The 288,358-nt window shown below is 41.0% G+C and overlaps 1 protein-coding gene across 1 annotated transcript; it reads right to left on the bottom strand.

Moving 5' to 3' along the window:
• Positions 1-114,661: 114,661 nt before the first annotated feature.
• Positions 114,662-267,194, bottom strand: CPLX1 (complexin 1). The gene is made up of 4 exons (XM_063294874.1): positions 266,855-267,194; positions 264,757-264,870; positions 173,886-174,061; positions 114,662-115,301 (listed from the first exon to the last, which is right to left on the bottom strand). The coding sequence occupies exons 2-4, from the start codon at positions 264,785-264,787 to the stop codon at positions 115,104-115,106; spliced, it is 405 nt and encodes a 134-aa protein (XP_063150944.1). The 5' UTR covers positions 264,788-264,870; positions 266,855-267,194; the 3' UTR covers positions 114,662-115,103.
• Between the last annotated feature and the right edge of the window lie 21,164 nt (positions 267,195-288,358).

The raw sequence follows: 288,358 nt of genomic DNA, 5'->3' as shown, positions 1-288,358 counted from the left end.
TGAAGAGCTCCAGTTTTGCCCCATATCAGTTGGTATTGCAAGCTACATTCCTGTTTGAGTTCTCCTGCCTCCAATTTTCTGAGTGCCCCCACCATCCCGCTGGCCCCCATCACCACTTTTGATCACTGAGCAAGCTCTTTCTGTACCGAGCCAGTTTGGAGGACCCCTCCCTCTTGAGAGTGTTTTACCTTAGAACTGTTTAACTCTTTACACACATTTCAGGAGTCCTTCAGTCCTGTTGGGGGTGGCGTGGTGGCTCAGTGGTTAAGGTGCCAGGCTTGTCGACCAGAAGATTGCAAGTTTGGCAGTTCGAGACCCAAGCACTGCGTGACGGAGTGAGCTCCTGCACTTTCACCCCAGTTCTTGCCCACCTAGCAATTCGAAAGCATGCAAATGTGAGTAGATAAATAGTTACTGCTTTGGCAGGAAGTTAACAGCGTTCTGTGACTGTCATGCTGGCCACATGACCGCGGAAGTGTCTTTGGACAACGCTGGCTCTTTGGCCATGAAACGGAGATGAGCACTGCCCCCTAGTGTCGGACACGACTAAACGGGAACCTTTACCTTTACTTTTTCAGTCCTGTTGATACCTTTATATTTGCTTTTGGGGTATATGAGCAACAGCACTTGTGCTTTAAAATAATGGGAAAGATAATATAATATGTATACAGGTGTGTGTGTATAGGTATTTGTTTCTTTAAGTTATCCAAATATGTTCAATGTATGTAGGTATTTATTGAGATATTTATATAGCAGCCATTCACATAGGCAACTGGGGATTTCACAATTTAAACAGAACCACAAAACAGCTCAGTGCAATCATTACATTAAAACAATTAACATTAAGAACCTCATCAAATAAAGACACCTTACAAAGGCTTTAAAAATTGTTAGGAGTTGAAGTGTTCTCTGTGTGTGCACCAGCTTTCCTGAGAACAGAAGCTGATCTGAGCAAGAATTAGTGAAGCAGGTTTTATAACAAGAACAGAAAGCAGATTTATTTAAGGGAATGCATTTAAGGGTTAGACAAAGCTTAGCACCTAGTTAGCTACATTCTATCAGCAGGAAACTTAAAAAGCATGTGTTCTGGTTGTGTGTGCTTGGGAAGAGAGGCAGAAGGAAGGGTCCTCAGATCAGCAATCTCTTAGATTAGCATTTCTCAACCTTGGGAACCTGAAGATGCATGGACTTCAACTCTCAGAATTCTGGGAGTTGAAGTCCATGCATCTTCAAGTTGCCAAGGTTGAGAAACACCATCTTAGATGAAGAGCAAGCAAAGTAATAAACAAAGAGGGGATGCAGAGGAAATTCTTATTTCTCTAGGTACATCCTATTGTTGTGGTCAGTAGATCATGCTGATTGATGGATTATGTGCCATCCAGTTGTTTTTGACTCCTAACAACCACATAGACAGATTTCCTCCATGACAAGTAAGTCATGTGGTGCTACTGAATTTATGGTCCCCTTTCCCCATCCAAAAGTCAGAGTTGTTGGAGCTGCACTTATGGGAGGTAATTCCATAGGCTGAGACCTGCTACTGAGAAGGTTGCTGGTATAATGACCAGGCCACCTTCCAAGTTGGCATGGGAAGCAGGCATAGGAAGATCAAGGAGAGGAGGCTAATAAAGTTTTAATGAAAACAGTATTTCTTAAACTCTTCCAAGCTAGTGTGGATAGTTATATCTTATAGCAATTAATTTTATATATTAATTAGACCGTCTACAAACCTTCTGTTTCTATTTTATTATGCCATTGTTAATCAATTCCATTGGACATCACAGGGTTACAATATTAGGAGAGAGAAAGGGGAAAGTTCTTCCTGTTCACTTTCTCTAGTTCATCATTTTACGAACCTTCATTGTGGTTGGCAGAGTTCCAAATATTTCCACACTGACAGATTCAATTAAGAATCAAAAAGTAAATTATCACGGGGCTACAAGTAATTTAGCTAGTAAAACTAAGTGTCTGATATACGCCATTACCTGGTTGAAGTAAAAAAAAAAAGACCACTGCACAGATTGCCGATACAGTGCAATAGTAATGGGAATGGCTTGATAGTCATTTAAATATTCTCTCTAGACCAACAGTTCCCTGTGCCCACTATTGCATATGTGACTTATTTTTCCATGATAAATCTTGTTACCCCCATGTTCTTTAGCTAAAAAAGCTCCTAGTGCAACTTACTAAGGTCTGTAACTTTAGAAACCCTGCCCTAAAACATACAGTCTAAAATAAATGGCTGATAAGGAAAATGGGAGAGGAGATGAAATGGGAGGTGGGGAGAGGGGTGAGGAAGTAAGCTCAGACATCTGTCCTGAAAATTAAAGCCCTTATAATGACCAGTTGGGAGAAACAGTTTGAACAACCTGATGAAATCACTGCCATTTGATGGGGAAGAACCAAAGACAATCAGACCAGATGTGCATTTCTCTCATCCTTGTTGTCAACAGCTATTAAGAGGGTGGGACCAGAACATTATGAGATGTCATGCCAAATATTTCCATAATTATACATTAAACAAAGGATGGGAGACCTTTCTGGGAGCTTAGAGGCCAAACAGTATTGTTTGGAGGGACAAAGACCATACTACATGGAATGAAGAATATGGAACTATCTAATACAGGAAGTGTCTAATACAAGGCCAGGCTTTTCTGAAGTTTTCCTTAATTAGCAAAGGCAGAGTTCTAAGGTTTTTCCTTATGTTTAAATAATCTAATCCTACTTTTGGAAGTTTCCAACCTCAAAAGCTCACCAATTTTCGGCAAGCCCAGTTAGAAGGGGTTCTAGCAATTAAAAAAGATGGAGTTCAAGTGCTTCATAAGCCTCAGAATTCCCATTTACCTGCAGGGGGATCTTCCTCAATATATATGTTAATATATATTCCTCCAGTGCTTGAGCTGGCAGAAAAGATTGCCAGCAAAAATTGCTCTACCTGATGGCTGAATGCTATTCTGCTTCAGTGAAGCGACCAGTGACTGGGGCTGTCCTTACAGATTCAGGGCAGGGCAAGCTAAGCCTAGCAATTGGGGCATTCCCTGGCTCTATTTCCTTTCCCACTGATGGTAGGAAAACATGGGATGGGGATAAGGCTGGGGGAGGAGGTGAGTTTTAACCAATAATGGGGTTCAGCCCTCTGTCACAACCTGGTACTAAGACAGCTGATCTCTCTCCACAAGATGGGTAATAATCTCTTCCTTCCTGACTAACTTGACTGAAAACAGCCATTTCCAGAGTTAATAATCCTGCCCCACCCAGATATCCATAGCTATTTTTTTCATGTTAGGGTATAGAAGCTGCCCAGTGAAGCAGGGAGCTTTATCAGACAATCTTTGCCATCCAGTGGACCTTTGGGTGGGGCAGAAGCTTCACTGGACAGCAATCCCCAGCCCTGAAGATCAGATGTTGGGAAAGACTTGGGGAGCAAAGAGCTTTCTCCTACTTTCTCCTAACCCCCTCTAGCAGGCTGCCAGGACTGCGAGGGGTGGCAGGAGAAGTGGCGAGTCAGCCAAACAAAAAACAGTTGACAGATACTGTTGGTGTAGCACAGGGAACTGGGCAGGATCTTGTCTCATGACCCAGCCCTTGCCACCCCTGCCAGGTGTTTGGGGAGCTACTTTTAAACATGAGTTTAGTGCTTTTTGAAAGAGTGTTTGTGTGTGTTGCAACCCAAAGCATATTTTTCCAGCAAGAAATCCCAGTGTAGGGTTTATTTCTATGTAGTTGCAAGTCTGTTGTGAATAATTAGAAGAAATAAATTGGTCTCAAATCATGATTTTGAGATGAATATGAATCTAATATTTAAGTTGAAATTGAAGTTAATCATACCTATGACTTTAACAGGTTTGAGGATTGCACTCTTCCTAATCTTGTTCTGAGCTCCTGCCTAAACCTGTTCAATCATTAGAAGAGAGGAGCTAACCCTTTGTTCCCTGGATTTGCAATGCCTGTGTAGCACAAAATCATGGTTTGCTAGGTATGGCTGTGGGGTGCCTACTAATGAAAAAAGCAAATGTAGAATCATGAAATCCATGTGGGTGTGCAGGCGCATGCACACTTTAGTAATAAGAACACTGCAGGCAAAAGAAACATGGAGAGGAGATGCAAGACTTCTCTTTTTAAAAACGTGCCTTGGAGAAAATTTCCAGGATAAGCATAGAAATGAAGAGACGGAGCTTCTAAGTTTCAAGTCAGAAGATCCAATATCAGAAGAAACTCTGAATGAAATGAACTGGGTGACTGTATGCTTTAGATAGGCTTGCATAGCTTTATCTTAATTTTCTTATGACTGACAAGCAGGTTTTTCAGCAGCTGGGCTCCCCTTCATTGTCATTTTGGGTGTGTGTGTGTGATTCCTCTGGTGGGACCCCCACCCACACAATCAGGTTCTTATAGGAATTCATCAGAATCTACAAAGTTGCTGGGCACAGTCAGGAGTCACTTTACAAATGTGATTATTACAGATGATGATGATGACGACAATGACAACAACAACAATGATATTTTTAGATGGCTGCTTGCACAAGCTCATCAGTCAAGATCTTGTGGAGTGGCTGACTGTTGAGTTTGTGGACCTCTGAAACAGGAACCTAAAGAAGAGGTCCTGGGGACCTGAAGGAAGGTGGTATGCAGCATCAGCCTGGCCAATAGGAGTTGGTCAGATGCAGGCCACAGACTTCATCATCAATCACACTGCAGATTGTGTCTATGCAAAATGTGTGCTGGGAGAAAAGGAATGGTTTTGAAAAAACTTTAAAGACAGTTTTGTCTCATGGGACCTTGGCAGTCATTTTAAGGGAGGGTTGTTTTATTATTACTCTTGCTTTTTATAATTTTGATTTATTTCTATTGTTGTTCTTATAATTTTAATGTGTTGTAATACATCCAGTCTCGTGTGGCACAGACTGGTAGGCAGCAGTATTGCAACTGAAACTCTCCCCACGACCCGAGTTCAGTCCCAGTGGAAGCTGGATTCTCAGATAGTCAGCTCAGGTCGACTCAGCCTTCCATCCTTCCAAGGTCAGTAAAACGAGTTCCCAGCTTGCTGGGGAAGGTGACAACTGGGGAAGGCAATGGCAAACCACCCTGCTATAGTCTGCCAAGAAAACATCACAAAAGCAGCATCCCCCCAAAGGGTCAGACATGACTCGGTGCTTGCACAGGGGACCTTTCACCTTCACAACACATCCAGAGTCTTTTGATTTGATAAAGATAGGTAGATGATAGATGGATGAAGATTGCAGCAAAATCTTCCTCATTTTCACAAGCTTTGAAGGACTTGACAAGGAAGAGTCACATTGCTTCTCTTTGTGATTAGTCCCAAACAATGAGCTTTCTTCTGTGACTTAAAAAAATGAGCAAGAGTGTTTAAGAGAATTCATCAAAGCACTGAAATGGCCATGATGTGGCAGAAAATTGGAGTGGGATTGGAAAAATAAATGTTCTCAAGTCAGATGGTTGCAGAATGCCGTAACATTGCCTGTTGTCAAAGCTTCTTCTTTATGCTCTTCAGGAGTGAGGTGCAGAAGGAGAGAAGCCATTTGACAGAGCACTCAGAGATGGGCATTTCATTAAGTGCCCAAGAAGTGGTGACAGAAGTGAAGGATGTGGTTGAAGTGTTGATGCTCAAGTCTTAAGTCAGATGGAAAGCTGCACTGGGATGCTTAATGAACTCTTCATGAACAGCAGAGAAATCTCACCAAAAGGCATTGACACTTATCTGGGAATGAGATTTTATTTGCCTGAAGTTTAAAAAGCAAGGGCAAAAGACACTGCTGTGCTACAGGGAGAGCTGTTCATATAACCTGGGCTGGCTGATTGTACATAGGGTACATATTTTCAGTTCATTGAAGGATTTAATGAACAACCACCTCTCTTTTGTACTTCGTTTGTTCAATTGTTATGTTTGAGTTACATTTTCTGGAGAAGCAACCATGGGCACCCACAGAAGTGTCATGGTGTTCCATCATGATCTCCACCCCTTCTGTACATGCATGCAATGTCATAATGCATGTAGAAAAGGGATGGGGCTTACGTTGTGATGCTGTGACACTACTCTCATCATTTGCTTCCTCTTGACCCTGCAGATGCCACTGATTGCAACATCTGCTACATGCATCTCAATATTATTATGGCTTTGGAAGTGCGCTCTTCCAATTCTGCAGTTCTTCTGTTTAAGATCTGGGTAACTGGAGCCAGCTATCAGGATATCCTGAAACTATATATCTTGCAATCTGACAAAAGGCATTTGATGAAAGCCTGAGAGCATGTGGTATGTACATTCTCAAAACACCTTCCACAGTGGCCAGGATCAGTCACGAAACATCCATTTACCAGGAAGTGAACTAGAATACTTCTACCATTCCAGTGGAACCTTGTGGGTTCCCAAGATACTCCTGTAAACGAGTATGGTGCTTTGCCTTGCAGCATGCCATCTTCCTGTTTAATTTTTATTATTAAAAGAAGCCCTTTATGTCAAGTGAAACAAGGAGCTTGGTAGGCACCAGGGAGATATGTAGGGCCACAGCCATGCCCATAGGCATTCTCTTTAAACTTTGTGAGAATGTAGATCTGAAATCTGGAATCTTACTGTTCAGACAGACCCACATATTTTTCCTATTTTCTTAAAGTGCAAAATAAGTTTATTTTTGTAGCAAGTTCAGTCTGAAGACTTTTGACTCAATCCCTTTATTGGGAATGCAGAATTAAGTCCTTTCACTTGTTGCAGAGATGAGATGAGATAATGAAATGATGGGTAGATTGCAAGACAATGTACAGAATAAAGAGGTAAAGAAGATGTGTAGCTTAGTTAGCACAGATGACCCTTGATTCTGATGCTCACATCTTAAAATTGGAAGATCTCCAGGATGTCTGGCAGAAGCAGAGAGCTCTAGGATTTCTTTGGATCAGGTGCTTCTAGGTTAGTTTAAGCATCAGAAGATTTTAGCTGTGATGTGGATTAATTAAAGCTATACTATGCAGGAGACAATCTGTGCTAGTTAGGAGAGATTGAAGAGTCTTGAATAAGTTGCTGTTCAGAGACAAAAAGCTCATCTCTAGCTTAGATGAAGATAAGGCTCAGCTTTCTTCCTCCAACCCTCTAGAGAAAGGACAATTGCAAGGGAGATCAATGTGGATAGCAAAACATTGGTGTATGTTTGAAGCAGGTCCAAAAAGGAACCAGAAGGCTGGCTTTGTTTTTTGCAGGAAATCTTAGATCACTATGGATGCCCCTAGAAATCTGGGTGCTACTGCTTTGAATCCACATTGTATGCTCAGGCTATAGATATATGCAAATAAACCCAACAGTATTAGAAAGGACTTCAAGGACATTGAATCATGGATAAAGGCAGGAATCCCTGAAACTACTAACCCATCTGTTGTCTGGTGCTCACATATCACAAGACTATAGCATTAGGTGAAGAAGGAAAGCTCCCTTCTGGTTTGGGCTAGGGAAGGCTCTCAGCCAAAGATGGACATGAAGCACTGACCTTTTGGCTACCATGGAGGAGTCTTGCTCATTGAGCCCCAGGGAGGTGAACCTATCTGTTTCCAGTGTTGTCAGTCTGGTCCTGAAATGGGGAAATAATGGGACATGAAGCAATTTCACGCATCATTTTACACATTCTGATCGGAAAGCCAGTGCTGTTTTGTTGGCATATTAATATCCACCTTGGCAAATAAATAAATAAATAAATAAATAAATAAATAAATAAATAAATAAATAAATAAATAAATAAATAAATAAATAAATAAATAAATAAATAAATAAATAAATAAATAAATAAATAAATAAATAAATAGCCCTCCGAAGATAGAAGTTAAGTGCATATTTTAACAGGTGCATGTGATCATATGAAATGAGGATCTAGATGCATTTTTTTGCTACATTGGGAACTGTGCTGCCATGTTGGAAAAGGGGTATTGTGCTCTGTGCATTCGGCCAAAGGATTCTTGGAAGAAGAATTTTCAAAGGAAAGCATTCCTTAAGATCTCCACTGGAACCACTGCTTCTCATTGGGAACCTCTCAGCCTTTGGGGCTTTATTGCCTTTAGCCCTGCTTCATGGCTCTTATGATTATCCTTGCCATTTTCTTTTTTGCTTTCTGACAGCAGATACAAAGCCCTATTCAAAGCAGATGATACTCTGGGTGGACATCCATGGATTGCCATGATTCCCTGTGAGCTTTGACACAGGGCCCATTCCTGTTTTTACAGATTTTCTGGAGATTCTAGGAAAAGTCATATTGGCAAATTAGGATGGCTGTGATGCACAAAATCCGCTAGCACCCACAATTAGGTTCCCAAAATGAACTGAGGGGAGTTATATACAAAACGCTCAATATTATGGATATTTGCATTCCAAATAGTATACATTTGAGGTACTTGAAAAAAAGCAGACACCAGAGAAAATTTACATGAAAAATAGGCATGGAATACTTTACACCAGATGTGTCCAACCCACGGCCCGCAGGCCGCATGCGGCCCTGAACAGCTAGTAATGAGGCCCCAACGATGAAGCGCATGAAGAGTAAAATCAGAATTAAAATTTCTGAGAACTCACTGAGAATTGCAACCACTTTTATCGAACCAGACACTGAGATATTGGTTTCACAAAAACAAGGTCAAATATCCCTCTTTTTAAAGATTTTATAATAAAAAATATATATATAAAAAAAATGAAGTTTTAGGACTTGTATACATTAACTACATTATATATTTTATGTATGGCCCAAGACAATTCCTCTTCACTCAGTGTGGCCCAGGAGAGCCAAAAGGTGGGACACCCATGCTTTACACTAAATAGTGTAGACGCTTGTCTGTTTGTTAGATTTATAGCACATTTTCTATACGCAGCATGCATAACCCACCCTCCTCCTATTTTCCTCCACAACGTTCACCTTGTGAAATAGTTGGGCTGTGAGACTGTGACTAGGGAAAGTTATGTTCAAAAGCTCCACCTATTAAGGAAAACTGTGAAACATTGTAAACCTCTGTTAATGGCTTGGGATGACTAACATGGAATTGGCTTGTGCATTTGCACCTTGATTCTACCGCTTGCATGTCTCCATCTCTGAATCCCTTTCTCCAGCCTATGATTGACTTTATCCCCACCCCTACCAACCCCCGAGATTTATTAGAATACTCCATCATGATGTACAGTAGGAACTGTTCTTTTTAACAGCAGCAGACTTTTTGCTTTGCTCCCGCTGTCCTCCTCCTGCATTTCACAGGTCTGAGCCAAGAGAGATTTTAAAACATTTCTCCCTAAAGCTTTCTCCGTGTAACCCTATTATTAGAGGTAAACCATATATAATTGTCTCTTTTTAATCATATGAATAAGTGCATCACATGCATCAAGAACTTACAAAAATAAAAATGTAGAAGCGTAGCAAAAATCTGCACTTAAAGACTGATAATTCACTCCCCCCCCCCACCTCCTCTTCCTCCCAGGTTAAAGAGAAGGCCTGATGTAACATATATGCATTAGACTTAATTTTCCTCAGTTTGTTTGCTACTTATATGAGACCATTCTCCAAAATGCTATCTATTGGAAGAGGTGACATCTGATTCAGTAATTAGCTGTGCTTATTATTAGAAGTCATGGGACTGATTCATTTTCACTATATGTGGAGTCCAGCTGAACATCTTAAATAAAACAGGTGGATTCAGGGTGTGTGTATCGGGGTTTCATGTGGACTTGAGGCCATAGTTTGCCCATCTTCAACATCAATGATTTTAAGAGGTGAGTTCAAGAAAGGAAGACTCAAAGTACAGAAAGAAGAAGACAATTTATGTTAATTCTTGCTGGTCCAGTTGCATTCTTATTCTTTCCTGCTTTCTTCTTTCCAGTGCTGTTGCAGGTGGTCCAATACCAAGCATCATGACTCTGAATTGTTAGGTGGGTTGCAATGTATCATCATTCAAAATGAGAAAGGAAGGGAAGGGAAGGGAAGGGAAGGGAAGAGAAGAGAAGAGAAGAGAAGAGAAGAGAAGAGAAGAGAAGAGAAGAGAAGAGAAGAGAAGAGAAGAGAAGACAGAGGTGCAGGAGGAAAAGCTAAACTATAACACATATTTTGGTGATTGGAATATTAGGAAAAACTTGGAATTTTCAGAAAAACATCCTAGCTATAAGAGCCATTTGATGGTGAGATCATTTTTTTAGGAGGATAAATGGGTAGGATCTTCAATGCTAGATGTGTTCAAGTAAAGGAAGGGTACATATTTGTCAGGGTTGCTTTGATATGGATTCCCAAACTGGACTTGATGACCTAAATGGCTTCTTCCAGTTGTACGCTTCTATGACTTAGTCCTTATCCTCCTTCACCCTTGCCTCTGGTGAGATTTTTTTTTTTTGTCCAGTTGGAAAAGGCAGCCTCATACTTAGACCCATAGCTGGTCTATACCTCAGAAGAAGGCATAAAAGAGTATCACACTTTATTTGCTTTTTCCCTGAAAAAAGAAATAACTTGTTCAAACATTGCTCTAAAAATACATGTGCCATGTAATTTGTAACTTGGCCATAAGAGAAACAGAAGCTCTGGTGGGATAGATTTAATCTACCCTTACATGAAACTGCAAGGAAGCAATGTCATTGAAGCTGGTGGATAGCTTTGAAAAATTAAAGGCACCCACTAATTGAAACATAAATTATGGAGGAAAAAAATGGAGGAGATTATGATGAGAGTTCCTTCAGAAACTGTGCTCAGGAAATAGAATAAAAGAAAGGGACTGCAAGGGTGAAAGACACTCATATGCTGTGGGAAAGGAAGTGTTAGCTGAAATAAGACTGCATTTTACTGATGAGAGGCGAGAGTCCTTTTGACATCACAGCTGAAGAATTTTGTTCAAACTAGAGTCTTTGACAAGCAGCCCAATTTTGGATGCTTCATTGTGAAGCACATAAAAGCAGTGCTGCAGGTTTCCAAGACCTTCCTTGATGTGAACGACAGGTTGGACTCTCAGACTTCAAAGGAGAAGAAGAAGAAGAAAAGCATGGAAATCATTTGGATATCAAGAACGGAGTAAAGCAGAGAGAAGAGAGATCCTTGTAGCTGTAGCTCAGAAATAAAAGTTGCACAAACAAATAAGCAAAGCAAAGACTCAACTGGGCTGTGCCATGAGTCTGATCTGAGTCATTTTAGAATTCTGCAATGAGCAGGAGATTCTGCATGGGGAAACACACCGTCCAAAACTGCAGGATTTCAAAGCACTGTGGAATTAAAGGTGAGCTTGGCTGAGGCTTCAGCTACATGTGGGCTGTGAGAAACGAACTGGTTCAGCTTTCAGCATTGATGAGATCTTGGGGTCAAAGAGGCCTAAAGTTGGTTTCAGACAGAAGCCTTATGTGCAGATGATCTAAGAATAAAGGGGAAAAGCCCAGAGTCCCCCAATGGGAGGTGTTGGGTGGGGACAAAATAGATAGATAGATAGATAGATAGATAGATAGATAGATAGATAGATAGATAGATAGATAGATAGATAGATAGATAGATAGATGAAGGAAAGGACAAGTAAAATGAAGTGGTGGTGGGGAAGCTGAAACAGCTCACCAATATGATTACAATATTTGGGACTTTTTATAGGAAAAAAATGAAATGAATAGAGGGATAGGGGGTGAAAATAAATAGGAAGGTATACTATTAGGAATAATTGCAGTTATTACCTCTCTGGGTTTGACCTGGAAACTCCAGCTTTTAACCCCTTATATCTCATTTCCAAAGTTAATATTGACAATCTCAGGGAAGAATTCAGTCATCATGTGGTTGTGTCAGCCCATCTCCAGGCCTGGAAAGGAAACAAAATGAATGGGGCTGGGGGAGGAGGTGGCATTGTTTTAAAGCCCCAAGTCGCCCATCCCACCAAAGAAAGAGCGTCTTCTTTCCTTCTGCTGCCACCTCTCCCAATCCTACAGATGATCCTCAGACTGGGAGAGGTCACAGGAGAAAAGAGAGAGGGGGTTCAAAAAGCTGATAGGGATTGAGGGGTTGTGCAAAAGCAGCCACTGGTGTGCAAAATGTGTGCTGCACAAGGATGCCACATGGGGAGGGGCACCAATTGTGAATTAAAACAAAACCAAAAAACCAAAAGCCATATGACACAGTTACTGTGCAGCATGGTTACATAGAAAGAGACCATCCAAGAGAGAGGAGATACAATGTTTTGTATACAACTGGGGTTTTTTTTTGGGGGGGGGAGGCTCAGTTGTGATTTAACAGCTGACTGGTACATGTGAGGAGGAGACTCCTACCGCACCACTCAACCCACTGCACCCCTTTCAGGTTACTTCTCAACACAGGCATAGCACTCTTTCAGCTGTTGAAAAATAGCCTGGCTAACAGGTGACAATTGGTGAGGTTGGGCCATGAAGTAGGAGTCTCCCAATGCATCATGCAGCCCCTCAGTCCACTCCTGGTCAGCTGGTAGCCAGGCTGATCTCTCTTGCAAAGCCAGGTCAGAGACCTTACAGGGAGTGAGGTTGAAGGATTCAGTCTCTTCTAGTTCTCAGAGGAGCAAGAGGACAAGACCAAGGGAGCAGAGTGGAATGGGCGTATGAAGAACCAGATGAATGCCACGTCACAGGACTGGGCAGAAAAACGGGTTGCAAAGTCATGGTTGTGCCATGGCTGGATGTTTGTGAGCAAAGGCTTTCGAAGTACGAAAACGTGTCTTTTGGGGTTTTCAGGGAGTGTGGAATAGTCAATCAAGGGCAGTATGGGGCTTCCACAGTATGGAATGACTTGCAAAGCTGTACCAACCTGTACAGTAATGTGAAATGAAATTGTGTTTTTTTTTTTGGTTGTATCTCAGGGTCAGCAGCCAGATGAAGATGGTTGCCTTGGGAACGATGCAAATTAATTGGATGGGGAGACTTCCCCCCCCCTCCCTCATAATAAAAGAGTCTGGAATCTAAATGGTGGAGTATTTCAAATGGACAAAAAGAAATCCTTTCTCACATAGTATATGACTGAATTGTGGAACCAGCTACCACATGATATAACGCTGTCTCCCAATCTGGATGCCTTTGAAACAGGATTAGGTGAATTCAGGAGGACAGATTTAGTGATGGCTACCAGTCATGATGTTCCTTCAGGACAGTGGTACCATACTTCATACATACATACATACATACATACATACATGGACATCTAGCTGTTTGCCATTTGAAGCAGGCTGCAGAACCAGACAGAGGTCCAATCTGATCAAGCAAAGCTGCTCATAAGACCTCAGAACAATCTTTCAAGGAGAGGTTCCTCAGGCAGAATCACTGCAATTTGCTGCTCCAAGTAATTTTCAGACAAGCATTCTCTGTAAACATGGATGGAAATTAAACCATGTAAAAAAGACAGTGCAGCATCAGAAGATGGCTCAGGGGCATGGTAAATCATGCAAGCTTCGTAAGAGATAGAGAGTGAGAGAGTGGGGGGGGGGGAATCAAAAGAAGCTCAGCAGGAACAGGTCTCCCTGCTATGAGGAACACCTCTAAAGAAACAGTTGACAAAATGAGAAAACTTTAATAAAAGCCACACACAGTCTTGATCAACACACTAAAAATTAGTGTTGGAGAAAACAGGATGATTTAGCTCTCTGACTGAGCTTGTGATATGTAAATAACTGCTATTAATTTTATGGAACGTGGTCTTCCTAGGACTCCAGAAATTTATGGTGGGTTTCAGGATTGCAGCCAAGTCTTTCTTAATCAATCATCTGCTCATAAATGTACCCAGCATTTCGAGACACACACTAGCCCTGCCACACTGCTACTGGTGCTGTCTGGGGACAGTAATCTGAAATTTATGTCATTTGCAACCTTTTGATTGTATTTTCCTGCCTCCACTTCTGGCTAATCCTCATGCAGACATTTGGAGAAAGCATTAGTGTTGGAAATTTGAGTTCACCTGCAGCCCTGATTAGAAGTTGTGCTCTTAAGTGTATGCAGAATGCTAAAAAAAAAAAAGATTAAGTAATTAAGTATCAGGTCCCATTCAAAAAGAAAAAAGATTGTAAGATTGCTGTGTTGCTGACTGTGTTGGATAGTTGGCTTAGCCTGCTATCAATTAATACTAACAGACATTCATTATACTTGGAATAAAAAGATTTATTAAGAAATACACTATGTCTAGACTACATCTAAATTACTTCATGGAGGCCAAAAAAGGCATGGGAGAAACAGGAAATTCCATAGTTTTTTAAACATAGAGACAATAAGCCGGGTGAGAGAGAAACACAGGGACAATATATGAAGATCCTTCCCCTTATCTACCTCTAGCCATTGGCCCTCATGGTCAAAAGGTACATGAATATAAAGAGTTAATGCAATCTCCAGCAGTCAGGCAATGCAAAAGTAACAATTTGCTTTACGATCTGCTCTTGGGTGCATTTCAGATAAAGTTCCAAAATGATTCACCTCCCCACTTTCTATGACAGCTGTATTTTCAGGGTCAGGATCCAGCAAAATTTCAGCAAGATTATTGGCAGGGTCAACTGGCATCTGAGGGTAGAATGGGTGGAAAGATGGGTTTTGGAGAACCAGCTTCCAATCTAAGTTCATAAATAAAGATATATTTGAAACTTGAGATAATCTCTTATTCTAACTGGATTTTACAGGATCTTTTTGAGAATAATGTGAAATGAAAGTGCAATGCTGACTGGTACCCTGGGCAACCTGCTTCATAAAATGAAATTTAATATCAGCATAACACTAGAGAGTCAGTTTGGTCTAGTGGCTAAGGTTCTGGGCTAGAAACCAGGAGGCTGTGAGTTCTAGTCCCAGTTTAGGCATGAAAGCTGGCTGCCAATCAGGCATAGCAGGAGAGTTCTAGTTCCGGGGCAACATGACTTGTCTACACATCTGGCTGCTGGACCTCACAAGGATTTCCCAGCAAGAAAAAAAGCAGCATGAACACTGAACTGCTATGCCATATGATAAAAAAGAAAGCATAACACTTTCACGTGTGTTACCCATTTTTAATAATTTATAATTTGCTTGTAATAATTAAAAGAATATTATTATCCTCCATAATGTAAGTGTATTGCCAGCCCTTTGAAGTAGGCCAAGTCAGGAAACACATACCATAGAAAATACTAGGACTGACTTTATTGATGTAGGCTGTAATAATCTGGGAAGCTTGGCAGTATTTCTCTTTTCCTCCCTCTTATACCAAAGAAAGTCAAGGCAGGGCAATCTTGAGTTTCTTTCTCACACCTTCCTGTTTTCCTTGCCTTTGTTCATGTTTTCCCAATGGTTGCCACTGGTTTTCTTCAAGGCCACCTTCATCCTCCTCTCCAAGTCCAAACCACAACGAAGTGAAGATGACAAACCATGTTTTGTATCATGATGCAAACTCTTGCCTTTTGTGGTTGCATCCTGATATTGAATGCAAATACCTGAGTTGTGTGATTTATAGTGCAACACATGCTTCATCATTTGCCTCCTTGCCTTCTTGTGTATGATTATGGTGAGAACGGAAGCTGAGAGGAAGTGTTTCCCTAAGGCCATCTAGTAGTCAGGGGCATTCATAAGTGGGGAGGGGATATCAACAGAGGGCAGAATGATGAAAGCAGCATTGTGCTGCTGCAATGCAAGCCCCACCACTTCCGTACCTCCTTGTAACATAGCACATACACCCCAAAGGATGGAGCTTGTGGCACGATAGCATGCTGGACTTCTGCAGAAATACATGTCTTGAAGTCATAGCAGAAATGAGATTTCAGTCAGGTGCTGTCTGATTCATAAATCATTTTTAGGCAATGTCCTACAGTTATTAGCCAACCATAATAGTCTATAGGTACTAATCAAGCAGAATGATACCTGAAGAGTTAACTGAAACTTGCTCTGGGTTACCCAGATTAATCTGTGAATTGGAGTACATCCTCTTGGGTACTTTTAGGACCCAATTTGCATGAAAGACCTTTCTAACTGGGGCCATGTCCACGTTGCTACTGTTTGCACTCCCTTAATCCCTCAAAAGCAACTTGACGGCCATTATATTCAAACCTGCTAAGCTCAAAATACTGATTACAACAAATTGCTTTCCTGCCTTGAGCTGCTGCAGGCCCTTCGCTAACAAAAATTATTTGAGATCCATGAAAAAGGGAAATAAATTCCTTGTATCCATGCCCATCCTTACTTCATGATGTTTGCCTTTGTTCAGTTGGCTTAAGGTTTTAAGGTTTTTCATTTGTATACGTATATATGTATAAATAAAAAATCCAAGTGGTTCCTCTGAGGGATAACTAACTTGCATCATGCCACCTTAAAGACCTTAAGCCCAGAAACTGGAAAGTTTGGTAAGGCAGGAGTTCTGGCAAATGGGGAAATGGATTGCCAACAAGCTCCACAGCATTCATAAGGCTAGCTTTTCAGTTCCTGAGAATCATAAGATGCAGCAACAGGGTTTAAGAACTTAATCCAGTAGAGGAGCAAATGATCCAGTGGATTTCAGAAGCCTGAAGGAGGCAACCTGGTATGATCCACATGTCTCAATTCTTGTTCCTGTAATTCCCATTCATCAGCCACAAGTAGCATGAGTTTATGGAAAGTATATTCCAAAACACAGGGGGACCACCAGGTTGTCTATTCTTGTCCTGAGTGATCTCTTAAGTTCATCTGTTCTTTACAACTACAGATCTGTATCTGAGGAATTCTAACAGTTAACTGAGAGGAGGGAGGGAGGGAGGGAGACTTCTTGTGGCTATTAGTTACTTATCAGATGTCCCACCGTTCCTCCCAATGTTCACGATGATGCAAGTAGTATCTCTGTCTTTTTTCCCCTACAACAATAACAACCCAGTTGGGAAGGTTGAGCTAAAACTCAACTGGTTTTCAAGACTGCAGGTGGATCTTCCCAGTCACAGCATCTTAATCATTACAGAAATCTTTGCTGATGTACTGAAGGTCCTGGAATCTACCATTAGAATCAGATATATTTTCCAGCCACCTTTCTTCACAGTAGCCATAATTTTAGGAGATAACAAATGAGTTGTTAGCATCTCTTTCCCTGTCACATACTTTACGCATTGGAATAATTCTCAGACTGAAAGTTTGAAAGCAAAGTTTGGAAGCAAAGTTTCAGAGGAAGCTGTGGACAGAATTCCAGCATTCCATTGGAACAAGAGAAGACATACGTGCTGAAGACGCTGAGGAATTCCCACATTGCAGCTGCCTGTGGTTGGGAAAAGGGGATTTGCAATGGATTGGTAAATACTATGTTAACCTATGAACTTGAGAAATTAAGTGGGATCAGACTTGGTTAGTACTTAGATAGGAGACTACAAATACTAAGCTGATAGACTAGACTGGATTGAGAAATAATAATAAAAAAATACACCTAAGACTGAGAAATCAAAAACATCTACTGCAAGAAGGCGGTGGCAAATTGCTTCTGTATTCTTGCTTCCTGCTCAGAATAACACAGATGTGTTCATGAAGTTACCTGGAGACTAAACTAATACCTTCCTATTAGCTAATATCTGGGTGGAGCTGCAGATCATTTCCAATCCCAGTTTAAGATGTTGTTCATGTCTTGGGGCCACACCATTGGAAGGAACACCCCTTCCTGCATGTTCCTACTCGTACCCTAAAGTCATCTTTGGGATAAGGAGTGGTCATTTGAGACCTGGCCTTTTCAATGGTAGCCCCTTCCAACTTTAGAATGCCTTTCCCAGTGAGATTTGCCTGGCGCTGATTTAATTGCTTTCTGGCACATGGCAAACTCATCTTTATTTCCCAGGCCTTTTAATAATAACAGTCCTGTTGTGAGTTGGGCAGTCTTACACATCTTAATTATACAAATAGATGTTGAACATTCTATTGCTGCTTTTTATTTGTGATTGCTTTGTTTTTTTAATTCTTTGTTGCTTTGTTCTTTTATTCCTTCTTTTGTTCTGTATATTTGCTATAAAGCTTTAATGCATGATTTAATTGTTGTAAATTATTATGTCAGTGGCTTATTTTCACAGCAACCACACTGACATTGGTTTAAAATAAGAAACAGGATATAAATATTGTAAACAAACCAGCCCCTGAAGTTAAGAGAATTTCTATCTGAACAGATACCAATAGCACTGCACCCTATGGCAGTGTTTCTCAACCTCGGCAACTTTAACATGTGTAGACTTCAACACCCAGAATTCTCTAGCCAGCCATGCTAGAGAATTCTGGGAGTTGAAGTCCATACATCTTAAAAGTTGCAGAGGTTGAGAAACACTGCTCTTTGGTGTTCAGTACTTGCTTTTGAGCTGAGCAAGAACATATTTTCATAGAGAAGTATTTATATCTTTCAATAGGGACAAATGTCAGTTTGGGAGGACATTTTGCTACTCCACACCAAATTCCAAAATATCTCATGGTTAGTACAATTCACCCTAAACAAATTATTCATGTCAATAATTATGGAGAAAAGAGACTTTATTCCTTTTTCTTAGGACAAATTCTGCTTCAGAGTGCCCTGGTTATTTTCCAGTGCTTCCCCTGCCTGCCTCAGAAAAGCACCAGGATACTAAAAACCAACAGCTGCCTTGGGATAGTCCTCAATCCAGATTCTTTTCAGTTTTAAAGTCTGTATTTGCACAATGTGCTTAACCAAGTCAGCCAAAGACTTGACAGCTGGAAGAGCATAACATGCTTGGATTGGTGACTTTCAACCCAGGGTTGAGTTCTGGGGCTTAATGTATTGGGCAAACTGTGTTCAGCGTATTGTGTAAGACCAGAAAGTAGGTTAATTCAGTAACCAGATTAAGTGTGTTGCATTAACCCAGTCAGAAAAGAACATCTGAATATTTAATTTGTCCCTTCCCTGATGGACTGTTAGTCAGATGAAAAAGAGACCAAACATTAGATTTGGCTGGGAACATGTCAAAGCCTGGTATTTTTTTCTCCTACTAAGAGAAAGCTGTGAATAATAAGGAGCTGGGCTGTTATATTTAGTACTGTGCAGGAGACCATATCCTAGAGGAGGCCTGGTCTCTAGATTTACTACTAGGTAATGAAAAGTATGCTTGGGGTAGAGTTTTACCCTCAGTTGTTGGTAGAAGGCAAGTCCATGGTGGACTGGAAGCTTCAGCTTTGATTTATTACTCAGTGAACCATCTAATTATGGTGGCGGGTCTGACCCTGCTGTGATCCTATTAGATGATTATCCAACTCCTGACAGGCAAAAGTATCACTTTTTCATCTCTCCAGTGTAAGCTAGACTGTCTGGTTTTTAAAGAGACACAGAAATTTGGGAGGAGTCCAAGAGGGTAAACAGTTCTCTTCCCCAGGGAATTATGTTGTCTGTTTCTTGCAGGGGGAGGAGGGAAAATAAACATGAGTAAGGAACTCATTTTAGCGGATAGAGAACAAGAAGGATCTGCTTTCGCAAGGTTGCCTAAGAGATCAAGATTGAAAGTAAATGGAAGCAGCTCTGCAGAGCGTGGAAATGGCGTTGGGGGAAAGACATTATTTTACTAGATAGACTTGATTTCATTTGTGGCATTTTTGTTCCTTAGCACTGAAGTGAACCCTTGTTCTTACTTTCCTATTTGTACTTCAGGGGGAAATCTTCTTGAAGGGAAATTTGTGCAGGGAGAGTTAGCATGCTAAAAAATTGAGGGGCAGGGGAGAAAAGGAGATCAGTTCTAACAGCAGCCGTTGGTTCTATATGAATAGAAAAATGGCTGGCTGGGGCAATCTGGGAGTTGAAGTCCACAGCTCTTCAAGCTGCCAAGGTTGAGAAACACTGCTTTAAAGTATAAGAAGTATACTCCTTATGCTTTTATCATGCTTTTCATACCGAAAAGCATGATATGAAAGACTTGACTGAACAAGAAGACCATGATTTTATATATTTATTTTATTTATTCATCTTATTTATATAGCCACCCATCTCACAAACATAACTCTGGGCAGCTTACAGTTAAAAAGAAAAACAAGCCATAAAATAAACAACATTAAAAACATTCCACAATTTTTAAAAAAATGTTATTAAAAGACTAGGAGAGAGCATATTTGATGTTACAGGCAATGTAGCCACCTCACCATTTCCTTGATATCTCCAAGCTGGTTGACACAACTGTATTTTGAGGGACTTCTAGAAGGATATGAAGGATGGTGTCAAGATGGAGCAATCCAGAGGCAACAGTTAATTGCATTTGAATGTATTCCCTTGACACCGGTTAGTTTGTAAGGGGGAAATTGAGAACAGATATGTGTATTAGAATAGAGTAGAGTTGTTTGGGAATAGAGGAGGGAAGGCTTGCATTCCAACATGACCATTGAAGAATGTTTAGGCGAGGATTCTTAGCAAGGTCAGGTAGACCTCAGTGTCACCATCTGGCGCTGAGCAGGGAGAAAAGTGATGGGAGCAAAACTGAAAGGGAACTTTATTAGGCAGTTAATCATGTAGAAGGGAGGGGTGAGAAAGGAGGCAGATTGGAATGTGTTTAAGGAAGACTTTTGAGCGGGAATCCTCATTCGTGGCTTCACTAGAGACTGGTACCTATCTTAAATAAAGAACTTTCATATATCCTATATGGCTTGTGTTGAGAGTTACTGATTTTAAGATTTCAAGGACCACGATCCTCACAGATAGCACCAGTCTCACCTTGAAGGGAATGATGTTCCACAGGGTGGTTGCCGTGGCAGAAAAGGCCCATCTCCTGGGTCCTGCCAGATGTGACTCCTCAACAGATGGGACCCGCAACATACCTCTTCTGCTGGACCTGATGGGATGGGCAGTTGTAATTGGGAAGAGGCAGTCCTTCATGATGTTGCAAAAAGTCTATTTAGTGATGGCAATGGCATATGGGAGATTGTGACTTGGATTTTAAGAGGAGCAAATGAAATCAGTTAAAGTAAATAGATATGTTGCTTCTCTGTAAAAATAAGAGAAAGGGAAAGGATATCCTAGAACTGAATGAGGGTGGTCTACTTTTGTGGATGAATATATCCAGGAAAGTAAAGGTGTAGGTTTAATTATCAATAACAGAGCTAAAATATATGTCTGAAAGTATGAATTGGTGCCATTTAGATTGTTGTGGGTGTGTATGAAAGTTGGAATCCATAGATTGGTGATAGTTGCATGTAATACTCCAGTGAATGGTGATAATGGGAGACTCAGAAATGAGTTTTGGGGAAAAAAATATGCAGCAATTCTGAATGAATACAATCCAGGGGAAAGTTATTTCATTATGTGACATGAATGGATCAGTGGAAAAAGCCAAGGGATGAAAGAAAAAGTGACTGGGTCATTTGAAAACCCAAGAATGAATGAGAATAGTGATTCTTTTATTAGTATCTGCTTAGCAAAAGGTCTTTTTTTTTCTGAGTGTGTAGGCTAAACATATATCTATTTAAACATACAGATAGCAAAGGATTGGGCACAATTCTAGAAACATAATTGATTTGTTTTTTATGATTAAAGAATAAGCTAAATTATTGATGGATATAAAGATAATGAGGACTTCTGAAAAGGGAGAGTCTATTTTTTGCTACTGTGAAGAGTGGTTCTTGGAAATAATGGATACAGAAGAAAAGAAAAGAACTGAAAGAAGCTAGAATGAAAGTTGAAGAAAGAGATAGTACGAGTCCTGTATGGAAAACTATTAGAAGATAGAATAATCTCCCAACAGAATAAATGGAAATTGGATGCAAAGAAAAAGGCTATACAACCTGCTTGGAGCAGAGGGAAAAAAAATGTATGTTACAGAGCGCCATAGGTGAATTTGTGTAACTTGGTAGAATGTTTGATAAAGGTGGGAAAATGGGAAAAAAAATTAAGGCATGAAAATTCTGTTAGGAAGGTAGTGTGTAGCATGTGGTCTATTGGAAGGAAGGCACATTTATTGAAAGACGCAAAAAAAATACATGTTCTGTATTAGAACATGTTTATGCCTACTTTGTTATTTGGAAGTGGGTTTGGGGCATGTCAGAAAGAAGCATAAAAATAAGTTCAATGCAATGAGAATGGGATACTTGAGAAATATGTGTGATAAAACAAAAAGAAGTTGGATCTAGAATGTATGGATACTGAATTTATGTGGGTTGAATGCAAAAGTGAGTGACAAGTACAAAACCAGTATGTTGAGGTGGTTTAGTCATGCAGAGAAAATGAATGAGGATCAAACTGGAAAACAAATAGATGAAGGGAGAGTGAAAGGACTGAGAAGAAAGGCAAAACTGACACAGCTATGGTTAGAGTTGATGAGATCCTAAGAAGGGAGAGGCAAGAGGCTTAAAAAATGAAAGCTTTTAAAAATATATGAGGCACTGCATGAATGTGGGGGAAGCAAGATTTGCAAAATCTGTGCAAAAATAGAAAGGCACGTAGGGATGTAGTGAATGATTTTGGTGTAAACTCAATCTGATTATAGTTCCTTTCCATTTCTCATCTCTGCCTTTAATTTCTTTGGTTTACTATTTTGTATTCCTTTTCTGCACTTTGCATAGTGTTGCAAAGGGAATGACGGGTATGAGTGCGTGTTGATCTAAAATTCTCTCTGCTGAATGATCGGTTCATCTTGGAGAATGTGGTTGCTGAGCTGGGAATCCAAAAAGGGTTGTGCTCCACCTATGTTGGCAGAGTCATGGCAGGCAGACATTTAACACTGGGGGCAGGACATGTGGGGGTTCACCAAGTGGGTGGTTTGAGGGAGTGGATTTTTTCCTTTATTTTAAGCTATGATTCACCTGTTTTAGGGTTTACACTATAGTTTCCATCCATTGCCCACCTTAAAATGGCAGGATCCCTCATGAGCAAAGGGAACTCTGAGAGGTATAAAAGCTGCAGGTTGCCTTCCCCTGTTTTAGGAGGTAGAATCTGCTGCAATACTTTATGACAATATTCTCTTTTCTTGTTTTAAATGCACCACACAAGGTTCTTTGGCTGCAAGCACTGTATTTTCCCCCCCATGTTTTGGCACAGATGTAATCTCTGAATCTTCCCCAGAACAGTGCAAACTGACATGGATTTGCCTCTGATGAGATCTGCATTTAATTCGTTTGCTCATTTACATGGCCAATGAGCCACTTCTCAATAAAACCCCTGAAGCAGTATATAATAACAAAAAAAGTATGAAAACATATCTGTTAAAAGCAAAACCACATGGGAGACCTGCAGCAATTAAAAATGGAATCTGAAACTGAAATACAGTTCCTGCAAGCCAGGTAATAGAACCATTTCAGAAAGCTTTCCTGAACAGACCCTTTTTGATCATACACTGTGTGAAAAAAGATAGTCGAGAACTCTGGGCAAAGACTGGTGGATCTCACTGCACTGGATGACAAGTAAAATCTTCAGCAACTTGAGCACAACTTCTTGTGACTTCATGGACAGATCCATGCTCTTTTTTGGGAAGAATATGGAAATGGTGAGCCATTGCCTTTTTTTCTGTGAGAATGATCTAGTTCCCAATCTAGCCATCTGACTCAATAATTCCTGGTATTTCCCCATCCAACTGCTGACAAGACTTGATCCTACTTAGCTTCTGAAGCTAGCCAAGGGGGCATCTGTTCAGAATTACCTATAACTGCAATAGTCTAGTTTTATGTTCAGTAAGCAAACTTATCTGGACTTGCAATGGTCCCATAGAGAGGGCAAGGAGGGAAGGGTCAGACCAATGAAAGCCCCACTCATTTTATATATGTCAATGTCAATAATATTTATTCAGTCAATGACCAGCAAATATTTTATATATGTGTTACAACATTGCATGCCTGTACAAAAGAGGTAGGGCTTGCAGTGTGATGTCGCAACACTGAGTTTTGTCATTCTGATGAAAGCAGCAAGATCCTGTGGATTTGAATAAGTTGTCAGTTGCTGATCTAAGGAAAAAGTAGCAATGCTGTGTTTGATTAGCAGGAACTAGGCCATGTTCAAGCAATCTATAGCACTCTAGGTGTTGCTGAACTACAACTCCCAGCATACCTAGGAAGCATGATATATGATAGGGATGCTGGAAATTGTCATTCAGTATTACCCAAGAGGGCCTTTTAGGACTTTAAGGGGAAGTACCAGTACCCTGAATTAGGTCTGGAACCTAAATGACCCTAGCAGATGATGTAACAATGGTGTTGCAGCAAATGCCTTCAGTGACATTCTGCAGCAGCTGAAGCTTCCAACTAGTCTTCAAGAGCAGCCCAGTTAAAGCATACTGTAGTAGTCTAGCCAAGAGGTTCTCATGCATGGATGAGAGTCAATATCTCAAGATCAGATGATACTCAGGTGGTAAGAGTGGCCTCTCAGGCAAGAGATAGCTTCTGTTACAAAATCTGCACATATCAGTCAATGAAATTTGAATAATGAATGTTGGGGGGTGGGGTCTGTTCCTTGACTGATTTCTTTTCACACATGTTCCTCACTTGCCTATAGAAAACATAAAGATTACTTGCCAAGACAAAGATGTGAGGATATAGATTTATCACAAAAGCTTCATTATTATTATTTTAAGTTAAAATGCTTCAACCCTAACAGCTTACTTTGTACATACTGTAAAAAGGAAGAAAAGAGTGAAGGGAATCAATTTAACACTAAGGGTGTTGAGTTGAAAATGGCACAGCTTTACAGGAGAGAAGCAAGATGTCATGAGCAGCTACTTGTGCAACTTCCTCAGTTTCATCACCTTTATTTACAAGGAATGAAATTCTGTCTTTTTATATAAGTGGAAGTCAGAAGATAACTGTTGCTCCTCCTTGTTAATTTGTCTGAAAGGGTCCAATCCTACACTAATGGGAGTAAGTCTCAGTGAGTTCAGTGTACAGCAGCACCAGGCAATCTCTTGTAGCTGTGGAAGGGACACACTTTTAAATAATAGTGGCTAAGAATTGCTATACACAGGGCAATGGCCTAATGATGTCATGTGAGTTAGAGGGGCCAGAATTTCCCAGCTGGATTAATTGCAATTGATTTTGATTCCTGCCAAAAATTGGTGGAAAATTGTGCCTTCCGTATTGAGTGATTTGCTGCTGATTTTCAGCGGAGCAATCTCTGGTGCTCCAAGGCTTCCTGTGGCGAAGCCTCGGCCACCCAGTTGAAAAGGACAACACTGTTAAGTGTGTTTTTGCTTTTGTGGGCTCCCACCTTGCCCAGAAGTATTCAGACCAGATAGATTGCAATGCAATTAGAGAAGGTATTTTACCATTTTCCCCTGGCTGCAGTTACAGTGAAAATCACTGCTCTTGTTCCTGCTGTAGGTGGGAAGCTAATATTGAGGCTAAATGACCAACCAACCACGTTATCTGTGTGGCTCATCTGAACAAATTGTTTATTATTACCCTGACTCTGTGTGGATGTGTGTGGGGACTTCCTACCCCTCTTAAATCAGCAGAGTGCTGTGCCACCCAGTGTCCAGAGTATGGGGTGGCTTTTGTCATGCATCACTTTACCTTCTAGATCAGGACTAATGGCAGCCATCCACGTAGGCAGAAGAAAACATACAGTATTTGATTCACAGCCGGGTAAAGACAAGTAAGGTACCTGAACTCTTCATTGTGCTCCAGTTCTCTGTAGTAAGCGATAGACTTGTTGCTGTAGAATCCAACATCTGGAGGGAATCAACATCTCTTCTCTTTTTTGGCTTGTTGTGTTTGACCATTTTGCCTCATTTGTTTGGGAGCATGCCAGTCCCTCAGCAGCACCTCTAGTTTCTGATCTTTCAGCAAGTTTGATCAGCCTGCATGTGTTGAGGATTGCTGTCTCTGTACACCAGGGAAGGCAAGCTTATGCCTTCACCCTACCTACAGTACATGCCAAAGTGAGAATGCATCTCACTCTCTTTTTACATGGCACTAGCATCATGTGAATGTTCACAACCCAAAGACGAGAAACTATGTTTTCTTGATCAGAGGAATTGCTTGATCAAATCCACATTCTGCCTTATTGATAATAATAAAAACAGCAACCAATAGCATCAGTCCTATAGAACCATGAACCCACAACAAGTATTTCTATCTTCTTGAAAGCCATCTCCAGATTTCTTCCCAAATCAAATTCTATCAATTAGGAATAAGCTAATAATAGGAGTGGGAAGCAAGACATTGGATTGATCAATACTTTATTTGCCAAGTATTCTAAATCTGTTGTAAAGGACCTGGGATTACTCACATTTCCACTACTCTCAAAAGAACATTTTTGAAAGAAATCCTGCTAAGCATATCCCTAGAGCATTGATCACCCACATGCATATAGCAGAGGCATGGTCTTCTTTTGATCAACTTTCATGGATCTTTCCCCAAGTAGTGATTGACTCATCCTGTGGAAGAGTCCTGGAAATGTCCTATATCTTCAACAAGGTAAACCAGATCACATTGTACATTCTTTTTCTCATCACAACTGCCAGGAAAGGGTTGTTAAAGAGAACATGGTAGAAAGTACAACATTTAGTGAATGGCAAGAAAGGAATGGCAGGAAATTGGTGAAGTCTATCAAATACATATTGTTCAAGTGGACTTCCGCTTCTGCTCTGTGATCTCCACTGTTGCCCTACCCTTATATCCACAGGGATATTCTTATGACCTAAGGGCACTTCAAATTTATGTTGCAAATGTGCACAACAGGAAGGGTCATTTTATCATGCTTGGTAGACTTGTAAAAAAGTCAGAAAAGATTGGGTTCAAATATATACACTGAGACAAAGAAGTTTAAGACAGCTAGAAAAAAGCCATGGAAGACTATTTTTATAGATGATCACTGCTACGAGACTACTATATGTACAAAAATGGAAAGACGCTAATATACCCACAATGGACAAATGGTTGGTAAAGATGATGGAACTAGCAAGAGATGGCAAATTACAGTAACTTGTTTGCTTAGAGAAAGAGCAACTATAATGTTTATTAGTGACTGGAAACTCCTTATGGACTTTTTGCTGAAAAAGAAAAAAATGAACTTGTGATTTATGGGTTTGATGATTAGAAAGGGTAGCTTATGGAAAAAGGAGATTATGATGCAACCTAGAGACAGAGAGGGTAAAATATAAATACATTTATAACTGCTATCAACAAGAACGGAAACCGCTTCTTTATAATGTTTTTCTTTTCTATTTCTTATTCACTATTCTTTATTTTCTTTGTTTCTTGTCTAATATTTCTATTGTTTTGATCTTGTTAAAAAAGTTTCAGTAAAAATTACATTAAAAAAAGAGTATTCTTATAACCATGTATTCATTCACAGCATTTTTAAAAATGATTACATGATCTTCGATCCCCAGCTCAGGATTAAAAAGCTGCAACTACCCTCCCAGCTACAAACCAATAGAGCCAGATCAATTCCCAGGGAGGAGCTTTAAAAGGCAAACCACAGAAACAGAACAACGGAACTCCACTGGCAGTCACCTGCAGCTCACAGCTCAAGCCATTCAAATGCATTATTAACAAACTACTGCTCATACTGGACACTGGCACTTCATTTTTTCAGAACTGGGTGGCAGGTCCGTACTTGAATACAGATAGCCACCCAACCTGAAGCAGATGCTCACAAGCAACAAAAGCAACAAGACAATGATGCCGACATGGGAACCAGACCCTGCAACAAATCCAGATGTCTAATTTGTCCCCACATCTACACCAACAGCACCCTCACAGGCCCTAACAAACCTGCAAAATTAGAGGTGCCTTCACAAGTTCTTCCTCCAATGTGATATATGCCATCATCTGCTGTCATGAGGCTTATTCAGGGAGTCATGTGTAGGGGAAGGCAGGTAAGCAACTGCATGCTGTGGGAGTAGATGTGTAGAGGAGGACCCCATGGTAGGGCTACAGAGACTAACCCAACAAGGGGTGGATGCCAGATGGTATGAAAATGCCAAGTGGATCAACACCAGCACATGTGTGGCCATCCAGTAGGAGGCCACCAGGTTTGCAGTGGAGACATTGGTCAACTATGGGAAGAAGTGCTGAAGGGGTGGGCTGAAGACAAATATGCCAGCTGGGCAGTTCTTGGGACAGGCAGCTGAGCATCAAAGCAGAGACAAGCAGAAACAGTGGAGCAGCTTGGTGGTGGCCTTCAGGGCAGAAGGTTTTGAAAATACAGGCTCTGTCTCTCAAGGGAATATCAGCCTCTCAATCTTCCAGGAGATTGAGAGATTGATATTCCCATGGCAATACATGAATAGAAAGGACTTTCGACCTTAAGCTGCCAGAAAAGAGAAAATTCCCTCAGGTGGTGGGGCCAGAATGTTAGATGGGATTGTCCTGCAAGTACAGTATATGTTGGTGTGCTCTGACTGTACATCTGGTTGATGTGCTTTTTGGCCTTTTTTATTATGTATATGGTCATTCTGTTTTTACTGCTGCATGCTGCCTGGAGTAGCATTTTTGTGCCATATATATCCAATCCAATCAACAAGTAAATAAATAAGCAGGTTTAACATAAGATGGAAGGTGGATGAAGGGGTGGGGCCCCCTGAAGCCCACAAGCCCCAGAGTCCCACAATCCTGTTTTATATTTTATGTTTTGTATTTATATATTGTGTATGTTTAATATATATGGTGCGAGTGGGGTTGTTTGTTTGTTTTATTGGCCTTTTTTTATGCTGTACACCACCCAGAATCACATTGTTTCAGTTGGGCAGCCTTATAAATCTCAAAACTAAATAAATACAAACAAACAAACCCCATGTTCAGGACAGTGACTGGCAGTTGATTTTAATGCTAGCAAGTAATATTGGGAGGGAGGGGAAAGAATGTCAGGGAACCCACTTATTGACTTCCTGAAACTACCCTGCACTAACCAGCCTCATTCCAAGGAGCAGAAAATGTAGGCTGTGCGGCACTACTTTTATACCAGCATCCTTCCTTCCTTCCTCAAGGATGGAAGCATCTTAATGTGGCTATGAGGAGGAGCCCTTGGTAAGTGAAGAGATTTGCAGGAGGTGGAATTGCGCTGGCCAAGGAGACCACAGAAAGTGTACCATACCCATCCTCAAGACTGCAGGAAACATCTGAAGAAGTTCCAAAGCTACTTCCCAGGTGGAGAGTGACCATCCCAAGTAGATAATGACTCAACAGAGAACAGAAATAGGGCACAGAGATCAATTTTCTAAACCTTGCTCAATTTTTTGGTAGACTTCTGACCATCACCATCTCAACCTAACTCACAGGGTTGTCACCAGGATGAAACGAACTCCTATGAACGTTCTTCAGAGATAGTTTGGGAAAGCATGTGCTACATCCAGATGTCCTGACCAACTATGGATGCATCATAATAAAGTATACATTGCAAAGATGCAGTTGAAAAATCCATGGAAAAGGAAGAGATGGTGCTCCAAAGTGAGGCACATTCCAGGTAACATTGAAATCAGCACTCAACTTTCTCCAGCTGGACAATGTAGAGTAAACCGGGGAAAAGTAACTTGGAAGACAATGGCAAAGAAAGGCTATAACTGGCAATGGAGAAGTTTGTTTATTTCCAATAGTTTGTATTTGTTCTTCCACCCCCCCCCCACCCCCCCGTTACTGCAGACTTAATCAAGTTCTTACTAACAAGCTCAAAAGGCATGATTGACGTTGAGGCAGCTATCTCTTAATAACTCGACATCATGCATGAGCTGGCACCCTTTGGTGCCGTGTAGAAATAGGAAGCATAGAGATAGTACTGCACTATCGGGGGCTGCTCTGAGAGAGGCTTTATCTTGCCTCCCCAGATGATTTTATAGCATGCCCTTTATTGCTCAGGTTTTAATGGCTATTAATCCAGTGCCAAGAGGAGACACTGCTGTTTTCCTATCTTATGATGCAAATCGGATGGCTCAGGAGAAAGAGAGAGGAAAACTATTTGCATGGAGCTTAAATCAACATTTCCCAACCTGGTGCATCCAAAGTGGTGTGTACGGGGTCTCCTCTCCGTGTATTTTTTCCCACAGCAATAACCTTGTAAAGTAAGTTGGGCAAAGAGAAGGTGAATGGCCCAAAGCAAGCTCCATAATTAAATGGTGACTTGAACTTCTGTCTCCTCAGCTGAAATCCAATATCTTGACAACTAAACGGTGATAGTTCATGGCAGGAGTTTTCTGTATAAAGGAGAGGCAGAAGGAGGGGCATTGCCATCTCAAGAAGCAGAAAATCTGCAATCTCTTCCGTTTCTGCCAAGATAATGGCAGAAACGGAAGAGTGAAGCTTGAGGGTGGATATGCGTCAAAATATCGTGGCTATGTGGGAGGCTGAGCTTTACATGGTTATTGGTTGCAAATGTCACCAAGTTTAACAAAGCTCAACATTTTTAAAAAGACTTGATTTTAAAAAATCAAGCTTTTGTGTTTTAAGGGAAATCAGAACAACTCTGTGTAATGTATTTCAAGGGAATATAGCATTCAGTACTTTCCAACCAGCTTAATGATAGTGTAGGCTTTTGCAGCTCACAACCTCCTTCAAAAGTGAAAATAGACCAGCTGGCAGCAATGCAGCACAAGGCAGCAAATGGATTTTTTGCCTTATTTTTCCTCTTTCATAATCTTATTTTTAAAGGGAACAACATGCTGCAAATCACAGGTCTATGTGGCACCTCAGATTCAAAGGGGAAAAGGTGCCTCATGGAAAGGTGCACACAGCCTTGTTGGCAACTGTTTAAACCAAACCCATTTTTTCCTGCATGGTAGTTGCAGAGGGCAGCTTGTGGAGGACACTGAAATCCATAATGCTGCACAGGTCTCATCAACGAGGGAAAATGAGGGCCACAAAATAATAGAATGATTCACTCAGCCATTAGAATGGGAGAAAGAACTGTCATCCTTCATTAACCATTGTTTAAGGGAGGGATAGGGATTTAAATTCACTGTTTGCTATGAATGCACCACACCAAATGTTCTGAGCATGGCCGCTCTGAGGCCTTTACAATGGCAACTTCATAAAGGCTGAGTATGTTCATATTTTTCTCTCTTTAGCCAATGTGGGTTGCCAATGGATGGGTGTATAAGGCAAGTTACACTTTCATCATTCATTGTAAGTACCATTCTACAGAGTTGCCCCCCAGTCACTCCTCCATATAATCTGAAAGCTAAAACCAAATTACAGTTCTTCCATGGGTCACCCAAGCTGGTGCCCTCTAGATATGTTGGATGATAAGCACCAAAATTCCCCAGCATCATGGGAAGAATTCACCAGGTTGGAGGCTAGCTGTAAGCAGTGCATAGGCTCTAGGGCCATAATTTCTTACCATCATAAGGTCAGAATGTAGGGTCAGCTCTGTAATATTGTAGAATAACTTGATGAGGAAATCATGTCAGGATAAGAGAAATGAGCATCTCCTCCTTCTGGCAATGGAAGATCTATCACACCCTTTTCAACCCCTCTTTAAAGCACCAGTTTGTGTACAGCCGGAGCTTCTGATTCTCCCTGTTGTCACAGCTTCCCTGTGACACTTTTCCAACCTCTCCCTTAGCATTCCTCAAACCAAAAGGATAAGTGGCGGCCAACAGGGATGGGGATGGCTTGGTCTTCGCCACCTCAATGTTGTCACATTCTTCTCAGCAGGTTGGGAGCAATGCCAGGAAAACTATCCCCTGCTTCATTCATTTCTGGTTTAGCAGTGAGGAAGAGGGGGTTGGGCAACAGCAAGCAGAAATCACATTCTTTTGTCAGCAGCTTGAATCCCTTTCCAATCAGGTGAACTTGGTTCGCTCTCTGGCAAGTGTACTGTGGGAGTAGCCCCCTTGCAATCAGAGGCATTCTTCTGTCTTGCTTTGTGCTGAATTTTATGCAGTTGTTGTTTGAGATCTGCAAGATGGGCAAGAAAGCTGTTGCCTCTCTCATCAAGATGGAGAACCTTATGCTATTGAGAGCACAGCTCTAATCCTATCTCCTGCTGCTCAGTCCCAATAGCAGGTCAGAAAGGCGCAATCACTTTCCATTTCACTCGTGCCATTGACATAGTAACATGCATTTCATAATGCTAGAACACCCGCCACGATTAAAGTCACTACAAATATGAGGCTATTGCTCCATATCTGGAGAAAAAAAGAGTCTTAAAATTCTGTTGATGAGACTTACCTACTGTCTGGAACTTCTCAGAGCTATACTCTCACAGTTCTGCAGTGCGCCAGGTTGGGGATGCCAGTCCTTGGGATTTTTCAGAGGGTGTGTGTAATCTCCATATTTACTTGAGGGTTCTGCTCTACATGGAATGTAAAGGACAGTTCTCTCAGTATGCAAGGGGAGATGCATCATCACCTGGTTTCTAAATAGTTGCTTTAGATCAGAGACAAGGACCAGTAGTAGTAAACCCATTTGGCTTGAGTTCATGCTTGCTATTCTAAATGATCAATCATTTCTGTTTGCCTCCTCATTTCCCAGATGTTTCTGATGAGAAACAGTCACCCTGGCTTCATCATTTTGCTTTGGAGGCAATTTGTTGCAATTTTTGGGAAAGAGATGCATTAAATGGGATATTAAGATGGCCATACAACACAACACAACACGGTTTGCCCCTCAAGTTGTTCCTTGCATGGCAATGGAGAAATCATGGAACGAAAAAGAAAAGGAGCACACCAGCATTCCCTGGGCTCATTTGAAAAGTGCCATTCAGGGACCTGAGACAAAGGATCTTCTTCTCCGCCTATACTCTCTGGTTATGTTCCAAAACTGCTTCAGAAGAGTTTTAACCATCAATATTAGGAAATTAAAATGGACAATAGAAATCCTGGAACCTGGAAGCCTTAAGAAACAGAGTGTGCATTCTAAACGCCTTAGACTTCTTGGATGAGCTGTGAAAAGTTTTATGAATATTGCAAAATTTAAAGTATTAGGCTGTTAGATTCCATTCATTTGTGGATAAACTACAGCAGTGGTTTGCTGTTGTTTTCAGCAAAAGTCAGCATTACCTCCTGTTCTCAATGGACACTCTACTTAATTTGCACCCATTCTAATTTCAAGCACCTTGTGGCAGCCTGGACTTCTACATTTCATTTAGCTTTTGTGCCAGCTTTGATGCCATTCTTTGTATTTTCTCTCTCCCCAACCCTGTGTATAAATAAAACTGTCAATACAACTTTATACGGTATATGTAACTGACTCAGACATTTTGCAATCTGGCACCTTCCAGATGTGTTAGGCCACCGTGCCCATTTTCCCCAGCCATAATGAGGCATGCAGGCTAGAAATGATAGGCACTGTAGCCCAATATATCTGGAGCGTACCAGGTTAAAAAAGGGGGTTATATACCATCATATAGTTGATTTAATATTCTGCATTTCCTTCTGGAGTGTTTGATGTTTTAGGACCACTAATGCATTCATAATGAACCTATCTGTCAAGCTCCTCCTCGATTAATTTTTCATTTATGCTACAATAGGTAGTTCGAGATTTCTGTTTGTTCTTATCCCCACTGTGTTCTCATGTTGTTTCCCAGGCCAGGAAATGAGAGAAAACACAAGGCCATTTGTGATTGCTACTCCAGTATGTGTTTTCTGCACAATCTATCTTTGGTTTTAATAAACAAAGCTCTGTCCTCCAATATTACTTATTAAAGTCTAGGAGGAGGTAGGAACTCTCAGCAATATTTCAATGACACTTTGAGTTAGCTTTCCTTGAAAAGGTGTTGGGTGAGGGAGCTGCATTCAATTGCTTTTAGGTAGAGAAGAATACTTAACATCTGGGTCTTAGTATTACTGTGGAGTAAGCCAGAACAGTGAAGAACAAACAGTGACTTCCTTGGGAAAACTTCAGATGGCTTCCTTTGATTGCTTTTCCACATGATAAAGCATTTGTCCAAAACCATGTGCTGCGCTGGCATACCTATAGGCAACAAACGCAACACAGGACTTACCTGCTTGTCCTGGTGCAAAGCATCCTACTAACCTTTCACTATTGTTTCAGTCACCTTTTAATGTGGTAGGAGTGCTTCTTCCATGGTATGGTGCTGAAGCCAGAATGTGGGTGTTAAGCCAGAAGAATGAGTTCTGTTGCCTGCACTCCTTTGAAGGGTTACAAAGCCACTTTCCCTGCTTCCCTTCCCTCCAGGTTTACAAATATTGTAGTGGTTGCCTCTCAAATGTTATCAACGTTCTTGATGCTGGCCAAAGAACCATACTTATAGCAAAGGGACCTGTGCCTTTGACATGCAGAACCCCAGGCTACTTCATAATTTGTAACTATATTATGGAAAGAAAACAAGCAAGTGATCAAAACATAAGCAGTCCTGAAAAACAACATGTGACCTTACTATCAGGGTTGTTGATGATGTTTGCCTGAGCTTGACAATGATGCCATTTGGGGAATGGCTATCATTAGAGTTTCCAGATTGCTTTCTAGAGTTCCATATTGTTGTTGGGTGGATGACCCATGACTCATGGATTTCAGGCAGCTCTTATTCAGAAAAAGTGCATTTCAGGGACCTCTGAATTTCTTCTTTGGGGGCTAAAGCTGATAATAAAATTAAAGAAGTTGTTGAACTAAGGCTATCAGCATTCAAGGTCTTGCAAATACAACAAGAGATCCATTTCCAAAGTGAGGGTTCAAGAACAGGGTGTGGATGGTGGAACAACATTTATCTGATTCACTAAAGCAAAGGGATTATACAAGCAGAGTGAGATCAAAATAGGGAAGTTGAAGGATTCTGGGTCCCCTCCAAGACAGACTGAAGACCAAAGTCTAGATTATCTATAATGCCTTTTAGCTGGAAAGGCAACCCATATGTATACTCAGACTTAAGGCAAGTCCAATCTCATAGCTATTAACAATTTAACAATCTATAATAGTGTCCCTGGTTCTGCAAAGCTATTGTGAGTGAGCCCTGCAACTCTGAACTTGTTATCTCCAGAGTCTTCTCTCTCTAGGAGATTATATTATTCAAATTTTATTGCCGCTCATCTCCCCCAAAAGAGGGACTCTGGGCAGATAGGGGATCTCTTCCTATCCACCAGGATCAGATGCTATGTTATCTGCAGCATTGCTTGGCTTGGGATTCTGTTCTCTTGGAAGCTGTACATCTGCAGGTACTTCCTTGGCCCAAGCATATTTTCTTCCTCTGGGAGAGGTGCAGCAGCAGACAGCCCTGCTTGCAGTTTCTGCTGGTCAGCAGAATGCCAGCAATCCAATGCCACTTTGTCCACTGCTATAGATAGTTATGTTTTGGTGGGTATCAGCTTTGCACATATGGCAGATGTGTATGTGGAGAGGGTATGCCCAAACATGTGCGGTATGTTCTCCAGAAAACATGTTGTTCTCAGAAGCTAGGATGAAGTAGTTAATAAAAACTGCATACATCTTGTGAAAGTTGCTTTTCATACTGATAGGAATAATATGATAGTTAATCAAAACATTGAACAGATGCAGACTGTCTTGCAGAGTGCTGGAAAGCATTTGGCCCAGAGAGATCAGAAAAATCACACACCAGGCATTTCTATAAAAATAAATTTATTTACAGAAAGCTCAAAAACATATTTACAGGCTTGCGCATTCACACATGCTCTCAGAGAGCACTGGGCTGCTTACTCAGCTGCAAAAGGAAAAACTAACCAAGTAAAAAGCAAGCTGTCATCCCCCAGGCAATGCAGCTATTAACACCCAAACTGAGGACAATTAAATTCGACCTCTTCACTCTGTGGATACTTAAGGAAGTCCTCAATTACCATGGTAACTAATGGCTTGTCCTGGCAAAAACAAATAAATTCCAACAGATTGCCCTCATTCACAAAATGTCAAGCTTCCAGCCTTGCCTATATGCCTGTAGAAAAGTAGGAGAAAATAGAGAAGAGTTTTGTTCCCCAAATGACCTATATCATTTGTAAATAGAGTACTCGCTGGACTTGTGTTGTAACCATAACCCTCCTCCTGATAAATACTACCATATAGAATTCTTAGAATCTTGTTGCTTGGATTAACTATTTCTAGCCTAGACTTCAAGAAGTGACATCAGACTTATGTCAGATGGCTGTCTTTATTGGGAATGTTTTGGAAACTTTAGATGTCCAAAGCTTGTGTCAAACAATCTACTAGCAGTGGCCCAATGTATTATTCCCAGGAGGTTCTTTATGGCTGGAGGTATTGACTGCCCACATCCTTGCTGCACCATGACACAGTACCCTCTCAGCGGTGTACACAGCAGATCACGATACCAAAATAGCAATACATGGTGTGATTGCACAAATGTCACAATTATGTACTCATGCCAGGATGTTTAATATGAGCGTATAAGTTACAGCAATTATGTGATTGGATAAAATCCCCCACCCCCACCCCCCATAGATGCCCATGTACCCTGTGATGGGAAGTGAAACACTAGTTTGCCACCAGAGAAGGGCTCTACCAACTTTAGGGAATTACTGTTGGCTTTTCACTTGGAACAACTTCCTACCTGGAATAGCCATTATGTAGATCTTTTAGAACATTCCTGCCTAACTGACTGATCCTTGCTCTAGCCCTTCTCATCCTCATCTGCCTACTCTAGAGCATGACACAGCAGAGGGCACTCAGGTTAACCAAAAGTTGATCCTGGAATTTTATACATCTAATTGGGTTTGCAAAAATGCCTGGTCTTATTTGAAGGAGCCACTGCTGAGGATATCAGCAGAAAGCATACTGAAAGATTGCACCAAATTGTTCCAAGAAGTCAAATTTTTCCAAGTGATTTTGGTAGTGTTTGTTGAGCATTCTGTCTCCCCCCACACCACCCTGTTTACCTGTGAGCCAAAAATGTGTATTCAGAGATGAAAGTGACATTTCATGTATATTAACACACAACTCATTTTATCTGAGCTCACCAAATTTTAAATAAGGTGCAGTTAAGATATACACGTACACACATGCAATCTTCACAATTTTTCTCCTTAGCAAAATACGCTAAATTATGCATAATAAGAGACTTCACACCAAAATATTGCTTTTCTTTTGGGGGGGATTTCCTATGCCATGTACTAGGTATGCTTAAACATACAATTTAAAAAAAATTAGTTTAACTTGATTTTTTTAATATATTGTTTTTCATTTATATACTGCCTGATCAACTGTAGAGTCCTTGTGGTTTCAGATAACAATCAACAGTAAAGTGTCTCCAATTTACAATTGATAATTTAAAATGTCCACAGTTAAAAAAAAAAGAATGAAGACATAAAAACAGATGGAGCAAACTTAACCAATTCATGACAATGATAATAAGGATGGCAAGAAGATACTAACCACCAAAATCTCTCTGGAACAGCTTCCTCTTCAGTAAGTTCTCTGTAATAGAAGGGGCAACTCTTAATTTTAAGGGGAGATTATTCCACAAAGCTGAGAAAAAACAGCAACTCTTAGTCTCGTACCACCTTGTCAGCCTTACCAGACAGGAAACAGGACCAGATGAACTAAATCTACTTTATTTTAACATTACATTAATAGAATCTTGCAAGTGTGAAGGTACAGTTCTCCCGCTCTCTCCTTTACAGTCTGAGAAGTTAGGGAGGGTCCCTTCTGAGCCTCTTTCTCCTCACATTATGCAGCTGTGGGCTATGCCCTCTCTTATCTAACTGTTCGCCAGGCAGCATCTCTTCTTGTCTCTCATGGTCCTTCTCACATATCATTACACTTCTAGAGTTGGTGTACAATCAAGAGTGTCTCCTGGGATGAACATACTGGCTAGGATCATTCAAGTAGGAAGTGGTGAACTTGCAGGTCCCTAAATGCCAAGCACTTTGAATTATACCCAGAAAACTAGTGGCAACCAATGTATGACCCAAAGCAATGGTATGCCACAATGTGTTTCTGGCAGGTGACACCTGCTGGTCACTAGGGCTTTTTTTTCTCTCAGGGCCCAAATCCTTTCAGGTAATCTCTTATAGTCAGAGTGCCACCCAGTGGGTGGGGGTGAAGCCAAGTTGAGTTGAGTCCTATGGGTATGTGATCCAGGCTGCAAAAAACCCAGATGATTGCAAAGAAACACAGAAAACTCTACCTCTTTGCTGCCATTTAGTGGTCATCTGGCTTTTAGCAGTCCATATATGGTAGCCCTGTGGGACTCATGAGAACCAATTTGGTGCAGTGGTTAAGGCACCAAGCTACCAGGAGCCCATGAGTTCTAGTCCTGCCTTAGGCACCAAGCCAGCTGGGTGACCCTGGGCCAGTCACTCCCTCTCAACCCTAGGAAGGAGGCCATGGCAAACCACTTCCAAAATCTCACCAAGAAAACTGCAGGGACTAGTCCAGGCAGTTGCCAGGAGTCAAGGCTGACCTGAAGGCACATACATGTGCACACCACACACACCCACAAAAGTGACTCACAGCCCTAAAATGGTGGAGCCACTTTTCCTCTACTCTGTTATACTGACCACCAGGAGCACCATGTGACCTGTTTCATCCTCTTTGGGATTCATCAGATGTGGGTAGCCAGATGTTATTCTATGGAGTTCAAACCTTCTACTGGGAATTGAACTCATGAACCTTCACACTTTAGAGCACTACATATAGTGTGTTAGCTTTGGGAGCTATCTCAGTCCTAGCACAAAGCAGGTGCAGGAAGGGATATGTATGGAAGCTCTCCAAATGGTATAAGGAAGTGCACCTTCCTTTTAAGTCCTCAAAGCAGAGAGATACAGATCTTGCACTATGCCATGGTCCCATGTATGAGGTTCTTACATAATTTCTCCTCTTGAAAGGAGGGCAAAATTTTTACACAGCATACACCCTGTGGTGTTTTCAGCTGACTAACAGGCGGGTACCACATGATCAGTTTCAACCTCTTTGGAATTGGGCAGTGTTGGGTTTCAGGGTTTAGTGGCTGTGGTCTAGACAACAGATTTTCTGATGTTTCACCAACAACTGTGGCTGGCATGTTCAGAGGCAAGGTGATTTGCTATGCAGAACACAGGTAACTGAGCTGGGACCGACCGGGCACCTGTCTTTATAGCCAGGTGTCCTGATTGCTGATTGGTCTTTAGCTGAGCTAGTTTCTGATTGGTGCAGGTTGGTGAGGGCCATTTTCTTTGGGATTCATCAGGCAGGGGCAGCTTGATATTATTCTATAGGGTTCAAACTCTGTACCAGGAATTCCACTCTGTGCACTTTCTCTCTCTTGCTGTCCCCCACACCACAGTGACTACAGGAAAGGGCCAATTATTCCTCCCAGAAGTCTAAACTGGTTGCTTGCAGAGGGCTTTTGAAATGAGGCTGGGGGTTGCATGGAACATCTGTTAGGGCTAAGACTACAGCTTTCTTACTCCTGGCTAGAAATGATTGGAGTCATCTGTTCAGCTTCAGTCTCTTTTCGGCTGTCAGCCTTCTCCTCTAAGCTTCCAAAGCAAAGCAAAGGTATTGGGGAAAACAAAGACACCCTAACAACTCTGCTGTTTATAATGAGCATCTCAGTCCCTTGCATTAGAGCTATAGATACCATCTGACTCAGTTAGCTAAAGTGGCACTTGAAGCTGTGCCCTTTTTTGGATGCACGTATCTATCTAATTGGTGCAAGTCAAGGCAACTTTCAGACTAAGCAGCAAAGTGGGTTTTTTTTAACCCCCACCCACTCTGAATTGTAATTTCAGTTCAGTTTTTCTCTCTCTTTAAAAATAGCATTGAGTATGACAGCTGAGATCTTAACAAACTTGCAAACCATTTACATCAGATGAGGGTCATTATTATTCGGTCATTCTTTCCCAATTGCAGCTAACCAAGTGAGATGAAAGAGCTGCAAGAATGTCCTGACACCCCTTTCTTAGTTTCTGAGAGAGAGTTAGAATCTTTAATTGGTAGATGAATCAATATACTCATACATATATGCCCATCACCCATCCTTTTCAGCTAAGCAACACTATGCAGGAAAGGAGCAAGGAATAGTAATCCAAAGTATTTAAAGGCAAGATAGATGAAAAAAGAAAGGGGAATATAGCTAAATATATAGCTATAATATAGGGAGGGGGTGTTTCTCTCTCTCTCTCTCTCTTTTGGTGTCTTCCAGTTGGTTTTGACTCCTGGCAACTGCATGGACTAGTCCCTGAAGTTTTCTTGGAAACATTTTTGGAAGTGGTTTGCCATTGTCTTCTTCTTTCTAGGGCTGAGAAAGAGGGACTGCCTTGTTCCTAAGGCAGGACTAGATCTCACAGTCCCCTGGTTTCTATCCCAGTGCCTTTAACCACTACAATGCACTTTCTCTTATCTACTCTGGTACTACTCAAGATACTTCTCCACACCCATTGATGCTTGCTGACCGTCCTGGATTCCATCACTTCAGTGTTCTGCTTCAGACACTGCTTCATATAGTCAGGGGGTATTTTAGTTGATTAATTGAAGGTGGGCAATGTTATTTGAGAGGTGTGGTCAAACAATTACAGGTGGAATAGAAGTGGATCACAGTTATTTATTTTTATGCCAGTTTGCTTCTGATGTCCTTGTGCAGTAGAAAATGCACAGGAAAAAAGGGAGTCTTTCCTTCCTAGCAAAGATCTGTTGCTCCTCTGTAAGTAAGTTACACTTCCTTAAATTGTACAAAGGGGCACTTAAAAAGGTTTTGGCATTTATGTACATGCAATTGATGAATTAGCAAAAAAGTGAGTATAATTAATTGGTTCAAATTCTTTCTTTTTCTTTTTCTTTCTGTTGATAGCTCTCACATCTAATGCCAGGCTGCTATGTCCTACTTTGTCTCTATCTGATTGCATAGTGCATGAAAAACAAAGAAAGGCAGGGATGTTTTTAAAAGGGATAAGATTTTGGCCATCAGAAAATAGTGGTTTTTGTAGAGTATGTCTTCCTGTAAACAACTTATCTTTCCTGCTCGACCGGAGCCTTGATGGCAGTGAAAGGGGACTTGTAAGACACAAGCCTTTCATTCAACTTGATTTGTTTTAATTCATATGATTAGCCTGGCTGCTGTTTGTACCCTCCTGTGATTGCTTTTGAATCTGAAAAGAAAAGCAGCACACAAGATACCAGGCTGTCAAGAAAAAATGGTGATGGGGAGCATCCATCTTTTCCTGTTCTTAATTTATAACGAACTTGTCACTGGCACCAGGGACTACCTCAGTTGCCTCTGGATTATTCTTTATATTTTGCACATGAATCAGGAAAGTATTACATCCTTCTGAGCCATTCTTCTAGGAGTGTACATTTGCAGGAGAAATCATGGCTTTATGCCTTCAGATCTATTGTTTGTTCCAAACAAGAAAATAACGAGAGCCTTCCCCTCCAATGCATCTGCTTCCTGAAAAGTAAAAGTATATGTTGTTATGCCTCCTCCAAGCTGTCAAGATGGATGAATGGTGCCCTTCCTTTTGCATATGCTCTTTTGCTGCTGGAAAATCGCTTGGAGAAATGTATCAGGCAGGAATTCCTTGCCGAGCCCTCCTTGAAAAGTTCTTCCAACCAGTTCTACAGAATGAACTTTCAGCCTCTCCAGACTTGACACCCATATTATGGCCAAGCCCTTGGGCTTCTCAGCAGTTCAAGGCAGCCTGTTTCTCTTGCCTGAGTTGTAAGATTACCTGCATAGATGCCATCAAGTTGCACCTGACCTCTGGAGATGGACAAATGCTACCATCTCAGTCTGTAGCTCTTCCAAGGACATTCCAGTTCCAACCATCCACCTTATCCATTGTCTTCCCCTTCTGCTTTTCTCAACCTTGCCAAGTATAGTTCTTGATCCATCACCTGGTCTGTCATTCACTTGCATCCCAAGCCAAAAATAGGTGAGTTTCTGCTTGCTGATTGTTGCCTCAAAGGAGTAATAAGTTTTTGTTTGGTCCAGAATGGATCAATTGGTTCTTTTTGCCATCCCTTGTACTCTTAATCACTATCCCCAGATTCCTAATTTGAGAGTACCTATCTTCTTTTTCTTGTTTTTTTCAGTGTCCAGCTTTCACAGCTGTATATTGCCATTGGGGGAGGGGGAAGTTGCTCCAGCTATTTTGACCTTTGCTGCCATAGAAATGTCCTTATAATTCATACTCTTGCTAGGAGCACCATTGACTTCTTCCCTAGGATTAATTGCCTCTTTACTTCTTCAGCACACTTATCTATTTTGGAGCCCAAGTAAACAGAATTATCTACCTCCTTCTCTTTGCTGTCAACTGTGAGCTCCAAGCATTCTTAAAAATTATTTTTGTCATCTTAATATTCATGCTAGCCCAGATTTTTCAGTTTCCATTTTTACTTCCATAATGAGCTCTTAAGATTTTTTCTTTATTTTCACCTAACAAAGTGGTGGCATCTGCATATCTCAGAGTATTAATAGTTTGACCTCCAATTTTGGTTCCATCTTTTATCTCTGCCATTCTTATAATACATATATTTGCTGCTTACAGTAAGTTAAATAGCTATTCTAGGTTGGACCAGGAGATCTCTGAGACAGCTGCACTGCAGCTTTAGGAAGGCAGTATCAGGAGTTCTGTTTGTACCAGGACATGGGTGGCAGCTTAGGTGGAAGATGGGGACCCTGGTGAAGGTCACTGGCCTAAGAGAAAGCTAGGCAGGGGAGTTGGGGGAAGCATTCACCTAAAACCAGTGAGTGGCTCTAGGAGTTATTTTGTCACCAGTAGAATGGGAGGGAGTTTGTAGGTTGTAGGTTTCTGATAAGTGGTGACAAGGGAAGGCTAGCCTGAGTGGCATTGCCCGATTGCTGACCTCCTAAGTAGAGAGTGGGCAGCTGGACCATGAATAGCCTTGTGAAGAGGTGGTAGATCTGGTAGTAATGTCAAAGAGTGAATTCTGCATAGATAGGGAGAGTAGCCAATCCCAGAAGTCATGAGTCATGGAGATACGGAACAGCCTATTCTGCATCCCCTGCAACCTGGGTTGTTGATGTGATTTTGCCTGAGCAGCCACTCACTGCACAAAAATTAGCAGAAGAGATAGCTAAAAATAGCGAATGGACCCAAGTTTGGGCTTACACTATGGCAGTAAGAGGGGTGAAATGCTCTGACTTTTTCTCCCTTATTGCATTGGTGGACTGTTGATTGCCTGCTGGAGATACTGTGGAGGTCTTGTCCCAGTGCCTGGAGGCTGTTGGGGTCTGGATGAGACAATGCAGGCTAAAGCTGAACCCAAGTAGGGAGGAGCCACCCTTTGTCCATCAGGGTTCTCAGTTTGTTCCAGTGTTCTCTGTTGAAGGGGAGGCATTACACCATAGAAAGCAGGTCTATAACTTGGAGATCCTCTTGGACTCACAGCTACCCCAGGGCGAGCAGGTGGAGGCAATGGCCAGGAGAGCCTATGCCCAGTGTGCCAGTTACATTAGCTAATAGTTGCATCAGATTGTTCTTCTGGATTTCAATTGTCAGCATTGGTTGTTTTTAATGTCTGCAATTTACTGTCGATGTCTTATTGTGGTGGAGAAAAATAGATGTAACAAACAAAATGGAGTCTGCATCCCCTTCCTCCCTGTCTTTTGGATGTGGCCAGGGTCAAACCCAGCTCCTCTTTTTGCCTAACCCTATCAGACCCAAATTGGCCCTCCACGCCCCCAGACAAAGCCCCCTGCAATACCATCTAAACCAATGGGAAGCCTTGTTCACCCACTCACAGTTCAGCCTGGGGGCAGCCCTAACAAGGGAGTTGCAACAGAGAGAAACCCCAACGTTCCATCCTGAATGAGGGACATTCCAACATTCCAACTCCTTAACAATGGACCTCCCCTGAAAGGGCAGTTTTGCCTAACAATAGAAATAACCCCAGGAACATGGAGAAGGACCTAGCTAGATTCCCCCAAAGTTGCCAACTGTGATTCTGTAAGCTGCTGTGAGCCCGCCTGAACTGGCAACAGTCTAATCGACTAAATAAACACACACATTTATTTGTTTGTTTGTTTGTTTTTCAGATTTCTGTCACCGCCCATCTCTCCCAAAAAGGGGGACTCTGGGTGGTTTACAATAAAATCAACAATTAAAACCACAAAAGACATAAATTACAATATAAATAGAAAATAAAATAGATATAAAATCTAAGTGGGAAGGACTCTACGGCACCAGCCACCCCCAGGAAGAGCTATTGCTCCTCCCACCCCAGGCGAGGCAACAGAACCAGGTCTTCAAATTCTTCTGGAAGACCGGGAGTGAAGGGGCCTGCCTCACCTCTGGGGGCCGAATGTTCCAGAGGGCAGGTGCCACTGCAGAGAAGGCCCGCCTCCTGGACCCCACCAAGTGGAACTCCCTTGCCGACGGGGTCTGTAGCGTACCCTGCCTGCATGACTGGGTGGGACGGGTCAATGTGATGGGGATGAGACAGTCCCTCAGTTACCCTGGCCCCATGCCATGTAGGGCTTTAAAGGTGATAACCAACACCTTGAATTGGACCCTGAAGCAAACTGGCACCCAGTGCAGCTCGCGCAGCAGTGGTGTCACATGTGCCCTTCTAGGGGCACCAAAAACTGCCTGCGCGGCTGCATTCTGGACCAACTGAAGCTTCCGGATACTCTTCATGGGTAGCCCCATGTAAAGCACATTGCCATAGTCTATATGGGAGATGACCAGGGCGTGAGTGACTGTTCGGAGGGCATCTCGATCCAGGAAAGGGCGTAACTGGCACACAACACAAAGTTGTGCAAAGGCAGGAGCAGGAGTTGTGAGTCCAGAAGGACCCCCAGATTCTGCACTGGGTCTGTCTGAGGCAGTGCAACCCCATCCAGAATTAAAGATGGCAATTTCCTGGATACAGAGGAGCTGTCCACCCACAGCCACTCCGTCTTACCAGAGTTCAGCTGAAGACTGTTGTTCCTCATCCAGACCCCCACAGCCCCCAGGCACTGAGAAAGGGCAATCAATTAATCACTTACCTCAACCAGGATGGAGATATATAATTGAGTATCATCAGCATATTGATGATACCTTATCCTGTGGTGATAGATGATCTCACCTAGTGGTTTCATGTAGATGTTAAATAGGAGAGGGGAGAGAACCGAACCCTGTGGAACCCCACACAGGAGGGGTCGAGAGTTGGTTCTCTCATCTCCTATCACCACCGATTGGGACTGGCCCTGGAGAAAGGAGGTGAACCAGCGCAAAACCACGCCACCCACCCCCAATTCCCTGAGCCTCCCCAAAAGGATACCATGGTCGATGGTATTGAAAGCCACTGAGAGGTCAAGAAGAGCCAGGATGGATGCACTGCCTCCATCCCGCTCCTGCCAGAGATCATCCATAAGTGTGACCAATGCAGTCTCTGTCTCATATCCTGGCCTGAAACCTGACTGGAAGGGGTCTAGATAATCCATTTCATCCAGAATCCTCTGGAGTTGCAATGCCACCACTTTCTCAAACACCTTCCCCAAAAAGGGGAGGTGGGACACAGGACAAAAATTGTCCAACACAGTAGGGTCCAGTGATGATTTCTTGAGGAAGGGGTGTACCAGCGCCACCTTGAAGGCAGCCAAAAACACCCCCTCTCATATATACATACCTAAAATTGATGCTCACCAAATAGCCATTAATTTTAATGCATATAACCCCGTTATTTATTGGGTTTATGAGAACACATACTCAGCAGTTCTTTTTCTAAATTGTTGTCACTCCATTCCTTTATGTGGCCTCATGCCCTGAATGTAATCACGTAATTGTCTTATTTAAAGTGGACATTCTAGTCCACTTAAGTTTACTTATTTCTAAAACATCCAATTTCGCATGCTTCAAGTTTTCCTTGATTCATGTTCCTGCTATATGTGTGCTCATAAAACAAGGAATTTGTTGTTCAGTCCTGACATCATTAGTCACTCAAGTTCCTTGAAGCTTTGGTCTGGCCACATCGCTTCTAGATTTATTTGTGCAAGCTTGGAGTTCTTCTCAAGTAACTAGTTGAACGCTTCCAACCAGGAGAAGGGGGTCTTATCACCTGGTACCGAAATCTGTCTAAATGTTTCAGTCATACCTGCACAGTTTTCTAGGCAACCATAAAGAAGTGGGTTGTTGTTGTTGTTGTTGTTGTTGTTATTATTATTATTATTATTATTATTATTATTATTATTATTATTATTATTATTATCCTTTCTGGATTTGATTCTGGAGTTTGTTCTCCTGGGTGGATTGGCTTCCCTGAAGCCTCCAGAGCCATGTCTGCCCTTATGCTGTAAACAGCATCACCTACCCAGGGACAGGGAATCTGCAAGATGGTGGACACAGCTTTGCAACTGAAGCCTGCCCCTTTTGTATCTGCAGCACAATCACAGTGCAGCACTTGCCAGCTCACAGATTTTTACCTACCTCCCCTGGACTCCCATAGCTCCCATATTAGCTTCGTTCCATCTCTTCCCATCTGATTTTATGGACAAAGGTAACTCTACCAGCAGCATCTGCTTCTCCTGACATTGCTGTGACAGTAGTTGAAGCTCCTGAACCCTCCTACCATGTCAAGGTGGGTTATGAGATCGGAGATGGGTAAAGAAGGTTAATGGATTTCAGAGCTTTGCTGGAGGCTGCTGGAACAGTTTGACACAATTACTTTAGTTAAGGAAATAATAGGGGGATGGTTCACAATGCTTGCTATTTTTAATGGCTAGGAAATAACCATAAGGAACCCACCTCCCCCATCCACATACTACATTACTCCTGGAGGTTGTATTTTGGTTTTTGCAGCCTTTCTACTTGCTTTTAGAAGTCAACATTATCAACTCCTTTTATAAAGTCAATTGAATTACTAGATAATAATTGCTGTGGTTAAAGTGCTTTTCGTTTGATAATAAAAGCATTCTTTTTTTCTCTGTGTAAAGAACAAAATGCCAGGAGCTCTATTTATTAAAAAAGAAAGAAAAAGAGAAAGAAAGAAAACATACACTTAATAAAGGCTGCCTAGCTGGAATTCAGTGGAAGGTTGATCATGAGATTTGCCAACAATTTACTTGGGGGGGTGGGGTACCATAAGCCTTTGAATAGTGTTTTTGCCCTTTAATCTCCCCCAAAGCAAAACAAACTACAAATCCTGAAAAATCGGGGCTGCCCCCTTTTGAGATGTCTCAGTTTTTCTGCCTAGCACCTATACCCCTTGACTATTGAAAACCATGGGAAACAATAGGTGTTTGGTCACAAAAAGATTCCGTTCTTCTGATATCTGTGATGGCTCATTTAACCTCCAGGGCTGATACAGGTCATCCAACAATGAACCAGCCTCGATAATGTAAATCCAACATTTATGACAAATATAAATGAAAAGTAAAATCTTTTTGAGTCAAACTCATCCCCTGGTGGCTTTATGGGCATATCACAGTAGCCTGGCAACAGTGTGGAAGTAATTTTACCTTGACTTCTTCTGAGCCTTTTTTAAAATTCCCAATCTGAGTCCTGTGATTACCTGGGGATGAGGAGTGGGGCAAGTGTCTCCCATCCAACCAACCCTGATTCTGCTAACTTCTCATCTTTATCCCAGATAAAGCCAACTAAAGTTGTCACCTGCTCATGCCTTTGTGGTTAGATCATCTTAACTTAATAGCCATTTCTCCTGTCTATTCTCATTGCATTTACTTTTTCTCCCCTTTGAAATAACCTCATCCTGATAATTGGGCTTTACAGAATGACATCATTAAAGCACAAACCCACCGTGTTTTCTCCATTCAGACTACTAATAGGGCCTGTTGGGAAAGAGAGAGACCCAAAACGATACAGCGTTATCATTAAAATGAAAAGCAAAGAGAACAACACATGTTTTCTGTCATCCGCTGGTTGCCTCCACTCTCTCCTTGACTGCTACTCTAAAGCTTTTTGATAGATTTCTCTGGTGCTTTTTAAAAGGTCTGTACTAAACTGTGCCACAATTTCTCCAGTAGTGCACACTTACATTATATGACATTACATTTCCATGTTGCTTATCTATTAGTGCAGTAGGTTATATTCCATCAGGCTGAGAGCCTTAGCCTTCTGCTGACATTAAAAAAGAGCACTCTTTGGGACAACTGCTCCTCGCCCACTCCCTGCCCTACCTGCTCCTTAGCTATCAGAGAGTGACTTCCCTTGAGTAGAACACATGGGGAAAGATGCTCTCCAGAAGCACAAAGGGATGGTCTCAGTACCCTGTGAAATTACGCAGTATTAGCATTTCAAAGCCTTAGAATGCATCATCGCTGGCAAGACAAGAATGCTGGAGGAAGCCAAGTAGCCCAGGTGGAATTTTCTTATGCTTCATCCAGAGAAAACAGTAGCGATTTTGCAGAGCCTGGGAACAAGAACGAAATGCCAAGAGCAAAAAGGAGACAGAAGAAGGTGACTCTCATAAAACTCATAATTGCCTCTTTTCTGTTTATGTACTCCCTCTAGGAGTTCTAATTGGACTTTGTCCTCTGGTAACTTGAATCTGTTATTTTATGAGGCTGTTTATACAGTCCAAGGACAGCCCCAGGCATCTTCTGCCAGAAGCCTTAGAAAAGGCACACGCTCTGCAAACGTAGACTCATGTAGGGTCCTTAAAACCTTGAATTTGGCCCCAGAATTCTTGTGGGTTTTTCCTTTTTTTAATGTGACTCAAAGGGAAATTATGAGACATGTTGGGTAATTTAACTGTGTTTAAAAACATAATTCAACCAAATGTAGTTTATGTTCAAGGTCTGCACTGTTTGTGGAATGCTGCTGAGAAGCCAAGTATGACTTTTGGACCAAAAATGCCTGTGAACCCCTAATTTAAAAGCACAGAGCTTGTGGATGGATGCCAATCACTCATCAACTGTTCAAGCAGCTGCCAATAAAATAGATCAGGAAGGTGAAAAAAATGTACAACAATAAAGCTACAAAACCATATCGTGTGTTGAACATTCAAATAGATTACAGGGAAGGAGATATGGGCCTACTGTCTTCTGCCTTCTAGGATGTTGGCTTCAACTTAGGTTGCAAAAAGGAAAAACAAACAATGAACAAGCCATGAGTATCTCTCAGCATTCCAGGCTGCCTGCAGATCTGTTTGTAAATATTGACAATCCGTTGTGATTTAGCTGTCTCAATACAGAAATCAGTTATAGTATAGTACAGCTCTTAGCAACTTGGATTGCCAAGTTCACTGACAAACCACATTTCCCCAATCACTATCCTCCATTTGGAGATTCTCTCAGAATCAGCGAGTTTACTAAAGCTCATACACATGACCAACTGCCATGACTAGAGAGCAAAAAAGCAAGATGGTAGTTTTGCTGTTTTCTTATATGAGTAAGAATAAATCAGCAAAATATGGTGACTCATTTTCATATCTCATTTATTTCTTTAAAATATGTATATCCCAGTTTCCTTAAACAGTTCAAAGACTGAGGAGTGTCCACAGGAGGGACAAAGACTAAGAAGGTAGTTGTGACTGGGTGATCAAAACCCTGCCCCTTTTAACACGTGTGGTCAGTATATTTCACAAAAAGACAACTCCTCGGCCATTTTCTAAAGCAGCAGCTAGGTTGAGCAGTTGGTTTCATGGAAAGCAGGTGCATTTTGTGGAGCTCTTTGATAAGAAAAGTGTGGAAAAAAACAGAACACTGACTTAGTCACAAAGTCTAACACTGTAATGGTCTGTGAGAATAACCTTGGGAGACAGAAGGAGCCACAACCTAGGCAATGGTCAGCAAGAGATATCTCAGCCCAAGGAAGGAATGGGGGTGGAGAAAGCATCTCCGAAGGGACCCTCCCTAGTTCTCTAGAAAGTAAAGGCAGGGGAGGGGAGGGGAGGGGAGGGGAGAAGCACTTTCAGACTTACAAGGTTCTGTTACTGTAACCTTACAATAAAGGTAGTGTTAGTACTCATGGTTTTGGTTTCTTGTCTGGACTACCTCAAAGGGCTGACAAACAGCAACCATGCTTAGATAACAACTTAGACAGAAGTCGTGAGGGTGTGTGGACTTACTTGGAAAGCTAGCCAGGAGCTCTAGTGGCCTCTTGCAGGAAACCACTTTAAAGTTGTCTCCCCTAGATCTTGCAAGGAGAAGAGAAACTCCCTTTGAAACAAGTATAAGAAGGGGGGTCACAAGGGAGTAGAGCATGTAACACCTCTCACACTGCTCCCCCAGCTGTGCTCTAATGTGAGTAAGATCATTATTCTTTTATCAGTGCGGAATTAACTTAGAATCTTTTAACTGGTATGCGGTATCTAGGCTTGCTAATAGCTACAGTATACTGTGCATTATTTCATTATTTTACCTTCCTGGAGTGCTCATGATTCTTATTGTCAAGTTTTCATTTAATAAGAAGTAAACACTACTACTGCTTTCTTATGACATTAGTCTCATTACTTTTGAGTAGGTCGAAAGTATGGGTCTTAGCTACCTCATATCTCTGAGAAATAAATACAGCCAAAAGTGAAACTCACACAAAAATGTCTGTATTTGAAGCAATTGTCAGCTGTGTGGCTTTCCCTCAGGAGACCCTCTTCCTTAATAATCACTCCCAAAAGGTGGAGATTAAGAAGAGCAGTGTTGTCAATCCTTTTTAACCTGACAGTGTCACACATGAGATGCATATAAAAAGGAGGTGAATTTTAATCATGTGGTTGTGGATGCCAGCTTGACTTTTTTTATCCCCTCTGTGGACACCCCTGCAAGTGGTCTAACAATTGCAATTTTAAATACTATTTTTTTAAATGGAATTCTCAAAGCATTAATGAAAATGCAAGCAACCGAAGAGGAACAGATAAGAACTTCAATTAACACCAATCAAGGAGATTTCATTGAAGCTACAAAAATCCAGAGGCCTTCCAAAAAAATTAATCACTCCAGCTTTAAACAATCATTGACTGTTATCCTGGGAGTAATGTTAAAGTGATTTGAAGGGGTCACTTCAGGTTAGAAGTTTACAGTAATACTGATAGATTCACAAATATTCCTGGAGGTCTAGTGGTCAAAAGCCTCTTATGTGGAAGATCTTGGCAGTACTGCAATAAATCTTGCTTGACATAAAGTCTGAGCTTCTAAGCTCAGTGATATTTCATCATGTGACCTACTCATCCACATATTTTCCCAGTTCAAAATCTGGCAAACACTCTTTGGAAAATCTTATAACTTGCAGAATCTATTAGCTAAACCACCTCCAGACACCTCTTCCTTCTCTGTGATGACTTCCCTCAAACTAATATTTTGATTCATCAAAATGATTATACATAGAATTAAATGTCCATAAGGTAAGTCAAAATTTTCAGGATCAAGTGGGGATATTTGTGTGTATCTGTGGTTTTCACTAAATGTAACAAAAAAGAGAAATGGAGGCCAATTTGAGAAAAGCTGCTCAGCTGAAACTTCCTTTATATTTAAAAATGTTTTATTATATAATATGCTTTATATTTTGGGGAGAACTGTGGTAGGTGTCATATTCTTCTTTCTGCAAATCCCCCAGTTAGATTGAGTTACAAACTGAGCTTGTAATGAAGCAATTAAATTAGCATTATAAATTAAATCAGCATGTGACCAACTTAAAATACAGATATTCTGAGAATCCAATTTCTTCTGCCATTCACTGTAGACTTTCTATTATATCCATGCCAATTGTTTGCATTTCTCTGACATCTATGCCTGTTGCCTTCAGTGACTGTGATACAGGGACTGTGGGGCTTGAGTGGCCGGATGGTAATATGATCCACAACATTCTTTTTAGCTGAGACCTTAGAAGAAGAGGGACGCGGTGGCGCTGCAGGTTAAACCGCTGAGCTGTCGATTGGAAGGTCGGCGGTTCGAAACCGCGTGGCGGGGTGAGCTCCCGTTGCTCGTCCCAGCTCCTGCTCACCTAGCAGTTCGAAAACATGCAAATGTGAGTAGATCAATAGGTACCGCTTCGGCAGGAAGGTAACGGCGTTCCGAGTCATCATGCTGGCCACATGACCCGGAAGTGTCTATGACAACGCCGGCTCCAAGGCTTAGAAACGGAGATGAGCACCGCCCCCTAGAGTCGGACACGACTGGACTTTACGTCGAGGGAAACCTTTACCTTTACCTTTAGAAGAAGAAGGTGGAATCTTAAGTCTTGTATCTTCTTTAAGCAAGGTAATCTAAGTCTTCAGACTGTATCTGGATAGTATGAGAGCAATTCCATCCCACACGGTTTCTATCCTCCAATTCCTCCAAAGCATTTTATTGTCAACGGTTTGATCAGCTTCACTCCAGTCGACCTTGAATGGCTGAGAACCAGAAGGGAATACCAGGAGCTAGTGTTCCCTTCAGCCAACCAATTAAAATTGGGGAAAAATCATTTGCAGAGTATCCTATCCCTTGGACTACAGCAGCTCCTGGAGGAACAAAAATCCCTTTGACTCTCCGTGTTTTCAATATGTTCTTCTGTGTGCGCATGGCTGTTTTGCAAAAAAGCTGAGCTGCTGGCATGATCAGAAAGTTGCTTGGCTGTTGAGACATCATTCCAGTTACATCTAAATTTTCAGTAAAAACTGTGATGATGGCCTGATGCTGTCATTTTGCAGCCAGGCGCTTTTTCCAAGAGGTACAATCATGATTCATATGTTATAGTATAAAGCTGTGTCTGTGTCTGTCCTGGAGTAGGAATGGGTAAAGCGAGAGAGTAATGTCTTATGTGAGGCTGGAAGACAGGCAAGGAGAGAGTTTAATGCATGCTGCTGATATAAGCAAGAAAACTCAGCCTGTCAGATTTTAAGAGAAGTTGTAAAACTAGAAGGATTCAGACTGGGTTCATCAACAAGCTTGTCTGTGAAATCACCTAGAGATATCTGAGGCAGGGTAATATGAGAATTCCAACCAATGGGAAAATGTCCCACCCTCAAGATCTGCAAGTTAGCAAAGTTTTACTATATTCAAGCTGTGTCATAGGCAAGCTAGGAAAAAAAATGCTCCCAGCTGCCAAAGAATGGCTACATTATGGGGACACAGCAATACAGATGTAGATTGGTGGAAATGCTGTGCATGGAGAGGCCCTGGCTGCCCCTGACAGTTGAGAGAGCTGATTTAATGCAACCTAGAAGACAAAGACAGACAGACAGACAGAGAGTCCTCTGCCCCCCACAAATGCCCTTTATTCTGCGGGAATTAAAAAAAAAAGAAGCTTGGTTCCTATTCTATTAAGAAGCACTGAAATCTACAGCTCTGTTATTATAATGCGGCTTTAATAACTTTTATTTTTTCCAGATATATTTCAAGACTTCATATAGATTTCAGTCTTCCTTAACCAAATAGGATCCAAGATCTTCATTTTCCCATAGCAGTGTTTCTTAATGTGAGGTCCTTGGACCCCTGGGGTTTCCCCAAGACCCCCTTGCCAGCCTATGTTGAAAAATAAGACAATATTAAAATCCCATCAAACAATTGTGAGAAGCAGCAGTGAATGCATCAATTTTAATGTTTAATATGGCAAATATCAATAAATATAACCCATACAAACAAAAGCTATACAGTATAAATACATAAAGAACTGGTCTCAGGGGCTCTTTTACCTCTAACCTCCTCTTCTCCCAGGCTGGAGCTCGACACCTCCCGAATTTCTGAGAGCTCCCGAGTAGGGATCCTTGAGGATCTTCAGTTCATTATTCATTATTGAATTCTGCAATGAGAGAACTCAACTGGAGAGCTAGAATTTAATCTCCCCCAGTTTTGTTCAGCAAAAGAAGCGCTTTTGCTAATTATTAATTTCTCTCCCATTATGAACCTGTAGCTCCTCTGGCTTTCTGAAACATAAATTCTAGTGACTCCAATTTGGCCTCCACCAGTCTTATACGGTCAGGGGTTTGAGAATCCTCCTTTCCCTCCTGCCTCACCACAGTTGTTGTACAAAGTTTTGAGATTGGTAATATGTTTGCAGTTGAAAATTCCTCATGGATTTGGACCCGATGCTTGACAAACCTGTAATGTTTTAGCATTTGAAATGCTCACTACTGATGTTTTTCATTTTCATGCTTTTTTTCTTCTTTGAAAAAAGTCTGTTCTTGAAAAATGTTGGGAGGGAAGATACTGGAAAAGCTGTTTTTGCTTTTTGTTGTTTAATGCCATCAAGAGAGATGGAACAATACCCAACTGCTTACCATTAGTGACTCGGGAATTATAGAATATGCTTCTGAAAGATGAGTGGGGGAGGAATTATTTCATTTTCCCAGACAATCTTGTTTTTCTCATATGATGGATTGATTTATGCACACTTCTGTTTGCTAGGATGTGATTCAAATGACTCATCCATTTTCAGGAGTTGACTGCTGCCAGCATAAAAACTAGACTTTATGAACATATCCCTGAATGTGAAAAAAATGATGCCTGTTCTTGACTCCACACATCTGTACAAGACATTGGCTTGCTCTCATGATTAAAATGTTAGTGGTAAGGTAGTTCAACTGAGTACCACCTAGCAGCTTTAGCTGGTCAGCAGTACCTAGAAACAATCAGAGTGGGCATAATGAATTTGTATGCTGCCACATCCATTTAGACTTACAGAAAAAAAGAACTGAAGTGTCCATGGTCAAACGTAATAACATGAACTTTGAAATGCTCATGGACAAGAATACAACACCATAAAACATCCAGGGCAAACAATACAAACAGTAAGCATTAAATGAAATAATCCTCCATGGTAAACGAAATAAGAAAAATGAAAACTGCACTCTATTGCCCTAATTAAATGAATAAATCATAATTAATGGTAAACAATCTCACCATCATTACAGAGTGACACTCTCCAAATGCACAGCATCAAAGGAGTAGCAAAGGAGCAAAAGAGTATCACAGTATTACAGTATCAAAGGAGAGAAGACCAAGGGGATAATTCCAGAATTATTTCCTATACCTCAGTGCTTTCTTCTCCATCTGACACTTGCAGCTGGCATCTCAACATGACACATGGGAACACCATAATGTATGGCCATAAATACCTCCCTGGACACCTACAAGTTTCCTTTCCCATTTGATTTTTGATTTTTTAAAATAAAATAAAATATTAATTTTATTTTTAAAAAAATTGAATTAAAAAAATGGGAAGCTAGTATGCTTCAAGACTCTGCTTGGCTCCAGCATCATCTTAATTATTTCTGAGAAAAACTCTCTCAGTGTTATAGGCTTTTTGGGGGGGAGGCGGGGGGGAATAATAATGGTTCCTTTGTTTGCAAGTGTGCCCAGCTCAAAAAAATGCAAAAGGTAAATAAGAGTAGTAAGGAGCATCCTATGGGGCTCAGGAGTTGGCTTTGACCACTGTGACAGCCATTTTGTGAGTGGACAACCCTGCAGAAGCCATTTTGGGACAGCGCTGACAGCATATTTTCAACATTCCAACTCCCAATATTTGGGAGACTCTTTACATATTGCTGAGAAGGAAGAATCATTCTTTGGGGGGAGGGATTTTATGCTCTGCTGAAAGTTTGAACTTTGATAGCTGTCCTGCAGTCTATAGGGGAAACATGAAACTCAACACAGGAAAAGTGTGTTACTTTTCTAGTAGCTGTTGAAGAATGGATTCAAACCAGTGTTACACAAACTTTACCCAAGCTTAGGTAGCCAATCAGTGTCTTATTTGTTATGCATGAAATCCCTTGAAAGCCATTCTTCATGATCAGACAAAAAGGAGAAGAAAAATCTGGATCTATGTCACTAGACAACATGGGATCATGTCTGGTGTCAGATGACAACTGACATCTGCAGTCATCTGTGAAGCCACTCAGGATAAGGGAAAAGGGGAGAGAGTGGAGCAGCTGAAAATTCCCAGGTTCTTCTCATTGGAGAAAGAAACAACACAACTATACTGACAAACAACTATAGAAACAAAATTCAAAGGAGGAGTTAACAGAAAAAGAAAAGAATCAACTACTGTAAAGTTGAGGAAACTGTGCTATGTGGTGTGTGTGTGAGTGAGTGAAGAGGAATGCCAACTGTCTTCCCCCATCCACCCTGAATTGTGGCTTTGATGTCCCTGAGATACTGTTATTATCCTTCAGGTATGTAACTTACTGATTTTCATGTTTTCTTTAGTGATAAGGCAGTCAAATCATGAGGAGTACAACTAGTCTCATATTTTTTGAATAGGGCACTGGAAGAATATTTTAAAATGCCACTCCATTGCAGATCTCTCTCTCTCTCTCTCTCTCTCTCTCTCTCCATACACACAGATGCTTACTTGCATACATGCACACACACATATAAGTGCACATGTTCTCTCAGACACAAACATCCAGGATTAAACCTCTGAGTCCAGTAAACCCTTGAGTTCAGTAAATCACAGGTTCTATATACCAGTGGGAATACCACCTTCTGAAGACCCGCATTTCATCTCATATGAGGTTGACATTCCCAGCTCTGAACCCCACCCCACAATTAGAAGAAAATAGCTGCCCAAGACAGGGGTCTGGTCTCTCCGACAACCACAGCACAAATGGCCCCAGAAATGCAGAGCCTAGCAGCTGGATGGGAAGGATGGTCCCACAGCACAACTGCTGGGCAACAAATAAAGGCTCCTCCTCCGTGGACTTTGGATTCTCCTCAGTGGTAGTCTGGGGTTGGCATAAGGCGGAATCCTGCAGATTTAATTCCACAGGTTCAGAGGGAGAAGAAGAACTTTAAAGAACAATAGCAACTGAATTCAGTGGGAATGGATCTCTCTGTGTATCCTGAGAGACTTGCTCAGAGAGAGCAGTTTGCACACCACAGACTGAGCAGTCTCCTTCAAGGTCTAGTACATTTCAAAAGCACCATTCACACTAAAATAAACCAATTTTTTCCCTTCCCTTGGTAAAGATGCTTATAGCTGCAGTTGTCTCCGCAAAAGTCTGATGGAGCAACCATTCTCCTCTTAGTTGCTTAATCCCTCTTCTGTCTCTTCCCTTCCTGCCCCTTTGAATCCAGCTGATTTCTCCTCTGGCCCTGGAAGAGATCCCCCCCCCCACCAAACCAGGGGCTATCCCCTTGCTGGTAACACTTGCTGGCCTCTCTGTCCATGCTGGTTGAGCATGCCGACTGGTCCTCTGAATCATTTGGACCCCCAAGCTGCTTCTGTCCTCCATTAGCTTCAAGGTGTGGAGTCCATGCAAGACACCGTGTTGCAGAGAGAAAAGCTTCATGCTTTTTCCTGTTTTACCTCTTGATAACCTTTCTCTTTCTCTTGCTTTAAAGCTTGGCCTCTTATTTCCTAACTCTTCCCTTGCACTGCCTCTCATTCAGCTAACCATTCTTTTTTCCTTCTCCTAACCATTGCTCTCTGCCTAAGCTGCTTCTGGTCATTTCCTTTCTCCCTGTTTCTTTACCTATCCCTTGGACCCACAGCTCCATAGCTTTTATACCTTTTCTAATTCTAAAGTTAAACTAAATTATAACATTTCTAATTTTGTTTCTTTCCTCTCCCCTCTTTGGAACAATACCCTGTTCTGGAGGTCCCCTATTTCTTCCTATGACCTCAATCTCTATTTACCTGAATGTATGAGGATCCTATGTCCTTTCCTTCTAACTTTCCCCCATTACAACTCCATGCAGCTAGATCCCTAACACTCAAGTTAATCTTATTTCTCTTGGCAAACCCCTATCAGTTTGCACCAATTACACTAATTTATTTCCCAACTCAACTGCAACAATGCATGATCACCTTTTGTTCTGGGTTGAGGACTGCATTGGGAGTGGGTTTTTTTTTTTTTTTTTGGTTTGGAGTTGTCCTAGCATATAGAATTGTGGGGCTTCGCCCCCCCACCCCCCGCAAATATTTTTTCAGATTCTGTAGTCCTCAGGGTTTCCAAGAGCCTACTGCTCTTTTTCTCTTGCGCACTGGTGGCATTAGTTTGGATTCCAAATAACTGGTGCCTGAATCTCAAAAATAAGGAAATGACAAGATGAAATAACTCCTCAACAAAACAAAAGTGAATGCAGCCTATGTCTGCTATGAGCAAAGTTGCCTATGCTGGGAGTTAGGTGGCATATACATTTAATAAACTGTTATTATCATCATCATTATCATTCAATCTTAACAAATACACAATAAGAAAGTCATTACTTTCAGCTCCTTATGGGTCTTTCCAGGTGGATCAGGTTAAATGATGGAATGGAGGTGCACAGATGCACGCACACACTGGGTCCATAATGTTTCCATCTGCTGCCCACTTACCTTTGTGCCAAACCACTGAGCAGGGGCTCTGAATGGTGAGATCGCTAAGCATGTACCCCCACCTACAAGTAGAAATCCTTTGCACTGATTAGGGAAGGCCAAAATTGGAGCAGACAGGGATGTTGTGTGGGAGGAGATTAATGTAGGAGTAGCAAGTGTGCTCCCTATGCTTAGTTCTGCTTTAAGCCCTCCCACCAGCCTGCAAACATGCGCCATTCTGGTCTTAAGCTTCCAGTTGACTCACAATTCTGGGATATTAGCCAATATCTAATATTGGCTAGAAGTAGTCGTATTGCAAGCATGTTGTGGCTCTTCAAAAGTGGGCATGATTAAAGATGGACAGATGCCTCATGCTCAAGCAAAGAGTGGTTGCCATTTCCTTCTCCTCCTCTTCCTCTTCTTCTTCTGGCTTGCTCACCACACACGCAGCAGAACAATCACACTCTTTTGGAAGGAGGCCCTCTGGGATTCCTATCAGGATGATGCTGCGTGATACTGCTGAAGGGAAGTCAGTTCTGCCAAGCTCTTTGTACATCCCTATTTGTGGGGCTGGAATTCATGCCAAAAGCTGTCCTGATCATTCATTAGGAAGTGGTAAGGTTGCCAATTTAGCATTTCAGCACCTTGCATTGGCGTTGGCCAGCACAGCTGAGCTGAGCTAGAAGCAAGATGTTTTGTGTCTTGTCTTCCCTGGAGTACCGCACATGGTGCCACTTGGAAAGCCATCCCCCCCAACCCCCACCCCCCCGAGTGAGAGAGGCAGCTGCTAACCCAGGCCAGGACCGTAGCAGGCAGGCACAATGTGGAGAGGGTACATAGTACTGCACTGCAGCATTTCTGTCATCAGGTAGTGAATAGGAATTAAGACGAGTGGTGAACAAGCAGTAGCAGGATGGTGCAGGTCAGTGCTGGGCGAACTGACAGCTGCTTTTCATTTTCCAAGTGAGCCTGCTGTGTCCAGGCCACTGAGAGAAGAAGGGGAGAAGATTCAGTTGGCTGTTGCCTTCTATGTATACAACCACCCTTGCTTATACTATCTGGCATCAACATTAGTATTACTAGTACTATTATTATAATGTATTTGCTGTTGCTGATTTCTGAATTCCACAAACACAGGACTGATTAAAGAGGAACAGATAGCCAATACCATGCTATGAATTGGCTGTAAATAAGGAAGGAAGAGGAAGGTAGGAAATGGCTGTTGGGGACAGATGAACCTGGTAGGCTAATGTTCCCTTTCCTCTAACAGATCAGCCTTCACTGGGGGTGCCTGTGTGTGAGTGGACTGGAAAGGGACAGCAGGAAAGAGAGAGAGAGAGAGAGAGGGAGGGAGGGAGGAGAGAGAAAATGAAGATGAAATCACCTGAGGTTATCTGTAAAAAATAAGGAACAGAGAACCTAGAAAGAGGCTGTGCGTCAGAAGTGAGAGCACGTATAGTAAAACTACCAAATCATGATAAAAGGTTATTCTCAAATTCAGTTAGATGACTGAAGGAGTTCTATTACAGTGCTTTAAGTATCCTTGCTGGGTCACTGCCATGGAAGAAGATGGGAACAAAAGTGGAATTAGCTGGCTCTGCTATCACTGACCACTCTTTCTTCTGCCTGACTCGTCTCCACGAACACCAGCCACCAGGTTTTCGCCTATTGCTGAAACCAAGAGCAGAGTGAGCTGGACCCTCCACTGAAGCCATATTTTGTCAGCCTTGAAAGGGAAGGGGTTGAACTGTGCTGTACTCCTCAGTTGAGGTCTTTGATCAGGCCCTACCTTTATTTCTTTTTGGTTAAAAATCAAAGCCAATCTCTAGGTTTCTTACTATGGGGAAAGGAGAGTTATAAATATGTGTTGTTTACTTCTTTAGCATTTGCAGTGTTCTTGAAGCTTCATGGAGCAATTTGGGAAATAAATTGCTGCTATAGGAACCAGCCATTCTTGTTCAAAACTGGGAGCATAGATTCCAAGCTGCAGCCTTTCCAACTGACTTTGTAATGGCTAGACAATGGAATCCAGGGCAGAAGCTGTCTGTGGAAACCTTCCCATAGTAATTCACCCTGATGAAGGGTTGTGCTCAAACCATTCTTTAGCAAACAATTTATGAGCTGATAGTTGAGGTTGTACCAATATCATTCAGATAAATGTGAGGGACACCTTCACCATGCACTGGTGTCGTCCAAGTAAAGGTGTATGCAAGAATAAAAATACAATACAGCACAACACAAAGCTCCTAGCTTTGATAGACACAACCATGTTTTGCTGCTTCTGGCAGCAGGTGCCTTTGCCTAATCATGAGAGAAGCTTTGTAGTACTAAGATACCAGACGACATTTTGAAAAAGCAAAATTGTACTGCCTGTATTTTTGGACATGCTAACTTTCCCCATGCATGAAGGTTGCCTCATTACAATTATTATTTGGGAGGATGGGGGAAGACTCCTAGAAACAGGCTTCTTGACCGAGGAAATGTATCAGCAAAAAAATGACATACAGTTGATTTGTAGTGATTTATTCAAGGAACTTTAGATTCAGCAGTGATGACTAAAACTTCAATAGGAACGCAGTGTGTTTTCCCATACATGGGGAGACTACGAGAAGGGGACTTGTGAACGCCTACTCAATCTCATGTTCTTTAAAACAAATGTGGTCTGGACAACACCCCCAATAGGCACATCTTCAAAAAGAGGACTGTCCCCCGTAAAGTAGGACTATTGGCCACCTAATTCAGCTACATGTTTCCCTCTGTGAGGGCTAGATTATTAAGGAAGAGACTCAAGTGGGAAGGACAATCACATATTGATTTGAAATAAGCTATCAAAATCCTTGACAGCAGGAACTCAGTTCATTTGTGCTGTTTCTGAACAGCACGTTCCATCACGGTTGAGCTAGGCAGCCTCCGTCATCTTCCACCTCCTCCCTGGAGTAGCTGCAAAATTTCTTCTTTAAAAAACCCCATGAAATGGATGTCAGAACTGTTCTATTGTGATGGGTATTTCAAAGCACTGCTTTTCAAAAGCAGCCCTACCATTTTGCCCTCATTTGCAAAGCTTCTCCTGATGCATTTCTAGCAGTCACTTCTTGTTTTCACAAAATACCTCATTGAACTGAGGAATGATTCTATACAATATGAAACTGTTTGTTTTGCTTTCCTTCCTGGCAATTTTTTTTGGCGGGGGTTGTTCTTTCCTTTCTTCTTTCTCTTCTCTTCCCTTCCTTTCTCTTTTCTTTTTCAGGTCACATCCCAAGTTGAATGTGTTTCTATGGATTTCCAGTGCAAGAAGCCAAAATAGAGAAAATGGAGTTTCAGTCCTTAGGACAATCAAGGTAAATTTTCCTGGGTGCAAATGGAATTGTTGAGTTATATTTGGCTGCACTGAGCTTTAGTTGGCTCAGCCGTGCATCAGAAGTGTCCCGGGATGTGGTTTGGAGCAAGACCATGTTCTGTGCAGTGTTTCTTATTTATTTGCCAGAGGTAGAATGGACTCTCTCTAATTTTAAACCAATGAAAATGGTAATAAATATGAAACAAGTAATAGCAATTAAAATAGGAGAGGAAAGATTACTTTTCTATAGTTCCAAAAAATAACAATAATGTAGTTTTCCTCTTCAACTTTAAACAGTGAATTAAGTATAAACCACAGCCAATCTTGATTCTCCATCAATGCAATGCCAATTCCAAAACTGGGAACTGACAAATTTCATTTCAGCTGACAAATCTGAATAGTTCTAACATTGTTTCTTGCTGGGAACGTGTACTGTTTATTTACTGTGTTTACTTACTTATTATGTGGTTGGCAGATTGCAGGAAGCTTTAAATTCCTTCCACATGTTACGGAATGTGCCACCCACACACTGAACAGAAATGTCTGAATTGGAGCTCCTAAATAAAAGCAGCTGCTATGTTTCTGTGGGGTCCATGGTGCTGGGCTCTCCAAGGGTGTGGGTGTCCCAATAGCCAGGAATCTCTGAGTGGTTTGATGTGATATGATTTTGATTTTGATGTGATATCTGATGTGATGTGTGCAGTTGTTTTGATGTGATATGGTGGGGGGAGGGAGAGTTTCAAAATCTCTTTATCTATTCACTGACCCAGGCCTACTTGGGTTCATTCACCCATCTGTATTTGGTGTGCGGTTATTCTTCTCTATTCCTTGGATGTATGCGCATACAAACAGTGCTATGTTTTCAGGTTATGATGCATCTGTTGGAATGTTTCTTGAAAAATAAAAGAGAGGGAGAGGGAGAGAGAGAAACATGTGGAATGGCAAGCTGGCTGGGGAACTCTGGGAGTTGAAGTCCATACTGGAAATTGCCACATGTTACAGAATGTGCCACCCACACACATTTGGGCAACTTTGCTCTAGGTATCTCATACAGTAAATGAGATCAGAGCAATGCTTCAAGGATGGGTGGGAGTTTATTACTGAAAGGGAGAGGGGTGATAGCTATAGCCCCAGCAGCCAAACAGTCTACTCATGTGGCATATTCTCTAGAGAAGCTTATTCTCTTAGAAACGTTTGTTGGGATTTTTAATCCTGCAGTTTATGTTTTGCTTCTGTTATGCTCCTGTGGCAATTCTGGATTTATTATATTTTTTAATTTAAATTTTAACCATTTAAGGATTTTTTTAGGGGGTGGTCTGCCCTGGAATTATGATTGAAAGGCAGTGGAATGTACTTATTAAATAATTAATTCAATGATTTTTTTTTAAAAATAATGAATTTTAAAAAATATGTCCTGCAATTGGAAAGACCAATACATCTAAGTTGTGTTAGTGCATGGGCAGAGTGCTGGAAAGCATTTGGCCTGAGAGATCAGAAAGAAGACACCAGGCATTTCAGCAAAAATAGTTGTATTCGGACAAACAGAGAACATAAACAGTTTCTTCCAGATCATTGGAGTTCTCAAAATCTATTTACAAAAAAGCATATTTACAGTCTTACACACATGGACACGCATGTGCGTACTGAGCAAGATCTGGCAGGGATTCAAATGCAGAGTAAGCAAGGGTTGAGTTTCAAACTGCAGCTTCCCTTATATGGTCCATCCAACACTTAACCTTCTGACCTTTGTTACCTTTTAACCTGGGAACAGTGGTTGCCTGACTGTTTGACTCTGCCAACACTTAAGAAATAATCTGTTACCATTGGTACCAGGGCATTTCTGTGGCTTATTCCTTGCAGAAGGACAATGATATACCAACAAGTTGCACTAAACTTGTCAGATTGAGTTATGGACTATGCAGCCTGGCATGAAATACAAGATATTTCAAATTGACTTTTATTACTGTGGCTTAGGCTCAAAGTTGAGCTTATATTTGTGTATTTACCTATTTATGAAATGTATAGACTGCCCCAGTCTATCTCCACACTTAGCAGCTTAGAAAATACAACAATAAAATAAAAAATATGCATCTCTGAAAAGAGAAAGTCTGGGAAAACCAAACCATGTTCAGAATGGAACACCACAGAAGGGGTCCATCACCCACCTTAATAACCCAAGGCCTTGGACCCATATTCCTTCAGGAATGTTCTTTCAGTGATGGAATTTTCACCCATTTTCCTTCTCCTGAAAATTGAATCTCTGAAATCTGCTCCCAAGGGTTGGGGGCCCATCTGGAAGAGCATGGAGGGTGGTCAGAGCTAAGGACTGCAAAGAGGAGGAAAGTCAATGAAAACTGCTCCCCTCTGTGTTCCTCTAATGGAAGCTATTCTGTCTTCAGAAAAAAAAAATCTCAGGCTTCAACTGTGTGTTGTGGTAGACTACTTTTGGCTTCCGCTGTCATAGTGCTTCACTGTTGATTGAAAGCTATTGGTTAGGCAAAGGTTTGACTGATCTATTTTTTGAATATAAATCTCTTATTAATTTTCTTCCATGGTTTCATTTGCTATTTTTGGATCTTGCTACAGTTCTGCAGCTCAGTTATGCTTGTTGGATGGTGTGATGATTCATGCAGCTATGGACAAGTTGTCCTATAACCATAGCTATAAAAACACATAGAAAGTATAAAATTGGGAAGGCTAGATATAAATGCATAAACAAGCATGTTTATTTATTTGACTCAAATAAATAAATATGTAGATGTGCCTTTAGTGACCTAGAATGAAGTGTCACAGGCAAAGCCTGTATGGAGGGATGGTGAGGCAATGCTAGACTCCAGATTACTCTGCAGTATTTGGTTTCTAAGTTGTCACTATCAATTCAATTTTCTGCTTTCTGTTTTAATACTGTCTGGGAATTGTGGGAGTTGCAGACCCAACAAGTTTAAAAGATGCCAGGCTTGAGAATGAATTCATGCACTTCCTTTTCCAAGAAAGACTGAACATTCCCAATATAAATAGCCCATGTCCAGATGTTGAGGAGTTATTTTCCCCAATTTTCCATTCTTTCTAGAAGTAGAACAACCATAAGGAAAATTGTCCTGAATGTTTTGAGAAGCTGGTGGAGAGGGGAGAAGGAAAACTTGACCAACTCAGCAGTTACGATGCAACTGAATTCACAATAATATACTCCTGATTGAATCTACAAAGTATGAAATATTCATAGCATGTCCATGAAGGAGAAAAAGGAAACATAGCATTGTACACAAATGCTATGTACTTAAAGCCTTGATGCATGAACATGGATGGATAAGAAGTTCCATACAAATTAGCATAGACATTTGTTTGCAAGTGACAATGAATATACAGTATTACCTTGGAGAAATCTCTGTGAGGAGGTGGTTAACCAAATTGCAGTCCTAAAAATGACTTTCAACCAAGTTTTGTTGTTTATTTGTTCAGTCGCTTCCGACTCTTCATGACTTCATGGACCAGCCCACGCCAGAGCTTCCTGTCAGTCGTCGCCACCCCCAGCTCCCCCAGGGATGAGTCCGACACTTCTAGAATATCATCCATCCATCTTGCCCTTGGTCAGCCCCTCTTCCTTTTGCCTTCCACTCTCCCTAGCAAATCATATAAATACCACATCACATAGTCCTTTACTACTAGAGATGGTAGCAATATTGTTGTGAAGTTGACTACTTGAGCTGGATAATATGGAATGGTGAACACTTGATTCTGTAGAATGCTAGCTGGCAAATAAATAAATAGAACTTTCATTTTAATTTTCTGTATTAATTTTATACATGAATGAATCACTCACTGGCTTACAGGTTTAAAAACCATAAAAACACAATACACACCCCATGGTAGCAGCAACCACATTCATATCAGCCACTTGATTGGCTCCAAAGATGGTATATAATTCCATCAATGATTGCCAAGGCAGACAAAGCATATAACAACAAATGTTGGGACTTCCGGTGGGGACAGTGGTGGATTGAGCTGTTTTTTTTCTCTGTCTGCGGACTGACCTGTCAGAGCGGCTTTTTTTCTTGGGCTCAGGCAGGCTTCCTTGAAGTCCAGAAGTGTTCTCTGGATTAAAGAGAACTCCAGGAATCACCCCATGTGTTCTCCAGAAGTCAGGTCACAGCCAGAAGAAATGCAAAATGGCATTTTGCGATCAACTGGTAAGTGATCACCTGGGAGGTGGGGCCATCATTTCTTCCCAAGCCATTCTGAAGCCAAAATAGACCTTAAAGCTGCCCACCCTATTTCTATAGCACTAAGGGGGTTTTTTTTGTTTGTTTCTTTGAATTTTACCAAAGAGAGGCTTTCTACAACAAAGAAATGTGGAATCTCTTGGTGACTCTCTTTATTTTTAAAAATTATTAACTTGGTAATTTGGCTTTTGTATATAATTTGTTAAATTGAGATTTAAAGAATTTTGGTTTTTTATTTTTTTATTAAAGTGGTTTTTGAGGAATATAACACTTTCTCTTCGTTGAATCTGTGGATTGGAGTTCTGATCTATTTGCTTGCACTTTCCCATGGGAATGCTGTTTGTTATTACTTTTTATTTTCCTGATTGGCCACACTGGAGATAAAAAGGCTAGAGAGAGAGTTCAGTTACAGCGTTAATGACTTTACCTTCCTAAGGCACTAGAGGGTGCCATAATGTTATAAAATGTGTCTGGGTGATAGGGTGGATTTCAACAGTGCTGCTGCTTCTCAGGAAGGAGGGAGCACATTCCAAGGAGGTGGAGGAGATAAGCGGAGGCACAGTCCGGGGGTCAAAGGTGGGAAAATGAAGAAGTCCAGGATAGCCCTGCCCTAGAGTCTCCCAGATTATTTCCCTTTAGGTCAGGTAGAGTAGCTTTAGTCTGGCAAGATTCTGTCTATACGGTATGAGCAAATAAAGAACTGGAGTTTGAATTGATTGACTCTTCATTGTTTTTGGACTAGGCCTGACATATAATCTATCTTATGGAGGAAATTAATTTGATTTTTAAAGATCTCTACAATGCTGTTATTCAAGTCTCAGAGCATTTCTCAGAATTTGTGGAGTCCAAATTGTCACAAGAATCAAGAGAAACTGATAAGGCTGAAAATTGCCTTCAGAGTAAAGTGGTTTCTCCAAAGAAAAAGATGAGAATTGGTGACTTACGTTTAAATAGTCAAAGGAGAATTGAATTGACAAAAGTTGAAGATAGGAAGACTGTGTTACCACCGCACCATGATCAAGAAAGAAAATTAAACTCTAGAGGCTGGAAGATTTTGGACAAATATTTGGGCTTTTTAAAGCAGGTTGTAGAATTTGAAATTGACAAGAAGAAAGCTCTGTACATAATACTGCCACATGTAAATGCCTTGGTTTACTCTGAAGTGGGATAATTGCCTAAATGTGTTTATCTGGATGGTTTCTTAAAGGTTTGGATAAATGGTTATGCTATTTTGAAAATTCCTACAGTTTTGGTAAATGCCTAGGTTGTTGTTTAAAGGTGGTTATCAGGATGGTTTTTTTAAGGGTTTAGATAAATGTTTATGCTGTTTGGACAATTCTTATATTTTTGGTTAATGTTAGTTTAGATGGCAGATAGGGGCAAATTATAGTGAAGAAGGGTTGTGTTTGTTACTATATTAGGTTCCAAATTATGCTTGAAGGGTTTTATATGTTTTTCTTTAATTGGGAGGGTAATTTTGCTTTAGAAGTGAATGTAATAATGAGAATTTAAATGCTTTATTGAAATAATGTTTACTATAATATGCATTGGAGTATGAGATTGATATTGATTTATGTATATCTTTGTTACAGAAAGTCGGAAGTCACTTCGTAGTATTTTGTTTTGTATTTTTTCACACCTTTTTAGTTCTGATTCTTTTTCTTTGTAGGCTTCTTGTTTCAATCTTTTTAGTTTTTATGTATATTTTGAAAATGCTTTAATAAAGTTTTCTTTAAAAAAAAATATAACAACAAATGTTGGAAATACCACAATGAAGAAGGAACGTTCTACCATATGTAGTAGTTATGTAAAAAAACTCAAAAGTACTGGAAAGAAATACATCAAAATATTCAAAAAACCCTAAAAATAACATTTGAACTGAAACATGGGTATAATTCCAGAAAACATAAATGAAAAATATCACAGTTTACCAAGAGATATGTTGATAACTGTAAGAACAAACCTGGCACAACACTGAAAAAGTAAAACCTTGCCAAAATTATTAGATTGGGAGACTAACATTGGAGAATATGCTGCAGTGGCAAAACTGACAGTATATATCCATAATAGAAGTTTAACCAAATTCAAGCTCCCTTATACAAAACACATTACACAGCACGGCACATTTAGACATCTGGAATATGGTTTCTAGGACTTAAACAAAAACCAGCAACAGTCTTTAACATTTAATGTAAAGCAGGCTTGCACAACATATGGCCCACAGGCTGCATGCAGCCCACCAAGCAGCCTTGTGCAGGCCTCTGGCATTTTTTTTTAAAGTTAATAAATTCACCATCACTGCTGTCCTGAAAGACGCACTGCTGAGTGCCTCCAATGCCTCCAGGCCTCACCAGCTCTGGTGCTGCTCCGCTAGCTGCCAAACAGCTGATTGGCACACCAGGTATTCCTTTGCAGCCTGTGATTATTTTTAATTTCTCAATGTGGCCCTTTTTCCTTTTCAAGTTGTGCAGACCTGAGGTAAGGTATAGGTATCTAAATTGTGGTCAGTGGCTGGGGGCCCACACAGAAGGGAGGAGGAGAATATGTTACTAGAAAGTCTTTTCATAGTGCTTTTAATCTATATTTACTACTCTTATTTTCTTTCTTTTTCTCTTTTATATTTCATTATTTTAACAATGGCAGTATTTTTAATAAAGACGTGGAAGCAACAAAAGAATTAAAATGGAGATCAGATAGTGTGAGAGCTATTTTTTTTTAATACTGATTAAAAGAACAGCAGTTACCAAAACTATGAGTAGATGCAGACTGCTCCTCATTCATACAACTCCCCTTTGCATCAACAAACTACAGGAAAAACAGACAAGGGTTTTGTTGTCTTAGACTGCCTATGTATAGGACTCTCATTTGAAAGTAGAATACTTGTTTGCATTCTTTGGTTATAACCTTACCTTTCCTTGTAATCATACTATTCATTAATACATGATAGAATGAATAACTTCTCACCCCTTATGAACACATAAAGTAGTAAAATTCTATTCCCATTTTATGCATGAGTAAAATGTGCAAAATTTACATATGTAAGATCCCATTTCCATTTTAGACATGTATAAACTACATATGCGTAAAATCCCACTCAGATTTAATGGACATTGTGTTTTAATGAACACCTCTTCCCCCTTATTAATCCATTAAATCAAAGATTTAATATATTAAACTTTACTATCAGGAAATATATCATGTAACTTGAGGATGAAGCAGCCATGTTGCCTATATACAGGGACATGTCATCTTGTAATTTTATCAAAACATTTTATCACACTTGCAAAGGATAGGACATACTATTTACACAGTGAATCAGAAAGTCCAGCATCCTTATGACAATCCTGTCCTATAAATGTGCAGATCAGAGTAAATCCTATCTGTTTTACTGCCCCTTTTGCAAAAAAGAAATCCATTCCAGCAGATTAATATTCAGATATACATTTGCTGCTGTATTTAGGGTAGGTTGTATTAGGTGGGTTTTTCTTAATCCTAAAACCATACCAGATAAATGGGGCCATTGGCTTTTCCTTCCTTTTCATAACATAAATGCCTCAGAACCTCACAGTAATGCGAAGCTCCTCCCATGTAATGGTATTTGGAGATGACCTTGGGAGACAGGTGGAAGAGCTGCAAATTAGACAACGGTCAGACAAATGGCAACTGGGTCCACAGAAGGAACGCGGGCATGGCAAATGTCTCAGAAGGGACCCTCCCTCATTTCTTGGACTGTAAAGGTGAGGGGGGAGAGACGTACTTTCAGATTTGCAAGATTCTGTTAATATAGCCTTACAGTAAATTTAGAGCTAGTATTTCTGGGAGTACTTCTTGTCTGGACTACCTCGCATAGCTGATACCCCAGAAGCTTTATAGCAAAACTTGGAATGACCATGCAACCACAGAAATCAGGTTTTTTTCCACAGAAATCAGGTTTTTTTCTAGGCCAACACTAGCTAGACTTCCTGTGTTCATTTGTTCCTCCATGGATTCACTGGGAATGAAAAGCCCTAATCCACCCTTAACCAGAACTGTGGTAGTGGTTATTTATAGCCCTACAGATCAGTAATATCATTCCAATATTTCTGGTGTGGTCTAGATTTAAATGAATAGTGAGTTGATTTAAGCCACCTACTGTGTTCAGAGCAGAAGTATGATTTGCTCTTGGGATTTCTAGTTCATAGCTCAGTCACCTGTACCCTTTTAGTAGTTCGATTTTTTAAAAAATGAAAGAAGTAGTGGGTTGCATCAAGGCTGCATCTCCATCTGTTCTCCTACCTGAGTCACTGACATTTGGCTAACAAGACATACTAGACTGGCTCATGGTCTGTTGTTCCCGAAGTTTCAGTGATCTTTCAGTGATCAGGTTAAGAAGTGTTAGCCTACTCTCTGAGGCTGGCAGGCCTTTACACCCCCCAGTAAGTAAACATCTGTTTCTTTGTGTGGAGATGCTCTATAATATAGTATCATCAGAGCTTGGTTGGGAGACAAGCAGCTAAGCATTGGAGTGAAGAGTTCAGTCCATCTTGGAAGAGCAAGGCAAGACTCAGAAGAATACCATTGGCCCTCTCAGATCACCTGATTAGTGCTAATTGCTTGCTGGCTGGGGAATTCTGGGAGTTGGAGTCCACATATCTTAAAGTTGCCAAGGTTGAGAAACACTGCTCTGGACATTAGCAGAGGCAGAAATGCTTCACAGTAAATGAAAAGCCGGCAGAACCTTCCCTTGCAAGAAGCCCAATACCGTATCACCTTACCACTCTGAGGACTCGAATCTTCTGGTCAAGGTACCAGTTTCTTCCACCAGAAAGGACTAACCTGCCTTTTGGCTGCCAAGGTGGCTCCTGCATTAAAACCACAAAATTACACAAATGAAGACAGTTAGTCAGTTGAACTGTGAATGCCATCAAAACAGCTGACTGAAAGAAGCATGGAACAAAACTGTACAGCACAAGCACCAGATTAGGAGATTCAAAGAGATTAAAGGGAGAGCAAGCTAAATATGAATCGGTAGCTGTCTTACATATATAATTGTTTTTGCACAGAAGCAATTCCCATTCTATTTATTCCTTCTCTCTTTGTTTCCCAAGCTAACTCCTGGGAGCGAGGAGGGCACCATATCTGCAGATATGACAAATGAGATCATTCAGTGTGAGTGTCCTGGCATTGCTCTCAGTGGCTTCCTGTCCTGTACTTCCGTACTTCTCAGTATACACATCCCAGCAATAGGAATTCCAAGATTTAGGAGATGGCTATTTTCCATCTTCTGCTGCTACCATGTTTCTTGCTCCAGGGTTTACCTAAGGGAGTTGGGATTGCTCTGTTTGTGGAGGTAGGCACAAACACGCTCCTCCATTCCAGCATTGCACGTGCCTCTTTTTGGTTCCACCAGAAGGAACAAGTCTGCTCAGAGTATGGTAAGCTCTTGGTTTAACAGAATTGTTTAGTGGACTCTGGAGTCTTTGGACAAAATGTGTGTCCCAGTGCCACGCAAGATAATAAACAACATCCACTGATTTGAAAGGAATCCTGATGATTCATGTACATGTACATTAATTGTATTGGTCTGTGTTGTTTGCATAATTACGTTACTTGGGTCAATTTGCAACTTTTACCCAATGACATAAATTAAAGCAAATGATGTAAATTGATGCAAGTGATGTAAATTCAGATCTAACAGACAGACACCCTTTTCTCCTGGAATACTCCATTAAGGTTATACTGGATTTTCATCAGTGGAGAAGTAGGGAAGCAATTCACCTTTTGTAAGCTTCCAGTGAGAGCCAGTTTGGTGTAGTAGTTAAGGCACCAGAAACTGGGAGACCGTGAGTTCTAGCATGAAGCCAGCTGGGTGACCTTGGGTCAGTCCCTCTCCCTCAGCCCTGGGAAAGAAGCAATAGCAAACCACTTCTGAAAAACCTTGCCAAGAAAACTGCAGGGACTTGTCCAGGCAGTCACCAGGAGTCAAGACTTGAAGGCACCAAAGGAGGAGGAGGAGGAGGAGGAGGAGGCAGCCTCCAGCACTGCTTTTTCCACTGTTCCAGATGGTCCCTCCACCTTCTTCAGAGGGAGGGGGAATCCCCCACTGCATCCATCAGAAACCTCCTACAGATGGAAAGAGCCGTCCTATCTGAAAAAGGTGATGTGAAATCCATCCATCCTTTATTAAGTGTTTTCCTGAATCCATTGACTAATTAAAATCTCAGTGGACATAAAGGATTTGCCTACATCTTCTTTGTAAGAACGATGCCTTTGCTGTTTGAAAACATCTTGGAAAATATTGGGAGCTCTTATTTAGTTTTCAGAAATTAAATTAAATGTAATGTGTAATTGCATATTGGTATAATTTGCCAAACCATGAGAATGTTATCAGAAATGGTATGCTTTTTAAATTAACACTTTTCCAGAATAAATATGAACGGGGGTGATGTGGTTCTAATTAGACAATGTGGTAATTTTCTTGCAAAGAGACAAAGAGAAAATATTCCCTGCTTTGAATTCTTTAACTCAGTATCATCTGTTTTTCTGTTTTGATTTATCGAAATTCTATGCTTTGGGAGTTGCAGGAGGATAAATGTTAATTAATTACCAATATATGGGAAATTGAATTGCCTGAATTAGAATCTAATATTTAAAAAGTAATAGATAACAACCTTCCTAGTCAGGAAAAGATGTGCTTGTATGTGGTGGTGGAAGGTCATACTAATTATGTTTGCCTGTACCTTTTAAAGAGGAACAAATGTTCCAGGAACTATGTGGGCCTCTGCTGCAGGTTGAGAAGGCCAAATGAAATGTTAGAAATGAAACGTGGTGTTCTCAAAGTTGTGTCTCTCTTGGAGTGGGTGGTTGTAATAGCTTTTGCAAAGGAGAATCATTGGGTGAGTTTTCTCACACCCTTTTATTTCCTGAATAAATGCCACCTCAGCTTTTTAACCAGGCTTTATGGAAACATTTCTCCTCTCAGCCAGCTCCAAAATCAGAATGGAGTGTAAGTGGAAATGGTTGTGGATGGTGGAGGAGGATGGTGGGAAGGCAGAACAGGGGGGGAAATTGAGAAAGTCAACCCTCACACTCACCAAGCAATTGTCTTCTACAAATGTCCCTATCCATGTATTACCCTGTTATTGTACTAAAGGTTTGGGACTATGCATCAGATGAAGTAAGGTCTCATGTGGTCCAAAGTTTTCATCATTTCTTTTCTTTCAGTGCAAATAGCAGCTTTGAAGAATGATTTTCATTAGTCCTCAATGAAGGAGAATAGGGTCAAACTCTCTCTGCCTGTTGGGATCCAGGTAATTAACATACCCCAACCAAAGTCTGTAATATGTGTTTTTTTTAAAAAAAGATCTCTCCCCCCGCCCCCTGCAACCTTTGCAAGCCATGTTTTATATCAGATTTCATTTGCCTGGCTCTATAGTCCAAGCAGACAGCTGGTCCATAAAGACAAAACTGTTTTACAAAATGCATGCTGTGGTCAACCTTTATATTTGAAGTGTACATTTATAACAATTTAGGCACAATTGTATAATTCCTGGATCAGCATCCCAGGAGCTGCAGAATGTGTTGGATTTCCTAAAGCTACCAAATCTGGGCTGCAAAAAGTCCCAGAAACCACTAGATGGCAGAAAACAGGGTTTCTGTATAAGTTTGCTACCATCTAGTGGTCATCTGGATTTTTGCAGCCCAGATCCGGTACCCCAAGGATTACTCTCCATTTAGATGGAGATTTCTAACTACACATAATGTGAAGATAGCATCAGATGCTCCTTCCTCCCTTGTTCTTTGGAAGCCTGATCTTTCAAAGTCAGGAAATTCAACCTTGTAAAATCATAAAAGAAAGCACTAGGATGAGGGTTAGGTGGGTCTGAGGATTTAGCAGGGCCCTAAATCCCTCTGGAGAGCCAGTTTGGTATAGTGGTTAAGGCCCCAGGCTAGAAAACAGGAGACCAGTTCTAGTCCTGCCTTAGGAAGCCAGCTGGGTGACCTTGGGCCAGGCACTCTCTCTCAGCCCTAGGAAGCAGGCAAGGGCAAACCACTCCTGAAAAACCTTGCCAAGAAAACTGCAGGGACTAATCCAGGCAGTCACCAAGAATAAAGACTGACTCCAAAGCACTTAAAAAAACAGGTCCTCTTGCCCTCTGCCACACCTGCAAATACTGAGTGAATTTGCAACAGGAGGCATTTTTTTTACCCAGAAAATCAGAAACAACCCCAAATGCTATTCCTTTCTGTTTTCAGTCAGCCTGGGTTCACATATTGTCCTAAGCCATGATTTCTTCCACTGTCATTTGCGGAATAAATCACAACTGCATAAGTTCTCGCAAATGCCCTAAACGCTGGATTACCCAAGGCATTACAGCCAAGACAAATAAACCACATTATCTTGGGAGTCCACTAGGATGCAGCAAGTGACATTACCCAAATGCACAAATGATGTGAATACTAATTGTTTAACTGTTTTTATTACTGTTAGCAGCCCAGAGTCACTGGTTTGAGATGGGTAGCTATATAAATTGAAGGAAGGAAGGAAGGAAGGAGGGAGGGAAGAAGGAAGGAAGGAAGGAAGGAAGGAAGGAAGGAGGGAGGGAGGGAGGGAGGGAGGGAGGGAGGGAGGGAGGGAGGGAGGAATAATTAATGCATGCCACTTGTGCAATGAGGTCAGGAAGCATGTGACATCTCTGTGGCTTCTATTAGATACAGGCGCACCTTTGTGAAACCAGCCTTTCTTGGACAGTAGGACCTGCTGAAAATTGGAATACTCCATTACCACAGGATTCCTTTGTCAGGCATTGATCTAAAACCTAGGGAGGCTGCAATAGTTGATAATCAAGCAATCTGGAAAAATGGCAAATGCGTCACCGTTCACACAATATAGTGAGTATAATGTTGGCAACACAGTGCTCTCATTTAGATTAAGTGCTGTGTCTAATCCATCCTCTCTCAAAGAAATTAAATGCTGTATTTTTTTTATAAAGCATCCTTATTTTTTTTTTTTATAAAGCATCCTTCTTATCTCATGCAGAACTGGCTTTCCTTGCTGGCGAATTCCATTTCACCAGCTTGGCAACTGTCACATAATCCAACAGGCTTCTCATGCAACCATTTTTATTATGATTGCTAATATGGATTTGGCAGCCAAGACCTGAGCTCCATTAAGCAAGAAAAATACTGGGCTTTTTAAAAAGTTTTCTTGCATGAGCTTGTATAGGGACATCACAACTCAATTATGCCCCACACTATACAAGAGCTCAGGAAAATTATTAGAAAAGATATTACAAAGGGCCAGATGTTCAAATTGGCATAAGTGCACAAATACTGTCCCCTTGAGGCCCCTGGCAGTGGAAACTTGAAATTAAAAATATTTGGCCTTTCCAGGTGCTGAGCAGTAGACCATGGAGAGAGAGGATGAAGCTTAAGGGATTGGTCTGCCCATTTTGACAACAAGACTTCCTTTCATAATGAAAGAGTAAAGGTCTTCTCTCCAGGATGAAGTAGGAAATGTAATTGCACAAGTTGTCCCAAGGGCTGCCATCCATAAGGGAGAGAGAAAGAGGTAGCGAACAATGAAAAAGGGAAAGAGAGAGGGGAAGAATGAGAGCATGTAACAAAAGGGAGGGCGAGGTCATAATGGAATTGTTCACCAGTTTGTTGGAACCAACAGCCTGAGAAGATTTCGCATGCATATGAAACAGCAGACTGGAGGTATACACTACAGGGCTGCAGATGGCATGGCTGTTGTCATAATGACATCTCTGGGGTGGTCAAGGCCAAAATATTCTGTGCCCCCCCCCCTTCACTGCTGTGGGCAGATATTTGGGAGAGGGATGAACATACAATTAGATCATGCTGCCAAAATTAGCAATGTAAACTTGAGCAGTATTTGGGGCACAAAAATGGGGCAGGGGAACTAGGTGGGCAGTAGGTTGCCCTCTTCTAATTTAAAAGTGCTAACTGACCATCAGATAATCTAAACCTTCCCCCCTTCACCCTCACAATATCTGGAATGGAGATAGGGGCATTGGCAGGCGGAGGCCTCCTGTCAAGTTTGTTGCTACTTGTGGGAACCTGAAGCCACAGGCCCTCCTGCAACAGGAGGGGAAGATAGAAGGTATTGTAGAAGTGTGGACTGTATAACTTTAGATTGCAGGAGAGGTTAACCAGGATTATGAAGCTCCCCCACCTAACTTCAAACACATTGTGCAATTGAAATGCTAATATTTCAGCAAGAAAGATTTCAGCCCATCTTCTATTGTGCTCTTTGCTTACTTTCAGAGAATTAAAACAAAATGGAACACCAGAGAATCAAAACATACTGAATCAGCTACACTCTGAACTAAATTAAGATGTTCCATTCTGCTATCTCAAGATTACAACACTTTTTCCATTCCAAAATTTCTGGGTAGATCCAGTCTAATTTGTTACATAACATAGGCTTTCCCAGTCCTTCAAAGATCCTCTAAACTGGTGTTACCAAATTCCTTCCCAACTAACTTCTCATATTCAACAGCCGCTTATAAACAGGAACGTTAAAATGACTGACATTTTAGATTAAAATGTAGTCACAGAGATCTTAATTCAAAAGTCTCATTGGGATGGGGGGGTGCCTTGCTCAAATAAGAAGACAGGACATTAATGAATGCAGCTCTGAGATTTACTGGAGTTGAATGCATATGAAACACCACATCAAAGCTAATTGTTTCTTCACAAGCCATTGTTATTTTTATGATTTTTTAAAAACACTTAGTCACACCAGATCTCATTAGAAAATGGAACTGTTGAATGGAATCCACTGGGGATCCTATTAACAAAACAGCAGAAGTATATTTCTGATTTAGATGACATCATGCACATCCAAGCATAATTTCACAACCGTAGAAATTAGAAACTTTCAAGCAAGCAAGGAGAAAAAGAAGATTCTCAGACCACTGGCATTTGTCCTCCATTGCCCATATGTTGGCCACATTAGTTTGTCTTAATGTCAACATGGTTGACAATGGCTAAATAACAGGTAAGATTGCCCAATTTCTTAAAGGCTACAGTGACAAAATTGAAAGTACATTCACAAAAGATCCCTTAGCCAAGTATCTTCTCTGGAGCTCTTTTTTACCTTATGGGGACCCCAACCTCAGGATTATTAAATAGCAATAGTAAACCACCATTTTCCATGTTTTATAATAATTTGGAATAGTATAATTCTGGGGTGTTGTGGGAAATTTAAACAATCCTCCCTTCCAGTGATGAAGCAGGGCATTACAGTCAACAGAAGCCAGAGTTAAACCTAAATGTAGTCTAAGAAATACAGGATCTGGGTGATGAGGTCCTACCTGTGTAGGCTTTCTGTGTGTGACTGATCATACTGAAGTGCATTGATGCAGTTGCACATAACTTTAGTACACTGATTCCACAAACTGGACAACCAAACAATTATTGGCATCCTACGTTAACTTGGGCAAGGACAGCACTCATTGTAAGTGAATTTAATGTTCAATACATATATATGAAAAGTATAATCTGGCACATGCTTATCCAGCTGACTACATCATTTATAAATCAGGGCAAAGCTATATGTTCCCACTGTAACTTCTTGGTAAATTTTTAGAACTTGCAATATTTGAAGCTGCCCTAAAATGCTGTATTCATACATTTAATCTTCTCCTGAAGATTCTAGTTAAATGAAAGAAGAGAAAGAATCAAGACATACATAGTGGGTTTTTTTACATGACATCATTTCACTAGTCTTTGAAATAGCCTTCTTGGTTAAAAGAGACTGATACTATTGTGTCCTTGTAGAAAATTGAAAATGTAAAAACGTTAATTTTTATAGCTATAGATTATTATTGATTCAACTTAAATGAAAAAAAAATCTTATGGTAGAAAACAAATATCCCAGCTCTTGTAAGAGAGTATGTTTCCTTCTTGTTAACAGCCATGCCAATGGAAGTTCTGGAACTTTCAGTCTTAAAACAGCTGGAGGGCTAGTTTGGGGAAAGTCCTGAAGATCCATGTTCAAGCTGCCCCATAATAGTAAACTGTTGCTCAGGGTATTCCTAACCACCATTTTTCTGATCTTCTGGAGTAACAGTAGGCTTGTTCCAAAACAGCCCAGCTGAGAGTTCTCTGTGTTAGAGAAAGGGTGTGGGATGAAATGAAGGAACTCATCCTCCTACTTCATCCTGCTCCTCTCCTCTGCCTCACAGACCAGTCAGCTGGGCTATTTTTGGACAGAGGTTTACCAGTCTTCAGGCTGGCCTCCTCAGGCAAGGAGGGGAACCTGGCGGACCTCTTTCAATTTCATCCCATCTCCCCAGACTCTCACATCTTAAGAGCTGGGGGACCTCAAATCCCATAGCCATTAGCTCTTCCTTGGATTGAGTTGAAGCCTGTTCCAGATCTCCACAGCTTCCAGATGCTGGGAGAGAACCTTGATAGCATCAGTTCTAAGGGACTTGCATACCTGGAGCCAATTCAGAGTGACTCTGAACAACTTCATTTGTCAGATGCCTACAGCAGTCTTCACAGTGCCCCTGTAGATATTCCTCTGGCCTCTCCTTCCCCAGGAAAGACTGGGCTATCCTAAAGAAGTTCACTAGACGGCTATCTGTGGATGTGATAAGACTATTACTAGCAACACAGTTAGATTGTTGCACCTCCCCATTCCTTCTTATCTGATGGAGCCACATATTTTGAAAGGGAAGAAATATCTCCAAATTGCCTTAAGTCTCCCTATAACATTTCAAGCACATTATTTCCAGATCAGTGAATCTCATGAAGACTACAAGGATGGGGATTAATAATTGTCAGTGAATTGAGAAAGAACAATGTGTGTTCCAATACAAAACATTTTACAAAATTGCATCTTTCAGTGGATTATAGCTGGCATATATTTTCAGATCTATCAAGAAAGTGTGCCTTGTCCCTATGATTTTCACAAAACTGCATCCATTTTCAGATCACCCCCACTGAGAAAGCTTTGTTTCCTTATTTTATCTGCCCACCACCCCATTAACTCAAGTTAAATCTAATTACCCTGGCATTTTGCTTCCATAATTAACCTTGAAAGCATAGCTGATTGCTAAAATAAGCAACTTGCGATGCCAAATTGGGGTGGGGGGATGGGGGGGGTAGAGCCCACCAAACAGCAGAAATAAATGCATGTTCAACTAATAGAATATATCTGCCAATATGGCCTTGAACAAAATAAACCTTCTATCAGGTTCTTGCATTTTAGGGATTACTCTCTTTCTGTGAGGAGAGGCATTCTTAGGAAGGCAATTGGGGGGAGGCAAAGTTTGACAGTTATAAAAGTAGTACATTTTTTTCAGTTATGTTTTTCTCTCTTTGTGTGAGTCCATTTCTGGTTTCTGTGCATCAGACATTTGTTTTCTGAAGTATTTGATGACTGTGATCTAGTCTCAAGTTCCTGTCTGTAAAAACAAAGATGCATGCATATACGCAGATTTACAAAGCTCTTTTAAAAATGAATGAGAGATAGAAATTTGCATTATCAGGTTAAAAAACACAGAACTAGCATGGAACAGATACTGGATTCTGCAGTCTGCCGCTGTGTTGCCATTTGTTCCATATTAACTCACCTTGGATATCTGTATAAAGAAAATACAAGAGTGGTGAAGTATCACTGCTTTTGACGGTAACATTTAGAAGTGCTTATTTACAAGAGAGCAGTGCATTGGATTTCCTTACCCATAGCTCCAATGTAGGGAATTTAACAAGCCATTTAAAGTCCCAAGAACTCAAGAGATACAGTAGATATGAATCATGCAGCTTTGGACATAAGGAAAGGTTTAATGAGAAATTCACTTTAAAACTGTGCCACCAAGTATTGACTCTACCATGGATGACAAGAGTGCATTAGACCCTATGGCTAGACATCAGCTAGAAAATTTTTGAAAAATTAGCACAGGGTTGAGAAGAGTGGATTAAAAATCAGAGAACATTTGGGAAAGTTACATTTAAAAAGGGATATTGGAATTCAGTTGTGCTTAAACCACGTATTGGGAAATTGGTAGGTAGTTGGTAGATAGAATTCATTCTGTACATTTTGGGGCAAAACCACATTTATTTATTTATTTAATTTTTATCCCACCTTTATTATTTTTATAAATAACTCAAGGCAGCGAATATACCTAATACTCCTTCTTCCTCCTGTTTTCCCCACAACAGCAACCCTGTGAGGTGGGTTGGGCTGAGAGGGAGGGACTGGCCCAAGGCCACCCAGCCTGCTTTCATGCCCAAGGCAGGACTAGAACTCTCCTGCTACACCTGATTGGCTCTTGGGCTGAGAGAAAGTGACTGGCCCAAGGCCACCCAGCCGGCTTTCATGCCCAAGGCGGGACTAGAACTCTCCTGCTACACCTGATTGGCTCTTGGGCTGAGAGAAAGTGACTGGCCCAAGGCCACCCAGCCGGCTTTCATGCCCAAGGCGGGACTAGAACTCTCCTGCTACACCTGATTGGCTCTTGGGCTGAGAGAAAGTGACTGGCCCAAGGCCACCCAGCCGGCTTTCATGCCCAAGGCGGGACTAGAACTCTCCTGCTACACCTGATTGGCTCTTGGGCTGAGAGAAAGTGACTGGCCCAAGGCCACCCAGCCGGCTTTCATGCCCAAGGCGGGACTAGAACTCTCCTGCTACACCTGATTGGCTCTTGGGCTGAGAGAAAGTGACTGGCCCAAGGCCACCCAGCCGGCTTTCATGCCCAAGGCGGGACTAGAACTCTCAGTCTCCTGGTTTCTAGCCCGTTGCCTTAACCACTAGATCAAACTGGCTTTTTGTACTCAGTGACTATGCTGTCAAGTTACCCTGGGATGATGCTCTATTAACTCACTACAATTGCTGATTTGTTTACACGAGGGGTTAATCAAAGGCTGGATGGAGTCTATGAGGACAAGGACAGAAGCAATTAAAATGTGTTGAAATGTCTGTGCTTCATCTCAAGGCCATCAATGTGGAAAGTGCTGAAAGAAAGGTGACACCTCTGCAAAGGTAGTATTAGAAATTCACACATAATCCTTGTACGCTGTCCAGCAGTGCCAGTCCTCACTGAATGCAATGCTGGAAAAATGTTCTTCCAACAGGAAATATGTGTACATGCCAGACTTTTATATGCCTATGTGCTGGTAAATAAATAAAGAGGCCAGAAGGCATGCTCCAGAAAAAAGGCAGGACCAGAATAGAAAAAAAAAACCAAATTAATCACTGTTTAAAATTAATTAATTTTAAAATTAGTTGCCTGAAAAATAGGATACTTTATAAAATTGTTTGATTCCCCTATATCTATATTCATGCACAGAGAGAGACTGTGCAAATCTGGACTCAGCATTCATAAAATTTGACACGCTTGAGTTCAATGATGTTTACTTCCTGGTAAGTATATATAGGAGGCTGCTGATGCTTTGAGCATGGATTTTTTTTGTCCAGTTTACTCTGTGAAAGGTGGGTGGAAATTGGAGAAGAAATCCTTGGAGCATTGAGCTGGATTATGTTGGTTGCAGAAAGGAAATAGGTCAATAGAGAACTTTTGTGCTGTGCCTCAACGCCAAGGAAGCCTAAGCTTGCTTTCCATGTTGCAGCTCTTGCACCCTGGTAAGCACACAGGTCCACAGCAGGCTGAGATTTTGTCAAAATGACAAAGCATGTGTCACAATGCAGGCTTTGCTCCTTGCCTACTTGCCTGCAATGTTGCAGTGCCAATACAAAAGGGACTGAGTGTGCATCACAATGCATGTTTTATCATTCGACTCCCTGCAGACACCCAAAAGTGAGCATGCTTGGTGCTAATTGCTCAGTGCCTTAACCTAATTTTTCCCAAGTGCTTTTTCACTTGAAGAGCTGTCCATGGTTAGAGGAGACTCTTCATTGCAAAGCTTCACCCTTGCACACAGTGGACAACTTGAGGAAGGCAGGGTGACGTTTATTCCACTTGACACGGTAAGGACATCCGTTTCTCTATTTCAGCCACCTGCTGTCATTGTTTACACCTTCAGCCCATTTACATGCTTTTAACCACATTTTCCTCTATTACTGTTTTCCCAGTAATAATAAGAGGGCTGGGTTAGCATCACCAGCACAGAGCACTTCTCATCTGGACAGCTTGAAATATGGCTACAGCTGCCTTCCCAGGTGCTCTCCCACAATTGCCCAAGATTTCCCCAACACACTTTAAGAACACTGATTGGTAGTTACTTTTCCTTCTGGCTGGTGACACTGTAGTTGGGGAATCCATCAACTGCTGTCCTTAACTTGCCTCCCAATAAAACTGTAAGGACAGTATATTCCCTTGTCACTGAGGCAGAAGAGATTTTGGCCATGGGGGCAGCACCCATTAACCCAGGATACTTTTCTGCTGCTGGGAGGAATATAAATTAATGGGCTTAGAAGGACAAGTCCTCAGTTAATGTTAAAAACAATTCACAGGTAGTTCTTTTAAAGGAAAAAAAAAGCCCATCCTGTTTTGCTGCTAAATGTATCTGAAAACTCTGGGAGTTTCAGTGAGACAGAATGCAGAATTCACTGCTTACGTAGAAATGAACAGAGCCAAGGTAATATGGTTTCGTGAACCACCCTCCACATATTCAGTGCTTTCACTAATGAGCAGTCCCAAAATCAACTGTCCATTTTTCAAATTTTAAAAGGTTTATTTCTTTGGGACTGTTATATTTCCACGTAACCCACTTGTCCCGAGGGGTTGATCATTATTATCATCAATCAAATGTTCCTGCAGGATTATTTTATGCCAAGATTGTTCTGATCTGCACCTCCTGAAGACAACTAAGGCTGAGTTACCGCCAGTTGCAAAGCTGGTAGGGCCTGCTGAAATCTGGGTGGTACCTCTGCAGGATGCTGGCCCTGCTAGGAAGACCCACATTGCTTGGTTCTTCTTTTAAGAAGTAAGCCATGAGTAATACCAGTGAATTCCAGATGGATGCAATTAGTTCATCAGCTTATTTTAATTCCCCTTTGCAAACCTATTAGCAGCTTTCTAGCCTCTTTTCCAGTTACTATACGATAATCTCTCCCAACTGTGCCTGCTGACTTAATCTGACTTTCTCCACTGACTAGCAGCCATTCACCAGAGACAATGATTGTTTTAGCTCTAACTCAAGGTTGTGCGGGCCAAAGCAATTAACAACCCTTTGGCTTTGAAAGACATAGATCCAGGATAAATCCAATTGAATGAATTGTCTGATTTGGTCCAACTCCCCAAACTGGCAATAATGAAGTTATTTTGTGTTCAGTTGTATCCAGCAGCTGATGCCTGTGCCTTGGCAAAACTCCTTTTCATTTTTCCTGGGCTTCTTTACTGCTTTAAAGTAAAACATTTCTTAAGTGCTGAGAAAGAAGTGTGTGCTTTTCAATGGTTGCTTTTGTATGGCTGCAAAGCTCTCTTAATTAGAGATGCTGTTAAGATTAGAAGGACAAAGGATGTGATTCATTAGAAAAACAAGTCCCTCTATTTTTACTTGCAGTGTCTGCTCACAGCAGGATTTCTGTTTCTCAAATGTTGAGGCATATATCTGCAACCTAATATTCTCCAGATCTTTTGGACAACAATTCTCCACAGATTTAGAAGACTCTTTAAGGTGCTGTTGTCTTTCAAGATATTGGCAGATTTCATTAAAAGAACATTAGCTACATCCGTGAATCATGCATTTGCCAATTTGTGTATCTATAAATCTAATCTTAATATTAGCTTGGAATGCAAAGTGCTTTTTGGCTAATGGAAGCAACTCATACTAGAATAGTTATAGTTTTCAAAAACTATTCTCAGTTGACTAGCTGTGCTCTTCCATAAACTGGGACCTTAGCACAAACTCCTGAAACTTTCCCTAAGGAATTGGTGGTTCTCTGTGCTTCAAAAATCTAAAGCTTTGTTGCATTTATAGACCAGCTGGGCTCTTAGCCTCCAAGGCTTCTGCTTGATCCCCCCCCCCCTCCTCCTCCTCCTCCTCCATGCCAGCCACCTCTCAACAACTCTGGGCAGCTCACAACAATAAAAGAAAATGGAATACAATCAATAATAAAAAAAAAAGATGGCAAGCACAATGAAGCAAGGGGTCACTGTCCCTCAACAAGGGCTTGGCAAAGAGCCATGTCTTCAGCAGAGTGGGGACCATCCAGATCTCCAGGGTAACCTGGTTCCAGAGGGCAGGCACTGCTATAGAGGAGGCACACTTCTAGGTTCCTAACGATGACATTGTTTAATCGAAGGAACCCAGCATGCACCAATCCTGCAGAAATGAATTGGCTAGGCAGATGTTATGGGAGACAGGCAGTCCCTCAAGTAACCAGGCCTATGCCATGTAGGGCTTTATAGGTAACAACCAGCACCTTGAATCACACCTGGAAGCAAACCAGCAACCAATGCAGCTCACAAAGTAGAGGTGTTACATGGGCTTACTGAGGAATGCCCATTACTGCTGGTGCTGCTGCATTCTGGATCAGTTGAAATTTCCTGGTGGTCTTCAAGGACATCTGGTTTGGCCTTCTTTATACTGCTAGAAATCTGAGTCTGGTGGCCAAGTAAATGCTCAAACATGCACCAGAGTGATGCTACATCAGAAGCTTTGTGGGAAATTTAAATGTCATCTAGACCTAAATTTATCTTTCTTTAACTAGCAAATCTTAACTCTTTTCAAATTATATCCCTTCCTCATGAAAAAAAGGGTCACATAGCTCTTAATATGTAATTATTTTCATACATTTTAAAAATAAAACAAAACAAAGCAAAACTCTTTTTTACCCTCTTCGAGAGAGGCTGAACACTATCCATCCCCTTGAGGAAATTAAAGAGGTCATGATATAGACAATTCTTTCCAGATATTACTGACCTTACATTGAACCCAAATGTCTCATCAAGCTTTTGAATCCCCTGAAAATATTTCAAAGCAATTGGGGTTAAATGTCAGCTGAAAGACATCATTAGAATCCAGTTCCCAGGAGGCATGAACTCTGACTATCTCTGATGGAGTTTAAGCTGAGTTTTAAGTCAGTGTTGCGAATCAATAGACAGTCTGTGTGAATCCTTTCATAACAGAAGGAGGATCAAAATTCTGACAGATGATCAAACTGGTGGCAGGCTCTGAAGTCTCAGCAATTTGATGAACTGAAAAAAAAGAGGGGGGAGAGCCCCAGTAACTTCAGAACAACAATCAGAACAACAAAGCTTTGACAATTTTATTGTGAAGACCAGTATTTTAGAAGATTTATGAGCTCCTGGGAAGAAAGCTGACCTTTCCTCAAAGATGTGACATGGTTGTGAAAGAGTGACATATGTAAAGATACCCATTGATGAAAAGAACTATGACCATCTCCAGGGAGGAGAGTTTGCTTCCTACCAGAACTGCAAAACAATTTGTCATAGATAAAGCTCCACTTCATTAGAGAACATACCTCAAAAGAAAATATAATTTAGAATGGCCAGATATACAAGGCTTCCTCTGAATTGGACAAGAGCCTTAGAAAAGTTACAGCTATGTCACCATGGTCTGATGCAGTTTGGGGCACTATAAAATTTAAATTGTGGCTCCAAATGGCCTAGGACAGATGAGTGAGAATATGTAAGTTTAAGGACTGTCCATGGTACCTCCAGAATACGCATCTCCTGTGTTTGTGAGCTGCTCTTTTGATGGGCTTTCTCTACAGAAACCAGAGCAATCAAATCTTCCAGTTCCATACTCATGACAGAGTGATTTGCCTGCAGTGGAAGAAGTTAGGCCAGAGCAGAACATCATATGGAGAGGCTGAAGGTAGCCTCCCGTGGAATGCACACTTTGAGTTTAGAGAAGATTTATTATTCAGCACATTTCCTCTGAATAGGTGTTCCCAATTATTTAGGCCAATAGGCTCACTTGTTGAAAGCATGGCATGAGTGCCTCAGAAAATGGCTGCCATGGCTAATTTGCCCTTCACAAACGGCTGTCACAATGTACAGAGGAACATCAATTTACCAGACAGAGATCAATTTACTGGAAAGCAGACTGCTAAGGAGGCTTCTTGTTACTCCCTCCAACCAAAGGGATGACCACTACCAAACCCCTAGTTAGTTAGTTAGTTAATCTTGTACATACAAAAACCACATTTTTAGAAACATTTATATTATGTATTTGTTCCCAACTTCAGCAAAGGATCGCTACCTTGTCGTGGTGCTGGAGCTTGAGCACCTCAATGATGTCATGAGCTAAACCGTGAAGGGCCACCCAAGACGGGAAGGTCATGACAGAGAGGTCAGACTAAATGCGATCCCTGGGGAAGGTAATGGCAACCCACCCTAGTATTCTTGCCGTGAAAACTAAATGGATCAGTACAACCAGAGATATGTCGGTATACCATTGGAAGATGACATCTCCAGGTTGGAAGATGGTCCAAATGCTACTGGGGAGGAACAGAGGATGAGTTCAACTAGCCCCAGACATGATGACACAGCTAGCTCAAAGCCAAAAGGACGGCTAGCAGCCGACGGTGCTGGTGGTGAACAGCAAATCCGATGTTCTAGGGATCAACACACCATTGGAACCTGGAATGTAAGATCTATGAGCCAGGGCAAATTGGATGTGGTTACTGGTGAGATGTCAAGATTAAAGATAGACATTTTGGGCATCAGTGAACTGAAATGGACTGGAATGGGCCACTTCACATCAAATGACCACCAGATCTACTACTGTGGACAAGAGGACCACAGAAGAAATGGAGTAGCCTTCATAATTAATAGTAAAGTGGCTAAAGCAGTGCTTGGATACAATCCAAACAATGATAGAATGATCTCAATTCAAATTCAGGGCAAGCCATCTAACAGCACAGTGATCCAAATATACACCCCAACCACAGATACTGAAGAAGCTGAAGTAGAGCAGTTCTATGAGGATCTGCAACACCTACTGGACAACACACCTAAAAGAGATGTTATTTTCATCACAGGAGACTGGAATGCTAAGGTGGGCAGTCAAATGACACCTGGAATTACAGGTAAGCATGGTCTGGGAGAACAAAAGGAAGCAGGACATAGGCTGATAGAATTTTGCCAAGACAATTCACTCTGCATAACAAACACTCTCTTCCAACAACCTAAGAGACGGCTTTATACATGGACTTCCCCAGATGGACAACACCGAAATCAGATTGACTACATCCTTTGCAGCCAAAGGTGGCGGACATCTGTACAGTCGGTAAAAACAAGACCTGGAGCTGACTGTAGTTCAGATCACGAACGTCTTCTTGCACAATTTAGGATCAGACTAAAGAGATTAGGGAAGACCCACAGATCAGCTAGATATCAGCTCACTAATATTCCTAAGGAATATGCAGTGGAGGTGAAGAATAGATTTAAGGGACTGGACTTAGTAGATAGGGTCCCAGAAGAACTCTGGACAGAAGTTCGCAACATTGTTCAGGAGGCGGCAACAAAATATATCCCAAAGAAAGAGAAAACCAAGAAGGCAAAATGGCTGTCTGCTGAGACCCTCGAAGTAGCCCAAGAAAGAAGGAAAGCAAAAGGCAACAGTGATAGGGGGAGATATGCCCAATTACATGCAAAATTCCAGAGGTTAGCCAGAACAGATAAGGAATTATTTTTAAACAAGCAATGCGTGGAAGTGGAAGAAGACAATAGAATAGGAAGGACAAGAGACCTCTTCCAGAAAATTAGAAACATCAGAGGTAAATTCCAGGCAAAAATGGGCATGATCAAAAACAAAGATGGCAAGGACCTAACAGAAGAAGAAGAGATCAAGAAAAGGTGGCAAGAATATACAGAAGACCTGTATAGGAAGGATAACAATATCGGGGATAGCTTTGACGGTGTGGTCAGTGAGCTAGAGCCAGATATCCTGAAGAGTGAGGTTGAATGGGCCTTAAGAAGCATTGCTAATAACAAGGCAGCAGGAGACGACAGCATACCAGCTGAACTGTTCAAAATCTTGCGAGATGATGCTGTCAAGGTAATGCATGCTATATCCCAGCAAATTTGGAAAACACAAGAATAGCCATCAGATTGGAAAAAATCAACTTATATCCCCATACCAAAAAAGGGAAACACTAAAGAATGTTCAAACTATTGAACAGTGGCGCTCATCTCACATGCCAGTAAGGTAATGCTCAAGATCCTGCAAGGTAGACTTCAGCAATTCATGGAGCAAGAATTGCCAGATGTATAAGCTGGGTTTAGAAAAGGCAGAGGAACTAGGGACCAAATTGCCAATATCCGTTGGATAATGGAAAAAGCCAGGGAGTTTCAGAAAAACATCTATTTCTGTTTTCTTGACTATTCTAAAGCCTTTGACTGTGTGGACCAGAACAAATTGTGGCAAGTTCTTAGTGGTATGGGGATACCAAGCCATCTTGTCTGCCTCCTGAAGAATCTGTATAACGACCAAGTAGCAACAGTAAGAACAGACCCTGGAACGATGGACTGGTTTAAGATTGGGAAAGGAGTACGGCAGGGCTGTATACTCTCACCCTACCTATTCAACTTGTACGCAGAATACATCGTGTGACAAGCTGGGCTTGAGGAATCCAAGGCTGGAGTTAAAATCGCTGGAAGAAACATTAACAATCTCAGATATGCAGATGATGCCACTTTGATGGCTGAAAGTGAAGAGGAACTGAGGAGCCTTATGATGAAGGTGAAAGAAGAAAGTGCAAAAGCTGGCTTGCAGCTAAACCTCTGAAAAACCAAGATTATGGCAACCAGCTTGATTGATATCTGGCAAATAGAGGGAGAAAATGTAGAAGCAGTGAAAGACTTTGTATTTCTAGGTGCGAAGATGACTGCAGATGCTGACTGCAGTCAGGAAATCAGAAGACGCTTAATCCTTGGGAGAAGAGCAATGACAAATCTCGATAAAATAGTTAAGAGCAGAGACATCACACTGACAACAAAGGTCCGCATAGTTAAAGCAATGGTGTTCCCCGTAGTAACATATGGCTGCGAGAGCTGGACCATAAGGAAGGCTGAGAGAAGGAAGATCGATGCTTTTGAACTGTGGTGTTGGAGGAAAATTCTGAGAGTGCCTTGGACTGCAAGAAGATCAAACCAGTCCATCCTCCAGGAAATAAATCCAGACTGCTCACTTGAGGGAATGATATTAAAGGCAAAACTGAAATACTTTGGCCACATAATGAGAAGACAGGACACCCTGGAGAAGATGCTGATGCTAGGGAGAGTGGAGGGCAAAAGGAAGAGGGGCCGACCAAGGGCAAGGCGGATGGATGATATTCTAGAGGTAACAGACTCGTCCCTGGGGGAGCTGGGGGTGTTGATGACCAACAGGAAGCTCTGGCATGGGCTGGTCCATGAAGTCATGAAGAGTCGGAAGCGACTAAACGAATAAACAACAACAACATTTGTTCCCAAATGCAGCTGCTTACAGTTGACTATACTTTGCTATTTTATTTCTCATTTATTTACTCCCAAGTCATTATATTATTTTAGAATTGATTTGTAATCCACCGTTTTGAAGGCAATTCATTATGATTGAGTAGATTCTTGGTAAACTCGAGTGATTACATACCATCAAGTCAGTACTGACTCTTGGTGACCAATAGAAGGACCTTCATCAGGATAATCTATTCCCTACCTGCCCCTCCAGGTTCATCACCACTGCCATCAAGTCCATCTACCTTGTTGCTGGTCATCCTCTTCTCTTTTTTCCCCACCTTTCCCAGCATTATAGACTTCTCAAGGAAGCTGGGTTTTTGCATAATGTTTCCAAAATATGATAATCTGAGCCTGGTAATTTTCATCTCAAGTGAGAATTCTGGATTAATTTGTTTTATGATCCATTTATTTGTTTTCTTGGCTATCCATGATATTCTTGGGAGGTTTCTCCAACGCCAAACTTCAAAAGCATCAATACTTTTCCTATCCCGCTTCTTCAGAGTTAATCTTTCATTTCCACAGAGTGTTACAGGGAAAACCCATTGCCCACATGATTCTGATCTTTGTAGATATAGACATATCACAGCATCTTAATATCTTTTCCAAGGCCTTCATTGCTACCCTACCAAGTAGTAGTCTGTGGTGTATTTCTTGACTGCTGGTTCCTTTATCTTTAATAGTCAGTCCTAATAGGGAGAAGCTATTTACCACCTCAGTGTCTTCATTATCAATTCTGAGGCTGGTTGCTGTACCTATTGGATTCATTTGTAACGGTTGCCTATTCCAATAAAAGGAGTCTCACCAGTAATTACTAGAGAAAACTGATTTATTGAATGAATAGTATGCAAAGTACGAAGAAAGCTGAGAATGAGCAAAAGCGCGCCAAATACAAACTTAAAAAGCCTTGCTCCCATTGCGAACCCTCCCCTCAGGCTAGCATAGCAACCACCCACCCCAGATGCTAGCAACCGTTAGAATCGGCCTGAGAAAGTAACCTTGAACAGCAGAGATAACCCAAACATACATTCCAGAAGATCACAAGTCAGCACAAAGGAAATTTACCAGCGTGGCCAGGCAGGCACGCAACTGCAGACATGACATGTGAAACGTTACGAGGAACCATAAACATCAGAACGGGAACATGACATACTGCCCCCCCACAAAGAAAAAAAACTTAATGGTTAAGGCGCGGGTTTATCAGGGTAAGCAGCGTGAAACTGAGCAACCAAGTGGGGAGAGCGCACATGCCGTGCAGCGACCCACTCCGGATGAGGGAAATGCTTCCAGTGAATCAGATACTGCAGAGTGGAATGGAAACATCTAGAGTCTAATATTTCCTTGACTTCGAAATGTTGTTGACCATCAATCATTATGGGGGGAGGTGCAGCCGGCTCAGGATGCCATGTGTAGACTCCACGAATGGTTTAAGCAAACTGCAATGAAAAACAGGGTGTAAGCGCTTGAGATTGTGAGGTAAGTCCAACTTAAAGGTAACAGGATTAATCTGAGCAACAATAGGAAATGGACCTATGAACTTGGGCGCCAGTTTTTTGGATGGTTGAGGGGATTTGATGTATTTGGTGGAAAGGTATACTCTATCCCCTATTTGAAAAACAGGTTGTGGTGCCCTTTTTACGTTGGCATGTCATTGATAAGTGGCTTGAGCATCGGCTAAAGCTTGCTGTATTTTTGGCCAGGAATCTGCCAGTTGTGAGGCCCAATCGGTCGGAGAGGTGGGCGAGGTAGACGGTGGAGGCAATTCAGGAATAGGGACAAAGTCACGCCCGAATACAGTACGGAAGGGCACTGCCCCAGTACTTTGATGCACAGCATTATTGTAAGCAACTTCAGCAAATGGCAGGAGGTCTACCCAGTTGTCTTGTTGATAATTAACAAAAGCACGTAAATATTGTTCCAACGTGGCATTGACAGCCTCAGTATTTCCATCTGTCTCAGGATGGGATGCCGTGGATAACGCCTGTTTAGTGCCCAATAGCTTCATAAATTCCTGCCAAAAGCGTGACGTAAATTGTGTTCCTCTGTTGGTCACCAAGCGGGCGGGGCTACCGTGTAATCTGTACACGTGAACCAGAAAGAGGCGTGCCAGCTGTTGTGCAGATGGTAGAGACGCACAAAGGACGAAATGAGCTTGCTTCGAGAAAAAATCCTTAACAACCCAAATGACAGTCTTTCTCTGGCTAGGAGGTAGATCCACAATAAAGTCCATAGAGATTTCCTCCCAGGGGTGGGAGGGATTGGCCACTGGCTGCACAAAGCCCTGAGGTTTCCCCCCTTTTCGTTTTGCAGTAGCACAGACAGGGCAAGACTTGACATAGGCTTTTACATCTTGGCCACCAGAACTGTCGGCACACTAGATGAATAGTTTTTGTAAAGCCAAAATGCCCAGCTGTTTTATCGTCATGAGACCTGAATAGCACGGTTTTGCGCAAGGTTATGGGCACATAGAGGTGATCATCTTTCCATGCCAAACCTTGCTTCAAAGTAACCTCGCTCTGATTGTTTTGCAACCAAGTATCCGATTTCAACTCTGTCAGAAACTTTTGTTGCAAATCTGCCGGAATGGATACAAGTATCGCGCTAGGACTGGCAGAAGTGTCAGGTTGCTGCGCTCGTGTCTGACTGCGAGTCACTGCTGCTAGTGCCATTTGGGAATCTGTCCAGAGGGTGCCCACCACATCTGGGGCTGTTCCCGAATCTTGGGGTTGCCGAGACAGTGCATCAGCTAGAAAGTTTTTCCTTCCCGGAATGAATCTGAGTTTAAAATCAAAGCGACTGAAGTACTGAGCCCATCGCACTTGCTTAGGGCTGAGCTTGCGAGAGGCAGTAAGGAACTCCAAGTTTTTATGATCAGTCCACACTTCAAAAGGGTGTGCCGCCCCCTCCAATAGATGCCTCCAATTCTCCAGAGTGGCTTTAACCGCAAAAGCCTCCTTCTCCCAAACATGCCAGCGCCTCTCTGTCTCAGAGAATTTACGTGACAGATAAGCACAAGGCTTTAATTGTCCTTGCTCATCGGCTTGCAATAAGAGGGCACCAATAGAAAAGTCTGAGGCATCGACTTGCACCACAAATGGTCTGTCAGGATCAGGGTGTTGCAAGATTGGTTCAGAGGTAAACAGTTGCTTGAGTTGGTCAAACGCCTGTTGACAAGCAGGCGTCCATTTTAGGCGTGTCCCTGGATTCTTTGATTTGCGGGTGTCTCCTACACCTTTTGTTTTGAGTAATTCAGTCAGGGGTAAGGCAATCTCAGCAAAAAAATTTAAAAATGGACGATAGAAATTCGCAAATCTGAGAAAAGATTGTAGTTGTTTGCGTGTGCGTGGGGGTTCCCATACCAAAATAGCCTCAATTTTGGCAGGATCCATTTCAATGCCTTTATCTGAAATTCTATACCCCAAATAATCAATTTGTGTTTTATGAAATGCACATTTGGATAGCTTGGCATATAATTCAGCATTTCTCAATTTGGTTAACACTTGCTTAACCAATTGCACATGTTCTTTCATTGTTTTTGAATATATTAACACATCATCTAAATAGACCAAAACACCATTGAACAAGTGGTCATGCAAGACCTCATTTATCAATTGCATAAAAACCCCAGGTGCCCCAGACAATCCAAACGGTAACACTTTGTACTGAAAAGCCCCAAATGCACAATTAAAAGCTGTTTTCCATTCATCCCCCTCCCGAATGCGAATGCGATAATACGCCTCCCTTAAGTCCAATTTAGAGAAAATTTCCCCCCCCCCGCCAAGTGGGCTAACATTTCCTTGATGACGGGGAGAGGAGATTTGTTTAATAGGGACACTGCGTTTAATCCGCGGAAATCTGTACATAGTCTTAAAGTTCCGTCTTTCTTTGATCTAAAGAGTACTGGAGCCCCCACTGGTGAATTGGCTGGTTCTATGAAGCCCCGCTGTAAGTTTTTGTCTATGAACTCACGAAGAGTAGCCAATTCCTTTGGGGTCATTGCATATACCTTTGGTCTGGGCAACTTTGCATTGGGAAGAATTTCAATGGCACAGTCAGTTTTCTGATGAGGCGGCAGCCAATCCGCCTCCTTCTCCCCAAACACATCGGCAAAGTCCTGGTATTGGTCCGGTAGCCCTTCCAACGGTACAGCGAGGGTATGCAGCGTTGACACTGCTGCCCTCCCCACATTGCTATCCTCCTCCTCATCATCCCCAGGAGGGGCTTTATAGAACCCATCTGCAAAAGTAACAGTTCGGTGTACCCAGTTTATACTAGGGTTCTGTTGAACAAACCAAGGCATGCCCAGAATGACCAAGGGACCACCCACCAGTGCCACCACAAAGGGCAACTTTTCCCAGTGGCTACCCAGTTGCAAAGCCACTAACGCTGTAGACTGGGTGACCGGTTTCCCCCCCAATATAGATCCATCCAATTGGGTGAAAATCATGGGACGTTTCAAAGGGAAGGTGGGTAACTCCAAAGCAGCTACTACATCAGGATGCATTAAGGAACGTGAGCATCCCGAATCAATCATAGCCCATAGTTCCACAGTTTTTGTATGGGAACCCAGCTTAAGTCTCACGGTCAACATTGGGAAATTTCCACTCACCGAGACATGATCGCGCCCATCTTCCTCCACCTGCTCCTCAGCGCTTTTTAGAGCAGGTGGCTGGAGTTTTCCGCCGGTTGGGAGGTTTCTTTTTCGTCTTGTCTGCCATAAAACAAGTCAACATCCTCCACCAGCTCCGCTACTGTCGCTTTCATCTTCCTCGGTGCCACTGGTGATTTCCCTGCCAATCTGTCTCTCCGTTCCTCTGGTTTCCTGCGGGGACATGCAGCTGCCAGGTGCCCCTCCTTTCCACACCGCAGGCACAATCCTTTGGCAAAACAGCTTTCCTTCTCTTCTTGCCACAACCGACTCACTGGTTTGCTAGCACTAGCTGCTGGCCTTGTAGGTTTTGCCATTGCTTGTTGTCTGGGACCTCTTTTAGTTTGAGTATACTTAGCTTGGGCTTGCTCAACCTTCGCAGCCAATTGTATCCACTCATACAGCGTGGCTGGGTCGCCACGTACAACTGCCCATTGTAGTATATCTGGTCTTAGTCCATCTTTGAACATCTCTACAAGGGTGGTGGCAGACCAATCCTCTACTTTGCCGGACAGTGCTTGAAACTCCAGCGCATAATCCGACACTGATCTGGAGCCTTGAACCAACTCCCTTAGAGCTACCTTTGCTTTTTCCTCAGCTAGAGGATCACCAAAATGCATTTTCATTGCCCACATGAAATCCTCAAAGCAATCCAACTCCAAAGCGTCCATGTCAACCAGTCGCACGAACCAGTCTGCTGCTCTCTCCTCTAGTTGGGTCGCGACAGCATTAATCTTAGCCCGCTCAGAACGAAACACGCTTCCAAACTCTTCCATATAGCTTTGGGCATTAGTAAAAAAAAATGACAGCTTTGTAGGATCCCCATTAAACTTCACATTAAAGTCTCGATATCGGACCCTGGTTGGGCTATCATGTCTCTTTTTGTGCTTAGCCTTTCGTGGCTGTGGCGGCTCTTCTTCCTGCACCTCTGGCGCTATTTCTTGAGCCTCTGCCAGTCGAAGTTTCACACGTCTCCCCCCCCCTCCCGGCTCCGTCCTCTCTCCTTCTGCTCCCTACTTGGGGAAGGTAAGGAGGCTTTCTTTGGAGGCCTGCTCGGCGGGGGCCCTCCCCCCCAATATTTCCGTTGCTTTCCCTGTTTGTCTATTGGGGGGGGTGTTGGGGACGCGGAGGTGTCAGGAGAGTCACTGCCTTCTTCACCTCCCGTCTTTTCCTTTTTCTGAGTGTCCCTGGTAAAGGTTAACTTTGCCAACAAATCCTCTATGGATTTCATCCTCGCCTCCAGCTGCTGGGATTTCTCTGTCTCCGTCTCCGTTGGTGTCACTGCTCTTGTCCTTTTGGTGATTTGCACGGTCGGAAACAGCGAGGAATACACCGGCTTGGCTGGGGCTGGTGGCGACCCATACAAGGGTCCCTCCGTTTTCTTGACTACCACTGACTTCACTGCCTTCTCTGTATCACAACTGGAATCTGTTGCCTCGGAGAGGTCATCCGACCCTGGCGTGAGAGTCCCCTCTCTCCGCGGTCCCATGGGCTCTCTTTCCCCACCTCTGGAGAGCTGACTTTCCCCCGAGCCAGTGGTTGAGACTGGGGCAGTTTCAGTCATCGCTAACTAAACTCCTCACAGGAAACTGGATGGATGCTAGCGGACTGATATTAAAGATTCTCAGCTTTATGTAATGGTTGCCTATTCCAATAAAAGGAGTCTCACCAGTAATTACTAGAGAAAACTGATTTATTGAATGAATAGTATGCAAAGTACGAAGAAAGCTGAGATTGAGCAAAAGCACGCCAAATACAAACTTAAAAAGCCTTGCTCCCATTGCGAACCCTCCCCTCAGGCTAGCATAGCAACCACCCACCCCAGATGCTAGCAACCGTTAGAATCGGCCTGAGAAAGTAACCTTGAACAGCAGAGATAACCCAAACATACATTCCAGAAGATCACAAGTCAGCACAAAGGAAATTTACCAGCGTGGCCAGGCAGGCACGCAACTGCAGACATGACATGTGAAACGTTACGAGGAACCATAAACATCGGAACGGGAACATGACAGTCTTTACATTTAATCTTAGTCAAAATTAAACATTATCATGAATGAACTGAAATGTACTGGAATAGGTTAATTCACATCAGAGGATCATCAGATCTTCTACTATGGACCAGTGCTTCTGTTTTTGAACTCTTTAATTTTTTTCTGGTATTTCATATTCTTATATTTGTATAGGAAAGCATAGTAGAAAATATGGCATTATTTATTTTATGTTATTTATTAAACAAATTTAGTCAACGCAAGCAAATTACCCCCATCTCAAAACCACTTTTCCAAGGAAAATAAACTGTCAGCACAACCAAATAAATACTAAGATACATGAACAGCACTTGGAAGCAAAGACAGAATAAAATAAAAGTAAATCCACAGAAATAAACTGTGTTCATGAAATACTGCCTCATAGTTCTCCCCCAGCAACTTCACCAACCTCACTAAACACATGATGTGCTGCTATGTCCAATTAAATACTTTGCTGCTGTATCCAAAACATGTATATTCTAATCTGTTCTAATCTGCATAACTCTATAAAAGACTTGCATCTCTATATAAAGGGGTTGCATTAGATCAGCCTCAGCTTCATAGTAAACAATTTATGTATCAGTGAAAGTGTGTGTCTGATCTCCCTTACTAAAAAAAACACTTTGAATGTTTTTTGTTCATTAGATTTCCAAATACCCATTTCCCAGATTAAAAAGGAAAAGCTTTTGGATAGACTGATAACTCAACTAGACTTTCAACCCTAAATGGGGCTCTTCAGTTGAGGACCATTCTCTTCAAAATTAGCAGTTGGGGACAGAAATTTCTCCTACAAAAGCAAGTTCTTTTGTAATCTGCCATTACTTGGATTTCATTATATTTTATATTTGTATTTATTGATTATTGATATTATTTATGATTTTATTGAATTTCAAACTGTTGTTATTGAGAACTGCCCAGGGTCCCCCATGTGGGGGAGATGGGCAGTGATAAAAATATGATAAATAAATAAATAAATAAATAAGTTCTTATACTTAAATCTGAATGTTCATTTTCATTTTATGTAATATCTGCTTTATTAGAGAGAGAAAGGAATTATGTTAAAGGTTACTGCTGTTTATATTTCTTGAACATATATGGTCTCTAACACCCACAGGCTGGAATACTGTCTCTCTGGAAGCAGGAAGTAATAAGAGATGGAGACTGGGAAGTATAAAAAAAAAGCTTAGTAGGATTGTGATGGAGAGTTGGGAGTGGCACAGACATCAAGAAGATGCAGCTCTTGCTCTACCAGTCATGAAGGAGATTACTGTAAGGATCCAATCCCAAATATTAAGGAGCCAGGAGACCCAATCCAAAGTACTTCAAAGCCATAAAAGGGGAAGGACTGGAGCCAACAACAGTGATGGAGCTGGCAATCTTTGAAGCACCCAAGACTTGGAGGCAATATAATGACCTTGCTTGACCTGTTTGGGAGAGGGATTTTATCATCTCTTTTCTTATCACATGCTTGCCCTCTCAATGGACTTTCACTTTTCAGCTAACATCAAATTTAACCTTCCTTACATCTTCCAACCAAGGCTTCACAATAATCAGATATTGACTGGCCATCCTTCTGCCACATCTGTGTCTTGGGCTTTATCCCTGCACTTTATTACTTCTGTTTCTTATAAATATTGGGTTTATTGTATAATCTCTGCAAGATTATAAATCAACTGAAGTAAAGATACTTAAATATATTCTTTGCTTGTGCTTTGCCATATGGCTGCACCAAGGTAAGAAAGGTGTTTTCTGCTATTGGAGTTACACTTGAATAGAAAGGACAAGAGATTTATTCAAGAAAATTACTGCAATCAAAGGAAATTTTTAGGCAAAGAAGGAAAAGATCTGGAGAAGGAAGAGATAAAGAGATTATGCAAATATATGGAAGATCTGTACAAAAAAGAGGCAAAATGGATTATAAGTATGATGGTTTGATCAGTGAATTAGAGCCAGGCATTCTGGAAAGTGAAGTTTAATAGGCTCCAGAAAATATTGCCAATAAGAAAGCTGCAGATGATGCTGTTAAAATACTACTTGTGACTTGTAAGCAGGAATGGAAAACGCAGCAGTGCCCAAAGGAATGGAAAAGATCAATTTATATTATCCTACCAAAAAGGGCAGTGCTAAATAATGTTCAGACTTCCAAACCATACATTTATCTCACATGCTAGTAAGATAACGCTCCAGATTTTGCAGTTCAGATTTCAACCATATACGAAAGGAGGACTAGCAGATGAATAAATTGGATTCAGAAGAGGCAATGATACCCAAGATCACATTGCTAACATCTGATAGATGTTAAAAACAGCAAGAAAGTTCCAAATATACATGTCTATTTTTGATTTATTGATGATACAATACTGTTGTGCAGACCACAGCAAACTGTGGATAGTTCTTACAAGTATTGACATTTCATCTGCCTATTGAACAATTCATGATGAACAGGACCAAGAATACAGATCAGTTCACTGGTTCAACATTTGGAGAGGGCTTTACCAATCTGCTTTCTCCCACATTTATGAAGAAATTTGTGAACTTCATTAAATTCTTATATTAAAAAAATAAAACGAATTACTCACTGATTCAGAATAAATTAGTAAATCCATGCTTAAAAATAGCTTAAGTAACAGCTAAAAGATGGGAAATGGGATCCTCAGTGGTGGCAGAGGGACATCTGGCTTGTGCAACTCCCCTCCCCCTCCAATTCTTAGCAGTTCCAGCCATTGAGTGGATTTCCATGTTTAAAATAGATCATCCCACATAATGTTATTCAAGCTGGTCTAGATCTCCACATAAGGAATCAGGTTGGAGACTTGACAGGTCAACAGACTTCTCTTCCTCCTCACTTGCCATCAGTTGCAGCCCCGGCAACTGATTGTCAGGTTGGAAGAGGTAGCAAATGAAGGAGAGGTGAGTTTTCATAGAAAATTAAACTCACAGATCTAGCCATCCATCAAAACTATTGCCAATCATAGCAGTGATGTGACTCATGGATGGTTTTCTTGCCCCTTGAGAAGACAGCAAGCTTCTCTGCCTGGAAAATGAGGATACTATCTTCTGGCTGCAAGGTAATGTTTGTTCTTGGGAGAAAAGATTGAGCAAGAAGATAGAAAGGAGCTGGTCCATGGGGAGACTGTGAGGAGGAAAGACAAACTGAAGTATAAAATCGAGAACCTTGAAGAGCCCTTTCAAAAGATGGCTTCCCAAGGAAGGGGATATATTTTCCTCAGCACCAAGAGTCATTTGGAATGAGGCATTTTAAAACCTGTGTAAATAAATAAGGTAAAGGTAAAGGTTTCCCTTGACATGAAGTCCAGTCGGTCTGACTCTAGGGGGCAGTGCTCATCTCCGTTTCAAAGCTGAAGAGCCGGCGTTTGTCTGTAGACACTTCCGTGGTCATGTGGCCGGCATGATTACATGGAATGCCGTTACCTGCCCGCCGAAGCGGTACCTATTAATCTACTCACATTGGCATGTTTTCGAACTGCTAGGTTGGCAGGAGCTGGGACTAGCAATGGGAGCTCACCCCATCACGCAGATTCGAACCGCCGACCTTCCAATCAGCAAGTTCAGCAGCTCAGTAGTTTAATCCGCAGCGCCACTGTGTCCCTCATATAAATAAATACATAGACATAAATATCAGTTTTGATGGGCCTAATAACATTCTGCTTGTCCATCTCTCTGAACTGTAAGGGGCAAAATCAGAATTGTGGGGGAGACTTGACTTACTGCAGAACTGCAACTCACCAAAGCTGGAGGAGGATTAAAGAAACTTTAGGAAGAAGTGGAGAAACCAAAACATCCTTTATGTCACCATCATTTGGAATTGATTTTGATTTATCCCTGCTTGAGAGAGAGAGAGAAAGAGGAGAGAGAGATGGGGTGGGGGAGAAGGCTGTTTTTGAGAAAATGAGAAAACACTTTGGCAGGCAGAAAAGAGCAGAGGCTAAGACATTATTCACCAAAGGAAAATGAATAAGTTGTTTTGTAGAAATAAAAAGCCTGTTTATTTCGCACCCTCATTCAAGCTGAAATTGCTTTATAAGATTACAAGAGGCTATTCTGATCATTAAGCGTTTGTGACCAGTCATCCAAGGGAGCATTTTGTAATTTCAACAAATAAAGTTAAGAGATAGCCATGATTAATCCTGACCACAATAAGCCCCTCACTGCTATATTGATTTGGCCACCCTGACAAAGAAGACCATACATCTGGCTATCATAATTGGAAGGTTAAAAGTATGGCTCTTTCCTCACCATTACAGTCCCTACCTGAATTATTTCTCTCACTGCTTATTACAGAAGATTAAGCTGCACTGTTTTGGGGCAGCTTAAACAAATATACCCAAGAATACCGCTAGACCCCGTTCTGTGAATCTTGTACCTACTCTTCAGCTCCCCCGCCAACCCAGTCCTCTGACATTTCCCCATCCCACTTTGAAATGTACCCAGATGAAATGCAACTGAAGTCCTTTGGATGGCAAATCATTTAAAGTAGTGCAGATAGCATCAAAGAAGGGTCAAAGGGGGCAAACTAGAAGGACAGGATATCAAGAAGATATGATGAATTGCTCACAAGTGTATGGGAGACAGCTGGAAGGGTCAGTCCACCTTTCAGCTAGCTTGTTTGATGAACAAACCCATTCTCCTATCCAGGACTGGCAGGGTTTGTTGGCTACCTTTGATATGAGCCATTCATGGGTTCTCTTCTGCCCATTTGAGGTTGGACTAAGCGTATTATGGTTATATGGCCTCCTCTGTGGTCTGCTTTGGGGAACTCCAATTCCTGTTCCCCAGGATAAGATCAAGACAACGTCTGGAGAAGGGGGTGGGGGGGATCAGGACTTATTGATATCAGGAGCTGGGAACTCTTGCTCATGAGAGTGAGGCACACTGTTGTTATGCACCCATTGACTTTACTAGGGGAGGGAGGATGAAGTCTTCACCGGCTGTGTTTTGGCTGAAGCCTAACAGGAAACTAGAAAGTTCCCAGAGTCCATCAGAGTTGGGCAGCTATAACAAATTTGAATTAAGCAACCAACCAACCAAACAAACAAATTCCAGTTTGTCAGAAAACGAACAATAACTAAAAAAAAAAATCCAGAAGCAGCAGTCTATTCAAATTATAAATGAAGAAGGTAATCTAATCTTCAAGGCTTCAAGAAACTCCTTAAAGAGTTATCCCAAACTGGTTGGTACCTCACTCTGATATGCCTGAAGAGGCAACCAGATGGTGAAATGAGACTTCTTCATGACAGGAGGGGATCCCCTTTGTCTTTCCTTGCTGCTCAGGGCATCACGTGCTTGCCTCCCCTAGCAATGGATGTGGTCCAATGCTCAAAACTGTCAAGGCAACAAATGGCAACTGGAAAAAAAGTAGTTTTCATTTACTGTGGTGCTCCAAGCAGCTCCTTGCTTTTTACCATAGACCGTAATCCTAAATTATAGGAACTGGAATCAAGGGAAAGAAAATGGGAAAGTAGGGTGGCCAGCCAGCTGGAGCCTGGTAGGGGCCCCACATTTAAAGGCAGGGATGGACCATTGTGAAGACTGCAGCCCTTCAGTTCACTTCTCCCTGGGCTGGCTTACCAGCAATGGATTGGCTATTGGGTGTCTTTGATGTCCAGCAAGGCCAGAACACTCCATCTCCTGTGTGCCCGGAACAAAACTGCTCCCCATTATCAGGGACAGGAGGGTTTCAGCTTATAGGCTCAAACCGTTCTTTTTTTCCTGTTTCTCATGGCTATTAGGTATCTACTTTCTCATTACATTCCCGATACTTTCAAACAACCAGAGAACCCTGGCCACATCCTATCGTATGCCCTGCCCTGTCAAATCACAGATTTGATTTAAATGGGTGAGGGACCAATATTACACCTTGATCCCAATTTTTAAACTGTAAAAGGGAATCTCATGTTAGTCTTATATAAAGCATATGAGATATGAGACTGGGAGGAAGTTAAAATGGTGGTTTATTGGGCTTTGGCTTAGGTGATGTTCAAATCCAGCCAATCAGTCTGTAATGACTTGCTCAGAAAACTATGATTAAAAAATCCCGGCTTTGCCTTATTTGTGTGCAGTGCCATTGACTTCTTTCAGGCTCAAGTGAAGAGCTTCACTTACAGATCTCAGCTGAGATCTCCATCCATCTCCATCCTTCACTCTACTGCATAATGAGCTACCCCATGAAGCTCTTTTAGTGAAGTGGACTTTTCATGGGAAGGAATATACTCTAAGGAAGTTTTTTACAGAAGGAAATCAGTAGAAAAATTCATACCTGCCAACACATCAGGATCAGAAAAGTGGGGTGCTTATTGCTCCTCATTAGCAGACATATTATGTCACCAACCTGGAAGAATCAGTCTCACAAAACCAGAGAGCAGCAACAGGGGCTGAAGTAGTAGTGTTTGCCACTGTTGGTGAAGGCTCCCCTAAGCCCAGATCAGGAAATTCATATCAATAATGAGTGAAAGTTAGTTGGAACTGAAGGAAATTTTACCACTGTGAGAACAGTCTTCCACAACTAGTGGCTGGCCCATATGCCCATTTTTAAAATCTATTTCACTGCCTGGAAGTATTCTACCTACCAGTGCAACTGCAACTGTCATCCACAGCAAATAGCAAATTGTGCTGCAGTTAAAAAGAAAAAAAAAGCATCATTCTACATTCACAGCTCTGTCTGTTCCTGAGTTGCACTCAAAGCTCACCAGTGCTTCAGGGACAAACAGGGGGAGTTCCAATTCTTGCGACTTCTCATATGTGTGTGATACCTGACAATTCCTGTATGCAGACTTGTATTGTGAATCCCATAACAGACCATGGAGACATCCCAGGCACATATTTCACAAAAGGCAGATGTGTTTTCTTTTCGAGATGGTTTTATGAATCCACTGCCTCCCTGAAGAATATGAGGAATTAAAAGTAGTTTCATGATGCTTTTGCTTCGATTTCTGATTGGGCATCACAAGAACAGCAAGATGTTGAAAACCCAAAAGAGTTTTGAACAAGCAAGGATTTGAGGACTTAAACATGTTTGGAGTGAAGCCAATTCAGTGGCCTGCTAGAATCACTGAAATGGAGCACAGCTTATAACACAGCTGAGAAGCTGGCACAGAAAAAGAAAATTATCTTAGATAGCTTAAATGAGCATGTCAGAGAAACACAGGTTATTGATCTTACACACTCAGCCCTCCCAAGCATAAAGAATCACACGCTTAGACAGATTAGGTTAAGATAAGTAAAAGAATTTCTTACTGACTTTATTGTTGCTTCTGTTACTTCCATCTTGGTGGAAAAGATAAAGTTCCTTTGTTCTTCTTTTCTTTCTAAATACTTAGTTTTGCCCTAAACCCTCAGCCCTATTTTGCTGCCAAGGGCTGTGTGGAAGATAGGGGCAGAATCCTTCATCAAGGCACAAGCACATGGCCCTGATGAGAACAGCAGCATCCATGCTGCCTGCTTGATTGGTGGAAGAAGAAGGAAGAGAGAAAGAGAGAAAGAGGAAGTGGGAGTGGCAACAAACAGCTTCCTCAGAGTTGCATTGTGGAATGACTCAATTTCCATGCTAATTCACATGCTAATGAGGCATGCTGGATTTGCCAGGACTTCAAACATGGAAAAGGACAGAGCTATTCTGGAAAAGAAAGGTCCTTGCCTGCCATTGAAACCCCAAGTTGCATTATCTTTTGGCATCTCATGGACATCTGGTTCTGATCTCTCCTCAGACTTCTCCCATTCCCTGTTGTTTCTATCCATCATGTGGCAAATGAGCTCCTTGTTTTGTTTGGTATATGGGAAAGGCCATGGGCCCAGCCCACTGGGAAGTTCTTCCTCATGTCCTTCCCTCAGTTGAAAGTTGAAGGTGCCAAAGGTGAAAGGCAGATGACAAAGTTGTGCACCAACCTCCTTAGGGAAGAAGCTCCAACTTCTCCATTTCTCCTTGCCCACTAGAGAAATAGCTGGGATTTCCCAGGGTAGGTTTAGCAGGGGAATGGCAGTATAACTGGACTGTACCAGCCATCTCTAGCAGGTATGTGAATACTAATGCTAATAATAGTAATACAGTAGACTCTCAGTTAACCCGCACCCATGGGGATTGGTAGATTCTGGATAAATGTAGTTTCTGGTTGCTTGAGAGTTACTATTAAACCCTAATACCCACTAGATGGCAGCAGAGAGAGACAGATTTTTTTGCCCGTTGCTTGAGAGTGCTGGTTTTTTTCCCGTTCCATTTTTGTGCCAATTGCTTGAGAGTGCCGGTTGCTTGAGTTCTGCTTAACTGAGAGTCTACTGTACCATACTACTATTTTTATTATTTCTTTGACTTAGAGTTGATTTATAGGAGAGATGCAGCTTGGCTGCTCTTCTAAGCACAGGGAGTGGGGATCAAGCTCAGCTTCTGAAGATGTGCATTCCACATCTCATCTTATGAGGAACCCTTTCCTGTATGCCCAATAAAAGATATTCTGAAAGCAAAGCGTCTTCAGAAGACCTTCTTCTTCTGATCTGAATGTCTGGACAGGTTCATAATGGGAGAGGGAATTCCTGAGCTAGGCAGGCCCTAAGATTAACACTTTAAATCCTGCCCCTCTTTAGACTAGTTCACACCTCTCACTTACGTAATAAAAATATATACTGAATTAGATCTTTTATGGCCACTTGGATTTTATATTTATTTTTATCTTATATTTATAGTTGGCAATTCGTATTTATATTTTTGTATACTTACTGTTTTAATGTTAGTTTTATTGTGAACCGCCCAGAGTCCCTCTTCTTGGGGGAGATGGGTGGTGGCAAAATTTGGAAAATAGATAGATAGATAGATAGATAGATAGATAGATAGATAGATAGAGACAGACAGACAGACAGACAGACAGATAGATAGAGATAGACAGATAGACAGACAGACAGACAGATAGATAGATAGATAGATAGGCAGGCAGTTCTGAGGAACCACCTTTCCTTTAAACTTGAAGATGGAATGTGTCAATTGGACTATGCCTTCACATGCCCAGGAGAAGTCTGAGAATGAAACTGTAAACACCTTAAAAATAAACCAGAGATTTGCTGTTTGGCTTCCTCTACCTGAATGAAGCCACTGCTCATGGAAAGAGCCAATCGTTGCCTTTGAGTGTGGAGTTTGTCATTTATTCATAAGCTCAGGTAAGTGTGACAAAATGAACTCAGTCTTTTCATCTGTTTCTTCACAAAGATATAGCTTGATCTGAGGCCTAACATAATGCTGCTAAAATACCTGGGCATGAAGTTGTCTGATGACGTCACATCATTTCTAGCACATTGCATGGAAAACATGATGTCTGTCCCTAGAGTCAGTTCTGAAGATGACTGAATTGGCTCTGTGAGTTTATGTGTCTGGGAGGAACAGGTGACTGAGACCGTCCTTTTTGACACCTGGAATGGAAAGTCCTTCTCTACACAGTAATATAAAAAGAAATGTATTTAATGGTACCCAAGATCTGTGACTTAGGGTGACTCCTATGACATTGAGTGTCAAGTAAGGGAAGCTCCTCACTGCTTGCTTTCTGATCGGAATCCTGCTGCAGAACTTAGGACCGTTTTCTCCACACCAGTCAAATGAAGTTCCATCCTTATCAGCTCAAAGGAGTGGGATGTTGAAGCAAATATTCCATTAACAATGCAGCCCGGTGATGTTGCAGGGGATTTTGTCATCCAGTTGTTAAGAACTGCATGTTGCCTTTCTCTCATTCATTTATACACAAACATAGGATTGCTATTTAACCTCCTATTCCTCTTACGTGCACTTTCACTCTGTTTTTTTATATATTTTTGAAAACTTCCTGGTATCTGTCAAGTTGATGAATTTAAATGCCTTCTAAAAGCTAACCTCTCCACCTTGACATGCTCAAACCAATTTTTCACTTCTCCCTTTTTCTTTCTGGACATGAAGAAAGGGCTCTGAATATTTTATGTGCGGTGGCTAATTACTGAAGACGCAAGAATCAGGTTGTTTTACCTTTGTCAGTTGGCAAACTGTGTCAGTTAATGTTTATGCTCCATTTTAGTTTCACCGTTGGCCTGCTTTTATTGTATACAGTATATCTAATGTATATCTAATGTGTGCATGTCTGTGTTTTCACTTAATTTCTTATTTGTCTTGCGCTCATTTTATATCAGTTTCTGGTTTTGTTTTTTTGCACCAGTTTCTGATTTTTTTTTCCTCCAGCAAGGGAAAAAAAAGGTGTGCATTTTCTGATACATTTCCCCTGATATACCTAGTTGGCCTAACAGTCACGTTTTTTGCAAGCAATTTCTCTTAATGTAATGCTTTTTTTAATCTTCTTTTTCAAGCTTGCAGAGTTTGCTGTGCACTGTCCCTAAACATATCAATATTTGCACACATATTTCTTTAACCTGAGAACTGATTTGCAAAATTCAGATAAGTGCAAATGAAAGTTTTCCAGGGCAGTTTTTGGTTGGTTTGCTTGTTTTAAGTCACATCTGAGTTGCAGTTTAAGAGGCATTAGGTGTAATAAAAGGCTTGGGATAACTCATCTCTTTTCCTGCCATATTTCAGTAAGAGATCGCATTCTTGAAGGCACAATCCAAAAAGCAGAAAAAAAGAGGATGGGGGGGGGGGACAGCTGCAGGTCCCCTATTTCTGCCCTACAACAATATGGAGGAAAGAAAGCTGGAATGAAAACAGACAACTTAGCCTGAAGTGGGGATGTCACTAAGTCCTGCTAAAGCCATGCACTGAAATATGACAGTTGAAGCCAAGTGTGTGAAAGCCATCTTCTGCCTTGAAGCTACTGCCTAAATAGAGGTACGTGGTGGTGTGGTCTTCAGTTAAGAAGCCTGGTGCACAAAATCAGATCTGAACTGGGGTCAGAAACGGTGAGCATAGGCTGAGTCCGTATTCAATTGCATGCTGGCATGGATTCCTTTAGTTAACTGCTTTTTATTCACATTGTATTGCTCTCAGTCAGACACCCGTTTGAAGCTTATTCTTAGATAGGTATTATTAATTATGGACTTAACTTTCAGTGCCTCTCATTCTGGATAAGACCAATTATTCCATTTTCAGGTACATCTAAAAATACAGTGCATGGATAAGAAAAAATTCTTTGGACTGTCATATATCATATAGGCTAATATATCAGCCAATCAGAATTGGCTACAACTTTGTATCAAGTGCCTTTTTGTTAGGAAACCCAATTTTGCAGCCTAGCGGAAAGGTCCATAGTTTCATTTTCTAATAGGAGTTTCACAGGAAAAGATTGGGGGGGGGGGGCAGGGGAAAGGTATGAAATCACTTTTATTATTACCAATGGCTTGCTCGCTTGTTTGTTGTTGTTTATTGGCTGTGACTCCATTTGAAAAGAACATGGTACCATTTGAACCCACATCATGCAGGAAAAGGTAGCAGGCAAGTTACAAACAAAATTTACATTCACAAAGTCTCTACTTGAAGTCACCTTCTGGCTGATTTGGAAGGTGCTGCATGCATTCGAGGGAGGGGGAGAAAAGGAGAACTCTCCCCCCTTATTAGAAAATGCCCACCTAATGATGTGTTCTGCTCTGTTTATTACGTGAGTGGAGTGTGAAAACAAGCATGGTTTAAAAAGACATGGACTGAAAGATGTTGCCGACTGAGCACATACTGTATAACTGGAATCGCGGTTAACACGGAATCAAATGTATACAGAGGAAACGGGATCAGATATAAGTAGGACATTACATTCAGATCACAACAACAGATTCCTAACAGTTGATTCTAATGTTCTAAGAGCTGGTTTGAAAAATGCATCGAACATCATTGGAGTGCTTTTTCTTGGCAGGAGGACAGGGCAGATGGAAACAAAACTAACAATGTACCGGAAACAGAGATGGAAATTCCAAAAGTGATATTGCACACAATCTAAGGTTTTGCTTCCTGTTGGTTTGTTTTAAACATAGAATAGCATTGTGATTTAATATTGCAGTCTGATTTTATATGGCTTTCTCTAAGGATATATGCAAGTTCATGAAGCTCCATTGCCAAACTTAGTTGATCCCTTGGCTTCTCCCCCCCAAGAGATTAATACACTGCTTTATTTATGTTTAATTAAACAGAGATGTAGGGGAGACAATGCAGAAATGAGGGAACGGTCCAAACCTTTGTAATCAATAAAAAGTATTTATACCTGAGAGAGAACTTATCATGATGGAATTTCGAAACCAAATTAAATGTTTAAAAATGTATGTATAGTGTAAAGACAAATAGATATTCAGAACCTAAGGAAAGAATTACACTTCTCTTTGGTCTTTTTGATGTGTATTAACTGGTGGTGTGCTAGATGTCAATGTTTCCAGAAGCAGTCCCAAGATTCATACAAATCAAAAGCTAAGAACCAAGGACTGTGTGGATCTTTCTTTTCAAGGTGGAAAGTGCCCATTATAATTGTGTTCACACAAGTATAGGCATGTTGAGGGAAACAGCCCCTCAGAATGGGGCACTGCTTTCAGGCAAAAGCTACACGTTCAAGAACACGATGTGCCAGTGTCCATGGTCTGTTTCGTCAGTTCAGATTGCAACGGATGAAAGAACTACATTAAAAAATTTTTTAAAAAGCTTTGCATGCTAAAAAGTAGCACATCAGGGAAATAATTTTTCTCCTGATTTGCTTATTTCTGACATGCCAGGGTGAATAAGTAAATATGAAGAAAGCCTCAAGGTTAGACCTCCTTGATACCTGAAGTAGAACAATCCTGAAAGGATCCCACCCAATAATTTCATTGTAGCTTGTGTCTAAGCCTACCCTAATAAAACTAATTTGAGATAAACTAGCTCAGCTTTTCCTTCACTCTTAGTTTTTTTCTAGTGGTCTACTATGCATGCTTTTGTTAAAAAAAAAGGAAAATAAAATAAAAAAATGGCATTAAATGCTACTGGATTCAAGCTGGAAACATAAATAATATTCTCTATATTTCATTGGGGACTGGTCGATCTGTTTCAGAAGCTCCAAGGTGAGCTCAAATCAAAGCAGATTCAAAAGACTGGAATGTAGAATAGGAATTATAGCTGGGCTACATGAGCTATCACAGGTTTGATTTTTAGCCTATCATGAAATAGTACATTTCTTCTCATTTTGATGAAGGCTGAAACCAACCCTTGGACAAATCAGACTTTGCAACAGGCAAAACCAGTTGCATTTCACACCAAGCAAATCATTCGGCAAGGACTGATTGATTTTAATACTTCAAACCCACAAATGAGTGTAGCTGGAGAAGACATGGGCTCACGATCAGTGCGCCAATACAGTAGAGGATGGCAACTTTATCTGGCACTTAGGAACGTTCCCAGTTGCCTGAAGTCACATGAACTAGTCAATTCTCATAGAGTTTGGGTAATCATGTGAGATTTTGGTGGTCACTCATAACCTTTGAAGGCGAATTTGTCAAAATCTCCCAGATTTGACCATCTCACTGGATTGCAGCTATGTTTAAATTGTTCATTTAAAATGTTTCGTTTAATCTGGAGAATGCAAGAGCTATAATGATACTGCTGAATGGCCAGGCACTGCAGAACAACAGTCAGAGGCTCATTTGCTATGAACTTTAGCCTTGGCAAGGCATTTAAAATTCTAAGCATGGAGGGGAAGCAGGAATACCTGAGCCAGGCCAATTCCGCCTCCATCTCCAATCTCATTATGACGACAGGGAAGATCTGAACTGAAACTGGCTGAAAATGGTTACTGTGCTCGGCACAGCCAAGATCCCTGATTGGCCATATCTGCTAACCATATAGTGCATTTAATTGTGTTCATAGGAATATGGCTTGAGTTTTGCTTCAGATCTTCCTCATCAACATGGAGAAGTTGGATGTGTGGGTTGTGCATGTGTGTGTGTGTGAAAGGCATAGGACCAAATTAGATATGAATGTCTATCCATGCTTAGAATTTTTGAATGCCTGAATACATTTTTTTGGGTAAGGGTACATGCTCACTCATAAATTTAAATGGATTTAAGAATAATTCCTTGAGAATTATAGTTGTGGGAGAGAAGAGGACATCAGGAAGCCCAGTCAGGCACTCCTTTTCACCTTTGCAAGATTTCATTTCCTAAGATTCTTGTGGGGAGCTCAGATCAATTAAAATGGTACATGAAAAGATGCTGCTTCTATTCATCCTAAAGGCAGAACTTCAGCAGCTTGGGCACTCAACTAAACCTGAGAAGCAGGAAGAAGAAAATAAAGTTAGGTAATACCTGAAATGTTATGCTAGTCTGGAAAAATAGGAAAAGATGCCAAATTTGGAAGTTGTTGGCTAAACTAAGGAGAGTGAAGCAGTGCATCTCTCTCTTGATAGTCCCCCATCTGAGTATGTTACAAATGTATTGAAATTAAGAGATCCCTGCATGATTCTGGGCAGATCACCTCACTGTCATGAGGGCATCTAATGAGGCTTTCCTTCTGATGGAATGAGGTTGCTGGGCCAAAGGGTTGGGCTGTTTCAATGACCCTTTGAAGCAGCACTCTGTAGGAATAAAAATCTTGTGTTTCCCAATTGCTTTAAGAAACTGGTAAAGAATGTGTCAATCCTGACCTTAGGATTCACTGCCCTGGAATGCTGTTTTCTACAATTGTAGCTGTATTGTGTATACTTGTGTTCCTGTTGATAACACTGCACTTTTCTTTTTTAACATTTTTTTTTGTATCACTTTCTATAAACTTGTAATGGAAAATGTTGTGTGTCAGGGTTTTTCAAACTGTGTTCCAGGGTTCCATGAGAACATAATGGTTTCTGAGACTAATGGCAAAAAAATAAAATATTTTTTTTTTGAATGCAGCCAATCTTCCATTGCCAGAGCTTTGCCTCCTGAGCAGGGTTGCTAGGATTTTTTTTTAACTAACAGTTTAACAGTTTTTAAAGTTAGGTTTTGTTTAACTAACACAGCCTGAAAAGGTTAGCAAACCACGATGCTAAGTGACTGAGGAGATATCTAAATGGAGATCTTATTTCCCCACCCAAGTCAATGGCATTTGAGGAAAATACTGTTATTATTAGAAATGGAAATCGAATAATGAACAAGAAATCGGAAGTGAATCATGTGCTCACAGTCAGATTTTGAACAGGACACAAATGAGGTTTAAAGCCTCAGTTATTCTTGGGCCAGCTTTCCCTAACCTGGTACAATCCAGATGTGGTAGGACTACGACTCCCAGACTCCTGAGCATGGGCTTGTTGACTAAGAGTTCCACAAGCTGTAATCTCAACACGTAGGAAGGATTTGGAAAAACCGACGTCAAAGAAATTCTGCCCAGATGAGTCCTGTCTTGCAGACGGACTTGTCTTTTCACAAGAGAGGTGGCCAAGGTTTCAGATTAGAAGAACGACCTCTCCTTTCCTTCAGCATTTGGGAACGCTGTGTTCACACTCGTAACGTCAATAATGAATAACTAAAACAGTTCCAATATGGCTGCTCCACTCCCCACTTAAGCACATTATTTCCTGACAAAACTTGCCAGGATGATTCCCCACTAAATTTTATTACAGAGATCAGGAAGGCCAACAGAAATGCTTTGACCATTCACGCACTTGGAATGCTTTCTTGAAAACCTATTAGCAAGCTGTATTATTCACAGAGTTGTGCCATACATAGTCCCTTCTGCAATGCAACACTACTACTCTAGAGAATGGGATAGGAAAACATTGGAATGCTCTCCCAAACAAAATACTTCACTTTGGCACATCAAGGAGATATTTCTAGGTGGACCAAGGATATTTCTAGGTGGACCTAGAAATACTGTCCATGACATCTTCGGTTCTGTTTGCTTATTTGTTTTGTGTTAAAAAGAAACACATATGGAAAGGCTTTTTTAAAATGTAAAAATACATTTCTTCTACCTGATAGCCACTTCCCACATTTGTCTTCCCTGCATAGGCTACAGACATACAGTCATACCAGCAGAAAGTGACATTATCACATGACGCTGTAGATCATGGGGTCCTGCTCTTGATTCCCATCCTAAAGTGGACACAACTGATGATCATACTCTTTTCCCACTGGGTACAGGCTAGGTGTAGGAAACCACTGAGAAGATCTTGAAGAAATTATTCTGAGATGGTTACAACAACATGTGCAAAAACAGGGAAAGTGTTAGGCACCTCCCTGACTCCTGGGGTATACGAGGGAGGGAAGGGGAGACATAGTCAGGCTTGCAAGATTCTGTTACAATAGCCAAGTGATTCTCAACCTCAGCAACTGTAAGATGTGTAGACTGCAACTCCCAGAATTGCCCAGCCAGTATGCTGGGGAATTCTGGGAGTTGCCGTCCACACATCTTAAAGCAGCTGAGGTTGAGAAACACTGCAATAGTCTATCTCAGTAAATATAGTTCTTCTCGTACTGTGGAGTGGGTTTCCTGATGAAGTCAACTTCAAAGGGCTGACCCTGGTAGTCCCAGTTCTGGTCATGGACAGAATTACTGATAGTTGCCTTGATGCCAAGAAACTAGAGAACAGAAGCAATGCAAAGGAATCTTTTGCAGTTCTACCAAATCTGGGCTACAAAAATCCAGATGATCATGAGATAGCAGCAAAGCATTTAGACAAATATTCTTAATTAAAAGGTCAGGAGGAAATGAATTTGGGTTTGTAAAAAAATAAAATAAAAATACATATAATATTGCTGTGCTATCAAACTATAGCCATTCCCCGATTTTGAACCAGGCTTCAGTCTGCTTAGTTGCAGCAAGCGGCTATCAGACATAAAATAAGGTTTTTTTAATTATGGGCAGCCAAAGGGTGCAAAGGGAAGATAACTGATTTAAGCCAATGCAAATTAGACTCTCTAAAACAGTATGAACCATTGCGGTCATTTCATCTATTTGTTTAAAATAATTATTAAGTTCTTCTCCTTCTCTTTGGATGGAAGTGTGTGTGTGTTTGTGTTGTACACTTAACAATAGTATAACTAATGAGATGCTTATTTATCTGGAATATGTTTGCTTCTGTGTGAGCAGTTACATGGAATACTGGCCTACAAATTGATCCCATGTCTTTAAATTGTTAAAGGGCTTTGAATTTCCTTTTTAAGATTAGTTCAAACTTCAGTGAAGAAACTTTTAACACCCCTAAGGAGGCCTGCCTCTCATAACTCACCCTTAGTAGCTAACACCCTGATTGGCTATGTAAAAAAAAATAATAATTGAGGACTTTAATAGGGTAACCCTGCCTGCCTGTAAACTAGAGCTGTGCATAGGGTTACCAGCTGTCTGGCAAGAGGAGGACATGTACTTGTACTCCTTTCTGGCCTCATGTACTCTGCCCAGCAGGCACCACCTTAAAATCAAATATTGTCAGGTTTTTTGAGTATCTAACAAGCTTTCTCTTCCTGGGCAGCTTTGCTCTGCAGCATGGGGCTTCCCTATTAAATGCTAACTGCAAGTTAGCAAGCTCAGCTTTGCAACCTTAATTAGTTGATTAGTACTTCCTGGGCTTGCCCTGCCTGAAATTGACAAGACTTTAATCAGTTACATGCTGAAGGCTTTTGCCTCCTAATGGGCTCTAGCCCATTCCTGTGATTGAAAAAAACCAGTCTTTCTGAGCTGGAAAAAGTAATTTTATATACATGTAGGCCTAAGTATTATTTTTTTTGGCAGTTTTTCACTGCACTGATTTTTGTTGTGGATGCCAAGAAAGTGAAACAGTCTGTCCTCCTTTCCCCTATTTGTCCTCCTTTCCAATTGTCCATGTCCTCCTTTGCCTGTTCAGATATCTGGTAATGCTAGCTGTGCGGTGTTGTGTGTTTGATCTCCAAAAGTGGTTTGGAGCATGCAGAAGCTCAGGCACAGTGCCTGTCTGTGACAGCTTAAACCAGATGCATTTTTCCTGGGATTATGTGAGTGCTCTTTTAGCATGGGGTGGCCCCAACTCCAGTTTCCATCAAAATTACAAAAGCAGCATCCTGCTGGATGTGTGTGTGCATGACGTTACAACACAGGACCAGACACAGGGCTTGAAGTGGGACAGCACAATGCTCCTTCCCTCCGACTGACTGGTTGGATCCCTTGCTGTGAATGCTACTGACTTTTAGAGTTGAACCTGAAGCCCTTCATGGCCCTCTTAGGAGCATGTTAGAAGAGGAAAACATGCTGGAGGAAGTGAAGAGGGTTTTTAGATTAAAATACACTCATTTCCTATTAACTCTTTGTTATGGCTGTTCTCACAGTACAAGTCAGTTGCCAAAATGATTTTGGGAGCTTTGATTATTTAAAAAGTACAGGTGGGCCTCTCTCTCCCACATACACCTGGACTGAAAATATTTCTGACTATTCTCTTCCATAGGATATGTGAAGGTTGCTTGTCATATAAGCTGCACATTTTCCTCATATAGAAGATAAAGACTGGGCTGAATAGTCACCCATTTTGAGATTAGAAAGGTTATTTGATGGAGATGAATATTTCTCTTGGAGTTGTATTTTTGAGAATTTTCAGGTTTTTTGTTCAGATCACAACCACCCCCTTCCCAGATGCTCTGCTGCTTTGCCTTATCTCCCCGCTCTGTCTGGTCCCGGCTTCTACTTCTACTTCAGTTTTCTGAGCTTAACCTCATAAGGTGATCAGAAGACATGTCATACTGACTGAGATGATGATCAATAGATTTGCCCCCCCTGGTGACAATAGGAGGGGCAAAAAGTAAATTGAGGGTGAGGATAATGCATCACCAAGTAATCACATAAATGATCCCAGACAGCCAGGAATCAAAACATAATATGAAGATTGTGTGTAAGAGAGAGAGAGAGGAGAAAACCAAAGAGATGCTTATGTCTTAAGGTCTATGATGATGTCCCTGAGGGCAAACAAAATCTTGGGGGGCGGGGGGAGAATAAAATAGAAAAGAATATAAATACACAGGCAAACATTTTCATAGGCATCATACAAATTACAGCTAGTCCTCGTTAGCGACCACAATTGGGACTGGCAACTCATTAACTCATCATTAAGCAAAGCAGTTGCTAAGTGAACCCATGACTGTGCTTACAAACTTCCTTAAGCTTGCCTTCGCTTTACAGATGTTCAATGGTCATAAATGCAAGGATTGGTCACAAAGTTACTTTTTCATCACCGTCATAACTAAGGGTCAATAAATGAGGCAGTTGCTAAATGAGGACTACCTGTATTGAAACAGGGTTCTCTTTTCAGAGTCTGTCAAAATGATCCCCCTTAAAAATGAGTACCTTCACTCTGCTTTCCTATGCTGTGGTGGGGACAGTCTAATTCCCTGTTAGACAGAAATCTTCTTGGGCAGGGAGAAGCTACCTGTTGCTCACTTTGGCTGAAGCTTCCTTCTTCTTGGAAGAGGAAAACCAAACACACCCCTCTCCCTCTCTCTGTACAAGGTGCACCTGTCCCTTTTAAAAAACACATGTAAAACTATGGCTTTAGGATAATAACAAGAATAAGAATAAAAAGTTGTGTAGACTGCAGCTCATTAATCTTTTCCATCCCTTTGGAGGCATCATCTAGAGGTGAGGATGTACAAAATCAGGAATGGAGGGGAGGGGAGGGGAGGGCGGGGCTCAAGGGAATGGCTGGGGACTGGAGTGGAGCATGGGAAGGGAGGGGGTGAGAGGTGGCAAGCCTAAATTCCCCATTTGCCAATGAGAAATCCATTGCTTTACTGTCCACGGACAGGCTGGCAGTCTGTCGCAGTTTACTTCTTAAACATATCCTGCAGCGGACCTGGCAGGTATTTGATAACGGTGTCTAGGATGCTTTCTTCTTCCTCCTCTTCCTCGTCCCCACAGCCCGGCGGGATGGCCTTCTTGGGGCGCGTCAGGCTGCCTTCCGCATTTGCTTCCAGAGCGGCCTGGGCCTCTGCTTCTCTTTCTTCCTTCTTCTTAATGCCATACTGCAAAAGGGGAGAGAAAGAACAGACACCGTCACCCTCTTCAGTAGCCCCTCGAACCACAGCCAGAGAGCACGCCTGACGAATGTCAACATTTGCTTTGGGGCAGATCACGTCATGCCAGAGCCCAGCCTGGCTGATGCTGCACTCAGCCTTTAAATCAAATAATAGTTTTAAATGTCAGGCCAGGCAGTGAATGATAAAGCTGAGGAAAGAAGGGATAACCTCTCCTAAAGCAAAGAAACATTAGATATCAGCTAAAGCCTCAGCCTCTCCTGCTCTGCCGAACAAAAATTGGATACAGAGAATTCGTCTTTTAAGCCCATTGTAATGTGTTGAGTGGCTATGCAGTCATATACGTGGCTTTCTAGCTACTCTATGGAGAATTGCTCCCTTCCTTTCTGGGAAGGGAATGACAGTTGAGGCAGCGCATTTTGGGGGCAAAGCTGAGAGATCCCAACACACCCTTAGCCTTACCCAATTTCCACTCTAGGTGAGGCAGTCAAAATTTTCAGACTCAGCCGAAGTAGGCCTTCCTGTCCTCTCTCCCCAGCCCTGCCAGTCTGCTTGTCATGCATTGCCCTTGATTAGGGTAAGCATGGGATGAAGGAATTGTCCCAGAAGCCACTCCAGGATTTTCCCAATTTGGGGAAGGCTCTAAATGGCACCTGCCAGTGGTGTCTTTCACCACCATGAACCATACGTGGGTGCCAGAGGCACCTGCCGCATCTGATGCTTTCATCCACATGACAAAAGCACGCTGTGGCCTTGAGCTACAAATGCCACCCCTTGTGATAAATGTGTGCGACTCTGAACTCATCATCCTGGCCCAGCAGCAAAATGGCCACGCAGGGCCACATTCCAATCCATGGAGCTCCATCACGAAAAAGGGATGCTGATAGCTGCTAAACAGTATTTTATTTATTTATTTATTTATTCATTCATTCGTTCATTCTTCAGACTTCTATTACCGCCCATCTCCCCCAAGAAAGGGGGAATAGTAAAATGCTTGCACCTCTTTTTAGAAATCCCAGAATAGTCTGGGTTAAAAAAACAAAACAAAAACAGAAGTGATATCGCATCCAAAGAATCAGCTTTGATTCTTATGTACAGACTCTGTCTTGAAAATATCCTGCAGCAATGCGGTGTCATTTCAATTATGCAGCATTAAGGATGCACTTCACAAGCAAAATGACTCAGGGAGGTTAGATCATCTTCTGCAAAATTACTCGTCTGTTGGATCCAAAAGTAATTGCTTGGCCTGAATGGGACCCACACCTTTCCTTGTTGGCTTTGCATTCTAATTAAACTACTGTATGGAAATCATGATGAAATTCAATATACACATGCAAAGGATAGTTGGTTAGGATAAATTCTTTAGGCTAGCAAAACCTGTGATGAGAATAAGTGACCTTCTAGAAAGAAATTACATGGGATTTCAAACAGATTAAAGGATTATTTTAGGACAAACTGTTCAGCATTCCCCCTGGAATGAATATGTAAGGTGTAGATGTTCTTTTGATTCCTTTTAAAGAAAAAAAGCTATTAAATTAAGCTAAAGTGATTAGCAGCCCTGCCAATAATTTACCTCCATGAGTAAGCGGCACAGAAATAAGCTATGCTTTTCAAGGGAAGAAGATATACTCAGCATGGCGCCAAGAAACTTGATAGTTTTTATACTAATTAATTCATTCAGCCACTTGATTAAAGGCCAGTTGCTTCAAAGTTCAGCAATCAACATTATGACTGCAACCACTTAAACTAACTACTTCATACATACTCCATGTATGTCTTGAACCCTGAAATCATTCTTCTACTTAGAAATGGTTCACTGCTCCTTCCCCAGGGCAAATTTCTTGGCAGAAATACTCCCCCGTTCAGTCAGAAGCTCTTGAAAATCAGCCCATTCATTGCAAGACAATAACTTTCAACAGACTCAGTATACAATATTGCCAGCTTCTCAAACACAATCAAGCCCATTTTGATTCCAGCATTCTCCCCTCTTTCCTATGGATACATTTCACCTTGCACATAGTTTGACAGGTACATCCATCTCTGCATATGTTTTTTCCTCTTTGCAAGTTAAGTTGTGGGTTTCCCCCCTCAATGTGCCTGTTGATTTCTTATTAATTTTCCACACATAGGAAATTTAGAGAATCAGAGGAATTTAGAGAATCAGTAACTTGGGCAACTCCAGCAGGAGAGGAGGCTGGGCATTTATCAGGATCCAAGAATAGAGACATAGGAAGACCAAAAGTAATGTTAGAGAATTAGAACTAAAAGCCCCTTTCATGTCTATTAAGAGGGCTCAGTGGAGATCAGCCCCTTCCTCCAGTCAGGAATCAGTAGCATTTTGATCTAAGTCATGGTGGCTTATGTGGAACTTGAAATTAAAAACAATAAGTCTCATTTTTCAATGCCATTCACTATCACTCTGCAGCTAAGAGTCCAGTGCCATGCCTGGTTAGGTAGAACTAAATTCAACTGAGTTCAGGATGACTTACATCCAAATACAAGGAGGAAGAATTGGAATTTTTGGTATTTATATATTACTTCAGGTTGTTCCTGTATATGGGACCTGAATGTCATATACAGTATTGGTTGTGTGAGTAGGGTCCCTGGGGATGTTGGGGGCAGGATGCAGTTGCAGTAAATAGCTTTTGCTCAATGAGTGCTGGTGACAGGTTTTAAAAGGCCATTGAGGAAGTCCCCTTAGGGCTTCTCCCTCACTCCCTCCTCCTTTACATCAACATTAATGTTCATTTCTGGGCCAGGTCAGATGAATAAGCAGGAGACAATAACAAGATGGAAAAGAAAAAAAAGGGGGTCTCAGTTCCTTGGCAGATGCCAGCCATCCTGATCCTTAATGCCAATCTTGCTCTACCTCATACCGATCTCTCTGTAATATTACTTTCAGGCTCTCATAAATCCAATGAACACCTTCACAAAAATATCCTAGGCAGAAAGGTATCACACGTTGAGGGTCACTGAATCCCCAGCTGCCATTTGTTTCCATAATTAATCCTCCAAAAAAAAGGAGATGGAGATGAACCATAATTATGCAGAAGAAAAGGAGATGGAAATGAAGCTAAAGGAATAATTAATGACTATACATAATGAATTGTATCCTGAATATTTGCCTGTGGCTACTTTGAGGGCAAAATGGGGAGAGAGGATTTTCAGGGACCTGTCCTTGTTTTTCCTTGAAATGCATATATGCTTGTTCACCAGCCCCTGAAACATAACTGAAAGTCCAATGGAGGGGGGACGTATTTTTTCAGCAGCTGAAAAGATTGGTTTCTTTCCTAGTCTACAGTTCTTGCCTTCAATTTGTTCATGAGGTTTGTGATCCCTTCAATGACCTTGGGACTGCTGTCTTGATTGGCTTAAAAGACAGAGATCTTGGTCACTTTCACTCTTCCGTTGTCCTCAATAAGCCATTCCATTCCAACAGGCCATTAGAACTTAATTTCCCTTATAATTCCTGGAGGTATGAGGGCAAAGAAATGTTTCTTCCTAAAAGGCCACCATTTTTATAGAAGATGGTGATACAGCATCTGTCAACTACTGACAGAGTCCCCTAGCACTGCTGCTTCCTCACTTGCTTGGGCCCAGGCAAAAATGGCAGTGAAGAGAAATATCTGTGTCAACCCTACCAGTTCAAGAAACATGGTAGGGATTCCATAAATGCTCTTGAATAAAATTAAAAGAGCAGAATCTTGAAAGTCTATCCAACTTCCCCAGGCTCAAACGAGAGTCTCTAATGCTTTATTTTTCAGAGTTTTAAGGCCATGGCTGAATGTGAGACCATTTCAGCACCTGGAGCCATGGTTAGGGTTAGGATTAACTAGGCATGACACATTTCTTACAATTAGCAAATCTGGCAATTAGGAACTAAGATCTGATGGTGGGGGGATGTGTGATTTAAATTTTGTCCTAACAGCACTCCTGAACTGGATTGTGTTAGCCCTTTGAGGTAGTCCAGACAAGCAGCACAACTAGGGAGGGTCCCTTCTAAAACACTTCTCATGCCCTCCCTCCTTCTGTACTCTGAGATAACTTTTACATGGTGGTTGTCCAGTCTGCGGCTCTTCCTCCTGTCTTCTAAGGTCATTCCCACATACCACTACAGACTGGGACGCATATGTGACATTTGTAGGGGGTGGAGGGTAAGTGTGGGTGGGTGTAATTTTCATTTCAGACCATAGATATGAGGTACACAACATACATCAGAAGGATAATGGAAAACATTGGATTAAATCCTCAGCATCACCAGCATTCTAAGCCAGTTTTTCAAACAACACCAGCAACAAAATCCCCAAATGCCTACCCACACAAATGATATCCTGTTTAATCTAATCCTAAATATCTGACTCAACAGAGTAAATCACTGGAAGCTTTGATCTTTGATTCCATGCTTCCCTTTTTAAAAAAGGGATGGGGAGATTTTAAAACAATTTTTCACCTTGACAAAGGTTTTAAAGAGAAAAGGATGCACTAAAAGGGGGAAAAAAGGAAGAAGTGAAGTGTACCCGGTCTTGTTTTCTTTCCTAGCAATGCTAGACCATATTAAGGTTATTTGGGGTGATATTACTTTAGTACAATTAAGCACCAAAGACACTCCATTAATTTACATTAGGCATCTGTTTTGGGGTAGGCTGTTTACCAGGTGTGAAGAGCTCAATTTCCCTTCTCATAAGCTCATTATCTTCTTCATGATCCCATGAGCTGGATTTGCAACAGGAACACGGGCATGAGGCCCATACGGATTGCCTTGGCAACAACATGGAGATGAGTCAATAAATTGGCCATCTTGCCTGTGCCAGGAAGTTGGGCAAATGAAATATACGCTCCTGCCCTCTGAGAGCAGAAGGGAGGAAAGGACAACCAATGCAGACAACAAAATCCCTGGAACATCTGCATCCTTTTGATGCTCTGTTGGCACCTCTTTGGCATTCTGGCTAGAATTTCCTTTGCCTCCACTGGCCATGTTCTCATTTCCTCACTCAGCTTAGGCAACCCACCTTTCTTTATCTTCAAACATCATGATAATAGTGTATCACAATATCATTCAACCTGGCACAGCCAATAGGAAACTGACTCTTAACCTAACCTACCTCAGAGGATTATTGTGAGAATAAGATGGGAGAGAATCATTAATACTGTTTGGAGGAAAGGCAGAAAATAAATGTAACACTCAAATAATATAGCATTCTCCAGGCCTGAGAGGTACATAATAGGTAGGGCTGTCTGGTTAATCATAGCTTCCATGACCTGTTCCTACATAAAGGGAAGAGGGGAAGGACCAGCCATTTTTAGCTTGATACTCAGGATCAGCATAAGTTCTGCTATTGAAGAGTAAAAGGCAAAACTTTCAGTTATCTAAAGGAATACTGTTTTAAAACATTATGGCTTGGCAGGGGCCAAAGGATTTGTGCCCAGAGGGTGAGATGGCAAAGGTGTTTTATGCTAAGGCAGTCAATCAAGGGAGAGTTCTCAGCATATAAATCAGGATTCTCTTTAAAAAGATTTGGAAACAAGGTAGGTGTGTGAGGGATAGCAGATGTCTATACAATGTTTGTTTACATATTCCTCCAGTTTTTGGCTGCCAAAGGAATTCATAATAGAAACATATAAAATAGCAGTGTAAAACAGTAAGTCCAATTATTGGATTCCACTTCATATATGGCTTGGCATATATCAGCAGGACATCTCCTCACCAGAGTCACTCCTACCTCTCTGTTCATGCCAGGAGAATCAGCTGGTTGTCCCCCTTATTCAGGAGGTTAATGGGCCGAAGTTGTTTTTTGGTGATGGGGTTAGCCCTCTGGAATGACTTCCTGTGGAGATTCATTTGTCTCCAACACTGTCTACCTTCTGGAGAAAGCTGGAGATAGAGCTTTTCCAGTGGGCTGTTGGGACCTCATGCCATATATTTTGTTTGGGTTGGATCTGTCTTAAGCTTTTTACATTTATATATTTATACATATTCCATATTTTGTTACTCACTGAGAGCATTGTGTTGGCAGCAGCATACAAATTGGATAAATAAATAAATAAATAAATAAAACCAAGTGACATGCTTCCTCCCCGACTTGAGCAGCTTCTTCATTGTTACTCAAAGATTGCAGGCTTTCAATGCAACTTTAAAAGCTTTCTCCACGTTGCTTTGAGGTCAGTCACACTCATTTTCTAGTAGCCATACAATGCAGTTCTATACATATGCAAACCAGCAGGCTGTGTTAGAAATAATACATAATTAAAGGACTTGAAGCTTCATGCTAACTGGCAGAAGCTTACCAAGAGAAGTGAGGGGATTAAAACTTAGTTGCAAAGGTCTGTGACTAGCTGCTCTTTGAAGAATCAGAGGAACTAGGAACCTCAGGGATGCTAAGGTAAGTAGAAGATAGAAAATCAAGGAAGTGATAAGGTGTTTGCTGTTAGAAGTGTTGGAGCCAATGCGATAAGGACCTTTGGATAGAGAGGGTTTTATCCCATGAAAGAAATGAAACCCAGAGTTAGGTAAGATATAAAAGTTTTATGCTGCAAGGGCAAAACATATGGGGGAGGAGTGGGAGGAGAAAAGAGTGGAAGGTCTAGCTAGGCTCAAGGCAATCATAAGAAAAAGGGAAAATAGCCTAAAAGGAGGCAACCTAAAGAGGTAAGGAAATAAGAGAATGTACTGGATAGCTGTTTATCTCTTTGGAGTAAGAAAGTCTACCCATGATTTAGCAAGAGTAAGAGAAAAGATGCAAGCTTTTCTCCCTGTAGCACTCTGCCCAGGCAGGTGCTGTAGTGGGCAGAGGGAATGGCCTTGAGGGACAGGAGAAAAAGCTCCTACCAAGACAACAGTCAGATAAAAGAGGACTGAGTCGGAGGCAGGAATGCAACCTAAGTAAATGTCTCAGACAAGACCTTCCCTAGTTCTCACGAAGATAAGGGGAGGGAGGGGGGAAGCGCATCCAGACTTGCAAGATTCTGTTACCTGTTACTGTAGCTTTACCATAAAAGTAGTACTGACTTATGTGGCATTGGATTCCTAGTCTGAACTACCCTGAAGGGCTGACAGGTGCCCACTCCCTGCAGCTAAGGGGGAGGAGGGACACCCTGGGGTGCAAAGAAATAAGGGGTCTCTCTTGGCAGCACTTGGCCAACACGCACAGACTTGGCACTGGCAGGTTTTCACCAGAAAGGAAGGCACCTATTGGATTGATCAGGGAAGGATCAAGGCTTGAAGAGCCAAGAGGAGAAGCAGACTTGATCAGAAGATCCAACCCAGAAGGAGGGTTCAGGCACTCTCCAGGCTGAGGAATTCAAGGAAAAAACATGACATGAAACTTTTGCAGACCTAACTGTTGAATGAGGGGAGAGCTGGCTTGTTTAAATATGTGCAATGCCTTTATGATTTCTCAGTGTATGAGAAAGAGAGATAAAGTGCTAATTCACAGCAGGTTTCTCTGCAGGACAAAAAGAAAATTTATCTCATTTATTCCTATGCTTGTGTGATAACGTCTCAATTTCTGTATTACTGTTATTTTATTTACTACCAATAGTAAAGCTATTCTTGGTTGTTTGTTCACAACTAGAGGTTTTATTTCTTACTGGATACCAAGAATGTGGGGGAGGGAAAGAATCCACTAGTGCCCTCTTCCTCCTCTCCTACCTTTGGTCATTGAAAACCCAGTGCCAGACTATGTTTGAAATAGATTGCAAAGGATTGGAGAGATTCCCCTTTAGAGCCTCCATGAAGCCTCTCTCTCGAACCTGGGACAGCCTCTGCTTTAAAACACGGACCACACATATTAAAGCTAAATATTGTCTTACAGGATGATACAAATGTTATAACATTGGAAATATTAAAGGAGATCTTTGAAGAATGGGCAGAAGTTAGTAACTACAGTATCAGCACTGTCAGTAATGTCTGCTTCTATGGATAGACTGTCTAAAAGATGTTAATGAAGGAATGACAGATGAGGAACAGATTTTATCTGATAAAATAGCGAAAGTACAGAATGTGGAACTACAAATGACAGCCCAAGATAATGATTTGGAAAAAGGCCGTTTTATTGGATATACAAAGATGCTTTTCCAATTCCTGATCTAGCTTTCAGCCCTAGGAATCCTAGGCAGTCTCCCCTCCAATTACTAACTAGCTTTAATCCTGCTTAGTTTTCAAATCCAGATATGGTCAGCCAGATGCTACAATAGCATCTGTGCATACTGACAACCAGTTTGGTCTAGTGGTTAAGGTTCTGGGCTAGAAACCAGGAGTCTGTGAGTTCTAGTTCTGCCTTAGGCATGAAAGCCAGCTGGGTGACCTTGGGCCAGTCACTTTCTCTCAGCCCAACTTGGCTCAATGAAGACTAGCCATCTTGTGGTGTACCCCGGGCATCATGACTTGTCATGGCTAAATAGTCTACACATCTGGCTGCTGGACCCCACAAGGATTTCCCAGCAAGAAAAAGCAGCATGAACACCAAACTGCTATGCCATATGATTAAAAAAAAATCTGTGCATACCAATCAGTAGTAAACTCTACTGAAATTCACATGACTAACTTCTATACATAGGACGTCACCTATGTAGTTTCTCTCTGTGTGCTGGTAGTGGTTCCTTCTCACTTGAGGGAGGAATCATAGTTCATTCTTTGAGTTCAGGATCTGAAATGATTTGGGCCAAGCAGTAGGAGAAGCAGTAGGCAGAAGCAGTTCATATTGTACATGCTGAAAGACTGTTTTCAATCACAGATGATGTTCTTCTCCCTACTAGCTCCTTTATAGCAGATGCTCCAATGGAGTTTAGGCTGGCAAGCCCAAGATAATGTTTAGCAGGCATCTCAACCAAGGCAAGGATCAATAAGTCTAGAAGCACGGAATGTGAACCATAGATAAGGCAGCCAGTAAGATCTGAAACAACTCAAACACTACTAGGCTGAGTCTCTAGAAGTGCAATCCAAGTTGTCAGGCTTCATACAGCTGGGCACAATCAAGGAAGCAAAAGCTACACAGATTTCACAATGGTATCTTTAATACTAGTCAGGGTTAAACAACAGAATCTTGGAAACTGTAATAAGAATTTTCCAGCCTTCTTTTTGGTGAATTAATTAAGGCAGAGTTTTTTTCCTGAGATAAAGTATAGCTATGTACAATAATGTCCAGAATTTTGGATGGGAGTTACTTGTATTAAAGATCTGATATCTTATTTATAGGATGCAGATGGTTTCTAACAATGCAGAAATGCTTTATAAGAACTGGCTGATTATTCATCAGCTAAATATGTAAAAGAATCAATATGCAACATTTCAGATAGGCAGCACCTTAGCAAGGCCAAGAGATCAGATTAAACATGAACCTCCTGAGCTGGGTATCTGGCCCACTTGTCATTTTTGTTACCCAGAATGTCCCACTACAGTATTATTTCTGAGACACTTTATATAAATATACTACAAAGCTCTTGCAGGTGTACTGGCGATGCTGCATGAATGTTAATTTCCAGATGCAATCTGCATTCCTTTTCAGAGAAGAGCTGGAAAAGAAATATTTTTGCTTTTCTCAAAAAATCAGCAGTTGCCATGTAGTGAAAGCAGACCAACTAAGGAGAAGAAACAAAATAATTATTTACTAATATCCTAGATAATAATGATTACAAACTGAGTATGTGTGATCTTCCTCTCTCATGTCCCTTCTGCCAAAACTGAATATTCATGAACACCTGGGCTAGTTAGATTTGGAAGACAGGAAGGTAAGCAGTAACCAAGTTGTTGGAAATAAATGTCCAAACCTGCAATGCCCATCTTGAATTGAACTTTTCTCCATCCATGCCAGGAATTAGAAGAAAGAAGAGGGATGATTCTGTGGTTCTTAGAATGCTGAGCAACAGGGTGGGGAATGCCAGCTTGCCTTCTATTAATTTATTAATTTAGGATTTTTCACATTGTACATTATGTGAGTATTAGCATGGTAGGTGCATTATAGACTTTGGATTTTGCATACATTTTGTTGTGTTGTGTACCATGCACAAGGGCTGTTTTGAAGGTATGAATCTCTTCTCAAAGATGAATTCAGTCAGAGCATCTATGGGGTTGCTGTTTTTTTTACTTGAGGGGAGGATACTTGGGTAAGACTAAGAGATGCTCACTAGGATCCTTTTCCTGAATGGGTCCCAATTCCTGCTGAGATCATTCCCACTGCTGTTCTACTGACCTTTTCTCTCTGGACCCAGTTTGGACAGCTGGCTAGAGAAGAGGAGGGAGACCACTTAGGTGTTGCCAAAAAGCAAAAAAGAGAGATAATACACATACCTCTCCAAGTAAAAGCTATGGAAAGCTGCATAATACTTGTTTTTGTCAGTGTAGAAACAAATTTAAGGAAACAATGCTATAAGGCAGTGTTTCTCAACCTTGACAACTTTAAGATGTGTGGACTTCAACTCCCAGGATTCCCCAGCCAGCATGGTTGGCTGGGGAATTCTGGGAGTTGAAGTCCACACATCTTAAAGTTGCCAAAGGTTGGGAAACATTGTTATAAAGTAATAGATTGATCCTGTGGGGTTCGTGTCTGATCTTCTATCAGGTGTTAAATAATGGTGGACAACTTTAAGTCCAATGGCTGCTTTCCTATCTTATGTCCTTAGACCTCCAACCCCAAGAAAAAAATGTATTTATAAGTGCAATGGCATTCTGAAAAAACGTGAAGCCTTGGTTAGTGCAATTTCACCTTATTTTACTCTGCACTCTGGGCACTTTCCACTTTTCTTGGAAGGGTGGGAGGGAGCTCCCTTCAAGGACACTTTTTCTTAGGGGCAGAAGTCTGACATCAGGACTCAGAACAAGGACACAGTGATATTAAAGAATATCAACCTTCCAGGACACTCCACTGCAGATCTCAAAGTAGCCATTTCAGAAAAAAGAAACTTAACAGTCCAGTCAAGGAAAAGACTGCTGAACTCAACATATGTAAAAGATTTCAGGCTATCTCCAAAGGTCTTAACAAACACAATAGTTCTTAACACACTACAGTTGTTACTACTAATCTGCTTTATATGTAACCTGCATCCACATAACCCCCCCCCTTTTCTCTTCCCTTTCCCATTCCCTCATCCCAATTTAAGTGCTACATCAGCTGACCTGTAGCTCACAAAGCCTCAGGCCTTTTAATAAAATTTGTTAGTCCGAAAAGGTGCTACCGGACTCATTCGGATTCCTTCCGGCCCTTCCCCCCCATTTTCCCCATACTCCACAGATATGCTTCAGAGAGCTGGGGGTGCTCCTAAATTGATTTAGATGGGCAAGGGACCGAAGTGGGAAAGAGGAGAGAAATTCATGTTTGCAATAATGGAATTAATTTCCCTCTCCAAAATGCAATCAGAGATTAATCTGCCTTGGAATTTGCACTGGGAATCAGCAAGCCCCTTAATGACTGAGACCCCGACAAATTTCTGGCATTGAGCATATTGGCTCTTAGCTGGTGTTCCAAATCAAAGTTTAAAATCATAATGTATCCTTTATGATTTTTCTGTTCAGGGGCATATCATGGATATATGCTTCAGTTTGGGGAAAAAAATAGCGATTAAAGACATAATTGACTGCAATTCTGGCCCAGAGCAGTAATTGCTTTTCACTTTAGAATAAGGGATCAGTTTTCCGAGAATTATTTTTACCATATTACAGTAATTATTTCCTTCCTGAACTTATTTATATTTCTGAATACTTTAAGGCCCTTCCTGAAAAAGCTTGGACATCCAGGTTAATGTCAGGATGTACCAGGCAGATGAAGTCATCAAAGACTTCAGATTGAGTTTTGATTAAAGCTGGAACAAATAAACATAAATTGGAAATGCTCTTTTAACCAGGGTTTTGCCTTAAACAGTATCCCTTAAAAAGATTAATCTAAAAACAATTTTAAAAAAAAGAAAATGCAAAGCATAGAGAGGCAGAAGAGAAGGAGCACATAGCATACAGGTAGTCTTCACTTAATGACCACAGTTGGGACTGGAATATTGGTTGCTAAGTGAAGCAGTCATTAAGTGAATCCAACCTGATTTTATGACCTTTTTGTGGTGGTCGTTAAGCAAATCACCACAGGCATTAAGCAAACCACATGGTTGTTAAGCAGTTCATGTAGTTCCCCACTGATTTTGCTTGCCAGAACCTGGCTGGGAAGGTCAAAAATGGTGATTACATTACCATGGGATGCCGTGATGGCCATAAATGTGAACCGGTTGCCAAGCACCCAATCGTGAACACATGACTGCGAAGACACTGCAATGATTGTAAGTGCAAGGACTGGTTGTAAGTCATTTTTTTAGCACCATCGTAAGTCCAAACCATCACTAAATGAATGGTTGTTAAGCAAGGACTACCTGTATAGTAATTCCACACATCCAAGGGGTACATGATCTGGGCTGAAAAACTCCAGTAAAGAGTTAGGATGTTTTGCAACTGTTGCTGCCTTCTGACTGAGTTTTGCAGTCCAGATAGGGTAGCCCTAACTTAATAGAAACCTCAATCATAGAGTGGGAAAAGACCTCAAAGATCACCTAGTCCAAATCCTTGTGAGGTGCAGGATCTGCTAAAACATTTTGGGCAGATGGTTATCCAGATTCCGCTTGAAGATATCAAATTAAACATATCACTTTCTGAGGCAACTCATTCACCTAGTGGACAGCTCTTACCATCAGGAAATTCCTCCTAATTTCACTTCCCTGTAATTTCAAGTCATTGGTTGTGGTCCTGCCCCAACAGAGACAACTTCACTCCCTCCTGTAAATGACAAACCTTTAGCTATTTGGAGACATATTGTATCTCCTATCAAACTTCTCTTTTGTGGGCTAAACATACCCAGTTGCATTAACTCAAAGGACTGATTTGCTCGTCCCCTCCCCAACTTAGCCTACTTACAGATTGGCAGTGTCCTTTTTAGACTGTGATGCCCAGAACTAGGCACATTATCCCATGCTGACTAAGGCAGAATTGAATGGGACAATTGCTTCCTGTGATTTGAACTCTATGCTCCTGTCAATTCACCCCAAAATAGCTGGATCTTCTCACATACACTACCACCAAGCTAGATCTCCCCATTCCTATAGTTGTGTCTTTTTTCCGTTCTCCCCGGAAGCAAAATTTTATGTTACTATAGGTTAAATTTCAGCATTCAAGCCCACTGAGATCTTTTTGAGTATTTTCTCTCTCTCCTGAAGCGTTAGCAACTTCAGATCTAAGGAAGAAGAAAATGGCTGCTCCCTTTCCATGTACAAAAGCTGATGGTGGTAAAAGTCCACTGAACTGAAAGCAGAAAGCTCATGTGGGGGACACTGGGCAGGAACCTGTTATACAACTATCACTTCCAAGCCCTTGTTCTACCACCCAGTACATCTTACTTGAAGCAACTGCCTTACTCAGCCTAATCATAGGGTTGGTTCTGCATGCCAGTGATCTGTGTTGGATTCCAGAGCCATGATGCATATATGCAGTATGCAGCTAGGGCTTTCTGTGGGTTCTCAGGGTTTGGTAGAAAACTCAGTGGAAAACATCACCTCAGATTTTTTCCCCCCCTTTATTAAGATTACCCATCAAGCTAACTGGAATCAGTTTCATTTCCCCCAGAATTTACAAATAGCTAATTGCATTGCTTTCTACTGCCCAATTCCTCCTGTCCTTCACCGCCTGAAAAGGCAGTGCCTCGACTTTTTAAACTGCCTTGCAGACAGAATTTTTTTTTTCTACTATTCATTATCATAGCCTAAGGTTTCTTTAATTACATATATGTTGGCAAGCCATAATGCATGCATGTGCCTATGGCTATTTCAAGTTACTATTCTACTATTTACAACCTATTTTAAAGCCAAAAAAATATCCTTGGCAGATTTGGGCACAATCTTCCTCCCTCTACTCTGGCTGGTAGAACACTTGATCTTCTGTCATCTTCAGTCCCAGAGGGATTATCTGCAAAGAGTAAACAAGGTCGCATGGGACATCCTGCTCTTTGGATCCTCAGTGGGTCTTCACCCAAATCTTACCTCACATTTCTATTCAACCATCTTGCCTGGAACTGCCTTCAAACCAACAAGACTCTATCAGTATAACACTGCCCAAGTCAGTTTAAGTTAACCAGTTCTTTACTAAAACCACCAAATTTTCAACACCCACCACTGTTTAAATCCATCTTAGGTTGTGCCAGGCATCTCACATCTCCATCACGTTCTCCGCCCCAGTTCTCTTTCCCAAAACTCCTCTGGTAATTTAAAATTCTACCTTTCATGCCAGTCCAATAGCCCTTCCTCCTCCTATTTTCTATCCTAGATCTAGATATATTTCTTGTTATATTTTTAATGAGATAAAAATACAACTTTTAGAGAAGAAATATTTTCCTATGAGAAACTGAACCAACCTTAATCTCAGCTTCTCTTATCAGCTAGCTAGCACCAAGTTGGTTTATCGGCATAGGTATGTGAAGAGCCAAGAAAAAGCCATGGCTGAATGCAAGTTCCTAAGCCAGAAATGTTTCCCCTCATTTCAGTATATGAAGGTGCTCCATTGAATAAACTATTCTGGCTGAAGCATCTCAGTAAAACATACAGCTGATTAAAAGGGCAGGATTATTCCCTCTTCAAAGATTTCTTCTTACACAGAAGATCTAGCAAACAAGTGACGCCAAAGCAATTTTTTTCAAGCCTTATTGTACATAACACTTCCTAGCTGAAGTTCCTATTTTTGGCCTCAGAATTGGACCTCGGATCAAAGGGTCATCTCCACCAACTGGTCTTGGAAAATGTGGTAAGATGTTGGACATCTTCTCTTTTGTTCCAAAATTACTGAGAAGCCTCCAGAAGTACTGTGGGATAGATTGCCTTCCTCATCAAAGAAGTTCATTTGAACTTGAAAGCAAGGATGTCCAGGTACAGAAATCGCAGCAGTACTTTACTCAAGAGCCTCCTTCTACTTTGCTATTTAAATCTGAATGACCCTGTCAGAGTGGTTAATACATGCAATTAGCACTGAAGCAGAGCTGTGAGTTAAAGAAGAAGCTGTTCAAGTCTCCCTTCCAAAATGAGTTATACATGATATTATCTACCAGACGGCTGTGCTTTTAAAACTGTGGTCCAGGCAGCAGAAGCAATTCATCAGCAATCAGTTATGATATTCTGGACTTGCCAGTTCCCTGGAGGGTGTCCTGCAGGATCTCCTGAGTTCTTATCTAACAGAGCAGTGGGCCGATCCTGACTCAGTTATAAGTGTTACAAAGTTGCCAACATCCGCTAAGCTCTGGTTCTTTTAGGGAACGTATAATGCTATAAATATAATGAAAGAAGAATAGAACATTAAAGAAAGAGGGAGAATTTGTGATAATCATAACATTTTGTGAGTTTCCAAGGAGCATCAAGAACAACTCTTACCTCTATCTAAGTTAATGGTTTCTCCATGGTAATTCTTTCTAAATTGATGAATGGAATAGGACCAGACTGGAGAAAAGGGGTTAATGTTGCATAAATAGGAATGTTCCTTACTTCAGACAAACACACTGCAGCAACCCCTAACACCAGAAAAAGGAAACAGGCTGCCTATACAACGTCTTCCAACAAAATGGATACCCACGCAACTTTATCAAAAAGTGCCTGACCGCTCACCCCACTATAGCACAACCAACACAAGCTATGAAATATAACACTGACATACATGTGACATACATACAGCCAAATCCAAAAACGCTAGCGGATTCCTGGAAGCTTGGCACTCAGACAATTCAGCCATCAATAGACACATAGAAATAAACTATATTTACACACCATTCAAGAGAGACAATACAAAAACTAAGAAGGAAACAAAAAGACCAGAACCCATCCCTGCCAGCAGCCAACGCTCAGGGATTAACACCAGGCAAACAATCAAGCAGAAAACAAAACCCTAATCAAGGATCTACCAGGGAGAAAACCACACCCCCCACCAACACTGGCAGGGCCAGCTACTGTATATAAACAGGAAGCAAACCCCACACTCACTCACACTGATGATGTTACCTCGTTGGGTGATGAAACGTCTGCAAGCAAACAACCAAGCTCACAGAGCACCAAGGACTCCACGTTCCTTACTATTTGCCTGTTAAATTAATTACTACTCCCTGCCCTAAACCCATAATTTTTTCTTTTTAGCTCTGCCTCTTTTGACTTCTGGGGGCTTTTTACTGAGGGAATGGCTCAGTGAATAATGTCATTCACTCATCCTCCATCATGGTCTTTTGCTGGATTTTTATCCAAGAAACAGAATATTGCCATCACCCTCTAAAATAACACTATATCAGCAGTCCCACATGGTATTCTTTTCTCATCCTGCTGCTGTTTTTAAAAGTCCAAAGCAGTTTTTTCCCAGGCTGATTCATCATTTTCTACCACTTCTAGCTGGTGTAACCTTTTGATTAGAATTTATGGAAATGGAAGTTAAAATATCTGTAGGGCACGGCACCAGGTTGGAGAAGAAAGTTCTAAAGACGTTGGAGAGTCCTTTTAAGACCTCTGCTATCATGTCTAGTTTAAAAGATTCAGAGGCAATAAATGTAATTAATATTTTTAGCTGAATTTCAAATTCTACAAACAATTTAGCTGAGCAAATCATCTGACAGAATGGGCTCTAACATTTGAGTGGATAAAATGATGCTTGGAACAGATAGACTTCACTGAGCCCCTCTTTTCTGGCCTTAGTTGGATATAACTGATATGTTTCTGAAATATTGCTAAACCAATGTGTAAAAACACTAATGAAGTCTCAAAGCCACCTCAAGGCCTTATGATGCTCATGGGGGCTGGTAGAAGCTCGGGCAGTAAATGCTAGGTGGAACCAAGGGGAATGGGTGGAGCTCATCGTAAAAGGCAGAGACAAGGCTAAAATGGGTAGGCAGGAATTCTCTGTTTTACACCCAGCCACCATATAGCAAAACAAACACACCAAATCAAGCCTCTGAGTATAACAGGAGGCATATCTAAGTTGTACACGAAATATGTGCCCCATTCTTTCACAGCTGGTAATCCTCTTGACATTTCCCCATGCACCCTAATCTTTTTCTGTCAACCTCTTGGCCCATGCTTAAGAGACAGGCAATGGCATTGCTAAAGTCATTCTCCTTACCTGGTGAGTAGGCTGCATTATAAAGCCAAGCATCAGATTTATGGGTTTTCTGTATTCTCTGAGCAACTTGGGGCCCACCCAGGACTTCTCAGGAAATAAGATTTGAGACTGGAAGCAGATGCTTGGTTTGGCAGGTGATTACCAGTTTAAAAAAAAAAATTAAAATGCTTAAAAATTACAGGAGGCCTCATTTACTCACTAATTTCTTCTTCAACCAGCTTTGTCGGCTGATCATTTTTATCTTTTGTTTTTTTTTCCTTCCATAGTGCTTTTTCTCTGGACCCTTTGCATATGGTCTTTATACAACTCCTGAATCAGCATCCCATTTGTCTAATCCCTCAGCTGTGTGGTTTATTTCCAGCTCAGCTGCAGTGCTTCTAAAATAATAATAATGAATCTCACATTCATCAGAAATGCTAGAGCTCCCATTTGCTCACTGATGGGATCTCTGGCTTCCCCCTCCCCACAGAGATTCAGCTGCTGTAGCTTCCCATGAGGATTTTGCCAGTCCTTTAAACTGAACAAAGGGATGGTGCCTTGGCATTCTTCAGCCCATCCATCCTAGATCCAATCAGTCTTTTTACACATCAGCAAACAAATGAATAGAGTATGATCTAAGAATAAGGAAGAAATGGGACAGTGACAAGATCCCACCCACCTGCCCTGGGTTTTTTTGTACATTCCTATTGGTCAACTGGAGAGAGCATTGCTTGGCTCAGGTGGCATTTTTTAACTTTTGAGCCTGATGGTAAATGCAGATCGCCTTCAGACTATTTCTTAAGGACTGAAAACAACAGTGGAATAGAGCTGTTCTGTGCCTCATTGGGCTCTGATTCACCCAAAGGAATTCAACAACAAAATTGAGTGTGGGCATTATTTATATATATTCCATTAAATTCATGAACAAATTGCCACATCCTGATTGGCTAAGGGGAAGTTGACTAAGTTTCATCCAATCAGAATAAAACAAGGGGGTGAGGGTTAAACATTTCCCCAGTGCTATGTTGAAGTGCCCTCCCCCCATCCTTGAGTTAGCATAAGTATACAGACATGGAACACATGGTCCCCACTGCTGATCTCTACCTGGCCTCTCTTGCCTGTGTTTTAGTTCATTGTAATCACCTGACTTCCTCCAGAGAAATGGGTGACAAAGCCTAACAGATGTTATACACCTTGATTCTACTCTTGGTTGCTATTGGAATATAGGGGAGGAGAAGACTATGTTAACACAGATACAGCTATGGACATCTTAAGCCTGCTCACTTAAAAGGCCAGGATGAAGGGAACATGATGGTAGGTGGAAATGCTCCATCTACTTTAGAGTCAATAAACAGCTCTAGTCATTCTAGAGCATGGATTTTAAAGGACAAGCCACCCTTTGCAAGGGAAAGAGACAGAAACAGACCTGCCTCCAGCTGAAGAAAGTGCACAAGGCCAGTGGCTGGCTAAGAGAAACTGTTCTCAGAACTTAGGGGCAGCTAGAAGAACATCCTTCCCCCTTCCCTATAATAAGTAATTGTCCCCTGTGGCCCATTAGTGGTGGAGAAGACAGCCTTGCCATTATTCATACCTGGAAATGATGCTGCAGAAAGCAAAACAGGATTGTAAAAATTTACAAGAAGATAGGGATAGAACTGACAGAAATGGGGTTAGGGAAAAAACAAAAGTAAGTCTGGGGTGGGAAGCAGACTTAAAATGTAATTTACAAGACCCTGTTGAAGCCAAGGCTGGCTTGATTTATCCCACATTGGGAACCACAAAAGCAATTACAAGGCAATCATTTTTTCCCCTCAACCATAGGGCAACAGTGACAGCACAGAGAAGGCAGGGGGTAAGGAAAGGAACCAGCTGATCTTACCACCAATATGAAAAACTAGATACACAGTATTGTGAACAGCACACAAGGCTCTTATCTAGGAAGGAATACAATAGTGGCAGAAACATGCACTTAGATATTTTCACATGCCAGCTTTACAAATCAGTCAGTAAAGGGAGAACCAATTGGGAACCACGGGGGATTGCTACACAGCTATTTGAAAAAAAAAGTTATTAAAAAACACATAGGAATTAAAGCAATATACCTTGAAGCCAAGTTGGCTTGAAAAACATGAGATGCTGCTTAGGATTGGTTCCTGTGTGTGCATGCAGGGAATTTGTAGGAAAGAAATTGCTAACTCTGTGCCTTCCCAAACTCAGAGTTGGACAACTTGGAGTCATAGCGACATGCAGCCCTAAGCTTAATTTCAGTTCAGGCCTCTGGTAAGATATACCTGTTGTTTTCCCTCAGCCTGTCAATTAGTAGAAAGAGAAGAGGTAGTCAGAAAAAGCATGGGAAAAGAAGAGGTGTATGAAAGAAAGCAGGGTGTAAGAGAGGATGGATTTCCACTCACACTTCATTTTCACCCTACCATGTGGTCCCCAACTGCTAATTTTGGAGAGAATGGTCCTCAACTGAAGAGTCCCATTTAGCCCTAGTTGAAAGTCTAGTTGAGTTCTCAGTCTATCCAAAACTTCTCCTGTTTTATCTGGGAAATCGGTATTTGGAAATCTAATGAACAAAAAAATATTCAGGATGTGATACAGAGGGGATTTGCAGGTGGAAGAAGAATTAAACAGCCCTTGCCTATTACCTTCTCTCTGTAGCAGTGAAGTGGTGGCATGAACATCCAGTTATTTATTTTTCCACTGGAAATTTTGTTTCATCTTCAAACTCCAGCTTCACAAAATGAGGATACAACTGTGTGTTTCAGTTATGCTAAAGCAGTGTTTCTCAACCTTGGCAACTTCAAGATGGGTGGACTCCAACTCCCAGAATTTCCTAGCCAGTCCACCCATCTTCAAGTCACCAAGGTTGAGAAACACTGTGCTAAAGCCCCCATCATGAAGACAGCAGGGGAGGAAGAATCTAACGTGAAAAGCAAAACTAATATTCAGATGAAAATGATGGAACTATCCTCTATTGATGTTTTGCTGTCTTGTATTCTCAACCTATAGAATCTTTTTTTCAGAATAATGTACAAAATGGCTCTAATGATTATCAGAATCTAAAGATTTTACTTTGAAGGCAGAGGGAATATTTTTAACCTATAACTTATTCCATTGTTGTTGTTTATTCATTTAGTCGCTTCCGACTCTTCGTGACTTCATGGACCAGCCCACACCAGAACTTCCTGTCAGTCGTCAACACCCCCAGCTCCCCCAGGGACGAGTCCGTCACCTCTAGAATATCATCCATCCATCTTGCCCTTGGTTGGCCCCTCTTCCTTTTGCCTTCCACTCTCCCTAGCATCAGCATCTTCTCCAGGGTGTCCTGTCTTCTCATTATGTGGCCAAAGTATTTCAGTTTTGCCTTTAATATAATTCCCTCAAGTGAGCTGTCTGGCTTTATTTCCTGGAGGATGGACCGGTTTGATCTTCTTGCAGTCCAAGGAACTCTCAGAATTTTCCTCCAACACCACAGTTCCAAAGCATCGATCTTCCTTCTCTCAGCCTTCCTTATGGTCCAGCTCTCGCAGCCATATGTTACTATGGGGAACACCATTGCTTTAACTATGCGGACCTTTGTTGTCAATGTGAGGTCTCTGCTCTTGACTATTTTATCAAGATTTGTCATTGCTCTTCTCCCAAGGATTAAGTGTCTTCTGATTTCCTGACTGCAGTCAGCATCTGCAGTAATCTTCGCACCTAGAAATACAAAGTCTTTCACTGCTTCTACATTTTCTCCCTCTTTTTGCCAGATATCAATCAAGCTGGTTGCCATAATCTTGGTTTTTTTGAGGTTTAGCTGCAAGCCAGCTTTTGCACTTTCTTCGTTCACCTTCATCATATGGCTCCTCAGTTCCTCTTCGCTTTCAGCCATCGAAGTGGTATCATCTGCATATCTGAGATTGTTAATATTTCCTCCAGCGATTTTAACTCCAGCCTTGGATTCCTCAAGCCCAGCATGTCGCATGATGTGTTCTGCATACAAGTTGAATAGGTAGGGTGAGAGTATACAGCCCTGCCGTACTCCTTTCCCAATCTTAAACCAGTCCATCGTTCCAGGGTCTGTTCTTACTGTTGCTACTTGGTCATTATACAGATTCTTCAGAAGGCAGACAAGATGGCTTTGTATTCCCATACCACTAAGAACTTGCCACAATTTGTTATGGTCCACACAGTCAAAGGCTTTAGAATAGTCAATAAAACAGAAATAGATGTTTTTCTGAAACTCCCTGGCTTTTTCCATTATCCAGCGGATATTGGCAATTTGGTCCCTAGTTCCTCTGCCTTTTCTAAACCCAGCTTGCACATCTGGCAATTCTTGCTCCATGAATTGCTGAAGTCTACCTTGCAGGATCTTGAGCATTACCTTACTGGCATGTGAGATGAGTGCCACTGTTCGATAGTTTGAACATTCTTTAGTGTTCCCCTTTTTTGGTATGGGGATATAAGTTGATTTTTTCCAGTCTGATGCCATTCTTGTGTTTTCCAAATTTGCTGGCATATAGCATGCATTACCTTGACAGCATCATCTTGCAAGATTTTGAACAGTTCAGCTGGGATGCCGTCGTCTCCTGCTGCCTTGTTATTAGCAATGCTTCTTAAAGCTCATTCAACCTCACTCTTCAGGATGTCTGGCTCTGGCTCCCTGACCACACCGTCAAAGCTATCCCCGATATCGTTATCCTTCCTATACAGCTCTTCTGTATATTCTTGCCACCTTTTCTTGATCTCTTCTTCTTCTGTTAGGTCCTTGCCATCTTTGTTTTTGATCATACCCATTTTTGCCTGGAATTTACCTCCAATGTTTCTAATTTTCTGGAAGAGGTCTCTTGTCCTTCCTATTCTATTGTCGTCTTCCACTTCCACGCATTGCTTGTTTAAAAATAATTCCTTATCTCTTCTGGCTAACCTCTGGAATTTTGCATTTAATTGGGCATATCTCCCCCTATCACTGTTGCCTTTTGCTTTCCTTCTTTCTTGGGCTACTTCTAGTGTCTCAGCAGACAGCCACTTTGCCTTCTTGGTTTTCTCTTTCTTTGGGATGTATTTTGTTGCTGCCTCCTGAACAATGCTGTGAACTTCTGTCCATAGTTCTTCCGGTACCCTATCTACTAAGTCCAGTCCCTTAAATCTATTCTTCACCTCCACTGCATATTCCTTAGGAATATTAGTGAGCTCATATCTAGCTGATCTGTGGGTCATCCCTAATCTCTTTAGCCTGATCCTAAATTGTGCAATAAGAAGTTCGTGATCTGAACTACAGTCAGCTCCAGGTCTTGTTTTTACCGACTGTATAGATGTCCGCCACTTTTGGCTGCAAAGGATGTAGTCAATCTGATTTCGGTGTTGTCCATCTGGTGAAGTCCATGTATAAAGCCGTCTCTTAGGTTGTTGGAAGAGAGTGTTTGTTATGCAGAGTGAGTTGTCTTGGTAAAATTCTATCAGCCTATGTCCTGCTTCCTTTTGTTCTCCCAGGCCATGCTTACCTGTAATTCCAGGTGTCATTTGACTGCCCACCTTAGCATTCCAGTCTCCTGTGATGAAAATAACATCTCTTTTAGGCGTGTTGTCCAGTAGGTGTTGCAGATCCTCATAGAACTGCTGTACTTCAGCTTCTTCAGCATCTGTGGTTGGGGCATATATTTGGATCACTGTGTTGTTAAATGGCTTGCCCTGAATTTGAATTGAGATCATTCTATCATTGTTTGGATTGTATCCAAGCACTGCTTTAGCCACTTTACTATTAATTATGAAGGCTACTCCATTTCTTCTGTGGTCCTCTTGTCCACAGTAGTAGATCTGGTGGTCATTTGATGTGAAGTCGCCCATTCCAGTCCATTTCAGTTCACTGACGCCCAGAATGTCTATCTTTAATCTTGACATCTCACCAATAACCACATCCAATTTGCCCTGGCTCATAGATCTTACATTCCAGGTTCCAATGGTGTGTTGATCCTTAGAACATCGGATTCGCCGTTCACCACCAGCACCGTCGGGCGCTAGCCCTCCTTTCGGCTTTGAGCTAGCTGCGTCATCACGTCTGGGGCTAGTTGAACTCATCCTCTGTTCCTCCCCAGTAGCATTTTGACCATCTTCCGACCTGGGGGTCTCATCTTCCGATGGTATACCGACATATCTCTGGTTGTACTGATCCATTGAGTTTTCACGGCAAGAATACTGGGGTGGGTTGCCATTACCTCCCCCAGGGATCACATTTAGTCTGACCTCTCTGTCATGACCTTCCCGTCTTGGGTGGCCCTTCACGGTTTAGCTCATGGCATCACTGAGGTGCTCAAGGTCCAGCACCACGACAAGGTAACGATCCTTTGCTGAAGAAGTTATTCCATACCTATGGTTAAAATGATGCAACCAAAAGGAAATTACTCCACTGGATTCTCCTGCATGTGTAGGTTGCCTATCAACCAATTTATTGATATACCTTAATAAAGTTAATAAGGTGCAGACAAATCATTGACATTCAAATAAATACATAATAAAGGCTCCTAGTGCTAGGAAGTGAAACTTACTGTGCAGTTCTGTATTTTCTTCTGAACAGATTTTCCTTTCATGAAAAAAGGAAAGCAAGAAGAGGGAGGAGGAACAGAAATACTATGGGATGCTTATAAGTGAAAGAGTTGTTATGTGGATCAGCTGTAACTTTCCATGAATGAGGAAGTAAAATGGTTCTTGGAAGGAGGAAACAGCCAGAAGAAATGTATTGCCTGTATGTTATGCACATCCTTCAAAGAGTTTGAACTACACTGCATGTATTTCCAGAGGAGTTTTCCTTTCTTTCATTGCACGCAAAATGCGGGCTTCTTGGTTCTTCGCCCGGTGCAATTTAACATCCAACTGATCACGCAGAGTGGGGGAATCAAGCAGCTATTTATTCAGGATGTCTAGAAGAAATAGGGTCTTCCCATTAAGAGGGAACGACCCCAAGCACATCGCGAGTGGCAATTTTATACAGTTTGACAGCAGTTATCAAAACAGTTCATCAGCAGATCAAAGCTTCTTATTGGTTAACTATTTTAGCACTTGCGCAGTTTCTTCACATACAACATAATCCCACATGGTATCCCATAATAGTTCTTAGCATGTTCTATGTTATCCCCTAAATCCCCGCCTTGGGGTGGAGACTTTGGAATGGTAATTAGACTTTGGAATGGTCAGTGCCTTGTGGTTAGGGAAGCTTGGGTAGTCACGTAGCCTTCCCCACCCCAGAGTCAGGCACTGATCACAGGCACATCTGGGAACAGTTAACAGAGCCCCCAGCCCTTCTCCAACCTCCTGGCAAGTGCATAGATAAGCCAGATCCCTTGCGTCTGTTAGCTTGGCTTCCAATTCCTTCCCATTATTTCTTAGTCCAATTTCACGTTCCACACTTTTAATGCAGACATGGGCAATATTTCCAGGATTAGGGCCTCCTCTCCTGACTTTCCAGGGATCTCAGGAACCCATTCAATGAAGTGGTGGCATTCACCCAAGGAGATGGAGGTTATTTTTTTTCCTCCCGCTGTTTTTATTTGTTTGCATGTTTCTTTATCAGGCTTATAAACTACTTTGGTCAAAAAGCAACTCCAAGCAGTATATGGTTCGGTCCAATAAGAAAACATCATAACATCATAACCACAAAATATAACAGTGTAAGAACTGACAATAAATATTTCTCATACCTTGCTTACTTGGTAGCCATGTATATTTATTCTGCATTTTAATTGTTTTAATTGTAATTGTTTTAACTGTTTTATACTTTTATTGTTGTAAGCCGCCCAGAGTCACTTGCTGAGATGGGCGGCTGTAGAAATTGAATAAATAAATAAATAAATAAATGCATATCATGCCCAGGGTCAACAATCACCCCCTATTGCAGCAGTGGCAATAAGTGTACCATTAGAAGACCTGAAACACCAGCTTGGGGACATATCATGGAGAAAATGTACATGGTCACCAAGAGCTGACACTGATTTGATGGTATATAATCAACATACTGCACAGGGAAGTCTACATTTCAGTCATATCACAAAGGACTCCTTGAAAAGCTAGGTTTTAACAGTCTTTCTAAAAACCTACAGGGTTGGTACTGACATGTTTCCAGGTGGAATGCTGTTTCATAGAAGGGGCAATGGAAGAGGCCCACCTTCATGGCCTCTGGGGGTAACACTCTTTCCGAGTGGGCATTCAAAGGGAGCCTATCCTTCCAAATCTTACTGGATGAGCAAATATTAGTGGGAGCAGGCAGCCCCAAAGATATCCAGTTCCTGAGCCAAGTGGCAACCAGCACCTTGAATTGCAGCCTGAAGCCAACTAATAACCAGTGAAGCTCCCAAAGTACAGGTGTTATCGAGGCAAAACAAGAAACACCGATAAGTGCTCGGTTTGCAAATCCTGATTTGAAATGGCTCCACTTTTAAGGTATTATTTCTGACAGCCCTTTGCACTGGCAAATGAAAGTTTCAATCGGCAAAGATTTAATTATGCCTTGTTTATAGGATGTAAGCAAGAAATATTTGCAAGATGACACTCTGGGAAAACTGAGAACAGTCCCTGCTCCTAACAATAACATTTCAGAGATATCCCTATAATAAGCAAATGCATTCATCAACAACTTTTTTTAATGTCCAATATTGTTGACAAAACTATGGTATCTAGATGTGGTATGTTGACTGGGATGAGAAGGAAATTAAAACATTCATGAACAGTCTAGAACTGAAGAAAAAAAAACATGCCACAGGTGCCAAAACATTTCCAGCATTGTCAGATAAGCCCTGACTTACAGTTTTCAGATGGCATTTCAACATGTTCTGACATTGTAGCTAATAGGACTAGTAGGAAGCAGGATTATTTGCAAAAATGAAACCAATTGCACCCAATATACAACTGTATACATCAAGAAGCGTTGGCAAGAAAAATAACAAGATAGGCTATGAAAATAAATGAAAGTCCTCATATACTAGACTTTCTACGTGCAGACCAATCTAAGTTGGCTCAAAATGACACAGGTTAATGAAGACGGTTCAAGACTTGCTACTGGTTGCTAGCAAAGTGAAGCAACTGGAACTCTCTCTACAGACTGTGCAGTAGTGGCTTTTGTACAAACAACCAGGTTCCTACAATAAAGGAGCAAAGTATACTAACGTTAATTCTACTACATGGATTATTGTTGCTCTTTCAGAGTGTACCTCCAAGTGGTTTGTCACTGTCGTTGTTTCATAAATGGGATCAGGACATATTAAATGCAGCAGAAAGAAAAGCTGAAAGATTTAAAAGCATAAAATAATGTTTATGACAGATATATTTATATATTGTCATAAGTAAATATTTAGCCGGATTAATTGCTTCCAGGATGACTTGGAGCTAGCAGACAGATAGCAGTCTTCTAAACACTATCCCAAACGGCAGTTAAATATCTGATTCTCTGCTTTTTCCTGTTTTTTTATCTCATTGCCTCACTTGCCAGTGACTGGAATAGATGGAGCAACTGTATCAGCATTAATGCAGTAAGGTTTACATATGGGATGCCAAGTGATTGATCCATCTGTGCATTCACCAGCTTGCCACTGGTGAGTACACTTAGAGTTCTAGGAACAGCATAAAAGCAGGGGAAGCCCCAATCCTTCCATGCCAAGAGAATCATAGCATAGAGGACTTCTGTGGAGGCAATTCCGACTTCAGAACTACTGGGATGACGAAAACTTTGAACCTGTAATGGTATGTGGGAAAGACCTTGGGAGATTGGGCAAAGAGACGCTGCCAAGGGAATGTTCAGATAAGAGGCAGCATAGCCCGCAGCTGGATAGTAGGCAGGGCAAGAGGCTCAGAAGAGACTCTCCCTAGTTTCTCGGGCTGTAAAGGAGAAGAGGGGGGGGATTGTACTTTCAGATTTGCAATGTTCTATCAATGTAGCTTTACAATAAAGTGGATTTAGCTCATCTGGCCATGATTCCTTTCTGGGTTACCTGGAGAGGCTGACAGAACCTTGGAGACTCTGAAAGCATGGAGATGTCTCAGGACTCTCTAAGCCTCTCAGGTTTATATAACTCATTTCATGTTTACATAACCTTTCTTCTGAGCTGTGGAAAAGCATTGTATTGGTTCTTTAACTCAGAAAATGTCCACTTTCCCTAGAAAATAAGCAGCAGGATTGTACAAATGCATTTTTTTTCTTTCATTAAGGCCCTTGAACAAACATATGTCAAGTATGGAATCTGCATTTTTCCTTAAAACGTCTGTTCTAATGGACTTTCCTAAGCAACCAGCTATTGCAGTCAGATGAAAGAGATTATTAGCATATGAATATCTGTGCATTCAAAAGTGAGCTTACTCAATCAATTCTTCCTGAAGTGATATGTCAATCTATAAATAAAAATCAACTGGATTTGGCTCAGTTCAATGCATTTTCTTACAAAATTCATTCTGAATATGCCTTCTGGGGGAAAATGCATTTATGTTACAGCTGGCTATATCCTTCCATTTGCAGAAGACTGTCTTCAGTTGAGGCTTCAGAGAACAATACAGAGAAAAGATCATTCTTTCATAGCCCTATCATTTCCCGTGCTAGTTGAGAGGGTTCCCTAATGCTCAAGGGCGGACTTTGTGAACTGATGGCTGAATGAAATGTTAATCAACCCGAACCATCTGCTGTCTTCTGATCACGGAAACCACCATGAGTTAAAACAGCTCTACATGATCTGGGCTGGTGTGCCCGTATGTATCCATGTGCATAAGCACACACACACTTTAAATTAGTATCAGCTACTGAATGTGCCGGAGGGATGCTTCTGGGTCTCAGAGTGCCATCCTGGCAGTGAAAAAGCTGCAGATAGAGTGGATTCTATGGAAACCAAAGTTAGGGATGATGATTGAGATGTTGGCCCATCATCTTTCAGTCCAAACTTGATTTTGCCCTCTAGGAAAATTAATTGTTGGGCAGTGATTTAATACAATGACTGAAAACCTTCTACAATGGAGTAGTATGTTCTAAATCCACACACCTAAATAAATATGGCAGCTGTGACAAGATCAGTATTTGCCCTGTGACAATTTTATGATTGGAATCCTTTACACATTTACCTGGAAGTAAGTGGTACTCAATTTAGAGGGGCTTACTGATTGAATTTCTGGGCTCAATTTAAAGTGATTTGAGATAAACCTCTTCCTCTGCACCCAACCATACAAACCTGCATAATTTGAAAGAGCTTTTTACAGCCTTGTCTAATATATACTAGTTGAGAAAAGAAGAGAGGACCTTTTCCACTGAGTCTGTGGACCTCCCCATGCCTGCAGATCCATCCATATCTATCTCACTTTTCCTGTGCTAAATATTTTCTGCCTATTGCATATCTAACTGCTTAAGTAGATGTCTGATCTCAACCAGGACATTTGATCTTTCATTGCTTAGTAGTTTTCAGCTGTCAATTTCTTTTTCTTTTTATTCTTTTACTGTATTATAACAGTGTGAATTTTTTCTGGTAATCAGGAGTCACACTTTGTTGTATTATGATTTTTGAAAGCTGGAATCCATTAACAATGAGGCAGTATTATACAAGTGGGCAAGATTGGTTTTCCCCTCTTTTTTTCCATGGGGGTCTTCAGCAGGATGACATGTTCCTCAGGGTGGGGCTTGAGGATGAAAAGGGGGGTGGGCTGAGGGGCTGCAAGCAAACAGAGACTATAGGTTTCCTATCCTGTCAAACTTCCTAACCAGAACTCAACAGTAAATCACAGATCTCTCCATACTTCATGGCTTAGCATAACTTCTTGGCTTGATTGGGCAGAAGACTCACATCTGGGTTAGATTAGAATCTTTATTGCAGAAAAGAATGAAGTCATAAAAACAATTGATTCCTTTGAAGGGCTCTGGGGCTTGACCATTGCCTATGAGACAGTATAAATGACTTTTAAACCCTCAGAAGTTTAAATTCTCAGCTTGTTTCTCCTGCCCTTCTAAATTAACAGATACTGGGCACGGCACAGGGTAACCTTGAGACTTACCCATTTTTGTCAGTATACGTAATGTCCATCTCTGACCTGGGAACCACTGATCCCAACCTCGACCTCCACGCTGTGTTATATTGACTTGAATGAATGTTCTTACCTTAGGAGGCAACACACAACCTATGGGTTTCCCATAGTCCCTGACATTTTTTTTCAGAGTCCCCTAGAATCACACCATCAAAATTCAATAGCACATTTCCACTAATAGCTAATGCAATTTCCTGCAGGTTCCTGGCAATTAATAAAGAACTTAGATGCTTTAAGACTTTGGATAGACTTAGAACATTTAGAGCAGCAAACCTCACTCGGAATCCATTGGAACAAGGCTTTATTCACTGGGAGGACCTAACAGTGTCACCACTTTGCCTCCCTACCTAGTGGTCCTTGGCTTCTCAAAATAATACTAAAGACAAGTGCAGCCCATGGCTTCACAGATCTTGACAATTCCAGTGGCTCTTCTTGGTCACCCTGAGTCCAGCAGAATGCAAGGGTGGGATAGAAATGCTTCCTTGATGAAACAAAAATCAGTAACTGCATTGGAGTCTTGCAATAAGGAAAACTGCATAGAGGCATATTATTGTATTTACTTACTTGTTAGATTGGCCTTTCCTCTCGGACAGTGTTTCTCAACTTTGGCAACTTTAAGATGTGTGGACTTCAACCCACTGGGGAATTCTGGGAGTTGAAGTCCACACATCTTAAAGTTGCCAAAGTTGAGAAACTCTGCTCTAGGAGCTCAAAGCAGCATATACAGCATTCCTTTTCCCAATTTTTCTGCACACGAGGTAGGTCAGGCTGAGGGATAATGACCAGTGAGCTGCCAAGGCTAAGGGTGGACTTGGCATGTTCTTCCCAGTTCTTCTCCAACCCCTTTCCACTTAAAGATATTGGCCTATTGCAAAAGTCAGAGAAGACTGGGTTTGTTTTCAAAGAATTCACTGATTAGGTGAAACCCCTGACATTCTGCTGTCCTGGAGAGCTGTCTCTATTTACCCAGTTAAACTAGGCTTCTCTCAAAAATTCATTCACAAAAATAAGTATTGCACATTTTTAAAAGCGCTATTCATGTTTGTTAAGTAAAAAAGGATCAGGATATCTTAAATCCTAGGAAAGGAAACTTCAAAGATTCAGAACAGTCCTGGAGAGGCTTATCTGTGATGAAATGGAGGTGGGAAAGTAATCATGCAGATGAAACAAAGGAGGCAAGCAGCAGGAGGGGAGGGAAAAGAATCTCACAATGGAGCAGGAAGAACAGGAGTGACAACTGTGATTAGCAGAGCTCCTCATATAAGCAAGTCTTTGTTCCCGCTCCAACCTTAACATTTGAATTTATGTAAAGAAAATACCACCGGGTGGTTTCAGTGTAGATGGAAAATGAGACAAAATGGAAATGTCTACTTTAATCTGAAGATTGTGTACCGCCTTTTGATTAGGGAGGAAAAGTCAGGAGTGGAAAGTGAAGTGAGATAAAGTTGGGGCATGCTCCTCAGAAATTACTGTGAGCACATCACATTGAATGAACACGTGTAGGATGGGGCTGAACTCTGGCAGAAGACTCTGCCTCTGCCCTAGATAAGGTAGTCCTCACTTAACAGCCATTCATTTAGTGACAGTTTGAACTTAATTGTGGTCGTTAAGTGAGGACTACCTGTATATTCCAAACCATTCCACAAACACAGATGCAGAGATCCTCCTCCCTTGGCACCAGGAATTGAGCAAAAGCTATCCTCCTCCAACATGCAGTTCTGTGCCACAACCTATGGAAGGCAGTGAGCAAAGCCTGATCTCACAACACTCCCACTATGTATATTCATTCATACAGCCCATGGTGCCTCTGTCATATGTCAGAGAGGGAATCAAAATATTCAATGGTGCAAACAAGGATGCTTATTTCCAGGGAATGGGAAGAGTGACTGCCATACGCGTGGAGGACACATTTTACATGCAGAAGATCCCACACTCAGCATTGATTAGTCAATGAAAGTCAGGCAACAGGGTGAGGAAAGACTTCACCAGCAAAGTAGTCACTGTTAAGCCAACCCCTTACTGCTGATAATACTGAATCTTCTCCTGAGTCACGCAGAGAAAGTTGGAGGGAGTCATTGAGCACAGAATTGCTACCTGCCCATCTTGGTACTATATACTGTTCAGCTCTAAATATCTCAGAAAGTAATTGTCCCTGCTACTTCCCTTCTAAAGCACCAAGGGAAATTAGCTACTAATGGAAAGACAAAGTAGGTATAGATAACTAACAGATGCAGAAAGCTTGGTTAGCATCTTTGTAATCCCCTCCAGGCTTTTTTTGACCAGCCTTCAAAATTGTCAGCAGTGACAGCTGGGCTTATAGTAGCTACTTTTCATAGGAAGAATATCATATATGGTTTTGGGAAGCTGCTATTCCTCAGGGAGGACAATTCAGATTAAATGGGCCAGTAGGTTGACTCAGTACAAGGCATCAATCCTGCAGTTTTTTAAAGATCTGGATTAGTTTCCCTGACAGCAGCTGTTTCTTTTCACAGGGATTTGGGTTAGTAAGCATTTTGAAAGGAAGCCATAATTGATACAATGGAGAAAAATATGATGGCTTGGTCAAATGGAGTTTTCGTAAAATGCTTGGTAGTAAGAAAAAGAAAGCACAGACTAGTTTGTTAGACTTAGTCAAACTCTTGCAATGTGCACCATTTCATGCTAATAGCAAGGACAGCTCTGGCCAGTTTGGACATATTTTGACCAGTATTGTAAGTCACAAATAGAAGCAAACTCCAATTTTATCCCACATATGCTCACATTTAATGCAAGCTAAGATCCCTAATCTAAAGGCTATCTTTAAGCCAACATACTGTTGCTTGTATCCCATCAAGTAGAATGTACATGCAGTATACTGATACACTCAGGATAAATTCAGCTAAGAACAGCTTGATGTCATACGCTGCAAAAGGAGAAGGGAAACTACTCAGAAAGGGCTCCAGATTGATCTTCCCAGCCTAGAAGATCAGAAGTTGAATTGGTGGTAGCTCTTGAAGATCAGAAGTTTAATTGGTGGTAGCTCTTGAAGATCAGAAGTTGAATTGATGGTAGCTCTTGAAGATCAGAAGTTGAATTGGTGGTAGCTCTTGAAGATCAGAAGTTGAATTGATGGTAGCTCTTGATATTAATTAGAAGCTAGCCTCTCTGTAACTGACTTTCCCCAGCCTGGTGCCCTCTGAATGTTTAATTTCTACCTGGTAGAAAATTATGGGGCTTGTTGTCCCAATAGAGCTGGAGGACAGTAGACAATTCTAGTGGGAATAATACTGGGAAGATCTATAATCTCTGGTAAGGTTCTAAAGAAGTATAATTTGTAGGCTTCTGAGGGAAGTCAGAAGGTGTTCCCATACATAAGATTCCTTCTCACAAGTACAATTCTAAATTCAGAAGAGCTACATAGATGGATACATCTGTAAATAAAGGACTGGTCTCAAATAATACTTAAATATGATTGCTTGGAAATAAGTCCCCACTTCAATATTTGTCTAGTCAGTATGCTCAATATTAGAGCCTTAAGCTTCATCTCTTGTTTTGTCACTCCATGAATCACACTATCAAATTTTATTGCTACTGTAGGTTGTTGAAGCAGAAAAGATAGCTAATCCATGGAATGATGAAAGGGTAAATTTGCTTTTATCTTATTTTTTATATTACTGCTCTAATACATCCAGAACAAGTGACGATCTAGAAATTGCTTGGTATTTTCAATAGAATTAATATTTTCTATCACTTCTGTTTGAATTATCCAATTGAGAAGCAATGCAGCAAATAACTTCAGTAGCCACCAGTGATATTCAACAAGTCTTGATTTGAGATCTTTGTTTCAAAGAACCATAATTAAACTAAATTTGTATGTTTTTTTTAAAAAAAATGTTCCATTTAAATAGTAACAGAATTTATCTTCCTTTGCCCACAAATTCACAGGGATACTAACTTTTACCATGAAATAAAGAAATGTCTGCTACTCGGAAGAGAAACCATGAGAGAACTAGATAAAATAATGTCTAGAGAGATCACACAGACAAAAAAGCTATGTATTGTCAATTCTGTGGTTTTCCCAATTGTAAATGGGTTGTGAAAACTGGACCATTGGAAGAAAAAGAGATGCCTGTGCATTGTGCTGCTGGAAAAAATGGTTGAGAATACTTTTGACTCCAAAAAGATTAAACCACTTTATTATTCATTTATTTATCAAATTTTGCCACTGCCCATCTCCCCCTGACAGGATACTTTAATACTTTATAAAATAAAACTTGACTGCTCATTGGATGCTAATCATGAAAATAAAGCTTAAAACATTTTGGATCCATAATGTAAAGGCAAGAGTCGCTGGAGAAGACCCTGATGCTTGGAAGAACCAAAGGAATAAAAAAAAGGGGGCCAGCAGAAGTCAAAGTGGCTAAATGCGATCACAGATGATACAAGCAGGAGCTGACAAGAACTTCAAGAAGCAGTTACGGATGGACAACGCTGGCAAAATGATACCATTGGGTCGTAAAGAGACAGAAGCAATTGAACATCTATTCTCATGGTAGTCCTTCAGGTTCAAAGAGGACATGCTACTGTGCAGTTCATCTGTGAATATGGAGGATATACATTCTTTTGGAGAGGGAAACCACAAACTGACAACAGGGACTCATGGAGCAGGTTTTGCAATCAAAACTGCTCTGCTGAAGAACATCTGTACTTTACTCATTGGAATAAATGAACATATTATGAAGTACCGCTTTCCTCTCAACATGTCCCAGTCTATCACCACTGTCAGTGGCTATGCACCAACTCTCATGAGTCCAGATGAAGTCAGGAAGGTTTCTATGAGGACCTGGGCCAACTTATTCAAACAGCTCCTGCTAGAGACAAATCATAATTCTGGGCGACTTCAGCGCTAGGGTGGGGACTAACAGTGACAACCGGGATGTCTATTCTATATAATGCAGAAACCTACAGATAGTATAGATGATTTTATTCTTCTATTCCCTTCAAGGTTGAATAGAGGCATGTTCCAAATGGCTACCAGTGTTGTCATTCCAACCACAGAAAGTATTTCTATGCTGCACTACAGAGCTCAGCAAAGGTCCTTACCTTGCCTCCCTTCCTTCCTTGAGCCAACCAGCAATCCCTTCAGCTGGCTAATAGGGAGTACTAAAACAGCAAGTTGCTGGCAACTCATCTGTTTCCTTGCAACAAGGAAAAAAGTAAATGAATACAAAACCATGAGGAGCAATTTTTATTTATTTAAACCATTTGTATGGCCACCCATCTTAGAGTCAAACTCTGGGCAGAACTAAAAAGACAATAACACCCAAAACAGAAAAACCTGGAGCCATAACCACACTTCCTTGGTGCAACCCACAACATTCTCATCCCACTATTACCTCACTCAACCCCAGTGCTTAAGGGAAGATCCAGGTCTTCAGTGCTCTCCAGAAGGTTGAAAGGGTGGGGGCCTGTCAGATCTCACAGGGGAGGGTGTTCCAATTGGGAGGGGGGATGTCACAGTAAAACTGCCACTCAGAGAGGCCAGAGAGCAGTGGAGGAATTGCACCTTGGTGCCTTTACTTCAGGACAGAAGGGACAACCCGAAGAGCTGGAACACAGTAGGAGTTCCTGATAGTGAGGAACTGTCCATCCTGCTGCTACAGAGGAAGTGCTGCAGGACTGTATTCATAGCAAGGTCTTTGAAGTAGTAGCTAAGCCCATTCATTTCTAAAGTGAAGGAGCTCACTGTAGGAAGCTTGTTAGACTCCATACATTGTGGGTCATGCAAGGGACACTTGCCTGTGGAAGAGCTCAGACTCTTTGGGGACAATACATCATGATATTTCTTGGCTTTACCCACCCAGTCAGATTAACTTGCAACGAGTGGTCCAAATCATTTATCAGAAAACTATTGTAACATTGAAATTTAACCCTACAAATAAATAAATTCAATTGCCATAGATAGCCAAGACCAGACACATTACCTTCTTCCTCAGAAATCGTAGCGCAGCAGTGGCAGCTTCACTGTGACCTCCAATGAGGGAAATGTTTACTAAAATTAATACACTGCTGGAATCCATTTCAATTATCTTCCCCATGCAAATGTGGCTTCTATTTTTCTACCCCTTGCTCAGGCTGGTTTTGTTTTTATTTTTCTCAGGGTGCTTTGAAGCCTACCTTATTTTTTCAACCTCTCCATCTTAAGCCTTTCTAGCTGCCCTTATATCCTGAATGGAAAAGGTCCCAGTTGTAGGGAATTCTTTCTGATGCATAGCTTTGAGGATGAAATGAAACATGGAACAGAGGGGGATGCAGACTGGGGGAGCAATGATTGTCTAACCAAAGACAGAGTCACATGCAGCGACAACTGCTTCATAACTTAGATAATGTCAGAACTCTACCCCTCATCCATGAGAATTTCACCAACATTTCCTTTTCCCTTGAAAAGATGATGGTGCACCATTTTCCCCATCAAACTAAAAGAACTATTGAAGAAATATTCAGAAAATGATTTGGCACAGTATGATTTTTAAACTGTAAACTGCTTTGAGATACATTTTCATGGGAAGGAAAGCAATATAGAAGGGTTAATAAACTAAAAAGTGGAAATATTAAGACATATTTCCACACATAACAGAGAAAGGCTATCAAATTTAATTACTTGTGGCAAATGTACATTGTACATTGATATTTCTTTATTTTTCTAGAAATGGCTTCCATTTGCTCTGCATTGGAACAACATTAAGCGATGGGAAATCAGAATCATATCTGCCTAACTATAGTGAGCTCAGTTACTAAGGGATGATGCTTAGTAGCCTAAGGAGAGTTACTGAGAAAGAAGAAGGAAGTATCAACATACTCAAGGGGAACCCAAGAATTCTGGAAGAGAGAGATTAGAGATAGGGATATATAAACTCCCCCCCCCCTCTCTCAAATAACCTATTGAAGGTTGGGCATGCTCAGTGGTTACAGAATGTGAAGTTTCCTATGCATGACAGGAATGGTATGGAATATGCTGCCAGGTGGTCTTACTGTTCTGGCTAACTGAAGCAAGAATGTTTCATATTGCAATATTTTGTTGCCAACCCACTGTAAACTGTAATATTGCAGTGGGGGGGGGGTGTTTAATTTTTTACTAATGGTAAAAGACATTATGTCCAGTGACCTTCAGTTTTGTTTCTTGGTCATGATATACTAGTATAATGACAAGACCCAGGAAGTAGATTTTTGTTCTGTTGAATGTAGATAGGTATCTAACTCATCTTACTCTTCCTCCCTCCCTGCCTCCCTCTCTCTGATATGCTGTTCTGTAGGGCAGGCATTGTGACAGAGGGACATACCTCCTCCTGGGTCCCATCAGATGGCAATGTTTTATGGAAGGGACCCAAAGCACACTCACCTTGTTAGATCCTGTGGAACAGGATGAGATAATCAGAGATAGATGGTCCCTAACCTCCATGTATCTGGCCTTATTTTCACTTGGAATTTTTGAGACTTATTCAGCAACTTCAGATATAAATTCCCACCAAATAAATGGTTATTTCAGTTCTAATCAAACCCATGCTGCCATGATGAGGGACCATTTATCAGTTATATATCATATAAGAAATGAATGTGAACCAATTACTTTGCAAGGAGGTACAGTATCTCTAGCAGTTAGCTTATCCTTTGCTTTAAAAATAAATAACCTTCCTTTGCCCTTTATGAGGTCTGTGTGTTTCCTGGAGCAGCATTCTGACTGCAGTCTAGATTTCTATCCTGTCTCCCACCAGCCTGCCTTAAATATTACAGTATCTCATTATGTCATTCAAACCATACAAAAGAGCTGATTTCTCCTTCTCAAAGACAAGAAGTATGACCATTTTAAATTGCATTGTACAGCTTATATAACATACCAGGTTGGATCTGTGACTAGACCCCTCCCCCCTTTTTTTTTGATGAAAGCATCTCTATTGAGTTAAAGCAACATTAAACATGTTGAAAAACAATGTACAGCCACAGGGATGACCAAGCATTACGGTCAAAAGGTTACGAATCTCCCTTAATAAAGTTATGACCTAAAAGATATCTTCATTCATAATAAGATTTTCTTTAGAAAGCAGTTCCCATAATCATTTATTTTCCCAATGTTTTCACTAAGAAAATTCAGTACGTTAATCTCAATACAACTTAATCTATGTCCTTTATCATTGTTCCTAATTCATATCCATATTGCACAGGCCTTTACCATTCAAACAGAACAAAACAGGTTTTGCCCAGAGATACTGACCTGTTCCTTATTCACTGACCTTGAGCCAGTCCCTCTCTCTCAGCCCAACTCACCTCACAGGGTTGCTGTTGTGGGGGAATAGGAGGAGGAAGGAGTATCAAGTATGTTAGCCGCCTTGAGGTATTTATAAAAAATAATAAGGTAGGATAGAAAATAAATAAATAAATAAAATTTTTGCTCATGTTTTGCGGATTTTGTAAAAATATGTTGGAAGAAGGCAATGGCAAACCACTTCTACATTGCTGCTAAGAAAGCAACATGGACACCTACCATGTGGTGAAAACTCTTTTTAATCAAAAGAGGCATATCTCCACCACCTGTGTTAAGTAGAAGTCCTACTATGCTATGCTGGTGGTATACTAGGGCTCAACACTAAGGCTGTTCAGCATTTAAATAACTTTTAATGAAGGAAGTCTTTGCCTTTCGAGTAGAATCTCTAACATAGAAATCCACTTAGCATTCTTATGAGCCTTTTATCTTAGATCAGCTGAGTCAAGATCTGGTCAGTAGTATTTATATAGAATTTGGACTTTGGGGTAATTTCAGCACCCAGTATAAAGGGAGGGAAGAATGGAGGGAGGAAAAGTCAGATTTTGGATTGGGTGCAGCACATGGTCATTTGCGGCATGAGATCCAGTTGCAAGTCATTATCTTCCCTCCACCCTTCCTCACAACCAGAGATGCCAATGTCTCTGGTTATAGTTCTCTCTCTCTCTCTCTGTGTGTGTGTGTGTGTGTACACATGTGCATGCAAGCGATCATCTGCAAATAGAGAGGAAATCAATATGTGTGTCTTTGGAATTTCCCTCCAGTTTACCACAAAGTGTGTTGAGACACCACCTTTCTCCTTGAAGAGATGGCTGCATGTTTCATCAAACAGAAGTGGGTCCTTCTGTTCATGAAGCAGAGAGAGCTATGATGGGATTAAATATGCTTTGTCCCTTACAGTCTCTGTAAAGGAATGTTAATTATTTGACTGAACATTGGGAGTAATGGAATATCCTGGAATTGGACACATTAGTAGAGAAAAACTTCACTGAGCAACTTTTCGTAGGAAAATGTCCTATTATAACATCAAAAATAGGCTATTCATTCTTTTTATGGATATAGCATTTATTATTTAAACCTCTCTTACTTTATAATAGATGTTATACAAAAAGAACGAAGAAGGAATAGTGACAGCAAACAAAATATCAGTTCTTAAAGGCATATATGAATGCCCCCAAAAGAGACATTGTGATTAATCTACTAACTTTATTACACTGTTCTATTGATTAAGGTTCTAATTTAAGAAAAAATTGCTTGGGAGAAATACAATTCTATATCTCTCTATGGGGTTTACTTATCAAGATTTTGATAATGGAAAACAAGCATTCTTCTTGGTCATGCTGAGAAGAAAGTCTCTCCTGTATCAAAACCTTTTGCATTATTTGGCTTTGGTAAGTAGAAGCTATTTATCAATTTACAATTATGAGAGAAAGGCTGATATTATTAACTGAATGTCTTTGATGGGCCCGTATTCTTGTTAGAGAATGCATCTAAACAGTCATGAAGCAACTGTTATATGCTGTAAATAAGCAGTAAACACTAAGTGCAGAGAGGTGGGATAAGTAGGGCTATCTACAGCACGTTCAGAGGCCCATTTATTTACTTATTTATTTATTTATTTTTATCCCACCTTTATTATTTTTATAAATAACTCAAGGCGGGGAACATACCTAATACTCCTTCCTCCTCTTTTCCCCACAACAACATCCCTGTGAGGTGAGTTGGGCTGAGGGAGAGTGACTGGCCCAAGGTCACCCAGCTGGCTTTCATGCCTAAGGTGGGACTAGCACTCACAGACTCCTGGTTTCTAGCCCAGCACCTTAACCACTAGACCAAACTTTCCTCTATATGAGAAAAATCTTAGAAATATTTTCTTTTCCCATGAATATTCCTCCAAATGGCCTGATAAAAGAGCATTTGGTAGAATAGGCCAGAGCTGTTTTGATATTCATTTAGCATGGCCAACCTGTATGCCTCTTTCAGTTGACTAATGGCCAGAGTTATTGATCCTCATTGAAAAGTCTTCTTGGAATTTGAGAATTGTCTACAGCCATTTTTGAGTTATAGCAGATGCATTCATTCATTCATTCATTCAATCTATATGGCTACCCATCCCACCCAAGGAACTCTGGGTGGTGGACAAAAATAAAACCATCAGTATAACAGTAAAATAAGTCACAACCGAAAAAATGGCAGCCACAACCATCAACACTAATAACAATAACTCACAGGCTCACCTAACCTCACAACCCCCATTCCTGGGAGAACAGCCAGAACTTAGGGGTCTTTGAAAAGATCAGCAGTATTGGAGCAAAGCTAATCTTGAAGGAAATGGTGTTCCAAAGGGCAGACACAGAAAAGGCACGCTTCCTTGGTTCCACCACATGAGACTCCTTAATAGATAGAACCTTGAACATGTCCTTCCTGCCAGACCTGATGGGGCAGGACAATTGGAAACAATCTGAGAAAGACAGTCTCTCAGATATCCTGGCTTTTTCCATGAAAGGCTTTATAGGTAACAACCAGCACCTTGAATTGCACCCACCTACTGGGAGCCAGTGAAACTCACAAAGCAAAGTTGCAACATGGGCATACCAAGGTAAAAGCATAACTGCTTGCACCACTGCATTCTGAACCAACTGCAGCTTCTAGATGATATTCAAGGGCAGGGTGAAAGTTGTTTAAAACAGTTGGAAGTGTGTGTCTAACAATGGTTTCTTGAGAAGGGGACAGACCATCATCTCCTTAAGCATTGACTGGACCATCCCCTTTCTCAAAAATACATTCACTATTGCCAGAGCCCACCTGTATGTCACATCCTGGGAAGGCTTAGTTAACTAGGAGAGGCATAGGTCTAGCACACAGGTGCCAAGCTCACAGCCCTGGGAACCTGACCTACTTCCTCAGGACTAACAGGATCAAACTCAGTCCAGATAACATTGCAAGGTCAACTCCATAGGACCTGCCTCAAAGCCACAGCCCAGCATGGAGAGAATCTGGGCAACTTAATCCAACGGATGCCTAGCATATTACTCACAGCAGCTTTGTAAAGAGGTCTCTGGCTCCTGGCTCCCAAGAAGGGACCAAATCACTCAAAACAAGGCTGGTGCATGGCTTCTGTGGATGCAATATGGGCAGATAAAGTAAACGCACTCTGCTGCACTTATCACCATGAGGTAGGCCACAACAGTGGCTCTAACTTGTGCTCCATCAGATTACTTCCCCTTTGTCCTCCAATGGTGCTCTAGGTGCTTCTATATCATGAAACTAAGGGGATCCCCAGGATCCATGGGAGGAGAGAGGCTGCATAGGCTCAATCCAATCCAGAGCCCCAGCCTCCCTTCATTCCAAGTAGCAAGTGAGGCATCAACTGGATCATGCACCAAACCTTCATATGGTAGCAGTGGAGCACCAAATATTCCTGGATGATATACTGTAAAGGATGAAGTACTCCTGATCTTCCAGATTTTATTGAACTACAGTTCCAAGACTTCAGCAAAGGATCGTTACCTTGTTGTGGTGCTGGAGCTTGAGCACCTCAATGATGCCATGAGCTAAACCGTGAAGGGCCACCCAAGACGGGAAGGTCATGACAGAGAGGTCAGACTAAATGCGATCCCTGGGGAAGGTAATGGCAACCCACCCCAGTATTCTTGCCGTGAAAACTAAATGGATCAGTACAACCAGAGATATGTCGGTATACCATTGGAAGATGAGACCCCCAGGTCGGAAGATGGTCAAAATGCTACTGGGGAGGAACAGAGGATGAGTTCAACTAGTCCCAGATGTGATGACGCAGCTAGCTCAAAGCCGAAAGGACGGCTAGCGGCCGACGGTGCTGGTGGTGAACGGCGAATCCGATGTTCTAAGGATCAACACACCATTGGAACCTGGAATGTAAGATCTATGAGTGAGGGCAAATTGGATGTGGTTATTGGTGAGATGTCAAGATTAAAGATAGACATTCTGGGCATCAGTGAACTGAAATGGACTGGAATGGGCCACTTCACATCAGATGACCACCAGATCTACTACTGTGGACAAGAGGACCACAGAAGAAATGCAGTAGCCTTCATAATTAATAGTAAAGTAGCTAAAGCAGTGCTTGGATACAATCCAAACAACGATAGAATGATCTCAATTCAAATTCAGGGCAAGCCATCTAACATCACAGTGATCCAAATATACGCCCCAACCACAGATGCTGAAGAAGCTGAAGTAGAGCAGTTCTATGAGGATCTGCAGCACCTACTGGACAACACGCCTAAAAGAGATGTTATTTTCATCACAGGAGACTGGAAGGCTAAGGTGGGCAGTCAAATGACACCTCGAATTACAGGTAAGCATGGCCTGGGAGAACAAAGTGAAGCAGGACATAGGCTGATAGAGTTTTGCCAAGACAACTCACTCTGCATAACAAACACTCTCTTCCAACAACCTAAGAGACGGCTTTATACATGGACTTCACCAGATGGACAACACCGAAATCAGATTGATTACATCCTTTGCAGCCAAAGGTGGCGGACATCTGTACAGTCGGTAAAAACAAGACCCGGAGCTGACTGTAGTTCAGATCACGAACTTCTTCTTGCACAATTTAGGATCAGACTAAAGAGATTAGGGACGACCCACAGATCAGCTAGATATGAGCTCACTAATATTCCTAAGGAATATGCAGTGGAGGTGAAGAATAGATTTAAGGGACTGGACTTAGTAGATAGGGTCCCAGAAGAACTCTGGACAGAAGTGTGCAACATTGTTCAGGAGGCGGCAACAAAATACATCCCAAAGAAAGAGAAAACCAAGAAGGCAAAATGGCTGTCTGCTGAGACACTAGAAGTAGCCCAAGAAAGAAGGAAAGCAAAAGGCAACAGTGATAGGGGGAGATATGCCCAATTACATGCAAAATTCCAGAGGTTAGCCAGAAGAGATAAGGAATTATTTTTAAACAAGCAATGCGCAGAAGTGGAAGAAGACAATAGAATAGGAAGGACAAGAGACCTCTTCCAGAAAATCAGAAACATTGGAGGTAAATTCCAGGCAAAAATGGGTATGATCAAAAACAAAGATGGCAAGGACCTAACAGAAGAAGAAGAGATCAAGAAAAGGTGGCAAGAATATACAGAAGAGCTGTATAGGAAGGATAACAATATCGGGGATAGCTTTGACGGTGTGGTCGGTGAGCTAGAGCCAGACATCCTGAAGAGTGAGGTTGAGTGGGCCTTAAGAAGCATTGCTAATAACAAGGCAACTGGAGACGACGGCATCCCAGCTGAACTGTTCAAAATCTTGCAAGATGATGCTGTCAAGGTAATGCATGCTATATGCCAGCAAATTTGGAAACCACAAGAATGGCCATCAGATTGGAAAAAATCAACTTATATCCCCATACCAAAAAAGGGAAACACGAAAGAATGTTCAAACTATCGAACAGTGGCACTCATTTCACATGCCAGTAAGGTAATGCTCAAGATCCTGCAAGGTAGACTTCAGCAATTCATGGAGCAAGAATTGCCAGATGTACAAGCTGGTTTAGAAAAGGCAGAGGAACTAGAGACCAAATTGCCAATATCCGCTGGATAATGGAAAAAGCCAGGGAGTTTCAGAAAAACATCTATTTCTGTTTTATTGACTATTCTAAAGCCTTTGACTGTGTGGACCAGAACAAATTGTGGCAAGTTCTTAGTGGTATGGGGATACCAAGTCATCTTGTCTGCCTCCTGAAGAATCTGTATAACGACCAAGTAGCAACAGTAAGAACAGACCACGGAACAACGGACTGGTTTAAGATTGGGAAAGGAGTACGGCAGGGCTGTATACTCTCACCCTACCTATTCAACTTGTACGCAGAACACATCATGCGACAAGCTGGCCTTGAGGAATCCAAGGCTGGAGTTAAAATCTCTGGAAGAAACATTAACAATCTCAGATATGCAGATGATACCACTTTGATGGCTGAAAGTGAAGAGGAACTGAGGAGCCTTATGATGAAGATGAAAGAAGAAAGTGCAAAAGCTGGTTTGCAGCTAAACCTCAAAAAAACCAAGATTATGGCAACCAGCTTGATTGATAACTGGCAAATAGAGGGAGAAAATGTAGAAAGACTTTGTATTTCTAGGTGCAAAGATTACTGCAGATGCTGACTGCAGTCAGGAAATCAGAAGACGCTTAATCCTTGGGAGAAGAGCAATGACAAATCTCGATAAAATAGTTAAGAGCAGAGACATCACACTGACAACAAAGGCCCGCATAGTTAAAGCAATGGTGTTCCCTGTAGTAACATATGGCTGCGAGAGCTGGACCATAAGGAAAGCTGAGCGAAGGAAGATCGATGCTTTTGAACTGTGGTGTTGGAGGAAAATTCTGAGAGTGCCTTGGACTGCAAGAAGATCAAACCAATCCATCCTCCAGGAAATAAAGCCAGACTGCTCACTTGAGTTAATGATATTAAAGGCAAAACTGAAATACTTTGGCCACATAATGAGAAGACAGGACACCCTGGAGAAGATGCTGATGCTAGGGAGAGTGGAAGGCAAAAGGAAGAAGGGCCGACCAAGGGCAAGATGGATGGATGATATTCTAGAGGTGACGGACTCGTCCCTGGGGGAGCTGGGGGTGTTGACGACCGACAGGAAGCTCTGGCGTGGGCTGGTCCATGAAGTCACGAAGAGTCGGAAGCGACTAAACGAATAAACAACAACACAGTTCCAAGAATCATTTGTTTAGGCTATGTTGGCTTGGAATGGTAGGATTTGCAGCTTAGCAACTTTTGATTTTTGCTTCTGATCTAAATCCATTCCAATCTACCTTCTGGCCAGATCCACTGCTGAAAGTTCTTTGATACCCTTGTATCAATATCAATATCAAGAGGACAGGAGGACTAAAATCTTGCAAACTCTCCTGGGTCTCCCAGCAGCTTTTGATACCATCAAACATAGGATTCTCTGGTCCACCTTTTAAAAATGAGAGTTGTAAGTACTGTGTTTCTATGATCCCCTTTCTTCCTGCTTAGGGACATGTGTCCTACTTTATGGAAGGCACCCCAAGTCCATTTTGAAAATAGCTATAAAAAGAGAAACCAGAGGCTTTCAATTTGCCTAACCCCAGTTTGTAGATTAGGCAAGAATAGTCTATATTTTATTTCTGTTTCAGTTATAGCAATAACTTCTACATTAACAATTTTATGCCAACCTTTTCTTTTTTTTCCTTTTTTTATGATAAGGAAAACTGAATCTTACATATCTCTGCAGTTATCTGTCTATTGTGTGACTTTAGCTGTAACTCATTCACACCTGGAAGTCTTCTGATGTTGCAGTTGCCATGCTATGGACATGCATGTATGAACCAATTCAACAGCCTCGGAGATGAAGGACTTTAGCAGTCAACACCAGTGCTCTGCAGTTCAATTCAGCTGAATATAATAGGTTATTAAACATTCCTTCCCATTACACACTCTGAGAACCAATTGAATTGACACTTATTAGGAGCAGAGGAAATGTTCCAAATAGTGTAAGTCTACTCTAGTTGAAATGAATCACAAGAGGAGCCAATTTATAAATACCTTATTGAGTAGACATTATAATGTCAACGTGCAAAAAAGCAAAACCAAGCCAGCTGAGGTCCTCAGAATAATTTCCAATGAAATTACTTTCTCTGAGGGGGAAAATCAAGTTGCTTCACAGCTGCAGCATTTAATATTGATGTAATCACTCTGCCTTACCTGAAATATACAAAGCTATTAACAATCATGTGGTCTGCAATGAATCAAGATGGTAGCACCACAACACTGAAGAAGCAACTCTTACTAGGAAGAAAAGCTGAAATAATACTCTCAGTCTTCTCTTCTGAAAATATGAATGCTGCCTATTTCTAAGAATTGCCTGAATATTTAAATATTTAGTTGACCATCTTTGAATATTTATAGTATTGTAGTTGATATCCAGTGTAGTTTATTGATGCATCTGTATTTATTATCCAATAGCATATGATAGCCAACATGCCATCTTATTTACTATTTGGCAACATTTAATAGATGCCATGCAGCAGTGCATACTATTTGACAACAGTTGTAAGAAATATGTCATGATATTTTGCAGCTGACATGATATTTGACATTTCATGCTTGACACCCTCCAAAGTCAGAGATATGTCAGCCAGTCTGTTACATTCCAGGCTAGAGATAATATTTGATACTCAAGAATTTAATTTTAAATTTCACATTTGAAATGTGAATGGAGAATATTGAAATATCTATTGTTAGAATTATTAATATTAGCACTAGTGCTGTTTTGTCCTCCTGGTGTTAACATTCAGAAGTACAGGAATTCAGGTCCTTCAACAAACAAAGGAAGACCCCAGTTTCTCAATCAGCAGGTTTTGCTTTGCTTCAGGACAGCTGGCATGACTCATATTCTCCTGAGTCAATGGCTTTCATTGAGATCTTGTACATGGCAACGGGAAGTCTTCTGAGCTTCAAATAATGTCCTCGATTTTTATGTTACCTCTTTCAAGTATTTTTCTATTGCATTGGGAAGGAAGGAAGGAAGGAAGGAAGGAGTCTATGCAGTTTACAAAACATGAAAACCAAATAAAATAAACAAAACAGGTAGGAATCAAACAGAAGTAGAGTTTAAAAAAAACTGCTGGGCTTTGATAAAGAAACAAATTCTCATTAGAAGCCAGGAAGTATTTCACTATATGTTGATCTCATGTATTGTTGAGTTTTTGTCTCAAAAAAAATTGGACATTCACAACTTCCTGGATTAAACAAAAGGGAATCCCCCTTCCTTGCTTTAAATAATTCAGTGTCCTCTTCATATGACCTTTAGGTGTCCTTTAATCCTGTTCCTATCAGTGTCATTTTCTCTAGGATTTGTTGATCAGCCTTTTAGGAAAATCCCAAAAATCTGATGAAAAGGCCATGGATATTGTTTGGATTAACTGAAATTAACTACACGTTACTCTTCTTTTCTATTTCCCCACATCTTTCAGTTGACACTTGTTTTAAGCTAAATTTAACTTTAAATCCCATTAGAATCCAAGCTAGTATATTTTTATGCCTTTTACTTAATTATTATTAAATTGATTTCTGCCGTTGTGCTCTGGTAGCACTTAACAGAATCATTCCACAAGAACTTTAAAACCCTCAAACCTTAAAATTTAAAAGTAAAACCATACTCTTGAATTAAAACCATTGATATACATTTAAATTTTTTTTTTTTATTATTATTATTATTTAACAGGTTTATATAGCCGCCTATCTCAAGTACATGACTCAGGATGGCTAACAATATTAGAAAATTATATATAGTATATATGTATATATACATATACATATGTGTGTGTGTGTGTGTACAAAACAAAACATACAACAGCCAGGAAAAAAATGAAAAAAAAGTCAGTCCAACTTTCAACATAGCCAGGAGATGGGCTCTGTCAGGCACCTGGGGTCCTACGCTCAAGCATAGAGTCAAGTCTTCAAGACCTTATGGAGGGCCAACAGGGAATGATAGAACGATATTCCAGAGGTGAGGTGCCACAATAGAAAAGGCTCTTCTGGACCCTGCCAGCTGACATTCCTTAATAGATGGGACCTGGAGCATACTTCTCCTGCCAGATCCAACCGAACAGGTAGATATGGCTTTACCTAAACAGGTTGGGTAGTTTACCAGACACAGTTACATATAACTATATAACATGTAGGTATGATCTGTTATGTGTCTCATTTGCTGCCTTTAAGCAAAATGCTGCTGCCAAAAATGTCCTGTCTCATGTTTCCACCAACTGAGCTATTTTTTATGGTAGGCCTACAACAAGGAATTTTGAAGATAATCTCAGCCTATTGCATCACACCAAGAAGCAATTGCAGTCATACCTACATACACATCCATAAGTTGCAAATAACTTGTTCATAACATGTATTTCCTCAGTGATGTTGCGGTCCTGTCAGGTTTAAGTCACATTCTTTCTTATTTTACTCCTAATACCATATTAAGCATTTCTGGAATTTCTCCTCAGTAACATTGAATTACAATAGTGTTTATGCCACAGTTCTCATTCTATTATTTGTATTATTTGCTGATTCTCAGTTCAGGCTAATTTTGCCTTTAGAATTTTATATAGATTATTTATTAGCTGATTGGAACCAGAGAATAAATTATTTGTTGCAAAATTTTGCCTTTTTGGAGTTAGCACCTGATATTCTACTATATTCTCCAATGTAGTAGACTGCCAATTATATCTCCTAGAATATAGAAGTTGACATTCACTAACTTTATTATTGTTGTTATACCTTTCCCATATGTAACATTATTTTTGTTCTGCTCTAAGAAGGTAATGAAGTTATATTGTACTGTATATACACAGGAAGCAAACACAGAGAAGCTGTATTAGGCATCAGAAATGAAACCTGGTGCTGGATATAGCTCAGGTCACACATTTCTTGCAAAATTATATCTTAAACTAAAGAAAACAAAAAGAGCAGACAACAAGATATCATCTCAGCAATACTCCATCTGATTATTCAGTGAAGTTAAAGAATAGTTAGATTTGACCGAGTGCCTGAAAAACTCTGGACTGAAATTCATGCCATCCTTAAAGAGGAAGCAAATAGAGAATCCTACAATGCAAAAAGCAAAAATGAGCAATATGGCTGTCTTCTGATATGTTGAAAATAGCTGAAGAAAGATGGAAAACAAAAGGCAACAGAGATAGGAAAAATTGCCATATTAAACAAAGTTCTAGAGAAAAGCCAAAAGACACAAGGAGTTATATCTAAATAATTACTGCAAAGAAACTGAGGAAAGAAGAGTGCATAAACTCGCCTCTTGCTTGATATTAAAAAAAAACTCTAAGATTATGTCACAGAGACTGCCAGACTAATGCAACAGACAGAGCAGAAATTGGTAGTAACAGACATTATCTTCCTAGGCTCAAAAATTCACAGGGATGTGAATGTGGCCATGAAACAAGGAAACATCTGCTTCTTGGGAGAAAGACTATGATATATCTAGACAAAATATTAACATGCAAAGACATCACGCTGACAATGAAGTTATACAGTGTCACATTTTCCAGTTGTCGAATATTGCGGTAAAAGCTGAGTGAGGAAAAGCTGAATGATGCCTTTGCATGACGGTGCCGAGAGAATTTTTGAGAATCACAAGGAGAACAAATTATTCAATACTAGATAAGAAACACTAATCATGAAGCTAAAGCGTTAACAGCTTAGACATATTCTAATGCTTGGAAAAATCAAAGACAGTAAAAAAATGAGGCTGATAGAAGTAAGATGGCTAAATACTCTCACTGATGACACAATTAGGAGTTTTCAAGAACTCAAAGAAACTGTTGCTGATGGACAATGCTGGTGAAATGGTATCCATCAAATCATGAAGAATCAGAAGCAACAGAATGATGGAAGAACACAACTTTTTCAACCATCTGACATTTCAGAAAGGACCAGGGGCTGTTTATGTCTGTGTTCAGTAGGGTAAAACTAAAGAATAAGTTTTCTTAAGGCCCTACAGTACTTAACAAAAGCCAGATGCTGGATCATTGGCTCTTAGTATTTACTTAGCCTTTAGCCTCCTGCAGTGAACTCCTCAAGTCCTATGGGTCTCTCATTCTGCCAGGATGCAGCCCTTTTTGAACTGTTCTACTTTCTTCAAGTACCAGTCCAAATACTACCTATTACCACCTCCAAATACTACCTACCACCACCTGTTCACTAAGCACATTTCTTACTACAGTGAAGAAATATACCAGCCTCAGCATCATTTCTGAGCAAGGCATTTAGGTCAGGCAGCTCCTAGCACTTACCTACAAACACCTTGCTTTGAGGAGTTCAGAGAAATACACTGCAAAAAGCAAATATTTTAGAGATCTGAGATATCAGAATGAGGTATTAGGGAGGAAAGTAATGAGCATGGAGGGTACAGCATGCAGGCCTGGCCCTACTCTGCTCTTCTCATTTCATTACCTAAGGGAGAGGATTCATTTCATAAATGGGCTGGATCTGCTAGCCACCTTCTTTCAGATCATTTCCACTTTTGCAAAGAGATCCAGATGTGGGTACACAAGATTGTCTGCTGCTTAAACATTAATCCCCTGCGGTCATAGTACCTCTATTAGATCCCTCCTGCATGGCTTCTAATGACATATGTACCAAGCCAGCAGTAGAATAAAGGGATGTGGCATGCTGGGAATCCCTATGAACCCATTTCCTTCCTTTCCCTAGTAATAGCTGGAAGGCATAGCATTAAAAATGATATTTGATAGGACATTGTAGAAGAAGATATATTAATCCTATGGCTATTGTCTGGCTTGAGGGATAATGTATCATGCAATATTATACTGTGTTGTTTTTAATGAAGTTATGGTAACTAGAATGAAAATGGAAGCAATATCCAATATTGTAAATAAAAAGGTTTATTAAAGGTTACAACTGTTTACTTCCACATCTCCTTATATATAATTATCAATAATAATAATAATAATAATAATAATAATAATAATAATAATAATAATTTAGTAAATCTTTATGCCGCCCAAGGGACGTGGTGGTGCTGCGGGTTAAACCGCTGAGCTGCTGAGCTTGCCAACCGGAAGGTCGGCGGTTCGAATCTGCGTGACGGGGTGAGCTCCCGTTGCTAGTCCCAGCTCCTGCCAACCTAGCAGTTCGAAAACATGCAAATGTGAGTAGATTAATAGGGACCGCTTTGGTGGGCAGGTGACGGCGTTCCGTGTAGTCATGCCGACCACATGACCACGGAGGAAGTGTCTACGGACAAACGCCGGCTCTTCGGCTTTGAAACGGAGATGAGCACCGCCCCCTAGAGTCGGACACGACTGGAGTTAATGTCAAGGGAAACCTTTACCCTTATGCTGCCCAACTCCCAGTGACTCTGGGTCATAAACACTCGAAATATTACTGGATGGGGAAAGGTTCTATTGCTATTTATAAAGCTCCTAATTTTCTTCCTCACTGAAAATCTTTTGCTGGTAGCAAAACTTAACCCCTTATTTATGCCCCCGCTTATCAATGGGGCTTGCTGAAAATGGTATCACAGGCAAGATGACAATAATTAAAAGGAAAGATGTCAGTAAATTCTGTTAGTGAGTTCACTGCAGTCACTTGGGATGTAAACCTCTTCCTCAGCTTTATAGACTGACATGGTTAACAGGAAGGCAAACCTTTCTCTCGTTGGAGGCCTTTGGCCTTCAGACATGGCCAGAATAAAATTTTGCCTTTAGGCAGCTGCAGGGATAGTCTCAGATGCAGAAAAAAACCTTCTGAATTTTCAGACAACAAGCTCTTTATGAATTGGTTTTCTTGGGGAGGTCCCTTCCTTCCTCCCTCCCTCCCTCCCTCCCTCTGTAATTCTGCCTACCATTACACTCTCCCAGGTGCATAAATATACTTGTAGAACATGGAAGAGTTTCACTGAAACTCGGAGATTTGCTAAAAATGCTAAAAAACCCACACTGGTTTTGTTATGATTCCTTCATGATGGAGGCCCTGGTTCAAGTACTGAAATGCTTATGGATCTATTGTCATGTGTAAATTTCAGGTAATTACTAGATAATACCTTTAGTCTACTCCACTTGGCAAAGCAGAAACAACACAGAGTAAATAAGAGTCTTCTCCCACTATTGTATGGTGACTATTTCTATGCCATCAGAAGCAACAAGGCCATGAGGAAATGTAATGGGAGTATCTGCTTGTTCATGGTGAAATGCCATCTAGGTGTGTATGAGCCCATTATTATCAAAATAATGGAGCTTCCAGAATGAGGTAAGTAACCTTGTTTCCCTTATGCATCCCCCTCTCCTTTCATTTTGTGTCATCACATGGAACTCAAGAATTCAACTAGTGATAAATGATACCATCACCCTGACATATCTTACCAGGTTGCCCGATTTTGTGCTACCATTTGTTGTATCCATCCTACCTACAATTGAAGAGTAGCACACATTTTGGTGAGTGCCACTGCTATCTGTAGTAGTTACTATAATATTGCATTTTATGTAATTTTATTGCATTTCATGTCTTTTGTTAAGTTTTATTAATAATAATTACAGGTTTATGTATTTTACTGTTGTGCTGTCTGGCCTAAAGGCCATAATAAAGGTTTGATGATGATGTGAAATGAACTTCACAGTCGTTGTGCTGACATTTGGATAGTTCTCTCTTTTCTTCTAGGACATGGTTACTTTAAGAACTGACACCATCAATCCCAATATTGACCCAACTCATGCACAATTGGAATATGCAGAAATTAGGTTTATTTAAACTAGTGTACAGATCAGAAGAAAAGCTGCGATTAAGAGATTCCCCTAAACTCACTCACTAAAACTTTCCAGCACCCCTTTCTCATCCAACCTCTAATGGTCAGCCATACCAGCCGCAGATGTCTCAGCCAGTATGACCTTGACTCCCCCTGGGCAGCCCAAACAATGGTGATTCACACTCCTTGCAACTCCCCCCTCCCGTCTTCTTCCTTGACACACGTTGGCTCATCTGTGCAGACGAACACGATCAGACGATTCAGAACTAATTTGATTGTGGAGTCTGACACTTACAAGGCCATGGAGAACCTATAATCATGTCCACTCTGTTGTGTTAATTGGATCCTAAGCTCTAATACCTTTCAGATATGTTTCTTTTTAATCATAATATGAAATCTGTATTCCAGAATAAAGAGAAGTCCAGTTGCTAGAAGTCAAGAGAACAAGTTGCTATTTTGATAAAGAAACAAGGAAGTAGGATAAAAAGGGAAATGGAAGAGCGTTGGGGGAAGGTGATGTTCCCTCTGTCTCCTATTTCTTGCTGTTTACAGGAAACTGTTTTTCTCTAAAGAATTAGCTAATGAGACAATAAGGGAACTATTTTTCAATTTGTTACAGCTTTCTTTCATATGGGTTTCCTTGACTTGTTCATTCTTAATTATTTCTTTAAGAAAAGGGTTAAAATGCAGCGAAAAGACTTGCCCATCTAAATAACATCTGGATAAATCTTCTTACATGGAATCTCTATTCTGACAGAGAATCTTACATCCAGAATAGAATAATTCTCTACCCTTTCAAGTTTTGGGAGACAGATCAAACTGAGTTCAAAACAAATACCTGCTCAGGAGTGATTCAGATTCAGAACAATTGTGTCGTTTATGGTGATAAGCCTAAGAAGATTGACTAGTTTTTATTACTATCTAAGCCAGGACATATAAAAGCTTTATTTATACATGCATTTCTCTCTTCAGTGTTGACTAAGGTAATACTAATAGTATCTATACTGACTACTGAAAACATAAGCAGGGATTTCAAATTGGATTGTTATACTTGACTATGCGTCTTCACCCCTGAAAGCCTTCTCCCGGCCAAAATAGCCACATACGGTATATGAGAAACTGAGAAAATGTATAGCTAACAAACAGGAATTGCTGAATGAGGCATTTACTTTATCTGTTATTTAGCTGCTAATTTTAGAAGGTGGATGTTGAGATCCCTGAGTTTCTTTCTTAATAGTTTTTTTTTCCCAAACCGGACTTGACATGAACATCTCTTTAAAGAGAGGATGCCTTCAAAGGACTATCTTAAAAGTAAAACAGTTAGGCACTATATAGTACTTCTTTCAGAAATGGAAATACGTAGTAATGCCAATAACACCCACCACCATCACCTGCCTTCTTCCCATACAAACAGTAACTGATTGAAACTTGAAAAAGAATGGGTAACAGGGAAAGGGTGCTTCTTTAAAATCGATCCAGATTAAAAGCCTTAAATTTTGCCAGCCTTTTACTTGAACATTCTCCGCATGGGCCTGCCTTGGAAGAAAGTTTCTAAATTCCAGCTGTTCCAGCTGTTGTGGTCCAATACTTAGATCATCAGTCTTGAGGCAGCTATTGACTCCTTTTAAGGTCTCAGTACCCAACAATCTAATGGATTCCCTCCTCCCACTTGGGATGTTTTCATAAAGTCATGCTTCTGATTCTATCTTACTGGCACGTTGAGTGAGTGGGGGGTTTGGTAACAGCTTCACTGCTTCAGGATTCCATTCCAAGAGTCACTACTGTTTTCCTGGGTGCTGGAGAACTTCCTCCTCCCCTGAAAATCCTTGGAAATGATCTTTACAGTATTTTTAAAAATATCTTGCTTCGCATTCCCTTTGATGGGGTGTTAGGGCTGTGGAACTTGGAGATACACTGGAACACGTATGAAGCACCTCTTTTCAAACTCTTCAAGCAGCCCCATCTTTTTTCCAGGCTCCTGTGGCTGCTTTAGAATCTGCTTTTGGCTGTGCGCAGCCATTTTGCTTTGCTGGGAAAAATACACTTGAGTTTGTACATATGAAAAGCTTCTCTTTTTTTTTTCTGAATCAAAATGCAAATAATCACACTGTCCCCCCCCCCCCCTTTATCAGATTGCTGCAGCTGCAGTCTCACCAGTGGTCTAGTTAGATAGGAAACTCTGAGCTCTTTTGCCACAGCACTGGTGATCAGGTGATCTAACTTATTTTTTGCATGTGGAGAAGCCCATCTGTTATTATACGCATGTATTAAGGAACAAAAAAACAACCCACAAAAATATGGTTCTGGAAAAACCTGGTCCAAACCTATATAACACTTGGAAAACCTTGTTCTCCATAACAGTTTACTGAACTCCCACTTCCCAAACAAGTATGTCAGTTGGAATGAAGCTATCCGTAACATTTGCACTTGTCTAGATTCTGAATTGTAACGCTTCAAACTGAAAAGAGTGTCCAAATCCTTAATTCTAGAACTGGATCCTGAGTCTTATCCTGGGCTCAGCTCCAGAATGATCAAATTGCCTTTGTTCAGAAGGAACTTGCTTGCTCAGCAGTCAACTGCCATTTTTTAAATTTTGGGATAGGCTGAAGTGAGATGCAGTGCAGTCAAACCTATACCATACATCATGCTAAAATTCATTGTTTAATACATTGTTTCTCAACCTTGGCAACTTTAAGATGGGTAGACGTCAACTCCCAGAATTCCCCAGCCAGCCATGCTTTTTATAGCTCCAGTAGCTATCTTTAGACCTGCTTTCTGTCAGAGGGCTCTGCCCATCCTGTAAGATCTAGTGGGGAGGGCACCCTTTAAATTCCATTTTTGAAGGAGTGTTAACATCAGGGACCACGAGGGAATGTCTTGTTGTTTGCAGCCCCTCTTTAGGAACAGTCCTCCATCAGAGATTGCATCAGCACCATCCTTGTTGGCTTTTAGAAAAGTCCCCCAAAATTGGCTATTTCAGAATGGCTTTAGGGATATTTATTTTTTTATTTTAAATTTAAATTTACTGGGCTGCCAGCACAGCAATCACTCTGGGTGGCATACTGGGATTAAAAACTGCCATGGTGTCTGTCCAGCTGATTTGAGCTGGCAGGGTTGGTGCGCTCCAGGTTCCTTCGATTCAACAATGTCATCTATCAGGACCCAGGAAGTGCGGCTTCTCTGTCACTATGCCTGCCCTCTGCAATGAGGATCCCTCTGAGATCTGGATGGCTCCCACCCTGTTGGCATTCTGAAGGACCATAAAGATCTGGTTGTTCTCCCAGGCCTTGGGCTAGGGAAGTTGGTGGCCCCCTTGTTGGATGTTAGATGTTGGTAGGATGCTTTGGAGTGTGCTGGATTCCCTCCCTGCCTCCCTCCCTTCCTTCCTGCTGTTCTAGTTTGGTTTTGTTGTTTGTTGTTTCTTATTATATTGTTTTTATATTCTCTTGTGTAGCGTGAGCCACCCAGGGAAGGAAGGAAGGAAGGAAGGAAGGAAGGAAGGAAGGAAGGAAGGAAGGAAGGAAGGAAGGAAGGATTAAATCCACAAATAAAAGTCATATCAGGGACTGATAACATGGTGGCTCCTCCCCCCCTAAAATATGCAATTTTTGTTATAGAAAGTGATGTTCCTCAGCATGATGGAGGTAAAGTGTCAGATCCCTGCAATCAGACGAACGTAGTGCACCTGATCGCTGTGACCTACCAGAGTCGTCAGGATGGTCAAAGCATGCCAAGGTGGCTGCAAAGCAGTAAGGGAGGGGTGCGTTCCAGGACAGCAGGGGGAATGTGAGAGCCACGGTCATCTCAAGGAATGCTGCCAGCTGGAGATGGTGGGGACCAGTGGGGAGGGGGAAGGCTTGCATCTGACTGAAGGGGGTTTTCCACCCGTGCCTGAAGAATGCTCTAATTAGGATCTGTGCGCCAACATTCACATTTGCAACTTCAATCTAGAGATGCTTATTGCTGTAACTAATAAAAGAACTTTTCTTTCCTGTAATGGATTGGTACCAAGTTTCTGTTGCTGGGATCTAAATATAGTGGATCTTACATAAAGTTAATTATTTGTTTTTGTATTATGGCATTATCATTTTTCATTTTATTTCATGTTTCCATTATATTGGAGTGTGTGTTGTTTATAGCTGTCTGCAACTGAAGCAGCTTAGAAGCCAAAATAAAGAAATAGCATATATAATTTTATTCAACCTCTGAAATGCTCTTACTTCAAGCCACACCTTGATTCCTTCCAATTCACTGTTGTCTATTTCATCTCTTCCCAATTTATTACATTCCGGATGTCTTGGACCAAAAGTCCCATCACCCCAGTCTCTTGTATGCCAACCTCTCTCTTACGGTGTTTATTGTGCAGATAAAAATTAAGGGAAACCTCCTGCCATGCAGATCTTCTTGAACTCCCAGAAAAAAGCAGGATATAAATGACACACAGACACACTTATATTATATTATATTATATTATATTATATTATATTATATTATATTATATTATATTATATTATATTATATTATATTATTATATATAGGCCTAATCCCATTAAAACCAGCTTCGTTTGAGCAATATACCAGCCTTACGTAGCATCAAAATTCTCCCTCCAATCAAGAGTAATTCCTCTTTTCCTACCTTATGAATTATCTAATCAAAGAGGCCCAAGTAACTTAATTGGTAAATATTCATTACTTTATATTTTTGCGTGCTACATCACTGACTAAGTCTCTCTCTCCCCCGCCCCCCGCCCCCCAAGTCGTGGGAAAAAGTAAATACACCCTCTTTGAGTTCTATAGTTTTACGTATCAGGACAGACTAAAAATCATCTGGTCCTTAGCAGGTCTTAAAGTTAGGTAAAGACAGATGAACAACAACGCATGACATATTACTCCGTGTCGTTATTTATGTGATAAAAATAAAGCCAAAATGGGGAAGCAAACATGCACAACACATACATGTATATGTGAACTGGGGGAGGGGGCTACATGATAAGCACATATAGGACTGTAAGCCCAATAGATATTGAAATTACATTTTCAAATCTGGGTAAGGATCAAACTTTTTAAAGAATATTCTGAAGTTATCCCAATGGCGCTGTGCTTGACAGCACTGTAAAATGTTGCATGTCTGCTTTTATCCTTGGGGAGGATAAACTAGTACTGTGGGATGCATAAACAGGAAGGATATACTTAACATGATTAAAGTGTGATATTTGAAATGATGGCAGGGTTTATTTCTTTTTTTCTCGGTCCTTTTTTTATAATTATATCAACTCCGGCTTGCATCTGAGGAAGTAGAATGTAGTATGGAACAGCATGCAGGGTAATGAGTATGCGACAAGGCTCTGGTAGGTTGGAAAATGCTCCCATTGTGTAGAGGGAGATATTTAATGCTAAGAATATCTCCCTGACATATTAAGTCTGCTCCTTGAGGGCAGAGACTTATCCTTTAAGCTGTTGTTCTGCAACGGCCATGCAGAAGATTGGTGGATTCCACAAATCTTGTGTGTGCTGTAAGAGATGGATGAACCCAGAGGAATTTGGGGGTTCATGAGGATTTCAGTGCTAATAAAGGGTTTAGCCTTAGCCAAGTGTTAAGATGCAAAGTTGGCTGAAACAGCACTGGTGCAAGGGTGCGGTTCAGGTTCAGTGGAACTGGACATACACTGCAAAATAGGTGTCACGGATAACAGGACAAGCCCAGTGGTGGCTTGCTTTGGAAATGCCGCTATTAGACACATATGCAAAGGTAAACGTTTGAGGGCTTTTCCATGTGCTTCGAAGTGTGTAAATGACCAAACATGGATCAGCCAATGCAATTCCACCATTTGAAATGCCTTGTGTGAAACTGACTATATAAGCTTGCCTGTATGTCTGTTTGGGATCTTTCACCTGGGGACATCACTTAAAGTGGCCTTGCGTGTCTGACCAAGACTCTGCAGGTTCCTAATAAAGTTTTAGAGATTTTAAATCTGTGCCCTGATTGAGTAAAGGAAAGGACCTAAACCTCTCCATCTAGGTAGCAAAGAAGGGAGAAAGCTGCTGGGGTTTTTCTCAGGGTATTTCTCCAGCAGTACCTTCAAGTCAGTCTTGACTCCTGGTGACTGCCTAGACAAGTCCCTGCAGCTTTCTTGGCAAGATTTTGGAAGTGGTTTGCCCTTGCCTCCTTCCTAGGGCTGAGGGAGAAGGACTGGCCCAAGGTCACCCAACTGACCTTGTGCCTTAAGTGGGACTAGAACACACAGTCTCCTGGTTTATAGTCTGATGCCTTAACCACTACACCAAACTGGCTATTACGCTAATAATTACAACTGTTATAAACCCCAAGGGATTCCAAGTAAAGCCTTTCTGCAAAAGCTTATCAGGTGCAAAATGCACCATGAGGTTATTTCACACCAAGTAGTGGCAACATTGCTCTGGATACGTGTTCCTGAAAATATTTCCAAGATCTTTCTTTTTGTCATCCGCTAGAGCACTGTTTCTCAACCTTAACCATTTTAAGATGTGTGGACTTCAACTCCCCGAATTCCCCAGCCAGCAATGAACCTGGCAATGCTGGCTAGGGAATTCTGGGAGATGAAGTCCACACATCTTAAAATGGCTAAGGTTGGAAAACACTGCCCTAGAGTAAGACTGCACAATTCCTTTCTGGATCACAAAGTCCAACATCAGGTCACAATGCATCTAAATAGGCTGGAGACCTTTGAGAGGCCATCTGCACATGCTCCATGTACCTCCATCCCCTCTCCCCTAGGTCCAGGTGGGCTCTCCAATGCTTGGAGGAAAAAGTCTGGAGGAATCTGATAGCAATTTTTCCATGAATTCATTCTTTTAGCAGGCATAAGCTTTTTAATTGCTTGGAAAAGTGTGATTCCTACCTTGTCCCGAATCCCTTGCCTCACAACTTCCCGTTCAGCCTCCATCTTGGCATATTTCGCTTTTCTTTCTTCTTCCTGCTGCCGCAGCGCCTCCTGCCGTTCTTCTTCTTTCTTGGCAGCATCGGGATCCTTCTCCTCCTCTCCTCCCAGCATCTTCCCCATGTCTTTGGTAGCCCCTAAAGAAGTAGCAGAAGGCCAAGATGGTGATGGTAGTTGTGCTGGTTTATTATATTGTTCTTGAATTTGATCCTTTTGTGGAAGGAAGGGAATGTAAACTACTGGTTTGGAGCAACTCATAAGCCCCAGAAACCTACCTAACTAAAAAGGAGAGTCTGCCTCCTATTATCCCCACAACGACCTTCTGAAGTTGGTTGGGATGAGAGAGAAGAACTGGCCCAAAGTTGGCTTCCATGCCAAAGGGAGGACTAGAACTCACAGTCCCCTGGTTTCTAGGCCAGCACCTTCACCACTACTTATTAACAAGACTTTATGGCTTATTGATCAATGCAGCATAACCATAATCCAGGGAAACGTTACCACAAAAAAATCATAAACAGTGGAAACTCTGCACTGCTTTTGCTGGTTTGTTTTTGCAATTTTGGCAAGTCACTCTAATCATTCGAGCCTGGTGGTACACATATGTTATTAAACACATCCACATTAAAACACAGCTACGACCACATGAATGAGAATGAGCTGTCAGGTTCATAACAGCTAAAGTAGTATAGAAGGTTTCAGCAGAAGGGACCTGGAGTCAAATCTAAGTTCTGGATGGGTGGACCTAAGCAAGGTGGTCTGAGGTAAAATACTGGAGGCCATAAAGGGGCAGCAAGGGGCCACTTTCCCCTTATGGCTGTGTAGAGGGAAGAACTCTGCTGGTGCTGCAACTACTGCTTTTAAGTGATTGACTGTCATTCAGTGTGTCAAAGGCCTCAATTATGTTTTTTATCTGAAGTGAACAGCTGGAATCATGGAATGGGAAGGGATTTCCAACGTCATCTAGACCAACACAATTAAGCTTCTTTCACCAGCTGATATGCCTTTTGTGTGTGGGGGGGTGGGGAATTATGACACCATCACTATATCTCTGCAGTAATACAACTGACTTCTCACTCAGCACTTCCAAGTTCATGTACAGCTATTATGCAACACCATCTATAGTACAGTATATGTCATTATGAAATGTATGTATTTATTTATTTAAAGAACTTCTATGGCCCCCTATCTCATCTAGTGATCCATCCCTAGACCCCTCACAACAACCAGTAAAAACAGGAGTAAAACCAACCCTTCCCCCCAAGAGCCAAACCAAGCCTGACTCAACCCCCACCCTAGCCCAGCACTTGGGGGAAGAGCCAGGTCTTCTGGAAGGCTAAAATGGTAGGGACCCCTCAAACCTCAGGTGGGAGGCTATTCCAAAGGGCCGGGCAGCTACCAAGAAGGTGCGCCTCTGAGGTCCCATCAGGTGACAACATAAGGGACTAAAGCATGCCCACCCTATCTGACCTAGTGGGATGGGAAGATAACCTGGGAGAGCGGCGGTCCTGCAAATAACCTGGCCCTGTGCCATGTAGGGCTTTAAAAATGATAACCAGCACCTTGAACTGCACCCAACTGGGAGCCAGGGCAGCTCAAGCAGAGTAGTGTAGTTCAGGTGAACTGCGAGGCACCCAGCACTGTGTGCATTGCTGCACTCTGGACCAGTTGCAGCTTCTGGATGGTCTTCAAGGGCAGCCTCATGCAGATCACATTGTAGTGCAATTTGCTGGTGGCATGGAGAGATATCCGAAGTTAAGCATTTTGATTTCCACTGGATAAATAAAGCTACAGCAGCTTGGTTAGTTTATCCATACATAGGACTGCCTTGAATGAAACTGAATTTAGACATACAGTACCAGGCGAAATACATGATTCTTGTTTCTTAGTGCTGCTTTAAAGGCCATTATTAGGACACAACATAAGCTTAGTCTGGGTGCATTTGAAGGCTTAGGCAAGACTGAAATTCTGTTTTGCTTTTAAAATTAAAGTTATCATCCAGTACAGTTACAGGAAGTGGGACTGTTGAGTCAACTCAAGGATCCATGTAATCCAGCATCATATTTTAGGCATTAGCTCCACTTGCCCTCTGGAACCACACAAATAGGCTTGATGGCAATTATCTGTCATTGTCTGTTTACAGCATCTAACATTTTTAAGTAAACCAGAAACACAGAGGCTCTGGTTAGTCACGGCTAACCATTACTGAAACACCATTTCTCTTTCTCTCTCACTTTTTTAATGACACCTAAGCAAGTGTGCATCACTGTATCCTATTTTGTGGCTAGCTAGAAGTTAATTCTCTCTCTAAAGCAGGCAGAATTATTTTTATTAAAGAAAATATCCTTGACATTTTAATAATCAAAGTCATTACCTGACAGCTTTTTTTAAAACAGGTTATTATAGTCGAACAACTTATGTTATCTCAACCTTAATTGAAGGTCAATAGAGCTTATTAAAAGAATGAGTCAATCTGGAGTGGGATGGGGAAACTTGCTGCTGTGTTTTCAAGACAGCTGGGATGAATAATTGTTCCCTCTTTTAAAAATCAGATTTTTGTTTCCTGTCATGCTCAGTTGTGTAGAAAACTCTCTGGACACAGAAGGAAGAAGCATTAGCCTGCTGCAGATCTACGTAAAGGGAAGACCTGTTTATTTACATGGAAGTTGGAAGACCAAATCTTCAAAGAACCATGAGAAATATCTGGCTCAAGCATAGATGGAGAGAGGTGATGAATCCTGTTTCCTATTCCTCTGTCTACAGGGATGCCCTGGCCACCCCCACAGCCACTATGGTCACAGTATTCAGTTTTGCAACACTTGTGCCTGCCAGCCAGCTTGCTTTCCAGCTGTGGAAAACCCCTGCTGCTTTTGCAGATGCAAGCTAGTGGTGCTCCTGAATGATTTTTCTCCAACACAAGCCCACTTCTCCAAAGTGCAGCACTGAGGGAGCGACAGCCCTGGAAATGTTAGCAGATGTGGTTACTACTGATATAGGCACAAACAGTTTCTTCTGGAGACCAGTGTGTATTGTGTTGAGACAATCCTGACAAGTGGTGAAGGTAGAAGACTTGAGACATATGCTTGAATGAAATGTGTCACAGTTCTTTCCTCTGTCTCCTCCAAAGCAACAATTCAGCTTCGGAGAACCCCAGGGTAATTTCTAGATACCAAATTGCAACAACTCAGTTTGTCTCTGTCCACTGACTACCTTTCATATGTGACTGTATTTATTCCATTAGGGAAATCAGGTAATTGTGTCACCCAACTCAAGAAATATCAGTTGGCCATTGGAGCCTTTTAAGAAAGCATCCATAGTTGGAAATTTACATACAAGATCAAGAGGCCACCATTTTGCTTTATGAAATGGAACAACATTCCCACAATTCTTTCATTACTTGGGAGCTATTCTATTTAAGGTTTCCCACAGCCAAGTATCTTCTAGATAGGTGGGGATTACTTCCAGAATACACAGCCAGCATTAGCTATAGCATCTGTGGATTACACCAGTTGTAATGTCAGCACATCTGAGGATGCCAGGTTGGAGAAATCTGCCCTGCACACATCTGAGACACAAACACACACACGTGTGTGTGTGTATAATTTTTATTGATAATTTTTCCATAAGTAAAAGACAGAACTAAAGAAAAAAGGAAAAGGAAAGGAAAAAAAAGAGAAAGAAAAAAAAAGCAAATTATAAAAAGCAAAAAGGAGAAGGAGGGAGGGAATTAAAGAAACAAGAATCAGAAACAACAACATTAACCCTAGCCAGCCACTGTTGTGTTCTGGACATCGGCTCTGAGTCCAGCTGTGAAACAAACATTTTACCCTGCCTTCCTATTCTTCCCCTTCATTCATGTTGGCCTTATTTTTCTACTTGTTTCACTGCAAACAAAGAAGGAGTTTGTTATGATTCCACAGAGATCAAAAACATGTCACAGCACATATGTGGTTTAATTGATAGAACCACCTTTCACTGTAGAAAGATGCAATCTGTTTTTTAAATTGCTTTATTCTACCTTCAGAAATACATTTTCTCTTATTTCAGATACCTCTGTTCCATATTTCTCCATGGTATGTTTCAGAAAGATTTCTCTTTCTTTAAAATAAATCTTATTTATCTTATTACAATTTAAAAAAAATAAAAATGCAACCCCCCAACAACAAAAATACACACACACACACAAACAAGCTATAAACAAAAAATAATTAATAACAAGCAAAACAGAAAACGGGAAAATATAAACAGTCTAGGCATAGCACCTGAATATTACATCTAAAACAATACATGAAAATATCAAATTAAAAAAAAAACCCTCTCTATTCTAAAATACCATGAAATCTGTGCCAAACGGAAACATACTATGTCAATTTCTTCATTAGTAGAAACAATAACCTTTTCAGAAAGTAGAATAAGGGGGGTATACATCTAAAACCTGAGAGCAGTCCAGTGAAATGACGTAACCCTATAAAGATCCAAGCTATGATCAGAAATGCCCTCTCCTTAGAAACCCACACAAATGATGTATGGGTATTTTGGGCTGTTTTGGCAAAAATCTACATTAATGTACTGTAAGAAAAGTTAATGTTTCAAATACCAAATACTTATTCAAGTAAAATAAAAATGCTTTCAAATGACATATTTCAAAAAGTGACATTATATTACCATGAGGCACTATGCAGACTGGTTAAAATATTGGTCTAAGAACAGGGTGGATCAGGTTCAAGTCCACCCACTACCATGATAGATCACTGGGGAACTTTGGGCCAATAGCTTCTCTCTCAGCTCAACCTACCTTATAGGGGGGGAAAAAAGAGAGAGAGAGAGAGAGAGAGACCACTGAGTTTTGGAAGAAAAACAAAATATACTTTTAACAAACAAAAGTGTTTGGGGAATGTGTCAATGTGGACCAATATTTACTATTTTGCTTTAGCTCCTGTGGAATGAGCATAAAAGTTCACCATGAGATCTGCTTCTATATGTCCTTCCTCTTTCAATTGCCCTTCCTCCCCTCCACTCACTTAGAATGCTTTATAAACTCACTAGGCAAATCTCCTAGTGTGCAAATCAGCATCTGAGGGCTGTACAAATCTCAGGAGGGGGCTTGACTTTGACCAAGGCTTGAATGAAGCATCCCTTCAAAGATGCAACGTAAGGTCCTCTCATTTCTAAGAACAAGGAGAAGAGATTTGCTTCACTCTGTTTCACAGACCTTCCACAGTTTCTACTGACACTTGACACAACCTGGAAGTGTTTGCAGAGTGCTACCCAAATATCTATAAAAAAGGAAATTTAGCTCCTTGATCCCTGAAGTGAAAGACAGATCAAAAACACCAAACCAACCAACCCTTTCTAGTGACCTTTTTATTTCCACTCTTAAAATACTTGGGAAAAAATGTGAAAAATGGACCAAAACATGCTTTTTTTTTAGGATATTGAAGTTTGGGAATGAATGTGGTTTTCTTCCTACAGCCCTCCTACTTCAATCCCCATCTTTAATCTTAAACACACACAAACAAGCACTCATGCACAAAATTGCACTATCATAATGTGATTATTTTGCTACTGAATTTTGGTGGTGAGTTCTTTGGGTGATGTGTGGGTACAAGTGATCATAGGCTACCCATCCCCTGCATTAAACATACTGTATTTTGCAAATTCCAGTGGCTGTATTTGAACACCACATCAAGCCAGAACCAAAGAAACCATATTGTGACTTAGAGCAAAGTGTGAACCAAACCTGTACCACCAACTCACACCCTACAAAAGGCCCGGACTTCATTCGCAGCACGAGGAATGAATCCTGAAATTATGAGATAGCTGTCTCAGTGCAGAACAAATATCCAGGATGCAGAAGGGCAAGACCATCTCAGAATGCCCTACTGGGTTAAAAATGCAAGCGCACCAAAATTTCTGGCAAAGAAAACAACAACAAGGACATATGGAAGAGAGATTCTAATGGTGCTCCCCGTGATTCTAATTTTCCTTAAGCCAGAACAAGGGAGCATTCAAAAAGACAACCCCTTCATCACTCTGGCATCATTGTGCTATATGAGTAGCCTAAGCTGGAGCCATTCAACATGAAATGTCAACCTGTTGCTAATGAGATGTTAGTGCTTAATCAAAAAGACAGCAAAACAGAGAGAGGGGAAAAAACTGATTATTCTATTTGCCACAGAGCCTAATTTGAGAATGAACAGGCTAATGGGGTTTCTTAGTTACTCCAGGAGTTCAGACTAATTCTCTGAGCTCCTGCTGTTAACAACAGTGAGTTTGGCAAGGAAGGGATGATGGGAATTGTATAAGGGCCTTTTACAATTATCATTGGCAATATACTTTTTGAAAGATGATCCTTTCCCCTTTCTCTTCAGTCACTTGATTTCTTATTTTGAGCCAAGTTCTACATGCCACTCTCATGGGGACAGAAAAAAGAGGGGAATCTTTAATTTACAGGTAAAGGCGCATGTCATCTTCACCGTCTATTGCCTCTATGTCCTCCAAGTTGCCTTCAAAAAGAATGGCGTTCCACTCAAGCCGGGGTGAATAACTCTCTCTCCTGCCTTTCTCATTATAACCCTTTCATTTATAGAGATAAAAGCAAACTTGGGTTGGTTATTTGATACTTAATGACTTGCAATGGAAGTGTTCAACTGACTGCATCAAAAAGCATTGAAAAAGCAGTGCTTGTTCAGCACTATCATTCTACTGGAATAGAGTCTGTCAGTGAGATGGAGTCATTCTCCACCCCCAAATTTTAGGTGGGAAGGGGGGAGCGTGGAAGGAAGAAAGCAAAGGGGATCGGAAAGTATAAGCACTGAGGCTGTGCAAACTGAGGAATCGTCAATGGGGTATTTCTGTTAAGGGCAGATTCAGTGAAATCACCCCATTGTAGCCAAGAATTCAATCAGGTGGCTTCAAAGCAAGCTTGTAGAAGACCTGAAGGACCAGGTTAGGAGCAGACTGTTATGGAGGAAATCTTTCTATGTGGTCACTAAGAGTTGACACTGACCTGATGGCAATCAGTCAATCAATCAAAGGACTCTGCGGCTTGGGTGGCTTTTCTGCTGCTTCTGTGGTTATCACAGACAAAATACAAGGTTACAACCCCCTTTCCATTTGCGGAAAGTGCTGAGCAGGCGAGATATCTGGCATCTGAGGCTACTGAGAGCAATCAGCACATGAGTTTCATCATCTCCATGAACTCTCTGCCTTTCGGAGCAGTTTTGGGGTGCAAAGCAAACATTGGTTTAGGCTTCATTTACGTTCTTGGGTCTCAACTTCTTTAATGTAGCCAGCCATGAGCCTTAACATAAAGTTTCTCCTGAACCGTTTGAGTGTTATATTTCTATGGTGATCTTGTCGTCCTAACGGGAGTCCACCCCAACTGCCAAAATTCTGAAAATCAGATTAATAATAGTAATAGTAATAGTAATAGTAATAGTAATAATAATACTTTTATCCCATCTTTTTAATATATATAGTATATTTGGTCAACTCAAGGTGGCAAACGTACCTAGTACTCCTTCCTCCTCCTATTTTCCCCACAACAACAACCCTGTGAGGTGGATTGGGCTGAGAGAGAGTGACTGGCCCAAAGTCACCCAGCCGGCTTCTGTGACAAAAGGAAGACTAGAACTCAGGGTCTCCTGGTTTCTAGGCTAGCACCTTAATGTCAGGGTCAGGCTCGCTTCGCAATAAGACACGGACTCACTTAATGGGTATTAAGGATTTCCGGTTTATTGGAATGGTAGCTGACAGAACGAAAAACGGGAACGGGGTGTGTGGTGTGGAGGTGCCCATTTTATACCCTCTTGTATGGCCCCGGGCTCCTCCACCCTCTATTGTCCCAATCCCTCTTGATGGGACCCTTGATTGCTGCATGGGCGTTTTCCCGGTGTCTTCTCTTGTCCTCTCGATTCTGGTGTGTCCTCCAGGGCACCAGGTGCGGCTTATCTCTGCTCATCCGATGTCCTTCTTTTCAGCTGTGTATGGGTCCATGGGTGTGGGTGCTTTGGGTGCTTGTTTTAATCCCTGGTTTAATTATCTTCTTCCTCTATTCCTTGATGATCATGATCTACGTTGTGAGGCTCTTTGTGCCTTGCAACGAGGTCATGACACTTAACCTCTACACCAAACTGGCTCTCTTATATTAGCTCTACCTCCATACACACACATCATCTTCTTTACAGAACTGATTTATCTCACTGGCATGCAGCATTTCAGCAGACTTTGAGTTTCCTTTTGGAAAAAAAAAATCCTAAGAATGGGATTCATGTAATCTAATCATAAGGGATTCAGATACAGAAGGAAGCTTCAGTTTAGGAGAATGAAAGGGGGAAAAATCCCAACATAATAAACTTTCCTTGCCATATATGATCAGTTAAATCCACCCCATATTTCTTCACCATGCTATTATTTCACAGCTTTGGTTTTTATGGCACTTCCCATGCAGCATAGTAATCCAGCATGTGAGTGGGAGAGCAAGGAAGCGGCATAGTGGCCAATCTTTTTCATATCTCAGCCTGATGGGTAGAGCTCACTGAATCTGAAGTTAATGGATATTCCATTTAGACTATGGCTGAGGCACAAGAAAAGCCTACATTTCAATATCAAACTGCTGTGACTCAAATGAAATCACACAATGACAACTGGCTGGAAAATTAACAAACCTGCCCTCTGTAAAAATAATTCCAAAAAGTCAGCTCGCCTGCAGTGTTCCATAACTAAGCTGACACAGAGACAGTGGCAGAAGAGAAATCAAATAGCTTTTGGGGAAGTAAACATTATGGGGACATCTTTAAAATATGGATATATTCAGCTAGCATTCATGCTTGGATTACATACCTGTGGGCCAGACAACAAGTGTTTCTCACTGTCAAATCCTTTGCTTTCAGGATGTTTTCCCAACACCTGTTGTTTTTGTCTGGACATGGATAGGAACATTGAATTGCTTGCTGAAGCCACTTATAGCAGGCATTTTTGTAAATGCATGTTGACATGTCTGTATTGGTTTCAGATGAGCTAATGTAATCTAGAGAAAGGTCTAACTGAGGGTTCACCTCCCTCAATATTATTTACATAAACAAAGATTGCTACAACCATAAGAGCAAATGTCTTTAACTCCACGTATCCATTAATAGCATCACGGCTGTTTAGACCTAATTTTCATTTACACAAATGTAATTTAAAATGAGAATGCATAATGTTGTTCAGAATTGAACTGACATGGCAGGATAAGCAGAACTGAGACTAGTAAGAGCCATTACATCAAGAAAATGCCATCTGCCTTCATTAACCTGGAAAGGTGGGAAGGAAAGGCCTAGAATTTAAACGCTGACACTTAGAGAGTTTCTGATCGCTGGGAAATGCAGAAGGCAGATTGTCCCTTGTAGTTGCATTCTTCTTGTCTGCAGTGAAGACTCTACATTGCCCAAGCTGGGTCCAAAGTCTATTGCCAACTAAGCCAATTCCAGAATAAAAGTTTGAGAGTCTAGAAATCTGGGGCCACTGCAACCTCTGGCTGAAACTTTAGAGTCCTCATATTTGAACAAAGGAACTGAAAAAGGGCCATGGTGCAAGAGGAATCCAACAGTGTCAGCTTTTTAGCTTGGATATCTGTTGTGGGGTGGGATGCTTGTGCGACTTCAAAGCAAACTGTGTTGTTAACTGTGCCAGCACATCTAATTCCAAATTCCTTTTTATAACCTTCACTGTAGATTACAGTAGATCCCTGTAGAGACCCACCCTTCTCTGGGCTTGATGACTCTTTCTTTTCTCCTGCTTCCAACAAGTTCTGACACATCCTGCCAATCCTCTACTCCCTGTCCTATTCCTCTCCAGGAAGTTACTAAGTTTGTGACATCCAGAGAAACCAGCCTACAATCTTTCCACACTTTGCAGAGAATTAGGAAAGTTCAGCTTCCTCTCACTTACCTTTCTGCCAACACATATGTCTCCCAGTACGTATGCCTTATATGCAGGATGTCAACTGCTTTTATAGTCATATAGATGTGCTTTTAATAAGTTTTGGGTTGTATTTTAATTGCATTTTGATTACATGTTCTAATATTTTTGGTTTTGCTTCCATGCGTACAATCTGTGGTTACAAAAGTAAGTGCTAAATCCTAGGAATGAATTAATAAATGAATGAAACCCAATCTATCAGCACCATCAAATGCTGTACCGCATTAAAGATAAAACTTGTGGATGTTTCCGTGTGGAAACAAGAAGAGCACTAATAACCATACTATGAGAAATGGAAATCTGTTTGAATGCAAGAAGTTTAGATTGCTTTTTCTAATAGTTATTTTATTAAATATTATAATTACAACAGTAAAACGAATACAAACTCAAAAAATAGAAGAATAACAAGAAAGAATAGAAGATGCAGAAAAGAAAAAAGAGAAAAATCGAAAAGTAAGAATATAGTAAAGAAAAAGAAAAGAAATATATAAAGAAGTGACTCCCCATCTTCATTGCAACAAGTATAAACAATTTTAGTAACTTATGACCTGCTCTCAAAATACATCAAATAATCTCTTCTTCCCGTATCTCATCTCCATAAACAATTCCATAAAGCATCATCATCAGTCCTGGTGTCAGCAAAAGTCCATTAAGGGTTACCAGAAATAACAACGTATCTATTTTAACCTTGATCAAATCAACCAACTTTATATCCCTTCCTTTTACTTCTAACAATCTTAATCTTTAGACCAAATAATGTTGTAGAACTTGATTTCTTTCCATTTTTTCATTGTCCCTTCTCATGAGATTCTTCAAAATTTTAACAAGTCTCCTTTGCAAATCCAATAAAGGAAAATTATCCAGGTCACTCTATTGGTTTATTGTTTGTATATCCCTTTTAATTATTAAAACATCAGCAGGTTTCTTTTTATATCCAGTATAACATCATTTTCCATGTCATTCTTTTAGCCTGTCATTTATAAATCCATTTTCAGCTGAGGCTCAATCTTGTCAGGTAAAATTTGTTACTCTTCCATAACATCTTTAGACAATCTCTCCATAGAGGCAGATGTCTCTGTTGACACTATTAAAATTAACTTCTGAGTCAATTGTTGACAAATATCCTTCAATTTGTCCAGTGTTAGAATATTTTGCTAATTGTAAGTTGAGTTTAGGTGTTCTTCTCCTTTAATTGTAATCTCTAGTTCCCTCCAGTGTCCAATTTTTAAAACCTTATTTTAAAAAAAAAATCAAAACAAAAGCATTTTCCCACAGGAAGGGCTCTTTATAATTAATTCCAAAACCTTATTGCAAATTTATCTAGACCCTTAGTGCATTTGCAACTTTCTAAAATCAAAGTTTTAATCACCCTTTTGCTGTTTATCCCCCCCCCCCCAATTCTTAAGGTCTTATACTTGTAGTTAAAACTTCCTTTCACTGAGGATTGAAGGACATCCACCAAGCGCTGTCAAACTTGTCAATCCAAAGGTTTCTAATAGCTGAAAAGCAGTTAACAAGCAATTTCCAAAAGTGATTAGAAAAGGAATTATGCAAATTTAGTGTCCTTTCAAAGGTCCCGAGCACAGTTTGAGCAAGATGGCTATTCCCTCATTTCCCAGGGTTCTAAACCTGTTGGAGACTGCTATCCAGGGCTGAAACCGGGGGGGGGGGGCAACCGGGGCACATGCCCCGGGCGCCACGCTGGTGGGGCACCAAAATGAGCACTGGGGGGGGTGCCAAAATGAGTGCTTGGGGGGCACCAAAATGGGTGCAGAATCCATGTATGCCCCGAGGGACACAGACCCTAGTTGCGGCCCTGCTGCTATCTTGCTGTTTCCTCACAAGAAGCAGCTGTCTGGAGCACTTGTGGGTGATCTCAAGTCCTCTCCTTGTCTGGAGAGGTTTCGAAAAGCCAGTTTACTCACTGGCTCTTCATTCCACCATAATCATCAGCTTTCGCAGGGCCGTCTTCAGTCTGCCATTTGTTCTTCCGGAAGTCACAAGAAGTTTAGATTGTAAGAGAATATTCCTTGGGAAGCAGTCCAAGGAGATCTTAACGTATGCTTTCCCGCCCTATATATTCAATTCGGCCCTTATAAATATGCATAGCTACAAAGTTAGACTGAGTGCTAGCATAGCTGTAAACAGATAAGTCAGTCTTTATTTTTTTAAAAAAAAATCTGCACAAAAAGTCACATTAAAAATCATAATTAAAAGTACTTACATTTTCTTAAAAGATCCGTGGGGGAGGGGGTTATCCAAGAACTGCTTTGTATTTTTGTGTGTGTGTGTGTGCCTTCAAATCAGTCCTGACTCCTGGCAACTGCCTGGACAGGTCCCTGCAGTTTTCTTGGCTACATTTTCAGAAGTGGTTTGCCCTTGCCTGCTTCCTAGAGCTGAGAAGGAGTGACTGGCCCAAGGTCACCCAGCTGGCTTTTGCCTAAGGCAGGACTAGAAATCACCATCTCCCAGTTTCTAGTCTGGTGCCTCTAGCCACTATACCAAACTGGCTCTCTTTGAAATATTTAGGAACTACAAAAGCTAGGAGATGATGGCATTATTACCTGCACATTCATCTGAGTTTTGTGTTTCTGATCAGCTTATGTTGGAATTCATCAAATACTTGATACTTGAGGAATTGATCCAAGATGATCCATTTTGTGTCATGTACCTTGAGATAGTGTTTTAACTTACTATTTTTCTGTTCAATTCTACAATTATGATTACTATCACTACTACTAATTTTGAATGAAGAATGACACTGAAGATGATAAAAGGCATTTTTTTCTCTTTCATTACATTGAAACTCGCCTTTTTCTTCTGGCAGCTTCCATCACTTCCTGCAATGAAGTATCGAAGTGGCCAAATGATTTTTCCTTCTTTTTGATTACCCCCACCCAGCTCTAGATCTCATTTCTTTTCCTTTTACATTTTCTAGCTATATTCTCTCTTGTGATTTTTGTGGCTAGCTTTAGAAAATGGCATCAGTTGTGATGATGTGGCCAGGTTAAGGGAAGGGCAAATAAAGAAATTGTGTTGAAAAATGTCAACATCAAATAATATGCTTTGTTGAAGGGGCACCTTGTTTGATCAACAGTTGTTCAACTGGTTGTAATACAGAACCTTGGGTGTGAATTGTTAAATGAAAAGTTATTTGATGCAGCTTTCCAAATAAGCAATGTTCTGGACCTATGGCCCTGTATAATATTTTCCTGACCACTGTGGGACTATAAAGCTGTGATTTTCTGAAAAGGTGGGTGGGGAATTAAAATGAAAACAGTGCCACTCTCTCAGGAAATTAGCAAAATGTAGTTGAAGAAGGCAAATAAGAACAAAAGCCATGTGTGTTTAATTCGGCATGAAAGAAGGAATCATTCTTAAGCCCCTCTCTCTCAACCCAACTCGGTGCAAGGTAGACTAGCCTCCTCATGGTGCACCCCGGGCAACGTGACTTGTCACACCTAAATAGTCTACCAATCTGGCTGCTGGACCTCACAAGGATTTCCCAGCAAGAAAAAGCAGCATGAACACCAAACTGCTATGCCATACAATTAAAAAAAAATCTTGAGCTGCTCACTCTTTCAAAAGTTTTCTTCATTTAATCCCACCAGTGCAATTCATCTTTTTTACACTGAAAAGGAGTTGTGTTATCGACCTCAGTGCAAGGTGGAAGATAGCACATCAGATGAAATTTGTTGTCGTCATCATAATAAAAGAGAAATTGAATGGCTGTGCTTCTTAGTCACCCATCAGTGGCATATATCATATTAATATATGTGAGAGCCAGTGGGGCGTAGTGGTTATAGTGTTGGACTAAGACAAGGAGACTGAACTTCATATGCACCTTCATTCATGGACACTCACCTAGTAACTTTGGGCCTACTATAAATAATATAAATATAAACAATATAAATAATATAAATATAAAATAATATAATATAATTATAATATAAATAATATATAATTATATAAATAATATAAATATAAAATAATATAATATAATTATAATATAAATAATATATAATTATATAAATAATATAAATATAAACAAAATGAGTGACTACTCATTCTTAGCCTAATCTACCCACAATGTTGTTGCAGGGATAAAATGAATGGAGATCCATGTCTAAATCCCTTGGAGGAAAAGTGGGATATAGGTTCAGTTGATTAAATTGTAATTACATTTCCATTGAAATGAAGTCTTTATTCTGGCTCTACCCATTCTTTTCTTGAGGTACCACCTCCTTTTGGGAGAGTGTCCCTCAGCTCACTACACAAAGATCTTTAAAACATCTTGTTAGATGGCTGTTCCAGTCCTGCCAGAAAACGTTGCACACTGAACATTGGCTGTTCTGCATGTAAACCACATGCTGTATCCTATAGCTATAACTCCACTCTAGCAGCTGGCCCCCCACCCACCCATGCAGTTACTAGGGAAGCAAATATCAGCATAAATTATTGCCTCTTCCCTGATTCCCTTGAATACCATATAATGGGAAGAAATTCTTTTGTGTTTTCCAAAATGATTTCCAAAATTATATAGACTTGATCCTCACCCAGCCACATTTGGACTTTTCTAAATTGTCTTGTCATAAAATACAATGAAAATAATGTTCTATCTTTGTAGCACAGGACTTTTCAAAAGAGCCTGAAAGCAATTTTCATTTCTAAAATAGCTCACTGTTTTTCAGTTACTTTGCTAAGGGAACAGTTTGGGACAGTTCTGGATAGAAGTTTGAACATACAGTACTGTACAGGCAATTTTAAATTTTATTACCTATTGCCTACTCTTCTTGTAAAGTTTGTACATGAATTTGCTGAGCCACCGTCAAATTGCGTTGACAAAAGAAGAAATGGTGAATTATAATTACCTTTCAAGTATGTCTGTGTCTGTACATTATATGGAAGTTATCAGTGTGATTGTATATTATCTCCCTAGAACTTCTCTATTGATCTGCTACTACTATAGCACGTTGTCCACATAGGAGAAGGCTTAAAGATTTATACTGTTACAGCTACTTTATATTACTGTGGGTTCTTCTTACATAAAATATGTTTGATTTTCCTCTTATAAATCAAGGAACCACTAAGATGTTAAGCTGATTAAAGCCATATATACTGATCTGAGACTAAATCAATAAGAATTACTTCTGAGTCGATTTGTAGAGGGCTGTGCTACTACCTGATTCAACAAGTAGATAGGAATCGATCAAACTTTTCGATGTTGAATATTTGCAGATGAATACAAATAGTTTTAAAGAAAAAATCAATTTAGAATTAATATAAATGTGAGAAAGTATTCAAAAGCTGCACTTTACGCACTTTTTATACGTTCTTTAAGTACAACTCTGTCAGAGTTAAATTCTTTGAAACCTGAATTTATTGGCTTCGGTCCCACACAGTTTGTTATGTGCAAATCATAACAAAATCAATGTGACAAGCTAACTGCAATTAAATTAGGGCACACTCATAATGGGACTTAAGAACTATTAGGCAGACATAAGTTCTTTGTATTCAGAGGGACTTCTTTCTAGATAAAAGTAGGATTTGGGGTTCCTATGCCTTAGTTTATATGCAATTACTGTCCTGATGTAATGAGCTGTGAGAATGACCTTGGGAGACAGCAGGAAGAGCTTCAGTCTAGACAATGGTCTGATAAGAGAAATCTGAGTCCAAAGCAGGAATGGGGATGGAGAAAGCATCTCAGAATCGACCCTCCTGAGTTCTCTGGAAAGTAAAGGCAGGGGAGGGGGGAAGCACTTTCAGACTTGCAAGATTCTTTTACTGTAACCTTACAATAAAGGTAGTGTTAGTATTCTTGGTATTGGTTTCCTGATTCGGACTACCTTGAAGGGCTGGCACATTTGCATGTTCAATGCTATACATTTAAATATATATCCAGTAATTCTTTGATTTTGAACAAGTTGTTGTTCTCATAAGATCTGGACTACATTATTCAACTGACAAAATGTAATGAAATCAGCTTGGGGTAGCAATCAGAAAGTAAAAAAGTAGAGTCCTGTTAATTGGTAAAATATAATTCAGTGTTTGATCAGTACAAAGGAAATCAGTACAAAGGAATCTGCTAATGAGAGACATTGGGGCCTACTTTTCAGCACAACATAAATAGGGAGCCAATGCATGGAGTGAGCTCCTTTAATCCTTTTCATGGTCCAGATGTTTAACTAGATGATATTTCCATCTGCCTCCTAATTGGAATAATGTACAAGGACTTCACTCTCCATCCCATGCTCCAAGGAGAAGAGAGGTCAGTGCTGCAATTCTTTACTTCTAAGGGAAGGGAAGGGAAGGGAAGGGAAGGGAAGGGAAGGGAAGGGAAGGGAAGGGAAGGCCAGCTGTAACTTTTAAGAGGTGTCATTCAACATACAGTAGATATATGTGGTACCAATTTGGAAAAGGACAGTCTATTTGTGGTTGGGGGTTTCTTTGCTTTTTTGCCAGCCTGAAAAAATGGAGTTAGACAAATATTTCATTAGCATCTCTCTCTCTCTTATACACATACACACAGAGCTTAGCAGCCAATGATGAAATGTCTTTTCCTTCTGGCAAAGGCTTTTTTAATTCTTTTTAACTGCCTCATCCAAACTTATATAAAAGGCAGGCTAGTGCTGATGAGGATGAGAAGTAGCAGCAAGCAGATCGATTTATTTTGTCCCCTTGATTTATATTCTGCCTTTCCTTCAGGAACTCATGGCATCCTACCTAACACTACCTTCTCTGATGTTTCATTCAACCTCAAACCTATAGGTCTGGGAGAGGTTGATTTGAGAGGTGACTGGCCCGAATTTGTCATGACTGAGGACAGACTTGATTTGAGGGCTCTCTGATCCTAGTCCAACACTTTAAACTACTATTCCACCTCGACACTGGTAATATGAGGTTTTAACCCCCAACTGGATTCCCTGAAGAGTGAGATCCTTTTTTTTCACATGAGGATTTTTCTTAGAAGTTGGGACTACACAAGGTGGCCTCAGACCCACATGTTGTTCTTGTTGGTATTTGGTTTTTTTTTCTGCCAGAAATTTGGCTGTGGAGAAATTAAGGTTACTATGGTAACAAATCACTCTGGCAGGGTGAACAGATCAAACTTAAGTATCCTCAGTTTGGGTGTGAAAAGAATGACCATATAAGAAAATTGCCTGGAAGGAATTTGCCTGGGCTTGTTACAGTTTCAGTTTCCTTTCTGTAGCCTCTCCTTCCAGTATGAGCTTGTAAATATGTTTTTGTGCTTTCTGTAAATACATTTATTTTTATAGAAATGCCCGGTGTGTGTTTTTTCTGATCTCTTGGGCCAAACACTTTCCAGTACACTCTGACAGTTCTTGCATACATGCCCCCTTTAGTTTCCAGCTCGTGGGGTCCTGAATGGCTAGCAATGCTAATGCCACAGTCAAAAGCAGAAGACTCTCTGCTGAAGACCAGGGAAAGATGGCTAGTTTCATAACTGATTTTTGTGGCTTTTTCATGGGAATGAAATAAGGCAGGATGTCTACTGAATTCTGTATTTGACTACTGGATTCACAAACTATCAAATGATCAAGAAGAGGAGTTCAAAAGTGGGGGAAAAAGAGTTTTTCCAGAGGAAAACACATGCTTGCTGCTTGAAAACTGCATATATTTTTAAAAATCAAAATAAATTTCACTATTCATATAAGGAGTTTATATAAAACTGTGAGTAAATGTATCATTACAAAATACACTCACAGAGTTTCCATGGCAATGCAACATGATGGATAGAAGACTCTACTGGAATAAACTCTTTAATTCTCTACATTCTTCCTACAATGTAGAAGGCAAGGAACCTCACCCAATAAAGAGAAAAAATGTGTTTCTTGGTATGTGTGCCTTCATCCTGAATAGGTTGAGTACCATGAACTGAAGAAGCAGCTACAGAAAAGATTGCATCACTCTTGAGCATTAGATGTGATTGTGAAGGTTGCTTAATTAGAATATTAATGGATTACTAATCTGTAAGAAATAGTTTTGAGAATTTATCCAAAGGCAAATATTCAGGGACAACATGTGCAATGTATATATTTATGAAAGAAACTGACAGTGTCTGAAAATGCTCAGATGGGTTCAGCTTTTAATCTGTCCTCTTGCACAGGTGCGTATGCCTCAATTACTGAAATTAAATTTAAAATTCATTTCAGCATGTTCATTCACAAAGCAATGTGAAACAAAAATAGTTGATTTATCAGTGGTATTTGAAAAGTGGGGGACATTATTCTGGATGAAAACTAACCCAACAACAAAAAGCTTGGGAAAAAAGACCTACAATGATGGATACCTGCATTCGGAGTAGATCACCATTTCTCAGTCCTGTTAACGTTTTGTCTAAGAGATAGTTTCATCTGTCCAACACTTGCTCAGGATAGATATATTGGATATGGGGGCTTAAAATGTTTGCGTTTCTTCTTAAGATCACACGCACCCCTACGGCCAAGTTTTTATTTGATGTATTAGAGGAAGGATCTCATTCTTCTGCTAGAATTTGTCAAGGCAAGTTTGCTTGTAGGAGAAAGTGAGAGGGTTTTTCATCCCATTCTGCCAAATAGGGAAGAAGCTGCAGATGTTTTAATGTTTCCTCACTATGGCCTATAGTTAATTCTTTTACCCCATTCAATTCAGAATTGGCTTGAACTGAATCTTGATAGCTTGAAGAGTCTGATCACAAGTTTGGAATCTTACATTTGAACTGGATCTTGACTGATCTGCATACACCTAATGCTAATCGCTGTACTAGTGATAGTGCTCCAGACTGGGCACCACCATCTCTCTTCACCTGCAGCCAGTTAGGAGGCACCATTGCTGTGCTAGCCATTTTTCCTATTAATTTTTTTCCCCCTTTTTCCTTGAGGCTGGTCTTTTCCCATCCATCTACTCTACCTTTCTCCCCCAATTAATGCTAATAGCAATGGTTGGGGAAGAGGCCTCACAATAGCCGGGGAAAAGCACAACAAGGCGACATTTAAATAGTCTCTTCTCTAGAGCCACAGGCCTGATCTAATTTGGCTTTGCCTGCACTTGCTTGAAAAAACAGAACTGCTTTCTTGACAACATTTAATATGGTCTACCGTGGCAGGGAGAGTGGCTTGTACCCCTCTCATTGCTATTCACAATTGATGCTACCTTGCCACTAGAATTAGTTAACATATCCACAGTGGCAGTTTTATATCTGTTGATTTATTTTTCATTCGAGCCAGTCCTCATCGGGTGGTATTCAATAAAAAGGAAAAAGAGAAAAAGAAGAACTAATGGAAAGAGATTTTCTGCATGGAACCCCCTGCAGCCTTAATAGATTATCTGCTAGTAAAGTAAAGCATGCACTGTTTATGAGTTTCCAATCCATTTCTATTCACCTAGGACAAATAATGAAGCAGGAACATTCCAACCAGTGCAAAGCACTTCAAGGTTATACAGCCCTGTGTTGGATAAAGAAAACAAAATCCTGGATTATTTCTAAACTGTAGTAAATGTTATATGGCAAAGAATGTTTAGCTTTCCAATTGAGCTACATATCAATATTACCCTCCATGTACATTTATTCCTACGATATGAAATAATTGAGAGAAATTTGTATATGTTTTGCAGCTTGCCTGCTACAAATTTCCTTTGATTGCTTCTGATACCACAAACAACCAAACATTATGAAAAGAAGCAGTCCCAGAAAGCTTAAATATCAAGTACTCTGGTTTTGAATTAAGAGTTACAGAAGGCTTTTTAAAGGTATCAGCAAGGCATGAAGGCATCATAAGGAATCACTACAGTCTCATAGTAACTAAGCTCTGATTTAGGAAGATTTTTCTTAAGAGTGTAAGAGGAAACACACTAGATCAGATCAAAGGTCCAGATGCCCCAGAATCCTTCTCCCACGATAGCTGACCAAATGTTAATGGGAACCCACAAGTGAAACACGGTCAGAATAGCAGCTTCTCCCAACAGCTCTGTTCTGTGCTGCCACTTTTACACACACACACCCAGAGCCTCTGGTAACAAACTCACTGATACCTATCACAGTCATAAATCTTTCACCAAAGTAGCACGATGCACTCTGCAAACTCAAAGCTTTCTGGATAGGCAGCAGGCAGAAAGAGCTTACTTTAGCAAAAGAGTCCAGAGACAAAGCTGAAGTTCAGGAAGATCCAAGAAGAGACCATCTATCTCCAGTCCAAGGTTCCAGGTAATCTAAGAGCACCCACAGTCCCAGGTAGGACATTCCAACATGGTTTGCCACAAAGGGCCAGCCAGTCACAGAATTCATCTCTTATATAGGCTGCACTGTCAGCTTGAGTAACACTTCTTTCTTTCAAGCAGGCATGGCTTTTCTTCTCTCCTTAATCTGTAACATGTAGCTGGGCTCAGGACCTTTATAGCTCAGGCTCTGGGTCAGCTTAGCCTGCACCTGGGTCTCCCGAGGTGCACTCTCTTCATTTAATGCCTGTGATGCAGGCAGACATTCGGCCTGATCAAACTCTTCAGCTGCTAATCTGAAGAGTCAGTCTGGTTCCTGACCAGCTGGAATGGAGAGATGGATCGTTTCTGTTTCAGCAAGGCAAGAGACCTGTGGCCCTCCAGGGGTGGCCATGAATGGCTGGGCTGTTGAGAATTGTAGCTCAGCAGCATGCAAGGTCCACATAGAGGTATCTGTAGGGTGGGATCAATGACATCAAAATGGGGAGTATGACTGGGTGAAAGAAGCCCCACCCCTTTTTACATGTATGCAAGGCATGGAATGTAGATTTAAAAATGGGTGGGGCTTTGTTTTATCATTCCCACCATTTTGACATTGACCCCCTGCCTATACAGATGCCCCTAGGGCTGCAAGATCCCCATCATGCTATATTGCTGTCAAAACATTAGCTACAGGTCAATATTATCCTCCATGTACATTTATTCCTAGGATATGAAAAACATCACAGTTCTTTTTTTCCATTTAGGTTGCAGCTCTGAACACTTCTGGGAATAAGTCTCTTGGAAGGTACTTCAAATAAATATTCCATTTAATATTTTTATTATTGTGAGTTTCTATTGTCCTCTTCAGTCCAAAGGCAACCAAAGCTGCTGGCTACAAAATGGAATATATTCAGGAATCATAAAACTAAACTCAGCAGTTCAAACCAGGGCTGACAATGCCTTCCCTTGGGATTCAACTACACAGGAGAAGGCAGGGAGGCTACAGATGGCTGGCAAGATGAGAGTTCATGTACTCCACCCATGAGAATTTTTCTAACGCCTTTGAGAGAAACTCTAAAGCAAATCCTCTCTTGTCAAACTGAATGAGAACTACTCACTCTGCCCCAAAAGCAAGATATTTCTTTGTGTTGTCTCACAGGCAGAATAAGCAAACCAAGATCCCATGCTGGCTGGGGAATTCTGGAAGTTTCAGTCCATACATCTTTAAGTTGCCAAGGTTGAGAAACACTTCTTTAGATTGATGCTGGAAGAACTTTTATGGAAACTTTTTCATTTATGCCTTGCTTCTTTTGAATGTGCGTGTTTGTTAGATCTGTATCCCACCTTTCTTCCAGGGGCTTGTAGCAGTTTTACTGCTTGTAGCATTCCCTCCATCAATTCTTCCACACAAGAACCCTGTTAGGTTAGGTTGGGCTTAGAGAGTGACTAGTCCATAATCACCCATGGTGCTTCCATGGCTGATGGTTGATAGTAACCTTGATGACCCTGGTATTAATCCAATAAATTAATCTCTATAGGACGGGTTCATCGCAGAAGTGATTGATCTGACATTATCTCTTAGTTTCACAGACACACAATACATCTATTTCTCTTTTTTTATTTTTGTGTTAATTCATGTTCTTTATCATTTACTTCTCTTACATTTTGAGTTGCAATCATCCTTATGCCATGGTATTCACCAGATGGCTCCATAGCCTATGGCTGTGGTCAACTGAGACTTTCACATAATGCTTTCTAGTAAGAAAAAGAAAGAGTAGACTAGATTTCCAGCATTAACCAACTTGCACCATGTGTAGCATTCCATGGTAACAGTAAGGACAGTACTGATCAGTTTAGACATTTTTACCAGTTTGTCATGAGTACAGTCAAAACCAGATTTACCCCAAGCATGCTGTTGCCTCCTTCCCACTAACTAGGAGGCACATGTAATATACTGACCCATAGAAAAAAGCCTTTTTGTTCACATCTTCTAAAATAATGAGGGCCCTTCTCATTCCCTAGACCCATAACCTTTTCTAGGGGAAAATTATTGAGATAATTCTGGTTGGATTCTTCAAGTTTATTTACTGGAGCCCATCTCTGGCAGAACCAATCATCTAAATATGCTTAAACTCCCAAATAACAAGTAAGATTTATTAAGAAAATCACATTATAGAACTGTTTTATTTATTTATTTAGGAAGTTACATGATATTTGTTCCTTAGATCCTTATGGGAGAAAGGAAAAGAAGGAAGCCAGCTCTTATCCTGTGGGAAGCAGGAGGGGAAACAGGGAAATCTAAGGCCATTTCCCCACTAGTGAATTATAGTGTCTTCCAGCATCACTCAGGCATCACTGAAATGTTCTGATACCTGTCCTCATTTTTGTTTTGTTGAGAAGATGATTGGATAACTAGATCTGTAACCAATTACTGAGGACCCTGCCTAAGGGCATTTCCTACTAATGACTCACAGTATCTTCATAGCATCACCCAACCATTGTTGATGTGATAAAAAGTTTGTCCTCTTAACTATTACTCTGCACAACAATATTTGGATGAGTCTGGAAGATTCTGGGTTCTTGATGTTCTCTGAACTTGGTTCTTTTCCTGCAGATGTTTCATTACCACTGATGACTAGATAACATCATCAGTGCATGGGAAAGTGAAGTTGGCTGGTTGTTTACATATGGTAGCTTGTCCTGTCCACCTTGATTTGAGTGTGGTTTCTTCCTTAATAGTTCCTTTATTAAGGTATTGTTTCTTCCTTAATTTCTTCTCTATATAAACAACCAGCAAGCTTCACTCCCCCATCTACTGATGTTCCCTAATCTGGTAACAAAATGTCTACAGAAAAACATCCAAGCTCAGAGAACACCAAGAACCCAACAGGTCAGTCTTGAGCTATATATATTCTCTACTTCTGGAGAATGTTTTAAGTCAACATCCTCCAGAAGTGGACCATTTTAGTGGGAAATGGTCTAAATGCTTCCAGTGAGGGGAAGCAAAGAGAGGAACAAGAATAGAGTCCCTTGCTTGCTATTTCTACCTTTAATGCACGTAGTAGTTAATAAGATAAAAGGAGCAGAGTTGATCTTTGTATCCTCAAGATAAGTGATAAAGTGAGGAGGGGGGGAATACTTTGGAAGCACAATGTATTCTTAAGCATGAGGGACAGTCAAGAGAACATAAAAGAGAATCAACCGTGAGTGATGGGAGGGGGGGGAGAGAATTTCCTCCCCGTTTTTTAAATCACAATAGTCAGTATTAAATTGACATTTCTTGCAATGGAAGAATTCACAAAGCTAAAATTTCCAATTATCACCTTGCCCAATGACCCATAAAGAACAATTCAGTGAAGAATTAGCATACTTAATAAGCACAGAATGCTGTCTAACAGTTGAGAAGGAAAAAAGAGAATTCTTGCTGGAGAGGTACATGGAAGGAATGCAGTGGAATTCTGAACATCCACATTCAACACTGCAGATCCTACTTGTTAGTCTCTGATTCAATAAATTATTTCAAAATTTGAGAATGCCCCTGTAGAGATAATCAACCACTTCTGCTATGAACTTATTCTGTGTGATGCACAATTTCATGTGCCCTTGGCTTCATGATCTTAAGTAATTATCAAGCACTTCAGAAGGAAAAAGGGCTATACAAGATTTGCAGAATGTTAATCATCAACAATTGTTAAACTGAGAAGCAAAAGACACTACATTTCCCAGAGACCATCTTGCTTGTTTGCCATTAATTCTTGCACAGTGCACTGACACTGATTATTTTGCCTGTGGTGTGGAGAAAATCAGAAGCAAATTGATGCCTAGGATTGTACAGCTAATTTAAATGGGAGACAGGAGAATTGGGCCATAGCTCTCCAACCTGATGCCCTCCAGATTTGTTGGGACTACATCTCCAGAATATTGTTGCTTAGAAAGTTGTAGTCTCAACATACTTGGACAGTGCTAGTTGGAGAGGCTGCATTTGGTCAGTAAGGTGTAGATTTGTATTTCTGCAATAATTTATTAAGAGGAACTCTGAAATTGCAACTTTTATCTTCTCTGCTGGACCATCAAGTCTGTTTCCTCACATCCTGCATCTTGTGCATGCAGTCCTGGATCTGCAGATGTCAAATACTACTTCCAGTGCTGTAGGAATTTCCTTACAGGATCAGATGGAGGTAATCTAACAATTTGTTTCCTACAGTAGATACTTCTGAGCATTCATCAGGATTCTTCTGCCTACCATGGTGGACAAGGGTGATTTTCCCACTTTCTTCACTACCAGTAGAGTTCATGGAATCTGGTCAGAAAAGTCCTTATGATGTCTAATTAAAATGATTCCATTTGCTCAGTTGGTATTTACTTTGATTGTGGCATTCCTCCTTTCTACCTTTTTCTTATTTCTTTAGGGATATAAGAATTCCGTTGTCTGATCAATTGTTCCATTTGCCCCCTCTCCCAAAATTGCCATGGCCCAGACTAGGTGCATAATTCATTTAATCCACTAACAATCACTTCAGAATAGTTCTGAACTCAAAAATGTACCTAGCAAACATGCATATAAATATATTGAACGTACAACTTTGGAAAAGTTGCACAGGTTCAGAATAGCTACATTCAAGCTTGTGTATATTGGAGAAAAATGTAAATTAGAGAAAGAGGAATGCACAGTGTGTTTTGCATATATCAGCTGTATGCGTGTGTGTTGCTTTTCATTTTTCAAGAGTAGTTTGCAGTAAAATATATGGAGTTAAACAATACGTGAATGCTTGGCACATTGATATGGACTGTACATTACTGCACATTACTGGTTTCAGTTAAGGACTAGGAAGTCCTTTGGGGCCATGCAGGACTGAAAGTGGAATAAAGTTCCAGATTGACATCAGGAATGAAGCCATTTGTCATCTGTTTTACACTTAGAATGTGGGGTGGGATGGGATGTATGTAACTATAGGCATATGAATGCATGTATGTCTTTGTTTCTGTCTGTGTTAGGGTGATTATATCTCCTACTTTACTTTAGAGAGGACAGCTTGCTGGATGAAGATACCTTCTGTCTGAAGGAAAATCCTGTCCAAGTCTATCTTAATGAACTCTGCGAAGGTTGAGCAGAGGCCAGAATTGACCACCAAGAGCTAGTACCTGCTGATGAAGGCACACAAGTTCCTTGTTCACAGTCATCCCCCCATTAGGAAAGTGCATTTTATTTTTAATTAAATTACAGTAATTGTTTTTAATAAATCAGGACATGAATTAACATATTGTCTCTTTGGTGTAGGGACAACCTACTGATTTATCCCTTCCTTAAGGTAAGTTCAGAGATGCTGTCCTTATGTAAATTTCCACTAAAATTTTATGATTAGTGACAGCTATTGACTGAGCTGCACCAGAGGGCAGCCTTCCCACCCAAACAGCATCCAGTTGTTTATTCCTCTTTAGAAAGCCATTTTGGCTGTTGGCTGTTGCCATTTCTTATGAGAGCAAGCACTGGATGTTAGTAATTACTAGTGTGAAAAAGAAGTCTTGCCTTCTTTTCTGTCCCTAGGGAGAATGAACCATGTCTATAAACCCAGCCCACAGCTCTCTACAGATACATCAACCTTACAGAGATATGTGGGTCTTCAATTCTGCCATCTTCAGTTTTTTGGAAATGGTATGCAATAGAGATGGGGAATGTTTTGTACAGAATGTTGGATTTTCAAGCACAGAACAAGTGCCATGGGTTACAGAAACTTTCCCTCCTTGCAGACCATTTGCAGTCAACTCTCATCATCCCCAGGCACCATTTCCTGGGCACATTCATTGAGGTGATAGGAATTGTAGTCTGATGCCCTTGGAGAGCTCCAAATTAGGGAAAACTGGATTAGGGTCCTTTGGAGGTCAACAATGTTTTAATTGAAACTTTAGAAGAACTTCTGTGAGAGTGACAACATTGGAAGAAAAAACTAAAACAAGCTTAAATTTGCATTCAGGCTAACGGTCTTTTATTTATGCTGTATTACATATCTGCAGCACTGTTTTCCTAACTTACCCATTTTCAGCAAGAAAATTAATATTCATAGCATTTTTTCTTTACTGCCCAGAAAGCATAGGTGCTATCAAGATGTTCTGCAGACATTTTTGCATTTTTAATATCTGCTAGGAAATACCAGTCCAGTGTCAAAAGGAAATAAAATATCATCGAAGCAGAAAATATAATGCAGTGGTTGAGGTTTCCACAGAATAAACAAAATTATAACATTAAAATAACTTATATCTGAAGAAATAGTATGTGCTGTTGACTTTTTACACCCAAGCACATGATTAAAAAGAAGATTAGATAGCAGTCATTTTAATTCTTTGTCTGCAATGTTGTCCACATTTACTTGAAACTATCCTTATTTAATTCTGAGAGAGCTTATCTCTGAATAAAGAGGCACTGAGTTTATTGGGCAGGACATTATCATCAACAAGTTTTTGTTCCCCCTTAATGAGGAAATTAATCAAGCAGGGATTTGAAACTTTGCCCCTCCTTTATGATAGACTTACTCTTTTATTATGGCAATTTAAATTATGATTCTTTTTCCAAGATGTTGCTTTTTCAATGAAAAACTAAAGTGTGCATTATGATTAAATCTGAGTGCACTTTATCAGTTTAGCCCAGGGCAGTGTTTCTCAACCCTGGCAACTTTAACACATGTGGCTGGGGAATTCTGGGAGTTGAAGTCCACATGTCTTAAAGTTGCCAAGGATGAGAAACACTGGCCTAGGGAGTTGAATATAAGTACTACTAATTTCAATAAAGCTTACTCTTGGACAACTATGCATAGGACTGCAATCAGGTTACTCCTAAAATGTTGGATATGATGCCATCAACTGCAGTTTGGGGATGTATTTGTGTCTGCATTTGAAAATTCACCTCTATATTATTGGCTCTGTCAGGAAATTAGCAGAGAAACACAGGCTGAGGGATTTCCATGAGTGAGCAGCTCATGCTGAAGATGGATATCAGGCTCCAAAGAGAATAGGCAGCCATGATGAAGGGAGCAGACCTGTGTAACAAGAGAGAGACGGGCCTTTGGCAAAGGCCACACTTGGCATTCTGGAACAACTTAACAATGGCACTTCCTCTTCAGCATCTCATGACCTACTAACCACAAGGGGACAGTAGGGTGTAGATAAAGAGCTAAACATTTACTCCATATCTGCCCTTTGCCTGTCACTCTGCTGGCTCCTTGTCTAGCGCATTGCTAAGCTGAGGTCACTTCCTTCTGCCATTCTTCCCACAAATACAGGGACAGAGCACATGTTCTCTGACTCTCCTACTGGTTGGATGTTGTTAGCTAGATGCTGCTGGGGAATTATGGGAGTTGAAGTCCACACATCTTAGAGTTGCCACGGTTGAGAAATGCTGAGCTAGATGCTAGATTTTGCCTATCCCTGTAATGTATTTCCTGTAAATAAATCTTTCTGTTATAGCTATAAAACCTGCTTCATTAATCATTGCTCAGATGAGATTTGTTTTGTCAGGAACACTCACATGCACACCCAGAACACTTCAGCCTCCATCAAAGAATTCCCCCCTACTTGCCTGTCATTTCATGGCACAAGGTACAATCTAATCATCCCATCATCTCACCAAGAAGTGAAGACAAAGGGAGGCTGCCTGTCCTGTGTCTGTGACAGAACAGCCCCTCTGCTTGGTGCATTATAAAGAAGGATTATGTGTCCCAGTCTCACAGGTTAAAAATGTGGAGAGAGACAGAGAGAATTAGTCGTCTGTAATAAGAGTGCAGCTGTATTTATATTTTGAAGAAGCTTCTTTGGAAGCAAATCCTGGACTGCCTAGGCTCACATTCCAAAAAGCAGTCTATCTGTGATGAATCGTATCCAGCCAGCCCAAGCAGAAAGGAGACATCTGCAAGATAGACTGTAGCTACGTGTTTTTATTGCCATGATACTGCATCAAAGAACAACCCAACACCACTGCAGTTCACAGGCATTGCATTTTTTTTAACTTTTCCATAGTGAGGCATTTAGGATAGCTGTACATTACTGAGAATAGACTACATGACACAGAAATGTATGTCGTTAATCCCTATTCATTCTAGAAATGAAAAAGAGAGTAGATGAGAAACAGTACTGTAGTTTTGTTAAACTGATGCCTTCATCTGCACTAGTGTTAAAGTCTAGCACATCTGGAAGCTTCAGTTGGGCATCATCTGAGTTGGCATTTGGAGGCTGTAATTTCTAGACCAATCTCACTGATTTTAAGAATTATTTCAGAATGTGCCATGCAGTATTCCATCCCACCCACCTGCTATTTACACATGGATATAAAAAAGAAATCTTGCTAAACAATCAAGCCAGAATCTTAAATCAGTAAAACAATCATCTAAAATGTCATTTGATCATCAGCAACCACACATTTTAATCAATAAATGAAGAGGAGATTCAGTAGTGGTCTCTGAGTAACCCAGAGGCTCTCATGCAGATAATGGAGCCACATTGGTTGAGCAGGCAGGATTAGAACAAATGACAAGGAAGAGGATTTCTGTTCAACAATAGATGGAATTGCCAGTTGGTAAGAAGAAATAGGCAGCTCGGAATGTGGAACAGATGATCACAGGAGGTTATATGACCCCACCTTGTCATAGTTACAAGAGTCCTCAAATTAGGAGGAGGTGGAGAAATGGTAGGGCAAGGTCCACAGGAACCATCAGCTCCCAGCTAGAGAATAAGGTCATGGATAGAGCAAGCAATAGTGCCAAATATGAATCAGGATTAAGGGGAATTGCTGGAGTCTTCTAGTTTTCCTATTACAAGAGGCAAGAAAGAGGGAGCATCTGAGGCACACGTCTCACAGAATGAAAAATTCCTCCACAGTTTCAGGCAATTAACAACATCTGACCTCCTAGGGAAACATCTTGTTTGAAGCATTTAAGTTTGTGCCTCACAGTTTGCAGGGATGCCATCAATTGCAGTTCTTGGCTCGGCTGTGCACAACTCCTTAATAATGTTGTCTACGGGCACAGTCAGATCCCTCTGTTGAATTGCAATCTATTGGTCCTTGAATCAACAGTAAAGCGTGCCACTGTAGCATCTGTTGCCCATTTTCCAAGCTCTATTTTGCCTCCATAATGAGGGCAGGAAGTGGTGCTGTCCTTGCTCAGTTTCATTTCTCCTCCCATGTAGTCCATGGATGGCTATGGGGCTGGAATGGAGTAGGCAAAAGATTGATACCCTTTTCCACCAACACTCCAAAATAATAAAAACAACAATAACAAGTATGGCTACATGAAAAGTCTTGTTGGCAGAAGCAAAGGAAAACCTATAATGCAGGTAATGGTGTCAGAAACAGCAGGACACAGCTGCCAGAACCTAGCTCCCTCTCCTGATTTAAACTGAGCTTTACTGCAGGACAGGAGAGTGCAAACCCATGCTTATAAGACCTTCATTAGGTCTGACAAATGCTTCAGAAAGTGCTGGTCTGGTATTACTTGGGTAGATGCCTCTAAAGAAGCCAGATGTCTGGTCTCTCTTAGAGCTCAAGCCATAATGGCCATGGACAGCAGTTCCCAGTGACTGAGTGGAGGAGATGTGCCTACAGCAGGCAAAAGTGGCTGATAGGAGCTGGGGAGAGTCTACCACTGACAACATCAGCAACCACATCATTGATAAGCTGTGCTAGAATATATCCATGGCAAAAACTGTGTTGGGAGAAGAAAGAAAACATTGCTTTAAAACTGGAGCATCTAAAGATGATTTTAAGTTGTAGACTAGGGATGACACAAAGGCAACATGAGGACATAGCATAAAAAAGTTATGGGGGCATTCCGGTTATCAGGATGTGCTACATTGGGGATATGACTCTAACTAGTTTTTGGATCTTCTGTGTGCATTCCTTCCACTTGCCAAGCTGATCTATTGGTTCAACCTGTTTCAGCGTGGCCAACACTTGATTTCTCCTTTGGCTCATAAGTGCTTTATGGCTGTTCCCAGCCATAAACAGGACACTCCTTCACTCATGGTAGTTAATAGAACTGTAGAGACCCAGATTTGATGGGTAAATGTGCTTTGTGCAGGTGCATGTGTGCATAGTACCTGATGGGAACATCTTCAAACATCTGCATCTTTTCCTAGACTCATAAGGCTGCCCTGCACAATTCATATGCAATCCCAGGAAATGATGTGTTTCGCTTAAGATGTTCCTCATAGATGCAATATGTATGCCCACACACACTCTGAAACACATTTTAACCTTAATCAGCTGGTCATCTGTTAGGAATGCCACAATGGTTGCATTCTAAAGCTAGGTTCTGCATTGAGTAGCAGGTTGGGTTAGATGACTTTCGCAATATTTTCCAAAGCAACAGTCCTAGTGTATGTAAGATGGCCACCACAACTTCATCCAAAGAAATTTTCAGAGAAAATTTGATTATTTCTTTGCAGACAAAACAACCAAAGTATTTTAAGGGAACTCAACGGAACTGGGAATTATATGAAAGAATCTGAGAATGGCATGAATATGGCTGCTGAGCTGGCTATATTTTTAAACTCAAATGACTTTTTCCAAGGGCACAATACTTCAACCCTCCTTTGGCTGTCATGAACTCAGTGTATTTCTCCTCACCCTCCATCCTGCCCACTTCACTCAGACAGTGCCAAGTTATTTAATGACAAAAATTTAACAGTATATGACTTGCAGGAAAGGATTAGTATTCAATTTAGCCTCTGGCACTTGTCTAGAGAAGCAAGAAACTGGAGCATTTAATAGTCAGCTTTGCAATCTGGCAAGCAGTTTCAGGATAAAGTTCTTCTGACAGATTTAAAATAGTCACAATTGGCATCTTTGAATGCATTGGGTTTTATATGGCATGCATTTAATACTACCTAGTCTAGGTCATTATAAATCCTAAGCAAGGAGGACTAAGTCAAAAAGCAAGTACAGTTTCTTTCCTTTTAAAATATCTGTATTCTTCACATAGCTTTACAATTTTAAATAAAATGCTTCCCAATTTTGCTATCAAATCAAATATCTTTAATGAGACAAATTAAGTCACAGCTATGCCAATATTGGTTATGCAAATCCTGAGGCTGATGTAGCTGTAATTCCACCTTTCCCCCACCCCATTATTGTCAGTGGGTGGGTGGAAATGCAAACATCTGCCAGAATGGCAAATGGCAGAATTGACGGTGAAGCAGATAATGTGATTCATAATTCCCCAGCTACACTCAGGACTGCTACAATTCTGAACACACTTTCCTAAGAGTAAATTCATTAAATTTAATGGGGCTTTCTTCTGAGTTGATCAACATAGTTAAACTGGGGAATTTACTGCCAGCAGTTGGACAATGCCAACCAATTTGGATCAGGTTAAGTCTGAAAAAGTTCATAGAGGATCAGGCTATTGATGGCTATTAATACTGATGGCTGTATACTACCTCCTGAATCATGAACAGTATGTCTTAAATGCTGGTTGCTGGAAAGCAACACTGGGAGGGGGCTATCTCTTTCTAGTCCAGCCTTGCGAGCGCCCCAAACACATCCAGTTAGCCACTGTGTAACAGAAAATGCTGGACTGGATGGCTTACGGCCTGATTTATTTGAGGAATAAATATTTTGGATTTAAAACATAAGCATATTTGCATCAGTACAGAGTAGTTTTCCAAAATTAAACATAAAAACATTTAATTGTTTAAGGGATTGGATTGCCGAACACTAAGTATTTGAAGTTTTAATTGCTTTTTAAAAGTTTGCCTATAATGGGCATGACTAAAAGGTACAAATGTATGATCTGGGAAGGGGGTGTGAGTAGATGAGCCCCAAACCACTCTAGTGTCATGCGCTGCCTACCTCTGAATAACGTTCAGACACTGGGTTGCAAAGCAGGCTCTGGTTTATTTCAGGATAGGTACAACGTTGTTAGAAAAAGCTGAGAGTGACAGGAGCGCGCCGGTGCGGGGTTTAAATACCCCGCGCCGGTCAGCGCCCCCTCGCTCTCGGTCACGTCACCCCCCTTTGTCCCATGCGTTGCCCTGCCATTGGTTGAGGGTTTCTAGGATCGCCCATCCGCAGGTTTTCATTCTTCTGCTGATTGCTTTCAGCTGGGCGATCCCCGTGGTATTGCTGCTGATGGCTTGGGTGGCTCCGTGATCCGTTTATCTATTGTTTGTTAGCCGTTAGTCGTTGTGGGTTGATGGCTACTTAACTTGTACCCCTTCACCTATTTCCTTGTCATTGTCATGAGTGCCATTGCGCTGATTACTTTAGCTCAACGGCACTCATGACATACTGCCCCCTTTCCGAATAGTGTTCTCCCCCGGGTTTCTGGGTTTCCCCCATGGAGCTGTCAAAACGCCATTTTTTTTTTTTTTTTTTTTTTTTTTTTTTTTTTCAAAGTTCCCGCCGGAGTAGTTATCGCCCCTCCCTTTGCTCCTCCCTCTACCACGTGCCTTCCCAGGGTGTGTCCATGGTGCGCATGCTCGGGTTCTGACCTGGCGTGCGCATGCTCCAACCACACCCTGTTTGTTTGGCTCAGTTCGGCGAGGCGAGAGGCGTGGCTGGTCGGGTGCTGCTCAGCTCCAGGTAGGGCCCTTTTTTGCTTATTTGGAGTGCGTCGCCTTTGTTGTGTCTCCTGGGCGTTGCCCCCAGGTTGCCCTGTTGACTTGCTTGCCACTCCCCCGCGGCCAAGGGGCGGGGGGAGGGTGCTTGCGATCGTTTGTCGCCACCCCGTGGGCCCGGGGCGGGGGGAGTGAGTCCCGGGGGGGGGAAGGTCCACCCAAGTCGCGGGCTTGGGGGGGGCCCCTTCCCTTGGGGCACGGGAGGCGGGGGGAGGCCTGCGGGGGGGGGGTTGGTTTTGCTGACCTTGATTGCGGTTTGTCGGGGTATGCCCGGTGGAATGCTCTGGTCAGGTCAGGCGCTTTAACGTTGTGCGCCGCCACCCATTCCGGGTGGGGGAAGTGTTTCCACCTGACCAGATAGTGTAGGGTTCCTCGTTGCTTGCGTGAGTCGAGGATGTCCCTTATCTCGAAGTGGTGTTGCCCGTCGATCATAAGCGGTGCGGGCTGAGGCGTGCTTGGGTGCCATCGGGAGGTGGTTGCCGGTTTTAGGAGGCTGGTGTGGAACACCGGGTGGAGCCTCCGGAGGTTGTGTGGCAGGTCCAGGCGTATTGCTACCGGGTTCACTATTTGCGTGACTCGGAACGGCCCGATGTACTTAGGCCCCAGTTTTTTCGAGGGTTGGGTTGACTTTAGGAACTTGGTGGAGAGATAGGCCATGTCCCCCGCCTGGAACGTCGGTTGTTGGCGCCGGTGCTTGTCGGCCTGCTCTTTGTAAGCAGCCTGTGCCTCCTTCAGCGCCGCCGTGATTACTGGCCATGCTTCCGCGATCTTCCGTCCCCAGTCGCTGGCGTCCACCTGGGGTTCCGGGGGTTGAGGTAGCTCCGGTATGGGGACGAAGTCGCGCCCCGAGACTACTTCGAACGGGGTTTTCCCCGTGCTCGTGTGGACGGCGTTGTTGTATGCGACTTCGGCGAACGGGAGCAGTTCAGCCCAGTCGTCCTGGTGGTAGTTCGTATAGGATCGTATAAATTGCTCTAAGGTGGCATTAAGAACCTCAGTGGCTCCGTCCGTCTGCGGATGCCAAGCCGTAGACAGGGCCTGTTGGGTCCCCGTCAGCTTCAAGAAGGCCCGCCAGAATTTGGAGGTGAACTGTGTGCCCCTGTCGGTCACCACACGTGCGGGACATCCGTGTAGCCTGTACACGTGGATGAGGAAGAGTTTGGCTAGTTGTTGTGAGGATGGGACTGACGTGCAGGGGATGAAGTGGGCCTGCTTTGAGAAGTAGTCCTTCACCACCCAAATGGCCGTTTTCTTCTGGCTGGGTGGGAGGTCCACTATAAAATCCATAGAGATTTCCTCCCATGGGCGGGAGGGTTCTGCCACCCGTTGCAATAGCCCCGCGGGTTTGCCTGGTGCCCGTTTGGCCCGAGCGCACGTTGGGCAGGACGCCACGTAGGTTTTTACGTCTCGCCTGAGCGCGGGCCACCAGAATTGCCGCCGTGTTAGGTGTAGGGTCTTGAGGAACCCAAAGTGTCCCGCTTGCTTGGCGTCGTGTGACCTATGCAAGATCGCCTGGCGTTGCGAGTCCGGGACGTAGATTCTGCCTTCCCCCCATGCTAGGTCTTGCGCCATCGTTACCTTGTCGGGGTTTGCCAGGAACCAGGGGTCGGTTTTGAGGGCGGCGGCGAGGTCCGTGCGCATTCCCCCTGGTAGTTGCGGTTGCCTTCTTTCCGTCGCCGGTTGTCCCGCCGTCGGCTGCGCCGTAGCGTCGAGCTGCCTCCGTGCGCCGCTTCGGGTGGTCACGGCCATCCCCAGTTGCGAGGCGGATAGGACCGTCCCAATGGTGTCTGGGGCGGGCTCTTCGTCTTGGGGCAGCCGGGAGAGGGCGTCGGCCAGGAAGTTCTTCTTGCCCGGCATGAACTTCAACTGGAAATCAAAGCGGCTGAAGAATTGTGCCCATCGGACCTGTTTTGGGCTAAGGCGTCTAGGCGTTCGTAGGGCCTCGAGGTTCCGGTGGTCCGTCCAGACCTCGAATGGTTGGGTGGCTCCCTCGAGTAGGTGACGCCATGTTTCTAGTGCCGATTTCACCGCAAAGGCTTCTTTCTCCCAGACGTGCCATCGCCTCTCTGTCTCGGAGAACTTCCTTGACAGGTAGGCGCATGGTTTCAGGAGCCCCGTGGAGTCTTTTTGTAGGAGGATGGCTCCCAGGGAGAAGTCTGAGGCGTCGGCTTGGACCACGAACGGCCGTTCTGGGTCCGGGTGCGCGAGGATTGGCTCCGTCGTGAACAGCGCTTTCAGCTTGTCGAATGCGGTCTGGCACGCGGGAGTCCAATTCAGCACTGTGCCTGGGTTCTTGGCGCGTCTGGTGTCCCCCACCCCTTTGGTTTTGAGGAGGTCCGTTAAGGGTAGGGCTATCTCAGCGAACCCCCGGGCGAAGGACCTGTAGAAATTCGCGAATCCCAGGAAGCTCTGTAGTTGCCGTCTGTTGCGGGGCCGCTCCCAGTTTAGTACCGCTTCGACTTTTGCGGGGTCCATCTCGATGCCGTCCCCGGAGATTCGATACCCCAAATAGTCTAGGCGGTCTTTGTGAAACTCGCACTTTGTGGGCTTTGCATAGAGCTGCGCCCTTCTGAGCTTGTCGAGGACTTGCCTGACTAAGGTTACGTGTTCCTCGTATGTTTTTGTGTAAATAAGGACGTCGTCGATGTAGACCAGGACCCCTTTAAACAGATGTTCATGCAGTACCTCATTGATGAGCTGCATGAACACCCCAGGGGCCCCCGCGAGTCCGAAGGGCAGTACCTTGTACTGGAAAGCGCCTAGGGGGCAGTTGAACGCCGTCTTCCATTCGTCCCCCTCCCTGATTCGGATGCGATAGTACGCCTCGCGCAGGTCCAATTTGGAAAAGACTTTGCCCGTGGACAGGTGGGCGAGCATGTCCTTCACCAGGGGTAAGGGGTATTTGTTGGACAGGGAAGCCGCGTTTAGGCCCCGGTAGTCGGTACAGAGCCGTAGGGTCCCGTCTTTCTTCTCCCGGAATAGGACGGGGGCTCCGACCGGTGAGCATGCTGGCTCTATAAATCCCCTGTCTAGGTTTTTATCGATGAACTCCCGGAGGGTTGCCATCTCCTTCGGGGTCATCGAATAGATCTTTGGTCTAGGTAGGGGGACGTCGGGCAGTAGGTCGATTCGGCAATCCGTCTTGCGGTGGGGGGGTAGTTGGTCTGCCTCTGCTTCTCCGAAGACCTCGGAGAAGTCGGCGTATTGTTCCGGTAGGTCTGCAGTGGTAGCGGCGTTGTCTTGTGTGGTCGCCTCCGCTCGTCCTACCGTGGGGTTGCTTTTGCCAGCTGGTACTGGTGCTCGATACTCGCCGTCGCCGAATGTGAAGGTGCGGGTCGCCCAGTTGATCCGCGGGTTGTTTTTCGCGAGCCATGGCATCCCCAGGACTGCAATGGGCCGTCCGATGGGCGTGACTACGAACGATGTGCGCTCGGTGTGAGTGCCCATTTGCAGGGTGACCGGCTCGGTTTGTAGCGTGGCTGGTTTCCCCCCCGCTGTGGAGCCGTCCAGCTGGTGGAATGCCAGCGGCGTGGGGAGGGGGAAGCAGCGGAGTTCGAGTTTGGCGACTAGGTCGGGGTGGATAAGGTTTTTTGAGCACCCCGAGTCCACTAGTGCCGCGGCCGTGGTGGCTCCGTTGCCGGCAGAGAGTTGAATTGCTGCCAATATTACGGAGCTTTTGTCGTTTCGTTGAGGTGGTTCGCGTTGCTGTCCCGCCGCCTGCCTCGCCACGCGTTTCAGGGCAAGCGGGGAGCATTTCCCGCCGGCTGGTCGGGGTCGGTATTGTCCTCTTCTCCCCAGTAAGCGTCCCAGCCCTCTTCCGGTGTCGCTGTGGCCACGGTCATTCGGCGGTGAGGGGGCGGCCCCGGGTTGGGTGGTTTGGGGCTAATTTTCGGGGCGGCCTTGGGCGCGCTGGTCGGCGGTCGGTTGGCGAAGCAGTCCGCCGTCTTGTGCCCTAATTTGCCACACATCCCGCAGGGCTCCCGGTTGAACTTCTTTTTAGGGTATATGGGGCCGGCCATCCCCCCGTGTGGTGCGGGTACCTTTTTCCCGACGTAGTTTGTGTCTTCCGTGGTTGTCATGAGGAAGGTGCGGTGCGCGTGTTCGGCTTTCCCCGCGAGGTGGATCCACCCGTGTAACGTTTCTGGGTCGTCGCGGTAGAGGGCCCATTGGAGAACGTCGCGGTTAAGCCCCTTTTTGAAGATTTCCAGCAGGGTGGTCTCAGACCAGTCGCAGACCTTTCCCGCGAGGGCTTTGAACTCCAGGGCGTAGTCAGGGACCGTGCGTGCGCCCTGTTTAAGTCTCTGGAGTGCGCTTTTCGCCCGTACTTTGGCTAGGGGGTCTTCGAAATAGTTTTTCATCTCGTTGATGAAAGCAGGGAAGGTGGCGAGGGCGGGGGAGCTGGACTCGTACAGTTGGACGTACCAGTCCGCCGCCCTGTCTTGGAGTTTGATTGCCACGGCGCCGATCTTGTCGGCCTCGGAGTCATAGGAGTGTCCGTGCCTCCCCATGAACTCCCTAGCGTTGGTGACGAAAAACGAGAGTTTTGAGGGGGTCCCATCGAAGAAGATGGGGAAGTCCTTTGGGGCCCGGGCGTTTTGCGCGGCCCCGCCTCTCGCTTCCCGGGATGTGGTGTCGGCCGCCTGTGCCGTCTGCTGGTTTTCCGCTGGCTCGTGTGGGTTCGGTGCTTCGCTCGGGGTGTGGGCTTGTGCGGGGACGTCATTGGGTGGCGCGGGGGGCATAAGCGCCTGGAGCATGGTCCGGAGTTCCGTCAGCTGAGCCCGCATGGCCGCGAGTTCAGCTCGTGCCTCCTCGTCCACAGCCCGCACCGCCGCTGGGGCCGGTTCGGTTGGCGCGTCCTCGGGGGGGGGGGGTTCATCGTCCCTCCGCCGCGGGTCCGCTTCCTCCTCCGTCTGATGGGTGTCTCCGTCGTCCTCCTCCGTGTCGAGCACCGTGGGGCTGTCGCTCCACGCCCGTTGCTGGGGTGCGATGTGGGGCGCGGGGTCCTCCGCTGGTTTCGGAAGTCGTGCTGCTCCCTCCCGCGGTCGGGTTGCCTCCGTCGCCATCTCCCCTTGGGGTTGGAGCTGAGGCTCGGGTCGGGTGGGGCGGGCGTCCATGGCTCCGGGAGTCCGCGGTGCCTCTGGCCTCGGTCGGTCCTCCTCTGTCTCTTGCCGCGCGGCTCGCCCTCCTTGCCCGCGCCGTTCCGGCCTCATCTTGCTGGTCTTCTCGCCGTCTACTCCTCCCGCGGCTCGTTGTCGTCCGGTGGGGCTCGGCGAGGCTGAGTTTATGACTCTCAGCTTTATGTCATGCGCTGCCTACCTCTGAATAACGTTCAGACACTGGGTTGCAAAGCAGGCTCTGGTTTATTTCAGGATAGGTACAACGTTGTTAGAAAAAGCTGAGAGTGACAGGAGCGCGCCGGTGCGGGGTTTAAATACCCCGCGCCGGTCAGCGCCCCCTCGCTCTCGGTCACGTCACCCCCCTTTGTCCCATGCGTTGCCCTGCCATTGGTTGAGGGTTTCTAGGATCGCCCATCCGCAGGTTTTCATTCTTCTGCTGATTGCTTTCAGCTGGGCGATCCCCGTGGTATTGCTGCTGATGGCTTGGGTGGCTCCGTGATCCGTTTATCTATTGTTTGTTAGCCGTTAGTCGTTGTGGGTTGATGGCTACTTAACTTGTACCCCTTCACCTATTTCCTTGTCATTGTCATGAGTGCCATTGCGCTGATTACTTTAGCTCAACGGCACTCATGACATCTAGCAATATTAGAAATCAAGATCACTCAATAAAATTGATCAGTGGCAGGTCTGGAACAAATAAAAGGAAGTTCTTCTTCATACCAAGGCTATCTGCAAGTTTGAGGTCCTTGATGACCTATATTCTAGCAGATTACTTCTTTTGTCTGAGGATCTTTGTTTAATGAGTAGTGGCATAAATTAAAAATCCCACCTTCCTTCCTTCCATCCACCAGTAATACATAATATCAAATGTATTATGAAAAAAGAATATAGCAGCTTCCTGATCCAGGTACTTTTTTCAAAGGTGGGGGGACGGCAAGGAAGAAAGGCTCAGGCCCAGCTTCTGCAATGGATCCTGCTGGCCCCAAGTATCATCCAAGCATGCTACCTGCTGATACTGGATTTACGTTCAAAGTATAATGTGGAATTATTTGTCACAAATGCAGTGCTAACCATTGCAAAGATGAAAAGGGTAGGTGTTCCTGCACTTTTAATAGTAGAGAAGAAGTGGAGCAGGTGCATCTTGTCATGCAAGCTACATTGGCTTCATTGCACACAATTATTAAATTGGCAAAAGCCCTGTCCTTTTTGCATCTGGACACCCTGGTCTCCAGATACTTATTCCCTTGTAATAAGTTTAAGACTGTAGTCTGTGTCTATCAATGACTGATCTATGTTTTCAACCCAGACTGTATTCCAAATTCTGTGTGGCAGACTATTGCTTGGATATTTTACAGATGGCTTTCCCAGAAGCATCTGGCTATGGTTGAAACTAGAAAGTATTATTTTTTCCCCACTCCAGTTGCTTTGAATGAGGCTAGGTCGTGACTGTTTTATTGAGAACTGGGATTTCATATTTCCAGAGATCATAATTTAAGAGACAGAGATTGATGATTAGAAGTCAGCACGCATTTGTTAAGGGCCCAACTTACCATAGCTCATTTTTTTTGATTCAGTAATTTTCTTAGCAGGCATAGCTTGACCTCAGAAAAGCATTTGTGAAAGCAGGCGCTGTACCATTCAGATGGGAAAACCTGAATGGATAGGTTGTATAATGCTTTAAAGGGGTGCTTTGCTTCAGTTCGGTCTACCCTACCTGGGCTAACAACACCCAGATGACAACTTGTTTTATGTATCTCTTGGGTACCATCTAGTGACCCACTGGAGTTTTGCTGCCCAGGCAAGTTAGGCCTAGTTTCAATACTGTTTCCAGTAAAGCCTGCTTCAAATCAACTTTGCTCTCAAGAGCAACATAAAGTTACCATTTGGCTTATTTCACTTTGCTCTGGAGGTCACCTCTGGCTATTGAAAGTAATGAAACAGAGCCAGGTGACTTGATGAAGGGTGGAAGTTGCATCATAGCTGGGCCTCAGTGTTAGTGCCTCTGCAGCATGGATATCTCACAGAGGCATACCACAGCTACATCCTACAGATGGCCCTATTCAGCTCTTTGCTTCTATACCTCTTCAACCTACTTGATGCCACAGAAACCCAAGATTCTTCTCTCAGCTCATCATATCATGATGATATGAGCACAGGAGATAAGTGATCCTACATTATTTCCCAAATTCTTAGCCACCACAGGAGATGCCATGGAAATGCTAGCTACCATACATTACTGGGAAAAAGGGAAAAATCAACACAAAGATTCCACTCAGGGATACTATGTTGAGTGTACATGTAGCTCTATCCAGACACCATCCCCTTTACTTCCAAGTCTGACATCTTGGAGGTAATAGTGCAAGTTCTATATTTCCTTGTTTTTTAAATGACATCTTTTCTAGGCCAACTCTTCTGTCTGTCCTTCATATGATCTGAAGAACATATTAGGTCAAGAGTGATACCACCCCCTTTCCTTTCTGCATTTTCCTCCCTAACAAGGACGCTAAACTGTATATTAACTAGAAACCGCCGCGTCCCCCACCCCACACATACACATTATTCAGCTCAAAAGTTCTGTGTCCTTCAGTTTTCATTTGACTTTCCTCCAGAAAAAGGAAATGAAATGGCATCAATTATTTCTCTTCTCCAATTATCCTCTGATCCCTTCAGCTTTTCTAAGTAGCTCCACAGACCAAGGTGACCTGATCTCCAAAGCTTAAAGCAATGTGGATCAATAGCATGTGACCTATATATTTAGAGAGGAGGAAGAAATCCTCAGCTCTTTACAGAGAGCTGAAAAAAGACCTAACAAACTCTGATACAATCCAGCCTGTAGAGATGTAAAATCTCCTAATGGTTTGGGGGTTATTACTGCCACATAACTTTTGTTCCCAGCCCAAATAAATAATCATAAACTCTGGACTATGGCCTTGAATCCTATTGATTCCATTCTTAAAATGAAGGAATCATGTATTTAAATACAGGGTGCAACCCAATCAGTTTTGTTGCCCTCATATTATGTGTATCCCTGCACTTAATGAGTGAAGAAAAAAACTGAATAATGTTCTGCAGGAGAGGAGTGGTCCTACATGGATGATGCTCACCCTTAATTGCACAGCAGCTTCAGTCAAGGAATAAATCTGATGTCACATATAATAATACACCAATTTTTCAAATTGAACTGGCTTATTAATTTAATCATAAAATGGCAGGCCAGAATGTGGATCCTGAAGGCATCTCTGAGTTGAAGGCTTAGAGTTCAATGGCCAGAAAGCCCTGCTTTGCATGCAGTGTCTCAAGTTATAAAACTGTCAATAATAGGTGATGGGAAAGACCTCTACTGGGCTAGATGGACCAACAGGCTGTTTTGATATCAGAGACAAGGGATCCCCACCTTTACTAAGATTACTAGATCTGGTAACCTAAACCCACTCAGTGTTGCTGTGGGTGGGTACAGAAGCAAGCCAGTAGTTAGGAGGATGCTGAACCTCTGTGCATCATAGTTCATCAAAGTCTTAAAGGATGTAGGGATGGAAGTAAGCATGGGACAAGGTGAGTCTCTTTGGGGTTTATAGGAGAGGGAAGAATCAGTCTAGGAGCATCAGGTTGTTATGTGGACTCGGAAAGTGGAATGAAGCCTTGTTCTTTGAAAGGAACAAGTTCATGATGGCTGAGTTTATGGAGGAAGACCAGTAGACCAGAGATCTCCCTCTGCATATTTGAGCCTGATATGTCATCTTCCTTAGGTCTGCTGTTTAAGGAATTATTCTGTAGCCTAAAAATAAGACTCTTTCCTCCATGTTTTTTGTACTGGTCAATGACCAAAATAAATATAGAACTGAAAACTGAAACTTGTTGTTTTGAGTTTCCATTCAAGTGTGAATGGAAAACTGCTGTTACCTTGTTAACTAGGCTTTTGATGCGTTTCATTAAAAATCAGAAGCAACCATTTTTATTCTCCCTCCTCTAGCAAAGCCTCAATTGTCCTGGGAACTCAAGGTTTTTAGGTAGTGGCTATGTTAAAAAAAAATAGACACCAATGCATAGACTCTTTTGTTTAATCCAAAGTATCCTTTGTAGGGCATGTATTACCTTGTTACTCCTCATCCCTCTAATCCACCCACATTTCAATATTCATATGAATCAACCCAATCAATAAGGACAACCTTATCAGTCACATCAAGTGCTATCTCCTGTTGCATGACTAAGGTTATTATTATAACCCATCAAATAGAAGAATAATTTGCATAAGTCTATCAAGAGGGCTTGTAACTCCAACCATCCATAGACTTTTCTATTCTGCCTTTGGTACTGTTTCTGGCAATAACCTGTTTGTGTTTCAATATAATTGTGTCCTGGTGTCCCCATTCAAATATACTCCTAGGAAAATTATACTTCATTTGCAAAATATTGAATGCATCTGGGCCCACATACAGTGCTCCCATCCTCGGCTTGAAATGCAACGTTCTCTGAAAACACTTGGCCCTTGCTTTTTCTGATTGGATAAATCAGACCTTCCCTCCCCTCCCCTCCCCTCCCCTTCCCTTCATGGATAGATGGGTAGGATGCATATAGGAAATGGGGCTTACTTTCTGTGAATGTCATATGGAGGCTGTTTCTTTCTTACAGAGGTTTCCAGTTCATCCAGGGATAGTCTGTTTTTGTGGCTGGTATCAGAGAAATATTCCCCACACAGCCTTGAATCTAGATGCAAGCTCACTATAGACTACTGCATGTACAGAACACATATGCCAGTTATTCCCAATGGTTCTAGGCAGCTTGCAAAAATATAATAATAAACAATAAGATGCAGCCCCCTGGTTAAAATGTTCCTGCCTTGATTCAAGGGTCTTCTTGGCTGCATTCAAAAACTCTTTAAAGATCTGTGTGTCACTGTGATGGAAACACGGTCACCACCTATTGCTGGTTTGATGATCTTTTTGAAGGGCTAGTTCTCACTAGGGCTTGCTCAGAAGGACAAGGCTCCTCAGTCACATAAACTTGGCTTCTTTGTCATGGGTAGGGGGGTGGGAACCATGAAATAACCATATCTAGAGCCCAGTAACACTTTAGGATCCAACTAATAGGTGTACACATCCCATGGCCTTTTTATTTGAGGGAATAAGATTGGAGGGCTCAGGTAATCAATCTTATACCTATCACTTATCTATTCAGAAGCTAGACCCACCAATTTTTTATCAATGCTAAAGTTTGCTTAATTCAACTCCATAATGTAGTATTCTGACTTTACTTTGCTTTTACAGGAAATTATGAAAGGTTAGGTTAACTTGTCACTGTAATAGAAGGTAACTGAAACAAAATGGGTAGAGATGTGCAGCTTTTTCACAGTTGACCTTGAGTGGCCTGGATTTAATCATTTTTTCCCCTTCTATCACATTAAAAATTAAAATTTGCTAATAACTTTTGGAGGTCTTGGCATTGGGGAGAGCAAACCCAAGGCTTTCAGGTGCATCTGGAGTCCTGGGATTCAATATCCCTTTGCTGTAAAGAATGGATTGGAAATCTTTACAAAGCTCACAAATAAAGCATAGATCCTGGGCAACTGCCCAGAGTTTCTTCCAGTATTATTTAGCAGATGAGATGTGACAGCTTATTTCATCCATACCTCCCTGCCCATTACTATTCTTTTCTTCCCATTTCTGTACTCACTGAAGTGCACTAGTTACCAATAGGCTTCCAGGTGCGACTCAGGGTGCTAGTTATCAACTACAAAGCCCTTCAAAGAACAATGAAATTCCCACGGTGGAGGAATGGATTGTGAAAATGATAGAATTTGCAGAAATGGGAAAGCTGACCTGTTTCATCAGAGAAAAAGCAACAAAAACTTTCCTGAAAGACTGGAAATCTTATATAGACTTTTTGCTGAAAGAAGAAAAAAAATGATATGATGATTTATGAGTTCAAAGATTTAAAAAGATGATAATGAGGAGAAGGTCAGAAGTCATTATATTTCATAACTTTAGTTTCTTTTCTTTTTTACTTCTTTTCCCTCCCTCCCTCCCTTCCTCCCTCCCTTCCTTCCTTCTTCTTTAGATTTGTCTTTTAGTTTATGTAAAATTCTTAATAAATATAAATTTTAAAAAACTATAAAGCCCTCCATGGACCCTGGTTACCTTAACGACCATCTATCTTTCATAGTTTCTGCCTGGCTCTATGATTGGGCAGAGTCAGCAAGTTCCAGATCCCTTCCATTAAGCAGTCTCAGCTCATGGGACCTAGGTATCATGCCTTCTCTGCCACAGCACCTGCCCTCTGGAATACCAAGATTCACCTGGCTCCCATTCTGGGTTTTTTTAAAAGAGCCCAATAACTAGCAATTTCCCCAGGCCTTTGGTTAGACAGAAAGATGGGTCCTGTATATTGTGCTGTTTTAGAATGGATGTTTTCTTCTTCCAGATGCTTGAGGTCTTTTACTTGCATTTTTTACTGATGCTTTTATTGATTGTCACCCAGAGTTACTATTAAGTTGGCAGTCTTATAAAGTTAATTCAATAAAAAACAAATTCAAGTAAGTTTCCATGAGTGCCACTTTTGCAGTAGTCAAAAGATGGGAAGAGATAGGAGTTTGGGAAACAGTCAGAGAAGATGCCAATTCTTTGTCTCCTGAATCATTCAGTGATAAATTTAATGATGGAAATGGAAAACCACAGAACCTATAAAGGCCTTTCCCCCATGGCTCAGTAAAAGTGCTAGCCACTCCTCCTGGAACTGGCAGAAAACGAGATCAGCATATAAGTTGCTACCCATACTACTGATCCTTCTTCAGCATCTGCAACCTCTGTTCTGGTTTGCTGCTCAGTGTCTGCATCCTGATTTAGGGTGTGCAGTACTTTAAGCAAAGCCTTCTGGCTCTGCTGCTTTCACCTTCCTGAAAATCACACTCTGGTAGGAAACCACCCACCAACTGCAGCACTGTTGGGATAAGCAGGTCCATACAAATGACCCACAGATCGATCCATTCGTCAAGCCCCAATCCTCCCAAAGCCCACTGATCAGCAGGCTAGGAAGGTGCTCAGTGAAAGGGGAGTATTAGCTCTTCTGAACCCCTCACCTCTTGGAGTTTGCAGATCAGTTGTATAGCAGGCTTGTTTTAAATACAGGTTTAGTGCTCTTTCAAAAGAGCACTAAACCCGCACTCAGAACAAGCTCATTGGATAGTTGATCTGCAAGGTGAGGGAGCTGCACAATAAAACTGAGAGACTCCCCTGCTTTACCAGGCAGCTCCCCTACAACATCTAGGAGCATTTTGACAGGCTCAGTTTGATAAGAAATTTAGTGTACTTTTAGAAAAGTGCTAAACCAGCACTCAGAATAGGCCCAATGACAGCTCATCTAAGGCAGGAGAAGCTGATGGTAAAGCAGGAGAACCCATCTCTCAAAACCCATCAAGAGAGCTAGCTCTTCTGTCTCCCCAGTTGATCAGCTGTTTGGCAGGTTGTAGGGATCCAGGGTCAGTGAAGTGTGCTTTGGACCTAAGGGAAGAAGTTGCGCCTGCATTTGACTGTTGCAAAGAATTTTTTTCTTGAAAGTATTAAACATGTAAAAGTACAGCTTTACCTACTTTGCTATATGGAACTGCGAGTTGAGTATGTCAAGAGCCACATAAAAGTATGTTGGATGCTCTGAGAATGGGATACTTAACAACACTGTGTGATTAAAAAAAGAAAATATAGGGTTGACACTTTGTTTTACTTGCTATTTCTTACTTCCCTTGTTACCCCAAAAGGAATAGCAAGGTATAAGAAAAAGGAAAGGCTATTCAGCTCAGATAGGACAAACATCAGAAAACTGAGAAACTGGAAGGTCCTCAACTTGAGCTGTGATTCTTTAAAATGGAAGACCTCTGCAGTGTTTTTCACCCTCTGTAACCAGCAAAACTAAGAGAGCAAAAGGTTTAGACAGTGCTGATGAAAACACAGTTGGAATGACACGCCTGAGGGTAAGCAATTCAAAACTGGTTCACCAAAGTACTAAGGGATATGCAAAAGAGATGTGGGAAAATGCTGAAGGGACTAGATGAAGCTCTGAAGGAAGAGGCTGAAAGAAACCAAAAGCTTAATTCTGACTGTTAATGAGATTCTAGAGACATCAAGGAGTGACTTTACCTGTAGCAGCCTTAAATGGATTAATGTTAAACTGTCTCCTAGAATGTTTTGAAACTGTTGTTAATGTTTTAGAAATGAGGGGAGATGCAAACTTGCCAGTTGTAATCAACCATTTATAAAATTTTAATGTATGCAAAGGTGCGGATAAGAAATCAGGAGAGGATGGAGAAGCTGCATTTAAAACTAGGTGAAGAGATGGAAGATGTTGCCTCCGCAGCAGCTCTGCCCAGATGCAGTTTAAATGCCTCCAGAGAAAAGGAAGCAGCAAGTGAAGCCATGTTCCAAGAGGGTGTGTCATCAAGGGACAAAGAGACAACACAGGCAGGCAGCCAAATGGTAAAGCTGGCAGGCAGAAAAACTGTTCTAAGTTGATGCAGAGATGTTGGGACTTAACTCTGAAAAGCCTGATGGAGGTATATGTGTTGACTGCTGTGTCACCTGTATATTTTTATTTTTTTTTAAGGAGGAATTTGCTGAATTGGACATGGAATGCAAAACTGCCATTTATCTAGCACTGTGTTTTTCAAACTTGGCAACAGCAAGCTGGCTGGGGAATTCTGGGAGCTGAAGTCCACACATCTTAAAGTTGCCAGGTTGAAAAACACTGTGCTAGCAGATGGAGCACTCGTTTTTGCTGAAGGCAAAGGAACTGCAAGACTGCATTGTAAACCAGAAAAGGGAGAAGTTATTGAACAGATTATGATATCCTCTTTATAGATCCTAATGCTAGATGCTACATTGAGAGAAATATACCACTGAAAGAAGCCATGAAGTGAAATGCAGAGGAAAGTGCTTTTTTGTTAGAGATGAAACAAGGGACTCTCAAATAGCATGGTCTGTTAGAAATGGAGTGTGTGAAGGAAACAATGCTCACATAAGTATTTGAATTAGTTGCATAGGAGACACGACAAGGTCAGAGAAACTGAAAGGCATAATTCCAGTTTAAGAAGGGAGATAGATCCTTGCTGGACATAGATCTTTGCAAGGTGGGATCTAAATATCTTTTGGGAAAGACAAAAGGAACCAATGCCACCTTTCCTTAGTGTAAGGAAAGACAAATATAGTACCCCTAGAGATAATGCACAGTGATCTCTATGGAGGTATGAGAATAAAATCCCAGGAGAGAACCAATAGCTATTGATATTTATTGATTTCCCTCAAAGAAAAGTCAAATGCTGGAGAAATGTTAAGAGTCTGTTGCAAGAGTCAGCAATAAATTTGGGAGAAAGGTAACAGAAGCAAGTTCATGGTGAATAAGGAGGCAGGATGCTTGAGGGTAGAGGGGGCTGAACACAAAACAATACCTTGGAGTGCAAAAGAGAAAAAAGAATGGATGGGGATGATTCTTCTGGATGCAGGACTATCAAGAAAGTTCTGGGCAGGAACAGTCGTAGCTAAAAACAGATTACTAGTCAAAGCAACACAAGTAACACCATCCAAATAATAAATGAGGACTAGCAATGTGGATTTCAAGAAGCAGGACTGTCGGCAAGTCTTTGTTGCGAAGAACCGGCTACAAATACAGGAATATTCTAGTGCTCCTTGGTACTAAAAATGTTAGAACTGTAGCATCAGCAGCCAGGGTGCTGTGAAGAAAGGGTACAGCAGCCCCTTCTTAAGCTTTGCTTTTATTTCAGTTGCAGACCAGCATAAAACAAATAACTTAACAACCATTCCAAAATATAAGTAGAAGGAGTAAACTATGGTATTAACGCAATAAAATAAACAATCATTAACACAAAATCACAAAATATAAAATATAAAACCAGGGGAAAAACTATAAAATTACAGTCTATAATCTAAAAGCTATAAGTAGTTAATCTAGATAACTATAGATAAATACATATATATTAGGATCTATAAGACACGATAACAGTTTAAAACTATCCTCACTTGTGCTGAGCTTCTTAAGCATTGGCAATGATGAGTAAAGTGCTGTTCTGTAGGACCCTTAACAGAATAAACAGATAAAAATGAACTATAATAAACTCTGTATCAGAAATGGTTCTAGTGATAATTTTTAGCAGGGCTCATATTCTTTCTTTCTTCTTTCCTTTGATCCTTCTTAGAAAAATGATCACCTTAACTTCAAATGTCCTTAATCCCATTTGCTTCCAGGATGGCTCCAGAGTGTCTATTTTTGCTAATCATGTCACTGTGATTTAAACAAAGCTGGGTAGCTCTAAAAAAAATACAGTAACAAAACACTTTCTTTTTCTGCCAATCTACACACAGTGAGATGCACCATAAGGCAGGGCAGGTAGAACTCAGAAAGACTGCAGTCAATCTGCAATCCATGGATGCTGAGCATTGGGTCTCTCTGTACAACCATATGAACTGGTATTTTCCCACCACCATCAATCAGCGAGGCAGGGAGACACTTTTATACATGGACAAAAGAACTCCCTGCCATTTGCACCATGGAAACAAGAACAATTGGTTGCAAAACATGTTTTGTATTTCTCATTAATTTAGAAAACGCTTGAACGCAGGCAGCCTTGACAAAAATAATATTACCAGATGACTATAAGGCACTGAAAATGGGACTGCCTTTGAAGATGACATGGAAACTTGTGCAGAATGTGGTGGCCAGGACCATAATGGGTACAGGCAGCTGAAGTTATTTTATACCATTGTTAGAAGGGCTACACTAATATCTACATACTTCCAAGTTCAGTTCAAGGCACATCTTGCTTGCCTTTAAAGCCCCAGATTGGGATTGTGCAGATGTGATTGAATTTCAGCTTCCATCAACCCAGTCAGTATTGCCAAGGGTGAGGTATGTTGGGAAATGGAATTCAACAATCTCTAGAAGAGGAGGGTGAACCACTAAACGTCCTGTCCACATTAGTGGAATACACCACTTTTACCTCCAGAATTTTTTTTTCAGAAATGCATAGAAAAATTCATAATCATTTACATCATGTCATTTAGAGAGATGTTCTATGCATTTTCCCATAATTCTGGTAATACTTTGTATATGCACACACAGAGAGTAAATACATACGTACATTTTACCCTGTACATTCATTTCCCTGATCAAGGCTTTTTGAATGCAAATTCCTCTAACAGAAGCCCTGTTTTTACATGTAACTATTGCTGTTCACAGACTGCTTTTGGTATCAGATCTTTTTTTAAAAAATATACTGTACTTTTGATGGATGTTGATCAGGAAAAGAGGCATGCTCTGCAGCCTCTGATGCCAGTGTTCACCACATTGCCAAGTCTAGTGGGAGCGGGGCCTCAAATTACCTTCAAGCAGAACTGGTGGTAGACTTTTTTTACATCTTTGTTTGGCTGCATGTTCCTCATCCTTAAATGGCTTGCCATCTAAATATCTTGAATATATAGACTATTCTAGATATTTAGATAAATATATAGAAGTAGTGCCTCTATCAGCTTGCCTGTGTGTAAAGATCATCAGTAGAGGTTCTTTTCTAATGGACTGTCCTTCTTGCTGAGATGCCTCCAGTAACAACAGCATAGTCTATATAGACTATTATTTGTTTCTTAAGGTACTTCAAATTGGGTTATTGAGGTCCCTGCCTCTTTTATTTGCAGTTACATTGACCACCAGGAGGCACTATGTAACCTGTGTCATCCTTATTGGGAATCATCAGACATGGGTAGGACCCCATATATGGGGACATGAGATAATGTAACACCTGCATCTTTCTGCTCTGAGAGTTTAAGGGAAGGTGGACTGATTGCCTCTTTTATGTCATATCTACCTTGATTGTGAGTTGTTTTAGTTATATTTAAAAGATATCTTGTTATTATAAGATGAAGACTGTGTACTTTTAGACAGTAAATAAGAAGCCTGTGGCATGAGGTGCAGATCAGGACAACAACCTTAGCATCATAAGAAAAAAAAGGAAATATAAAAATATTTTGAAATAGGTAAATAATGACCTTAGCATAGAAGAGCAAGCACAGGACAGGACTTCAGGAGTTCCAGTCAGGAGAGCAAGCTAACTTATCCGCCAAGTATGTTGCATTGATCCCTATTCAGTATGGGCAATTCTGGAAAGGAGGATGCTTCAGTATGTCTGGAGAAAAATGGATTATGACATAAAGTATGGGGAAGGAGTTTTAATCTAGTTTCCTATTCTCAGGACCAGCCTCCTGTTCTTTGTGGAAACTTAAGTTCAAGGAGAAGTTGGAAAGCCTCCTCTTAGGAAGCTTTCGTTTGAAATCTTGCACCAAGATGAAGATTCTGTTCGATGCACTAAATAGCTCCTTCCAACTCCTTGCTTCTATGATTCTCAGCCTGAATTATTCAAAGCTCACTGCAGGCACAAACTCATTAGGTGACCTGAGTAAAGCCTCTTATCTGACAACCTCAGTCTCTCTCTGTTACATAGAGTTGTTGTTGTTGTTGTTGTTATTCAAATTTTGCTACCACTCATCTCCCCCAAGAAGGGGACTCTGGGCAGTTTACAATAAAATCAAGACTATAATAATAACAATTAACATCTATAAAAACAATTACAGATATAAAATGCAATAAATAAGTATAAAATCCAAGAGGTTAAAAATTCTGATCAGGTGGGAGGGGCTCTAAGGCGCGAGCCAACTCCATGGATGGTTGCCCACCTGCCTGCCCCATGAGAGATGGCAGAACCAGGTTTGCAGGGCCCTCCTAAAGGTCAGAAGTGAAGGCGCCTGCCTCACTTCTGAGGGCAAGATGTTCCAAAGGGCGGGGGCAACTGCAGAGAAGGCCTCTCTCTGTTACATAGAGCTGAGTTGATGGTGGTGATTATCACACCAAATCTATGTGCCTGGTGGTCTAGAAAGAAAATTATAAAATATGAATGAATTAATCATAATACACGAATGTTGAATGCATAGTAATTCATAAGAATTACTCAATAAATGTGCATGAAGTGATATGGACACTTCAGAGCATGTAGTAGTCATACTAAGCATATATTCTGACAAACAGATTCCACATTTGCAGTTTTTGCCTTCCACAGGATACTAGTCAGAATTCAAAATTCTTCTTAGAGAAATCACCTTGTCAGTTTCTAAACACACTGGACAGGAAGAGTTGTACCAAGTTGCACATTGTTTTTGAAGCCTTCCATTAGTTAATTAATTAACACCAACAATCACTGAGATCAGGGCTGTTTTGACACTAACAGTATTCTGTGTTTTAACTTTAGATTCAGTACAGATAAGGTTGGTAAGTCTTGAAACGTTTGTGTGTGTGTGTGTGTGTGGAGAGAGAGAGATAGTTTGGGGCAGTGGTTAAGGCATCTGCCTAGAAACACAAGAAAACTGCCAGGAGTTGTCCAGGCAGTCTCCAAGAATTGGACACAATTGAATGTGATGAATGAATGAACACACACACACACACACACAGAGGACAGTCCATTATCATGGATTAAGAATAGAAAGTGACCTAAGATGCTTGGGTATGCTGAGATAAGTGCAAAGTAGATGCTGCCAAAGTCTTCTAGGGAGAACATCCCATCACTGAGATGACATCCTGGAATAAATCCTGTCCCCCATGTGCCATCTTCAAAGGCTGAGATGACATGAGGAGGGCCTCTCAAAATCTGATCTGTGTGAATAAATGAAAAATAAAGATACCGTAAAGCAAATGCTGGGCCTCTACCATCATCTTTATTTCCAAGAATGGGCTCCACTTAAGCCACACCAATTATCCAGAGAAAAAAAAAATGGATGGCTGCAGTCACACCCTACCACAACGGCCATTTTATGAATACTGAAGATCCTGTTGGTAACCTTTTTCTGAGAGTCATTACAGCTGAAGAAAGTCCCTTACCTGTAGTTCTGGAAATCAATATAATTCTGGAACTATTCTTTAGAATGCTTCCCATTTGTTCTCAACAAAGACTGAATTAGAATAAAAGCAGAAGAATTTTTAACAAAAAATGAAGTCTTCTTTAACAAAACAGGAAAACATATTAGTGTGTATAAATATTTAAAGGACTTTGATAAGGGCCCTTCTTCACCAAAATATAGATAACCCCTGCTGAGAAGCTAATATTTCAATCAGTGTTCTTTAATAAAGATATTCAAAAACCAGCAGGTTGTTCATCTAAAAGCTTCTGCTGACGTTTTCAAGTGATTACTTGCTATAACAGTATTACATTCCACCAGAACCCTGATGGGAAATGTTAAATGTCTGGAGGTTCTTGTTAGCATCAGAAGTAACAAAAGGTCTTCCACTACAAAACCAGATTTTCTGGAAGATCTCTGCTATCTAAAACCAAAGGCAAAAGTAAGATGACTAAACTAGTATCACTTTCAATCTGGACATACACAAATGACAATAACAGATCAAGGCTTCTTCTGTAAATTTTCCAGATTTCAGAGTTAAAAATAAAATGTATCTGTACATCTCGAAAGTTAGAATGTACTCTTTCAAGCAAATAGTCCTTTTGATTCAAGGCTAATTCCCAGCTAGAGTTGCCAACCAACTGTAGTAGAATATTTCTAGTATTTATTTATTTGTTACTCAATTGATACCCAGCCTTTTGTTTGTGTTGTCAGCATTCTTGACAACTTATTACAATTCTAAAAATACAAAACAGAAAACAGAACCATAAATCACTACCATCAAAATTAAACTTAAAAAAAAATAAATTAAAAAAAATTAAAAATCAAATTCAGTCAAATAATTAAGCATTAAAAGCTTGGTAACAGAGATGCATTTTTGCCATTTTCCAAACTACTGGGAATATAGGAGCCAAGCACATCTGTTTAGGGAAGGCATTCCATAGCCAGAGAGATACTTAGAAGAAAACTCTATCTTGGCTACCAAATAGCCAAGCTTTTGGAAGTGGGCATATCTTCAGAAGGAGCTCTGCAAATTCATGTCTTTGCTTTCAGGACTGTTGCTAGAAACATAATGGGTAAAAGTTCTTTCCTCTATCTTTACTCTAATGGATGAGCAGGACCGTGTAAATCTATTCTGTTATAAGTATCCTGTTCTCTTGCTGCAACAGCTGAGAATGGGTTGGTAGAATCCAGATGAGCTTGGCCAACGGAGACTTATATTTTAAGCAAAGGAATGCCAAAGTTGAAGATCCAACAACTTCCATTAAAACTCCACTCTCCTCTTCCTTTGGCAACAGGGAGGCTTATCTCTCCCTTCTTATCTTTAGGGGAAGGGAAAACAACATTTTTGCATTTCTCTGGGAGGGACTGTTTTTAATATATATAACTTGTTCAGCAGTGAAAGTGACAAGAAGAAAAGCAATAAATGTTTATGGCACCAAGGGAGGTAGAATGTTGAGTTCTTTTCCCATCTGTTTTTGTTGTTGTTGTTCAGCTGCTTCTAACTCTTTATGACCTGATGGACATTTCTGGTCTGGATTGTCAGTTAGCAAGTCCTCTGAGTCCTTGTAAGCTTCTGCTTGTGTCATCAGTGATATTATCTAGCCCTCTTCCTTCTGTCAGCTTCTTTTTTAATTGCCTTTGATTTTTTTTAAGCATCAGGATCTTCTTCATTGTGTCCAAAATTTTAAAACTTTAATTTCATTCTTAGTACTTCTAGTGAGCAATCTGGTTTCCCTTCATCCAGCTGAATGTTTTATACTTCTTGGGGTCCAAGATATTCTCAGCACAGTTCAAAGACATCAATGTTTCTCCATTCAGCCTTTCTGATGATCCAGCTTTCACAGCCATATATTACAACTGGGACAAACCTTGGCCTTGACAGTATGTAGTTTTGTTGTCTGTGTAATGTCTCTGCGCTTTAATATTTTGTCTAAATATGTTATGGTTTTCTTTCCATGCAGCAGAGGCCTTTTTATTTTATTGTCACCACCCTTTGAAAATTTGAGCCTGAGAATATAAACTCTGTTACCACTTCAACTTCTTCTCTATTTGCGTTGGTATGCCATTGTCTGATGACTTTGTTGTGGGGGGCGGGGTGTGCTTTCAAGTCAATGTTGATTCCTGGGGATTGCCTGGACAAGTCCCTGCAGTTTTCTTGGCAAGATTTCAGAAGTAGTTTAGCATTGCCTCCTTCCTAGGGCTGAGGGAGAGGGACTGGCCCAAGGTTACCCAGCTGGCTTTGTGCCTATGGTGGGACTAGAACTCCCAGTCTCCCAGTTACTAATTTGGTGCCCCAACCACTACACCAACCTGGCTCTCATGACATAAACAGAAGCGGACCAGCTTTTGCCCTTTTTTCTTTCACTTTCACCAAGAGATTCCTTAATTCTTCCTTGTTTCCAGCCATCAAAATAGTATCTGAGGTTTGTTGATGAGGTGGTAACTAAGGTGTGAGTAACATATCTAAGGTTTGCAATGTTTCTCCCTGCCAATTTAATTACCATTTCCATTTCTTCTAGTCCAGCATTTCTCATCATTTATTCTGCATATAAGGTAAATAAATAAGGTAACAGCATACAACCTTCATCTTCTTGCATGCTTTTCCCAATTTTGAAACATTTACTTGCTCCATATTCCATTCTAACCATTGCTTCTTGGTTATCATACACATTCTTCAGTAAGCAAATGAGATGGCCTGGTACTCCCAGCTTTTTAAGGTCTTTTCCCAAGTTGTGCTGGTCTACAAATCAATAGCCTTAGTGTAATCACTAAAGCAAAAATAGATATCCTTTTGGAATTCCCTTATCTTTTTTACAGGGTTATTAAACTTGCTTGGGACACAATTCTATAACATTCTATAACAGAATGTGATTCTATTCATTTCTTGCCTAAAATCAGTAGAAAATACCAGTCAGTAACAAAAGTTGCTGGTGTAATTTTGGGGAAACTAAAAAAGGACCCAGAGGAGGAAGAAACAAAGGGTATCCCTCCCTGCTCTATCACTCCATTAGTCAGATGAAGGAGGATGCAAATCCTAAGCAAAGAGGTCCCATATTATGATATCCTTTCTGTTGAGTCACATCATTGGTGTGTCTCTGGTCCAAATTGTCAGCACAGATAGGAAAAGTCTTCCTGGGATCTCAGCTGGAGAATGTCCAGCCCTTCCTGAAGACGTTTGGGACCTAGGAACTTCTGCATGTAAACTAACTACTCCAATCGCTGAGCTACAATCGCTGTCAAAAAACTAAAACCATCAGAGAAACAGTTAAAAGGTCTAAAGGACGAGGAAAGTTATTAACATCTCTGACTGCTAAACAAATAAAAATATTTAAATATTCCTATACCTGAAATGGTTCCTAAAAGTCTTTGGCAGTGCTCTGTCTTACATTTTCATTTTCATTTTCACTTCCCAGAGAGCCAGCTTGGTTAAGGCACCAGGGTAGAAACCAGGAGACCGGGAGTTCTAGTTCCACCTTAGGCACAAAGCCAGCTGGGTGACCTTGGTCCAGTCCCTTTCTCTCTCAGCCCTGGAAAGGAGGCAAGGGCAAACCACTTCTGAAAAACCTTGCCAAGAAAACTGCAGAGATTAGTCCAGGCAGTCACCAGGAATCAAAAACTGACTTGAAGGCACAAACAATTTCACCTCTTGTCCCCACTCCTATAAATGTACTGGAAAACAGAGCAAGAGAATGAAGGAGTAAAGCTCAGCATTTAGAAGTCACCCCAGAGTACCACCTCTCATGGGCTGCATGCCTGTTAGGATGGTTTGGAGGGATGTCTCAGGAAAGCCAGTCTGCAGTGGCAGTGGATATGATGGCATCTAGGTGATTTACATAATATTTCCCTTCCTTAGAGGTATGGGAGAATGAACAGGATGAACGATGGGCATGTCATATTCAATTCACTTTTATCACTATAGCATCATTTATGTAGTGTGGGGTGTGTTTCCTAGGTCCCAGTCTACAGTTCACCCTATAAAGGACAATATTACAGATAATCAAACATCAATTATGTGCTGGCATGTCCCCTATTCAAATCTAAGCTCAGCCATGAACTTAGGTCTTTCAACCTTCACCATCCATCCAAATGCAAGGTGAGTTAGTGGATTTAGGGACATCTGCATGCCAAGCCATATATTATCAGGCTGCTTCTGAATTAATTCTTGAATTCGACAAAATGGAAGGAGTATTAGATCTGCTCCAGAAACCTTCTCTCCCTATGGAAATGTTCTATTCCAACCTGTATTTTGAATGGAGCTGAATCCCATCAGTGAGATAAAAGGGGATGCATCCTTCTCTCCTATCCCAAGAAATGAGAATTAGCATCAAGGAAACACTTTTGAATATATATTTTGGGACATTCCATGGACTTTCTCATAAATACTGCTTCCAGAATGGTTATTGTTATTATTTTTTTAGATTTATTTTTGTCCTAGGGATGGGATATTTCTGAACTGCAAATCCTAATGAAATTTGAATATGTCAGACATAATGGCAACTCTGGATTGTTTTGAAGGTGGCAAGTATCATATAGGGACATTCGTGTGCCATCAATATTAAATGTCTCTGTGCTTTACAAAATTGCATTCTTGGTCAGTTAAGGATTCTTACATAATGTCAGCTATCAAATATGGTTAAGTATCAAGTGTTAAATATCTAATAATAAAACCAAACACAAGTATCAAATATTCGGTGAAACTTTAATCAATATCTGAGTAGATGGATTACGTCTGGCAAGAATAGTATAGAGATTTTCTGTCCCTTTTGTTTAATGAAGAATAGAAGCAAAAGCCTCTGAAGAAACTTCTTGTCAAAAAAAGCATTAAAACATTAAAAAGACATATTTATCATGTAGTTCTTTCTTCCTCCCCCTTTTCCCCCCATGTCACTCACACTTATATCTAATTCAATCACAAATACCAAATATTTAATGAATCTTTATCAAATAGTGGCACGTTTGATGACAGAATATTTGCTACCAAAATTTCTGGAGAAGAATTTCCAAAGCATTTTTTTTTCTTTTCAATTATATCCATTTCCTGAAATCAATAATCTTCAGCAGGAAAAGGCAGCTTCTGTATCACTGGAATGATCTAATTGCAAGTTTCATTGGTACTTTTTAGGAAGCTCATCTTGTTACTGAAGTCTCAGATCAGAAAGGCCCCAGTCAGTAAAAATAATCTTTTTAAAGAATGTAACATGGCACCTTTCTAAGACTTCTGGGTGCTCTGCCTTGATCCCATCAAATGCTTCATTCATTTAATCATGTTGTAAGACCTAAAACTGAACACACGACGAGCCTCATTTGAAGGTCATATTTCTTATTTTCGCTAGGATGTCAGCAGTTTCACACTTGGCTTACTAACTCTCAGGTAGATGCCCCCTGGTGCTTGTGATTAGTTCTTGTGTCATCTCTCAAGATGTCTTGAAATATCTTCTCCTGTTACCTCAGTTTGCTTTTAGAAGCACATTACAGTCCTTACCTTCCATTTTCATTCAAGTACTATTCTGACTGAGAGCCAGTTTAGTCTAGTAGTTAAGGCCCTGGGCTAGAAACTGGGAAACTGTGACTTCTAGTCCCATCTTAGGCACAAAGTCAACTGGGTGGCTTTGGGCCAGTCACTCCTCCTTAGTCCTGGGAAGGAGGCAATGGCAAATCACTTCCAAAATCTTCCAAGAAAACTGCAGGGACTTGTCCAGGCAGTCGCCTGGAGTCAACACTAACCTGAAGGCACATATACACACATATATACTATTTTGACCACCATTATTCTGGTTTTAAATAATCTCCAGGCTTTTTAAGCAGGTGTTGTCTTCTTGTTTTCCATTTCGTTTCTTTTTTATTAGTACCATTGCTTTCCAGAAGTTTTCCCTTTCATAGTCAAATGTGATGTGTAAGACCTACTGATGACAGTTTCCTGTTTGCATTCAGGTTAAATATAATAGAATTATTTCCTATCAATTCCACAGCCATCTTGTCTTGTGCCTAATGATCCACATTTTTCTCACATTCATGGTCAACACTTAAGCACTTAAATGTACAGCTGCCTTCCCTCTAACTGCTTCCAAGACCGATTGCTTTAAGGCACATTTAATATATCTAGAACCATGATTTCTTTTTCATGGTGTTTACATAAGTGGATCCAGTTCTATGTGTGGGTAATTTATGTTCCCTATTATTAGAGCAACAACATCTTTGCCTGCCTCCCCAATTTCTTTTACCATCTGAAGATCACTCTCAGCATTTTGATCAGGTGGCAATAGCATACCCCTAGATCTAAATTATATTTCTGGCCACATATTGGCACGCATAATGATTCTATAAAAGAATCCATTTTCCAATGTTTTCTAGCCTGTCAGATCTTATACACTCTTTGATATAAAGAGCAACAGCTCCCCAAGTGTGCCCATCCCAGTCTTTTCTGTAAAGTTTATATCTAAGAATCATTACTTTCCACTGATCTTCTCTGGTCCACCAGGTTTCTGTTATACTCACTCTAATTCCTTCATCTTGACTAAAATAAATAGGTACAAGGGAAACAAGCTCTCCATGTATTAGAAACCTGAGTTGAGTTTACAAAGCAATCCCGAACATTTTCTGAAATCAATAATCTTCAGCAGGAAAAGGCAGCTTCTGTATCACTGGAATGATCTAATTGCAAGTTTTATTGGTATTTTTTAGGAAGCTCATCTTGTTACTGAAGTCACAGATCAGAAAGGCCCCAGTCAGTAAAAATAATCTTTTTAAGAATGTAACATGGCACCTTTCTGAGTTGAGTTTACAAAGCAATCCCGAGTTGAGTTTACCAACACAATACTTCTGTGTTTAAGGTACATATCCCTATTCTTCATACCTCAGCTCAGCTGCAGACTGGATTGCACAGAATTTTGAAATGGCAATATATTCAGTAAAACAGCTCTTAATTTCACAGTTTGGTCCAGATGCATTCACAATGTATAAAACTTTCAAATTACTATTAGTAGTGGGATCTCTTGGGGATGATTCAAAGTCTATAGCATTTTTATTATAAACAATTGAAGGGTATTGATGAAGTGGATATTAGTTATTTACAAGAACTCTGGAATAAAGAGTTGTAGTATTCCATATTAATAAACCAGTGGCTAACGATGTTAAACAATATAAAGGATGTTTCTTACAATTTTATGACAAAGCTAATTCAACAAAAGATTCTTTTTCACCTTTACTGGACACCCCAGTGAATGTTTTAAAATAGTTAGCTGTCAACATCATTATACTGGAAATATTAAATGAGTGAGTGGACACTTACTTGCATAATATTGGATTGTTATCCCATTTTGTATTAATTTCCGTAAGTCTGTTAATATAGTGTTACAAAAATCTATATGGTTTAAAGATATGAATATACTTTTGAATTATATACTCCAAAGTTGAAATATATCATTATATGAAGAATTATGGATTTATCAGGTATGGGAGGCAGCAAAAAAAAAAAAAAGGTTATTCTTTAATGCTAGAAAGAAACCTTGTGAGGGTTGTAATTTCGAACTTTGTAACTTCGACGGGCTTTTCTGCATATATAGAAGTGACTTTCAACTGGTGGGTTTCCATTTTGATTTGTGCTTAGTGATATTCACTATGGGTAGTCTTCACTTACCGACTGGCCGCTTAAAGGCCGTTCGAAGTTACGACGGTACCCCAAAAGTAGATTTCCAACTGGGGCCCAAAATTACAACCCTCACAAGGCCTCCACGATTATGTGACTGAGATTCAGCCATCCTGGAAGCAGTGGCCATTTTGGGTCACATGTCCACCCTTTGGAACCAGGAAGTCCTCTAGGCTTACCACGCTGGATTTCTGAGGCAGCAGGCCCAGTTATGTGGTTGCACTACTTCCTGTGTCTAGCAGCCAGCAGAGGGAGGCTTGTGTGTGCCTTACAGTACTGTACGGGAAAGGTAACTACTTTTTCCATGCAGTGTACTTATGCCCGCCTTTAATTTTTTCCCAGTTTTTGTTTAACTTAAGTAGAGATTTGTATGGTGCCATGCATATTCCATCTTCTGCCTGTCTGATTTTTAATTATATTTAACAATATTGAATGCTGGTTTACTGTTTATAAAACAGCTGTTTTATAAATATCAGATTTATATACAGTATTGTACAGTAATAAAAGCTGCAGAGTTTACTACAGCAGGAAAAAAAGTTACAGTACTGTACAGTACTGTACCTTTAAACCTGTTTAGTACTGTACTGTAGAACAATGATTCCAATGAAGACCATACAGCAAAAGTTTTTAATAATCAACCAGTAATACTTAATTGTTTTTATTGTAAATCGCCCAGAGTCCCCCCTTGGGAGGGCGATGGGCGGTGATAAGTTTGATTGATAAATAAATAAATAAATAAGTACTAGTTGAAAATAACAGTAAAATTAACTGAATATAATACTACTTTAGCCACAGAAGCATTTCCAGTCATGTTTTGGTGGAAAACATATGACTATCACACTCCATCCCCCACAATACTGCAAAGTAATTCCTGGTTTGCTTAACAACTGCACCATTTACTTAACAACCAAAGGAACCCAGAAACCCCGATCTTAAATCACTTAATGACCTCTGTGACTCACTTAACAACTGCAGTAAAAAAGGTTGTAGAAGTGAGTCTGGCTCACTTAACAACTGTTATGATTTACAACCGAAAATCTGGGCTCAACTGTGGTTGTTAAGTGAAGACTACCTGTAATGTTATCTGTATAAATTAATCATGGGAACATTGCAAGTTGTCTTAAATTATTAGACTACTGGGATAACCTAGGTCAATACTGTCCTATCCAATAACTCTTAGAAGTTTTAGACAAGAGTCTCTCCAGGCCCTTCCTAGAGGGTTTTACACAGAACAAAGATCATTTATGCTTGTTACAAAACAAAACAAAGATACTTGTTTTGTTGTTCAAGTCTATCAGTTAATTACCATCCTGAAATGTGAGTTACTAAATTGGATTAGAAGAGTCTCAAGAACCAGTTTTTTTCATGACATAAACCAGAGTAGAAGAGGCATTGCAATATAACATCTATTTGTTATGGAAAGAGAGTGCTTCCTATATAAAGAGATGGAATTCTGAAGCTTCTTGTGGCCCGATGGATGCATCACATGGAGTGGTCTCCATATAAAATGCCCATGTAGTATTCCTTGCTCATAATGATTTTCATGAATCAATTCAAAATATGAGACTGTTGGTTCATGCTTGGCTGTTCATCAAATGATGACTGAAGCATCAAATAATAGCTTGCAGTCATGCATGACTGGGTCACTGATATCAAAAACCCAAGGAAGAACTTTCAGCTGATCTCAGTAGAATTGGCTTGTATATATAAATCTAAGTGTGCAGTCCTTGGTGCTCTCTGAGCTTGGTTGTTTGCTTGCAGACATTTCATTACCCAGCTAGCATCATCAGTGCTGGTGTGGGGTTTGTTCCCTGTTTATGTACAGCAGCTTGCCCTGCCCTGCCAGTGTTGGGGGGGGGGGGGTTCTCCTTGGTAGGTCCTTGATTAAGGTCCTTTATTTGCACCAAATGCTGGTGAACTGCATGCAAGTACTTTTGTTTTTTGTATTGCTATCCAAACAAGCAGGATTTTATCAGCACTGATGCTGATCAGCATCTTTCTTTCTGAACTTCAAATCAAAATCAACACTTGAATCAGCCCTCGCTGTTCTTCTGCATTGGTCATATTTTTGTACGTATTCTCTAGAATTTTCTTGCCTCTTTCATTTCTTTCAAAGTACAGATGGAACAGAACACCCATTGGAGCATCTAAATAAATCCATAATAAGGAACTAAATGATGTACCTGCACCCTTTCAACATGACTCCTGAAAAGTGCATGCAGGGAGCAATAAATTCTGTTCACTTCAGCAGAAACATAAATTTAATAGAATATTGTCCCCTAAATATACCTGCATAGACACCATTGTAGCTATTTGTTCTTTGAAGTTATAAAATAATCTTCAGTTTAGACCCTTGCCTTAACTTTTGTCAAGCTAGCCTGATGCTGTCCTACAGGAGCAATCAGTATCCACATATCAGTGAACCTCTTTCAGAAAGGACTGGAGATTTATTCTTAACACACAACTGCCCATGAGCTATTTCAGATTCCTATTACCAGAGATGTGGCAGTCATTCTTCTGGTGTTGTGTAGGGCTTATTTCTCTGCCCTTTTGAATTTTCCAGTCTGGAGGACAAGGAAAAAAATGCAAAGCTGCTCTAGGGAATACATAGCACAGAGAGGGTCTATTAACCTACAAAAGCTTTATTAAATACAGTTTGCTTAAGCATTTTACACACACACACACACACACACACACACACACAGAGGACATTGTAAAAACATGTTTTAAAGAAGCATTGTCCTTGTTACATCTCCAACACAATGTGGTCTTGGACAGTCCTTTTCTATACAAACGTAATGGAGTTCAATACATTCTAAATATTATTTTTTGTTGTATAACTCATAGTTTAAGGTCCATTGACACTCTTGCAATACAAGTTAAGACAGTCCCCCATTGTCTAGGCAATAAAGAAACCTCTATTTTTTTATTCCACTCATCTCAACATCTACATGTCAAATTGATTTATTGATAACAAATATCTATAAAAACTGATAGTTGGTTTTTTAGTCTTAAAGGATTTAAGAAGTTGTTCTCATATCTCCGGTGTCTCAGAAGCTGAAAATGCTGCTGGTCCAAACAATGCTCTTAATAAATGTTGTAGCTGTAAATATTGCTATTGGGTTCCATCTGATAGTTGATATTTATCTCTTAACACAGCGTATGTTAAAAATTCATCTTCATCATCTCTCAGTTCGTCCAAAGTCAATATCCCCGCTTCCACCCAATTTTTCCATACCACCATCTTTTTCCCAATTTTGAAAGTTGGGTTTCCCCATAAAGTCAATTTAGCATGGGAAAAAGGGTCAAATCTTTTTTTATTAGAGATTACCTTCCATAACTTTCTAACTGACATAATTGTTTCCAGAGATACTTGAGTTCTATTGTATTTAGATGTTAATACTGTCCATCCGACCAAAGATGCTATATATGCACATTCCATCGTTGCCAATTTGGAAAATTAACACCAATTATTGGCTTCTGGTATTTAATGCTTGACAATAGGTAAGCTTGATGATATAGCTTCAGGTCCAGAAAACCGAATCCTCCCTCATTAATCAATAATTGCATTTTCAGTAAAGATATTCTCAGAAACGAAGAACCCCATAGAAATTTTCTAAACAAAGAATTTATTTTCTGAAAATATTTTCCAGGTATTTGAACAGGAATTCCTCTCAGAATATAAATTATTCTGGGAATAATATTCATTTTGAGAGCATTCACCTTTCCCCAGAGGGTGAGGTTTAATGACTCCCATCTCTCCATATCTGAAGAAACCTCTTTATATGTTTTATTTATATTACATGTTACTGAGCTATATTTTTTGGTATACGCATACCTAAATATTTAATGGATTTGGTACAAATATGGAATTGATATTCCTTAAATGGATGGGTAACCAAATTTTCACCCACTGGCATCAATTCTGATTTGGACCAGTTAATAAAATATCATGCTATTTTACTAAAGGCGTCTATCATTTGCATCAACACTGGAATAATAGTATGAGGTTTAGAAATAAACAGAAGAATATCATCTGCAAATAAAAACAATTTGTGTTCAACTGAATTATGTACTACTCTGTAAATCTCTCTGTGTTGTCTAATATCACAAGCTAGGGATTCCACACAAACATTAAAAAGCAAGGGTGAAAGTGGACACCTTTGTCTAGTTCCTCTGAATAATGGAAAAGTAGCAGAAAAAAATACCATTAACCTTTACTTTAGATGTGGGCAACTCATATTATATCTTAATCCATTTTATGAATTTCAAAGGAAATCCAAATCTGTTCAGTACAGCAAACATGTACTGTCTATATATATTGTCAAAAGATTTTCAGCATCTAACAATAAAATTACAAATTGATCTTTATTTTTAATCAAGTCTATAAAATCTACAACTAACCTAATGTTCTCTGCTGCTTGCCTAGTTTTTATAAACCCTGCCTGATCATTCTTAATAACAAACTGTATTACTTGCTGTAATCTATTTGATAGTACTGCTGCTAAGATCTTTGTATCAACATTAATCAGTGAGATTGGATGATAATTAGCACAATGAGCATGATCTTTACCTGGTTTTGGTATAATTGCAATATAAGCCTGATTAAATGCCTCTAATAATATTCCCTTATCAAGTACTCATCATATAATTGGTAAAGTTTTGGCACCAAAAGATCTATAAATGTTTTATACCACTCTATAGGAAATCCATCCAATCCTGGTGCTTTACCACTTGCCATTTTTAAAATTATTTGTTTAATCTCTACCAGCTGACCATTACGTGACCTGCTACATAGCAGTTATTAGCTGTGATTCTGGACTTGGTCTGATCTCGATGGGTTGCTTCCTTGTGATCTGCTGCATGGCAATTCTTATCTCTTATCTTGGTGGAGAATGTTGGGAAGCAAATTCTGCTTTTTTGGTTATCCAGTTATCCACTTCTTTGCTCTTAGTTTTGTATTAATGCTTGTACACCTTCATCTTCCTGTGTACCCAGAATTAGTTTTACTGAAGGAGAACCAAACTCTATCCTTTTGTCAAACACCAAAGGAAGAAAGTAGAAGTGAAAAGTCCATTGTCATTATCAGATCTAGAGGTTAATTAACTTCCAACCTTGTCAGCTTAACTTTGAAGCTAATTCATTTCCACATTTCCAAACTTGGATTGGCAATGCCTTCACAACTGATAAATAATACTGACTCTGTAAAGTAATTTAAATCAACTGAATGATACGCTGTTTCATTATGTCACATTTTGAAAGGCTTTCCCTATTTCAAGTTATGCCTATAGCTTTAGGGAACCTTTACAACTGTTTTTTGTGAGTCAATGTCTGCTCCTTCTGTGGTCTGAAAATGTGATAATGAAGTCTTTTAGCAAAATCTGTACCACTTAACAGGACTAAATAATGTGTTGAATGATAAGAGCTAAATGGAGAGAAATAAAGGCTGTTTAAACATTTTAGATGGATAAACATACTGAAAATGGGGACAAGCTGCAGTCTATTAGTTGCTTTTGATCAAGCGACATTCTTATAGCAGAAAGCATTTCATAGTATAATCAACTATTTCCCTACACACTGCATTGCAGCTAAAAAGATCCTGCAGTACATAAGAATATGTGCATGAAATATTACTTAAAGGGTTCTGAGATACAAAAGCATCCTTTCTTGAGATTCAGTGACAAGAACTTAAATAAGAAATGACTTGAAAATTAGGGCAGTGCAATGATTCTGATGTTTTAGCAAAAACAAAGGATTAATAGTCTCCACTGAAAGAAAAAGTGTGCATTTCCCAGATTTTTTCCCCATGTGCCACTTTGAGCTATTGGAACTAGTATTAAAATATACAGGTTGATAAACAGTGTAATTCTTTGTGGAAAAAATGTTTTCACCTTCATTCCCTTTTACAAGAACAACATAGGATCAAACTAACTTCAAAAATAAATAAGCAGCTTCATCAATCAAGATTTACCTTCAGTTATTGAAATTAGCCTTTATGATCTGTTCAGCTGAAAATATTCTTCTGGTTCTATTTGAAAAGATGAATATATAGGATGCTACACTCTGCCCTGAGTGACTTTGTAGTTCAGATATCAGAAGATGGACCATTTCCATGCCTTCCACATATATATCTTAGGGAGCTGGTTTGCTTAATCTTGGTTTGCTGAAAAAATTAATTTGGATTTACACAGTGTGCTGAGCCATAAACATAGATTAAAAACCACAATGGCTTTTTATATATCCTTCTAAGCCACACTCTGGCTTGACACAGTGTGTGATGGAGGTTTACCTTCTGAACAGACACAATGACAATCTTATTGCTAGAGTGGGGTTGCCCAGAAAACACCCATTAATCATCAGAAAAGCTTGAACATTCATAACAGGGAAGAAGGCAACTGAATCCAAACCGCTCTCCTTTCTTTTTTCCACTTTCACTCCTGCTAAGGATGATAAAGAGAGCTTTTCACTAATATTGACCTTCCGTTTCCCCCAAGAAGCATTTGTTTATTTGTTTGTTTGTTTCCTGAACTGCCGTTTTCAAGGTGCTATAGAATTTGTTCAGAAGTACTTCAGTTGACCTTATCGCTTCAGGAGAGTAGAAGAGATCGTTCCTGATCTGGACAAAAAGGCCAGCAGGAGGAGTTTCATCCTTCTGCGTAATTTAACAAAAAGATGGGAAGCTAAAAAGAAAGGAGGGCCTTGGAAAGATAACAGTGCAGCATCCTTGCCATTCCTTCCCAAGTTACTTCCCAAGTTACTTCCCAACTTAGGCAAACTGGAGAACCCCCTGAGCATCTCACCAGTTTTTCTTTTCTTCTCGCTGAACTAAAATGGAAAGCAATGGATTCTTCCCTGAGACTAATAACATTGGTTAAAATGGTTAACATAGCCAAAAATAGTGAGAAGACTTTTCTGCTCATGGTCCTTTCATTGTTTTATAGACAAATCCAAGCAGCGACGCCATCAGATGAAGGTTTGGGAATGGAAGTCTAAAGTGCCCTTCAGCTGAATAAAGGGTTGCTGTCTTGCTTGTGACATGGCTAAAGGATGGACATTTGGATGGAAATGAGTATTACGGTAAAAACATGGTTTTGCAAGGGGAGAAATTCATGATGCCCTGCCCATTATCATCTGAAGAAGACCATGACATAATACCATAAAGTCTACAGTCTCAAACAAGGGTGAGCAACCCACCTTTACTAGTTACAGGTAGCCCTCCAATATGCCTTTTGCAGGCCTCAGAGCCTTCAGAGTATCACTGCAGGGGACAGAGCCAACATTTTCAACTAATTTTGGCATTTTGTGAGAGGCTTATGGTGGTTCCTTCTCAGAAAAATCCTGAAGCCTCCCCTTACCAAATCTGGAGTAATTTTTTCCTATTTTTATCAGGGTTGCTCCTTAAAACCTTTCAAGATCCTCCCAAAATACAAACTTTGCCTAAAGGGATTGGCCCCATTCTCTCCAGTGACACCATGATGTCATCTGCAATGTCCTTGGAGGCCCCATATGTTTAAAAGAACAAAAGAAGACTGGCTATCTCTCATCTAAAATGATCCAGCTATGTGCTATTAGCATTTCTTCTTTTTTTCCCCCCTCTCATCAACCACCAAAACTTCAATGAACTTAGGATGTCAGGACTTCCAAGATATATATCTGCTCTATGTCATGCTCTAGACTTCCTGGATAGATGTTGCAGCCATAGGAAGCAAGAAGTACCACTGTCATTCATGCACAAATTCCCTTCCCTATCAGTGGGGCTGGCTGTTAGGGATGTACGCCGCAGACCAGGTAGTTCAAAGGAGACTGAGATCATGCTTGCAGTTTTTGAAAAGATCATTAGTTGCAAACTATCACTCCTCTCCTGAAAGCCAATTTTTAAAGAAACAAAATGAAAAGGTTTATTTTTCATAGAGGGCATGGATGAAATGGCTGGGCTACACAAGAGCCAGTTAAAAGTTAATTTTGTCTGCAGGGCTTTGATTATAGTTAATGATATAGGAGACAGAAAGAAAGCAGGGTGACAGGCAGATCCTGAGCTGAGTGCTTGCAACAAGGCAGCTGGGGGAGGAAAGTGAGCATAGTTGTAGCTGGAGTGCATTAATATGAGTGACTAAGAGACATGGGATGCCATAGCTTGCTCTGGCCAAGTGATGGGGAGGTCCAGTTGTTTCCATTTGGCTATTTTTTTTAAATAAGGCTTATATGGCCACCCATCTTAAGAAACAAATTTTGGGTGGCTCACAACAGTTGTATAAAGCCAAACATCCTGAAAAACAATGCAAACAAAAACCCATAAAAGCAAAAACCAAAAAAACCTGGCACCACAACCAACCTCCTTTGATGCAGCCAACCCCACTATATCCAGGCTCCAACCTCACCCTATCCCATTGCTTGGGGGAAGAGTCAGCTCTTTATGGCCTTCTGAAGGTTAAGAGGGTGGGGGCCTGCCAGATCTCAAGGTTTCACCATCAATTTTAATCCAAGCAAATTATTAGGATAAATAGGGACAATCCTCTGCACAAAACATCTCTGAAGAATGTCAAAGGAACAAGAACTTTGTGATGAGGCTTGGAGGAGGTTTGGCCTCACCTCCCAACCCTCATGTCCCAGCTAGTGATGAGGAGCTTCCCCTTCTGCCTAGGACCTGAAAAATAGATGAAGGCAATCAACCTTGGCTGAAAGTGTGATTTTCCTCTTATCAGCATCTTTCTGTCTGGATGTGAAAGACTGTCCTCACTATAGAACAAGATTGACAAAAGCCAATATGGATACATCTGGTAGTAGGTATTACATCTTCATCATCAATTATGTATAATATAGTCATTGCTTTGTGATTGGGCAATAACCTTATGGGAAAAACGATTTTTGTGCAGAAGAAAATCCATAGCATTTCCAGGGAGAACTGGAAAACCTTCCATCTGAAATCCCAGAGAGTCCCTCCAAGTCCAGGTCAGCAGGATAACATGACATGGATTAGAGTTATTATGTAAGACACCTGAAATGGGTTACAAGTCCCACCTTAGGCATGAAAGCTGGCTGGGTGACCTTGGGCCAGTCCCTGTCTCTCAGCCCAACTCACCTCACAGGGTTGCTGTTGTGGGAAAAGCAGGAGGCAGGAGCATCAGGTATGTTCGCCACCTTGAGTTATTTATAAAAATAATAAAGGCGGGATAGCAAACAAACAAACAAACAAACAAACAAATAAATAAAAATATTCTAGTAATGGGAAGACGAAGGTCTTTCCAGAATAACCTTGAATTGCATCAAGCTTGAATCATATGGCCCCATTAATAGCCTATGTAATTTATTTATTCACATCAATTAATATTCAAATGCCTCTACTTCTGAGGAAGGTCTTACTGGTGAAATATCAGCACTAAGGACATTTTCCTCCCAAACAAACGGATGGCTTCCAAAAAGATATACTAGTATTGGTTGAAAAAACAGTACTAAGGGCAATATGTGAGCTGCCTAGGGCCATATATAACATTAATGCATTTGACTGGCCCAGCTTGTGCCTCGTTGTCATTTTGACCTCATCTGAATTATAAGCCATCAAGAGTAAAATCTGACATTTAAGCAAGGCCGAGAAAAGCAGCTGGGCCATGCTATGTTCCATTAACTTTCTATTAAACAAATGTCAAGCTATCTTGTCTCCAAAGAAAGACATGACTTCACTCCTTGAAAGCCCAAGAAGTGTCCAGATTTCTAAAGCCCAAGTGGGATGGGTAGAGTAACAACTGATCTCTGTTGCAGAATTGTGACCAAGAAATAAAGCACCACTTTCTTAGGATTGGAAGCCACCAGTGATCATGATCATTGACACAGATGAGGCACTACACTTCTGTTTGATTGAGCCCCATCAACTATACTGGTGACACATTAAGTTTGGTAATGGAAGTGCCAAACAAGTCTGCATCAAACTCAGTGCTTCAGGATCATATCAGCTAATCCTGTCCCTCTCCCCACCAAAAAGAAAATAATTAAGGCAATGGGGGAAAAAAACCCAATTACCAGGAAGTCAAGGAATTAAATTTGCTGAAGCTAATTATGACTATAAGTATCATTTTGAATGGTACTTTAATTAAAAACGTAATTCTTGCCTGATTTTATGAACTTCTAGCCAAGCTTCTTTTGAAAAAGAGATGTTCTGAATTTAGGATTCCAGTCCCTGGAAGCTTCATTTGGGAAGCTTATTCCTAATTATTTTACAGGGGTAAAATACACTCTGCCCATTCTTAAAGGCCCTCTTTGTATTACAAGAACCAATCTTTAATGTAATAGATGTGGAGGACATGATGGTTTATGGCTAGACTGTCCTAAAATCACATTGTATTCTGCCTCTGGATTCTTATCAGGGGTAGCTGAATCAGGGAGAAGTGGTGAATATCATTCTCACTCCCACTGTATGTAGACCATGAACTTAGTGCCTCCCCTTTCACCATGGAATGAATGGCAGCCACTGAACTCTGGGGAAAATACAAAGAAATGCAGTTCAGGTTGCAACTGTGATAGCAGTTAGCCAGAATAAGGTGGCCTAAGTGTCAGGACTGGTGGCCATGTATCCTTATATAAGTGAGTAGCCAGTTTACTTTGAGCATCTTTGTGGTGCCATTGAGAACTACATGCCTAAGCTCTTTTTAGATGGTGCTTCTTGACCACACAAGATTGCAATGGAGTCTTGCAACTGAGAATCCATCCTTGGATTTGACTGGGGCAAAGAAGAAGTTCTTAGATTGCAGGAGCTACTGGGATATTAATTCTTCACTGAGTGCAAACCAAACCATTTTATTAATTGCCAACCATAGGCATTTCAGCCTGATTCCAATGTCTCACTTCCTAATCACTTTATATATATATATATATATTTCCCAGTTTCCCATTATTTTTGTAATGTCCTGGTCCATTCCAGGTATATGGTAGATTATACAAAAACTCTGATCAATGAGATTGAATTCTGAAAAAGACATGGATAAAAGTAAAGGGGGGGGGGGCTGCACTAGCAAAAAACCCCAACCTATTGTTAAAAGTTTCTCAAGCGTGCTTCATTTCTTCAGCAGTTCTTTCATGACCTCCAGATTTATTACTGTGGTGCTTTTTTAAGTTTTTTTTTTTCCTTTTAGAAAGACCGCATCATATTATCAGAATACAAGGTGACAACAGCATGTTTCTAAAAGGTACTTTACTCCTTTCTTTAAAAAATTATTTAGTTTGAACATATGCTGCATGCAGACTCTGGCTATGAAGAGCTACATCACAAAAATAACGAAGGCCAGGACTGGGTTGTTTGGGGATAAAAGACTCAAAGTTGCTTTGTCCCTTAATCCACCGTATAGATTTTTTTTTTAAAAATGGGCAAACTGTTGACTTTCAAGTGGGAAGGTGGATGAGTGCTAGTTCCACCACATCATATAACCTGGATTAAGCCACTCAGGCACATGGCCCAGGAGCTGGTATTGCTAATTCCCTTTCCCACTGCAATTAATGAAGGGAATGGAATTTAAATATCCTCCAGGATCGAGTAGCCATTGACATTACTGTCATGTGCTTTTTACAATGGGCATCCCAAGCTGGAGGGCTGAAGGTGAAATGGTATGTCTCTGCTCCTCCCCAGCCCACTGAACTTTCTTGGGGACTATGTTATCTCAGAGAGAGAATTTTATTTCTCACAGCCCCTCCTGAGCACTCTGGTAAGAGGAACAGATTTGTTTAGAAGAAATCCTTGGAAAGTGAGAAAGAAGCCAGCTAGAATTTCAGTGAGATCAAAATGCTGTAATCTGCTAAAACAGACTCTGTCACAGAGAATAGCGTTCACTGGTACCTATTATCCTCCACTCAAACATTCAACCAGGACCTGTATTTGATGAAGATGCACTGCAATAAAAGCATATTTCGATGAAAGTTGTGTACAAATAAGCACAGTACCCAGCTGGGGATCAGCACCTAGCCTTCAGAGTCTCTGGTTTGAATCAGTCCAGACATTTGACATGGCACAGCTAGACAAGAATGTTTACTGCACAACAGGATGAATCCAATGGTTGGTGGCCCTCTATCAGCATGAAAGTGCAGATCCCTCTTATACTCTGTACTTCCTTTTCCCACTTTTCCCACGGCTTAATGGACACCTTGCTTGTTTTTCCAATCTGGGGCAAGTGATAGTTGATCACTGATGTAACCAGCATCCCTGCCCTGTGAAATTCTAGCTGTTGGGGTATAATTCCCACCCACTGAACCATGGCTGATCTCAAAAGCTAAGCAATGCTGTACCTGAATATTTTAGTATTTTTCTTGTGGTCATTTTTTCTTTTGATTCTGGGATTTTCATTGTTGTAAGCTACCCTGATGATGCATTAGAAGTAAAAGGTAGGATAGCACTTTCCACTGGAAGGAAGGAAGGAAGGAAGGAAGGAAGGAAGGAAGGAAGGAAGGAAGGAAGGAAGGAAGGAAGGAAGGAAGGAATAAATTGGTTTCTAGGAAGTGCTTGGTTTTTTTCCAGCAGTACCATGTGCAATTCTGCCATGTCCCTTCTTGTTCCCTGGACATCCTTGTTCCAATGGTGAGGGCATTGGACAAGTTTGCTCCTAAGCAGCCTAAATCCATCTACAGATTCTGCAGTGCTCCAGGGTTTACCAGGATCCTCTGGGAGATGAAAGGGCAGAAGAGGTAGCAAGAGCAATAGTGGTAAAAGACAAAGAATGAGTATGAATGAACACAGATATGAATCTATGTTCAGGCCTGTCTGTGATGGTAAGGGTCACAAAGCATCAATATTTCTCTTCCCTTGTTGCATTGGCTGAATGTCAAAAATTGGCACAAGATTTTGTGGGGTGCCCTGAGCATCATTTCAGTTTGCAGACTTTGATGATGTGGACAGGATCCTCTGCCTTATCCTGGCCTACCTGGCCTCTCCAGATACACAAGGTAGGGTGAAGAATTGGATTCAAATGTTTATTATTGTCTCTTTGAGGGAGAAGATAATACCTGTCTTTCTTAAGGTTGTGCATCTTCACTTGAAAGTGCCACCTCTTGATACAACAGTGTTAGACAACTTCCATCTGCTTCCAGTTGCCACTTCTTAGGGAAGATGGTTGGACTGCAGTTGCAGAGGATCCTACTAGAAGCAGATTACCTTGATCTTCAGTAGTCTGGTTCCCAAGCTAATCTAGATGTGAAATGCAAATTGCTTTGATTGCTCTCTTAGATGATCTCTGATGGGACTGGGATGAAGGAAGTACAGTTCTCCTGATACTTTTAGATCTCATAGTGGGACTTGATATAACTGATCATGGTATCCTTCTGGACCACCTATACAGGATGCATGGCAGGGAGTACAGTATTGTAGAGGTTTGGTTTCTTCCTAAGTGGACAATTCCAACTGATATTAATAGGAATGTTCGTGCCACTGGCTGCTATAGTTCATGCTATATTCTTTAAAAAAAGTAAGAATTCAGGAGAAAAAAAGAGGCCCCCAATCCTAGTCCTTTGATGAGATTATTGTACCACTGATCTGCCCACAGCAACTCTCAACTATAGATAGATAGATAGATAGATATAGATATAGATATTTATTTATTTATTTTAGGGCTAACCAGGATTTTGCCTGTCTTTGGTTTAACTTATGCCTTGCAATGGAGTCATAATGTCTCCAGTTGATGGGCCAGGAATGAGTGGTTTTAATTTGGTGTGGTGTGGTGTGGTGTGATTTGGTGTGGTTTGGTTTGGTTTGGTTTGCCAAAGTCTGTGATTAGCATTGGGGGCTAATTATTTTATCATCTGTTCCTGGCTTTCCCAATTCTTGGAATGGTATTACTTGAGGGTGGGGAGACCACTCTGTCCCCAGGCTTTGAATAGGTAAACAGGGAAATGAAGATAAGTTCCTGGGAACAGCCAATTGACGTTATGATGGGATGGATAATGGTTATGCATTGGGACAAGAAACTAAGTGTTATTTATGTTACAATTGTGTAAAAGAACTGGGACTGAAATTGATCCACTTCAGGATTGAATGTGTAGCTCTGGAAATAAACCAGTCCACCTTGGGTGTACTTTTTCTGTTCTATTACTAAGAAAATGGTCAGAGCCCAACTGTTGCAATGCAGCCAGACTGTTGTTTTTTTTAAACCCCTGCCTCCCCTTATATCTTCTCATGGCAGTTCCTATAGAGAATTGTACAAAAACTGACTCTTCATGTGCATGCATTTTCCACCAAGGACCATGCAAATCCTAAAATGCCAGCTCTTCTAGGAAACAGAGATGGGCTTGTTCTAGGCTTAAGGACAGATAAGCTGAATTCATTTCCCCAAGCACAAAACTGACCCTCTCCTGGTCATCTCTTCAGCAACAACAATCCTTGTGGCTTAGCAACCACTTGTTCAGATCAGACCCACAGTGTTCCCCAAACTCCTTTGTGTTCATAATTTGAGACATGCTCCTTGAGACATGCCTTTCCTCAACATCTCTGAATAAGCTTGTGCTACCTGTCAATGTGATCTCACCACAATTAGGGCAATCTATGGTGGCCTGATCTCAAGGATCACTAACATTGGAGCAATCAACAAGAGTCTAATCACAAAGGTCACTCTGAGTTGAGGACAGTCTAGTTGATCACAGAATCCAATCCCCTTGTCTTCACTCCTTTCCACACCATTGTGTTTTACACAAGCAGCAAAAGTCTCTTTTTGTAGCACTGTGGAGTTCTGGAGCAACAGATAAAAATCAAAGCTTAGCAGAAGATTTTGGACTGGGTCAGAGTGGGCCAAATCCATTTGCTTCTTCCTGGGTGCATAACAGTCTACACTGAATTACTCTAATCCAGATCAAATTCTGGGGATCATATGATATGGAGCAAAGCCCTCAAAGCCCTGAGAAATAATTCAATGTAGGAAGATTTTGCTAGTGTGATTAGTCATTTTTTGCTCACAAAGATTTGATACACCAGCCTTCTGTCGGTATTGTCTGAGTGGTCCACTGGACTAGTAATTTAGGACTCCATCATGCACGCAAAAGGGGCACCCCAAAACTTACCGAGGTAAACCCACTCCAGGGATGGTCTAGCATAATTTTTTAACTGTTCTGCATCTCACCTCCCCAATACATGCTTTCCTTTTCTTCCCAGGCTCTGACCATTTGTTTTCTGATGACAAAAACTGTGCCAAAAATGTCCTCATAAACTGTAGTTTCGCTAGTTAGTCATCTGCCCTCCTGCTGCATTTGTGAGTTAATCTACTTCATTTACAGATGCATTAGAGAGATAAATAGTCAACTAATGTCAACATACTTCATGTGTTTGCCACCAAATGAAGGATGAAGGAGGTTGCTTCAGTGTTTGCTTACTCTCTCAAGTTGCTTCAGTGTTTGCTTACTCTCTTACTCTCTTTATTTTGCATTTTTTTTATAAATGACCGCATCACATTTTTAAATCTCAGGGGGACATAAAAACACTGATTTCATCAAAACACTGTGGCATTTCTCTGTAGTACCATGAATATTGAGGAAGAAATACCATCTTGGAATTATTAAACTGAATGCTTTTAACTTATTTTCAGCATTTTTTTTTCTGTTAGGGAAGGGAAGAAAATATGAACTACTGATGTTTGTTAAATTTCCCTTTGGCTTGGCATTTCAATGATAACTGAGATTAAAAGTATTGTGAGAGCCAGTTTGGTGTAGTGGTTAAGGCACCAGGCTAGAAGCCAGGAGACCGTGAGTTCCAGTCCCACCTTGGGCCCAAAGCCAGCTGGGTGACCTTGGGCCAGCCCCTCTCCCTCAGCCCTGGAAAGGAGGCAATGGCAAACCACTTCCAAAAAACCTTGCCAAGAAAACTGAGGGACTTGTCCAGGCAGTTTCCAAGAGTCTGACACAATTGAATGGATTAAAAAAGGGTATTGTGGCTCTTTAGAGTTTATTTAATTTATTTTTACATGAGTTTTTCTGCATCATCTCTATGTCATCAGGTGGTTGTAGTTTAATCAATGAAAGCTTATATGAAAATGCATTTGTGAGTTTCTAGAGTGCCACAAGGCTCTTTGTGTTTGTTTTATTCCTCACACCTCTCTCCGTTGAAAACACTGTAACTGAGTCACAATTCAGTCGCTGTACTGGGGACCATGCAGTTGAGGACACCCACGTCTTATAAATCGGCTGGGCATGTTTCAAAAATCTGATATGGGTCTCCACATTCAAAAGCATATCTAATTTGAACTTAGCCTTGGGATATTCTTCCATATGACACAGATACAATATAGGTTTGCCTTGAGAATATACTTAACAAAGAACTGCAGCCAAACACAGTTCTTTCTGTGATAGGGAAATCTTCCTGAAAAATCTGCTTGCCAATGTATATTGCCAATGCTTATCTGCTTGCCAATGTGAGATCCAGTTTGGTGTAGTAGTTATGGCCCTAGACAAGAAACCAGGAGGCCATGAGTTCTAGTCTTCCCTTCAGCATGAAAGCTGGTTGGGAGACTCTGTTTCCCCCCCAATCCACTTCACCCAGCAGTTGTTGTGGGGGAAATAGGTGAGACCATTTTGTACATCGCCCTGAGATGTACAAAGTAAAGGCAGGATATAAATCTAATAATACATAAATAAATATATTATAAAAATGCAAAGCCTTTGCATTTCAGAAACACCTGAATGTGCATCTAAAATGTAACATAATATGGAAAAATGGCTCTAACTGTTCAAGAGTTCAACAGCAGAATTCCACCTTGGATTAGAAATCACTAATAAAACAGGAGATTTGCATATGCATTCTGTTGTGTATACAAGGGGGTGTTGTGTATAATTAATATACTTTCAGTCCACTGCAGCTCACTTAGTTGGAAAGTGATATTGGGCAGAGATTTATCAGGAAGGCTTGACAGATTGCTCCTATGGAATAGTTGTTGTTTTAGCCTGCATATGTTGTTTCATTCTTTCCACTATCAGGTAGCATTATTGATAGTAAGGATGGGAATTACTGAGAGCTGAAGACAAGGAGGAAGGCAGTGTGGTATTAACATATTTTGGTAAATGATCTCTGACTGAAAACCTGAGCAAATTCTCAGCAAAATCAAGATAGCTGCTTTTGGACACATGGAGGAGTAGAAGATATTTGTTAGCCTGCTTCCTGGGACTTGCATGCAGAGAAGCTTTACTTTTATCTCAAAGATAGATAGTCCTGAACAAACATGAGCTCACATCTTGAATATCTGTAGGGCCCAGACTTTTGCTATAATAAGGGTTCTTACTTGTGAAATTACTGAAGAGTCATTTCTTCCCTGCACCGTCAGTCATTGTACAGGGATCTCAATACCAAAAGCAGGTTCAACAAGCTATCTCAAAGCTCATAGCTATTCACAACATTGCTACTGGAGGAAGTTTTGGAAGAGATGGTGAGGAATTGCCTTGAATCTGGAGGCTTTGGTGAAATACTCCAAGAGAAGCTATTGTCAAAGTCAAAACTGGCATTTGCCATGACTCAAGCAAGGGCATATCCAATGAAGCTTCACCACTACAAATTACAGAAATTGAGAAGACAGCAACTAATACAAGCAGACCAAATAATACAAGCAACAACTCCACCAAGTAGATTTATAATTCAGAGCAACTGGTTCAGCTGAATATAGGAAGGGTACCCTCCACAATGACTGCACTTAGGTGCAGGAACACCAATCCTTACTCAGCTTGTGGAGAACTACATCAGCACTCATTGTGCAAGTTCAAGAATGTGGAATACAAGTTTTGTAGGAAAAAGTGCCATTTCAAACCAGTATATCATTCAAGGTCCCTTAGTGTGAAACCAAAGATGCAATTAAGGAGTCACATCACCTGGTTTCACATGAACTTAACTGTTCAGAGGATAATGCAGATCAGTAGCTTCATCACATTCAGAATGTGTATAAGAAGAAACCTCAAGATGATGCAATGTTTATAACAATATTAACTAACAGTCAAGACTGCAAGATGAAGTTGGATCTGCACCTATCCATTATCAGCAGTAACATACTCTATCACATATTTCAAAGGTACTTGTTGAGGCCATCATGTTTTCTCCATGATTACAATAAACATTAAGAAACTGACTTCTGATGCTGTGCTTGTACTGTACATTATGATCTTTAAAAAAAATTATTTTGAAGACCACTGGTTGTTCTCCTTATGGTTGGAACTGTGCTTAGTCACAAATTGTCAGATAGCACAAAGACACAAATTGCTTACAACTCTAGAACATGTCTCCTATTGAATGAACTATGCTCATAAAGAGTGCCTTGCTTTTATTGCTGGAGTCAAGCAGTTTCACAACTGTGTCTATGGCCACAGCTTCTAAATTCCTATTGACCGTAAGCCTCTTTGGGAATATTTTCAAATATCAATACTACAATTTCACATGCAGCACTAGAGGTGATTGTATGCTTAAAGTTTATGATTATGTACTTGTCTACATGCCAGGACAAAATAACGAGTACTGACATTCTGATTCACCTGCCACATGAAATACTGGATTTTGTACCACAGTTACTTTTGGACATCTTAATACTGGAGATCCTTCACTTCATGCTGATCAAATTGTAAAATTAACTGCTCAGGATCCCAAACTATTTCATGTATTAAACTCAGTGTGAAAAGATTAGCTATCTGACAAGCTATAGTACCTGGAGAATGTAAGCATTCAAAATCCACAGACATAAGATGCCTGCCCATGAAGGGTGTCTCCTGGGAAGAAGAAGGACCATGTTGTTATTTCAGAGGGGAGACATCAAACCATCCTATTTGCATTGCATGTAGCACATCCTGGAATAGGTCACATAAAAGTTTTGGCTAGAAGTTGCATGTGTTAGTCAGAAATTGACATCAGACATTGAAGCTACTTGACATAACAAAAGCACCTAGGTTCCCCTTGGTCAAGAGTCCAGATTGATGTTGAGGGGCCATTTCAGGGAAAGAATTGTGTGGTCTTATTCAAAATGGGTGGAAGTAGTTTTAGCATCCTCACAAATGTCTATTTCAACAATAGCAGCACTACACCAATTATTTGCAACTCATGGATTGCCTGACCCAGCCTCAGACAACAGGTCGGTATTTATTTCAAAGGAGTTGGAAGATTTTATAGAAGTAACCTTATCCAAGCCATCACTATTCCCTCCAATTATCCACAGGAATTCAATCCTCCTGAGTTGCCTAAAAAATTGACTGCCTCCTGAGGACTTAGAGAAATATGTCTGGGATACTGCTGTATCAGCTCCTAATCTCCACACTTGTATAATACATGAGCAGATTTTTGCAAGAAACTATGGACCCAAATCTGATGCCATTCCCTCCACTACAATTGAGATCATGGGACCCACATTGCACCAGGTTTAGTGTAAAGATGGGCTAGTATGGCATCATCCCATTGATCAACTGAGACTTTCTTCCCAGAGTGAGTTGGCAACAATATATTCATCAAAAACATTGTTCCCCAAACATTCAAGAGCTGATGTGCTATATACACTTCTTGAAGCATCACTAGAGTCAGTTCAAGATGACACCAAACATTGTTCTTTGTTTTCAGTAGATAATTCCTTGAATCTTTTACAACTACCAGTTTCCACTTCTTCTTTATTTATTTATTTTTGGGGGCCCATTTCTGAATTGGAACCAATTTATCTGCAATGAATTCTTGAAGTATGGTTGCCAGAGTCTAGATTAGAGTGGAATTATGACTTCCAGTTATACCTAGTGCAAATGGATCATTGAACAAATCAACCCAGAGTTCTCATTCAAGGCACAAACTTGTGTTGTTTATTCATTCAGTCACTTCTGACTCTTTGTGACTTCATGGACCAGCCCACGCCAGAGCTTCCTGTCAGTGGTCGCCACCCCCAGCTCCCCCAAGGTCGAATCTGTCACCTCTAGAATGTCATCCATCCACCTTGCCCTTGGTCGGCCCCTCTTCCTTTTGCCTTCCACTCTCCCTAGCATCAGCATCTTCTCCAGGGTGTCCTGTCTTCTCATTATGTGGCCAAAGTATTTCAGTTTTGCCTTTAATATCATTCCCTCAAGTGAGCAGTCTGGCTTTATTTCCTGGAGGATGGACTGGTTTGATCTTCTTGCAGTCCAAGGCACTCTCAGAATTTTCCTCCAACACCACAGTTCCAAAGCATCGATCCTCCTTCTCTCAGCCTTCCTTATGGTCCAGCTCTCACAGCCATATGTTACTACAGGGAACACCATTGCTTCAACTATGTGGACCTTTGTTGCCAGTGTGATGTCTCTGCTCTTAACTATTTTATCGAGATTTGTCACTGCTCTCCTCCCAAGAATTAAACATCTTCTGACATCCATACTTTGGACACATTATGAGAAGACCTCTTGAGAAGTCTATAATGCTGGGAAAGGTAGAAGGAAAGATAAAGAGCAGGTGACCAGTAACAAGGTGGATGGGCTTGATTATAGTGGCAATTGGTGCACTGTTGGAAGACCCGAAAGACCAGCTTGAGGACAGATCACCCTGGAGAAAATCTATCTGTGTAGTCACTAAGAGTCAACGACGACTTGATGGCAGATAATTAATCACGCCTAGTGCAGACTTCCTGAGCTAGATGGATTTGGAAATGATTATTTATGTTGTGGATACATCCCATCTTGACTACTACAATACATTCTACAGAGAGCTATTCTTGAAAAGTTTCCAAAAGTTCCAATTAGTGCAAAATGCAGTAGTCAGGTTGTTAATGTACAAGGTACAAGGATCACAGGCTGTACTGGCAATACCAAAAAGTTTGTATTGGTTACCAACTGTTTATTGAGCACAATTAATGTGTTGTTGTTAATCTTTAAACTCTAAACACCTTAAAGACTCACTATCTAAGGAACCTCCTCTCATGGCATGAACCTATCTGCCTAAAATCTGCAAGAGAGGTCCTTTGGAAGAAGGCCCTTCTCTCAAAAGTAGGTATTTATGGTGCCTCCTATGTTGCTCCCAAGCTATAGAATGCACTCCTTCAGGGGCTACCTTTTATTCTTCTACCCTCACAATATTTAGAAAATCTATACCAATTTTCTATACATCTTTTTTGTCAGGCTTTTAGCTGTTAAATCATTTTAATATCAACTTTAGTGTGTCTGGGTGTGTGTGTGAGTGTATGTGTGTTAGCTGACTTAAATACTCACTGGAATGGAAAGGTAGGCCATACATCAAATAAATATAAAAATAAAAGTCTGTTACTGTAACATACTTTGGTTCTGGTTGGTGTGAAAAGGAACTTGGAATTGTCAGATAATGTATTCTTCTATGCAATTTGTGCATACCATTTATTCTTATGTGCAAGTCCAATTCAGAAACTTTTGTGTTTTTTTAAAGTGAAGGAGTATGGCATTGGAATCCAGAAAGCCAACCAGGAAACCTGAATGAGATCAAATTACTTTAAAATGCTGAAAACAAGGGAAAAGAACAAGCAAAGAAACATATGAACATTTCCAGCAAGGGCAATAGAGTTGAGCTTGGGTAAAGGTTGAGCTGATCATCATTATCAAGCTTATTGTCAGTAGAAGTTTTTAAGAAATTAATTGCTGCAAAACTTTTTAACAAAAATATCTATTTTGGATCAGCTGAATAAAATGTTTAGTTGCAGTTAACAGCCAAAAAGCAGCAAGATTGGCATGCATGCATCTAGAAGAAGAAACAATAGTACAGTCAGCCAGGGCAAAGACCTCTTAGTTGATTCAAGGATAATTATTCCCTTTAGGTGGCATGAAGATATGCCATTAAAGAGTAACCATAGTAGCCCAAATTCTGGCTATTTTTTCATACTAAGATCATCCTGAAAATACCATATTGTTCTTCCAGCTTCCGTATTCCTTTCTCTTGAATCAGAGTTTTGCAGCTCCTTCAAACTTTTCCATACAGGTGCAATGCAGGATCATATGCCTAATTGTCTAAATTCACTGGTGAATATATACAAAAAGTCACATTTCAGGGGAAAATACAAACAGCAGAGAAATATACTTACCAAGTTGGATTTTGGTCAGAAAAGTGGGCATGACAATCTCTACAAATTATCAAGTGTGCTTTTTTTCTTCTTCTTATTGTTCATATATAATTTTGCATTTTAAAAAAAGTAGAAAAGCAGAAGTGCATTTCCTTACCAGAAGCTGCCTGTCTTCTTCAAATGCTGATTTCAGAGTATGTTAAAAAGTGTTAAGTCCCATACAAATCCTTCCGGGATCCCACTGTTTCTATTGTTCCATTGTGAGAATTGTCAATTTATTCCAATCTCTGTTTTCTATTCTTTTAACTAGATACCAGTCCAAAACAGAACTCTCTTCTTCTAACATGACTGCTGATTTTGTCCAGAAGACTTTAGGAAGAGCCCTGTCAAAAAGCCATTTGAAGGTCCAGAAAATAAGGCAAATCAGATCCATATATTCACTGACATTCTCAAAGAATTTCTAAAGCTTAGTGAGATAGGAGAGCACATTCTTTCCTTTTCAGGAAAATTTGTCCAACATGCTCAATAATTTTAGCTTTAATAATGCTTCCCTCAATTCATCCAAACATATCTGAAGCTCTAATTTTCTTTATCTCCCAAGTCAGTTATAATATTGGCTACTTTTAGATAATTATACTGGCTATTTGCAAAGTCCAGTTGTGTGGATGGGCTACAAATTTCTGCTAAAAGAAAAAAAAATGAAATTCACTGCTGAAATTGAATGGAGACCATCTGGACCCAGTCACTTGCTTGCATTCAATTTATCAGAGTGTAGAACTTCATCCTTTGTAATTGCTTCAGTCCAGACTTCTTTTCCTGCAGAGTATCAGTGATCCACATTTTACCTCTCATATTGCAAGTAACAAATCTCATATAAGCCAGTTTCTCTGAAACAGTATAATTTTACAGGTGGGACTACATGGGTGATAACTTATATGAGGGGCAACACACCTCAGTTCTAGGCAGAAAAGAAGTTTGTTTGCTCTACAACTTGGATCTGCAAAATGTGGATGTATGTATATATCACTGTCAAATTCTCCTGTTCAAGGTACTGTGTCTACCAGACAGCCATGTCTACGAAGAGGATATATGACTCCATTCCTGGTTCAGTTTGTTATTTCCCTCCTCACAGCCAGTCAACTTTCTGTATTCACAGGGCTGTTTTGAGCACCTCTCATTAGATTCTCCTTCCAAACACATGTTGTGTTTCTGTACGTCCCCTCCCTCTTGTGTACGGATTATGCAGTTTAGATGAGTTCAGAACTGGCTGCACAAGGACTGGCACTCAGGAAATTAAAGTAAATAAAATTGTTAGAGTAGCAATTCTAGCTGGCAAGGCTGACGAGGCTTACATCACAGCAGCTCTGCCCTTATTAGCAACTCAAGGTAGCCAAAGTTTCTATCAGAGCAGCAAGACCAGGTGACAGGTTGTCCAAGGAACAAGTGGTAGTATGGATTGAAAGAGAAACTGGAGCAGGTGGAGAAGCTCCAGAGAAAGACATATGTACAAAATTTGTACCCATTTGATACACATGCCACCACAGTCATTTCAATTCTGAATTCTCTATGGGCACATATTACATTAGCAGATCTTTTTAAGAACACACCAACATAGAGGTACACATATTTCTATTTCACAGCAACCTCCAACCATTGTACAAAGCTCTGGTGCTCTTCTAACAACCTGTCAATAAAGCCTCATATGCGTTTGTTGAAGGTGATTAGTTCTGAAACATTTCTGCTTCATTTGCATTTCCTTATTCTCCAGCCAGCTTTGTGTTTAAAGGTAGCACTCTGCTTTTAAATTAGAACAATAAAGAAAAAAAGTTTTTTTTTAAAAAAAAAATATGGGATTGTACAATGAAGAAAGAAAGGCTATGAAATTAAGAAAGAAATTGGGAAGGGTGAAATTCCTCCTTAAAGTCACCTGACTTGGCCCACAATAAACAGTCCACTTACACAGAGTTTTTCTTTCTTCCTTTTTAACTGCTATTGTCTGCATTAATTAAAAATAAAGGTGTCTATGTGACCTTTCACTTTTCAAAAAAAGTATTATATGTGGATTTATGAGTCACCTTTCTACAATATAATAAAGTATTAAATAAAGGGGGGGGGAGAAAAGTAAAAAGTAAAATTTAAAGTAACAATAAGAAAGTCTTGTGTAGGGGCTACTTAACAACTGTGCAGTTATATCATAGGTCCTAGAAGTAACCCAACCTGCCTCACATTGCTGGAAAGATAATCTACTCTCATTCATTTTTCAAAGGTATGAATTATAGAACAACAAACAAGCCCTGCCCTAGACAAGCTGCACCATTAGGGTTTTTTTAATTTTTAAAAATCTCTTGGGAATGTGCATTTTTCTTCCGTCCTCCATTCTTTGACAAAGAAAGTGGTAGGGGCACAGCTCTTGGTGGGCAATCCAGTCCTTTTTTCTATTTTCTTCTGCACTTATGGAAGCCCAAGAGTTTTACAAGCCACCATCGCATAATCAACCAGGGTGGTCAATGCTAAGATTCTGAAGAGAGCTGGAAGGAAGGAACACAAACAGGTTGATTGTGAAATGAGAGGGGTAAATACTGTTCTCCCAAATCCCTCTCTGAATCTTTCCCAGCAACCCTTTCAGGCAAGAGAGTCTCCCAAGCAGAATCTCAACCATTATTCTGACTTTATCATGACTCTTCAAGCTTCTTGATCATCTGTACTGTTTCTTGAACTTTTGGCTAAACTACCATGCTCAGATCACTTCTTCAGAATTCCTAGAATTCCCCCAGATTTATTGCAGCCACAAAGACAAGTCCATCCTTGAGCATTCCCACTGAACTCCTGCACAGGATTATGAGAGAAAAAAGTATATGGACCTTTGCTCTTGCTTTCTCCACATCTCTCTTTTGGTACTCATACAAAATACTGTGATGGTAGATAATGCTCAAATTTTAAATGTAACTCTGATTTCAGAATGAACTTATCCATGCCTGAATCTGAATTTCTCCTCTTCTCATCTCCACCAAGATGTTTTACTTGTGCAAGCATCAATTCTGAAATTGCATTTTGGGTGCAGTGAAATGTTTTGAACTGGGGATGGGGCAAATTAGAAATGGCCATCCTACATTCTGTATATTCAAAACAACCCCAAAGGACCCTGATCCATAGTGAGTTTAGGTTTTCTTCAACTGGAATTCAGCCCTACCATAAATTGCCAGCTATAGCCCAGCCTCTTTCTCTATGAGGTTATATGCACCAAAGATTCTTGCCAAACCCTATTAGGACCTGCTGAAGCTTGTGTCCATCTGGTGAACTACTGGAGACCTGATATTATTGTCTCCTCAATCACAATACTTTCAGCCTCCCTATTCAACTTCTACTTTGTTTTTCTGCCTTGTAATAAATACTTCAAGAAGAGACCTTTTCAAGAAGACAGCCTCTACTCCTCTGCCTGATTTGATTACAAGTTCAGGAGTTCCAAGCCTCCAAAGTGGTTTACCCTGCCATCTAGCAGGGATTTCAAGTATCGTTATTTGCTCACTATGAATGAATAAGCTCGAACCATGAAAATGCATGAAAGGGGGGGGGGGTCAAAAGGGACTGAATGTTATGTGCTATTGTTATTGCTTTTAAAGAAAAGAGACCCAAATAGCAGCATAGCCATGTTATCTATTGTATATACAAACCTATTTTCAGCTGGCTTACAATAAACATCATGAACCAATTAAAATCAATATCATAAGATAGTTGACTAAAACCAGATGTGCAAAGTGGATTAAATCCAGCCATTAAAAGCTAAGCAAAATATTAAAAGTTCAGCTTCTCTTTTCAATCTGAAGTCTATAAAAGCAGACAGAGTTAGAGCCAAACTCAAACCTTCCTTGGCACAGTGCTCCATAAATATAAAGCCATTCCTGAAAAGGCCTCGTTTGTTATATATCTTTAATTGGCTGATGTAAAGAGTATCTTATAAGCAAATTTCTCTGCCTGATCTTATGGGCGAAGACAGATCTCCAGGCAAACTAGTCTCAAGCCGCCCGGAGTCACCGTGTGTGAGTTGGGCAGCCTTATAAATCTATTAAATAAATAATAAATAAATAAACCTTTCAAGAGAACATGGCCCATATGTTGTGCAGACCATCTCAATCCTCCACCCCTTACTTTGCTATCCTATCCTTCTGTGGCTGTCAGAGAAAACTACAATACAATTCCATGATCCAGAAATTAAGTCCATTAAGAAATGCATATAGACACTGTATAGCTTTTCTTTATTTATACATTGAAAACATTACAAAATCTACACACACACATACACCCAGAGAGAAAAGTAATGCCAAAAGTATATTCTACCAGACTGAATTAGAATTCAGGTTACCATATGCTCTATGCTCAGTTAGGATGGTCCACATTCAGTATTAGTATCTTGTGCCTCTTTAGTTTCTTATGCCAAGCTGATACTATCTTACTGAATGATTTCATGCCATTGAGTCTGCAGTCCATATATAAGAGAACGTGGGCATGTTTTTACTTGCCACTTATCTTTCCAGCCAGATGTATTCCTAATGCCTCTTGGTAGCGGATGGGCTCTGATAATACAATGACTGTAGCAGTCTCAAGCATCAGATTTACAGTGTAATACAAATGCCTATTCACAAATAAGCTCCACTTAATTCAACCCAATTTATTCCCAACTCTGGACTTACAGTGCCATCAAAGAGTGCCCAACTGTCAGTCATTTAAAGTATATCAGGACTATATTTTTGTGCTATAAGAGAGAAACAGCAGCTGAATGGCCTACTTCAAACACCAAAGTCTCTCGAATTTGTCCTACTTTCTCCCGTTTTCATAATTCCCTTCTCAGTCAACTTTATAACCTTTCTTAACAAAAACAACAACTCCAACTCCTCCTCCTCCTCCTCCTCCTCCTCCTCCTCCTCCTCCTCCTCCTCCTCCTCCTCCTCCTCTCTTCTTCTTCTTCTTCTTCTTCTTCTTCTTCTTCTTCTTCTTCTTCTTCTTCTTCTTCTTCTTCTTCTTCTTCTTCTTCTTCTTCCTTTACTTTGCATTGCTCTAAATTTGAATAGCAACTACAGGGATGACATTGTTCCAAGGTCAATATTGCTGCAAATAAGCTCTGGAATTGTGACTGTGTAGCAATTCTTAATAAAGTCAAGCTCATAAACAGGCTTGTCATTGTTTCTAGGTAATGACAAAGTCACATTCTGAAATGCACATCAAAGGACTCAGTAGATTTAATTTGCTTTGTTTCATATTGATGTGTTTGTGCAGCGACCAAGTCCAACTACTTTGAAATTAGCTTATTTAAAATTGCTAAACAAATCAATGGAAGCCGAACCTGTTATTATATCCTTAGCCTGATCCAAAGAGGGAAAATGCACTTGTATTCTCAGTGCATTTCCAGCCTGCCTTGCAAACATTGCCTCTCTTCTTATTGATTCCCTGACTTATTTCACCCATTTGCAGAATATTTGCAAACTAAATTTGTACAAAGTATATTTTGAGGCACTAATTTTTCTGAGAGCAGTCTGGTGTAGAGGTTAAGGCACCAGACTAGAAAGCAGGAGACTGTTATATTGTAACAACTTATATTATCTTACATGAATAAAATATCACACAATAGAGATACTGTTGGAAAGGGACATCGGAAAGAAAAGAAATATAAACATATTATAATGCCTAATTTTAAATAATGCACGTGTTACCTTAGTCAAAACACTACTTTTTTTCCCAGAGATGTTTTTAAATTGACACAGTGAGCCCATCTCATGCTGATTTCCAATGAGTTTAATATATTCACAGAATGAAATACAGTGCATGTATATACTTCCAACTACTGGTTTTGTACGTCTATAATCCGGTATGCCTGTGAAGTAGTTCACATCTCTACATTTAAAATAGGTGGCAATTTGGTTTGGGTTAAGATGATACCAAGTTTATATTTATTTAGAAAGATGTAAAAAGGAGATGTGTATTGAGAAATGATGTGTGATTGAAAAGCATCTATGATGGGAATTGCATTTCTTAAAATGCATATTTTAGGGGAAAATTATATACAAACTTTTAATCTTGAAGAAAGTTTAATGAAATAAATGTAGATGATTCTTTTTTTAAAAAAAAAATTGACTGGAATAATATGGGAAAATGTAACACTAACATGAACCAGATGTAAATATATCACATACATATGCAACCCCTTATGGGCTGCCAGCTGTAGGCCCATAAATTATGCCACTGGCTTCAGGATAAGGTAGTGAGTTGGATTCAGTCATAATTAGAACACAGTTATTTCAAGTCCTGTTGAGTTCAGTGGGATTACTCCAAGTATAACTAAATAAAATAATTCAACCCAATATACAGAAATGACATCTCTCCTAGGATCTAAAATTCCTAGTGAATCCAAGCAAGGTTGTTAGCCTCAGGAGAAATTCACAAGAAGACAGAAGGATTAGGACTAAAAAAAAACAATTGTTGGATATAATTATGCAGAGGACTGCAGAGAAGAAAATGTCATGAAAAAAGAAATAACAATATATGAATAGTTTTGAAAGCCACCTTCAGTACCAATAAATAGATATAAATTTATAGATACCAAATAACACAATCAAGGAACAATTTATTTTAAAGGACAATGCTACATATGTCTGCAGGAGCTTGCTGCTTTTGTCACAATGATGAAAACAATATTGTGGTTTTTTAATACCACAAGCTCCACCCCTTTTGTATGTCAGTGCAATGTCACGATGTATGTACAAAAGGCACAGGGCTTGCAGTGCAGTGCCTTGACATTGCTTTTGTCATTCTCATCCCACCTTAACCATCTCCTCTCCACCCACAACAGATACTGCTGGATATACAATAAGCCTGACAGAACTACTATACTGGATTTTTAAAACTAAGTTCAGTTAATTCATTCTAACCATCTCTGGAACAGATTTCTTTTCAAGGTGAGTATTTTATTAAGCTTCCTTAACCAAGTGCAAGGGATCTGTGCTGCTCCAGGTGTGGTTGAATTATAGTTCCCAGAAGTCCCAGCCAGTATTAATTAGAAATGCTGGGAGATGTAGTTAAGTGACACATCTGGAGGAACACAAGTTCCCCATCTCTATTATTCAAGTATGACTTTCCTACTTAGAACAGTTTTGTAATTTCTCATGTTGTTTTCCTGTCCAGCCCATTGAGTGTGTGTGTATGTTCTTCAAATATTGAAGTGTTGTTGCACAGAGAAAGAACTTGGCATCTTCTTTATCATTCCAGATTGCATAACCATAATTAATGATTTTTCATCATAGGAAGGCATATTCTTTTTTAATGTCAGAAAAAAATTCCTCATATGAGAGCAGGAACAATGGAACTAGTTACCCAAGAGGCGGTAGGCTCCCTTTCACTGAATGTGTTCAAGACTGGACAGTCATCTGTCAAAGTTCCTCCATTTTGGATTCTTTTGAGCAGGGGCCTCAATTCAGTGGTCTAAATGGCTCTACAATGAGTCTGTGAAAATTCCCATCAAGGACATTTTTACGTAGAGGTCTGTCCTATGGTCGTTATCTGAGTATTCTTCTCAATAAGTAAACTCAGAATTTTGGTAGTGAATATAACATCAGCATAAATTTGAAATATTGCCATGTTCAGTGATGCAACTACTATATTCATACATCAACAGAATAAAGATGAACAACAATAAAAAAAATCATTATGGGCATTTTCCAGAAAAAGTATAGGGTTTAATGGAACCCACCTCCTTTCCACCTTGCTAATGCTCAGGGCATGGGTAACCTGCGGGCCAAGCCACCAAAGAGGAGGCTGATTTGTGGTATGCCTGCTTATCTCTGCAATGACCAAAACACAATGAAGTATTTATGCTGAAGAGGAGCCATGCAGGGAAAAGAGCTTCCTGGGTCCTTTGTTAGTCCTTTCCTATGGATGCAGCTCTCCCCATAAAAAGCTGAATCATGTTATGCACTTCCAAGAATAATGTTCTTTAAAAGGAATTTGAATGACATTAGATTCCAGGCACCTAACCAGAGATAGAATTGCAGTCAAACAAAAATGGAAAATAAATATTGTTCTCTTCTTCATTTTCAAGGAGCTCACTATTCATTTAAATCACTTGCAAATAAGGGGGAAAAATGCTTATTTTCCTTGTACGTAGGGCAGAATTAAATTGAATATAAATAAGGTTGATGAAGTAAATAGCTTCTTAATGTGTTTATATTGCAAACTGCATCCACACAGAATAACATAAACAACAATCCTACCACTAACGGGATAAATCTTTAGGTGGAACTAAACCAAAGCCAACATGACTTGCAAACTATCTGAAAATCTGTCTGCGGTTTTCAGTTCAAGGCTTAATAGGATTTGGAAATGCTGGTCAGTGGAGGAGCATTTTAAAATATGCTCTATAATGGTATTGGGTGAGGTGGAAGAGAATGAGTCCACCATAAAGATACTCAGAATAGCTATGTCATCCAACAGCTTCCTCAGCTATATTTTCCTATCCCATCCCTGCATACATTCTTTTTACCATGACCACAAATGTAATAGGACATCCCTTAAAAGATCAGACAGTGGACAAAACAGTTCACAAAAACTGTACTCATTAACAAGCTGCCCTGGATTTCTTACTGCAATATTCCATATCACTCGATATATTCCCATTATGAAAATCCCATGTAACGTATTATATTGCAGCTAGCAAACAACTTGAAACCAGTTTGACCAATATGAGTTTTCCTTAAGAACCTGGGGAAATTTTGAGCTTGTTGGGTGAGCTAAAAATGTATGCCAAGCCAGAGACCTTTAGTTCTTTGTAAAATTAGATTCCCTGATATCCCATCCCTTGAATGAAAGCAATTACAGCTTAACTTATTTAAACATATTCCATCTTTTACTGCAATTTTTTTTTCATCTCCTGCAATAATGTGTATAATTATTTGATTCATTAGGAATAATGACTAGTGAACCAGTAGTAGAAAAATATATATATTGCTGCATTCAGGGTACATCATTCAGGAACCACCATAGACTTGAGGCAATTCTCAGTACTGCCCCCTTCTGGATTGAAGATTCAGTAATGCAATAATGCTTCATCTAAAACATAAATGATCAATGGAAGTTTTAAAGTTTATACAACATACTGGGAGCAAGGAATGTAAAGGGATAAATTCTTTGTATATTCCACTTAGTAGCTCAGTGATCCAGACCAAGGTTCTTCTAATCCTTAGTCATCAAAACTGTCAATAGGAAATCTGCATTGCTTGCTATGAAAACTTCACTGCAGTGGAAAAGTCATGAATTCAGGTCATGCACAACAGCACCCACCACATCAACTGTCCTTTTATCATATATTCCATGATGACAGTTTCAGATTCCTTATACCCATTAAGCAATTACTGAATGGCACCATTTCTTTCTTACCTCCTAAAGCCTGTTTCATTACAAATTCCATGGTGATGGCTTAGATTCCTTCCCACCGGAGCAGTTCTCACATGCAAGTCAGGTGGAGACAAATTCCTGAGTTTCAGCCTGCAGCTGAATTCACAAAAAAAGGGGAAAAAGCATTAGAGTGGCTGTAGCTCTCTTCTGGCAGCTCCTACCGCAGTGGATCTACTTTTCTTTTGACAAATCTGCTAGGCTGGAAACCCTTGATGTACATGTGTACAGAAAATGCACAGGGCAAGTCTCATAGTGAAGTTACTTGCTCATGCTTTGGATAGCTAGAAAGTATAACATAATCTGTGAAATGCACATTAGGAAGACTGATAAAGGGTACAAGGTTGTGCTGCTACATTATCATGGGATAGCCTGAATTTATAGGAAATCAAATCTGGATTTAAGTACTATTTACTCTGAATTTTTTTTAAAAAAATCAATCACGTCTAATTCAGTTTTCAAAAAATGTCATATGAACATAGTCAGTTTTTCCCTATCTCAATAAATTTGCCAAAAGGACTATTTAATGGGATTTTCCAGATTTCTTTTTTATTTTTAGATTGCACCATTATAAGGAGCTCTGAAGTTCAGTGTGAAAATCATGGGTTTTAGTCCTTTCCTAACTGACACAAAGTTAAACTTCAGTGGTCCTTTGTGGTTGCTTGAGAAAATGCTCAGAAGTGGGGAGTGCCAGCTCTTTAAAACAGAGGCAGTGCTGGGGGGCATTTGAAGGTTGAAGTGCTTATGCTTTTGGAATTCTCAGCAGCAGCCTTCTCTGCTGGTATCTTCTAATGGCCATCCTCATCTGCATCGCTCACTAGAAGACTCACTCTAGTCAAATTAAACCAAATACATTTTAAGAGATGGCAATACTTGAAAGTGACATCACTGTCACTAACGCAAGGAGAACTAAAAGCTAAGCTAATTGCATCTCTCCTCAAAAACTCAGAGAATTTCACACACATATACACATCATTCAGAAGTTTTCTTTGGACTAGCACAATGGCCCTGATTACAGTCATTGGATGAAATTGTGGCACAGAATTTCAGGGTGTGACAACAAAGTTAAGGCAGTGAACTTGCAAATCAATGTGCCCCTTTTCCCACTATGAGTGTGAATTGTCATGCACAAAAACTCCAACTAGGTAAGATTATAAAAAAAGGAATAAGAGTTTTAACCAATGATATCCCTTCTCCCATGACTCTGCAGAGAGAATGAAACATATTACAAATTATTCCAAATCAAAATGTAAGTGTTCAAGTCAAACTTTAAAAGAATGCCATTGAAGAGATCCAGTTAGATGCATTTTCCTAAATAAGAAAGGGAATAAGACCTAGTGAGAATTTATAAAGAGGAAATACAGTGCTGCACCAATTAACCATTTTCTCCCTGCAAACTTCTATGACTGAAGAATTATACATTACTGGTGGCAGGTGGGGGGAAGGGGGTAGAGGAGGAATCAGTTCCTGCACCAAAGAGATACATGTTTCAAATTCCAATGAGGCTGTCGTGTTACTACATACACCACCACCACCACCACTGCAAACAACAATTGGGGTGGAGGGTTTCTTGCGTATCATACTTTACAACGAAACATCAAAGCATTAAAATAATAATAATGTACCCTTTTCAACCAAGGAACCAATGTTCATCAGAGAGCTTGCCTGGGCAGCCCACTGCCAGTGCCTGCAGCTCCACTTCTGAGAGGCTTCCATGTGCACCATATACACTAAGACCTGTCCCATAGAGCCATCACAAAACTTCCCATTTCTTCTGCACATCCAACTACCAATCTATGCAATCACAAACTCATACACACCACCCTCACCCTCTCCGCATCTAACATGTACAACAGCTTACCACCGTACAGCGAGAGAGGGGAAATTCCGACTCGGCGGGGCTGCCTTGAGCAGCAGAGTATTTGAAGCAGAAGAGGGAAAAGAGTGTTCAGCACCAAGGACACTTCCTCGCGCCCGGGAGGTGCCTAGCCTACCACCAAAGATACGCTGCACGGAGGCATCAGCACCCTGGACAGCACCATCCTTTTCACAGAAGGGGATTGGGCGAATGTGCGTGGGGTACCTTTCTCGGTGGTTGCGCTCTCGCAATTCTGCGTTCCCTTTAAGTCGCAGCGAAGGCAAGAAGCTGCTTTTCCGCCTTTCTCAGCAGATCAAGCACCCGCTGTAGCCAGTTCCATGTGTGCCTCAGGAGCGAAAGCCTCTGTTTGAAGGGTATAGGAGCGGACGTAAGAAGTTCTCTCCTTCCAATAGGGTTTGGGCGCGACGGTGAGCCAGTAGCGGAGAACGAACGAGCCCACAGCGCCTTTACTTTCACTACTCCCTCTTTTTATCACGGGATTTCCGGACCATCCCACTGACACTATTCCCTCCTTACACGCAACGGCGGCTCCTTCCTCCTCCTCCTCCTCCCGCTCTACCGAGGCTGCTGGATCGGCATTTCTCTCCTAGCATTCCCCGCTCCCCTCCACCCCAGCTCGCGGCACTCCACCATCCCATGGTAAGGGGTTGCAAAAGCTTATAGCAACTCCTCTTGCCGCAGGAGTCTGCCGTTCGCATACCTACAGTTGGGAATAAGGGGGAGCGGCTGGGGAGGGGGGAACTTAATGCAATCCACGGCTGCCTGAACTCCTTTTTTAATTTATTTTTTTTTAAAAAACTATCCTTTTAACAGGACAGGATTGAAAGGGGAAAGCAGATGCATTTACTGAGCGGAACACATCTGCTGTCTTCTTTAATAGCTTGCGGGACTAGAACTACCGGGGGGGGGGGGGAGGAAGGGGGAGGGGGAGCCAAGTCAGCAGTTTCTGTGTAAAGCCTCTCGGAAGCTACGCGTGACTACTCTACGTTATATTCTCAGGAGTCTGAACATCTGGTACGGAGAGGAAAGCTAGGATGCCGAAAGGAAAAAGCTGGGGATGAATATAGAAAGCCGGGGAGCCAGTTAGAGAGGGCCTCCCGATACATTAACGGAAGGATCCCCCTTGAGCCGTTGCTGATGGTGTCTCGATTTTGCAGCGTGCTTTGCCTCGCCCCTCCCATCTCCACATTCCTTCCCCAAAGGGGCGTCTGAAGGTTAACGGTACAGTATGGCTGTTGGCTGAGGTTTGTCAAGCTGTCGAGACGCAGTCCCTCGCGGGGCGTGTCAAAAACAAAGTAAACCAGGACGGGAGAATGCCTGGCTCAGAAAAGAAGGGGGCGGGAGAAACAAAAAAGAAAGACCCCTCTCCCAGCCAGGGTGGGAGAAAGCTGATTGAAAAACGGAGGGTGCCTCTGAGTTGGGCGGGGAGTCTTCCCGTCCTTCAGGGTAACTCTCCTCGCCGCAGACCTTCTCCCACCCCCATTAAAATGCTGCAGTCGGGTTGTCCTGACTCTGCTGCAGACCCGGTCAGCTGATGTAGCCTCCCAAAGGCTCCCGAGGTACCTCTGCTCTGGCATGGCGGGAAGGAAGCGACCCGAAGAGGCTGTAGCAAGGTGCGGGAGGAGGTGGGGAGGGAGCTATAGCCAAAATGACCAGGAAGCGATCCAATTACAAAAGGCCCTGGAAGCCCGAGGAGACGCTGCGGGAGCGGGGCGAGCCGTTGCTAGAAGGCAGAGGGAGAAGGTGGTCTTTAGAACGACGCTGCGCCTCAAGGTCAAAACGGGAAAAAAACCCAGGCTCCCACGAGTGGAAAAGGGAAGACATTGGAGGGCTGTGGGTGTGGAAGCCTGCAAAACCCGATGGTAGCCTTCCTTCCTCAGCAGAGCTTACTCCCAGCTAAGCATATCTGGACTGGCAGCCGGTCACTTTCAGAAGAGATTTCCAGATTTCTTTCCAGAAAAGAAGCTGGGTGGATTTGTGTGGCAATTTAAAAAAGGGAGAATGTTGAGGCATCTTAAAGATTAACGAATGGTTTTCCCCATCTAGTGTCAGGGAACTGATGACCTGACTTATGACCCACAAAACTTTCCACTATAATAAATTTAAAGTTTTTAAGGCACCACAGGGTTTTTTTTCCTTCTGTTTCCTTAACTCAAACTTGCTATATTTCCATCTTTTCACCTTCCTCTTTTCCCTGGGGCTGACTGCATTTTTATTCCCCTTTTGGGTTCTTTTGATGACTGCAGCATCAGGGTTTACCTGTCCACAAAAAGGGTGGCAGATCAAGCCCTGACAGTCCTGAGTTACAATTCAGTTTAATCCACTTGACCTGCAGCACAATAATTTCTTATGCTGAACTGCTAGTGTTCAAATACAGAGAAATTACGTGATGGACGAGGCTTCTGCTACTTACTTTTTTTGCAGTAATCTTCCAGGCTAACTTACATCATTAAAACAAGATCAAAACACTAAATCACACACACCCCTCACACCAAATCACATCAGTATTGGTATTCAAAGGTATGGAAGCCAAAACAGAAAATGACCCTTGCCACAACATGAAACATGCAATCATTGAGCTATTTACAAGGAACTTTACACCAAACTAGATCCATGTGTGAATTACACTACTTGATTTATCATTAGGTACAGACAACATACATATGAATTAGCATCACTGAAAGTCACTGTATTTGAAATTGGTTTGAAGCAGTTGACCATTCCAACTACTGTAGTGTCCTCTAGGTATGCCAGACTTCAATTCCTATCATTTCCCAGCTAGCAGGAACTTTGGAAACTAATAACTCTAGACAAGGCCAGGTGGGATAAGACTTTTCTGCCTTCAGATGTCTGGTGAGGAATTATTTGCATTAAATAATTTGCAGATACTTACCGATTCCCCAAATAATTTATGTTCAGAAGTATTTGGGCTACAATTCCCAAAATGACCATTCTGGGGCTGAGAAGATGTGGTGAAAGGTGCTGTCTGGAAATACCATTGCTCAAGTATATGCTCAAAAGTGAATGCTCAATTCACTTTTCTGAATTTTACCATGAGGTTTTCTGGAAAAGAAGCCCCCCACCCCCAAAGTACGCACGAATACAAATATCAGATGAAAATGAAAAATGTAGACAAAACTGTATATTGGAGAAACTAAAAGTGCATGAAGTTTGAGAAATTTGCTTGGGAAAATAATATATTTTAGCATATACAAATAGTGTATATGGATACAAAATGCATTAAAACATTTTTGGGCAGACTTTTAAAAAAACCAAAAACACAAATGAATGTGAAAATAAATTGACTTAAACAGGGAAGGTGAGAGAAACCCAATTTGACAGTTCCTCCAACCCTAAAGATAATATCAGCTTTTACATAAAAAGGAACAAAGCACTCAGGCCTTCAAAATCTAATCCCCCTTCCAAAATATTAGAGTAAAAGAAAAAAAATCATAGTTCATCAACAAACAGCCCCTAAGCTGTACAGTAATGACCAAAGAAGTGGTCTAAAGACAGAAGTGTCACCATGTTTTTCACCCAGCAACAACTCTTCAGATCTTTGCTTGCTTAGCACAACAGAAGCAAATTCACTTGCCTCAGCTGGTACCCTACCATGGTTCCTTTTTCACAAACTCTTAGGTGTAGTACATGCTCTTCTTGTAAGTAAGAGGAACTATTTGGCTTCCCAGCAGCTGAGCAAGGAGGAGACAGCTCTGACTATGTGGGACAAATGGCATCGTTTAACATAACAATTTGAGAGTGGAACCTCCTCCTGAGTTCAGAGTTCTTGTGGAAGACTTCTCTTGTTTTTCCATGTCTGTTTCCATCTTCCATGTCTTTACAGATGTTACTGTAATACTGCTTCTTGTCTCTTCAAACAGTTCTTTGAATTTTTTTGTTAAGTTCCTTCCTAAGATTTTTGTCTTTGGCTTCTCTTTTCTTCTTGGCAATTTCCACAGTTTGTTCTGACATCCAGTTTGGTATCTTCTGTTTCTTCATCTTTGGCAGTCTTTTTTCATATTCATCCTTGATGACTTCTTTCAGTTTATTCCAGTTTCTCTGGTTCTCAGTCAACAAGGTTCAGGACTTCAAAGCAATTCCTGATGTTCTCCTTGAAAATGGTGGGTATATGCTCAAGACCATATTGTGGAAACTGGTTGGCTTTCTTCTTCTTCTTCTTTAGCTTCCAAGTTAAATTTGCACATGAACAGTTCATGATCTGTACCACAATCAGCACCTGGCCTTGTCTTTGATGCTATAATTGAGCTCCTTCACCTCCTTTTAGCAATAACACTGTCAATTTGATTTCTGTGTACTCCCTCAAGATATGGTAGGGATGAAGAAGAGAAAAGGTATTGTCCTCCAGCTGTGTAGGACTTACTGTTCACAGTAAGCCTGCTTATTTTTTAAAGGTTTAATGGGAGAAGAGCAGAAAAAAGAATAATGCAGGAAAACAATCATGAAATCACCAGGATAAGATGGTGGAAAGAGGTTATTGAAAGTTCTTTGATATTTAAATATATAGAATGGAGTGGACAACCCAAGTCCTATGGACTGCAGATACCCCCAGAATTTAGGCTATGATAGTCAGTTATAGTTTATCTTTAGTATGTTAATATGTTTTCTACTACAGATTAAGGTTACTATGCTAACTAATCATTTTGGCTGGGTGAAGAGGTTGAATTTAATTGTCCCCTTTTCATGTGTTAATGGTTGCATTGCCTAAGGGAAGAACTTGCCTGGACTTGTTTTTAGTTTCAGTTTCCCTTCTGTGTAGGCTTGCAGAGAATATGCAGCTGAGAGAAATCTCTTCTCTCAGCAAACAGCCTTTAAATATGTTTGTTTTCTGTAAATAAAATTATTTTTATAGAAATGCCTGGTGTGTGACTTTTCTGATCTCTCCTGGGCCAAATGCTTTCTAGTACTCTGCCAAAAGGTTATGGGCCCAGTAAGCAGCCCAGTAAAACCCAGAGAGAATAGAGAGATCAGCTCCACACCTCATGCACAATTTAAAGGCAGGTAACAAAGACCTGTAAAGATTTTCTTTGGAGCCACCTGGAGATTTTCCAGCAACTGCTGGTCTACAGGACAAAGAAGCCAGCTGAGGAGACTTGCAAAAGAAGGAAGAAGCCATGGCTACCTCCCAGTCCTCAGCGATGCCTCTGGAGCGCCTATCAGAGACCAACTATTTGAATTGGGCCCTGAAGACAGAGATGTATCTTCACAGAGAGAATCTTTGGCTGCCAATTGGTGGGCAAACCCCCCAAAATCCCAGTGCTGAATGGCTTAGACAGGATGAGTGGGCTAGAGCCACCATTATCCTGGGAGTTGAGGACAATCAGCTAGTCCACGTGTGAGGCATGCAGTCTGCAAAGCAACTTTGGGATGCTTTGAGAGACTTGTATGTAAAGGCAACAGCAGGGAGTAAAGTTACCCTGACAAAAAAGCTGTACAAAGCCTACCTTGCAGAAGGAGATAACCTTCCTGAGCACCTGCATCATATTCAGCAGCTGTTTCTTGAGTTGCAGGACAGAGGAATGGAATTTACACCTCTCACAAAATCCTATATCCTCCTGTCCTCACTGAATGAAATGTGGGACACGCTGATTTGTACCCTGGAGGCTATGCCTGAAGCAGACCTCACCCCATCGTATGTTACACAGCGCTTACTCACTGAATGGGAGAAGAGAGAGGAAAGATCCGCCCCCCCCATCTCTTCTGGAAAGCTGCAGTACCAGAAAACAAGGGAAAAGAAGCGAAAGGAAGCTGAGGCCACAGCACTAGCCAGCCAGCGATGCTTCACTTGTGGTTCAGCTGGACATTTGCAGAAAGGCTGTGCCTTGAGACCCAAGAGTAGAAAGACAGAGAAGAAGAACACAAGGGCAACACAGAAGAAGGCTCTTCAGACAAGCCAAATTGCACAGGTTGCTGAGAAGGGTAATTCTGATGTATGGGTGTTAGATTCCGGGGCCAATTGTCATTTATGTAATTGTAAAAGCTCTTTTGTGTCACTGTCTAAAACTGAAAGACAAAGTGTATCTTTGGCTGATGGGTCTGTGACCAAAATTATGGGACAAGGTGACTTGTATTTATCCTGCTTGGGAGAAACTGTAAAAGGTGTGTTGTATGTGCCAAATTTACAATCAAACCTTTTATCTGTGGCAAAATTGGCTGCAACAGGGTATGTCATAACATTTAAGAAAAATGGTTGCAAGATACGTAAAAATGGAAAATTGTGTGCTACTGGTATGTTAAAAGACTCCTTGTACATTGTGCAAAATGCAAGGAAGCCAAGCTGCAAGGCTGCAGTTGGCAACATGCCATATCATGACCAATGTGTACACCTGATGCACAGGAGATTTGGTCATGCTAATTTCAAGTATATAGCACAAATGCCACAGCTGTGTGCTGACCTAAAGATAAAACCCTGTGACAAATACTTAGATTGTGTAGTTTGCAAAGAATGCAATACACTAAAAGCTCCTGTGAGTAAGCACAGTGACAGAGTTACAACTAGACCTTTGGAAATTGTACACTCTGACATTATTGGTCCTTTTGCTCCAAGTCTTGGACAAGCAAGGTATGCAATGACCATCATTGATGATTTCTCAAGATACACATTTATCTACATCTTAAAACATAAAGATGAGGCATTTGAGAAATTTAAAAGTTTTGTGACATGAGCAAATGGAAAATTCCCTAGGCCTGTATCTGCACTCCAATGTGATAGAGGAGGAGAGTACCTTTCTCACAAATTCAAAAGGTTCCTAGTGGAAAAGGGGATAGAACAAATTCTTTCTAACCCTTCCACCCCTCAGCAAAATGGTGTTGCTGAAAGAAAGGGCAGAACCTTGCAAAATGCGATGGAATGCATGCTTAAAGATTCACATTTATCTTTTAAGAATTGGGGAGAGGCAATATCTACTGCCTGTTATGTACAAAAGAGATTGTATAACTCTGTGATTCAGGACACTCCATTCCATTTGTTTTATGGTGTGAAACCAAAGGTAAACCATCTTAGAGTGTTTGGTAGCACTGCATGGGTTCATAAACCAAAACAACAGAGAAGGAAAGGAGGCCCCACAACAAAGAAAGCCATCTTTGTTGGCTATGAACAAAGCCAAAGGAGCTACAGGTTCATAATGGGAGAGAAATTAATAATTAGCAAAAGCACTTCTTTTTCTGAACAGAACTGGGGGAGATTAAACTCTAGCTCTCCAGTTGATCTGACCACCACAAGAGAACAGCAAGGACTTGCTGATTGTGATCTTTTGCCTGATGAGGACATTAAACCAGAAAAGCAAACTGAAGATCTGTCTGATGAGACAGATGCTTCTCAGGAAAGTGATAGGAGTCAAAATTTAAGCCCTGTATTACCTCGCAGATCTCAGAGGAGTAATAAAGGCGTTCCTCCATCATGTTTTCAGCCTGAAACAGTAAAGGCTTTTCACATATTCACAGAACCTGAGTCTTTAGAACAAGTGAATGCTTTACCACCTGAGATTGCACAAAATTGGCATTCTGCCATGCAACAGGAGTTAGCATCCTTGAAAGAAAACAAAACATGGAAACTGGTAAATCTACCTCCCAATGAACGCTGTCTAGGTTGTAGGTGGGCTTTCAAACTGAAAAGGGATGCTGATGGCAAAATCCAAAAATATAAAGCAAGGTTAGTTGAAAAAGGGTTCACTCAAAGGAAAGATTTAGACTTTGACAAGACTTTTGCACCAGTTATTAAAGGTGAATCAATTAGATTACTGTTAAAAATTGCTGCACTCAAAGGAATGTCAGTTCACCACTATGACTTTCAAACTACATTTCTCTATGGTGATTTAGACACAAATTATATATGCAGCAACCCCCTGGCTATAAAAAAGGGGAGAATCTAGTCTGTGAACTGCAGAAGTCCATCTATGGGTTAAAACAAGCTGCTAGATCCTGGAACCAAAAATTAGATGAAAAACTGCAGAATTCTGGTTTTGAAAAAGGAAAAGCAGATCCATGTGTATATACGAAGAAAGACAAACAAGGCTGTATGTCTCTGTGCATTTATGTTGATGATTTGCTGCTGTTCACACCAACAGAAAAACAAAGGCTTGATTTTGAAGCCTGCATGAAAAGCCATTTCACATTAAAAAGCCTTGGAACTGTAACAAATAACCTAGGATTGGAAATACACAGGAAGAAGGATGATAGCTTTCTGTTAAACCAAAGGCGAGATAATGCTAAAATAATGTGAATGGACATACAGAGTTGTCAAAGAAAATTGGTTTGCATCTTATTCTGTAGTATAAAAAGGGGAGTGTTAATTTGTTTTCTACTACAGATTAAGGTTACTATGCTAACTAATCATTTTGGCCCGATGAAGAGGTTGAATTTAATTGTCCCCTTTTCACGTGTTAATGGTTGCATTGCCTAAGGGAAGAACCTGCCTGGACTTGTTTTTAGTTTCAGTTTCCCTTCTGTGTAGGCTTGCAGAGAATATGCAGCTGAGAGAAATCTCTCCTCTCAGCAAACAGCCTTTAAATATGTTTGTTTTCTGTAAATAAAATTATTTTTATAGAAATGCCTGGTGTGTGACTTTTCTGATCTCTCCTGGGCCAAATGCTTTCTAGCACTCTGCCAAAATAGTATCCTATTTTACTTAATCTTTCCAACCCCCAAAAGAGTTTTTAAAAGGCAGGGGGGGACTAAAATTCTACTGCTGCCCCCTGGGGATGTTGTCATATCAATATAATGCTCCCCAAAGCCTTCAGTGACCAAATGAAACACAAATAACATTGAAAGCACAGCTTTAGCTGTAAAAAGGTGGCCCACCCCTGGACTAAGAAGACCCTGACAAGATAATAACTTCTCAATCAGATTAGAGAGCATCTTTTTTCATGGACATAAAGCAAGTCAAATGCCAAAGAGATGGGAGGTCATGGGAGTTCTTAAGACTGCTTTGATGTTATATTCTGGAGTATGCCTGTGTTATCTTTCTCCACTGCAAGGAATACCTTTCACTAAGCTATATTATTGCTGGCTGAAGATAATAGGGGGATGATGCTGGCTGGAGGTGATGGGAACTGTAATCCAACACATTTAGAAAGTGACACCGATGAGGTTTTAGCCATAATGCACAATAACATTCACAATTAATATATCTTGAAGAAAAAGCTTCTTTAAAAATCTAAGTGAAAGATAAAAACAGAAAGCAAAATGCCTCCCAGTACTTAAAAAAAAACAAATAAAATAGCCTGCAGACATGAAGCTCTAGGCAGTTTATCTGTGTGGCTTTAGTGAGTTCAGGTGGCTTATAAACAAAAGAAATAATGTGAAGGTCATATTGATGGGTAGAAAAGCACTACTATGGAGTGGCTCATTCATGCATTCTCATACAAAAGCAATAAAAAGAGGTAGTTGGCAGGGTCCTTACAATGACCATCACACATATTTTAGGGGAGACAAATTACCTGTGTCACTTTAAACACCATGCTTTTTATGGAGCATGGTTACAAAGTCAGCAGTGAATTAATAACTATCCATCCAAAGCACTCCACTAGTGCTCCAATTAGTAAATATCCATCCAGAACACTCCATTAATGTATATGGTTGTGCATGAAGCAGCCTCCAATCTCATTCATATTTCAGGCACCCACTTATCTTTGCCATGTTCCTCCATTCTCCTCTTCTCATGACTGAAAAGAGCCTAATGTTTGATATGTGCCCAATGCCTTCCTTAGGAAGGCAAACATACTGCAAATACTCACTTGTTTAACTTCTGGAAACTTAAGCCACATTTACCATGAAAGAATATGCTCTCAAAGGGTTAGGGACTCCTTCTTATTGAGTTTCTGTTGGTGGAACTATATATATGGAGAGCACAGACCATCCTGGTCCCTAAATGAAATACATCCATTAAGCTCTCGGGAGAAAGGCAAGGAGTCCTACTGAGAGATGAGAACTAAAACTGTATCTTCTCCCAGAGAGCTCTGGATCTCTACTGGCATTCTGCAAACTATGTTTGATGACTATCTCCTACAGAAGAGGCATTTCTACCTGAGTTCACCTCACCTCCCTCCATTTCTATATCTCCACCCTAATTTCTGTTTCTTGGCAACAGAAGGGGTTATGCTTGCATGTGACTCAATACTGGGAAACAGCTTTTAAATAGATGGATTTCTAGATAGCTAATCAGGCTGCAATGCAATTGTATGCAAATTATCTTTAGTAAAGCTTATATTCCGGAGATGAACAAACGAATCCAGCAGGAAGCTGGGAGAGGAATCCATTAGAATTTTATGTGTTGTGCATACAAAGGTCTCTGAAGTGAACTTAGTAATTGAGTGTGACAATTAATATACATGAAACCCTAGAATCATCTTGTTTGCCAAATTCGAACAGAATTAATTTTTGCTCAGTCTGGAACACCATGAATAATCTGCAAAGGTACTTATGCCTCCCTCTATTTAGCAGGCTACTTCCACAATGGCGAGTTTTAAGTCAAGGACAAAGGAAAGCATAATGGGAATGGACCAAGCTAAGCTAATTTGAATATGTACCTGGGCAAAATTTCAGAATTATGTTAGAGCATGTATTTGGTCCGCTGCATTAAAAAGGCCATGATTTCTCATGAATTCACATTTATGAAGTTTCAGCCCATCCATCTGAGATAGTCAACTTTCATCAGATATTCCCACTTCATAGTGTATGCTTTGATTCTGAATGATACATTTGAAAATCAAAAATTGAATTCCTATTTTCAACCTTAGTTCAAACACTTTAGAATTCTGGGAGTTGAAGTCCGCCCAACTTGAAGTTGCCAACGTTGAGAAACACTGGCTTATACTGAGGAACCAGAAAGCCAGTTTGGTGTAGTGGTTAAGGTGCTTTGCCTAGAAACCAGGAGACAGTGAGTTCTAGGCCTCCCTTCGGCATGAAGTCCAGCTGGGTGACTTTGGGCCAGTCACTCTCTCTCAGCCCAACTCACATCACAGGGTTGTTGTTGTGGGGAAAATAGGAGGCAGGAGCATTAAGTATGTTCACTGTCTTGAGATGTATATAAAAAAGATGGGATGAAAATCTAATAATATTAACAACCACCACCACCATTTATTGGATCACTCCAGACTACTATGATATCAGCACTAAAAGCAGCACCTTCTGATTAAAGAAGCAGTGATGTCATATGCCAATAATTAATGTAATGTTGAATTGTACCTGTGACTATATAGCTGGGTTTATTCTAACTAGAATTATTCTAACTATATAATTATGTGTGTTTCAGAAATCTCATCTTAACTTATTGTGTGATACAACATATTTTATGTATTGGGTATGTTTGGTCCCATGGTTATTGCCATCTTTTATCTATTTATTGTATTGGGTTTTGTTTTTAGGAGTAACTTGTAAACTGCCCAGAGTCATGATGAGTTGGGCAGATTTAGAAGAATGATTTATAAATAAAATAAATATGCTCAACCCTAAAATCACATTTTGGAGTCTTGATAAATTGTATTTTGATAATATTCATGTGAATTAACCCCCACTTTAGGAAAAATGTGGTTTCTGTCCTCTGATCCATGGTAGATATCATGTCCATACTGTACTTGCAAAAAATTCCCTTAAATCAAGACAGTGGTTGTTTGATCTATAAAGCCAGGCATGTGATGGTGCTCAGAGATGAGGGAGTAGACAGTGCATTCTAGGCAAATAAATATTCCCACAGCTTGTATAGTTTGGAGAATGTGGGGGGTGAGGAAGAAAGTTAGACTAGCACCGACCTAGATTCCCAAGAGTATTTTTCCCTTTAGCTCAGTTAAGGAACCTTTAGTCTGGCAAGATTCTGTGTATGGTAGAAACAATAAAGTGAACTAAAGTTGTATTTCCAACTCAGTGTGGTGCCAAATTCCCCTGACAAGCAGACAACTATATTGGGTTCCTCAAAGGACTGGACTTCAGTTCACAAGTAAAGGTGCTGATTTGAATAACTAAATAGAAACTTTGCTTTCAAAGAAATAAACAGAAGAATGACTGATGGATGGATTGAAAAGCAGATTAGATAAATTCATGAAGAAGGCCATCAGTAACTGCATTCATATTGCTGAGGAACACAGATGGAGAGACCCATTATATTCATGTCATGCTCTTAAGTTTTGCCACAGGTATTTAGGATGTCCTCCATGGAGCATGGCTCTTCCTATCAATTTATATGAGTTGTTGACCCTTCAGGTGCACAAGTAGATGCTTGTGCTCATAAATTCTCTCAAAGTGTATTGTGACAATAGAGCTGGAGCAGAAAGATTGCTGTACTTCAACAAACTTTGTGACCATAGAAGATGTCTATCATCTATTGCCTTTTACTTTGCAAACATCTTGACAGAGGCCTGCTCCAGTTCTACTCTTTGAGATCCTTCCATCTGGAGATGCTTATGGCTGAACGTAAGCCCTTCTGCATGCAAAGGTCTATGATTTTATGGTAGGAATAGACAACCTGAGACCCTCTAGACGATTTAGTCCTCACCTGTCATTAGCCCTCCCATCAGTAAGGCAAATGACAAGGATTCCAGGAGTTGTAGTCCAAGCTATCTGGAGAGCACTGGGTTATTAGCTCCAGTCTACAGCTACTTCTTCAATTCATCAAATATCTCTGATTTTCTTTCCGACACATCTCATGCTACAATTTTTGAAAGTATCTAACTCCTTGCTGGGGGATGGCAGGGGGAATCTACACTTTTCTAAAAGATGAATCATTCTGATGAGTAATGTGTGGGAAGATGAAATTTTAAGTATCCGGCATCTCTGTTTAGTATGCTGCTATTAAAAAGGTGGCTGGTTAGGAATCACTGGAGGAAATATATATGTTTGTATGTGTGTGACTGAGAGAGGGGGGTGGGGAGAGAGAGTGTGTGTGTGTGTGTGTGTGTGTGTGTTAGTGCTTCAAAGAAACTCTTCAATTCAACAAAGTTTTGACTGAATGAATCTTTCAACGTGCTGCTGGACCAAAGCAGCTTCCTGGTCTGGTCTGGATGCAAAAAGATGTTTCTGCACATGCACAGAAACTGCTTTCCATTGGATCACAACAGCTGGCCAAATCCACTCACCCTGCTTCAACATAGTACTTTGAGGAGGAGTGAAATCATTTTGCACAAGCTTAATAAATAATGCCCAGTAATAGCAGGACTACGTCAGCATAGGAGTCAGTGCCATATGGTATGAAAATACTGAAATCTCACATAGTAAAGAACATCTGCTGGAAATCTAAACCTACCAAACATCAGAGATCCAACAAATTCTTGTTGTCTCTTGCTGACAAGTTCATTTGTCAGAAGGTGAAAAAAGAACAGAGGGGTCTGCTATTCTGGACCCAATCCTTACCAATTGGGAGGAATTTTTTGAAGATGTGAATTGTAGCATCTTGGGGGACAGGGAAAGTTACGTTATACATTAATTCATGAAATTCAGAGGAGGAACAATGGAGAAGAGTCAGGCCTGTATACTGGATTTCAGAAGATCAAACGTAAGTGAGATCCAGTGGCTACATAACCTTAATCATGAGCAGTTGCAGGAGCATTTCCCTAGACCACTTCTTCTGTTGGGAGGTATAAAAATGAAATAACAAGAATCCAAGGCAAGTTGCTCGAGATCCCTTCAAATACAGCGGATCCACTAACTTTGATTTCAGACAGTCAGTTTGTATTTGATTGTATCTGCCCCATAGAATGTCAGCATGTTCTCATGGTATGCTTACCCATGTTTGTAAATCATGATTTATTGGGTTTGCACAACACTAGGCTTTGTAGATTTACACAGCACTGGACCACAAACTAACCGGGCTGGATTTGTGCAACACAGACATTGGGCTAAAATATGAATAGGTTATTGTTCAGTGTGTCACACGAATGCAGCCATTGCATTAGAGTAAAACAAACAAGGAGAAGGTGAATTTTCCTCAGGTGAAATGAAAAGAAGGTGAATGAAAAGAAGAGATGAATTGGAAAATGAAGGACATCCATGCCAATTGTTTTTGTATTTTCAATTAAAGGAACAATTTAAAATTGATGCCCAAAGTTACAAATTCACAAAAGATTTAACCTGGTGGGATAATTTAGTTTATGCCAACAATGACCACATGATTTCCAAAATATATAAAATGTTATTACAAATAAGAATGGCAAATGTACAAATTAAACAATGTATGATTAAATGGGAGAGAAATCTTGGACATCACATTGACTATGATGTTTGGGAAAGAATGTGGACCAAAGGGCTGAAATTTACTTTAAATTATAATTTAAGAGAAAATTTTTACAAAATGATGTACATGTGGTACATTACTCCGTACAAAATATCCAAAATGTTTCAGAATACTTCAAATGTCTGCTGGAAGTGTAAAAAAGAAACAGGAACATTTTATCATATGTGGTGGACTTGTAAGAAGGCGAAAAAAATTTGGACATCTATACACAATATAATTTGTAAAATGTTGACTAAAGAAATTAATAGAACACCTGAACTCTATTTATTGGGCATCATGGACAAGGATTTGGAACATGAACATGGAAAACTTTTACGATATTTGATCACCGCAGCTAGAATTACGTCTGCATCAAAGTGGAAGGAAGAACTGACCCCCTCAGTGGAAGAATGGACATTTAAATCCCTGGATCTGACACAGATGGCAAAACTTATGGACCAGCTAAATGATAAAAATGTGGAAGATTTTCAAAATGACTGGACCCCCTTCTTCAACTATGTAGAATTGACCCCAAAATTAACGTAAATGTGTAAAACATATGAATATAATACAAGATGTAAATATTATGTATTTGATTTATATAATCTCAATAGAACTGTAGAATTACTGTAACCAAATTAGTGAATTGTGAAAAGAAATTATTTAGTTAAGGTATAAAATTATATTATTTAGGGAGTTGGAAATCCATTTCCTTTCTTTTAAACCTCTTCTTCTCTTTCTTCTTTCTCCTTTCCTTTTTTCTTTCTCTTGTTTTTGCCTCTTATGATTATTGTTGATTTGTCATTCTATGTTTGTATTATTTGTGTAAATAATTTAATAAAGACTATTTAAAAAAAAAGTATGAAATCTGCTTCCCTCCTGTTCAACATGGGGAATGGGGAGAGAGAAAGAGCTAGCTAATTATTATAGTCTTATACCAAAATCTTCTGAAAGAGAGAACACCTTACCTCATTATACCATCACCTCACAAGACCACGGTTTGTACTCCATCCAATTCATAATCTAACTCAGCTTTTGCTCATTTTAAAATGATTATAATGGCAACTATTTTGATGAAAACAGTCTTCTGCAAAATATTGATCTTCTGCAAAATTGTTGAATCACTTCATTAGGAGTATATACTTGTCTTTCGAAGTAAGAGTTACCCACCAATCTAACTAGCAGATTTACCATCTGGAGGGGATTAAGGTTGATTTAAGGGTCTTGTGGCTATAGAGAAGCTGTCTGTCCACAGGAACCCATCTCTACCCATTCAGATCTTGGCAGGAAAGGATTAGCAATTGATGACCTCCATCATTTACTCAATCATTTACAAGTTCTGAGAACTAACAGGTAGCAGTTTGCCAGTCAATTGGAATTTCTAGGGAAAATTCAGGAAATTTTCCATTAAAACTGGAAAACTTTGTGTGCGTGCATTGTATGTTTTGTGTGTAAAGCTATGTCAGATGTACTTTTGCATTATGCATTTCAGGGAAGGTGCAACCTCTCTCCCAGGGGGTGCCCATAGGGCAGTGTTTCTCAACCTTGGCAACTTGAAGACGTGTGGACTTCAGCTCCCAGAATTCTCCAGCCAGCCAAGCTGACTGGAGAATTCTGGGAGCTGAAGTCCACACGTCTTCAAGTTGCCAAGATTGAGAAACTCTGCAATAGGGTATAGTAACAAAAAAAAAATCAAGATGGCAATGCACATAAAAAACAGGTACAGCTACAATCGCACCATCACATTTTTTTTAACCACACCCTGTGGACACCTCTGCCCTCTTCCCTTTCTAAGAGGAAGGAATCCAGGTCCTGCTGCATGCATAAATAAGTTCTGTCATACCCTGAGTCAAATGCACAAAGAAAGGCTTTCACACAGTCTTGATGCTGAACATATATAGGAAAAAGTGTCCTACAATCTGAACTGAACATAAGAACTCCGTACTAATTCCCATCTTCTATTCCTCATGAGTTACTGGGGGATGAACCCTGAGTGAAAATGCCAGCAGTGTGCCCCAATCCATGCAGTTCAAGAAGATGGGGGCAAGTGCTGCAGAGCAGCAAGCCGGACAGCAACAGCACATCTTTGATTAATATAAGGAACAGCCTTATTCAGGCTGAGTTCGTGCAACTCACAAAGCCATAATGTGGCTTGTTTGGCTCTGGATCCGGGTGATTTATGTACCCAGCTGTTACAGTTTTCAGACTATGATTTATGGCTTTAGAGTCTTATGCAAATCCAATTGTGGTGAATTCAATACACAATGATTCAATAAATCATGGCTTAGTACAATGTGTGTCCCTTTTTGAACCCAACTTTCCATGTTTCTGAGCAAAGTTCTGCCTAGAGATGCAAACCACATCCTCTGACAGGCAGAGTACCTTAAAAACTTAAACAAGAGCAGGCAGTGGAGAATATAAGATAAGGACTTCTGGCAGAGAGTTCCAAAAAAATACTGGAAAAAAGAGGCTGAGAGAAGAAGAACTACAGGGAGTGTTCAGTCTTCAAGGAGTTTTACTGACCTGTTAGTACCCAGCCCACTTCCTTTGGAAAACTGTTTTTTAAATAAAGTCAATCACCCCATTGATGGCAACAGTGGTTCTTTGTCTTGCAAGAGAAAAATAGGCTCAGCTCCAGGTTCAAGCAAAGGGAGCTCATCTGGTGACCGTCAGTAGGAACAGGGAATACATATTTATTTGGCCTTGCATTTGCAAACCAATATGCTAACTGAAACAGTTATTCAAAAGTTGTATTTTTCCCAATTTTGTAATGCAGATCACCTACTAGAAAGGAGAACATGGGGTGAAAGTCTTCATGAAAATGCATCTATTAGGTGTTGGGATAGGAGGAATGGTTTGCAGAAACTGGGTATGTTAAGCCAAAGTGTGAACAAAGCTGTATAAGTTTGGAGAAATGCACCATGTTACATGGTTGTAGGGCAAACTTTGTATCAAAAAATCTCAAATTCAATGAACCAAATTTTGAAAAATAAGAAACTGAAATTGACATTTGTCCACCTCCATCACACATCTATAGCACAGAAGCAATTCCAATGCTTTCATTCCTTGACCTTATACAGGGACACAAACTCTAGATTAGAAGATGTAAAACCAGTGCTGACACTTTTTGTTGGCTTTTCCTGTTAGCTGTTTGCTTGCATTGTTCAATTACAAGCTATGTCACTATTGGAGACAGATTTGCTGTTCTAATTGAATTAGCACTATGTCATTGAATTTTATCATATTAATCAACTGCAAGTAAAAATATGGATGGCTACATGCATGGCACATCAGTTGTTTGAGGTTGAGCAAAGCACATTATCAATCAGGCTTATTTTTATCCCTCGCCTTTGCACATTGGCATTTGTGTGGATAGCGGTACCCGTGCAGAACTAGATTTGAAACAAGCTTCAAGAAGATGCAAGGCAAGATGTTATATAAGAAAGAAATCCATAAGAGACATGAACTTCTGATAAAATGAGTATTTGAACAACATCTTGTAATATAATTTGATATAATCTGATTTGTGACAAAGCCGATAAATAAATAAATAATCCTAGGATACGTACTGCTTTTATGTCCTACTGCCTTTTACGGAATGTATTAATCAAACCCTGCATAATCATAGAATGGAATTTGGAAGGAACTTTGAAGATTCATCGAGGCTAACCTCTTACCTAATGCAGGAATTCACTACTACAGCATCCCTGACATGTGTCCATCTCCTCCCCGCAAAATTAATTAATTAATTGATTGATTGATTGATCTTGTATGTTGCCTGACTCTCAGTGACACTGAGCAGCTCATAACAATCAAAAAAGAAATTACAATAAAATCAGTAAAACATTTTTTAAAAAAAGATAAAAGATGGCCAGTACAATGAAGCGAGAGGTCTCACTCTCCTTTGCCAAAGGCCTGGGCAAACAGCCAGGTCTTCAAGGGCCTTCTAAACAACAGCAGAGTGGAGGCCATCTGGATCTCAGGGAGAGCCTCATTCTAGAGGGCAGCCGTGGCTACAGAGAAGGCATGCTTCTGGGATTTTGATAGATGACATTTTTTAATCAAAGGAACACACAGCATGCCAACCCTGCATGATCCAATTGTCTAGGCAAGTGTTGTGAGAGACAAGTGGTCCCTAAAGTAACCAGGCCCTATGACATGTAGGGCTTTATAGGTAACAATCAGCACCTTGAATCACACCCAGAAGCAAACCATTAGCCAGTGTAGCTCACAAAGCAAATGGGTTACATGAACATACTGAGGGATTCCCATTACTGCTCACACTGCTGCATTCTGGACCAGTTGAAGCTTCTGGGTGATCTTAAGGACAGCCCCATATAGAGCACATTGCAGTAGTCAAGCTGTGAGGTGACTAGAGCATGAGTAACTGTCTGAAGGGCCCCCCAATATGGGAAAGAGCACAACTGGCACACCAGATGGAGTTGCACAAAAGCCTTCCTGGCCACAGCTGACACCTGCTCTTCAAGCAGGAGCTGTGAGTCCAGGAAGACCCCCAGACTGTATATCAACTTTGAAAGGTGAAATGCTACCCCTTTCAAGGTCAAAGATGGAAGTTCCTCAGATCTGGTTGGCGCAAACACCCACAGCCACTCAGTTTTGGTAGAATTGAGTCAGAGACGGGTTCCTCCCCATCCAGACCTACATAGCCTCCAGGCACTGGGACAGAACCTTGACAGCCTCACTTGGCTGACCCAGGGTCACAAGATATAATTGGGTATCATTAGCATATTGATGATACCAAACCCCAAAACAGCAGATGGCCTCACTCAGCCGTTTCATATAGATGTTGAAAAGGAGGGGAGAGAGTGTAGAACCCTGTGGCACCCCACTCAGGAGGGGCCCAGGGAGTGATCTCTCCCCCACCAACCAACACCAGTAGGAACCACCCCAGAAAAAGAAAGAGAACCACCATAAAATGGTGCCCCAAATCCCCAACCAATGGAGCTGGCTTAGAAGGATACCATGGTCAGCAGTATCCAAAGCCAGTGAGAGATCAAGAAGCACAAGGATTGATGGACCACCACTATCACATATTAGAACAATAAATAATATTTGAGTAGACAGACCAGATCATTATGGTTTTAAAAAACCTGAATGATTAACCTTAAATCATTTGTTTGTATCTCTGTAATGAAATTGAATATCTTGTGACTCACCAATAACTGGACTCCACAGCTACATATTGTAGCATATATTAACCATATAGCTTGGAATAGGCCGTGCTTTCTATTACCACATTTTACTGACTAACCAGAATCAGCTGGGTTCACACAACATACTACTCTATAAACAATGGTTTAGAAATCACATTGGCTAAGTCTACAACACATGCAAAGGCAAACCTCTACAAAGCTTTACAAACCCAAGCAGAGATATTTTTGCAGTTGTGGGCAGCTAGCAAAATTGGGCTGATTTTGGTGGGGTTTGGTAATATGGTTGGAAAGGTCCATTTATCTTGAGGGAGAAAGAGTTGCAACTTTGTAGCTATATTAACTGTGGCATCTCTCTCAGCTTTTAGGGGAAGGGAGACCAAATCATAGTTCTGAATCATTAGAGAAAAGTAAACGCACTCTGAAAAAGCTCACTTGCTTCCTTAGCTGGGAATATAGCCTCTGGTTTATATTCCCCATCCTGTTCCACCATCAATCAAGTAACAGGACATGGAATTGCTGGAAGATGGATGAGCAAATGGCACACATACAGCTGTGAAAATGTGCAAAAATGAGTCCATTAACATGTCTTTTTCCTAATATCCAATGAGAGGGAGAGTGATGGAAGAAGTTCCCACTTTGTTCTGACAGAGAGAAAAAAAAAAGATGGGGCACTTATTTATCTATCTATCTATCTATCTATCTATCTATCTATCTATCTATCTATCTATCAAATTTATCACCACCCATCTCCCAAAAGGGACTCTGGGCAGTTTACAAGAAAACATAAATAAAAATATAAAACTGTAAAACACTATAATACATAATAAAATAAATACAATAAAAACCTCGAATGGCTGGAAGTTCTTTATGATTTGCAGGCAGAGCAGGGTCCTGCTAAGAAACTAACCATCCCCAGGAATGGCTACTCTCTCTCCCGCCCCAGGCATAATTACAGAACCAGGTCTTTAGCTGTTTCCTAAAGTCCAGGAGGGAGGGAGCCAATCTCACTTCTGGGGGAAAGATATTCCAAAGGGCAGGGGCTATTGCAGAGAAGGCCCAGCTCCTGGACCCCGCCAGATGGAATTCTCTTGCAGATGGGGTCCGTAGCATGCCCTCTCTGCACAACCGGGTGGGATGGGTTGATGTGATGGGGAGGAGACGGTCCCTTAGGTAACCTGGACCCGTGCCATATAGGGCTTTAAAGGTGATAACCAACACCTTGAATTGGACCCAGAAAGCATACTGGCAACCATGCAGCTCGCGGATCAAAGCTTATATTATATTATATTATATTATATTATATTATATTATATTATATTATATTATATTATATTATATTATATTATATTATATTATATTATATTATATTATATTATATTATATTATATTATATTATATTATATTATATTATATTATATTATACTGATGGCTCCATTTTTTCTTGAATCCCTCTGGTGGCCATCAAGAATGAATAAATATCTTCCTCCCTTTCCCATTTTGAAACAAAAATGGCCTGCTCATATATAACAGAACACATTCCTTAAATAAATTACGTTGAGTGTCTTTTCAGCCTATGATGTAAATGCAACACAAGCCTGCCATGTTCCCTCTAATATCAATCAAATGCGATTGATGTGATGGTGGTAAGGAGGTTGATCAAGCCAATCATTGATTGGTTGATCTTCCCTAATGTTGCACAAGGACAAGGCAAGGAGAAAAGGAGAACAGTGTTCATGATATATAGAACAATCACACTTTCGATTAGTATTGTAAATCCAGCCCCACTGTTATTGCTTTATGGTTCAGTATGGTGTGTCAGCTCTGCCAATTGTATTTATTAAGCCATGGTAAATCACTGGCAAGTATGTAACACGAACATAGGGATTTTCCTGTAGCCACAAGATGAGCTTTAGTAAACCTGGCTGTATGCTGAAAGTAGTTTTTACTCTGCGTAAGTGGTGGGTTAGTGGATCCAGTTGGATATGGATCCAGTAGGATCCAGTTGGTTTCCTTCTTGGCAAGCTAAGCATATTTGCCAAATAATAAGGACAACATTTATTTATTTATGTTTCAAATTTCGTCACTGCCCATCTCATTTGAAGAGACAACATCAAAAGATTATTGGAGGGCTTCTGCACATAAATAGTAAGAGCAATCAAAATACAGTGCACAGAAATTTCATTGATTATTTGGGAGGGCTCATCCATTGCTCAGATTTAGAATAAAGGTGAATCAAGTTCCCACAAAAGCAGATTATTACCATGGACTCATTTACATTTCCTCACTTCTCCCAGAGTGCCAAGATAGTTTTATAAG

This window comes from Candoia aspera, chromosome 2, assembly GCF_035149785.1.
Source record: "Candoia aspera isolate rCanAsp1 chromosome 2, rCanAsp1.hap2, whole genome shotgun sequence".
Classification (NCBI taxonomy): Eukaryota; Metazoa; Chordata; class Lepidosauria; order Squamata; family Boidae; genus Candoia; species Candoia aspera.
This window is presented reverse-complemented; position numbering and strand designations above follow the sequence as displayed.

Coding starts and splice junctions, on each gene's coding strand:
- CPLX1 (XM_063294874.1), bottom strand. CDS start 264,787: ATGGAATTTGTAATGAAACAGGCTTTAGGAG. Junction 174,062..264,756: donor AATGAAACAGGCTTTAGGAG/GTAAGAAAGAAA, acceptor CTACTTCTTTAG/GGGCTACCAAAGACATGGGG. Junction 115,302..173,885: donor GGCAAGGGATTCGGGACAAG/GTAGGAATCACA, acceptor CCCCTTTTGCAG/TATGGCATTAAGAAGAAGGA.